Source organism: Haemaphysalis longicornis, unplaced genomic scaffold, assembly GCF_048455015.1.
Source record: "Haemaphysalis longicornis isolate Haplotype H1 unplaced genomic scaffold, Haemaphysalis longicornis Haplotype H1 scaffold_9, whole genome shotgun sequence".
NCBI classification, from domain to species: Eukaryota; Metazoa; Arthropoda; class Arachnida; order Ixodida; family Ixodidae; genus Haemaphysalis; species Haemaphysalis longicornis.
In genome coordinates, this window is record NW_027526460.1 from 5,255,631 (window position 1) to 5,540,326 (window position 284,696).

The window sequence follows — 284,696 nt, forward strand, 5'->3', positions numbered from 1 at the left end:
ATAGCACCATGGCATCTCCGCCCTGTATCATGCGACACATCTTTCACACACGTAGATAAAAACCGAGCTCCCACATGTGCAAATCTGCAGCACTTCTTTTATTTGCAGCAGAAGCATCAGTGTTCTGAATTTTATACGGATAACATGACAATTCCAACAGGGACAAGACCACTTTGTTTTGGGGAGCTTTACCCAAAAAGACCATGGCACTTGGCAACGAAAAGAGCCCCAGCAGAAAACAGAGCAAGGCCTCACGGCTTGTAGAGGATGCCCTCATGGTAGAATGAATGATCCAGCAGTAACTGCCTGACATCATGTGATTTCGATTGCCGAGGCGCCTTCGCCGCTGTGTTGGTATTGAAGGAAGGCGACAGGAAAGTGTCCACAAAGTCATGCGCCAAGGCTACTATTCCTGTCGACAATGTCCAGACAAAAGCCAAAATTACTACTAAACTAGTTTTCTGCACAACAAAGAGGTCACTTTCTTGCTTTGCCAGAGTTAATAACTTGCCCTTAAATAATCCATGCACAACGTATCTTCATCACAGATGGGTTTGGGTGCATCAAATTATTTGTTATACAGAACCTTTTTTACTGCACTAAGCAGTGCGAACTCGCAGGAAGCAGTTTTATTTCGTGTAAAGTATTTCCAAGAGCAACGCAATCACTTTGTTCTCTGTCTACCTTACTCATACTATCAATTCTTAAATTTATACCAGCAAATAGATAACAAATAGAAGGAAGAACACAATTCTGCACACGAGATATCCCCAGCTGTTCATTGCTTTGATACTCGCAGAGAGACTTGTAACGGTCAAGCTGGCATAGATCCGTCGATCGTTTGATTTTGTTTTCACTGGCATTCCCAGTACACACGCTGCTGTCTTCATGGCTATCTACTGCCACGTTAGTGTAAACCCTCGCTTTAAATGTACGCACAGAGTGAGAACGCGATGATGGATCTAAAGTATACCATCAATTACAAGCCAGGCAAGTGCGGGAACCCGTTAGGTTGTGACAAGTAGCCTGCGAACATCAGTTCCCACTGGAATGGCAGGAGGAGTGCTGCAGGCAGGCTAGGGGCACCGTGACTGCAGTCAAGAGATGCTGCAAGAGAAAGAAACGGAACATGAGGAATGAAACACCATTGAGGCAGCAGTAAATAAACAATCTAGGATGAGTAAAAAAAGGTCAAACGACAGAGAAGACCACACAGCAGTGCTCTTGCCCGCCCTGCGTTATCCGGGTCGTTCCCGCTGAATTTCCATCGGTTATTGAACGCCGCGACTAGCCTCACTATTAAAGATGAAAACATATAACGAAGTCAGCATCCCTTGGCAGGCACTCCTGGCAAGCAAAAGTGCTGGATGGAGTAACGAGTGCAACAGGCTAAAGCAGAGTGTTGCAACGCCCTCACGAACCACACGCACACACGAAAACCTTGCCAACAGCGTCCTGTCACGCTCCTAACTTCACCAATAGATCGTACTGCAAGTTCATTTTCGTTACAACACGGTTAGCACAAGGCACGTTGTCTAGAAAAAGCGTCGAGGATAACAAGTGATTTTAATGAGGCCACATTAAAGAAGAGACAAAGAAACGCCATGGGCGAGACGGGTTTGCATGCGATGAGTTCCCGCGCCGTGTAACAAACCGTCAACAGCTCGCGATCGCCGACAGAGGCGAACAGAGCAGCATAAACAGTGACAATGACGCAAGACGGTGAGAACGCGCCGTTAAGAATTTCGTAAACGTCGCTAATATAACTGCAGCGAGCAGAAAGCAATTGAGCTTTTCAGTAGGTGATATGCGAACTGATTGCAAACCCGCCAAAAAGGAGCGCTCACCTGAGTCGGCCGATGGTGGACAGTTGAACGCCCACGGCTGATTGCACAGCCGTAGAGCCAGAAGACGCCGGAGCTGTTGAACGACGATTGACAGGGCGACAACCATTCACACTTGCGTTGACAGCAAAAGTCCAACGCGGCTACTTGAGCATCTACGGCGCGCACGCCGTGTAGGCAGCACTCGGAAAAATAAACATACCGCGCGAGAGCGCTGGGAACAAACGTGACGTCACATCCGCCTAGCGCTCATCCTCACCCGCCGAAACGGTCGGTTAATTCCTCCCCTGAAGGGCAGGTCACGGAGTGGGGGGGCTAGCGCCGCCCGGATTCTGAAGCGGAGTTTCGCAACTGTCTATATTGAGTAACTCTGGCAGCATGCTGCAGTACGGTCTCCCTGTTCTGTGGTACGGTGGCTTTATAGCATAGCTGTAGCGTGATTATATAAACATTGGTTGATAGTCCCTACCGAGCACACCTGTGGTGACAAGCGTTTTTGCTATACTCGCGAACCACGGACGAACATGAACTGCTCCAGCTCATTAGTGCGGGCTTTGGCGGTGAGGCAGCTTCCGTCGCTCCTGCGTTGTCCTCCCGCCGGCGCCTCGCTGAGCTGCCATCGCGGGAATCGCACCAAGGCTCGCCATGCAGTGGGCAGTGACGACCAGATGCCGGTGTTCCAGTACACGGACGACAGAAGCAAACGACGCAAGCGAGTGTACCTGTGGGGGAGCTGCCTGACGGGCGCCCTGGGCCACGACAAGTTAGTGCGACCCAAGCTGGGCCATGCGCCCAGAGCCGCTCACAACAAGCCGTACAGGTTGCCTTTCTCCGAGTTCTACAAGGTACGCCTTTCTGCTTGCTCAAGCCTCGTTGAAATGCAGTTTTCGCCAATTATTTCTCCGACATTAAATTCAAGTGTCAGAAAACTTGCAAACTAGAACACGATCTCCAAGTGCAAATTGTGACGGAAACAATGGCAAGACAAGTTTATATACAATCGTTCGGTTCTCTCCAGTGAAGGAGCACTATTAGTTGTATGAAATGAAATATAAGCGAGTTGAAGGTGACAAGAGTCAGTCTGACGTAAGCTCCACGACCACATACGTGAACAACACGCTGCGTTCTTCGTTCGGCACATGCAGGGCCACTTCCAGCCGACATGGTTGCACCAGGGCTTGCAGGTGTCGAACACCTGTGCAGCCAAACATACACAGTTGAATGATTGATTGTAGTGTTCATTGGCGGATCCAGAGGGGGGGTCCGGATGTCCTGACCCCTCCCTTAATTTTTTAATTTAAACCTCCAAGAAGATGACTACTCAGGTCGCAGAAAAAGGTGAATTGATGACTTGTTGTATTCCTTGTGTTTTTGCTTTCCCCAAATTTCAGTGAATAAATAAGGCTCCTCCTCCTCCTCCTGCTCATCATCATCATCACCATCATCACTGATAGGAGCTGACCCCCCTCTCAGAAAAATCCTGGATCCGCCCCTGGTAGTGTTTAACGCGCCGACGCAACGCAGGCGATGAGGTGCACCGTTGTGGAGGGCTCCGGATCAATTTTGACCACCTGGGGGATCTTTAACGTGTGCCAAAATCTCATACACACGGGTATTTTGCTTTTCGCCTCCATCAGAAAAGAGGCCGCCGCAGCCGGGAATCGAACCCGCGTCCTCGTGCTCAGCGGCACAACGCCTTAGCCACTGAGCCACCAGTACACATAGGGTTGTCATCTCTTCCAGGAACCTTCATGTGTGAGTGCTTTTAACGCGATAGCGTTAAGGAACTCGTGCCGCCGAAGAGCGGGCGTCGGTGGCTTATTTTTCGGTTGAAGGAGTGGGAAATTGCCGTCTGTCACGGAGTCCGCTGAGTGGCCCTGCCATCCGGACGTCCCTGTTCGGCTCTGGAGAATGTGTCCCCATTGCGGGGCTGCTGCTGGACCACCAGTGGAGAACACGTGTGCATAAATGCTGTGCCACCCGTAACTGAAGAGAGCTCTTCTGAGTTGTCTTCTGCGAATGCAAATGACACAACCATGTCTGCTCGGCTAATCAGGCCCCACTCCAAGAGTCGCATTCTCCCGAGAGTTTTTTGTGTAAGTGTGTAGACTGGAGCCCACGCAGTTGAGGTGCACACCACGCAGCATTCGGCATGTCGGGCATTGTGAACCAGAGTAACCTACGTGTAAGCAAAGAGTAACCTACCTGGTTCTGCAAACGTGTTGACCCCAGTTCAATTTTTGATTGGCTGCGGACCAAAACTGTGTCACTACCAGCAGGGTTCATACAGGAAGACACGTAAAACCCTTGAAATTGAAAATTGAGTTTTCAAGGGCCTTGGAAGCCTGGAATTTTTTCTTTTCCCTCAAAACCCTTGATTTGTTTGGGTAACAAAGAGGAGACCTGATTATGTGACCCAGGTTTTTGTGGCTTATATCAATGTGGCCCTGCACACTCCCCATCCAAACATGCTTTTTACCATTTAAAGCCAGCTTGGGGGTGCAGTCATTCTACTCTGTACAGCTTTTACAGGCGTGCTGCTTTATGCAATGGCTCATACGGAACAAAATCCGTGCATTGGATGAGGCAGAAATTAGCATAGGTCCCCTGCCAATTTCCCATGCTGCTTTCCCAATTGCTTCATTCTGTTATTCATTTTACATATCTTCCAGTTCCTGTAAGCCATAAGCTACCCTGCCATAAGCTATGCCACACTATGTTTCGAAAGCGAACGGTGCTGACACTCCTGGATGAAATAAAAATGAGCACAGATAAACAGAACTCTGAATGTGAGAACACGGTGCATGTAGCTCCTAAACTTTACAGGACTATTTTATTTTGACGGGTGTGATCGTGGGAAGAGCCAGTAGAGTTGTCCATTCCCCCCCCCCCCCTTAATGAACACAGAAATTTGGGGGATGAGAATGGCAGGGGGTATTAAGTTATGTTCCTTGCTATCTGAGACTGTGTATTAAGAGCATCTGCAGAGCTCCAAAAAGTCCAACATGGTATGGCTTTTGTAAAACTCCTTCACTACTGTGGATGGGGGTAAACTTGTCTGCTTCCAAATGGTGGTGGTGTTCCAAAGAGATTTTTCTTGAGGTCATTTTTTTAATGTATGCAAGCAAACTTTGAGCGTGTGAAAACAGAAGTGAAACGTTCGTGCACAAGCTCCCCTGCACCGTTGAAAATGCCTTGGCAGGGCCTTGAGAGTCTTTGAATATCTGAATTCTTGTCCCTGAATCCTGTACGAACCCTGACAGTAACTGTCCCACTCAAGTGGTTTAATTAGATTCACGAAACCTGCATGCATTATCCATAAACATCTGCTGTTCCCTGATTTATTCCTTAAACCTTGCTTCCAGGTGAACGATGTGGCATGCGGCTATGGATTCACATTATTTTCTGCAGTAGAAGACAAAGTGAAAAACCCACACATAGTCTACGGCACTGGCATCAACACGGATTTTCAGCTTGGCTACCAGTGCGCACGAAGAGGCAAGGCTCTTCTTGCAGTCAGTCACATAGTTTTTGTCTTGTATAGTCATTTGTGCAGGTGCTACTCAGTTTTTGCTTACAGCGGACTCTGGTTAGGCAAACTTCGCAAAAGGGATACTAAAGTGCAAAAGCAAGTTGGCCTACATTGGTAGATTAGAGTGCCTTGAACACAAATATACCACTTGCAGCCAAAGCAGTCACCCAGAAAATGCCAGAAGCATAAAAACAAAGTGTTGATGCCCCACACACTTGTGCGCACTGCAATTTGTTGCATCACTCATAGTGAATGTGTGGTGAAATGGTACTGGTGGAGCTTGCCTAAACTCTTTTCTGAAACAAATACTGAGGCGGGGGGCACATGTAGGCATAAAATAAATGTGTGCAGGAACTTTCGGTAATCATGAACTTTTTATTAAAAAGACACAACTCTCGGTTGGCAAAACATAAAATATGAGACCTCAGCCCATGTGATAAGCTCTATTTAGGTTTTGATTTCTTAGAAATGTTTCTCCTTGCGTACAAGTGCCGTCAAAAGGTGCCTTTCAAGTAGGTGAACGCGAGAGTCTACCATGCCTACTGACCCCTGATGCATGAATGTGAAACAGGCAGTGGCAAAAGCAGACAGGTACTATTAGCGCAATCGATTTGAAAAGAAGTGGCCGTCAACTTATTTGATCAACTGCACGTGTAATTTCATCACCTGCTCCACGGTGGCAGTATATCCTCAGCATTCTGGGAAAGCTTCGTGCTGCCAAGCCCTGCCCATAAAGCGCCGGGCTTCGTAACTGGCTTTGCTGGTACGCCACCACGCCAAGATGGTGTTAAAAAAACCCTTGCTGATCGGCTGCAACGATAGTGAAAGCCCATGAGAACAGGCTTTCAGGAAGATGGCGACGATCAAGTAAAATCGAACTTGGCTCACTCTGGGTGCTTCATGATGTTCCCTGAAACATCTCCAAACTAAATGGCAGAGAAAAATTCCAATTGAATTATTTATTTCTCAGCAAACAAGGCTTCATTGGCCGTCAGACGAAAACCAAAAGAGCTACAAAACGTTATTTAAGTTAAAACAAAGAGTTACTCAGTTGTGTCTTTTTACCTGACGATGCAAATAAATCGCACCATGGTGCTTTAGTTGTTTGTTGTGTATGCACTGCTAAGATATTTTAAATGATGAGAGTGACTTTCTCTTTTGTTTGGTTAAACAGCGCCCAAGTATTGATGAAAATCATCCTGGCAGTCTTGCACCCCATGGCCACTATTGTGCTGCTTTTCTCAGCTTTTGTGAGTAGTTATGGGAGGTGGGAAGAGAAGGAGCAGAAGTGATTGCAGAAGTGGGCCACAGAGTCATGGCAAACTTTAAAAACCATAGATTATGACAAAACATTTGCAGGATTCAAAGCAAACAACTGTCCTTTTTGGAGCTGTTAGTCAAAAGTTCAGCCTCTGCTCTGTTAATCCAGGGCTATATGGCTTGCCTAATGCTGCCCCCATCCTTAGCTATGGGTTAAATGCAGAGCCTTCCTATCCTTTCAAGCCGTTAGTGATCAAATCTAGTGAACCCGAAACCTCTCAGTTTTGCTTTCAATAAAGGCACATCTAACCACCATCCTTCCAGCCCCTCTTACGTTAATGTGGGGCCCCCTTCCCCCTGAGCTGTTTCCAGCACCAACTTGCACAGCAGAACCTGCAAAATGCAGTGGACCGTTTAACTAATCTTTCCCAACTTTGTTGTTTACATAGGGGACTGGTAAAAAGTGCAAAGGCTCATGGGTACGTTGTCTGCTCCCACCACTTACGGTTCGAGAACTCTCCTGCCCTCTCGTACACTGGTGGCCTTCACGCGCCTGTGTGTGTTTATTTGTTTTGGAGTGCTTACCTTTCAGAGAAGCTCCTAGTAGGAATAATCATTTATTCATTGAATGTGTGATGCATGAGTGTTTTTTTTTAACAGATAAACAACACGCACACACGTGCGTGAAAGCCACCGGCATACGGGAGGCCTGGAGAGCTCTCGAACCGGAAGTGGCGAGACTCTGCGGGAGCAGACAATTTACCCATGAGCCTTTGCGCTTTTTACCAGTCACCTTTTGCTGCAGCTGGGATGCATTGATATAACACAATATCTCATAACTTTTAAGCACTTCACTGCAGAGATACTTTGGATAATTGATATTTTGACCCTCTCTGAGCTCTATCAAAATGAAAATGCAGTCCCCCTTAAAAAAAAAAGCACTCCCTATTTTGGTTGTTTTCGTTTCCAAAATTTGACCAGATGGGCGTTGTGCCTGATGTAAGTTAGCGCGTGTTGCGCTTAATCATTCAGCAAATTTTGAGTCCCAGAGTTCTGTCCCGTGTTCAAGACATTCATGCAACATTGAGTAGTTGAGCCTTTTTGGAGAGCCTTTTTTCTTATATCAAAGTGTAGGGTTATCACGTCCTCCGATCCTGTAAAGGCTTCCGCAAGCTTGTCCATGCTTACAAAAGCCACCTGCTGTTGTCTGTTCTTCCTTACAGGGCACCCCCTGAAAGTGTTGACGGAGCCTGTTGGCATCCCACTGCCGCTAGCGAGTGACTCGACACGTGTACTGCGCATTGCGTGTGGCCGCTCACACAGTGTGGTGCTTACTGACAAGGAAGGGGGTAAGCAGCCGTGACTGGCTACGGGTGTTTAGTGTAGCGTATTTGCAGTTCACAGATAAACCACATGCGTGTGATTTGTATGACTCTTGAGGTGTGCTCTAAAAAGCCTCTTAAGTAAAATGACAGCTACACAAAAGAAGTGCTACGTATTGTGGGATTCTTTCATCTCTTTTGGCAATGTATAGTTACGCATTATTTGGTGCCCCTCCATTCTTCAGTTTTACTGAAAAAGTGAAGTTCTTTTTCTTGTACGTGTTACTCTTTTTTTCTTTACTGTGGGTGGGTGAGAAGGTGAGTGTGATAACACATCGAAGAAAACTTGCTTGTTCTGTGTGTTTGTGTTCTTGTACTTTCCTTGTATACTTTGCGTTTTTTCAGAATAAGATTTAGTCGTCAGCTAGCACCTATCCTTGTCTGTTTGCTTCCCTCTGCCCCTTGCGCATTTTTCAAAACTGCAGTGTCTGCCTTCAACAGTGTTAATAGCTGTATGCTGTCAGCTGATAGTTATATAACTGACTTGTAAGCTCTTGTTTTCTGAGAAGCAAGTCGCCGTTTACTGCACTGCAGCTGGCCTAGAAAAGTTTGACCCTGGCTATTGAGTAGTTGGCCAAGGCCAGTCACCGTTCGTTGGTGACTTGCCTCCTTGACATGGCACAGTGTTCTCCTTTGGAAACAACTCGTTCGGGCAGTGTGGCCGGCCAGTCGTGCCAGACGAGAGCCCCGAGAGCACCGCCACACCTCGACGGGTTCAGGGCATCCCCGGCCAAATTGTCGACGTAAGCTTGGTTCTGTCTTTTCATACGACCCTGTTCCCCACCCCCTGTGTAACATGGAAGAGAAAGAGGGGGTGTGAAAGAGGAAGAGAGGAGAGGGAGTTGTCTTTCCCTCCGCTCCAGTTCTCTGCCCTTACCAAATTTCAAAAATTTGGGTGTTCAATCTTCCATAGCTACACAGGGCTATGAGGTGTGGTGTAGTGGATGGCTCGCGATTAATTGTGACCACCTGGGTGTCCTTAACGTGCTGTGAGATCCTGATGCACGGACATTTTTGCTTTTCACCTTCATCTGAAAAGCGGCCAGGAATCAAACCCACCTTGTCCTTGAGCTCAGCAGCATAATGCCTTAGCCACTGAGCCACTGTGGCGGGTTCTGCTCTCGTTGCATACAATTTCTCCGCCACACAGTCTCCTCAGGGGCGAGCCGGGAGAGCTCCAGAGGTGGGGGCGAAGTGCCTCGCAGTCGAGCATCTCCAATGACTGGGAGAGGCGTTCGGCCCCTGCATATGCCTCGGCTAGTGAACGTTACGATTCTAAGCGGTGCTGGCAGGCTTATCTGAGCCACTCTGCAGCGGACAACATGAAGCGTGGCATGCCGATTCCTGAGATATCGAGAATGCCCAACCAACAATAACTTAGGATGCCAAGCAGTTGTTGCACAAAACTGAAACCGATACCTGTTTGAACGACTACAATCTTGGACATTGTCCTATCACATCGCAAGATCAGTAGGTGTAGTTGTTGCAGTTGCTGCAGACAGTGTATGGTAGTTTTCTTCTTTCAGGCTTCATAAATTAATTACCGCTTTATTGACCAAACAAACGATGAGAAGTGTGCCTATTTGAGTCATTCTATGCACTGCAAACAAAAACAGAAGTTTGACAAATTCACTTCAGTGTCCCTTTGAGACGGCTCAAATTGTGTCATTTCTATTTTTAGTGGGGGTCTTGTGAGATCACACCAACAACATATTGGTGAGTGGGTTGGGCCAGCAGGGGGAGGGTGGGGACTTTTGGGGTGTCGCTTTGTTACAACACTTTTGTGTCTGTAATGTTTTACGTAGCCTCTACTGTAATGTTTCTGGTGTTAAAAGTGTTGCATTGCGCCCTCACAGGATTAAATAATGAAATTTGTTATTGTCAGTGCAAGTGAATGTGTTAACAGACTATCTCTGTTGAGCAGAAGGCAGCATACAAAAGGTCTTGTGCCTGTCCACTTTGTCTTTGTTTCTTCCATGTGGTACCTATTTGCTGTCAGCATGAGGAGTGTTAAAGCAAAGTTGTCAAAAACCATGAAGTAGTGGCTATGAAATTATTTTTGTTTATTTCAAGCAACATGACTTAAGTACAGAATATATGCAGGAGGAGGTCCTAAGGTTAAAAAACTGCAAGCGGTACCTCTCACACAAATAAACACTCAGTAATGTAATTACAGGATGAAAAAGAAATACAAAAAATTATTATGCAAGCATTTCAAATTCGGTTGGGCAATGCAAAAACATTATTGCACATAAACACTTCACATCAATGTAATGAAGGCAATAAATAATGTTTCAGTTTTTTTTTAAACATGACAAAATGAGATGCATTAACATCCTGGTTGAAGTTGTTCCAGCAGTGCAAGATAGTGAACTGAATATTTTGCTTACCGTAGTTAGTTCTTACTTTTTATCAATGAAATCATTGTTGTGGATGGTGGCAACTTATAATTGCCTAGTGGCATGATCTTGCGGCAGAGCCACATAAAATAGCATGCACCTAATTTTTGAACACCTGTGGTGTGTGCTTCCCAGATCAGGTGCAGCTCTGAACTGATGTGCTTGGGTGTGGCAGGGTGAAGTGGGAGATTTTTCAGAGCATGGCTTGGGGTGAGAGTGGGGTGGGAGGCATTGTAGGCTCAGCAGTGATGCTTTTCTGTCGCCTTCCCCCCATCCCTTCTTTGGTGTTTCCGCTGCACTAACTGCAGCCGCACTCGCCGCCTGTGCACAGGTGGTCTGTGGCCAGGACCACACGCTGTTCCTGACGGCGGAAGGGGCGGTGTACAGCTGCGGCTGGGGTGCCGACGGCCAGACGGGGCTGGGCACCAATCGCAGCCAGGGCATCCCACAGCGGGTCAACGGGGACCTCAAAGGTGTCCACGTGGTCCGCGTTGCTGGCACCGTGGACTGCATCCTCGCGGTGTCTGGTGAGGGGTGTTCACTGCTAGCGTCACGCTGATGAAAGGCCCGCAGCGGGGTCAAAGTATTTCCGGCTGCTCGGGGGAGCTGGGGTGAACCCGAGCAGCGCACGAGCCGAGCCAAGGTTGCTGCGCAGTCAACGAGCTGAACAGGCCATTAAAGGATTGAGATCCTGTGTGTCTGTGGCCCTAGTGCTATGGCCTAGATGCTTTTGGGAGCTGGGGAAACTTATTTGATGACTCTGTTAAATTTGCCTGCCCCTATGCAACAGATTCTGGCGACCTGTTCGGCTGGGGAAACTCGGAGTACGGTCAATTTGGAAGGCAGACGGACGACAAGCAGGTACGTGTTGCAGTGCACCCCGCACGCTGTTTCTGCTTTCGGTTTCCTCAAAAGACAATGGGACCCTTATCATTGTACTATGGGGGTGTTCAATCTCGCAGCCCGCTGCCTTCTCCGACCGCAAAGACGACGAGGTGGTAGTGAGAAAGGAGAGCGGGCGCATTGAGTCAGGCAGGGAGCTGACCAGGGGTATGCGGGGAAACAGGGGAATGCAGTAGGAACGGGCTGCATAATATCGCTTGGGAGGCATTCTTCTGAAACGACGACTGGCATGCTGTCGGGCATCCTATGGGGTGCAGCAAACTGAACTGCGCATGTTTGGCCACTGCTCTTTATACAGGGACAGCCATGTGCCAAACTTTTATTTACCTGGCACCATCCCGCACCAAACTGCCCCCATTGCTTTAAACTAAAAGAGAGTGCAGTAAGACGTGTGCGCAGAAAGAATAACAAGCAGATGGGACGAGCCTGCTCCAAATGGCCTGTCTCGCTGCTCCAAGCCTGTTGTGAAAGGCACTTTAGCCTGCTCCCCGTACTGCTTCCAAATCCATGTACCATGTTTCACACCAACCCATACTGCACGCAAAGGTTGGCACATGCATTACCTTGAAAATTGTGGAAACCGCTGGTGTGACAACAGCAGCAGCATTATGAAGGGTCCACCCACTCTGTGTTGCATTTGAGGGGCCACTTCCACTTTCTTTTTGTTTTTGCTGGAGTAGCATGAAAGCCCGGGGAATGGGGGTTGACCACAGCCCTTGCTGCACGAGAGGCTTACCCTGGCGTACCACGGAAGCTAATGTTCCTTGTTTATTTGTATTTGTGGAACTAAGCTACAGTAAAGTAGAGTGATATGGGTAGGAATCACTCCTTCGGTAATATTTCCCGATGAAACAACATTTGGTCAACAAAGTGGGAAACAAAGGAGCAGTTTCTTCCCCACTTTGTTTTTCGGTGGAATCAAATTTTAGCGTAAACGCCTTTATCTGTCATAGCTGAGTGTCGTTGACTAGCGGGGCAGAAAAAAGTGCAGCTGTGAAAAATTCCTTTTCCAGATGAGCTTTGCCCGTCACCTGAACTTCCCACATGGCAAAGTCAAGACCATAGCCAGTGGAGGCACAATGTGTGGGGTGGTCACAGGTAGGTGTAAACCTTGTGGTCTGTAGCAAAAGAATACCTACCCCCGGGGGGGTAAAAAATAGGGCAGCAAAGTCAGGCTTATTGAAGCCACACCAGCAGGGGAGAAGTTCGGGATCCCCTGTGAGCGTTTGTTACGGTTGAGGAATAAAAAAGCTCCACATTGGCATCTTGGAAATGTAGCACAAAACGATAACAGGAAAAGGAAAGACTATAAATGAGTGCTTCACGTCCAAAATTAACATATCCCAGTGTGCTGAACTCTTTGAAATTCCGTGGTGCTGCATATTGGCAGGTTCCTTTTTGTCGCAGCCATTGCTTGCCACACTTGGGCTGAAGCCTGTGGCAGTGATCTTTCTAAAAATGCAAAACGTTAAAGGAACACTGCAGTGTGAAAGCAAGTTGGCTTGCATCAGCAGGTGTACACCCTGAGCAAGGAAAAGCCGTTCATGTGGTCACACCAGCTGTCTCCTTGCAGAGGCCGGCGACGTCTATGTCTGGGGCTACGGGCTGCTGGGCCTGGGTCCGGAAGTGGCGGTGCGCACCGTCCCCACCCTGCTGCCGCGGCCGTTGTTCGGGGCCGGCCGCTTCACGCCAGACGTCCGTGTCGTTGACCTGCACTGTGGCCTGAACCACTTTGTTGCCTTGAACAGTAAGCGTGTTGTCACAGCACCTCGAGGCCGCTGCTTTTCTGGTAGAGGGGAAAAGCGAAAACGCCCTTGTTTCGAGACTGTTAATGATCCGCAGGTGGTATAAATTAATCCAAACCCCTCCACTACGTCATGCTTCATAGCTTTGGTACATTAGCTTTGGCACGTTAAACTCCACAATGAATCAGTCAACCATGCTGTCATCATCATGATCACCGTCATCTTTATTTGTACCAACAGCACATGGCCTTAAGCGGTAGTGCACAGGATGAAACATACAGAATATAGAGCAAGCACAAACATTTTCAATATGTAGCCTGAAACTACAGAAATTAAACAGAAAGAGAGAGAAAAAAAAAGTAATCGTGCAATGTACCTAGGCCAAAGCAAGCTTAAATAAATGCAAATTGTTGTTAACAATGTCAAGGTGACTTGTACTGGCAGGTTACGACCTACGTAGTACAACTTACACAATGTTTGCATAGGAAAGAAAGTCATGGAACGATTTACAGGAAACCCTCATTTCAATCGATGACGTAAGGTCTTCACAATCAATAATGCTGTGTAAGGACTTAAACAAAAAAAGCAAACACGCATCCAACCTCATTTTAGCCAACTGCAATTTTTCTAACACATGTTCATACTGATAGTAAACTCTGCGATTGAAATGCCCATCGTATGTAATTCCAATAAAATGTCTGTACATCTTCAAGCTTAGCGCTATTCGTTATCCAATCTGTTCCGTACAACAGACACAAAATGAAGTTTTGGGATGACCGTAGTTAAGAGCAATTGAATAAAGCACTGTGGATTAGAAGATGGTCTCGTAATTTGTGACATCATTCCTTAGGCCTTTTTCACAACTTAGACAACATGCAAAAGAAAATGCAATGCTGAACGTACAACAATGCCAAGATCACAGCTTGCTTTAACCCATTTGAGCAATATTTCGTTTAGTAACGCAGCATGTAATCATGTAACGCATTAGTAATCATGTAACGCAGCAGCAGTTTTTATAGTGAAAGTCATTACATATGTTCTGTTGACATTAATCAATAGCTTATTTTCAACACACCAATTTACTACCTTTCAAATGCCAGGTTGTAGTAGGATACCGTCATCATGCATATAATTTTTGAAATTGTTATATGTCATCTGCATACAAAAGGGTGCAGGAATTCTTGACACAACACGTATCATTAAAAAATACACAAAACAGGAGAGGGCCCAAAATAGATTCATGTGGAACACGAGTCATAGAAATAAAGGGCTTAGACAGTACCCTGTTTATGCGGATGTAATTGAACCTACCAGACAAATAATCCATAAAGAAAGTACAAATGCGATTGCACATGCCATATGCTCATAACTTTTGAACAAGTTTCTTATGCTCTACTAAGTCAAACGATTTGAACAGATCAAAGTACACGGCATTAACCTGACCAGGATTTTCAATATGATGGCTTGTGTACTCTAAAAACGTGATTAAATTAGATTAGTACACCTCCTGTCATCACACTCTATCCTTCCAATTTCCAAATTGGGAGCCAACCTTTGGTGTGGAACGTGTGTATAGCAGTGGTTCTCCTTGCAGACTGGCCACATTGGGGGTGGGAGAAAGGGCACGAGGAAAGGGAAAGGTGGGAGAGAACTCCTATGTATGGATGGCATTCAGCCCGTGTCCATGATGTTGCGTGCGCCTTGCCAACCTTATTATGATTGGTCGATTGATTGATCCAAGCTAGTTTTCCTTATTGGGGGCTACATTGAGGGCTAGGGATGTTTTCTGGGTGGTTGGCTTTCTTTCTCAGCCTTAGCGTAATGCAAAAGTGTATGCTGCACAGGTAAAACAGAACGCATTCGGGGTTAGTTCCCATTTTGAAAATTGGAAGGATAGAGTCTGATGACAGAAGGTGTACTAATCGTAAAATCGCAGCAAACACACTTTCTTCCTCTGTGCACCAGATGTTGATGAGAAGTGGGTGACAGGGTCTTCTTGTCCATTCATTTTCACTTCCACTAGATAACAGGTTGCTGGCTCTATTTAAAAATCGGGACCACAATGTGGCTCTTAAAAGAGACAACCGAATCCAAAAGAAATCTTCAATTTGTACCTGTGTGCAGAGCAGGTAGTTTTAAAATTCTAAGCTAAACTAGGAGGAGGAGGCAAAACGTTTTATTGAGCAAAAAAAAAAAAAAAAAGAAAGAAAGAAAGAAGGTGGGTGGCGTCCTCAGTTCAGGAAGCGGCGCGCTTCCACAGCCCGGGTGGCCCGGTTGATCAGGCGTTGCTGGTCCTCCGGGTGGAGGCTGGTCAGTGCGCGTTCCCACCGCTCAGGGGATGGGGAACTAATAATAAAAAATACAAATGCACTTGCAGTTTTTTACAAGGTGAAGTTTGCATTTGTTGTATCCGGTTCCCACCCCTTGTGCAATACTGCCTGTAGGGGGTCTTTGTTAATTGAAGTGAAATGTTCGGTTCCCGGCCGCCGCAGCCACTTTTCTGATGGAGGTGAAAAGCAAAAACGCCCGTGTGTGCGAGATTTTGGTGCACGTTAAAGATCCCCAGGTGGTCAAAATTAATCTGGAGCCCTCCACTACAGCGCGCCTCATAACCTGCATAGTTTCGGCGCGTTAAATCCCATAATCAATCAATGGGAGAGAAGTGAGTGTTACAAGTTCTACAAAAACATCAACAGATGGCGGCCTGTCCTTGAGGATGCTGCACCTTTGCTGCATGAAGCAAGTGCTAGAATGTGCTGCCATTATTGCATGTTTAATACTGCAGTGACTGTGCCAAGACACCATTGCCTGTGTGCGTGCATGGCGGTGGCTACTAAATGCCTCATGCATAGTTGACCTAGAATGGCACTATTGCTGACACTTTCAGTGCCTTCTGCAACTTAGGCGAAAAAAAGTGAGGGGAAAATGCGATCCAGTGTAGATTTTAAAACTCTCTGGTTGCCGACACGACATGTGTGATGTGTTCTGATGCTGTGCCACTGACATGTGCAACCGCAAGAGCTGGCATTTAGCAGATATAATCCGGGGCTAGTGAAAAGGGCCATGGCTGCCACATGCCAAGAAGACTTCCCTGCGTAATGACATGGCCATGAGCTGGAACCAACAAGTCAGGCAGAATGAACAGAGCACCTGCCATGCATTTTTCTCTGCACGTTCCCCACAGTGTTAACAGATTGGCAGGGAGGTGCGACCGAAACAGCTTTTCATCTGCCCCACGCACGCTTGAAGAACTGTGTCATATGATGGAAGAATGAGTGCATGAAGCTTGCTTCGAGGAAGCCCGACACTGCAGTGCACAAGTGGCATGATCTGTGCGATGCCACTGTGGCCAGCAGGCTGCTTCAGTGGCCGGCCGCAGACAAGGCTACGGGCACTGTGCAGCATTGTATGGGAGACACGCATGTCGGAGTATCGCACAAGCTGTGTGCTACAAATTGAACGTATGGAGTTTGTGAGCATGAAACTGAAATGGAATGTTACTGAACCCTAAACGCAAAGAAAGTTCCCATTATGACCGCCATTCGAAAGTCATCTAAAATGTCATTTTCAGGTTAGTAGGTGCTGTAGTTTTGCTACAAAAACACGAAGGAGCTTGCACCTGAGCCTTAGTTGGCTGTTTTTGTGTGTCTTAAGAAAACTTCTGCTTAGGACGAAAAAAACGTTGTCTGGTGAGTTAGAATGCCATCTTTGGTGCAGGCAAAGGAGAATTATTCACCTGGGGGAAGAACAGGAATGGATGCCTGGGTCTTGGCCACGGGGAAGATCAGCATTTTCCCTTCAGGGTAAGCCATGTCAGTGTGCCACTACACAAACACTTGGTGCTATTAACCTATTTTTATTAGCTATTATTAATGACATTTTAGAAGAAGAATATGCCAGTGTTTACATAGAGTTCAAATCTGGACTCTTCAGCAAACTGGGTTGATGGAAGAAAGTGCAAAAGAAAAATGTAGTGGACACCAGAACAGATACTTAAAGGGACCCCGCAGAACTTATTATGTTAAAAATGCATTTTAGAGTGAAGTCTATAGTCCCAGCAGTCCATCCCCGCAAGAATTATAAACATCTATCCAGTATCACCTAAGCTACGCGGGATGAAAAATCGTTCACAATCGCTCTCTTTATACTCGACTTCAGACTACGCGGTAAAGGATGCACGTGTTCTCCCGAAGAAGGGGGTGGCTCGTGACGTTCGCTTTGGCGGACTTCGACATATCACACGCCAGGGAGTTTTATCCTTTTATCTGCAACGTGGAGTAGTCTATTTCCAATGTGACATGGGGACAAAGCAGGCATTGGTGCCTGCTCACAACCTTGCCCTTAGGCTGGCAGGGAATTTTTGAAGCAATGAACGCTTGTTGTCGAGTGGGTTAAAGGTGAACTATTGAGTTTGTCACTCCAACCCCGTGCGCACTTGACACACAAAAAGCACCAAAACTTGTATGCACAGGTTCATGTATAGAAGAGGTTGGTGCACAGTGCTGACAATGGTGTATTGTCACCGAAAATGCGGGAAATGAACAGCTACATTGACCAGCAACAGCGAACGATACAGCCACTGCTGTAACGGTGTAATTAAAGCAGTGCATAATTGGGAAAATTGAAGAGAGTGTGGTCCGTTTTCCCGCATCTTTCAGAGAGATTTGCAAGCATACCGCTTCACGTGCACGCCTAATATTTGGCTCAGGTGCTCCTGGCAGTGTACTCTAAACTTTTTGCAGGTTTATTTGCACTGATCAAAGCACGCTGCAGGGTCCCTTGAAGACCCACGTGTTTTTAGCGCTGCCGTATACAACCCTTTCTGTTGTAAAGTACGGAGGCTACCCATCCTGAAGGCAGTTCTGCTGTCAAACGGGAGTGTCGCCTCTAGGTTAGCTAAGGCAGGACAAAAGATAGAGAGAACAGACAAAATGTGAATGTCGAGTCCATTTGCATCACAACATGTTTGCATCTGGAATGAATCATTTCTTGCCATGCATCTTGCAAATGAACTGTAGTGTCCCGCAACAGCACCAGGTGGTGCCGCAATATTATCTGTAGGCGCCAAGATGTGGCGCCACCTCTGTAATACAGTCGAGTCCACTTATAACAATACTGGTTTTAACAATATATCGGATGTAACAATGGACAGCCGCGGCACCGTCAGCTTTTCATTGTATTCTATGGCAAAATAAACCGCTTATAACAATGCTGTCATGATGCAATATCGGTTATAACAATTAAATGTGGGCTCTGGAACCAACCCTGAACGAAACAAAAATGCAAAAACGCTGCGACAATGCCACCCCAACCCCGCCTATTACACAAAAGGGCATGAGAGCATACGCGCGGCGGCCAGGCGATTGCGCACTTGGCCTCGCACGCGGCGAGTGCGCGCCGAAGAGGCTCGCATGCCACCGCTGCTTTCGCCTGCCGCGGCGACACGGAGGAGGGGGAGGAGGACCGGATGGGCGCCTCTACGGGCAGTGGGGCAGTCCATTCTGAGGGTGCGCCGCCTGTAGAAAAAGCACCGGGGCGCCTAAGCCGCCGCAGCAGCAGCGCTGTGTGCACTGTGCCGACCTCCCCTATTCTTCGTTCATTAAATGCTCTTGTTTGTCACGTTTTCTTTGTTATTTTCGGCATAACCCGCTTATAACAATAATCGGTTATAACAATGATATTTTCATGGCACCTCAATATTGTTATAAGTGGACTCGACTGTATGTGTATAGGTATATATAGTACAGACGATCCTTGAATAAAGAGTTCCGTGCTGTCTGGGCTACAATGTGTAGTGTAGTGTAGTGCATCCATCCAGCCGACATAACATGAACCTTTAGATCTGCAGTAAGAGATTTAGCGCAAGTGCTGTTATGCATTGTCGCCTTCCTGTGGCTCACTTTTGCTTGCATGGTGTGCAACCGTAGTTTGAACTAAAATGTGGGCAGCAACTGCTTGCGTCAGTCAGGGAGAAGACATTGGACCACTGTACTAGAGCACTGCACGGGCCTGATTTTAAGGCCTGAGCCCAGCCCGAGCCCGCTTTGTGGAGCCCGAGCCCGACCTGGGCCCGTAACATCAAGCCCGGGCCCGGGAATTCATAAGTGAGCCTAGCCCAGGCCCGGCCCGGGCCCATCGTCTCAAGCCCAGGCCCGTCCCGGGCCCGGTCATTTATTTTTGAGCCTAGGGAGGGCCCGCGTGTGTGTGACCAGACCCGGTCTTAGACGCTGAAGAAAATTTGTTTATTTTATTTGGTCCAGTGTCCTCGTAGCGGGACGGAGCATCTAGTCTGTACAAGCACGTCCTGAATTGAAACGCAAAAAAAGGGTTCAGAAGTGCACGTAGCTTAGCTTACACCATCTGCAGTTCACGCCATATCGGCGTAATAATAGCTCGTATTCTTACACGAGAGACAGCATCAGCTTTGATGGCCAGACTCTTGGCAGCTTCACTTGGTTGTCGCAGTCACAAGTTGGTATTGCTGAAATTTGTTGCTCCCCATTTGAATCCACGAGTATGCCCGTGCGTTGAAATATTTTCCCTGCAGTGGTTGTTAAGCGGTGGCGCTTTCTAGCACGCGAGTTTGATTTCCAGCCACGGCAGCCGCATATAGATTGGTTCAACATCTAAAACACGCGTACATAGACATTGGTGCACAGCTCCAGGGTGTCTTGATCAATTCCTTCCCCGCTAGGACATTCCTTGTCACCGTATTTTTGATATGTTATACACCAAAATATAAAATCTTGATGCAGTGCATGAAATGTCTTAAAGCTAGAGTATAGTGATTATCAAACCTAGCAAAACACGTTTTTATAACAATGTGTACAACTAACATCAAGAAGCACGTAAAAGTAAACTCAGAACATTCATTTTTGTGCTGTTTTCTACACTTCACGTCGGAACTATTAACGGCCGGGCCTATGAATTCAAGCCCGAGCCCGGCCCAGGCCGCGGCACTGAGCCCGGGCCCGCCGACAATCGACTTCGGGCGGCCCGCCGGGCCGGCCCGGGCTCGGGCTTTCGGGCCGGCCTGGGCCCGTGCAGTGCTCTACACTGTACAAGCATTTTTGACGTTTTATTCTTATTCCACCTAAAGCCAGAACTCCTTGTTAACCTTACGTCCGTTCTGCTCTTCAGTCATTAACTCCATGCTTTTTTCATTTTGTACCAAGGCTGAACTTTGGTTGATTTCAACGAAAAAGGGTTGCCAAATTGTCGATGGTGTCGATCTTCACCCCGTACAGTCAAACCCGTTTATAGCGAACTGCAATATGCACCGCGATTTGTTCGATATATCCAATAGTTCGAAATAGCCGAACCCGCCTATAATGAGCTCATTGTTACGAGTTCGCATTGCGCGGTAGCCCCCCCTCCTCAACTCAACCATCCCCGCATGCAGAAACGAACACAGTAAAGTAGCCATTAACCATACCCAAAATAACCCATTTATTGCAATTAATAAAGCTTCTTTCCGCCTTAACTGCCTACTTTGCAAAAAAAAGCGGTGATTTTTGCTTTCACTTTCGTTTTGGCGGCTACAACTAGCATAGCATTCTCTACACGAAACATTGTTTGGAGCAGTACGGGTCTGCGTTCTCCAAAATCAAGGAAGCATTGGCGGAGCACATCGACTGCCGAAAGCGCTTCACTATAAGCATCGGACGGCTTTCACTCGCGACATCATCGGCAACGTTGGCGAGCTCTTCCCACAGTTCACCGATGCTGCTGTCTTGGGACTCGCTGGCTGGGCGGGTTCCGTCGTAAGTCCCACGCGTCGGAAATAGTTACGGAAAGTGTCGGCCGTCACGTTGCTCCGTGCAAGGCGCAATGTCCCAGTCGCGGCTCTTGCTCCGTGGTCGCGGCCAATCCACGTCTCAATCGCCGCTCCGAGACCATGCATTTCGGCGGCCATTCTAGGCGCGTGGAGTTCGATATATCGGATGTGAACTTCGTTATAAGGAATATGTTTCCCATGTATTTCCGTAACTGAATTTTGTTCGTTCGATATATAGCACAATTCGCTCTATCCGGGTTCGTTATAGCCGGGTTCGACTGTAGTACGCTCCCAGGGTGGCCGCGTGCAGAGCAAAACAGAAGGCGATGACCATCTCTTTTCTTCAACTGATGCTGAAATACATAGTTTTAGACAGTGACAGGGCCAACAAATTTTGCCACTCTATATGATGAAGTCAAATTAACATGGTTAAGCTTGCGAGCTGACTGCAGTGCCACTGCACTTGCACATACGTGTGAAACTGCAGTGCTTTTTCAACTGAAAGTGAAGTTTCTGCATGTCCAGTAGTCCAGTCTGTTGGAAAGAGTTCAGCAATTGCTTGTTTGTGAAATAACAGTTTTGGTGATGTGTTTTTTTCTCTCTCCCTTTGTGTCCACTCTCATCTTTTGCAGGTTAGCATCACATCGGAGGTTTTGAAAGTCAGCTGTGGCGTGGACCACACCGCGGTGCTGTGTAGATCATTCTGCTGACAGAGTAAACATGGCAGCAGCATGTGTGAAATATACACTAGAGACAGTGGTGACGATGGTACTGTTCCTTTTTTATTTATTTTCATGTACACATGGGGGAAAGGAATAAAGCTTCTGTTGTATGCTGCCACATAAGTGGAGAAATATAGCAGTGCTTATGCTGTTTGCTCACAATACATTGTCCTTTCAGCAGCTTATTAACTTTCAACTTGCACACACAGTTTATCTACCCTGCCCGCTTGCACACACAGCTTATTTTGTAAATGCTAACTTACACATTACCGAGGGCGACAAACTTATTTTTTGAGTTATTTTATTTTCCTGTGCAGAACCTACAGAACAGGTCTTATTTAATGGGCTGTCCGAAATTTCTCTTGCAGTGAAAATTCCATGGCCAAAAAATGGCTACCTTTTATATACATGTCCACCACTCCACACAGCAGCTTCGTTATTTTAGCGTCCTTAATCCATCTTAATCTGCCTTAGTAATCATTACTGTCCATCACTAATCTGTGGTGACCTGTAATCACGGGTCATTAATATTTATACATTGACACGCATCACGACAACTCTTGCTCCCCCTCTGGCCCTGTGCCAAGTGGTGACGCACTCTGCTCCTGCACTGGAGACCCACGTTCAAATCTCGTACCAACCTATAACTGACCTCAATACACAGGTTTGTGGACTGCAGAGATACAAACGGACAAGTTTTCCAAAACAATAGACCTAACCCCACAGTGGACGCACATTTGCTTCTTATAAAGTCACAATAGCTAACTCAGATGCCTAATCTCAGAACTACCAGCACAGGTTGCCAAGTATGCTTGCAGACTAAGAACTAGACTGACTTTTGCAATAGAGTATGGGAACATGCAAAATGTGGCTCCTGCAGAGGTCCCTGACGAGTTCTAAACCAACCAAACTGGCTGCTCATCAGGCCATACAAAGACTTGTACATAACTGTTATGGAACAACCCCTATGCTGCTTGGTGAACTTCAACAGAAGATAGTCAGCAATGCCATAGTATCCAACTACCCACTGTACCAGGACAACCCAGCAAGGAAATGGACGAATCATGTACTCCAAAGTACGCTGCCTTGGTGAACTGTGCTTGGCCATGACACAACCACCAGCGAACTGCTGCGAAATCTGAATGAAATGAAGCCAGATTGGCTACAAAGCTATTTCAACACTCTCTGGACATCCAGCATGGTCCCCCTGCAGCAAAAGCATGCGGACATCATTTAGCTCATGCCGAAGCTGCACAAACCCATCAGAGTAGCCAAAGTCCGTCCAATATTGCATTTGGAAATAATATGATCACACGGTCGATACATGCCCTGTTACTTACTTGAAGGCTAACAACTGCCTTATGTGTGGCCTCAGGGGGAATCTCTTTGCTCAGGATGTTCTCGTTCCAATTGAGCAGCACGTAATCTATCGCCTTAGCAATGCCCACCTAAGGTCCATTCTGGGACTCTTGGTCAAAAAAGCTCTTCATAATGTCGCCTGCACCTTTACACAACACGGCATCCCTAAATGATTATTGCCTGCAGAAGACCGAGGTTGGACGTCGGTCTTTAAGGTGATTTCTTAAAAATTTTCCTTCGTCGAGCTGAGCGGAAGCAAGAAAAAAAAAAAAAAAAAAAAGAAACTGGCAAGTAGACCTTCACTGGCTTACCCTTGTAAAGACCACCGCAGAGGGGCCCTCCGAGAGCGGGGCACCCATAATGACACCAAGGGTGCATCAACAAAAAAGTTGATTCAAGAAAAAGAGGCGTACACGATTGCTGGCATTAGGCTTTAGTGTGCGCCCTTTTAGGTTTCCCTTCATCTAGGGTTTTAGCACGTTCAATTTTGACCACCTGCATACCTTCAAATGTTTCTACAAGATGGACTCTCTCATTTGGTTTGTACTGCAAGTTTAGTACAGTAACAGACTGACGTTACTTTTTCATAGTAAATGTAACTGTAACCGTAACATTACTTTTTACTGGTAATGTGCCCATGACTGCAATTAACCACTGAATCGGATAGAATTCCCAACCTGTATCATGCCTTTTGTGTTGACAATCTCACCCTATGGGTAAACAAAGGATCGTCTGGGCAACAGAACACTGCAAAAAGCCATAGACAACACCATGGCAACGAGTGCCCCAGAAAAATCTGCCCTTCTCAATTCCAGAGGCAAACACCCCGTCTGACGCCTTGGAACCCACTATCAACGGAGAAGGCATCCCTCATCCCTTCGGTCAAACCACTACAATTGCTGGGGCTACTATTGCAATCCAATGGTACAGGTACTGTGGCTATACAGCAGTTCCAAACAACATTGCTGTAACTTCCTCATCTAATTTGTCGCATAGCAAATCAACGCAGAGGGCCCAGAAAGAGGATACTACTGAAATGGGGTGCGCCATACTCAACTGTGTAATGCACATCGTCCTTGTGGCACCATCACAAAAGGACAAGCTCCTACAAAATGGCGCTCATTGTCCCTGCCTATGCCTCTCTTGGAAAACTGTTCAAGAACTACTAGAGGGCCAACAGGCCAGCTAGCGAGAACTGCTGCTGCCTGGTTATCCCATTCTTCCTCCTCACCAGGCACCAAGCCGCATCCCAACCACGATCAAACGGAACACCTGCACCCAGAAGCCAGCAAGCTCCGGCAACGGTGTTTCCCGTTACAGTTACTGTGTGAAAAAGTAACAATTACTGAAAAAAGTAACTAGGTACTGCCCCTTGATAAAATGCAGCAACATATCAGCCATCATCCGCCTCCTCACCCCCGATACTAGAGCAATGGGAAAGCCTGCTGAACAGCTCGAGCCTCGAAGACCAAAGGGCTGGTCGCCAGGGTGCGTCTGGCAGCTAGAGCGCTTGCATTCCTGGACTAAGGAGTCCTCCCAGCGGCAAGCGGCCATGACACCTTCTGCTCTGCTGTATAAAAGTTGCCAATTCACACATGTGCACATTAATCATTTTTATCCTCTTTGCAGCGACGGTCATTTGTCACTTTTCGTGTTTGATGAGGCATAAATAAGGCCTTCGCCCTGAAGTATGAAGAGCTGCTCTGGGGCAGTTCTGTGCAGTCCAAAATGACAGGTCGCACTGCCGGTCCCGGCATTCTGCTGCCAAAGCCCAAGGTGATTTGGCAACGACTACTGCACCCCTCAGAAGTCCCAGCTGATTACTTTTGTCCCCACCATTCGTGTGAACCCCATCTAGAGCTTTCCAAAGCAGCTTCTCTGCCGTTTTGTTCCTTGCCCTGTGCGAAAAAGCAAGACTAAGAGCACAATCAATTACGTTTCTGGCTAGCAGAGGTTTCAAAATGTTCATGAAGGAGGGTGTTAAAGTTGCAATAGCAAGGACACTTTGTGATGCGGATTTTTTTTAAAGGAGTAGCAACGTGGGAATCTGAGAAAAAAATCTTTACGCATAAGCATTCATTACTCATATGTGCTCCTTTTACCAGATTACAAGCACAAAAGTAAATATGCAATGGTGTGACCAAGGGAAATGGACCGAAGCCCTGAGGCCGAAAGCTGATTGGTCAAAAGCTCCTGACAAAAACTCGCTCGTTTCTTGTCTGGCTCGGACATTTCCCGGACATTCTAAAAACTGTCTAATAATGCGTAAGCATTCTAACACCGCTTTTCCATTTCACATTTTAAACCATCTACTTCTATAGGCTATCACAATTATAAATGTTCTGGCTGCACGAATTACGCATTTTTCATGCAGATACAAGGCATTACAAGTGCATTACAGAGAGATATTGCTTGGGTACTCGACAAAGAAAGCCGACGTATTAAAAATGTACATGGGCATTTCCCTACGCTGCGAAAATTGCTTCAAATTGAAGCGCAGTATGTTCGGAGAGCAATAACACAACACCTTTAGAGCGTGCTAATTTCGGCACACACTCCTACTGCTCCAGGAGTCCTGGCATTAGTTAGAGAGGTAAATGCATATGGGTTCAAATCGGCGATGAAATAACGGAGGGAATGTACCTAGCGGAAGATCTTATTGCAAAGTTTAAAAAATGCTTAACAGCTAGGAGATTCGACTGTCTTTCAGCAGCGTGCTTAAAGGCAGTGTCACGCCTGCGAAAATGAAACAACCCAAATCTCTATGCGATGCAAGACATGGGCCAATAAGAGTTTCAAAAGACACATGGCAAAATGCCTGTTTTTTCAAATCCCTTTTCAACGAATCTATCCCGTGTCCCCATTTTATTAGGTGCGCCTTCTGCCCACCAAACATGTTTTTTGCTATAGAAGTGTCCCCGTACTCAAGGTAAGCTTTAATCCGCTGCCGGCAAATATTCTTCGCTCTCCTGTTTGTCGAAAACACGTTTCTTGAGAAAAATTTCGAAATTTCAGAGGAATAAAAAAGTCCCAACAAATGCCTGCCGCTTCAAATGTAACTAATCAACTGTCTTCTTTGCGAGTCTCTGCAATAATGCTGTAATCATACCTGTATACGCCAGAAAAAAAAAGTAAAAAAGACGCCCCACGGCTGTTCCGTTCGCACCCCGACACGCCGGACCAACACGGCCAAAAAACACGCCACACACGTCTATAGCTCTTTCGTTACCACGCCTATTCAAATCGATCACCGGTGATCGATGATTTATATTGCCTATTTCGACATGTTGTAGTCGTTTCTCGTACACGTAATGCAGCCAGTGATTAGTCTAGGCATTGCCCTTTTAGAATCAGTTTAAATTTTCCCGCTCCGGCGACATTGAGATTTTTGGCGGCGTTTTTTGCGAGCTGAGGTGCGCGTGTTTTTGACGAAGGGGGCGTGGCTGCTGCACTTGAGAAAAAAGGATGCAGGTCGTGGTTAGGCTGCATTACCATAATATTTTTTTTGTCAAAAGGCTCCTGGCAAGTCAAATACCAAATAACGGGGTCAGCTTTGTAATCCGACAGCGTTGACAGGTGATAATTACTTGAAAATGGCCCCAGCTATTCACTAATGATCTTTGGTTCGGACAAAGGGCAGCTTTATTCTCCCAAAGCTTATTTCTGGTGGTCCCCCGCATAGCAAGTGCGCCTAACATTTTCAACCAGTTTCCAGCAGTTTCGGTTTCGTTTTCGCATTGCGAAATTTATGTTTGGCGCTACTACGCAGTTACCCATCAGTTACCCAACTACAAGCTCATTTGCCATGGCGCCTCCGTTGCCTGCTACTGCTCCTCAAAACAAGCATGCCGCTCGCGCTTCCACTTTATATACGCCTTGCTTCTGCGATAAGAGCTTCCGCTGAAAGTCAAACGATAACACCAAGTCGTCGGGTATCACTTCAGACGAGGAGAACGCTTCCAATTGGCCTTGGACACCGCCAGCTGTTCACCGGGCAGTTTCGGTTTCATACGAGGGTATTTCCGGAAGTCTAGTGTCGCTTCTTAGTAGTACCGTTTATTCTGACAAAGTCTCCAACAGCCTTGTATCAAAATTGTTAAGTGGCGCTGCAATGTAGTAGGCTCGTAGTGCTGAACTCGCTTCACAGCCCGACGGCGGCTTGGTGAAAGCTTGCTGGGCATGATTCTAGCGCATCGTACCTTATTCCTGCAAGCAGGGCTAGCATAGTGAGTCAGAACATGATAATAAAACGCAAATGAAAGTTCTGACTGATGAGCGATCATCAGAACGTCAACAAGCATCCACCAAAGAGTTTGGTTCTCAACTCCAAGCGGATTTTTTCACATCGCTTGCTTGCCTTCAATATTGTGCCGGTCATAATCATTGACAAGGTGTTTTTACATCACGTGGAGGCTAATTTAGGCCTTTAATAATGTCAAACCACCAGATTTCTTCTAGAGAACTATCCAAAATAGCAAAACTTGAAATAGAGGTTGGGCTTCACCACATGGCACGGGCACCACGTGGGCTAAGATTTTCTTTTATATCTGACAAATTGTACGGCGCAACTCAATTTTTTTTTTCTAGGACGGGTTTTTGAAATGTCTACCTACAAAATGTACTATATTCTAAATTTTTTCTACAACACGTGGTTTATTATACACAACTTACTTTTTTCTTCGACGCGCGGACAAAAATTTCGAATTCGATAATTCGAATAAAACTGGTGTCGTTGGAAAGCGCGTGGAATAATCTGCATTGTATGTCACTGCAATGTGTGCCTAACAAATATGTATAGCACAAAAAAATGTTTTGTTAGACCCTTAAAAATTGGTCAATTTCCCGCGGTAACGAAAGAGTTAGACAATCCGCGTCGGGCCAGACAGACAGCACGTAGGCCTACGCTCAACATCGGGCGCGGCAAGGCACAATCACGCTTGCAACTGGTCACCGCTAGTGTCACTAAATAAGGTTTATTTAGTGACTCTAGTCACCGCTACTGCGATGCAATGAGTTTTTTAGAGGGGGGGAGACCGCCACTGCCGTAGAAGAAAAGAAATCGCATTATTTCCTCAAAGAGTCACAGAGGTTGCGTTACACCGACACAATTTCCACAATCACACCAGCAACAGATGCAGCTTCGACGTTCTCAGGTCGAGTTCGGTGACGACGTTCCACATAAAAACAGCCCACCACGATGCGGCAAGACACACACTGTACAGACGACGATAATCTTGATGCACGACAGCACAAATCTCATACAGAGCTTTTGGTTCTCGGCCACCTCGTTGTCGCTGGACGACGCAGCAGCGGTCGGCAAGTGAGCGCGGCGAAGCTAGCCGGAGTGCGAGGGGACCTAGCATCATAATTTGAATTTAGCGTGTGCTGCACACTTGAACGAGAAACAAAGTCAGTGGGAAAAGACAAAACACGTTCGCGTTGGATACACGAGGCAGGAGTTGGTTTGCGCACCAACGACTGGTTTGTCTTTTTCCACTGTCTCCGTTCCTCATGCAAGTTCAACATCACACCAATCATACGTTCAACGAGCGTCCGTGCCTGTAGGCGCTGTAGGCATGTAGGTATAGTGAACTAGAATGATCTAGTGGCGCGAACGGCGAGGAAGGGGCGTGCTCTTCTGTGTAGAAAACACCAGGTGGCGCTGCTGCGCCATCTTCGAAAGGCGCCGCCGCGGCAGGCTGTCGCTGTTCCGATGTTGGGTAGTAATTAACCTTTACAAAAAAAAAAAAAAAAAAAAAAAAAAAAAAAAAGGCTACTTGCGTCTGGCATCCCCGTACCTTGCTAGGAACGTTTTGTTGCAAATCTGCCCGTTTGAGCTGTAGGGAAACGGCTATAAATCGAGTTGTTTGGTGTCATCTGCTACCTGCGCAGACGATCGATGCGAGCGTACGCGTTCGATGTGCTGCCGGCGGACAACTGCTATGTTTAATTCTTTACGAATGGATTTACTTTTTTATATTTACTGTAATAAAGTCCCGGCATGAACCTACTTGTGAATTTCACTCTACAAAAGCAAATTATACCCAGTATTCACGCGTGCAGTAGCACCCGGCTGATTTTCTCAGCAGCAAAGTTTGCAATGAACAAATTACCTTCAGAGGAAACTTTCCCCAGGCACTTAGTGCTGAAGGCTGCGTCTCCAAATGTGTCGTTTGAGATCGTAGCTTCGGTGTTAGCACGTGTAATACATCACTAAACCTCCTAGCCGTCATGGCCCCTTTGCAGGCCGAACTGCTGTCAGCTTCTTGCAGCACACTGTTCGCAACAGCTAGGGAATATATTTCACCGCTCCCGCATAACACACCACGAAAAGAATGTTTGCGACGACACTTTGTCGTCATGTGGATAGAAGAGCACAGATTTCTCGTGAAAAATGTCTAGCTTTTTTTTTTTCTTCGTATCGATGTCGTAGCGAAAAGAACGTTTCGATCGTCGGCACAATTTATCCGGCACCAGAGCTTTGAAGGAAGCTTGACTTCTTGAAGATGTCTCATTGTGAAAGCATCCCATTCCACAGAACTTGCGACTTCATTTGATGAGCACTGCGGAGAGAGAGAAGCCTCGTGGTGTGGATGGTGCACCTCATCTTTTTCGGCTCTTCAGCTTTGTCGTGGCTTGCTGGCTGCCGAAACTGAAACTCTTGTCGTTGTCCGCCTTTTCCTTTGCGGCTTCCGCGTGCATGCTCCGTACAGAATTCGACGCACAGTCAGGCAGGATGGTAGGTACAGCACCTGGAGCCAGTGACAGCTTCCCGCGTGCAAGTCGCACTTCACAGCCGTTTATTACGTGGATGTAACCCCGCAATAAGCACTCGGGCTCAAAGTGGCGTTCACCAACGGCTGAAGATATGGTCAAGAGTTTGTCCAGTCTTCCCAAATTTTGTTCCCACTTTTTGCACAGTTCATCGTCCAGGGGAGCGGCGAAAAAAGACGCCTTGGGAGCACCTGCAGGGTAACCACTGTGACAACCCGGAGCAAAGCAATAGGTGTCCGTCCTTCGTTTTGACATCGCGTACCCGGCCTGGCCAACCTCTATTCGACAGCACTCGCAATAACTATATTCCTGACGATTGCATACCTCTTGCTTCTGTAGGGGAACATCACGGAAACGTAAAACACGCAGAAAATGAAAGGCCGGCCTCGGCCATAAACAGACGGAGAGTCTGTCCGACCGCGCGCCGCCAACGTATCGCACATCCGCTCGTATCGTCTGCGCCGCTAGCAGACGATTTGTTTGTAGCCGTTGCCCGATGGCTCAAACGGGTCTGATAAGCAACAAAACGTTCCTAGAAAAGTACAGGGACAACACAAGTGAGCATCTTTCTTCCATAAAGGTTAATTACTGTACCACAGTAAAAAACGGCAGCGGCAATAGCTGGCGAGCGCCCCAAGGAACGGCCCGTGCAGCGGCGGTACCGTTTTCGGAGAAGGCGCAGTGGCGCCCCTGGCGGCGGTAGACGCGCTTTGCTTCAGCCGAACGCTGCAAAGCGCTCCCGTTCGCGCCACTGGATCAAGACATTCTAGTTCACTGTACATGTAGGAATGTAGGTACAGTGAACTAGAATGTCTTGATCCAGTGGCGCGAACGGGAGCGCTTTGCAGCGTTCGGGCTGAAGCAAAGCGCGTCTACCGCCGCCAGGGGCGCCACTGCGCCTTCTTCGAAAACGGTACCGCGGTTGCACGGGCCGTTCCTTGGGGCGCTCGCCAGCTATTGCCGCTGCCGTTTTTTACTGTGGTACAGTAATTAACCTTTATGGAAGAAAGATGCTCACTTTTGTTGTCCCTGTACTTTTCTAAGAACGTTTTGTTGCTTATCAGACCCGTTTGAGCCATCGGGCAACGGCTACAAACAAATCGTCTGCTAGCGGCGCAGACGATACGAGCGGATGTGCGATACGTTGGCGGCGCGCGGTCGGACAAACTCTCCGTCTGTTTATGGCTGAGGCCGGCCTTTCATTTTCTGCGTGTTTTACGTTTCCGTGATGTTCCACAGAAGCAAGAGGTATACAATCGTCAGGAATATAGTTATTGCGAGTGCTGTCGAATAGAGGTTGGCCAGGCCGGGTACGCGATGTCAAAACGAAGGACGGACACCTATTGCTTTGCTCCGGGTTGTCACAGTGGTTACCCTGCAGGTGCTCCCAAGGCGTCTTTGTTCGCCGCTCCTTTGGACGATGAACTGTGCAAAAAGTGGGGACAAAATTTGGGAAGACTGGACAAACTCTTGACCATATCTTCAGCCGTTGGTGAGCGCCACTTTGAGCCCGAGTGCTTATTGCGTGATTACATCCACGTAATAAACGGCTGTAAAGTGCGACTTGTACGCGGGAAGCTGTCACTGGCTCCAGGTGCTGTACCTACCATCCTGCCTGACTGTGCTTCGAATTCTGCGTGGAGCATGCACGCGGAAGCCGCAAAGGAAAAGGCGGACAAGAGTTTCAGTTTCGGCAGCCAGCAAGCAAGCTGAAGAGCCGAAAAAGATGAGGTGCACCAGCCACAACACGAGGCTCTCTCTCCGCAGTGCTCATCAAATGAAGTCGCAAGTTCTGTGGAATGATGCTTTCACAATGAGCCATCTTCAAGAAGTCAAGCTTCCTTCAAAGCTCTGGTGCCGGCTAAATTGTGCCGACAATCGAAACGTTCGTTTCGCTATACGACATCGATACGAAAAAAAAAAAAAAGCTAGACATTTTCACGAGAAATCTGTGCTCTTCTATCCACATGACGACAAAGTGTCGTCGCAAACATTCTTTTCGTGGTGTGTTATGCGGAAGCGGTGACATATATTCCCTAGCTGTTGCGAACAGTGTGCTGCAAGAAGCTGACAGCAGTTCGGCCTGCAAAGGGGCCATGACGACTAGGAGGTTTAGTGATGTATTACACGTGCTAACACAGAAGCTGCGATCTCAAACGACACATTTGGAGGCGCTGCCTTCAGCACTAAGTGCCTGGGGAAAGTTTCCTCTGAAGGTAATTTGTTTATTGCAAACTTTGCTGCTGAGAAAATCAGCCGGGTGCTACTGGACGCGTGAATACTGGGTATAATTTGCTTTTGTAGAGTGAAATTCACAAGTAGGTTCATGCCGGGACTTTATTACAGTAAATATAAAAAGTAAATCCATTCGTAAAGAATTAAACATAGCAGTTGTCCGCCGGCAGCACATCGAACGCGTACGCTCGCATCGATCGTCTGCGCAGGTAGCAGACGACACCAAACAACTCGATTTATAGCCGTTTCCCTACAGCTCAAACGGGCAGATTTGTAACAAAACGTTCCTAGCAAGGTACGGAAATGCCAGACGCGAGTAGCATTTTTTTTTTAAGGGTTAATTACTACCCAACATCGGAACAGCGACAGCCTGCCGCGGCGGCGCCTTTCGAAGATGGCGCAGCAGCGCCACCTGGTGTTTTCTACACAGAAGAGCACGCCCCTTCCTCGCCGTTCGCGCCACTAGATCATTCTAGTTCACTATAAATGTAGGCAAGACAAATCTCGTGATTTCTCACGCAACTACGCAACTTTGCGTGAAACGACCAGTGCGCTCGCAGCGGCAGCAGCAGCGGGACGAGCAGAACCAGCGCCGCCAGCGTCGCAAGTGGTCAAAAAATAGTAACGAGAAGGCCGCTGCTCCTAATAGAAAGTACCGCGCAGGCTTCGTCAATTCCTTTTTCCGTTGCCGTCGGTGACGTAAAGGTAAGCGTCGCGCTGTTAAGCCTTTAGTTGCCTTTGTGGCCTCTAAACAGGACATTCTTGCGACGATTGTTGAGCGAAACAATGAATGAAATACCTGTTCCTCATGTGATCCTCTTTTTCGATGTTGCTGTGCTATTCACCGAACCGTTCGGATGCGTGGCGTTCCAAGTCTGGAGCGCGTCTCTCGTGTTCTTTCAGCCATGCTGCGTCAACGGGAGCGTTTATCAGTCGCTCGTTTTGCGTCGCAGGTTTTGGGAGAATGGCACGCGGGCAACAGAAAATCCAGTCTCAGCAGAAGGCGGCGAAGAAGGCGGAAATGCTGAAGAAACAGCAGAACCACGACCAGAAGAGCGCTGCTGCCAAGGCCCTGGTCTTCACATGCACCGTGTGCAAGGTAAGCGCTCTGAGGCCGACGGCCGTGTTTCTAGGCCATGCGGGTCAGCAGGTCAGGATGAGTAGTCTCTTGAAGGCGAGCTCCGAACTCGGCGTTGCCACGCTAACTACGTTGGTGCCTACCGTAGCGGCACCTGTCGCCTGAAGGTACTGTGAGAGCAGGAAGTCTTCAAATGGGATGTGCTGTTCCTAAGCCATCGCGAGCGTATTAGGCATGCGCGTCGTGACTAACAGGCACGTTGGCGACGGTTCTAGCAAGGCTTCGAGTTGCCTTTGCTGATGATTTAGCGCAGTGTTTCCTGCGGTTAAAACTTTGTCAATTTCGCCCGTAGTTTTTGCGCCTGTTCAAAATGGTAAGCGTAAAAAGAACGGCCGGAATGTACCATTCGCTGCAGTAAGAGCGCTGTCATTGACATGTCACGGACTTGTGACGCACATTGTTACTTTGTGCAGTAGCGAACTTTTGATCGGGTCGTTAATTTATCCGATGAAGTGGTGAGGACATTTTCAGTTTTAATGCAAGCTACGCATGTTAGATATCTTACAAGATGCTTCCCTCTAAAAAAAAAGAACAACAAATTTGTTTCCGATTTTATGAGCGGAGCAGTGGTATGGTGGAAGTGAAAAGAAATGCAATGGAGCGCATAGCTCCCAATGCATATGGTGCAACCTGGCTGTCCATTCCATAATGTCTGTGCATGCACTGCCATTACAAAAAAAAAAAAAAGTGCTCACTACTGCAATAACAGGTGCTTGGTCAGTGGATCAACCCAGTTCATTTAGTTGCACCTGTTAAGACAGCTGTGCAGCTGAGACATCAGCTAGCAAGACGCATGGTTGTTTGAAAGGATCAACAGACCATGCCTTTGAGTGTAATTGCAAACGTTACTTTTGAATGCACCTGCAGCACCATGTCTGCAGGCGGGAGCTGCTTTTTCCTTTAAAGGCAAACTATTGCTACGAGGAGATTGGAGCTCATGTGATACACTAGCTAAATCGAGCAACTCGTGTTCTTTGGAGGTGCACAGTGGTTTTAAAGGGGTGCCACGTGACTAACCGGGTTACTCCAATCAGCAGGAATTAGCTGCTGGTGCTCTCAAATGCTGCTCACCTGGTAGTGAGAATATGCAAGCATGTGTCAGAGGCAGTGGGCTCTGTTGATGCAGAAGCATCATTTTGCAAATATGTTGCCGCTTGTTGCCACAGCCGTTTAAAGGGGGCCATGGAGACAAAATAAAAGCTTGTTTTGTTCGAACGACTTGGTGTGTGATAGGGCCTTCAGCGCTTGTCCGGCAGCAAACAATGCTTTATTCAGCAAAGTGGAAGTCTGGGCCTGTTTGTTCACGATGTTCAGGAAAAAAACCAGTGAAAACATGCTACACGAGAGGAAAGACACGGTACAAGGACAGTCACTGCTTTATTCACTGAGACGCCGAGCAATTTAAGCCAAAATTCCTCCGCATCATGATGTTGGCAATGATGTATGCTGGGCAGGTTCATGAAACAAAAGTTAGTATGTTGGCTGAGGCCCATGGCAAAACCATGGTTTTTGTTAGCCTGGTTACTGTCTGCCTTCATCGATGGCGTAACAACATTGCCGAAGGACCACTGTATACACACATTTTTTTTTACCAGACTTTTATCTGGCTTACTGCAATGGTTGATGGTAATCGTGCTATGAAATATTGTGTATGGCTCGGCAGGACGGGTCATGTAAGTGGCAGTATCACACATGCCAGGTGGCTGTGCAGCGCCAGCCGACATAGTGCACGCCGTACACACTAGTGTTTCTATGTTAGGTGTTCTCTCGTAGATTCCATGGCTTAGCACAACATTCTTACTGCTATAAAAAGAATGCGGACTAAATTCAAGTGCCAATAGCTCCTTCCTGAAGCCTATAATCTGCATTTAACCTGCTTAAATTGCGTCTGATTTTGCCAACCTCAGCCAATCGCAGCAAACTGGCCATAATACATCTGAGGTTCAGTGTGGAAAAGTCGCTCGTGAGTTGCATAGCTGTTTTTCTGTTTTTCTCATTATGCAGCGTATTTGTGCGAAGTTCGTGTTAAAAGTGTCACTGCTATTTGAACGAGGCACTCCTTTGAATGAACCAAAGTTGCTTCGCGAAAAAATGTCTGGGTTGCAGTACCCCTCTTTGCATTGTTTGTGCTAATTTTTTGGATTATTGAGAAGCGCTTGCCTTTGAGTTTGTGCTACTGGTAAAGTAGGCTCATTCAAGTAGACCTGTCATGTAAATTGACCATATGATTCTCATTTTCTCATAATTACAACATGCTGTGAAGATGTGTCATTGCGAGTGCCAAGGTCCAGATATTTAATTTGACATGAAAGCCCTGTACTTCCAGCACCAGTTCTCGTGTTGTGGATGATTCATTGCATGTGGTGTGGGTGACAACTAGCCTGAATGAGCGCACATCTGGCTTAAGGTGGTGACACCTGTCATGCACACTGAAGTTTGCACCTGCACTCTGTTGTAAAAAGTTCCCTGTGTTTTATGAGTAGGGTTCTGCGTTTTCGGATAAAATCCGAAAAACACTCGCCGGTAAAAATTTTGCGAATTCGGATTTATCCGAAAAACTCCGAATTCAGGGACCGCCGCCTGTGAAAACCAGACTACCCTTTATCTTTCCCTGGCATCCTCGAACAACTTTTCCTATTCTATTTTCAAGTTTCCACTTTTGTTCATTCCATTTACGTTCCCGAGCTTCACAAAGGGAGTCACTTTGGACCCTTATCATGAAAAATAAGATCTCTCCCCACAAGGTCAAACATTTCTCCCCTTCCCGGCCACTCCACTTCGGGCCTTTTTCCAGAATTTGATTCGCCCTTCTCTAACCTCATTTCGCTAAAGATTGAACGTTTGAGTAAGCGCAAAGAAACAAAGATGAACGAAGTGGGCGGGACACGGCGCTACTATCAACTTGTTTATTTTCACTGTGACGCCCGATTTTATACGGGACGGTACACGGCGAACGAAAGAAAAGAGGGAAAGGGGATGAGCACTAGCAAATACAATAAAAACTAAAAAGTGGAGGATGACAGTTGAAACACCCGCGTTAAAAAAGGCACATTAGGAAGGCAAAAATTAGTGATTGGATAAGAATCTCAATTCTTTCTTTGTCAGTGTTATGGAAGTTGTGCTAACGCATTTGCCTTTCAATGAAACAATCTGGTATGTCTCGATGATTTCGCTTGTTAGCTGATCCTCGTGTCGGCCTACAATGCTGGTATTATCAAAATCACAATCTTATTCGATTGTGTTCGATATTCGTTTCCTATATTTGATTCCTTTATCATGTGGCAGACAGTACGTTGGTCAGTCAGGTCGTTGCTTAACTCTTTCGGGACCGCCGGAAAAAGTGATGAAAAAGGGAGGTCTCGGTACACATTTTTTGTTACATAAAGCAAAGGCACCATCCTGCCTTAGCATATACCAAAATGCAGCTAATTATATGTTCTTTTACATACAATACCAAGTTTTACTTCAACACTGACGATAGAACCATGAAAAAATCTGAAACTAAGAACTTCGTAAAAAAACTACAGAAAAAGATAGAAAAAAGCGTAAATATAAAAATGTTAAAAAAGAATAAAATGATTTCAGGATATAAAAAATCTAACACAATGCTTTGTTTCTTCATTGAAAAAGTTTGATGCGGCTAGGTGTAACTGGTTTTTTGTTTTGTGTGTGATCTCTTTGGCACTAGGGCCATGGCTACGTCGTCGCCCAGGTACACGCCGGGCTCTTGTCTCAGCGAAAACTTGATCCGTTTCTGCGCTGGTGGCAGGGGATCACCACCATAGGTAGTTATCACCCTAGCGAATAAATATAAACCAGCCAGAACATAGTTCGAGCGCACATACCTACTCCAGAGCCAATTGAAACCGAAACCAACACCCACCTTTGAGCGCGATTTGATGTTCCAGGCTGATCGACACCCGAATCCTCACTCGAGCTGAAATCCGATCTCTAAAGCCGCATTTCGAATCTTCACTGCCACTCTCATCGTTAAAATCCACAGTAGAAGGCGAAGATATGCGAGCCGAGACGAGGCGGATTTCTTATCGCGCTCGCACGAGTATGACACCATGTTTGTTTACATTCGAAACCACTGCCCGTCAGAATAAAATATCTGACGCGTTGCCGCCTGGCGATAAAAAAAGAAACTACACAAAAGAGAAAACTCCAGTTTTCAAACTATCTCCTAGATGTCGCTAGGTGTTCCATCGAGCGAAAATTTGTATTCTGCAGGCTCGCGAAACCATCGATCATATGTGATCGATGGCCTATGGAGCGGTCCTGAAAGAGTTAAATGATCGACCTAGAGAGCATAGGAACAATGTAGAAAAGACGAGTAACAGACATCTGGGCATACATTGCAGAGATTGTGAATGTAGGCCACATTTTGATAAGACTAAATAAAAATTTCTCTGCTGTTCGATTTCTTTTATTGTTGTGCATAGCATTTCTTAAAGATCCATACTCTAGGACCCTAATTTTCCGAAAAACTCCGAATTCTCTGTACTCTGAAAGGGCGCTCCGGAAAATTCCGAATTTGTTCAAAAATAAACTCCGAAAACGCAGAACCCTATTTATAAGGCACACCATCAGCCCTGTGTATTTTTAGCCTTAAAGGGACCCTGCAACACTTACCATCGACTGCTAGGAATGTATTTTGGGGTAAAGTCTATTGTCCCAGCTATCTCCTCCCACCACAACTATGAAAATCCGTTCACTATCACCGAAACTAAGCGCGTATGAAATCGCGCATAATCGTTCCCTCTCAACTCGACCGCGGACGATGCGACGAAAGCTGCGCGCTCTCTCCCAGAGAGGGGGGTGGCTCGCGGCCTTCGATGTTGCAGGGTCCCTTTAATCTTGTACCCTGTGACAACACCATGGGAGTAGCTGTTCACATTGTTAGTTAATCAAATTTCATTGGTTTGTGTGAAGGCAGACTGGAAAACAAATTGCTGAAATTCACACCAGTAATTGAAGCTGCTTGCTCACTGTAAGCCTTTTTTCATTAGCTCAAGCAGTCTTAGAAAATCTCTTGGCTGCACCGCTAAATTGTTAAGATTCAATCAAGCCTCCTTCAACACGAAGCTTAACGGCTGTTTATCACTCTGAAATAATCTAAAATCATCCTTTTTTTTTTGTCACTGCATCCGTTAGAATGCCGATGCTGCTTTTTAGCTTGGGCAGGTGGTTGAAGCTGGTGAAGCAGCATGAAAAATCTGGCAGCAGGTAACAGGGTCTTCGAAGGAGCCACTAAACACGAAATACAACCTTGTTCAGTGTGAAAGGATGGGCTTTTGATAACTCACCGAGCTCTGTGCTGCAGTTCGACAGCAGTGACAAAATAGAGAAGGAAACACTGGAGGCATGGTTATCATCCCGCTAACTTTTACGCATTTAAGTGATGAAATCACACGGGACTAGAGGCCCCCACCGCAATGGCGCGGTCATGTTTCTTCTTGGCGGTGGCTGTGGTATGTGGTGGCCAATCGCACAAAGTTCTGACTGTAGTGGTGTGCTTCCCACAAAAATACTTGCTGACATGCAGTACACTATGACCACTCGCTTAGGTGAACTACTTCTACAAGCGAAGCAGCAGGCAGCCCTGCGCCACCCTCAAAGAAAGAGGGGGGGGGGGAGTCTCTCCCCTCACCTGCCCTTGCAGCAGTGATGGCAAGTGTGCGTTGGTGTGGAATTGTTGTGGAGCACCTTTCGGTTGTGGGTGATTTCATAGGCGTGCGCACAGGGGGGGCAGGGGGGGCGGCCGCCCCCCCTAATCATCTGAAGGGGGGCGCCAAATTTGACCCATACCTTGCCGATGTAACACATGAAAGTATAAATTTCTGCTCAGAAATATTTTGTACGTGTTGCAGTTCCATCGCATTGAAATAAAAATTTTATAACCATCCCTCTGCACTGCGTTCGGACCGCTAGGCCTTCAGGTGGGAAGAGGTCGGGAATTGGGGGGGGGGGGGGGGGGGGCGCAGCGGTAAGACTTTGCTCCCCCTAATCTAGAACTCTGCGCACGCCCATGGGTGATTTGGGTGTGTCTCTTAGTGTGGGAAGCCTGCACTGTGGCAGTGGGCAGGTGTGCCCTGAATGAGGAAGCGGTCACATGGTGAAGCCTTTCCTCTCGTCTCTGGCAGGCCCAGATGCCGGACCCCAAGACCTACAAGCAGCACTTTGAAAACAAGCACCCCAAGAACCCCCTGCCCAGCGACCTGCAGGACGTATAAGCGTCGCGCTCCGCTATGCGTGCCGAAGTGGACTTGTGTGGGAGACCAGCCTTGTGGACTTGCGGCTATTCGTTTTTACACATCAACACTTGCCCCCCTGCCTTGTACAGCTTTATCCCGCCCCCCTCCGAGGAAAAGGGCCAGTCTTCAAAATAAAGAAATCTTCTGCCCCGAGAGAGCCGCCTGCTGAAGAGGGATTATCGGGAACGATAAAAAAATTTTCGTACACAAAAAATGTGTCCGTGTGCATCATTGCTATCAGTCAGCGGTGCTTTGAGCAGCATGTCATGGAACTCAAGTGGAGTAACGCTGTATCCAGGAGATTTTGAAATAGCATGAAATAAGGCGTCACTATCACTCCTTTATAATCAATCCTGCTGATCTGAAAATTGTGTTGCAGCTTAAGGCTACGGGAATTCAACATCTATCAACTTGCTCATGGGATAGTTGGGTAGAGGTGCAATATGTGGCAAGGTACCAAACAAAACTAGTCATTTTGCCTACTCAGCATCAGTTCATGGTGTCCTAAGAAAACTTGCTTTTCTTGGTGCAGCTCATGCGAGTAATGCATTGCACTTAACACTGCGCAAAGTCATTGGGGGTATCACTGATCTGATGAGGCTATGCAAGGTGCAGATGTATGTTGAGCGTGATAGAGGGAATAGTTTATGCTAAAACACAGCCCAGACTTAAGGCCAGATTAACTTGGAGGTACTGTTGTACATGTCGGGGCAACATCTCGTAAGGCATTAATAACGAGCTGAGGCCCTGCTTTTTCCTGCAGGTAGAATGAAACTGCTGAAATACGGAGGCAAACAAGTCTCTCAAAAGGCCTAGACAGTAATAACCATTAATGTTGATGCCCTCTTGTCCTTTTCACTCTCCCAAATGGTGCGTGCAATGATGACTAGTGACTAATGTCATTGCCAAGAGAGAGATGGACCGTTTTCGCTGTTTGAAAACATGTTTTGGTGCATCCCAGGCACCTGGCATATTTGGAGTGTCTTTTCACCGACAGTGGGTTTTTTACGAGTTCATTGCATATCCACTCCGAGAGTACTTCATGGTGCCCAACCCTTGGGCATCTACTGCAGGACAAAACCCCTCCAATACCCTCGTGTATGGGATTTTGATCCTTTTGTTCCATTTTGGAGAGGTCTTGTAGCACCCTTTGGCAACACTACGGACGACATAGGGTCCCACCTAGTGTACTGCGAGTAATTTACTCTCGCAAGAGTTCTGTTGACGTGATCGGTATTAATGAAGTCATCACATACCTGAAGACTGTGCATTCCTTGTTTTCTCTACCCCACCGTTCATGATGTGGCTGATTGATTGCGCTTGGTGGGGGATGAGCCTGACTGAGTGCACATGTGGTTTGAAGCAGTGACATGTGTCATGCGCAATGAAGCTCTCCTCTTGCCCTCCTGTAATTATTTGGACTGGGTGACTGCAGCCTGGTCACCACACTTGAGCAGAGCCTTCACAATTAGGCAGAACGGTTTAATGTGAACATAAAGCAGCTACACTGTGCTGAGCTTTTGAGTTGCGTTGTGGCTTTTCTGCATTTGCACCAGTGGATACTTCTAAAAGAAAAGGTGAACGTATGTGAACAGTAGCACACAGGTGTGTCAGAGGGGCGGTCAGCAGAGATCCTGCAGAAGGGAAACATTCGACCCAACTCTGAGGCGACAGTTGGCCCAAGGCCTGCTTATAATTTTAATTTTCCCAAACAGCAGCAGCAACGAACTGTAATTGACAAATGGTGGCATCAGCGGCACCTGCAACCTTGACATTCAGCTCTAATTGTGCGTGGCTGGGTGCTGCGAAGGTTCGGCACGTGATGGCCTTTGCGCTTTTCGGCGAGACGTGCTTCCTTCTGCTGTTGCAGCCTTCGGACAGCCTTCTCTGATCTATTGTGCTGGCCGGAGCGTGATTGATGAGCTCCGCAGCAACGAGGGCCAGGGCATCCAGTACAGGGCTTGTAGCTGTAGCTGACCAGGACCCTGAAATTTCCACAGTAACCTCATTTTTTCTGACGCAAGGGACAGAATGAGGGGAATGACTAGAAAAAAGAGACAAGCCGATGATTTAATATTTGTGCCATTTGGTGGAATTTTGTGGTGTATTCTTTGTTTAAAAAAAATCCTGCAAGCGTAACATTTAACTTTACGAAAACAGGTTAACAGTTAAACAAGTGAGTTTACAAGTGCTGTTACAGTTGAAGCGAATGGTGTGAAAAAATTTTGAAGTTGTGGGGAATCGGAATGTGAGGGTTAGTTCAATAAAAAGAAAAGGTGCCTTGAACTGTGGCTTTCTTTTGTGGAATAAATGCGATCTGCTCACAGCTGCTGTAGCATGTTCTATTCTCCGAAGAGAACAACAGTTTGACATGCGCAGATGTTCTGCTTGGAGGGAAACAATTGCAGATTTAGCCAGCTGCGCGTTTCAGCTGTGCGCTAAAAGCATCGTGCTGAGTTCCCACTTACGCAGATGCTATGATGCACGACCCCATTGAGTGCTCAAGCTTTTATGCGACGTAGGCAGTGGTCATTGTGCAGTGCACGTGCATGGAAATAACATTGCCGGGGCGAGTCTTAATAGCTGCCCTCAAGCTTTTATGCGACGTAGGCAGTGGTCATTGTGCAGTGCACGTGCATGGAAATAACATTGCCGGGGCGAGTCTTAATAGCTGCCCCCGTACTGTCTGGGTGCAGTTTCGTACGGACAAAACTGCGCTGCGATTGGATGCATTGTTGCCTCTCTCTTTGGAACAACTGTGCACAGGAAACCAAAGTGACGCTTTGTTGGTACGGGTGTTATTCTTTAAAGAAGCAGCTAATGCCCACAGTGCCGGCATATCCATTTCACAATTTAACACTGCCGCATTCACTGCTTTGTAAGGAGTGCTTGGGTGAGCTAGGATTCCTCTAGTTTAAATTAATACAAAGTTCATTTGAACAAGAGGCCTGTGTTCCTATTTTTTCGAGGAAGGATGTGATCTTTGTGTGGTGGGTATTGATCACAGCACTGAGCAGGATGAGGTTTTCCACAGTGTCCACGAACAAAGGGGCCTTTTCTGCTACTGGTTTTTCCGACGCCAGGAGTTTTTCCAAGTAGCTTCTCAGCCTACTGGTCAAATATTTCTTCGTTATATACGATAGTGTGCGCAGCTCTAACAGTTGCACTTTCGTTATATAAAAGAATAAGTGCCATTGAAATGAAGAGTGACCAACCACAGCCCATATTTAGTTCGCTATAGCCGATAATTCGCTATATCAGTGTTTGTTATAATGAGGTTCAACTGTTTTTGTTGCTAATATGAACGACATTTTACTTTTTGTGTGGCTTTCTTGTTTAGTATACTGAATGCGATGAAGTGTTAGGTTTTAAAGTCCCATTAGTAACTAAAGCAGTGCTAGAAAAGGCATGAAAAGCTTCAGGTGATGACGGAGTAAACATGGATCACTCAAAGGAGAGAGGAGGTATTGCTGAAACCATGGCTTGCTTACGTTTTCTTACTAGCGCTTTGCCACCTCCTGCTATCTAATCCTCATTGAGCTGAGCATGCATTTGCTTTTTTTTTTTTTTTTTTTTTTTTTTATTGCGGAAGTTTGCTAATCAGCATAACGGGAAACTAAATGTATAGATACACGCCGGATTCCCGAAGGAATCGGAGCAGGGGGCCATGATGTGGTCCTTGTATCCACGCCATGAAGTCTGGCGGACGTCCGGGGCGCGGGCCGCAGGTGGCGATGTGCACATCGCGTAGGCTTCGCAGAGCAGGGCAACTCCACACCAGGTGCTCTGCTGTAGCCTGGTCAACTGGAGCGGGGCAAAAGGGGCAGGTGGAGTTGAACGGGGCATGGTATTGAGGAGGCCAGGACCTCGTCACAGCTGGCGTGAGGGCGACTCCCAGGCGAAGACGTCTGAGCAGGACCTCATCTTGGCGAGACAACCCGCTAGGGAGATCTGTACCGCACGGGGGTATGAGAGCGCGCGCGGTGCGCCGTAGACGTTCTTTTGCACTGGCAAGGCGAACACCGTTTGACGAAGGTGCAAGAGGAGCTGGATATTGCACACGCACGGGGTGTGTTCCGGCATCTGCAGCCTGCATTGCGGGGTGGCTATTCCGTTGGCGCCATGACACGCGCACACGACACGGATAAGTGTCCATTATGTCCTGGATTTCTAGAAGAAGTTCGTTGGACGTGAGAGTTTTACGAAGCTCTCGAACAGCTGCCGACGAATCAGTGTAAATTGTACACTGTGGTGAAGCGTGGTTGATTAGCAACGATGTGTGTAGCAGAGCATCCCGCACTGCAAGGAGTTCTGCCTGCGTTGACGGCCACTTCTCCGTTGTTATGTAAGTGCAGGTCACTGGATCGGGAGCCACAGTCGGGCAGAGTAGAGCCGTATGAAGTAAGGTATCGGAAGCACTGGCGTCGACAAACATCAGCGTAGACGAGGGGCTACCAATCTCCATAGAAGGCGGAATCGGAGCACCAACTGTCCGGGGATGAATACGGGCAACAGGTCGTGTATCCGTTAATTGGTGGAATTTCCATGGGGGCCGTATATTGGTGTTTGATAGTGGTGGGGCTGGTGAACCGGTCATGTACGCTGCAAGAGCGGCGGAATCAGGGTCAAGTATAGTGCTGCACCGAGCATTCACCAGCCTAGACTGTTCTTTCTTGATTGACATTGTTCTCGGTCTGATTTGATGGTTCCTGAAGAAGAGTGCTGGGAGATAAATGCTTGCAGGACAAATGCCGTGGCTGGTTGATTTATTGAGGCTTGTCTTACTTTTTGCTTCTGGTTGATTGCGGAGCGCAAGTTCACTCTGATAGGCCTTGTTTACCAAAAGAACCCTGCATTGTTCCTGCAGCTACGTGGCAGAGGTGCTGGGTGCTGCATCCTAAGGCCTCGGAAAGCTGCCAAGCAAGCCCAAGTCGTGCCAGCCGCCGATGGCGAGATCTTGAGCGCGAGTTCAGACCACTTCCACACAAACTGGAAGAAGGAGACGCCACGATTGGCACCACGAACAGCGCAGCCACCACTTCCGGAACTCCCACGGTTCTTCAGCAACACCAAGGGCTGCCAACACTCCATGAGTCAACCTCGGATGACCCTGAAGAATGGCTGGGGCAACTAGAGTTTATTAGGACATTCAACCACCAGGATGACAAGGAAGCTTTCTCTACTTGAAGAACCCGCTTGCATTTGGTTATAGAACCATTAATGCCGGGACTCTATTCACCAGAAGAGTTCTTGAAGATATTTACTACAGTTGTGAGGAAGAAATGCGTTGAGCTCTTTTTATAGACTCGCGCAACATCCCAATGAAAGTGTCATCGTACACTGAAGTGATATGTAAACATTGCGGGATTACTTGCGCAAATTGTAGTCCGGAGTCCCCAGGCCAAGTTTCGACCACTCTGGGTGCGTTTACGCGATTATATTTAGTAGAAAAATTAATTCGAAAATGCTGTCCTCCTCTCTTTACGCTCGCCCATTTTCTGCGGCGTTTTCGTGTGATGTCGCGAGGAGCCGAGCTCGCAATTGGCTGCGCTACTGCACAGCTCCCCGGCCTTCAGACAGACTCAGTCGGTCCAGCGTTTCGTCCGCTGGCTGCCGACGGGTCGTCGCAATTCGTTCGCTCAGTTGAAACGAAGCCATGACACGTTTGTGAATGGAAGAATGTGCCTTTCTTTACTTGGTTAGTTTGTACACTGTATCTAGCTCCAAGTCAAGGTCGCTTCACACAAGCGCTGCACAAGCGCACATGCGACGCTTCGCTGACTGGTACGCCAGTAGGAAAATATAAGGCCTCTTGAAGGCGGGAGTAGAGTCAGCGAAGTCAATATAGGTAAGGAAATAAAATCAACTGATATTTTTACCGTACAGCGTAAAACTAGGGTGCGGGAAGCACTTTTTTGCGCTGGGCGAACAAGCACAGCGGCAAGCAGCACGACTACGCATCTGCGAACGCTTTTCCGTCTACGAAATGCAATTGCTAGACGTGAGCTATTGCGGAAACTTGGGGGACGCTTACTGCACGAGCGCAATACAACAAATAGTCACCTAAGCTGCTTGAAATGCCAAAACTAAATAAAAGTGTAAACTGGTTGTACAATATATACCTTATATTACCAAGGCCGGCGGAGCTTGCTCCGTGGCCGAGTCGTGTGAGGCGCTAGGTATGTTATGTAACTGTTTTGCAAGTCACGAGTTTGAATCCCTACGGGTACGTGTTTTTTTTTTTTTTTTTTCGTAAGTTAATTTTTTCGTTTTCCGCCGATGTTTTCTATACCTATATGTTCACCTTTTTTTGAGCTGCAACGTTCATGGCTCCACGAACTAGTTTACAAAACGCGCGCAGGCTGGCACTGGCACGCTAGCAAGTTCTCGTTGGCGTGAGCCTGTTGCCATAAGCACCGACTGCTTGCAGGCAGTGGGCACAGGCCAGAATGAACAGACCCTTGGCCTGGTGCGAACACGCTTTTTACGATACAGGCATGAGGGAGGCAAGCTCCAAATATGGGGGAAAAGCGCATGACATTTGGGCGTCTGCGGGTACGCGGAGGGCGTTCATGCACTGCGTAGGCCTCGGCTAGTGAATGCTACGATTCCAAGCCGTCCTGGGAGGCTTATCTTCATGCATTTTTACAGCTGACAACATGGCAGAAGCGCGGTACGATGATTACTGAGTTATTGAGAATGCCCATCCAACAACGCCACCGGTTCTGTTTTACAGAACTGAAACCGAAACCGAAACTTGCTTGGTTGCTCACCTTGGGCATCGTCCAATCACGGTGCCCGCTCCTCCCAACGTCACAGCTTTAGTTGGTGCGGCCGCCGCAAACCGCGCATGGTAGTTTTTCTTCTTTCGCGCTTTGTAAAATAATTACCGATTTGTCAACCGGATAAACGATGAAAAGTGTGCTAATTTGAGCCAGTCTACGCAGTGCAAGCAAAAACGGGAGCTTGACAAATTCACTTCAGTGTCCCTTTAAGGAGATGAAAAGATTGTTTTTCTGAGGTGACCTGGAGATGACGGAAGAAAATAAACGGCGGCTGCAAAGCACGCAACATTGCATATTTTGACGAAGGACAGACAGAAACACACACAAGCGCTGACTGTCAACTGATCACTTTATTACAAGTAGCAGAAAATGAATAGCACCTAGTGGAAAGAACAACAAGCGCATACAGAAGAGAGTAGAAGATTGCCTAACCTGTCAAACCATTATGACATCACTGAAGTTATTGCCACATCCGCCTTTCCATGGCCTCCAAGAATGCGATTTCCTTTTGTGCGATACCTTTCGAAGGCATGCTGATACAGTTATCACCAGCTCTTGCAATCCTTGCAGCTTCAACAAGTTCCCTCGTGGTTTGGTTTGTGCTCTTAAAGATTGCTGTTGTTTTTCCAAACTCAGCAATATGACCAGCACAGAGCATGCAGTCATGTAAGTGCGGTCCCATGTGGCCTTATGATAGCTGAGGGAAGTCGCATTTTTAGAGGCCAGGGAAAAGCGGACGTGGCAGTAACTTCAGTGATGCCATAATGGTTTGACAGGTTAGGCAATCTTCTCCTCTCTCCTCGCTTGTTGTTCTTTCCATTAGGTGCTATTCATTTTCTGCAACTTGTAATAAAGTGATCAGTTGACAGTCAGTGTTTGTGGCGTGCGTTTTTGCCTGTCCTTCGCCAAAATGTGCGCTGTTCCGTTTTGCATCTCTGCACCAACTAGCCCAACATTGTACCCTTTTGAAACTGCGGTTCTCAATGTGGGGGGTAAAGCAAGCGCTCTTCGCTTGCCTCATGTGTAATCCCCCCAAGACAGAAGCCGAGAAGTAGCTTGAAATTCGCACGAGGCAGTACAAATGCCCAGTAAATGTGCTCGTGATGGCGGAGATAATTGACGGGGCTATTTGCTCTGACGCACTACGCGAGATCATCCCTGCTGCAGTAAGGGGAATGCTGCAAAAACTTTTCCCAACGCCACCGCAACCTCAAGTTTTTTTCCCTGATCCAAGAAGAAATGCAACAAACATTGGAGGACTTCTGTGGCCTGTGCCGCTGCTTTTCATTGCCCCCGGCCCCTGTGGTCGTCAGGAGGCCCTGTCGTACTGCCGTCCACTGTCGCTGGGCCGACCACCTGCCGAGCAGTAGCCAATACCAAGGCAGACCACTGTGCTACCACTGCGGAGAAGCTGGCCGTCGCTGCCCCAACAAACAGCTCGGCCTGCAAGGTTCCCCCGTTGATGCACCAAGCCCCTTGCCTGGCCAATGAGCACCTGTGTCACACCAGCCGTGCCCCAGCACACTTCAGTGCTTCAGTCATTCCCGTTCTCTGCCGCCTTGTCCGTACGGATCGTCCAACCGCTGCAGTGCCACTGACCTCATGCATGGAAGATCTCCAGCCCACACAGGGGAAACTGGAAACAGCCTCTTCTGGAGGTGAAATTGTTTTCAGGCAAAAAAAAAAAAAAAAGCAAACCCTTCAACGGCGCAGCAAAAACCAAGCCCATGATGATGATGATGCTTAGTGACTTCCCCTTTGTAAAGGGATGGTGTTGCACAGCGTCCTTGGTTGTAATGCCACTGTAAAATCACCTGACCATTAAGAAAAAAAAAAAAAAAAACACTCTTTCTGAAATTTTTGTACTATAGCTAGTCTGACTTCTTTGTTTGTATGTCTTCCCAGCTTCTTTTTCTCTTTTCCCACCAACATCCTAACCTTCTTTTACTAACCCAGTGATGGAAGTGCTGCTCCAATTGCTCCAAACTGCTCCAAGATGAAACTTCTGCTCCATGCTGCTCCAAATGGTCGTTTTATTAAGGAATTTTTGCTCCAAACGTGCGCCGAAGGGGCATTTCGAAAGCGTGTGATAGCACTTCTCTCTGATGCAAAACCGAAACTGAAAGTAAACTTGTGTCTAGTGCCACCTTTATTCAAACATCCAAGTCAAACCCGCTTGTAAACTGAGTTTGCTGTGATGTGTCTGCGCATCTGTAGACATGGCCTTTATCTGTGATCGTCCATGGCTTTTTTTATGGCTTTACGGCCGCCCTGGGGCATTAGCATGTTTGTCACAAAGAACACATGAACGGTTCTTTGTGGCGTGTACTAGTGTTGTTAACATTGTAGAGTTAGTATTATTCGGCTTTATATTTTTCAAGAAGTTTTTCTGCAATCATATTCTATTACATGCTACATCGGTCCAACTCCAACATTGTTGTGGTGTACCTGAACTACAGGTACAGACAAACCCGGAAGTTAAAATGTTCAATTTTTTTAAAACGGGACGTAAGGATGACTGTGGTTTTGTGCCTTTTGCTCTAATTGTGTTTAGCCTGTTTTAGTTTTTGGCTGCAAGTGGAAAGGTATGTTTTAAAACTAGGACAGTTGAGTGATGAACCTAGAGTATTTTTATATGAAATTTGAAGGCAACAAAGATCTTGTTCTGGTTTTTGAAATGATGTGCCTACTGCATTTGTTTGTTGGTTTTTACGTGCAGTATGCTGCGTAATAAATATTCGAAACTTTAACGGTTTTCTTGTGAATTATATCCACCCTTATAACTGCATTGAAGAGCGTATTTTGGCATCTGCTCCAAACTGGAACTTTGCCTGCTCCAACAGCTGCTCCAAGAAGTAAAATGCCGCTTCCATCAATGCTAACCGTTGCTGCTGTCCAATTAACCTTAAAGCCCAGTGCTTCCGAAAGGTGGATGTCTCCCTCACTGAGGACTGGACGGACTGGACCTTTGCACTCTGTTAGAACATTTCACATGGTTTCTGGCTACCTGCCGCAACCGGTGCACAGTTGGGCCTGTACCAGCTCACGGACAAGCATTTTTGCCCGCAAGCAGCCTGCCCGGAGTTCAAAAACAATGCACTCCCTTTGGTAAGAACTTTTCCCTCGTGATCTCCCGCTTTCTGATTCTGTAGCACCACAGTGAGACTCCCCCATGTAGCCCTTGCGTGGCACCTGAAAACAAGAGCCCCACGCCGTGACGCATACCTGACATGACCACGCCTCCTGCAAACAAGTAGGTTCTCAGCTAGTAAATTTCCGACAAGAAATCGGGTTGAACCCAATTTTTAAAAGGTGCTGTTTGGGAGGAATTGTTAGCTGATTCCTGGTTGTATACAAAAACGGAAGGCTGTATACTAGCTATCTGTAATGCTGCAGGCTTGTTTGGTACTGAAGCAAGCGTGACAGGATTTAAACTAAGAACAGTATACGCAGCTTGCAGATTTCAGTGCACGTTAAGGATCCCCAGGAGGTCAAAGTTAATCCGGAGCCCTGCACTATGGCGCGCCTCATTGCCTGCGTTGCATCGGCACGTTAAACCCTACATTCATTCAAGCATGAAGACTAACTACATGTGCACTCCCCCTCCTTCCACCCCCAATCTGTGCACGCTTAAACCGGCCACCAGTGATTACCGTGAACTTAGGCACGAAGTACACGAGCGAACATGTCATTCGGAGAGCCCTTAAATCTGAAGAACATTCATGTGCTCAGTCTGGCGTTCCAAGCGGGCAAGTTGCTCTGCATTCGGGCGGAATTCACAACTGCTGCACGACGTGGAATTTCTGGCAGCAACGGTGGCGGCTAAATGTTCAAAGGCAGCGCTATGTCCTTTGACGCCCATTCGCGCTTGTGTTGATTATCTGCAATCATGTGGTAACAGCGTTGCCGCCGTTATCAGCCGTATGCGCCACTTATGAAAGAGGCATCGGTGGTGGTGAGGGTATAACAGTTGTAAAAAGGGGTCGGTGGTAGCAAAGAGGAGCATAGAAGCGCCACTGAGCAAATCGGCTTCACCGGAATGAAAACTGGAGGGTGAGAAATATACTGCTTCACAGTAAAAAGAACAGAACTCCCGCTGGTGCAGTTTCAGGCAGGGGGCGCGCGAGAACTGCGAAGGCGGGAAATTTGATTTGCATTGGGTGGTAGCAGTCGCAGAGTTTCTTAGTAAGTATACTAGAGAGGAAACTGTGCCTGACAATCCATGTCGTCACAGGGGTTTATGGGAAGACCCCCACTTTTGGCTTGGGTTTTGCGTGACAATTGGATTCATAAGCTGTTTTGGGGCTTTGCTTTCTTCACTATGCGTTCACATGTCTACTAGCTACGAGGAAGCCGAAATCCTCCCTGTTCTGTGGTAGCCGTGTTTGGTGAAACAGCAGGCAGTGCATGATTGTACCTGACGTTGGTCATGCCGCAGTCAAAGGACGTGTGACTGAGCGGGTAATATGACGCCGCAAAATTCGCAGCTGACGAAAAGAAAAAACAAAACAAACCAGGCAAGATACGACAAATACAGGCGCGTGTATCCGCCATAGGCCATCGGACACGGAGTTCTGATGATTTCAGACGTCCCGCGAAAGCTAAAAATGGCGCCTGGCGGACAAGTAACGCCATCTGCCGTATTTATTGACAACTCATTTTTCGATTTAATTATATTTTGTTGATATTTCGCGTGCAGAGACTGCGCCAAGGGTGAAATTTGAACCTGCGATAGTGGCGAGTTGTGTGAAAACTGCGTCCGCTGTATTTGGGCTGTATTTATAAACAAAACGGGCTTCCTATCTGACGACTGCGGCTTTACACATTGATGTGTAGGGTCTGGACAACATACGGTGGGGATATTTTGCCAAATGCGCCGCGTCGTATCGCGTTATCACCTTCATGATAACCTGGCACTCGAGTCAGATTACCGCTACGGAGCGATGCGCGACACTTCTCAAGAGTGCTGGATTTTTTTTTTCTGGTTTTTTACCACTAAAGTGAAAAGGATTTTGTGTCAGAACACAAAACAGTGTGCTTGGATGCATGACCGACTTACACTCGAGTGGCTTTGAGGAGGGGCACAGCCGTCAGTTCTGCTAGGTTGACGGGCCCACAAAAATATAAAACTTGGTGTACAGCGTTGATATATATATTAAATCATAGCCAAGAAATGTACAAACAATTTGTATATCTTATAATTCCTAAAAAATTTTTAGGCTCATTACAATCGCCTATATACGTTGCGTGCATACTTTTTGTGCATTTTTTTCTGATTATTTGACTAATAAACTGTAAGTAATTGTACCTTTCACAAAACTGCTGTTATGTGTTTGTAAGAGCAATCTATATAAGCTACAATTCCATGCATAGCAATGCTAAATGTGTCCACTAGCTCAAGAGAAAGAAATAGTTTTGTGGAAGCACTCAAAATCAGCCGTTTTTCCGCCGTAACGAAAGAGTTAACGACAGATTTTCTTTTTTCTTTGTTAAACTGTAGCTGTTGGTCGGCGCACCGGTTCACCACGAAAGCGACGTTTTCATAGGCACGCTCACAAAACTTTCCCAACGCTTCAAACAACTGATTATTTGAAATAATGGTAAAATTAATAAAATAAGAGTCTCGAATGAGTTTCCCCCCAAATATTAACATTGTTTGTAACTACCACCTTGGCCTGCAGAACAGCAGGCACAACCGTTCTACAAAAATACACTTTACTTCCTTTTTCATTAGTTTTAAAACAGCCTATCTTATTTTCCACGTACATAATTGCACGCTATTCTTCGCGTTTTCGTGGCACTTTGTTTAAATTGGCAGTCACTACAAGATTTCAATCCAAGCCAATGATGAAACTTAAGCGAGCACATGATGTAATGGCGGCTTATGACGACACAGACGGCCTTGATGCGAGTCGCATAGACGCTAGCACCAGATTCCTCTCTAGTGTATATTGTAAGAAACTCTATGGCAGCAGTGAGTGGATAACAGTGCTACAGCCCATTATGCCGAATCACAGCTCTGCACTTACTACAGCTTTCACATTGAGTGAAACGGCTTTAATTTTTTCTTGTGTGTTGAAGTTAGAGGAGAGCAAGCGGTGTGCGCTGCGTCAGATGGCCGATTTCATTCTTTCGTTTTCTTTTGCTACCCTAAAACGATGCCCCAGCTGGTCCGGTTGATCAGCAGACCTGCCAAAAAACCACACTATAAATGGTACTGCGCTTCGGCCAACCAAATTTTAAGCGGTATGCTTATGCATTGAGTTCTGTGGTAGGCAAACCGGTAGTCACAAAAACCCGCATTATAACCGGTTCCCCACTATAAGCGGTTACGTTATAAATGGTTTACACTGTAGTTGGTCACACAGGACATACTCTTTAGGGGTACTTGTGACATGTGGCGTACTCGTGCGTTCTGAAGCAAGGAGGCGAGCACCGTTACCTGAAGGTAGTCTCCATTGAGGCTGCTACTGCCGCACTGGTTGTACCACCAGGCTCCTCGGTGGTCCCTGGCACAGCTGCCGTCAGCCCACTGGTCGTTGTCAACGTCCCACGTGGAGAACGGCATGGCGGCATGTGGGCTCAGGCCGTCCCCTTCAAGCCACATGATTCGTGTGTAAACTGCTATGGAAGGAACACTTGCACAAAAAATCTATAATATGTCTGAAAGCCCTTAGGGCTTGTTGAAGCTATACCTAACTTTTAAAATGTGAATGCACTAAACAGACTCGTGCAAAAGTCAATGCTGCTGTAAACAGAACTCGTGTAATATAATATTTTAGGTGCTCTTCAAGATCTCAAGCTTTCCTCATGAAGCCATTCAGGAAACCCTCAGAGACGATTCAATTATGAGGTTTAATGCACCGACGTAGGCGATGAGGCAAGCCGTAGTGGAGGGCTCCAAATTAATTTTGGCCACCTGGGGACCTTTAATGTGCACCGAAATCTCATACACACGGGCATTTTTGCTTTTCGCCTCCATCAGAAAAGCGGCCGCCGCAGCCAGGAATTGAACCCGCATCCTCGAGAATCCTCAGAGACGGCCACTTGGAAGGACAAAACTGTCTAGCGCCTTGGGGATGCAGGAGGGGGTTGCTGTAACATTTCATTCTAGGATCAGCTGTGTAGCAATATGATTTTGTAACTTGGGGCATCACATGGCAGCTTTTTTATCAAGAATACTAAATGTGCCAATAGGATTTAGAGGCACGTGAAAATTTACGCCTTCGCCAACACAGTAAGGAAATGCTTGCTGCTTTGGAAACAATGTGTAGGATGAATCGAAAGCTGTTTAACTTAATGAAAGTGGTGGCCGACTTTTAAGATGTTAACCGAGTACTCTGCTACTGCTGCCTATGGCTTTCAGGGTGTTCCCTAGTTAGCTTAATTTGCTGTGAAACGAAAGATTGAGTGCACGGTACTGCAGTGCAATTGTGTCCTTACCCGCCCCTCCACCTTCATATCTGCCGAGCAGCTTGAGGGCGTACTTTTCTTGCTCACTGCCGATTGCGAAGTGAGAGTACACTGCATGTGCCTTCTGCCCGTCAAAGTCCTCTAGGTCCACCCTCAGCTGACAGAGCCTCTGCGCTGTCAGCCGCTGAATATGGCTGTTTCCTGCAACACAAAGGACAAACATGAGTGGTGTCTTTTGTTAGCCATCCGGTGGGCTCACCAAGCCAGAATTCTCCAGCAATGTTGCCAAAGCCTTGCTTGTAGTCTGCCCAGCCTTTCTGGAAGTCTGCGCTCCCATCAGTCCTGCGTTGGACGACCTGTGGGGAATGTTGTTGCCATGGTCTCCACTACTGCTTTACTCTTTGGTTTGTTGTTAAAAATTATGTACGTGGTTTTAAAAGTACCAAATCTTCAATTTTTGGTCGTTGTTGATGATGGCCATCTAGTAATGTTGCAGGAAAAGTAGCAGTAGCAGGTAAGTGAGACGGTTGAAAGCATTCCCACACTCAGCTACTCTGGGAAAGGTATTTGTCTGTGAAACGGGAAAAGCGCTGGCTTGCTTCTGAGTACATCGGCAATATACATGTTCTTTTATTCTGCATCTAGTGTGTTAACCTTCCTATTGGAATAAAAAGAATGTGAAGATTTTTTGGAGCAGTTCTTTGTAGCCAGGTCCTGTCCCCGCTTGCTGCAGGCAAACTTGCTGTGTTGAAGTGCGGCAGCTATGCACCTATTAATGTGCACATATTGAAGTTAACGTATTGGCACAGACACGTCCTGTCGTGTGTTTCTTGTTTTGACAAATGTTTGACAAATGTACTTGCCATCAACCAGTGCACGCTAACCGCATGCCCAGCTTGGGAGTACGTATATAGCTAGGGCACTGTCCACCAGTGTACTCACGGTCCAGCCTCCACCATCACTGTCCATGTCACAGTACACCAGGATGGGCTCTGGAGAGCCGAGTGGCTGGATGCGGTGGACTCCCGAGACGTTGTGGCCACCTTCCAGGATGTCCCAGCAGTCGAGGGGCAGGGCCACTGTCGTTTGGGCCGCGTTTGTGCACGACACCTGGAGGGGGCTGGGCGGCTGCTGCTGTGAGCTGCTCACTGCTTCCAGAACTTGCTGGTGCGTTGCTGCCGCTTCGGTGTGGTTTCGGACAAGCCTGGTGGTTTGGGTGAGGGAAAGAACAGCTCAGTTGTGCTGTGGTGTCCTCCGGAAGCAGACACATGGCGGAAAAATAAGAAGGGTAGGTTGTCTGTGACATTAGATGAGCTGTCGCATTTTGGAAGCTTCAAGATATGAGTGCAATTAAGCTCATTGCCTCTTGCACTGAGGGTTATCTGCGTATAATGTATGCAGGATATTTTTAACTCTGTTGTCACCAGTTATGCTTTGCACGTGGTGCGCACGGATGCCTTGTTGTTGTTTACTTCACAACATTGTGAAGTGAATGCTAAAAATTATTGCGTTTTATAGGGCCTGTGCCTGAGCCTGAACTGTTGTGATTAATGGCTAACGTGGCTCGTAATGTTCATGCAAAAAACAAACAAACAAACAAAAGCATCCTCACTTGGTGCTTGTCTGAAGCTTAATAAAATGCCGAATGAAATTATTTGAATCACTTGGTTAGAATAAATCAACTAGCGATATCACTTGGCGCTGAAATTCACAACGACCCAGTGCAGTGGTCCTTCAATTTTTCTTTCCTGGCCTTCAACACGAGAAGCTGCCAGGGTTGAATTTGGCGACAGTGTGCTGACTAGCACTGGCTGCACTGTGGACTAAAGCTGACTGCGGAAGAAGATAAGGGCTTGAGGCACAGATTGGGCAAACTGAAGGCGTGTCGAGGAACTTGCCTGAGCAGTGCCAGCAGTGTGGTAATGTTGTGTTGCAATAGTGTGAGGGTCGCTTGCAGGCCAACGAGGCTGCGATGCCTGCCTTGTTCGCTGGGGCATCTCTGTTGGCTCCGGTGGTGGTGGGAGGCCATCTGTGCCCGTTGTAGCTGCTCCACATCTTCACGGAGTAGTTCGTGCAGACCCAGGCCCTGGTTTCAAAGTGGTGACAAAGTTGTGTGCGTTTCAGCTGTATCTTGCCACGGCAAAGCCGACAACTACATAGCAGTCAAGCACTGCAGTTTGTAAAGAATCAGCCTGAAAGAGCTGTATCACCTGCGTGGGCACACCCCTTTGCCATAGGCAGGCTTCATTAATTGTGTAGAACGCAAATGCAAGGCCCACTGTTCTTGGAAAAGCATGATCTGGGGCGAGTCGGTGCAGAAATGGGGGAAATGAGCACAACACAATTCCTTTATCCTTTTTCAGTCGTCTTGTTATCAAGGGAGAAACAATGTCATTGTTGTGGCAGCCTTTAACCATACTGCCTACCTGACAGCATAAAAAAAATTGACTGTGCTGTGTGATCCTCAGGTGGATCTGCCTTATTGGCAATTGAGGTTCAACAGTAAGAGTTCAAATTTCCCACTTCCACTCTTAGGTGTTTGCCACATAGCAGCCACATAGCATTCATTTGATGCACTTGTACTGGTGCTCCTGCCGTATGCCAAGAGTGAAGTAATTTTGTGACACTGAAAAAGTTGGGGCTTCACAGCTGCTTCATTTCTTCCTTTTCTCAAAAGTACAACAGCCATTCAGCAATACAGCAGCTGGAAAGCTCTTGCACAATATGAAGAAATAGCGTCGCTTGCCTTGGCCACGTCCCCTTTGAGGCTTTCCAACTGCAAGGCCACTCGCGCCTCCAAGGCATCGAGCCGCTGTTGCAGACGCTGGTCTAGAGCTCGCCACTGCTCTTGGTACCGCCATGCCTGGTCTCGCACGAGTTGGGGCAGCTGCAGCAGGCCTCGTTCCAGAAACGTCTCCAACAAGGGCCAGCCTCTGTCTGCAAAAGGACAGCTCGGTAGCTTAGCTCTGGCTTTGCCCAGCCAGGCACTTGTCTCATTTGTCTAAAGCGTACTGTTACAGGTTTAAACTGTTGCCTGCTGGTGCCTTTGAAACATCAGGTGCTTGAAGTTTGGTCTTGCTCTGAGTAAGCGTTAAGATATGGGCCCAAAGCAAGTCCTCCACTGTGCACCTATTGCATGTTTGTTTCAATCCACACTGCAAGAAATCTTTCACAGGGAACATGGTAATGCTTGCATTTGTTCACACTGGTGGACTAGCATTAGTTTCTCGAGCCACTGACACCAGTCGGAAGGAATAACTCGTTCCTTGAAAAAACTGGCCTTCGAACTTTGGCAAACAAAGCAGCCTTACCTGAACTGTGGGAACTTGCATTGTAGGACCCAGACGTCAGTTCTGTTAACATCGAAACGTTTGAAGGAGCAACTGTTGCAACTCGCCAAAGGCACGTTAGAAAGCAGCAGAGTGAGCGGACGCCTCCTTGGAATGCCATCGTTTTCTGATGCCAGCTCAAGAGAGCAGTGGCTTGTGTCGTCTCCGTTCTGTCCCGCCTGTTTTTACTTCCAAACCCACCATCGCCGCCATCGAGACATCTGGCTTTCGTCTGATTTTGTCGCCTCGGTTTGTTTTTTTAACCCCACATTTCCAGACTTGTTTTGGGTGGTCCATTCCAGAGTGCGTGTGTAGTTCAGAGTGCGCATGTAGTTATATCACTGCATCTGCACCGAGGGACAGTGATGTGTAAAATGTTTACTTATGCCTGCGTTGTGTAGTTAAACTTGTGCAAGTGTTCATTTCAGCATATTGCGGCAGCCTAGAGCCACAGTTCATTTGTAAACTCTGTAAAAGGAGAGAACACAACCGCAACAATGTAATACACGTTTACAGTATGGTTTGGTGCTATTCCAGGCTTCAAAATTCCAATCTTCACCCAGTTAATGGTTGATACTGACGGCTTAATTGTCCATGTGCAGTTAGTGTGGGGGAAACGCAGTGGCAGTCTGCTGAATTGTGCCTTGTTGTGGACACGCTAGTCTGTTGTAGGTCACCAATTTGGTCGAGGGGAACGGCAGTTATGAATGCACTTTTATAGCGAGGAAAATCATGTAAAGCAGTCAGAAAGACTGACTGTCCTATGCACACTTAAGTAGACAATGTAATGAGTGTTTATAACTACCATCAGCATCCCTTTATTTAGACATTCTGTATGGAATTTAACAAACAATACTTTAACAAACAATACAGCTTTCAAAAAGGTGCTTTATTCATAAGGAATGCATATGTTGGAGATGTGTTTATAGTGCTTTCTGGCATACAGGAACCCTTGACAATGTAAAGCATGAAAATTCGCTAACACCCCTATTTGCAGTGATAACAAGCGTGGTCAGCTAGGGTGGCGTGCAGGATCGGGTAGCCGTTGTCGATTGCGTGCAGTTCGTGCTTTTGCCCAACAGGCACATGAGACGGCACGGTGTGTACAGGGGAAACGCTCACTTTTACATTAAGGGTATGAGCTAGTTCTGGAAATTGTCAATAACTGGCATGACAGCAGATACCTTTGTTGAAAAATTGGCAAAGTGGAATGAAGGCCATGCAGTACACCGTAGAGATTGCGGCTGGAGGTCTAGTAAGCGACTCCTTTGGCAGTTGCCTCAGATCCTGGATTCGAATAGAGGTACTTTTTTTTATTCCTCAGCTGAACTGAGTGATGCCCAGCACTACAAACTTTAGCTTGCAACCTGTCTGCTTCAACTCATAGAGCTCCTAAACTCTAGCTACTTTTCCAAGAAGCACGTATCCTCCTCTTCACTGCAACGTTAGCACCTTGTCATTTGTGCAGGTGTGTGCTGTGTGAAGGCCGATTAAAGACTGTCCACTTCCTATCACAGCTTCCATCTTGGTTTTTTAACCGCATGAACTCTGGTAGGCACTCCTCAGCAGAGTTCCTCCCTAGAAGAGCAGCATATTATTTGAGCCCTTATTGCACCACGCTGTCTCGCGAGCCTGCCATTTCTAAATGGTCCTGTAAAATTTTGAGCCATTAAAAGGTTCTCTCGCATCGTGCACACCAGTGTGACACACACACACACACCCAGCCGCTCTGTGAGAGTCGCTCCACTTGAAGAAGGCAACAACACCGGGTGTAGATCACCGGTCATTTTCTTAAAGGCTTGTGACGACGACCACTGCACCAACCCATTAAGTGCTCGGTCAATTTCGCAGGGCGTGCCAGACCGGGTTACCCGCCTAAAAAAACCACAGTTCATATCCCAGGCGTGGGCACGCTGGTCGCAGTCCATTTTGGAACGCTCGAGCCTGTCCCCTGGCCCATCACAGGAAGAAAACGCGCCGGATGAGGAGGCCTACAAAGGCACTGCCGACGATCCAGATGGCGGCACTGTACGCTAAGCGCATGTTGCAGCCGGAGCTCGCACTCGCGGCCCGGCCTCCCGCGTTGGCTGCACTTTCTTCGCTGGCAGCGGCCAGCGGCGGCTGCTGCTGTGCCAGCCGCTCTGCACGCTGGGCCAGGATCCTTGCCGCCGCCAGACGCCGCTTGACCACGTCCGAAGTGTCGTCCGGCGGGTGGGCCGCCACCTCGGCCGATGGTGTGCTCCGCGATGCAGGCTCACTCGCAGGGGCCTCAGTCGGTGTCCTGCTGTCAGTGCTGCTTGGTGGCGGCACTGGCGTGCTCTGCTCCGCAGGCTTGGTTTCACCAGAGCCAGGGGTGGTGGGCCGCTCACTGGCGTCCTGGATAAAGAAATACAGGTCACACACCGCACGAACGTTGAGCTACTCAACTCAGAGCTGCCACACTCAAGGCTCACAAAGTGCAGGTTAAAGAAGCAGAAAACACGCAGTTTTTTTGTCAGGGAAAAGCTCAACTGAAGCAGTGTAGAAGCAGAAGTTGTTTGCAGCAACTGAAACAATTCAAACTTCACTACACTTGAAAAAAAGAAGAAGAAAAGCAGGCAAAAGCTAGCTGGTGGTTGGATAAGTTCCTCAAAAACCAATGTTGCTGACCTCCTAATGTCAAGCCCTATGAGCCACAATAGTTGACTGTAGCATTGAAAACACACAAAACTGGTACACCAGGTGATGTTTGGTGCAGTAAGGGGACAGACGCTAAAGGCTGAAAAGCATTTTCACTGGAATGTCACACCCTTTCAACTCTGTTTCAGCTTTCGCCCAACAAGAAACCGCGGTTGATCTGATTGCAAACGAAAAATTACACCTGGCACTTCTCCCACCTTTCCCTTTCACTCTTCCGCGACACGTAAGAGCACTCCACACGTGTGACGAGGGACTGCCTGCCCTCAAAGACATTTGAGTACGGGAGGTGCCGCCGTCCACGAGAACAAGCTGGAATTACCCGTGTGATTCTACAGCATGGCGGCCGGACAGGTCGCGAGTAACCTCGTACTTCCGCTGCTGGCTGTCATGTACAGACACCGACAGTAACAGAGGGAAATGGCTGGCCCTAGCAGTCACCCACAAAAACCTTTGACCTGTTTCTGTAGGGCTTTGCCAAACATTTCACTGAAAAAGTGAGAGAAGCTGTGTCTTTCAGAAAAAATGCTCAGCAGGACCTCGCACATAGATGTACTTCTCAGTTGCATGCATAGACAGGCTCCACAATTCCTGTTTCGCCATTCACGATTTGCAACATCACAAGCTGTAGTGTAGGAACCAAAAAGTCCAACTACTGTAGTTTCTACACTTCAGTGTCCCTTCAAATAGCTGTTCTCTAGCCAAAGCGATCATGCAGCACAGTACAAAATTTTACGACGCCACTTTTGTTTCTGTTGCTTGCTCTATGAGCCGCCATGTTACATTCTTTGGCCAAAGTTTCAGGCCACTGTGGTTATCACCTTGCTAACAATTGACACAGAGCCCCGGTTGATATTTGCTGTTTTGCCAGCTTTCTTGCAAAAAATATTCCAGTTCTTCGACCAGATTTAGGGGAAATCCCCAAGGTTGAGTAAGTTTCTGCGAAGGAAAATTTGGCATCCACCTCAATGCAGTTTCCTCCACTAATATTCCAGTTGCATTCACAATGCTTCTGCTTTGAATTCTTTTGGGTGCAGTGGCAGGCATAGTGGGGCCTCGAAGGTTTCGTCAAAGATTGCCCCTTCAGAGCTGTTGCAGTTCAGAAAGTGAAACAAAGTTGCTCAAGGTTTTAGATTTCTGTTGGCCATTCATACAAACAAAAAATAGGCTGCGCATCTGCTTACTTGTTTGCACATGTCGTTTCAAGATAGTGCGTCGGCCACGTAAATCCATTCAATTGTACCGTGTTCCACAGCTCCCTGTTAAGGCTGTTTTCTACATGCCATCTACTGGAATCGTCCGATTCTGTTGAACTTCTTCGAATGCAGTGAGGAGGGCGAATGTCGCAGGCGATGATGGGAGATGGCGTATTTCATTTGTATCGCAAATAAAGCATCTGCATATTTTTAATAAAGGAACACTGCAAATATCACTTATGTATTGATTTTGTGCCTCAAATCTGCGTAATGGTTTGTTTTTGTTCAAGAATGTTGACAAGCATGATTACTGCCACCACATCTAGCTGCTTAGGAATGGTTGTGGGTATATCATACCTACCAACTCTTCAAAGTTTTCCATAAAATGCATGAATTTTGACCCCTCTTACGATTTTACAAATCGCGCCAGAAAGTTTACGCATTTTCGAGAAAAAAAAAAGGTGGGGGGGGGGACCATCTATTAAACTTTGGTACCTTGCGCCGCCACAAGAGAGCAATATGTACTTTTGTTACCACCATCTGCAGAAGCTGCGATTTCCGTCGTCTTCGCAGGGTAGGCTACCCATCCATGTTCACGACTTTCAGCTACCTCCACAAGCCTGTTTATAGCACGTTGTTCGGGGGCCGGTTAGGACTTCTGCATTCGCCTCACAATTTGTGTGACTGCCGTGTCCGATGCAGTACAACCGCTGTAGCTGCTTCGCAGTGCAGTGGTGGGCTTGAATCTGCGACAGTACTGCCAAGTGTCATCGAAATCGTACATGTCAGAATATGCTTCTCCTGCCCAATGGAGTTGTTGCTCATTACTCTTCAAGACTGACAGTTTTAACATATTGTTGGGAAAACGTGAGAACAGTTGTCACAAAACGCTAATCCCTTTAAAATTAAAGTATGCTTCCTTCCTTCCGGTCCACAAGTTCTACGAATTTCTACCATGCTGGCAGGTATGGTATATGTTAATCGTGTCTTTCAACCTGTGAAGTAACTTTGGCCGGACGGCTGAATCGAGGGACAGACATACAGAGAGACCAAAATTTTTGGGTTCAAGTTGCCCAAGAAAGGCTACCATTTTTAATAATGCTCAAAGAGTAACAAAATATTCAATGAGCATTAATCACCAGGCTTAAAACTTGCTGTAAATGTAGCAGATCTTAGTTGAGGATCTGTCCGGTAGATACAAAAGACCTTTTTTGTATCGATGTACTTTGGTTATGTAGGGTTTCCTTTAGGGGTGTGTGAATACTCGAATATTCGAATACAAACTGAATAGCACCTATGCGAATAATTCAATTCGCGAATAGGATATCTACTACTCGATTTTTTTAATAGTTGAGTGGAATTTCCGAATGTTCCCTGGCTTTGCGAAAGCGAGACACGTCGCCGCGTGTTAATGCACTGCTGCTACACTGTCTGCTCGGCAAGTTTCATGATCCAAATCGGGCTTTCGACGAGTGCGCCTTGCAGAGGCTGTAAATTTCATCACGCTGCACGGAGTAATCTGCGATTGCGTCGATAAGATCTTTTTTTTTTGAGCCGATGCCATCGACTCTGGCCGCCATTTTGTATCCTGCAACTGGAGATTTACATGTTAGGGCAGCTTCCGGTAAAGACAGCCGCCGTTTTGACAGTGCTTCCGTTAATTTAAAATCAAAAGCGGTTGCAGATCTGGCTATTTTTAATGCAGTTGGTGCATGGTTACTGGCGGCGTTTCTGGCGGCGATTTCTGGCGGCGTGGCTGCTGCACTTGAGAAAAAAGGATGCAGGTCGTGGTTAGACTGCATTACCATAATAGTTTTTTTTGTCAAAAGGCTCCTGGCAAGTCAGATACCAAATAATGCGGTCAGCTTTGTAATCCGACAGCGTTGAGAGGTTATAATTACTTGAAAATGGCCCCAGCTATTCACTAACAATCTTTGGTTCGGACAAAGGGCAGCTTTATTCTCCCAAAGCTTATTTCTGATGGTCCCTCGTATGTCTAGCAAGTGTGCCTGACATTTTCAACCAGTTTCCAGCAGTTTCGTTTTCGTTTTCACATTGCGAAATTCATATTTGGCGCTACTACGCAGTTACCCAACTACAAGCTCATTTGCCATGGCGCCTCCGTTGCCCGCTACTGATCCTCAAAACAAGCATGCCGCTCGCGCTTCCACTTTATCTACACCTTTCTTCTGCGATAAGAGCTTCCGCTGAAAGTCAAACGATAACACCAAGTTGTCGGGTATCAGTTCAGACGAGGAGAACGCTTCCAATTGGCCTTGAACACCGCCAGCTGTTCACCGGCCAGTTTCGGTTTCATACGAGGGTATTTCCGGAAGTCTAGTGTCGCTTCTTAGTAGTACTGTTTATTCTGACAAAGTCTCCAACAGCCTTGCATTTGTTTCTTTTCGAAATTGTTAGGTGGCGCTGCAATGTAGTAGGCTCGTAGTGCTGAACTCGCTTCACAGCCCGACGGCGGCTTGGTGAAAGCTTGCTGGGCATGATTCTAGCGCATCGTACTTTATTCCTGCAAACAGGGCTACCATAGTGAGTCAGAACATGACAATAAACCGCAAATGAAAGTTCTGATTGATAAGTGATCATCAGAACCTCAACAAGCATCAACCAAAGAGTTTGGTTCTCAACTCCAAGCGGATTTTTTCTCATCGCTTGCTTGCCTTAATATTGTGCCGGTCATAATCATTGACAAGGTGTTTTTACATCACGTGGAGGCTAATTTGGGCCTTTAATAATGTCAAACCACCAAATTTCTTCTAGAGAACTACCCAAAATAGCAAAACTTGAAATAGAGGTTGGGCTTCACCACATGGCACGGGCACCGCGTGGGCTAACATTTATTTATATCTGACAAATTGTACCGCGCAACTCAATTTTTTTTCTAGGATGGGTTTTTGAAATGTCTACCTACAAAATGCATATTTTAAAATTTTTCTACTACTGGTGGTTTATTATACACAACTTACTTTTTCCTTATTTTCTTCGACGCGTGGACAAAAATTTCGAATTATAATTTTTTTCGGAATCCTTATTTAGGAAAACATTATTAAAACTGGCGTCGTTGGAAAGCGCGTGGAATAATCTGCATTTTATGTCACTGCAATGTGTGCCTAACCAATATGTATAGCACAAAAAAATGTTTTGTTAGACCCTTTAAAATTGGTCAATTTCCCGCGGTAACGAAAGAGTTAAGGTTGTGCCGTCTTTTTGCGTCCTGTTGTTCACGCCTGCAAAATGTTTGCTCCTGAGTTACGAGGTGCTGTGTAGTCGTTGCCTATGACTGCAGTACAGCAACTACAGTGCAAGTCGGGATTTTTTTTTAATGCGTACGTTGCCTGCTCCGGATTCCTGGAGTACCGCCGGTGCGAGTTGAAAAGTGCGTTCTCCAGATTGAAAAAGAACGTCACCACTCCCACACATGCAAAGCAGCTTGTGCTTTTGCTCAAAAACTAATGAAAAATCGAGGCCTGTAAAAAAAAAAAAAAATGGTACTCGATATTCACTTTGACATTGAACTTTTTTCCCAAGTTCGATTCGATATACGATTCGAAAGTTACTATTTGGCATTTGCAGACCCCTAGTTTCCTTCCAATGCTGTTTGATTTTAACCGGTGCTGCAGTGACTGCGAGCACTCTTGCCCTCCCAAAGGGTGCTTTAATTAAGCATTGGTAGGTAGCACATCCAATTCGATAACTGCCATGAAATCTAGCAACAGCCTTGAGAAGATCCTCCCTTTTTTTTTTCTTGGATCGCTGGGACACTCGGAGTGGCGACGAAGTCTTTACCGCGTCAAAACACCAAAGAGTTTCTTTCCGATTGCAGTGCAAGTTGCGCAATCAGCGATAAAATGCACCGCATCACCAATTTCAAATGGGATCTGCGCAAAAATGACAGTTTTTTTTTTCTCTCCCCGCCAAGGATGAACATGTGGGATGTTTTTTGCTCGCCTTGAACATGATCTGTGCAGCCTGTTCTCTCGCCTCCTTGTCGGCAGTCATGTCCTGAGGCTCTTGTGAGTGCTCCCTGAGGAGCTTGGCGATGGGGCCGCACTTGGGGCAGCTCCACGTCTGCGACCTGGAAGTGAGGACAGAAAACAAAACAGCTCTTTTAAGCCCCGCACTATCATCCTTCTGCAGCTGAAAAAAAAACTTGATCACTGCAACAAAGTGAAAAGTACAGACTGTGTTGAGGTCAAGCTGAATGAACATGTATGCACACTTAGTCTCACGGTCAGAAGTTTCAGAAAGTCTGACGACCGTTGCTAGCCTCTCTGCCAAGCCCTTGCTTGCTAGGGCATGTGCCGTGCTATTATAGCCAGAGGGCACCACAGCCACCAGTAAACGTTTTTGCAGCAGCATTTCAGTGTCTGCGACACCACCGCGGTAGTGTGCTTGTTTTGAGACAGAGAATGTGCAGGTCTTGTTTATATCGTGAAGAGCTGTGCTTGTCAACCTAAAGTGTCAAAACTTTCATGGGGCTTTGTGACAACTTCTGATATGACAACATTCTGCAACAACTCCCCAAATGAAATTCAGCCGACAAAATACACGTTAAAATGCATCAGCCCTTGCCACTAAGGCAGAGGTGAAAATTTATGTGTCCTCAAGACACAATCAGCTGTACAAGGCGTGCACAAACAAGCTGTATAAAATGACCACAAACATAGTTTACAGAGCAAGCGCCATTTGTTTCATCACTTTCTAGATTAATCATAAGAAAGCGAAACCGTCCTTAGTGCTCCTATGTGAACCAAAGCAAGTTCTTCGTTCACTTGTGTTACATCATGCCTCCCGGGCCCCCTTATCACGGCCTTTCCTTTTCTGTTTCCCTGTTTTTGAGTCGAGCTCTCTCTAGCTTCTCAGTGCATGTGCAGTGCAGAAATAGTGTGCGTTACCTTGGCCAACCGTGTGCATCACCCAGTGGGTGCTAGGTCTCTGGAGGGTGCCACCAACTGGAAACTCAGGAGGCCTACACGCTTCCTTACTTCCAGATGTCACACTAGCAGGCTCGCCCCGCTCTTCCCACTGGCAGGCTTCCCACCCAATAGTGCTAGCACACACCTCTGTGTTTTTGCCCAGAAGTGAGATACCATTAGCTCAGTACTTGCCCAGAGTATAGTGGTGAGCAGAAGGTGCAGTTTTTCCATCTTGGCTTCTGTCTGAATAAAAGACTTTGGCATGTGAGACAAAACTAGGAAATGAAATTATGCAGTAAAAGCGTTGCTAGTGTACCCTAGCGAAACCTGTCAGGACAGCAGGTTCTAGGTTGTGGACCCACATATACTGCAGATTTTTGTACCGTACTGTATTTGTACCGTGTTGCACGCTGGATGCGCCTCATACATTTGCTGTTCATTGGCTGCTTTCATTGCCTCCCTCATGACTTCTATGCACTCGTCCCTTTTCTCCTTCCTCTGTTCCCGTAAGCTTTGCCCAGTGTCTCAGGCTTCCTTCCAATACTTTTGCCCTCTAGGGAAGAGCCTTTACATGCATCGACGCCCAGGCCCAGCCTCTCCACGTGGAGAACAAAGAGCAGGTTAACTATACTCGGTTACAACTCAAGAACAGCACCACCTCATGTAGTGTATCACTCCGCCAAAGCGCCAAACCCGTGACGTCAGAGCACGCGCGTTTTGAAAGGGGTTTGCTATGAATGCGTGAAATCGTCTGCCTTGTCTCACGCAGTTTGTTTGTCGTCACTAGAGTCGTTTATAAGCATATTAAGTCCAAAAAATCACGGGAACGGCTCACGCCATGTTCAAAATATTCCCAGTAACGTCCTACTTGCACCGCGCGGAGAAACATCCGGCTACGGTGATAAGGCACAGCGGCAACTTCTGGTGCCGTTCTTAAGTTGTCACCGAGTATAGAACAACGAAAGTGGTTCCAAGGATGTCCTTGCAAGAAACCTGGGCAGCAAACGATGGATTCCAGCTATGGGAGAGGCCCTTGTCTCGCAGTGGGCGCAAATTGGATGGCCGTCTTACTTTTTCGCAAGCTGCTTGCGTTCCTGAGCGCTGTAGTCCAGGGATCCGATTGCACCACTTCCGTGTGTTGGCATGAAACCGATGATGGCCAGCAGAGCAGTGCGCACTGCAACGAATTGGAGAGGACCATGACCACCGTCGGCAAGTTTCATCCAAACCATCCAAAAGTGCATGCACTCACACGACCAAGATGGCTGCCACGATTCCGGATGGTGGCCCGAGATGCTCAGGCAGATCTTCTTGTTGGTCTCGAAGCGCCCATTTGGCTGAAACAGACAAAAAAAACAAGAGCAGTCTTCAGACCAAGTCTGCAGTTAAAAAAGCTAGCGCTTATGCTCCAGATAAAGCCTGGCAGACGAGATGCGGGATGACATGATACTTGCACCAGAAGCGCTTGCTCCTCTTGCTTCGCAAGTCAGATGGGCTGGCAGGAGAAAACACAGGACGGTGCACCAGCCAGATGAGCACCACGGTTCAAACTGATGCACACACCCTCGCATCACTTCGACCATCGTTATGCTCACCTGGCTGGTGCGTCGCCCTGCGCTTTCTTTGGCCAGCCCATGCTCATTTGACTTCTGAAGCAAGGAAGACATGCATTTCTTATGCAGGTATCATGTCATTTCAGAATGATGGCTGTTGTTTCACAGAATCTGGCTTCAGGCGAAAGTCTAGGGATCAGGCCATTTTGGGCTACAAATGACAAATATAGCTGGCTTTTGCACAACTTTCCGATGGTGCTTCGCTTTTTTAGTTTTGCCCGGGATTACCACGAATAAATTTTGCATACAGCTGTGCAGTGCTTCAGATGTGTTCCCAATAACACAAGCCCCATGGCCGAATGCCGCTCACAGTTTTCTCTATGAAGTTTTAGCTAAGACCACTGAGATTTGTGTTGTGCTGCCTGCACTCATTAATGGCAGCAGCAAAAATAGCTTGCATTTTGCACCATTAAACCAATTGCCACTGAACCTCTCGCTACTTGTCTGCCACTGAAACTTGTTCAATCTTGATCTGACACTGCACACGAGACATGGATTCCATGTACCGTATGACAACTGCACAGATACTTATCACTGAACAATCAGTGTTTTCACCTACTATGGTAACAGAGCATTACAGCACCATTAGCAGGTCATTAAAGGCTGGATAACACTGTTGCTTGAGTTGGAAGGTCAGACTTTTCAAAGCATTTCTGGCTTTTGTTTAACAACAAACCATGCCTGGCTTTTCTAAAACAAGTAATCAAAGCTGTCGAATTTTGGGGGCCTAATGCATTGAAGCTACACCTGGGCTATGGGGCATGCCATAGTGGATTAATCTTGGCCACCTGGAGGTTTTTAATGCGTGCCGAAATCTCGACACACAGGCGTTAGAGCTTTTCGCCTCCATCTGAAAAGCACCACAACTCCTTAGCCCCTGAGCCACAGCAGCGCATCATAATAAAAGCTGTCTTTTGTATCCTCATTATCCTCTCTTTTGTGTGTGTGTGTGTGAAGCAAGAAAAGCAGCATTAGTATGGAGCCAAGATGATTTGGTGGTGGTGGGGCCATTTATGGTGCTGAAACCAATGCCAATCTGGTCACCTATCATCGTTGGGGAATTGCACTGGAATTTGTTACAGAGACAGACAACACAAAGACATATACTTTGACGAGAAGACGGTGCAAATACAGAGTGTGTGTGTGTGTCTCGGTGTTGTCTGTCTCTGTAACAAGTTCCGGCTCAATCCCCCATTGGTGGAGGGCCCTGATAGGGGGCTCTGACCCCCCCTCCTCCTCCCTGAAATATTTTTTAGCTTCAACATTTTACACCTTTCTATTATATGTCACTGATGCGCATGATTGATATGCGAAAATAGGCCAATATATATTTTCAACATGGCCACCACTGTGCCCGCACATGGAGGAAAGAATACCCGCAACTCCCCCCTTCTCCTCCTTGCCCTGCGAGAATAATTTCTGAATACCGCCCTCGGTGCTATACCAACTAGCCCAACACGAAGCTTTAAAGAAGTTGGTCACCCAGCTTCTGCTGTGATAAATGCAACTTAGGTTGTAGTAAATAACAAATACAGATCCCCTACAGTAAGGGGGTGACCATAGCTTGCATTTTGATTATAAATCTTTCACAGTGCACTTTCCTATTAAGGAAAAAAACAACAACCAAAAGCGAAGCTAAAGCAAGGGTGGCCACGTGTGGTGTTTGAGAGCGAGAAGGAGTCTGCTTGGTATACTTTACACTTCTCAGTTTATAGGAAGAGGTGTTCAACAAAAGTCCCCAGAGACGTTTATTCCTTATTTCTGGATGCTTATTTAGCCTTTATTTAGTGGGAATACACCAATAAACACCACCAACTTCACTAACATTTCCTGCAAACAACTGCAGCCAACCTATCGACACAAACTTGCTTTCGTACGTTAGTGTCCATTTAAATGTGTCGGCCAACAGTGATAGCGAAATTGCCATGTGGTACGCTAACTGCATTCCTAAAGACCTCCACAGATTTCATGTAAAAGGCAGTTGGGAGAAACAAAGTTAATGACACTGCTGACTGCCACTTAAAAGATTGACTGTTTCGCCCCTGTGAAGTGACAGCAATGGCAAGTTACATTTCGCACAAGGCATTCCAGTAGCTAGCTCACCGTCAACAGGATGATGCTGGGTGGTTTCATGGGGTAGTCGGGCGGCAAAATTACACGGCCATGGTAGACACCACCTTCAAACTCGGACTCTGGAGGTCCGCGAACGGTAAAGTGCCACTCAAACAGGTTGTCCTGCAATCAACGCGGATTTTCAGCACTGGGTGTGCCACGAAACGCAACCCAGCAATCGCTTCCCTTCTTACTTCAAGAGGTTGCGCATAATACTCTTCAGTCGCTTCGTGGAGCTCCTGGGCTTCTCGCATAAGCCGCTTCACGGCTGAAAAAAATTTATCATTAAATATCTAGTTCTACAAGGCCGCTACTTCGCATGCACCTCGCGATCACAGGTCTAGCTCACCTGGGCTGCGGAGGTTGTATTGCCCCTCCATAACAAGCAGCTGAACGTCGCTCTAACTCTAAGACGCCGAAGGTGGTCTACGAAAAAAGGCAACAGAGTTTAGTTTCGCATGTCGAGCAGCCGCTGGGCAGGGCGACAAAGGGCACGTAGTTGCCATCCAAACATGCAAACCTGACGTGGCTCGACAGTCGACACGCAGATGCTACACACAATAGGAGCACCGCCTACTTAAGAAATGATTGGCTCTCGGCGTGTTCGCACGCATACGTACGTAGCTTGTCCTCCGTGGAGCGAAATAACTTGCTGAGGGTAGAAATGAATTTGCGGCGCAAGTGCTACAGTCAGGGCCGCGACGGCAGCGACGGCAGCACCACACCGAACGGAACCAACCGACCGAACCACCGTCAACCAACCGTCAACAAACGCCGATGTGCCTCGTGCTGTCACCGCTAGAGGCGCCGCATGACAAGCCGCTTCAGAGGAAACTGAACTTTTGTGGGCATTTTGTTGTTGTTATTGTTGGCGTGCTTCTCACGTATGGCATCAAGGCAATCAAGGCGGATTCTGGTCGTTCAATCTAGGCCAAGCATGCATATGAGCGCTGCTGCTGCTGTGGCTGCTGCTTTGCGCGATTGGTAACTAATTAGTTTTTCGTGGTACTGAAGATGTGGGCGTGCAGAAATTGCGCCCCGTCGAGCACAGCTGCTCCGGCCGAGCTTTGTTTAGCAACGTCGGTATAGTCTACTATTCGCAGCAGCCGCTGCTTCCGCTCTGGCTGGATGCCGCCGCAGCTGCCGTGCGGCTTTGGGGCCACATTGGCTACGTCATGAGATGAGCAGCGATTGAGTAGGAGTTCCTCATCATCGGCTGCGAGGCGGGCGGCCACCGCGGGCGACTCTCGGCGGGCCCCGGCGATCGTGTCGCGAGATCATGGCATCCGCCGGTGTTCTCCCGACGTACTTGAAGTACATCAGCGTGGCGCCCGGTGGGTCAGCTCGTAAGACGCTACGAGTGCGTGAGAAATACATCGTGGTGTTGATTCTGGCCACATTCTTGATGGTCTGCATCGGCGCCGTGTTTTACCTGCCTGAGCTGCGCGCTTCCAACGCTTATCGGCACATGAAAAATGCCGGCCCGGACCTGCTGCTGCCTCCCCCACACGCGGTGGACTACGTGAACGTGCCCCGCCACAACGGCGTCGCCGACGAGGAGGACCCGCACAGGGCCGAGGACCGAAACAAGCTGCAGGAGAAGATCATCCACGACCTCGGCTTGCACATGCAGGTGGACAAGCCCGAGGAGGCCAGGCCAGCGTCCTCCAAGCGGACCTCGACGGTCGCCCGGCCACTCGTAGAGCAAACCCCCGCCGTTGGGCAGCCGCAGGTTTCGGTTGTGCCCGACCCGCAGAGAGAGGCCGAGAACCGCGAGCGAAGAGAAAAGGTTCGAGAGGTGAGTGGGATCTGTGCGCAACGCGGTCGTGTGTTGCAGTGCGCCCCGACTCGGTCAACGTGTCCTAAATGCCGGGTTGTTGGCTGCGGGCCGCGACTTCGCCACGGAGCACTTCCCGTGTCGCACCGCCTGTGAGCGTGGCCTCCCTAGCCAACTGTTCATTGCTCGTCCGAACGTAATCCGTGGTTACCACGTATTTATGCACTCCTGCGTATGAAACTCACGTTTATACTTTTTTTTTTTACGATAAAGGCGCCAGCTGTGTTTGCTGTATTCCAATCGGGTAGGCGGTATCGTTCGTGCACTGCTCCGTGCGCACTCATACAGATACTTCATTATCCAGCGCTCGCGTTCAATGAATGCTCACTAGCCATGAACGCCGGCTAACAAACGTTTGTACGCATTCATGGCTGAGGCAGCGAAGCTGGTAGTTTAATACTCTTTGCCCCAGTTTCGTATATAGCAGTAAAGACTGTGTTTTGTTACACTCGTACACGTCGACATTCGGGCAGAGGCCCAAAAGGGGCCTTGCCCGCGTACCTCCCGCATTGTTTTTGAAGGGCGGGTCAGCAGTGAACCTTCAGGGCCTACGTGTGAACATTCACAACACTGAATGTTCAGAGTCATTTTTAAATTCAGATCAGCACTGAATGTTCAGAGCCAATGTACTAATGAAGCAACCTGCTGCTTTGTGCAGTATATTTGCAGTCTTCGTCCGAACTGTATTTACATGTGAACCAGGCAAAGCTATGACACTTAAAAGGCATAATATATGTATTGGGATGTGAGTAATTTGGATCAGAAAGTGCATTCGGAAGTAAAGAATGCCTTGCATTTTCTGAATCGAATTTTTGTTCAGTTCCTTAATTGCGAGGGATTTGAAGGCAAGGACAGGAATTTTTAATTTGGGAATAAAAATTGTGCTATGCTTTGAGGTCTGGTTGGAAGGAAAGCTGGCTGTGTGCTGAGTAAATGGAATTCTAAGTATTAAATAACATTAAGCAGCACAGAAGTGGAGCTGTCAGTGCATTTGTACGGATTTATTTAACTCACCCTTTGCGGTGTAGTCGCCTTTGTGTTAATTTTTAGGCTCACATTTTATTCTTCCCTACATAACCACTCTTGGAAAAGATCTTGCACGTTGCATACTTGCTCAGGTAATGAATTTTTTCACCCCATCTTTCAAACTCATCACACTACATATCATTTTGTCTGTCTGTCTCTCTCTCTCTCTCTCTCTCTCTCTCTCTCTCTCTCTCTCTCTATATATATATATATATATATATATATATATATATATATATATATATATATATATATATATATATATATATATATATATATAGGGAGTAGTAGAACTTTGAAGATGGTAGAGAACACAAGAGAAGAAAAACTTCGAACAAGGTAAAAGCACGATTGTGGCCTACGTTTCAGCAAAGAGAACTTGCTTTCCTCGAGAGATTGCCCTGAGGAAAGCAAGTTCTCTTTGCTGAAACGTAGGCCACAATCGTGCTTTTACCTTGTTCGAAGTTTTTCTTCTTATATATATATATATATAAAGAAAATGAGATGCATCGAAAGAGGACTGGTTTGGGTACTGGCCTTTGTCAGGTTATTCTGACGAAGGCTGGTCCCCGGTCAAAACGTGAAAACCATTCCTCTTTTGGCATGTGCATCATTTTTTCTACTGTAGAACACACGAAGAAAAAAACCTTTGAACAAGGTAGCGACCTCAATTATTGCCAATGTTTCAGCAAAAAGACTTGCCTTCGTCAGCGCAAATCTCACACACACATATGAACTTTTTTTTGTACGGGCTTCTTGCTAGGGAATGATAGGTATTTTTTGTTGTCTTTTGTATTGCAATAATGGCAGTGGTGTTCACTGTAAGAGGCCAATAAAATTACATATTAGCCAGATTAGGCAAACTTGTTACTCTTAGTTTACCTCATGTGGAATGAAGTGAAGTGAAGTTAGAGAAATGAAGGGAAAAAAACAGTAGCTGGAGCTAAGTGAGTAGGTGGTACGAGTATTACTAATATTCAAAGACAGCAGAAGAAAGACAAGAATTCTCAAGCACAGAAGCAATGCTCGTGACTCAACCACGTGCAAACACTTGAAAGGATGCTCCCCCCATGTGGCTTCAAACCAACTGGGAACAGCCCGCCTGATAAGGGCAGTGATAAGGAGGCAGTGGCAATCGCAGATGTTGCAATGGCATGCTGCTATGGCACGTTTCTGTGGAAAGAGAAAAGATGATTGGCAGGCATTTTGAGGAAGAAACCGTGTCACTGCTGACGTCTGTTTCGAGAGAACAAGAGAGCGACTGCTTTGCCGTGCGCCATACAGAGGATAAATATAAGTTCTTTTTGTCGTGCGCTTGTGCGTGCCTGTAACAATGGGAGCCACATCTGCTCCAGAGCGGCCTTATACTTTCCTGAGCTAGTAATCATTCAGTAAACCAGTTCTTCATATTTTGACTCTCTTCCCAGTTGACTTCTCGTAGCAAGCAGCAAAGCAGCAGCAACCATGAAGCCCTCTTCTCATTTACTGCAACTAATGAACTGCTCCTATTCAATCGTCTTTCCAGAGAAAAAGTACTGCGACTTTAAGTTTTATGTTACTGAAGCTGATCCACCATTGTGGCCGATGGCAACATTGGCAGTTTGCTTCTTCCTTCTATTTTTTTTCTTCAAGTTTTGTTAAAGGGATTTGTTAAAAAGAATGAGTTGACCTGTTGTTAGTACAGGGCAAGAAATACGGGTATTCAATCTTTGCAGCTGGAGTTGCCCAATAACACAGAAAACACCTCATCATAAAAACAAGCATTGTAGTCATAAAACATTATTCTGCAGACTGTGAAAGGGGTTGCTAGATGTTATCTAAAATGTTTTCCCTAAGGGTATAGAGTAAGATAAAAACCTGTAAATGTAAAATAAATGTATCGGAAAACTTTTCTCAGGCACATATTAGTGAACTTTTTCTTGACCATATGGATGGTAGTGCAGAAGAAAGTCAGCATTTTGTAGGCAGATTACGTGACCTAAAATTAGTTTTGCAAGCTCGAATTCTTGTAAGGTGTCACAGACATATAAACGCGAATACTTATGCAGGTTGTCCACAACAGCGAGAAATGAAAAGTTATTGCTCTGGACAATTATCCAACCACACCAGCAGTTGGGGTTACCACTCACCATGTTAACCGATATTTTCTACTTCCCCTATTACATGACAGTGAGGCTCTTGCTTGACAGAGTGATGTTTTCCTTGCGTAAAGTTGAGTGTAAAACAGATGAGGGAAATGTCAGCTTCAAGTACTTTATTTTTGAACAAGGAAAGCATCACTTGTCATCAAATGAAAGCTGAACAAGCCATTGAGGGGTCTCACCTTTCCATTCAAATGAGATACGTAATTCTTTAGCCCTTTGTGCTCTTTAAATGTCCATTCATTCATATCCAGCTTCATTGGCAGACGTTACGTGTACGTAGCTTGCTTGACTGACAAACACAGGTGAATGCACTTCGAGGTCAAGAAAAAAAACAATGATCAGTTTTGTGATGTCCTTCCACGTCAATGGTATGACATTAACATTTCAGCTTCAACGCAAGTAAGAAAGCTCATCACTTCTGGGATGGCATTTGTCATTTTAGGAATACACAATTGAGGGAGCATCGGGAAAATGAGCAGTCCAGCCACTTGAATCGTCGGCTTGTGTGTTTTGAGTGCATAAATCCGGAATCACAACTGCTAAAGGCGTTGTTAATAAGTCTGCAAAATGCTTTAGCTGTGTGGCTGTGGCTGAACTTGGGAAAACAGCTGCTGTCTTCTCTCTCTCCCCAACGTTCGGGATAGCCGCACAGATCTGGCACGTGCCGAGCTGAAGGGAACGGAGTATACCGGATCTAGGCACCGAGATCTGCGAGTGTTAAGGTCATTTCTGGTTTGTTGTTTCTGCGCTGTTTTCTGCAGTGGCTTAGTAGTGGAGGCGTTGAACTAGCTAGCACAGTTTTAAGGGTATGATTCTCACTGGTGATGGTTGTTTTTATGATACATGCAACACGTAATTGAATAACTATGTATACGAGATTATCACTCACTTTAGTGGTTTAAATTGATCTGTGGACCTTACTAGGCACTTCTTATAGCCAAGGCACAACTGTGAAACTTGAAACATCAATTTAAACTTTTTTACTCCCTTGTTGTTTGAAAAACAGCAATAAGTTGCCAAACACTGTGTGGTAACTGTAATCTATGAAAATGCAATTAAGACTATTGACTTGTTTTTGCTCGTCGTGTAATTATCTTAGTGGCTTTTATATGGGATAGGTCCCATCCCACTCATCCCCATCCACCTGCATTTTAACCCAAGAAGCATAACTGGTAGGTGCTGAGCCAAGGAAGTGCACAGAAAGTAAAAGGCTACGCTAACCTTTGCCCTCTTTTTTTTCTTAGTTCTCCGTAACTTCAGTTGCCGTTATTATGATAGTATCTTGACATTAAATGTGAACATATTGCGCATACTGTTTAATGTTCCTTGTCCTTCTGTTATACGCTTTGTGTCAGAGAGAGTTTCAACAAAGGGCATGTATGCAGTTTCATCAAAGGTCATGTCATATATTCATCAGCGGGCGTCTGCAGCACCTTCCGCTGACGTCTTTTCTAATGTCGATGCCTTTGGTATTCTGTCCCTAGGGTTGGTGTCGTCAGGGTCAGCCTCGCCGAGGCAATCTTCAGCACAGGCTACAATCCTCGTAATTGGCTCTGATGATTTCAATGGGGCTTAATTGGCTTATTTCACCCGGAGTGCGATGACGAAGGCTATCTTAGCAATGTCAGGGGCTGCGGAACCTTCAGAATTAATTAACAAATGACGAGTCAAGGCTAGAGGAAAAAAATGCAGAGCGAGGACTTTGGCCATTTCATAATTTGAGCCACGTGCAGCGACCCCTTCCCTGTTGTGGTGGCTCTGTGGAAAGGGGGTTGTGCTGCTGAATGCAAGGATGTGGGTTTTCAATCTCCACCTGTGGCACCTGCTCTCCTGACGATGATGGAAAGCATAGATGCCCGTATGTACGAGATATTGGCGCACACTAATGAACCCGAGGTGGTCTAAACGAATCTCTATTCATTCCTCCATGTCCTGGTCTCATGGCCGAGATGTTGCTTCAGTGCGTAAAACCGTGATTTGAAGCTGAAGTGGGAAAATCGGTGTGTGGCTGTCTGAATGGTGGTCTGCTTTGGGAGGGGTTATATTTTTTTTTAACCTGGTATAGTCCGGTAAGCAGCGATGCCACCCAGATCAACTGAGGTGTTGGAAGGCTGTTGTTTTTGGTATGTGGCTGAATGCACATGTAGTGCTGAATTTGACACATGTCGAATGATTTAACAGCAGTACCTTTACCGTACCGTTAGTTATGCCTGTGACAATCGTCCCATGAATTTCTTGTCTTTGCACATTGTTTAGCCTATGTGGCTGGCAGTTTTTAGCTTAGATTTCTATGTTCTTGATAGTCTCTTGTTGTTGCTTTTTATTTGTTGTAACTATTTTTAGGGATCTCGCAGTATACACACAGTATTTCAAAGGTACTGTTCGAGCTTCTAAATGCATTTTTGTTATAACCCTGGCTCATCCAAGTCAAACATTGCAGTACAGAGATTTGGCCTTCTGCTTTTTTTTTTTTTTTTCATTTTTTTTTCAATTACCATGTGCAATGACAATTGTGATTCATGATGCGTTGATTGAAGGCCTTTTTCATGGTTGCAATTCCAAGGACGATAGTGTTACACACAAGCATGGCCAGCATTTCTGAATGCGTTATATAATAAAGAAAAAAACAACAGTGGAGGAGGAGATTGTGCTCAAACAGATGGTTTAATAACCAATGTTCATAGACATCTGCAAAAACAAAACCGGAGGTTCTCACTTTGAAGGAATTGCCAAGAACACTAGAAGTGCTGTCCTCATGTGAGTAACGGAGTGGGCCGGTCTACGTGTACCCTTAATTGGAGAATATGTATAGAGTGGGGTAAATTGGTGACAGAGCAACTTCACGACACATGTGCACACTGACGGGCAAATTTTTGGCCGAGAGGGTGCGTGTTCAAAGTGGGTTCTGCCGCGTCGAAGGGGCACTGGGGCCGTGGGATTGCCGTGGCCACTAAGCGCGTGGCGGCTGGTGTCGTTGTGCAGATGATGAAGCACGCGTGGGACAACTACGAGCGGTACGCGTGGGGGGAGAATGAGCTGCGGCCGGTGTCCAAGAAGGGCCACTCGGCGGGCATCTTCGGCAAGACCGCCATGGGGGCCACCATCGTGGATGGCATGGACACCCTCTACCTCATGGGCATGGCCGAGGAGTTCCAGCGTGCACGCAACTGGGTCGCCGACAACCTCAGCCTCAACGATGTGGTGGGTATTCTTCCTCTTGGCTTGGTATCGAGGCCGGTTTAATACGATAACACTCCTCTAATAAGCTTGTCTTAAGACCAGTGCAGTCAGTGAAAGAGTATGTATTTCTTGACTATTCATCTGTCCGGCATCCTTCAAAAAAGTAATTGAAGTTTTAGTGGTATTTAATATGTGTTACCGTTGCATGCTTGCTGCATTGAATGCTCACTTTTCTAAAGGTCAGCATGCAGTTGGTGAAAGGATATCTTCGGTATTTATCTGACCGGCATATTTCAAAGAAGTGATCAAAGTTTACGGTGGTACTGAATATATGTTACTGTTGCCTGCTTGCTGCATTTAATGCTCGCTTGAACGAGCATCCACTTCAAACTAAATTGTGTGTCCCACATAATTTTACCTTATCAGAATATTTGACATTTTCCCCTGTCCCAAGGGGTGATGGGAAAATGTTATGGGCCAAGTTTAATCAAATTAGTAGCATTTATGTAGGTAGCTACCCTAATATCAAAGCCCAAAATCATTGTACGGGTATCTTTTATACTTTTTGACCCCCACAAAGTTGTCCCAAGATTAATTATCCCAAAAATAATTCATTAAGGGGGACACTGGTCTTGAGGACCGAAAATTTGCCAAAAAAATCAATTTTCTGTATTAATTTTATTTGCAGTCTACAAGTCCCAAAGAATGTACCTGCAAAATATCATAGCTGTATCATAATTATTCACAAAGCTGTCGCCCTTGAAGTCGCCTAAATGACCATTTTCGCCTGTTTGCAATCTTCGTGCCCTGTTTTCTCCGAACCAATTTTTTTCCCATATCGTCAGCTGTCGGGTACAACATCTTGGGATTTACTGGTTCGATTTACATCATTTTCGCTGCATTTGAAAGCTTATGAACTGAACAGTGCAATAAAGCCACAAAAGCATAGAATTTCTTTTTGCTAGCACAAGATTTTATGCAGTTAGTTTTACAAAAACATTGTAAATTGATGACGTGACATTTACGAATTTTACAGCGTTTGCAGAAACCATGCTAAAATTACTGCAGTGGTATAGTTGCACTCCTTGGTCCTTCTAGAGCACAAAGGGATAAAAGCTGTTTGAGTATTTCATAGGTGCATAATGAAAAAATTGCCCGAAACGGAGTGACATAACATGTTGCACAACTCTAAACTTACACCCCATAGACGAAAACTGACTGCATATTTGTGCTCCGGATGTTGAAATACAGTCAATGTGTAAATCTCAAGTTAAAAAATAACAAAAATGTCCTCAAGACCAGTGTCCCCCCTTAATTTGGCAAATACTCTGTAGCATTTTTATGTGTGATGAGAAAGGTTTATGCTGTGTGTTGTTCTTTCCGCACCCAGAACTCGGACATCTCCGTGTTTGAGACCAACATCCGTTTTGTAGGCGGCCTGCTGTCGTGCTTTGCCTTGACCGGGGACACGGTAAGGGCGCCGCCCGCTTTCCGCAGCGGTCCTGCCACTTGGGATACAAGTATGGAAACCAAGGGGGGTTGTGTGAAACAACTGGGCGGCATTCCTCCTCGGATCAGGTCCTCAAGAATGGAAAAAGAAAACCTGTGGGAAATGCTAATGCGCATATCTTTTTTGCTTAAATTATGCTTGAAATAAAGTGAATCTCCGGTAGCGTTTTCTTGTTAAACTTATCACTATTTTTTGTTTGTTTATGTGCTTACACGTGTAGTGTCTGGGTACAGTGGGAACGTTGGTGCACGTTTTTATTTGTTTGTCGGAAAATGACATTTTATAGTTTGACATTATAAACTGAAGCAGACCTTGAGCAGTCTGATGTTTAGTGGCCACACCATGTTTGCTGAAGAGGGGAAAAATTCACTTTGGTTTACTAAGGCTTGACGTTGGGCTAGTTGGGTGCACATTATTCACACTAAATACAGCGCAGGGACGAGGACGGAAGAAGTGACAAACTAGGGGCAGCGCCCTAGTTTGTCACTTCTTCCGTCCTAGTCCCTGCGCTGTTTTTGGTGTGAATAATGTGTCACTTTGGTTTACATTTTAAGCCATCTGTTTCTCTAAAGTTGTGTATGTAATTCCAAGACACATAAGTTGTGTATGTAATTCCAAAGCACTTCCAAGGCACATGGAGCCTCAAATTTGCAGACATAAAAATTACCTAGAGCCCTAGCCATATAAAATTCGTTTGATAAGTTTTTCACAATAAGCTAGCAAGTTTTTCTCAAATAAGTTTCCTGTTTTCTGCATGTTTTAAAATGTGCAAAAAAGGGTCCTTCATTGTGCATCATTATTCTTATGTTCTGGCTACTGAGTGCCAACTGAAATGTGCCAAGGGGCAGGTTTTTCGCATTGCTGATTTCAATATTCTTGTGCGCATGTCCTTTTGTTGCAGCATCTGCCCCTGTGTATGCATAACAGGGGCAGATGTTGATTGCCTGGGGACTTGAATTTACCCGCAACACTTGCGAGGAATATTGGGAAGCAAGGGCGGCGCGGCTTCCTCTTGTGACTGGTGCAGATGTTCAAAGACAAAGCGGAGGAGATTGCCCGACTCCTACTACCAGCCTTCAACACACCCAAAGGAATTCCTCATGCCCTCATCAACGTCAAAACGTATGTCTTGTCTTTCTTGGTGAAAAATTGTAATTGACGCATTGGGTGTTTCGTGTCTTGATTATAATGGAAAAGCATTCTGTTGAAACGTGCTGCACTTCCAAGTTCCTTGATTAAGACATGGGATTTTTGTTGGCCGTTTCATTTGGCACCGAGTGAAATTTGTCAGAGTTGCTGGTAGCTTTTAAAGTGCCGCGATGATTACTGGTGTTCCATTTTTTTTCGCTTTTTTCGCTGCTGAAATTGAGTTTGCTAAATGTTTTCCTTTACTTTCTTCCTGAGTAAAACCTTATGGGGTTCGTTACCCCTTGCTTTAGGTGAGTTGAGGCAGTCCAGGGCAGTGCCACTCAGTGTTAAAGTGCTGTTTTGATGCCAAAGGTTAGGTGGGCACTGTTGTATAAGCGTGGATCTGTACTGCAGCCACAAACATCTGTGTAGCACAGTTAATGCCGCACAAAGCAGGAGAAGTTTTGTCGGAGACGGCCTAGCGGTTTAAGTGTTGGCTGCAAAAGTGTTAAAGAGGAACTAGTTAGTATGAAACAGTACCCTGTATAATGCTGTTGTACTCCATGGAACTTGGTATGATGGTATTGTAGCCTTAGCACTATGTTGAAATGTGAGCACAAGCCAGACACGTCAGAGGGCAGCTTAGGTGGGCTACTAATTTGTGCAAAAAAAGGACCCAGTGTTCTTTCACTGCCACGCTCGAAGCCGTTTGGGGATGCACTACAAAATGTTCGGAACCAGGTCAATTGTGGGGTAAAGGAGTTCAGTATGGCCCTTTCTCAGGTTTGCATGCGAGTTTCAAAAGGCTCAGGCGCAGGCAGGCCGGTAGTAGTCGTCCTTCTCTGCTCTGTGGAGGAAGAGCGGGCGTCGCACTGCTGCTGGTGTGCATCGCAGGGGCGCGAGCAAGAACTACGCATGGGCTTCGAGCGGGGGCTCGATCCTGGCGGAGCTGGGCACCATGCACCTGGAGTTCTCGTACCTGAGCGACATCACGGGCGACCCCGTGTTCCGGGAGAAGGTGGACCGCGTGCGCCAGCTGCTGGCCGACCTGGACAAGCCCCGGGGACTCTACCCAAACTACATCAACCCCAAGACGGGCCGCTGGGGACAGCGTGAGTGGATGACCGCGCGCCCGGGTCCAGGCAGAAACAGCCTGTTCGCTCGCGCCGTAGTTCCTTGCTAAATAGATATACCAGAGGCAGGCACGTACCCAGGATTTTTTTCGGGGTGGGGGGGGTAACTTTTCTATGAAAATTAGGGGAGAGGGCGAGGGTACCGGCCATTACTAGTACAAACACGATGAACGCCCAGCGTTTACCAGAAAGGCGCATAAACCTCCATAGAGAAATGAAATTAGGTGCATCCGCCTTTGTGATGGAGACGAAAAGCAAAAAGCAAAGATCCCTACACGAAGTTTCCAAATTTAAAAAAGAACAGCAGTAATAAATTATTTATAGGAATAAATACGTGTACTGCACTGTAACTATACATTCCCTCTGCTAATGTTAAGGCACATTTCCGGAGCATCCTACGCGTTATACGCAATCGAAGTCGGCCGAAATGGAAGTGCATGTAGGCACCCGAGAGTTCAGATCTCCGTAGCAAACCTCTTGCACTTCCATATTTTTCTCCAAACAAAACCTGTGGCTACTACCGTATTTACTCGCATAATCCTCGCACTTTTTTTTCGGAAAAGTCAATGTAAAGTTAGGGGTGCGAGAATTATGCGGGAAAAAAAAAAATCCGGTGCACAGTGTTGCCAATTTGCCTTATGCCAGTCCCGCTAAATGTAGCGGTCGTTTTTTGTATAGGTAAGCTAAGTGTTGCCAACAGCAGCTATTTCTTTTTATTTTATTATTTCCAACGTAAACAGGCTCCCGTCGATCAGCGATCATAAATTGCCGCCATTGCTTTCTGGCGCGCGCCTTATCTCGTCGTCGTATGTGCGTGCCCTACTCCAGTAACGCACGTTGAAGTCGGTGACGCCGAAGTGCCTGCCTGCGGCACGGTTGCCGTGTTCGATCGCGTACTCTTTCGCTTTCAATTTGAAAGCGGCAGTGTAGCTGGCGTTCCTCCCCATGGGGAAGCGGCACCAAGCACAAAACAATTAGATCAAAAAGTTCTCAAAACGGCAGCGAGCTATCCACCACTGACGCGAGTGACTCACTGACTGCTGCCGCTCAACGGCGGGATCACGACGGCGACACGACGACACAGCGGGCTGCGCGAACACCGTCTAGTTGCGCGCACGCGAAACATGCGCGAAACTGGCTCAAGTACAGTGCGAGTAGCGTGTTAGGGCGCCTGTTAGGGAGTAGCCATGCAGGTTGTTAGGGCGCCTGGATGGCCTTGGATACACAGCGCTCTCCGCCGAACGGAGAGGCGGCGGGGGAGGGCGCGAGTTGGAGAGCGCGTGCACCATGCGGGTTTCGCGAGCAGGCAACTTTCGCCGCTGCAAAGTTGGGGGTGCGAGGATTATGCGAGGAACCAAAAAATTCAAGTTTTGGTGGGTCACATTAGGGGTGCGAGGATTACGCGAGTGCGAGGATTACGCGAGTAAATACGGTAGTTATGAAAGAAGGAAACAAAATGCTAGGTAAATCAGAGATTTCATACGCCTAATACCGTGTGTTATTACCGTATTTACTCACGTAATCCTCGCACTCGCGTAATCCTCGCACTCGCGTAATCCTCGCACCCCTAATGTGAGCCAGCAAAACTTGGATTTTTTGGTTCCTCGCATAATCCTCGCACCCCCAACTTTGCAGCGGCGAAAGTTGGCTGCTCGCGAAACCCGCATGGTGCACGCGCTCTCCGACACGCGCCCTCCCCCGCTGCCTCTCCGTTCGGCGGAGAGCGCTGTGTATTCAAGGCCATCCAGGCGCCCTAACAACCTGCATGGCTACTCCCTAACAGGCGCCCTAACACGCTATTCACACTGTCCTTGAGCCGGTTTCGCGTGCGCGCAACTAGACGGCGTTCGCGCAGCCCGCTGTCGTGTCGTCGTTTAGCAGCAGCAGTCAGTGAGTCACTCGCGTCAGTGGTGGATAGCTCGCTGCCATTATGAGAACTTTTTGATCGCTTTGTTTTATGCTTGGTGCCGATCTGTTTGTTTTGTGCTTGGTGCCGTTTCGCCATGGGGAAGAACGCCAGCTACACTGCCGCTTTCAAATTGAAAGCGATAGAGTACGCGATCGAACACGGCAACCGCGCCGCAGGCAGGCACTTCGGCGTGCCTGGCGGCAATTTCATGATCGCTGATCAACGGGAGACTGTTTACGATAAGATAAAAAGAAATAGCTGCTGTTGGCAACACTGAGCTTACATATACAAAAAACGACTGCTACATTTAGCGGGATTGGCAGAAGGCAAATTGGCAACACTGTGCACCAGATTTTTTTTTCCCCCGCATAATTCTCGCACCCCTAACTTCACATTGACTTTTCCGAAAAAAAAGTGCGAGGATTATGCGAGTAAATACGGTATACTAAACACCCTCATAGTTGGAGGTTTAACGGTTTGCCAATCAAAACGCCAACAATTCAGGCCTCGGAAATTGCAGTATCGAGACGCACTGGACTGCAGTAAATGTAGATACAAAAACGGTGGCAAGCACCAGCGCGTCAGCGCTTACCTTGGGCGTTTTGTAAAGAACCTTGTTATTTCCAGGGATGCGCCTTGTCGCTTCCTCGGCGTCGCAGTGTTGCTTGTCCTGCTGTCCTTGCCCATAGCAATGGCTCAGGATGCAAGGCGGGAATGAGCTTCTCCTCTGTCCTCTCGTTCGGTCCGTTGGTGAAGTAAACTCGTTGCTATCTGCCGACACCTTAACGATACTCCGACATCGCGAGACTAAGCTGTTTAATGCGCCTCATATTTTCATCGTATGTACCTGGGGTTTTATAACCTCTTTAATACAAAAAACAGTTCGGAGTCCAATTTTGAAGCAGAAATTTCTCTCGGCCAAAAGTCTAGTTGGTGTCCATCGACATGTCTGGCCCGGGTTCATTTTCACCGATCACCCGCTGCACACCTGTCTCTCTTACGTTGACCATTGTCCACCTTAACTCCGTGCCCTTCCCCGCTCAAGCCCAGTGTTCTCGAGGTCTGTTCATAGGAATGCAGTTCGGGGTCCGTAAACCCGCCAGTAAAGTTTGGTTCATTTTTGAGGTGGGTGGTGTCATCGTGGAGGACGGTGAAGGACCCGATGACGAGACGAGGCAAGTAGATGATGAAGAAAAAGTCTATTTACACTTATTTGCAGGACACGACAAAGCTAGAACATAAGATAACACTACACAATAAAAACTGGATTACAATTAAAAGGCGCCGCAGCGCACAAGGGGGGTATCGCGGCACGATCCCTGATGGGGGCCCGGGGACCAAAAAGGGTGTCGAACCACTGCGCGGTTGGCGAGCTGCCTCCACACAGCAACACGTACCAATTAGGGTTTTCACCCCCGCTCCCCCCTGTCCGCCGCCCCCGAAGGTTGGGAGGAAACGAGTCTTCCCAAAAGCCGCGTAGAAGGTCGCCGGCAAGGCCGTCCCAAAGGGCTGCCACTCCCCCCCGGACGGCTTGGGGGACACGGCAAAGCTGCGAGAAGGGAGGAGGGTCATCGCCCCCGACGGGGTCCACCGGCGCTGGCATCACTACACCGCCGTCGTGCATAGCATCCATTAACCACAGTGGCTGTCAATCAACAGTAATGCTGTCACTGGCTTTAGTTGTCCAAAGGAATGCCGCCGGTGTCTCTTGCCGCCATACAACTGCGATGTGCGCATTCACTTTGTCACCCTGCCGTTGTTGGGCTGGGTAACGTTCTTGCGCTTCCTTTTTGAGCGATCCTTCTTGTCCAGATGGACGCGCTGACTGTGGAACAGGGCTTTTGTACTCCCACGGTAGCTTTCCCTAAGCGGGCGTAACAGTCGTTAGAGGCGCCGGGTGATGGGGTCACGCATCCCCTCGCGCCACTCCGCTCGTCGCCATCCGGTTTAAAGCCTTTGAGTCGCCTTGGTTTGTTCGGCGGACGCTGCACACATGCATGAGCTGGATGTTGGAAGGCATTCCGTAGAGAAACCCTACAGCGAGTTTCTCTGCGGCAAGCAAACTTCTTACCCTTCTTACCGACAAATGCAAAAGCAGCATTTCCACGAAAACTAGTGAAAAACGCGCTGCGAGTTTGGCTCAGGGAAGGAAATGGTTGAGCCACAAACACCGGGCATGGGGGACAGTATCCGCCGACACCACGGCGCGCTGAGATGGAGGGATTTGTTGAATATTTAAAGACACAAATTTTCTTCCCCACCAAAGCATATGGGACCCGAGCAGCTGAAACCACCACCCTGGCGAAACAAGCGATAACTTACTGCTGTCCGAGGGAACCGAAGCACCAGTTGCAGACGAACAGGGTAAAGGGGGTGCAGCGAATGGCAAGTGGCAGGCCGGCAGCAGAGCATGAAGCCAGTGTACAGCAGTACTGGCTTCCATGTAAACGGAGCAAACGAACCTCACCTGTTTTTTTTTAAATCCCACGTTGACTACCAAATGAAGCGTCTTTTTTTTTTTCGAAATGAACCTAATCCACGAACCAAAACTAAATCAGATAAAACTGCACTGCCGAGAAAATCCCGGCAACTTCCCCTAAAAAAACGTGGCAAATAAATATACAATTCGCTGCAAACGTGTACGCAGACCTTACTTCGTATGGAAAATGAGCTAGACCCTGCTGTGGCACGGATCAAAATGAGACAAATTTATTTGCCCTATGGGATTTCACATTTGGTGTGACTGTTCGGGAGGTTTTGTACGCTTTTGCATCAATTTGTTTTTGCTTTTGAGAGCTGGCTTATCATGAGTTCAGAGAGCAATGAGGAGATCGGCAAATGATCTGCTGCCACACGTCTACGATAACGTGAACGGAAGTGAACGAAATGAAACTGAGAGATGTGATACTATCATTTTATCTCGTCTCCCTCGTTCTTACAGAGTAAATCTGGTTATTATTATTGTCATTACTCCCATATTTCTCGTTTACGTACCTAAAAAATTAGCTGCCTCTTACAAGCCATGGCAAGCCATGGAAGATATGAGCAGGCTTCCTTTGAAGCGTTTTGGAAATTTATGGCAAGGCAATGAAGACCTTCATGAGTGTCTTCAGGCGTGCCCAAAGAAGTACCCTACGGAAACATTCGAAAAGAGCTGCTAATGCTGCCAAGAGGACTCACCGGCTCTTCATGTATAGTTTTACTGTTCTTGAAGCTCTGTAGCATGTTTATGGCCTTTTTTCCTTAATTAAGACTCTTTCGTACCATTCTTAAAAGTCAATTGCAATAAAGTTTTCATAAGACTGCCGCACCAACTCTTCTGTTTCAACGTAAAGTAAAAAACTGCGCAATTTTGGACGGCCACAAAAAGGAAGGAAACACAGGACAGGCGCAGACTTGCAACTAACATTTATTACACCAAAGTCACATATAAGTACAGCTGGATGATGACCGGCGCTAGGGTGTTTGGTTTGTTGGTTTTTATTATTGTTATGCCAAGTGCCATCGGTTCTGTTTTGCGCATGCCCAGTGGCGGGGTTTCCGGCTGTACTTATAGTATGCGACTTTGGTGTAATAAATGTTAGTTGCAAGTCTGCGCCTGTCCTGTGTTTCCTTCCTTTTTGTGGCCGTCCAAAATTGCGCAGTTTTTTACTTTACATTGAATATGCCCCAACTGGCCCACCAGCAAAGTTCTTCTAAACTCTTCTGTTTCAACTGAGTACGAGCCAAATCTGAACTTATCCTAATATTGCTCAAATTCTCCGCATAACTCTTAATTACTTGTTGCTATAGATTTCCCCTAGCTGGCATGTGAAGCATGTCATTTTATTTGTCAGGGATTATGTACGAGCTTTGTGCAAGACCAACAAGAAAAAAAAAAGTTACTATATTTTTGTTGATTTCGACTTTGAGAGTGAAAAGAAGCCATGTGGCTATCCAGGCCAAGTAGGAGAGGAATGTTGCTAGCTGTTATGGTGGTGCTCACAGTGGCACGCAATTGCAGTAACAGATTTCCCTCTGGTATAATGCATTAGTATGAAACTCTATGGTTCATACGTATCGTCATCATTGCCTTGGCCCTGTGGCAGTGCCTCGTTTTCCCAGGGGGATAGTTAACCTGTTGCAAATGAGTATAGCTACAAATCCAACCCAATCCAGTCCTCGCTTTTAATAAAAGGCAGAGAGGGGGGTGGGTGGGTGGACAGTGTGACCATCTTGAGGAGCAGGCTTTATGGTGAGGAGGGGTGTGTGTGCGTTGGCATGTACACACACCCATAACCTGTAATCAAGCTCTGAATTGTTGCCGATTCTTTGGAAAAAGGAATTCACCCAGTGCATTTTCTTTGAATGGTGGAGAGGTGAGAAAGTACTTGCTAGTGTCTGCCTTCGTTGTTGTCTTCCTGCGTGTTTACTTCCTGGATGCAGGAAGTAAATGAGCGAACGCGGCTAGAGGCATGGATGGAAATGATTGCAGTCAGTATGCAGACGTGTGTTATTTTGTGTCATTTTATAGCTATGGTAAGAGAAGTGCAGCTACAACAGTTTGGCGTTAATAGACATCTTGGGTTTGAGAGGTTTGGTGTAAAAAGAGCCTCTGTAAGTCAACCCCTTTTGAAGCAAAATGAACACTTGAAGGGACCAAGACTGAAAGAATGACATATTTTCCTTGTTCATATTTAACCATATCGTTCTGGAGGAGCTGCAACCATGCAGCTGGAACAAATTAACTTTTCTAGGTGATGCTATCACACTAATTTTTGATAAAATGCATTGTCCTAGTCCCTAAGTTGCTGTAATCACTGGTACCCAGATTATATGCATCCTTTCTACTGCTTGTTTTTTAAATCATTGCCAGCCAGAGCCAGCCAAAGGTTAAAATCATTAACATGCTTTTAACCTCTAACTCCTGGACTAAGGAGACTCCCCGCTGGTCTGCCTCCACACACGGAGTCGGATTGGGCTTCAATAAACGTTTATTCCTCCTCCTCCTCCTGGTGCACTCTTTAAGCTTTCATTAGCCAGAAGGCGCATGCTTACATGTGCTGTGTAAAGGCAGCAAAGGCTTCTGGTCAGCGCATGAGCCATTCTAGAGAGTTTGCGTGCTTGTGTGGATAGTATTGTGTAACCGCTTGGGAAATAATTCTTGCACAGACCACATGTCAATGGGAGCACTGGGCGACAGCTTCTACGAGTATTTACTCAAGGCCTGGATCCAGTCCGATGGAGAAGACGTGCAGGCCAAGAAACTCCTCTTGGATGCTGTGAAGGTTGGGAAGCTTGTTATTTGTCCTCCGTTGTGTGTGAAAAGTGCCGTCTGCATTGAAAGCAAGCATTTTAACAGCTTTCTGCGAGGAAACAAACGTTGTTCCAATTTATTCGGCGGCTGCTTCTCAGTTTGCTTTCCATGATTTGGATGTGATGGGTGCTATTCAAGTTATGGCCAGAGTCTAGGAACTTGAATTTTCATGTCTTTCTTGCAGTCATCAAGATTACTGTTGTCCTGTTATTGCACTTCAACTTTACTGTGGGACACACCGGCTTTTTTGGAGATAGATCACCCCAAAGTATATCTTTGAGAAACCGCCTTGCCATTTCCTTCCAGAGCTTTTGTAGGAAGAATTTCAGCATTTCTGGCTGACTGCATTGCCAGAGGTCTGCTCACATATGTTTCCCAATGAATAGGTCAAAATTCTTTCCAAGTTATCTAAAAACGTGCTTGACGTAAAGCGTGAAATTGGGCTGCTAGGAAGGAGAAATTTGGGCACTTTTGGCAAGTTATCATAATGCAGGAGCCCTTTAGCACGGGGCTGGAGATTCGCTGAATAGATCTGCACCTACTTAACATGCTTTTAACCTTATGTCGAGAAGCCCTATTTCAAAAGCAAAAGACTGGAATTTCTTTTGGTTTGGTGGTGGCTATTTTGTACATGCTACTAAGTAGGTGGACTACTTTTAGCCAGAAAATTTGTAGTTGGGCTCAGAATAGTTCCAGGCTATCTGTCACAAATGATGGGTCATAACCTTTGACCGTTAACGAGACAAGACAAAGGAATTATGTTTGTGCCACGACCGCTAAAATGTCGGAGAATGCCATAGGTGCTGCCCGAGGTAATGTGCGTGATCTTTTTTTCTGAACTAAGGCAGGTGTTGATTTTGATGGAGCCGTAAAATTGCTTTTTTTTTTTATACTTTTAAATTATCCACACAGTTTGCGTAAGGGCAGCTGATTGGTGCTGCTGCACATTTTTCACTTCATTTATTTTATCCTTAAGGGCCCGGGGCCTTTATGTAAGGGAGGACAGGGACGGGGTACAACAGTTCAGTGTTCAATACAGCAACAACAAAAAGCAAAAGAATACATACAAAAAACCAGGATCGAATGTAAATAAGCAGACACAAGAAAAACAGAAGACATGAATGTTGCAAGTAAACTATAGCAAGTATAAAAATTGCTAACTAAGGGACGGTGGCAGAAAGGTTATTGCAGAAGTTTATCTCCCACCCTTTTCTGTTTTCTTCCGCCTTTTTTTTTTTTTTTTTGTTCTCCTGGCTTTCTTTTACGCTACAGCAGAGTTGGCACAGCAGCTGGTATTAGCCGCCTGCTTACTGGAAAGGGGTTTTCTCTTGCACTTGAGCCTGTGCAGATGCTCTTGTGTGACAGCCAGTTGTTAGTTTATGATGGTGGTGGTTGATGTTTAATGGCACAAAGCCAACTAGGGCAAAGTGCGCCAAAGAAACAGCTATTTAATGAGTGATGCAACCGTAAATAGTACCAAAACCTGTGAGTAAAAGTAAAAGTGAAACGAATTAAAGTACATGAAGATGGCTATTGCCGGGATGATTATGCGTGATATGACAAGAGTTATAGAAATTTTATCTCTGTTAACACTTCAAAACATGTAATGGAAAAGATTGGTTTGTCGGCAAAAAAGTGTGAGGGGTGCAGTGGAATGTGTCATCTGTATAGTTCAGGGAAATGTTTCTGTCTTGTTGTGTCAAGGGCCCTGCATGTGATTGGGATGTGAACTGTGGGATAGGCCCTCCCCAGACCTGCTGCACAGGGGTCTGGGAGATACGGTGAGCAGGTGGGAGTGTGCTGCTGCGTGGGTGTGTGGCCTATCCGTGGGGCAGAAAAGACAGGTGTCATCGCAGTCTAATTTTCCCCCATAAACCACTGGTGGCCCTGATTGGCCCGTCCCCACTAATTGTACCCCAGGCCATCGAAGCGAGGCTGCTGCTGCAGTCCAAGAGTGGGCTGCTGTTCCTGGCGGAGATCAAGTACGACAGAGTCGACCAGAAGATGGACCATCTGGCCTGCTTCGCTGGTGAGCGTTCCTGCTTCCCTCACTGCAGATGGGGCCTAGAGAAGGCTTGAAGAGAAGTGTTAGAACAAGTTCACCTACACCGGTTGATTACAGCAGCGGGTGTTTATGAAGGCAGGAAACATGGGAAGACTGCAAATGCGTATCACCGTTTTTCTGAAAAGAACAGTACAGTCAAACCCTGCAGTAACGAAACCGCCGGGGAAGGCCAAAAAATTCGCTTTTGCAGGAATTTTGTTGCCGTGAGAATGAAACAAACGACAGCAAAATCGCCTGCATACCGAAAATTTATTTACGAAAGTCGGTTATATCATTATACCTTGCAGTAATTTCATAGATCAGCGCTCACACAAGAAGTGCTTCATTGGTAGTTTTGTGTGCCTAAAAATGACTGAACGGTGTCATACACATCCAAAACATCCTGCGAGTTAACCTCCTCTGCACATTTTTCTCCTTGGTTATCAGCACCGGGTGTGTTCGAGGAGCATGCAAGCGAAGTCCAGCTTCTTCTGTTGACGAACTTTGCCAGACAGTGGCACCTCGTTGTTCCAATACTGTTAAAAAAACTAAGTAAGCACTGCTTTGTTAACGTTCAGAAAGTCCACAGCCATCACTGTTTTGTTTTATGCACGTGTGGCATTGAAGAGCGGCATTCTTGCTTTTCAAAATGGTAGAGCGAGCTAGGCAGTTCAAAACTTGCAGGCGCTACCCTTCCTTCTTCCACTTGGGCATCTGACTGGGGCAATGAGGGATGCCTTATCTTGTGGCGATAAAAACTTCCGGTTTTGATTGAGAGTAAACGTGCCAATTGCCATACACGCAACGAACGAACAAGCGGTAGCCGGCTAGCGTAGCCCAAGCCAAAGCTGTGCCATGTGTCGCCTCCTGGTGGTGCCGCTGCAAGGCTGCCTCAAAATTGCATAGCCTTCAATGTAAACAAATACGGCGGCGGCCTTGCAGGCGCGCTGTGGCTGAAGTTTACGAACTTTGAGTCCAAAGAAGAATGCATTTGAACACATTTTAGAAACTGTTGGCCTCAAATAGGTCGATAAAATGCTGACCAGACTTGCAGCGAATTTCGTTAACACACGGAATCGCTTTCCAAAAACATTTCGCTACTGCGAGATATGAAATAGGTACTTGGGCTTCTATGGACGTTCGCCGGGGATCCGAAAATATTTCGTTGCTGCGGGAATTTCACACTCGTGGGATTTCATTGTCGCTGTGTTTGAATGTAGGAAACTGGGGACCTGTAGACGTTAAATGTACGAGGTAACTTTTGCTGAATCTGTTCTTGAAAGGACTTGGACTGCAGCTGTTGAACATTTACCAGACAGGCTGCCTCAGTGGTACCACAGGCTGTCAGTGGTAAGCCTGGTTGCAGTTTTGATTTAGGTAAATTATATTGCCGTGGTGTACGGTCACGAGCCAAAATTTACGGACCACAAGTGCTGCTATTTTGGACAATTTCTCTTTTACATGGCCGCGCGAGAGTTCCTGTGTCTGTTTTTTGGATTCTAAATTAGCAGTTAAATGAAACATTAACCACTAACATGCATCAAACAGTCTATGTACTGCAAGGCTAGAGAGGAATTTGCAGAAAGTGTCAATACCACATTCTGTAAACTTTTGCTCATGGCTGCTCAAGCAGAGTCAAAGTAAATATTTAGAGTGAATCTGGAAGCTGTTGACCGCTACTGCCAGTATATGTATACGGGACAGCTAGCAGCAAAGAGGTGAGATTTTCAGCAGCTAGGGTACCAAGCCTTTCACCAGCTTAGTTACTAGATTCTTCCTTTTCAGTGTCTCTCTTCCTTAGCGAGCTTTAGGTAATAAGATCTTAGTTGATCATTGTTCTTTTGCATGTATTGACAGTTTGAAATGCCTACCCGCCGCGGTGGCCTAGTGGCTGATGGGCATGAGGTTGCGGGTTTGATTCCCGGCCGCTTTTCTGATGGAGGCGAAAGCAAAAATGCCCGTGTGTACGAGATTTTGGCGCACGTTAAAGATCCCCAGGTGGTCAAAATAAATACGGAGCCCTCCACTACGGCGCGCCTCATCGCCTGCGTTGCATCGGCGCATTAAACCCTACAATCAATCAATCATTCAGTTTGAAATGCCAGTACACCCACATGTTGGAAGCCCCTAATTTTCTTTCCAATCTTCCAACCAGGTGGCTTCTACGGCTTGATGTCCCGAGTGCTAGCAGATGACCCAGCTGTTGCCAAGGATCACTTCATGGATGTGGCAAAGAACATCACCAACACTTGCCACGAGTCGTATGACCGGACACGTAAGTTACGTCATTGGTGGCAGCCTCTGCAGGCAAGCTGAAATGGCTGTTCAGCTAGCGCACTTTTAACACGATCAGCTGATTCCATTTGTCTTTGCAGGTCTAGTCTTCACAGGTCTAGTCTTCACAGTCTCACAGGTCTAGTTTCCTAGTTTTGTGAGTGTGTGCTCATGGCATTGGGTTCAGAAAAACGCATCGAACCCTTGCTTCAAATAAGATAAGGGAGTGAGGCCAATTTTTATGTTAACGCTTTTGAAGCTGTTCCATTCCCCGATTGTCTGTAGGGGGCTTTTGTAGCCTGTGTAAGGCAGTACATCTTAATTTGGGGTGCGAATACAGTGTGACAACCGAACGAAGGCTTGTATTGTAAGCAAAACCTGTTTATCTTACTTAAACTACAAAATGTGTCAGGATTCTTTCTCCCGAGAATGTGTACCACCTCGTCTTCTTAGTGGCCTTTGGCAGGGTGTGAATTTTAAGCTGGCAATCGTAAGAGCGCAACTGCCCCGGTGTGGCCATAGCCTGCACATGCATGACAGAGCAACCCCGCACGAGTTTCGTGCGGGGTTGCTCCGAGGCACACCAGAAGCCATTCACTGCAGAGTGATTGGGCTCGCATGCCAAGGAGTGTTGAGTACGGCTCTGTACAAAGTGTGAAGGTTTTTGCCCTTTGAGAAAATGTACGACTGCTCTGACAAGGGACTTGAGCACAGAGGTGGGCCTATGACAGACGAGGAGTGGAAATAAGTAAAATGACATTTTTGGTGAGCTTTTTTTCACCTGAAGTCCAGTTTATACAGTAGGTGTGATGCCTGTTTGTTTGTTTGTTGCTGCGTGTGTGCGAGTCAATTTTTGTATCACTGGCGAGTCTGACTGAAACAAGGATGGAGGAGATTTCTGGACCCTTTGAGAGGCCCTGGCCAACCCTATAGTGTCTTTTTACTGTGGTGTAAGAAACTGGCCCAGATAAAAGTGACCAGCTTCAGTGGCTTAATTCAGTTTTGTGAATAGTATTTATCGATATATCCTTCTGCAGCATGTAGCAGTCTGTGAATACTCATGAGAAGTAACAGTTATTGTATTGCAAGTCAGTTATGCTTTGAAACAAAACATTGGAAGGTTGGGTGTAATTTTTGGGCTAGAAAGCTGGCCAAGGGGGCGAGAGTAAGACACCTGGATGAAGAGCGATGTATGCAATGCGCGGCCGGGTTTTATCCGCTTGTGTGCCTTATATAAAGCCCGTAACAGGGGCACTCCTTTACTTCGGTGTGTCTGACGCCCCGTTTTGAAACAGTGGTGCGTGAGCAGTCCATAGGCATGAGCACAGTACAGTTATGATGCCAGATGAAAGCCAGCTTGTGAGCTTGGCGCGCAGGGCCACCACCAAGTGCGGTGGTGTGAGCGCCGTCCTCCTCTGGGTTGCACTTCTGCGCAGCCACCAAGCTGGGGCCCGAGTCGTTCCGGTTCACGGAGCAGCTGGAGGCCCGGGCGACCAAGCAGAATGAGAAGTACTACATCCTGCGTCCCGAGGTGATCGAGTCCTACTTCTACCTCTGGAGGCTCACCAAGGACCAGAAGTACCGCGACTGGGGCTGGGAGGCTGTGCAGGTGAGCTGGCAAATCATAGTTCCCCTTGAAAACCTCATTTTAATCAAGTTTTTTGTCCAGAAGTTAAAATTACGAGCCAATTTTCATACTGCGACAAGGATTCGAACGAAACAAAGAGTTCAACGCTCCTGCCGCACGTTCGCTATGGTTTACCCACTGAGCAGTCACGGAATACTTTGCAGCAAAATCAGTTTGATTGATAGTGGGTTATAACGCGACGACGCAACGCAGGCGATGAGGCGCGCCGTAGTGGAGGGCTCCGGATTAATTTTGACCACCTGGGGATCTTTAACATGTGCCAAAATCTCGTACACACGGCCGTTTTTTGCTTTTCACCTCCATCAGAAAAGCGGCCGTTAAAAGACGGGTTGTTTGTATGCAATAAAGTTGAGTGCAGACCACTTATAACGATGTTGCGAGAGCTGCAAAAATCTGCACTATAAGCGGTACTGCACTATAAACAAAACATTCGTGAATGCAACCACATTTCAATCTACCTTTCAATCATTCTCTGTTTATCATCACTCAAATGAAGGCCTTTTTTTTATTTCTCTTGGGACCACGCCATAGGCCATTGTTCACGGGTGAACAATGATTTTCAGACCTCTCGCAAAAACTATAAAAACGGCACTATTCGGACAACTGCCGCCATCTGGAGTGTTCATTGGAAACCCCCTTTTCGGTTTCGTTGCCGTTTGTTTACATGTCACGTGGGTAGAAGGCGTCGCAAGTGAAATTTGAACCAAGATAGCAGCGAGTTGGGCGAAAATGGCATCCTGTTTCACTGCGCGCTCTTTGAAGATGGACAGCGGTTTCAGAGACTTCGGCCACTGCTGCTGATAAATTTTTACTTCAGCAGCAGTGATGACTCCAGCAACAATGTGGATTCTTCAGATTTTAGTTCTGATGAAAACTCTCCCATTCAACAGCCTCAGACTTCGACAGGTGCTGCCAGGAAAGGTTCGTTTTTGCTTTGCACTGTATTTGTAAACAAAACGTGCCTAATATCTGACGACTGCGGTACTGCTTTCATGTGTAGCGTCGGGGCAACGTGCGGCGGGGATATTTTGTCAAATGCACCGTGCCGTATTGCGTTATCACCTTCAAGATAGCCTGACGCTGGTGTAAAATAAGCGCTGCGAGCTACGCGCGCTGCTTCTCAAGAATGCTAAATAATCTTTCTTGGTCTTTACCTCTGCAGTGTCAAAGATATTGTGTTAGAACACACACAAGCAGTCTTAGCTGCATCTTTTAGAGAGACCAACGGACTCTCGAGTGGCTTCGCAGAGTCGAGCAGCTGTCAGAGCTGCTACGTTGGCGGAACAGCAAAAATCCAAAACTTGGCATTGATGTATTATTGGATCGTAGCTTATGAATGTAGGAATATTTTGTATGCCTTAGAATTCCTAAAATAATTTTTAGGCTGAATAAAATTGCCTATTAGCGTTTTGTGTATACTCTTTTTGTGCACTTTTTTTTATTTCGTTGACCAATAAACTGTCAATAACTGCACCTTTCACAAAACTGCTGTTATGTGTTTGAAAGAGAAATCTATCAGCTACAATTTTATGCATAGCAATGCTAAATGTGTCCACTAGCTCAAAAGAAAAAAAAGTTTTCTGGAACACTCAAAATCAGCCATTTTTCTGTTGTCACGAAAGAGTTAAAAACATTTCGTCTTTTTCCAGTCCCGCACTATGAGTGGTTACGTTATAAATAGTCTACACTGTATATGCACTTCGGAAGTGTGGAATGCAGTGATTTCATTGGGGATAGCCGCCCCCCCTACGTTGCTCATCGTTTGCTTGGGGTCTGTACAGTTGTCCTAGTGAATAATATTTGTGGTAAATGGTCGCTGTATGGTGGCTATAACAGAACAGTGTTTATAACAAATCGTGGCATTCGTTACATTTCATTCTAGCAAGGTTTAACTGAAATAGTAGTGTTAGGCTGGTCTTTGGAAGTGGGTAGAAGAGAAGACGGGGTTCAGTTTTGTTGGGAACATGATTTTGAGTCATAAATGTTGTTGGAACGATTATTTTTGCTTGCCTTCCAAAAGGTTGCACACACAGATAATAATGGTCAGGTAGTTTAACGTTCTCATGTTCAACACAACGAAAGTTGCACTTTGTTCAAAAAAGAAAAAAACAGTAACATTGATCCAGCATACCTTTATCACTCCTGGGCTGTCACAAGATAAGAAAGAACAAGCAACAAAATAACTGCTCTCTTGTACTGTCGAAGTATGTATAGTATTGGTAAAGTGAGTTCTCTTGTTAGGAATGAAGCACCCATTAAAGCAGATGGACTTCAAAATAAGTACTTACGCTGATCACAGGTGAAAGGAAGAGTATCACTGCTTTTGTAATGAGATGATTTTTATTTTTATTTTCTTTGCTGCCTTCAGCAGACTTCTGCAGCTTGTTTTTGTTTTTAGTGTATGTTTGTTACTTTACCCCCTGAATTTGTTGTGCATCTTCACAGTTGTTCTGAAATCTAACTTTTCTCTTTTTATTTATCTTTCTCTCTTTTGCCATCTCTGTGCCAAACTTTACTTGGGCACAGGTTAACTAAGAACAGCAATTCGCCGCGAGCTCGACATGTAGGTGGCGACAGCGTCGCGCTGCTAGTGTGGATGCTCCGCTGAGCGGCCCGTAAGAATGCACACTGTGGGCGCGCTTCGTGCCTTTTTCTCGCCGTATGTGCGCACGACAGGTGCAAACAAAAGTGGTATGCTGTAGTTCGGTTACTCCACGTTCAATGTATAGCATGGAAGCGGCAGTCAGTTTTCATTATTACGCCAAAAAACGCGACGACTCATCGGGAATCTCAGAATGGCCGTAATTGTGACAATGAACTTGTACGCTGTGGCTCTGTGCAAGCTCCATCTTTCCAGACTATGGCTTTGAGCCTTCAATAAAAGCATAAATAGAAACAAATTAGGAAGCCTCGATCTCTGAAATTCAGTTTACAACGGCAATCTCAGTCGCTTTCACTGGTAGCATGACGCATTCTTGCATTTGTGGGATGCTCTGAAATGGTAACACTACTTACTGCCCCGAAATTCCTTCTAAGAGCTTACGATATTTTTTGTGTGTTCAAAAGGCAACATCAAATTACTGAATTTTGATCAGCGCAGAGATATAAATGTAACCGCTCTAACGGGTCTTTTAAATGAAATTTTAGCGACTCTGAAGGAAGGTTTCATGAATAACGGTTTCGGATCACTTATTTACGGCTTTCGCCGCAAGTGCACTTGCGAATTGAATTGTCAACGCACGCATTACAATCAACATCTCATGTTTAGCTAGGTTTTCGCAAAGTGATAAGCAGGCTTACAGTGTGCAAACCAAGCTTACTGGGACCTCACAGTGAGCACAAATTTTCTGTGACGGCTGCTCTGTTGACGATTTGCATTCCTTTTAAAATCTAACAGGTGCCTGCAACAGCGAGATGTATTTGCATTCTTGCGTATAAGGTCGCTTATGAACCCTAAAGATGGCAATAAATGAAGTTGCGCTGTTGCAAATGTAGTAAAATATTTCCTTTTTATTTCTCGTTGCAAATCAGCGTAACGGGTTCCCGGTAACTACTTTGTTTTGTAAACTGAATATCGCCTTTGTCTTGGCATTTAATTCTTGAGGATTGGTTAAAAAATGAAATTCTGTGCATTTAGTTTTTTTTTCGGGAAGAGGGGGGGGGGGGGGGGGGGGTGGTCTTGCCAACGTTGCAAGAGCAGCGAGAAGAGAACGCATGTAACGCGCGCGAAAAGCCAAACTACGGTTATCAGTATTATTTACAATCGAAACTACACTAGGCGTCGTGTTCTGTAGCGGTGAAAAAGCAGTACACGTATTTTCCAAAATGATTAACCCCCCTTTGGTCCGAGATTGTCCAGGAATTGTGGGACGCCTTTTTCAAAATTGTATTGAAAGCAAGCATTGTGGGAAAAAAAAAAAGAAAACAGCGAGTCATGGCACACACCCCACACACATGTGGGCAACAGCGTGCATTATATATAACGCGTTTTCTTCTCTTTCTTTAAGCTTAGGTCCACCTTAAGAGGTTAAGACGTGACCAAATTAGGCATTTGGTTATGCTGAGTGAGACACGTTTCTGGGCAAGGTGATTCATGTCGGATTTGAAAATGATATATATGAAAATGACACACAAAATGCCACATGACTGACGCAAACTCACAACTGCTTAATTTTACCGAAACATTCCCCCTAAATACTCTTGCGCATCCATAGAAACGTATTTTAAATAATACGTAAAATTAGCAACTCGATACAGTTGAATAAATGTTTATTCCTCCTCCTGAGTATAACCAACGACTGTCCAAAAATGGTATTTATTTTAGAAAAAGGTACGGGAAGGACACGATCACACAGACTCTTGCGGATGTAAAATACGTGTCAGGTAATGTATGGGCGATAGCGCACGGGTCGTGTACAGTGTAAATGTTTTTGTTTGTTTCTTCTTTCTATAAGGACACAGCGCAATTTTACAAGGGTGTGGAATTTGCACGCGTATGCACAGGTCTTGTCGCTTCTTACCCGTTTCGCGTACTAAACTTTTATCCTTTAAATAATCGCCACGCCACCTTCGAAAAGCACCCTTCGACGTTCCCGAAACGGCAGACGACTGCACTCAACAATACGAAAAGTGCAATGTGTGGAAGCAATGTTTATAACACGTTTCACACTCAAGCGGTGACCACAGCGAAGATGTTTCGTGGAACTATAAACCAGCTCATTAACCCGCAACGGCCGCTGATTCTTGCGTTTCTAGAGGAAACGAGCACGCAGAGGTTACTATGTCATTGCTTACTGCCAAACGAGCACACATATTGGTTGTTTTGTCGTGTGCAGCACGCGTCTTGCGCCGCACGCAACGTGAAAAAGCAGACGACGCGAGAGCGCCATCCACACTAGGAGCGGTTCGTCCCGCCGCCGCCAGGGGCCGACTGTGTTCGCGCTCGGGGCGAATAGCTCATGTAGTGTATCACTCCAGAGAAATGGTGGACCTGCATGCCAATGTGTGCATGTGTTTTGAAAGGAGATTGCGCTTAATGCGCGACATCGTCTGCGTTTTCTCATGTAGTAGTTGGTCTGTCATTGCTGCAGTAGTTTATAAGCTATAAAGTCTGACAAATAACAGCAACGACTCATGTCACATTCAAAATATTCGCAGTAGTGCTCTGTTTGTGCTGTGCGGAGGAACAACTGGCTGCAGTGATGAGGCACAGGGCCAACTCTCATTGCAGTTTTTGATCAAGTGGTACCTGAATATAATGTTTGGCAGCGGGACTTCTTGCTTTATTTTTTGTGAACGGTTTTTCCGTAAATTTTATTGCACTTGCAAACGGTGTAGCCCCTCTGTCACTCTCTCTACCGCCAGGCTCTGGAAAAGCACTGCCGTGTGGAAGGCGGTTACACGGGCCTCAAGAACGTTTACCAGGCGGACGGGCCGAAGGACGATGTGCAGCAGAGCTTCTTCCTGGCAGAGACGCTCAAGTACCTCTACCTGCTCTTCTCGGATGACTCGGTGCTTCCGCTCGACCAGTGGGTGCTGAACACCGAGGCGCACCCGCTGCCCATCAAGAACCGCAACCCGTCATACAGACCCAACATCAGGTGATCGGGCAGGCCAACTCGCCGGCACTCCTCGCCGCCAGCCTCAAGTGGAACGTGGAGCCAGAGCGGGCTCTCGAGGCTCTCGTGGCCTCGAGGGGCAGACACCTGGTGACTAAACTGTGGACATCGGGAGGGTTTGGGTGGGTGAAACCGCTGCTCTACTCTCACGACAGCTGATGGGAAGCGGCCGGGCGGTTGCCAAGGACGGTGCCTCAATGCAGGGACATCGCAGTGCTGCCAGCCTGCGGACTCCTGGCGGCGCTTGGCTGGAGCGCTGGACAGTGGCCTGCTACTTTGGGAGAGTTGCAATGGACGCTGCTTGTTTCTCGGTGACTTCGTTGGACGGCAGCATGCGCGACCGTGTGCACAGATGGCTTGTCTGTGGTTCTCTGCTGCTACCGTGTTGCTAGCTCACTGCCTGGTGCTGCAACATTCCCAGTGATCTCCCTGGAGGTTGCCGAAATTGTTTCACTTGTTTTCTTGTTTTTAAGTAGCGCTGGCTGTAGAGCTGTCTTCAATTAATATAATACACAGAATTGTAGATTGTGCATATTGTGTGTACAGTGTGGCAGCACGCGAACTCAGAAGTATTTTTATTTTGTGCTTTGTTTTTGTTTTGTTTTGGTAGTGGGGGTGGGCGTCTGGTGAAGTTTTTCTTTTGTCTGTGCGATCGCGATACGCTGTTCTGAAGGCAGCGCCAGTCTTGAGGCAGCAGCCGTCTTGAGAAGTGTGCATACTTAATGAAAACCTGCTGGCACAGGATGGTGTAGACATGAACACTGGGCTGACAAAATAAAGCCACATCCACTCAGGAGCACACCGACTGTGACAGATCTCGTGCTTTCGTGGCTGTACCAACATCATCTTCTCTGTTCGAGCGGACCGGCCACGTTTTTGGTCTGGGCGCAGAGGGGAGGGGGGGTCATGATTGCCTCTTATTTTTTCACTTTAGGGATGTAACCTAAGCTCTGTCCTTGCAGCGTAGAGGGTGAGGCCTTATGAAGACTTTTGTTAGCAGGGCTGAGTTAATTTCAAAGAACTGAATGAGCGAGAGATAACTATGCACGGGAGCCCACGCCTGTCGGGCCTGCTGCACTTCTGTGCTGCAAGCGTGCAGAGGACCGAGTGGGGATGAAAGCGGGCTCTGTGTGTGCAGTAGCAGCGCTTGCAACAGATTATCAACGAAATGTGTGTGCCATCTGTGCTTGCACTCGTGCAAAATCTCACTAGTGATTTGTGTGGCCTGAGAAAGTCCAATGACAGTGGAGTCGTGCAAATGCAGTGCAATGTTGCAGGAACACGTAGCAACAGTTTGCATGCATTTTCCTTTGTTGCCTTGCTGTGTGTGGTGTACCGTAAATTTTCAAATCACTCTGTACACAGTTTAACTAAAGTCGTTTTAGTTGGAGCAGAGATGTGATAGACTTGTCTTTTCTTCTGTGCCCGAAGAAGCCGTACTTCGTTATCGAACTTCAGTAGCAGCCTGAATCTCGAAGGCTAGACATTCATCTGTTATCAAGAGAAGCAGCGCTTCGGCTTCTCTGTAAAAATGCCTTGCACCACTCTTTTTCACCTGTGAACTAGTGACTGCTTCAACTGTGAATTTATGCTACTAAAGCAGTGTGTTGTGTATCTTTAGTGAAGTCGATTGGAGATGTTGGAGCGAGTCAACAGGTGCACGAAGTTCACTTTTTCAGCAGTGAATGCTGCATAAATAACATTGTGATTTTGCGCTTGTGGTATACGTCGGAGGCTCACAATGTCACCTAGATGGTTCTGAAAACGGTAACCTTGATGTTAATTTGTCAAAGGGGAAACCGTAACCTGCATCTCGCATGTTCGCTGTCTTATAAAAGGTAGGCGACTTTGAAAATACCTTGTACATTGCTCACTTTGTGCATTGAATATTAGATACACGTAGCCAAAGAATGCACATGTAGCTTGTAGTGAACAGCAATAGCCGTCTATGGTGAAGCAAAATATGTAAAAGCTCACGAATGCTTTGATGGGCATGAATAGTGTGGATGTGACCTGTACCAGACAGTAGTATGGAAACCTTTATTGAAACTGTTCTGTAAAAAAAAAAAAATGCTTTTTTTTTTTTTTTTTCAAATGCACAATTCATGCAGCAGCACAGTCACTGTAAAGGAATAAGGTTGAAAAATGCGCTCAATATAAGATAGAAAACAGGCAATTTATGATCGCTTGTACATAGATCTGAGGGGCATAGTAAATGTTTTATAATTGCTATCCTGTGTTTCCAAAGTGTGAGAGTTTCTATATCCTGATGAGCTTGGTTTTTGCTTTATTAAAACATTTTGCTCTGGGACTTTCTTGTGAACTACGTAGGCACGTAGCACTGCATTGATTTGTAACCCTTTGTGGGTTGACTTAATGCATTCACTCTTGGCTGTAAATGCCAAAACTATTCAATTTGAGGGTAGTAATAGCTATCGCTGTACTCTGAAGCATTACAAAGGTTCACCATATTGTTGGGCGTCTCTGTACTTAAGCGCCAGAACTAAATGCGATGGCATCGGGCGTTACCATCATCAAAAGCGCTAGCAAAATGGCGGTCGTGGCACTTTTGATCGCATCATCTTTCTTTAATAGTCAAACACTCTGAATGTACACTTGCAGGGGGGAGGAAGGGCGATAGCAGCAGGGTTTGCAGCGGTCATTTCGAGTGGCTGCGGGGGCGAGCGCAGGGTGGCAGTGGGCACAGCCGCCGCCGCAGAGGCCCCTGCTGGAGGTGCTTTGCACAAACGTCACCACTTTTGTGCGGAAAGAGTCACTGGGTTTTCTTTGTGCGGCCCTTGCACTGACGTTGCAGCGGTGGCAGAATGCAGGCCAGCGGGTTGATCGAAGGGCGTTTTGTGTCCACTGCGGGGAGGCTTGGCCTTGCAGCAATTTTTTCACCCTCAAGGCTTCCGCAGTGGACGAGTGCTTGTGCATGGCTGGTGCGGAAAAAGGGGACGTGGTGCCGGCTTTAATGGCTTGCCTGTCGGTTTTCACCACAATTCACCCGTGCAGTGTTGTCTCCTCTTGGATTAGCGCGCTGCGATACATTCCGCTTTGCCGTGCCGACAGGGGCAGGCTGCCGTCCTGGCAGCCGTGTCGTGACGTCGGTGCAAGGCAACCACGGCGGCAGTCGGGGAGGACGAAGCAAGCGGTGGGTGGCGAGAGAGAGAGGGGGGGCAGCGGGTTTACACGACTTCGACCTTGAAGGGGCTGCCGGGGATGTGGTCGTCGCCCCACTTGACGATCACCACGTGGTCTCCGCGGTCCTTGACCACGTAGTTGACCTGGTACAGGTTGCGGCCAAGGTGCTTGACAAACACCTCGTCACACGGTCCCTTGGGCCCGTACACACTGGCATAGATGAGGTTGTTGCCTGCAAAGAGGAAATGACGCACGCATGGTAGCCGTTTGTTAGGGCTCTTTCCCAATAGGCTGGTTTAAGGATCGGGTACTTGGGTGCTAATGCAGAATGACGATTATGGTGGTGAACGGAGGGCTTTGTTTCCTGTAATGACTGAAGAAAAATTGTGCTGCTGCTACAATTTTTTTTTTTTTTTTGCAGTCTAGACACGGCGGTCTAAAAGTAGGAAAAATTCTCGCCTTTTTTTTTTGTATGTTGTTAGTACTACCGTTTTGTCAATTTATGCAGGGAAGCAAATACCCAAAATCTCATTGAAATACCCCACAATACCCCAAAATACCCCACATTTCATTGAGCATGAGCAATGGCTTTATCTAGCATTCAGCAGTTTTGTTGTCAGTGTTGTTGGCTGCATGAGAATACAGCTCTCTAGGGAAATTCACTTAGTGCAGCTTAAACTTGTAATCATGTCCAGGCAATGTGCCCTCTCCCCAGTAAATATGAACACATTTCCATACTTGGAAAAAAAAAAAAGGAAATAGAGCTGCTATACTCGCTTTCATTTTTTCACTGCCCAGTTGCCTTTATGCAGTGCATTTGTATCCTGAAGTGTAGTGCAGCACACCGCGCAGTGCCAGTGAGCAGTCACGTTATAATGTATCCGTTTCACCTTGCGCCAAGCGCTTGTGGGCGTTACAGGGGTCTGTGCAAACTTGATGCTGTGGAATTCAGGCATCTACATGCAACACGTCGTCGTGTTGTCTTGCAGCAATTCACTAGTGCACCAATGGCTTGGGTGTAGTCCCTAGAAAACTTGCTGGTCTGCTGTCTGGGCCAGCTATCTGGTTCAAAGGTCTGAGGGCACAGTAGAAACCTCAAGGCAGAAAGCATCAATCGGTTTCAGCACCCTACCTCTATCCACATTTGCCATTGGAACATCGTGACGAACTAAACCGTTGTTTTCATGACTCTCGAATACTTGACTATAACTTTTAGTTAATAATACCAGTGTCGTCTGCTTGCTAGAGCTGTTCCAAACACGCTGAAATAGACCATATTGTTGTGCGGCCATAATATTGAACTTGAAGGAGCCATGAAGACAAAATACAAGTTTGTGTTATTCGAAAGATTTCGTGTTTTATAGTGCCCCTAGCGCTTGTCCGAATGCAAACGATGCTTTATTCACTGAGAAATTAATCAATTTAAGTAAAAATTTTGATTTCCCCGCTAAATCGTGTGTTTTCGTGGTCTGCAATGACATCACAGGAACCGACCGCTCTGCAGCCTAGGGTCCCTTGATTCATGCATCCGCCGTACAGGGTGAAGACACATATGCGCTGGCGCCGCCATTTTGGTTCACTCGCTCGCTGCCGAAGCAAGTCATTGCATCAAAACTGCGCTAAAATTATTGCCGCAACGGGGTTAATTGGCGAAGTTTGAATCATCTTATCTGTTTCGCGTTGTTGGGTCTCGTGGGAAACGAAAAGAACAACGCGTTGAGCACGTTGACCCAATTGCAGCGGCACAAGATCGTTCAAAGGGTGTCTCCACCCTGTACGGCGGCGCTGGCATTTGTGCTTTCGTAACTTACACTGTTTGTCCTACCATTCTTACGGCTTTAAAAAGAATGTGCCCTAAATTTAAGTGCAAATAGCTCGTTCGGCAAGCTTGTAAACTCTGCCTAATTTGCGTTTGCTTTCGCCGGCCGCCGCCAATCGCAGAGCTGGCTCGAATGACATCATAAGTTCTGTTGCGGGAAATGAGCTAGTAGGTCGCATGGCCATTCCCTTTTTTTCCTAATTATGTACCTTATTTCAGCGAAGTTTTCGTTAAAAGTGGTGTCAGTATGGTTCTAACGAGGCAATCTTTTGAATGAACCAAACTTGTGTTTTCTATTCATGGCTCCTTCAGAGGTGCTTAACTGAACAACATGGCCTACTTCAACTCAGTGGCAAACTTTCATTTGGTAGGCTGCTGATGAAGTTCTCAATAGCCGTCCACTTCTTTGCTTTGATGCTAGCCACCATGAATTAAGTAAGTTGAGCAGTTGTGCTTGCAGCGTCTTTAATTCCGAGGCTTTTGGGGCGAAGGGAATAAGCCAGACTTTGCCCATTAAGAGACCTGATGACGTTGATGGACATCTTGGCACCTGAATGTCCGGGGAGAGCCCGTCTTGCAGCATACTGGTCGAATGCAGGACCACGAAATTTTCACTTGCCTAAAAAGGATTACACTGAGGGCTTCAAACAGCAGACTGGCCACATTTCTAGGCACCACAGTTTTGGTGAGACATGCTACTGTGCAGCTCGCTTTTTAAATGAAAGGGTCACAGGGATTTATACCTAATGTGCACTGAACACTCTGGCTTATCAGCCATTGTCGTTGCAAAAGTAACTCTTGAACAATGACTGCAACGATCTTGAACCACTAGGTATTTCACCAAGTGAAGGTTAGCTCTTGGTGTTGTGCATCTTGCACATATTTGTTTCACAAAAAAGTTCTCTTGAGATCACTAGCTCATTGACACTTGTACCTCGCGCAGGGGTGTGCATTTTGTGTCCAGATTTGCTCAACACTATGCTTATCTGTTTAGTCCATTGCGAACAAAGATACTAGTTTGAAGCTGCCTCTGGCATGATACAGTAAGCAGCAGTTGATTGTGAATGACGCATTGAGTGGCATCCAGTAGCCAGATCAAGCAAATTGTACTGACCAGGATGCATGATTGTAGAATCGAACACCTCTGGGAGGTTGGAGCTATAAATTTAAACAGAACATTTCTGGCATTCAACAAATAAACAAATGTGTGCACGGTACAATGACTCAGAATCATAAAGCGTTAGGAAATGGTACAATGGCTTAATTGTAGCAATGAAAAGCTTAGCTTTTGTCATGTGCCTGTTGCTTGCAGGATGTGATAGGCTACCTCTCCTCTTTTTCGTATGACTGACATTCAGTGGATCATGTGATACAATAATGGGCAGCCATGACTTTCTTTGGTTGTTTCACTTATAAGCCTAGATAGCAACAATGCCAGAGCACAGCCACAAAATGCATGGAGACCAACGATTGACTACCTGATGCTGTAGTATGTGCTCTTGCATAGGTACACTGTATGCACCAGCACTTGTACATTGCTTGTGTGTGGAGGGCATAGTGAGTCCCTTGTACAAGGCGTTTGTACATTGAGGTGAGAGCGATCACTTCACAGCACACCGCTTGCTGTTCTATCTCAACTGACCTGTGTGCAGTATATGCAGCGAGCACATGAACGTCTATATTTTCTATCGTCTGCGTAACCGTCTCTGTTCTCGCAGCTAGTCACAGCCGATTAATCCATGTAACTGCGATACCAAGGTGTATAAATATTCACGCATGCATGGCAGTATGCTGCATCCTTTTGTTAACAACTGTCGGCTGCTTGTTAGCAATTGGGCGCTGTGGGCAGGTTCAGATACTGGACAGGGGTTTTTGGTGGTGCTATGTGTACAATGTGTGCATGAATGCTGGTGGTTTAGGTTGAACAGACAATAAACTTTCTGCACATTTGTAATGGCACCCTTGTAGGGTTAGTTTTCTTGGAAAAGATTTTTTTTTTTTTTTTTTTTTTGGCGGTCACTTGTACTCCTAGGCATGCTTTCGTGTTTGGCTTATTACTTTTTCATTCTCCGTGCGCTACATATCATAGTTTTTCAGCTATCACTGTAATGCTATAAGAAAAATTTCCGAAGAGTAGCATGTCTGGTATAATTGACACCTTAGCATTTACATGAATACAGTAGAATCCCGATCAACGGAACCTGAATGCTGTGAGAATATCGGTTCCTTTTCTAAGAGAGCACATTTGAAGTCTTAAATGCTGTTTCAGCATGGTTTCAGTAAATAAAGATCACCTGGAACCAATATTTATTGCCACTTACCACCATGACCACTTCCCCTTTTTATCCAAAACGTGGCAGATGGTGAAGGGAGGTCTAAAAGCAGGGCTTGAGTGAGGGCATATATAAAAGGCATTTCATAGCATATTTTCTGGAAACATAATCTCAATGACATTACTGAATCCACTGAGAAAGATATGCAGACGATAAATCTTTGATTCTTACAGCATTAAAGAATGAAAGCCTGCAAGCAACAGTGAGTGTAGATATGAAAATGTGGACCACACCCCTCGCCGCAAATGAGGCTTGCTCTGCTTTCACCACTCATTCGTACCGGCGTCTAGGCAGTTGACGGTGAACTGGTTCTGCTTGTTCAGCACCGCCCTCTTGAGGCCCATGCCCTTGGAGGTGACCTTGGAGACGTTTGAGCGGAACTTGGGCAGGTGGTCAGCCTTCTGCACGGCCTGCTTCACAACAGTGTCCACCGTCATGGACGACGTCTCTGGCGAAGTGGGCGGCGCAATGGACAGACCTGCGTGCAGGCACGACATAAATCCTCGCAGGCACGTGCACTTGCAGCAGCGAAAAGTAATCTGTGCGTAAAAAACCAGGCTCTAACTGAATGGCCTACTAAACACCCATCTGTTTGTGAAGCCACAAGGCTTTGGGAGTAGATCTGCACTAGTATCGCGAAAACGCTCGTTATGAAGGGGTTCTTCAAAGTGTAACAGATGGCAAAAGATGCACGCTTAAAAGATTCAAATACCCCGCTGCCGCTCCTTGCATTCAATCTTGCCACTTTAATTAAAGCAATTAAAGCTTGATTAGAACAAGGTACCGAATTAGAGTTTAGGCAGCCTTATAGGAAATTTTTTAAGCGGACACAGATTTGGCACACTGTGGATATAAAATGTAGTGTTTTACACAAATTCTCCATAAATGTAGAGCTCGCAAGTGAGGGTGGTGGTTGTCAAATCTCTGCCAATACACCATCTGCCTGTGCACAGGCAGTTCACAAAAGCTACAGGTTTATAAGATTCTGGCAAGCAGTCAGCTATAGAATTAGGGAGATAAATGCATAGCTCTGACTTCTTTTTCCTTCACTTTGCGCGACACATCCCATAAGCTGCTGCTTCAGGCATTGAAATGAAAGATTACTGCAATCAGCAGAAGTCAAATAAGCACTTACGGCCTCCAGTGCTGCGGGTAACTGCGCCTGTAAAAATGTCGAAAGGAACAGCGGTCAGTTGCACGTGAACGTCTTGTCCCACTTACCTATACTGGCGCACCCGTTCAGTGCCAGCTCACCTGTGCAGTTTACACGGAAGGGGCTGCCTGCGATGTGGTACCCGTTGAACTTGACCGTGATGAAGTACTCTCCAGGGGCGAGGGGGGTGTAGCGCACCTTGTAGCCTTCTTCCTCCTCCGTGCAGTCCATGTTTACCTTGGTCGGGCCATCGATGGTGACCGCCAGCGAGCCAGCACCCGCATTGCACGTGTCCACAATGAAGTCCGTCTTGGCACCTGCACACGCAACAGGTCTCAGTGCAAAATGTCGAACAGATTCCTACAGTCCCAAACATACACTGAAAGTGCTTTTTGCGTAGTGGAACAAAACAAGTGAGCCAGGGATGAGTATTCAATTACAGAGGTTTGAAGATGACAGCATAATTGAGTTGTCGCCTTCCTACAAATCAGGCCTAGTGGACATGTAGCATGCAGAATTCAACAAGGTAAATCTTGCATAACAAGTCTTAGAAATCCACATTTGTTGAATAGGAGGGGGTCACTCACCGCTCTTGACATCCCTAAGGCCCGGTCCGTAGGCCTGGACGGCAGCCGGGTCAGCATCGTCTTTGCCTACGCGGATCCGGAATGGACTTGCCGGGATGTGGACGCCATTATGGCGAATGTGGATCTGGTGGATGCCGTTCTCACGGGGCACAAAGCGCAGTGCCCATTGGTCTGCGTTGGACAAGCAGGCACCATGTCAGGGTGGCCGGAAAGAGGCAATAATTATGCTCCCCTTGGTTCTTAACAAATAACTTACGAGATGAAAAAAAAAAAAGCAGTAACACATAAGGACCGTAGAAGTTTGCTCAGCTATGCTGAAAGCCTATGTTTCATGCTTCTCAAAGTACAAGCTTGAGTAAGAATTAATGCTGTTGGGTCGCATCACTCTTGCACACAGCAACATCTGCAAGGGAGGGAAGTGAGGGGGGGGGGAAAGGGTAGGATGGTGAGAAGTTTGGGGAAAGGAGAAGGATATAGAGGAGGGGAATGCGAACAGAGAGGGGGAAGAACGGAGTGCAACTACTTCAGAAAGACGTGTTGTTGGGCAGTTGGTTCATTATTACAGGGACAAGATTTAGCGCATCAAAGACAAGGACAGCACTTGTACTGCCCATTCGCTGTTGTTGTCCTTGATGCGCTAGATCTTGTCCTCGTAGTAGCGCGATGAGAATTAGTACTGGTAGGGAGTGGAAAAGCGGAGGGGAGGGAGACATAGCCGGGCTGAATGGGGGAGGAGGAGGAGGAATAAACTTTATTTATGCGAGCCTTAGGTGCTGCTGCCTGGGCACCCGCCCGGTGGGGGGTTTCCTCTAGTCCACGATACCCTGGCCTGCGCTGGCCACCCGTGCCGATAAAAAAAAAAAGTGGCAGTAATAGGAGGGAGGCATTACGTAGCCGGAGCGGCAGATGCACTGTCTTTTGACATCTTTTGCAGTTAAGCGCGGGGATTTCTTTTCTCTCTAGTTGACCCTGAAAAGCAGGTACTGTTGCAAACATCCAGTCTTTATCCTAATAACGAAGTGGCGCTGTGCTTGGCTTTACGGTGGCAGCACATGTGTTCAATGCTTTATGCTTTGGATTGTGCATTGGAGCAGTGGTTGAAAGTTCATGTGAGGGTCCCTTATCATGCACTAGAAATTGAGTTGGTGATTCCTAAAGTTCATAGTTTGATAAACAAAGATGAGTGGAAGGACAAGACACACAAGCATCCTTCCGCACGTCATTATTATTTTTCTTTCGAGTGGCTTTTTCTTTCAAGAAGACCTTCACACTCTTTCGAGCACTACAATTCCAGAATACTAGAAAAATTACATAAGTTACATAAATGGTTTAGTAGAGAAGAAAGACATCCTTTGGATAGAGGGGTAGTAGTTGAGGGCAAACAATTTTGTGAAAGGCCACTTCTTATTCGCAGGCTACACATTGCAAAAATTCAGCAAAAGCTGCAGTTTTAAAACATTCAGCAATTCCTAAAGTTCACAGTGAAAAAAAAACAAAGATGAAAGGAAGGACAAGACACACATGCATCCTTCCACACGTCATTGCCTTTGGCGCTGTGAACTTCCAGAGTACGCATACCCAAGCATCGACATTGTTGAGCTGGTGGCGACGATGGCACCAGCACGGCCACTCACCGTCATCCAGCGGTGCAACAAAGCAGTCGTCGTCGTGTCCGCTAGGCGAGACCACTTTGCCGTCTAGGTTGCCCTTGGCGCCGTTCATGGAGATGGTGAAGGCGACGGGCTTGTTCACCTGGATGTGCTCGGGTACGCTACCCAGTTCGATTTTCCTGGTGTCGCCCGCCTGTGGCATCACGTACACCTTGAACGGGCTGTCCGGGATGTGCTGGTCGTTGAACTTGATGCCCACTCGGTACTCGCCTGCACACATATCACCCACGTGGGTTTGCGGGTGGTGTGGGCCCAGGTCATGGCAACCCAGCTGCTCAAACACCACGTACATCAGTTCGGCATTTCAATTAACACCGTGAACATATCAGCATACCTGTATGTATAAAAATAGACGTCCAGAAAGCTTCAGGACTGTATCTAACAGTGGCGTAGCCAGAAATATTTTTCGGGTGTGTTTTACGCCGCCGGTCAAAACAAATAAAAAGTGCCGGCACCGAGACAATGTCTTATTCATTTTTCTGCTTTAGTGAAGCCAATAAGTTAAATTCCTCGTTCAGTGTAATATCTACATAAAAAATAAGAGTGCACACAGGACTCCCACGAGCCGTTCTTCTCACCAAATTGACCTGTTCTTATCTAAGCTTTTGTGTTTTAATATATCAATGCGTTGTGTAAGAATGGGCAGAAAAAGGTTTAAAGGAGGTAAAAGGGCGAATGCAGCACCGAGAAAATTTCAGGGGTGTTCTGACACCGAAACACACCCTCCTCGTAACCCCCCCTCCGCTACGCCCCCGGTACGCAATATCCACATGTGGTCGCAAGCAGTGCAACAAGATGAAGCAAGCCATGTGCACTGTACGAAACCTAGTCGGAAATAAGGTTTTTAACAATTGATATGCCTTGAAAGCGCCTGATGGCAATAAGTTTGCTCTCTAAGTGTGGCGTAAATATGGGGATAAACCTCGATTGTAGTCGAGTTGCCAAATAAACTTTTTTACATCCCCAATCCCTGAAAAGGAGTAGAATTGGTTATAATCATCTTTCAACACCTTATTCACTCTTTTTTTTCAACCCCCTCAAACGCCCTTTCTGGATAGTGAAAGGAGAGTAATTCGCGCCTTTTTTTGTAGGGCGTTATAAGGGCGTAAAACGAGCGTTTAGAGTTCATTTAAGGTCATGACTCCTTCCACACAAAATGACACCAACCTGCAACTCGCGCATGTCACATATATAGTCAGAGATTTATATACCCCCCTCCCCCCCCCCCCCCCCCCCCCCAGAATCGAAATTGGTGAAGGCGACGGGCGACAACCACTAGCGCCTTGCCCAGGGATTTATACACACTCTACTCCCCAAACTCCCCAACACCCCCCTAGGAGGACTTCGACACCCCTACCCCCCAAAATCGAAATTCTGGATAAACCCCTGTATATGGTGACTTGCATCTGCTGACAGTAATATGTCTAATATTAAAACTAACCCTAAAGTTTGATTCTGCAGTGAGCCCACCGAATCAAACAAATGGTTTTCTTCTGCTGGCTATAAAATCATTTATCGCCTCTTGTGTTTTGTGCCTGATCAAGCACACAAATTTGGTGTTAGTAAGAAACGCACATTAATTCCTTCCGTCCACACTTTGCACCGATGCATGCATGCAGTTTTAAGCAGCATGTTGATAAACTCCCTCGACGGCAACAGCAGGGCTTACCGGCGTCCTTAACGACGTAGGAGATGTAGCAGGAGCCGTCCTTGCGGTCCTTGAAGTCGATCTTGGCCTTAGATGGGCCTTCGACCGAAATGGACAGGCTGCCAGCGCCGGCTTCACGGGTCCACACGTTGAACTCGCCTGCACGCCGGCACAAAGATTTTTAATCTGCGGTCAATCGGTTCAACGCTCGGGGCAGTACAGTCAACTTAAAAATTTCAATATCTCCCAACATTGTAAGTGATTGTAACCGTTCGCAAAAAGAAACCGCTTTCAAGCAAGAATTGAATTAATCAGATGGTACAAGAGGGAACGAAAGCATTCAAGGATTTAGATGGCTAAGGGCCCTCTTGAGCATCGCTACGCAAACGACAAAAGCTGTAGAAGCATTTAAAATGTTAGCGCGAATCGCAAACGGCGTGTTCGAGGCATGTCGGTCGGTTACATTGACCAACAGGACGAACCAGTTAAGTTGCTCACGAATGCGCGCGCGTTACAAATGTCACAGTGTAGGGGCTCTCTCTCACATGACTCGCCGGCGATGCCCCGCTCGAGGCCTGGACCCCCGGCGTGCACCCTGTGCGCGCCGTGGTCGCGGAAGGGTCCCACGGTGAACTGGAAGGGCGATCCGGGGATGTGGATGTCCTTGTTGCGCACGCTGACCGTGTGCACGCCGGCCTCCTTGGGCACGAAGTGCACCGCGTACGAGCAGTCGTCCAGGTCCGCAATCTCGGCGTCCTCCGAGCTGCCCGAGGGCGACGTCACGCGAGCCGTCATGTCGAACGCGCTCGTGCCTGCGCCGCAGGATGCCGCACGGTGTCATCAGTCAACCCCCCGAAGCGCGGTGCCCACCATTTCACTGCGGGCATCGCAAATCGATCGCTGCACCGATTCAGCTTCCGACTGTTATGGTGGCTACGGTGACATCGAGTTGGCGAGTATTCTAACTTGGCCCTGGGCCAGAACTTCGCCTTCGTTTTCTGCCACTTGCGAGGTGACCTTCCAGTGTCACAGTTAGGCATAAGTTAAACTGTGATTTCTGTGATTTCGCAGAGGTTTATCTTTCTACAACTGTTAAATTTATCTTTTTACAACTGTTAAATTCTATCACATAACATAAGGGTCATTAAATTGATTTCACAAGATCAGTTAAACTCTATGCAGCTAACACGAGACGGCGCAAGAAGCGTACGCGTCTTTTGTGCTCAAACTTTGCCCCAATATTGACAGTAACCAAGAACCAAGAGCGAATTAATTGTCGAAATTATTCAAGGACTGAAAGCTCAGGAAACGCGTGTGCCCGAAGCCACGACAGTTCACATTTTGCTATAAATGTGCCGATGATATGCACCCGAACTATGAGGCATGTTGTAGCGGGGGGCTTGGGACACAGTCAAACGGGTGCAAAAGGGTGTTGATGGCGCCCGTGCTCAAAGCATTTTGGACGGAGGAATTCTCCCTGAAGCTTGAAGCCGAGCACATCTGTTATTCAACGAAAAACGCTTATCCTCTCTCTCTCTCTCTGCAGATTTCCTTGCCGCTCGGAAAAATTCCGGTGAGTACCATGAGGTATGGAGGCTAACACATACGCTTCAAAGAAGAACCGATGTGTAGTACATGTTTTCTGGCCGTTATGAAAAGTACAAGGATGGAAAATTGAAAAGCATGTAGGATGCCATGTAGGATGCCATGTAGGACGCTACCATGTAGGATGCTTTACGCCAGTATGGCGATCTGGTCTCTTTCAAACTGCGCAGTCCTTCCATTGCCGCCATGTGACCATGCTGCAACTGGCATGTCTGTTCCCCTAGAAACCAACATGAAGGCAGCGCCTTCCTTGCAGCTGCGCTTCAAAATGGTTTCGTGCTGCGTGCTACACCCACTGTTTCTTTAAGGTTTGTTACTACAGCAACATCGGTGTTGCGATAGCAAATATATTTTCGTTGATTTAGCAACTCGACAACAATTCGGTAGCTATGGCAACGCGAATTTTATGAACTGCAAACCGAAATCCCTAAGGCGACTTTCCAGACGGAGATTCACCTGAGAAAGGAATATGCATTGGCGGGGCATAAACTGTCTCGGGCGGAAGGCGGAGCTGCTCACCGGGCATCTTGTAGGTGAAGGTGCACTTGGAGCCCACTTCGGCGGTTGGCGCGGCCTCCCGCTGCTTCTTGATGTTCTCCCGCTGGATGTTGGAGCCCTTGCCGGTCACCTTGACGGTGAAGGGCGATCCCTTGACGTGGTGGTCGGCGAACTTGAGGTTGATGATGTAGTAGCCAGGCTCGGTGGGCAGGTAGCTCACTTTGAGCGTGCCGTCCTCGTTGTCCTTGCACTGGATGTCCGCCTTGCTGGGACCTTCCACCGACAAGCTGAGGCCGCCGTAACCTGTGCATGCAGCGAATGCAGTGGCGGTCACGTGGGGTTGGGTCCAAACAAAGAGTTTAGTTGCTTCGTTACGTCTTGGTTTCTCCTGTGCTCCACTAGCACGCGTTGCAAATGCGCTTCTTCATCTGCAAGTGGGGAACCGAGGTCCAAAAGTGGCTCGCGACCGGCCGTGAAGTGTGCACAGTGCCATATCAAATGATATAGGTTAGGGATGCACGTCTCGTCACAATATGGGCATAGCTAAAGAAAGTTATTGAATACTCACTGACCAGTGGTCTCTACAAGTTGGTGTGATAACGTGGACCGACTCGATCCTGTCATAAACGTAGCACATATCTCTTCACGAAATCTACGAACTATATCATCACGGAAATATAGTCTTTAAAATGCTATCCACCATTCCAAGTGACTGAATCTTGAATAGTGATTTTTTTCGATCACTCCCACCGTGTCCTTCTCCTTCCCCAACAGGGCATTCATGTCCCCTCTGACAATAAAGGTATTCCCCCTCCTCCTATGCTCCTCTATGTCCAAGGGCCACTCGTAACAAGACAAGATAAAAATAACGCCCATCTTCCCGCGAGGGAACCCTGGTGTGATGCGACGCATCGGGGGGTTCAATTGGTCGTAACGTTGCCTTGAGCGTTTGCGCTGACGCTGGTATTGCATTGTGTCAGCCCACTCGCTGAAGGGACCGTCGCTTCCATCACGTCTTCATCGGAAGAATCAAGTCAAGCACGGAGTCGTCAAGCTAAGGCACGCGGCGTCGAACGAGAGCGAGCGCTGACTGAACCGCCGCAGCGCGCTACTCGCTTTATATTCACAGCGCCTGAAGGAGAGGAGACAGCGGAGGAGAGTCGCGCATGCGCGCACTTGCGCGCCAGAGCAGACGCGCGCGCAGCTGTTGTTTATGATAATAAGACGGAGTGAGAGTGTTGTGCCAGCTGTCGGTGAGAAGAACGGAGGAGAGTTACACATGCGCAGGTGGCGTGCGGACAACGCTGACGCCAACGACGCAGGAGGGACATGCCCCAGAGCAAGAGATGCGTCGCATCTAACAAAATGGATAGTTGGGCGAGTTGGAGGGTGTTCATGTTGAAGTGGTACAGCGTAAACGGACGAAAGACAAAGGAAGAAGACACAGGACAAGCGTTGCGCCTCCCTCTCGTCCCGCACTTTCTTCCCCTGTCAATTGTCTGTCTGCGCTGTGCCACCTCAGCATGAAGACAAGGTAAGTTCTTTCCTCGGCCTGTCAACTTGCAGTGGACCTGCGGACATTCTGTAGTTACCGTTAGCAAAGGTGCTTCCCACGCAGCCCTTAGGAGCTACAACGCCTTTCCAAAATAAAGTTCTCCCAATGCATCCAGTTCACTCACTCACACCAGAAAAAAAAAAGTCTCGTGTTGTACGGTTTATCCTGATATGACAGCACGGCCACAAATACAACTACTGCGTATAAATTGACATTTCAAGTTTGGGGCCTTATACGTGGCGCGGCATATCGTGGCACATGTAGTATTCCATACGAGTATTATTGTAATGCAACCAGTGTCGGGGGAATGACGCTTTTAAGGACACCGCAAGTGTTGTTATGTTGTAGTACTAAAAAAATGCTCGCAAATTTCTGCGTCTGTATGCTTTCAATCGTTAATCGTGTGTGAAATCGATGAACATTGCAGCGTGTACCCCGGAGAGTATGTCACAATTTAGTTGTAAAGATGTAAAACACTCTTACACAGCCTATGGTTTTATGACCCTAAATGTACGAAGCTTTTATTATATGATTTTAACTATAAGCAGGGGGATGCGTGAACGGGCATTTCCAACAAAGTGCAACCTGTGGGATTGCTGTCTTTTCCCCCCCGTTTTTCTGTTCTACATGCCAGATTCTTAGGAAATGTTTTTGCAGAAATTGCTATCGAACTACCCAAATGACGCCGGAGGGGCTGCGATCGACGCACTCCCCAAATGAATAGATTAAAAGAAGCAAGGCTGACCGGCCTCCCGGGTGTCGATGGAGAACTCGTTGCGGGTCTGCGTTGCGCCCTCGGTGAGCGCCTTGCCCTGGACCTTGACCTTGGAGGCGTCGCCGATCTCGCGCTCGAGCACGTTGATCTTGAAGGGGCTTCCTGTGATGGGCGTGCCGGTGCGCTTGACGTTGATCAGGTGCTCCCCGACCTCGCGGGGCGTGAACGAGATGCCCAGGTGTCCGTTGGGGAGCTTCTTGAGGAAGCACGGCTCCTCCAGGCCCGAGGGGGCCACGATGCTGGCGCTCAGGTTCTTCACGTCCTTCTCCTGCACCTTGAGCGACACCTCGCTCGAGTGGCCCACCGAGATCTGGTTGCGCTTGCGGCCCTCGCCTGCACGGCAGAGATCACCAGCTTGAATGGGTGTATACACAACCTAACAGGGTTCGGGGGTCAAAAGGACGGGGCTCGAGGTGACACTAAGCGACGAACAGCAAGTATATTTGAGCCATGAATTCCTCAAGACAGAGTCCCTCGTCCTTGTACACATTTAAAGCTGCCCATTACGCTTCTCGGTGCACTGAAAATATAGTTTTAAAAGCTACCTCAACTGCGCTGATAAAAGATTTACGTCAGCCCGTCGACTTGAGCGGTACCGCTAAGCGCTTCTGGCTAAAAAATGTGCACAAAGCTACGTAAAGTTTCCCTTTGGTGGTGTCCGTGTAGACAATACTTGCGAGGACTGGTTGACGTAGAAATCATAGCTTTCTTCGCTGAAGCCCTGAAATTTTAAGGGTCTCGGGTAACTCTCATGCATGGAAGGGACAACAATTAAAAACTGACACCGACCATGAAACTTTACAAAAACAACAAAGACGTTTCGGCTCCCTTCCTGTAGTTTTGTTCCCAATGAAAGATCGTCTTTGTTGTTTTTATGAACTTTCACGGTCGGTGTCAGTTTTAAGTTGTTGTCGAAGTGTTTTCCGGGCCAGACGGGCTCCCGTCCAACTCTTGATTTCAGTACATAGGTGAGCGTGGGAAATGGGCTAGCTGGCGCGTCACGATCCCACACTTGCCTGTATGCGGAAGCTGTATATGACAGAAAACGCTCCAATTGATTTACGGCCTGAGAAACATTTTAACACCCGGAGAAGACGTTTAGAACTTTCATTGCAGCGCATGCTGCGGGAAGATTCCGTGGAGCATGCACGTTCTGGAGTTATGATGGGAGCCATATTGCCGCAGTTTTTATTCTCGTTTCGGTCCCTACAGGTTTTAGTGCATTAGCGCTCGCTTCAAGTATGCGAGCAGCGCGCACTAGCACGATATCGATACATCCCTGTAAAAGGTGGAGTCCGAGGACAAAGTTTTGTTGCTTTCGGCTGACATTACTGATTTCGGACGTGGCGCATGGAGCCGCTTTGATAGCCACGATTTGGAACGTCCGCAACTGGGCAAAAATCACAGTTAGGCGGCTTGTATCGAACAATTTGTGACGTCGGCAGTGCCGTGCACCGTGCACCATTTGTTTTTACGTTCCTTTCACGCGTCGCTGTTATCACGGATGCCAAACCTGCCGACTGCTGCCGCGGTCGCCACAGCAAATTTATTTCGCAACGCCGGGTAAGGGTGTGATAAATAAAACAAATAGAACGTAGTTGATGGTTGACCTGCAGCAGGTGTAGGGCGATAGCAGCCACCAACCTTAGTTCGCGATTGTTGCCCACTGGCGACAAGAGGCGTACGGGTAATACAGCAAGAGACGTACGGCAAATTCTGCGTCGTCCGGCGCAAACCACTTTATATATGTCTTGAGCACCAGTGAAACCAGGGACCTCCTAACAGCCAGGCAATACGCGCAGCACAGAAACAGCATCGCACTCTAAGCGCACGGTTCACTAACATGCCGGTAAATGACGGCACACGACCGCATCTTCGTACCTGTGATCTTGGCAGTGAAGGGGCTCCCCTTGATGGGCTTGTCGGCGAACTTGATGGAGATCTTGTACTCTCCGGGCGCCGCCGGCAGGTAAGACACGGCCACCGTGCCATCCTTGTTGTCGTGCACGTTGATCTCCGCCTTGGACGGGCCTTCCACAGCCACGTTCAGACCGCCTGCGGTTGCCAAAAAGAAAGTTCTCAGTTTTGACTCTTGTATGACTCCTTAACAAAGAGGTGTGTTTTACACTTGTGGCGGAACAAGTATAGGGTGCCAAACGACACTTGTTTTCAGTGCGAAAGTTATTGGTTGACGCAACTGAGGAATCTATCATGCAGAACTCCTAAGCTCACATTGCTATAGCACAAAACTACGAGGAACTTCTAGAATAATTTTTTTGTTTGCATAATTACGTAGTGTTCCAACACATGTTTAACATTTGATTTATCATTTTCATTTTGCATGCTCGTGTAAACAGGATTTCAGCTGATTTACATCAACATTCCTTGGGTAAGATTGTACAATACTGTTACGCTGTTGTAATTGTCCAATTGCTGAGGTAACTATATGGTCAAACGCTATACCTCATATTAGTGAGGAGTATCGTTTATGCTGTTGCCGCAAACAGAATTTTCATTTACTCCGTGTGGATGCCGCTCGTTGGCAGCAAATATTATTATGACGTAACCTTAGACGCACTTCGTGTAATGGAAAATAGGACCATCAAAATTACTCATGTTATTTATCTCCTTACAGTTAGCACCAGAGTGAAGAATGCACTTACGGTAGTTTAAGAAACTATCATCGTGCAAAATTCTCATAGTAGATACTCGTCCCGAACACCCTGCACCTTGTTATGGCAGTTTTATGACATCTATCAACATTCTTGATTTCCAATAAGAGTTAGAAAAATGATGCCACGCGATCGCTTGAAAGATCACAATAATGATTGCCTATAATGTCAGCATAATATTATACAATGTAATCAGCGTCGTAGCACGCTATATCACCGTCACGATAGTATATCTAAGGTTATTCGCATGGATAAAATTTTTCACCTGCAGTATAGCGAAAATTCTCGCCCTACACGATAATCTCGACTACGATGAGGTTCGAGTAAGAATTACCAAACCGGTTACCTTGGATAATTCTGCCTGCGAATACGATTGCTTCTGCTGATGTTCACGCAGAGGAATGACCGATATATGTTAAAAGATAATGATTCCTAACATCGGCAATACAAATGTCACCGCAGTCATTCCCGACAAGTGATCATTTTTTTCAAAGCTTCAGTGGAAGGCTGTTCAATCTGGCGGTGCGAGTCATCTTCTCTCCACTTCAAGTCTCGGCACGCTAAAGCTTCTGTAGGAATAAATACACAAGACCGAGCGACGATTTTGTACTCTTGTTTGTTTCTATATACTCATTCAGCGGCACTGCACGTGTCACGTACCATGTATTCACCTGCAATACGGCGTCGTTCGCCGCCGTATCTGGAAGAAGGCGAACAAGTGTCTCGAACGCTGTCACCAAAAGCAGTCATTAAGAACGTCGACAACGTTTACGAGCTCGAGCCTGCTGAATTAATGTTGGGGCGCCGCGGCAGCTGTCTCGCCTCGACGAGCTCCTTGCGAGAGGTGTCTTGGCAGCCGTTGCTATCTTCCCCAGTACTTTCGACACATGCGCTGCCTCCGAACCGCGTGCCGGAGCAGTGTTAGCGAAGAGGCCACGGAGTGCCCGCCGCTTCCAGATGGCGCGGCCACGAAAGCCAGGAGTGGGTTGTTGATATCTGCCAGAGCCGCGTCCGGTCCAGCGGCGGCGATGCCAAAAGCGAGGCCACGCGCATCCCGGCGTCGGCTCCAAGAAGACGCCCTGACGCAGATACGCACCCCTTCCCAGCGGGGACAGAAATATTTGTGCGCCGAGTTCCTTCGCACTTGATCCGCGCCCTGCTTGTTTATGTTTCCGACTGAGGGAACAGAGCGGCGTTGTTTTTGTTTTTCTGACTTCTCTTCTGCGCCGACAATGAGCGGAGCCCTCCCGTTCTTTCTTTGACGCGCCGTGTTGCTTTGCACCGGTCGGCCGCGCTGATGTTTGTGCTAAGGGTCACGGAGGAGCGCGCGTGCGCCGGTTCAGAAGACAGACTAGGGAAACATACAGAGTGAAGCGTGACTACATAAATACGCACACGTGCGCACGGCCAGCTTGAAAACTTGTCTACAGGTTTCCAGCGCTCAGTTAATGAGCTGTAGCAGTTTCCAAGGGCCGAACTTTCGGGGGTACTATTTAGACACTTAAATCAGGTGGTGCACGACCTGAGGAGAAAAAGGACGGGCTCGGGAAGCCAATTACTGTTCACACTTTTCATGTTGCATGTTCTGGATTAGCTGTATACACGGAGCGAGAATATACATGGGAGGCGAAACGGCTTGTTGCGGCGGGCGCGGCCGAGCGCCCAGGTGAAAGCATTTTTTTTCGAAATGACTCAAATACACCTACGCCAAATTTGAGAAGTCAGTGTAAATTTGTTGCCCGACCTAAATGCAATGCTGTCAAAGCTATTATATGATTTGTTTTACATGTCAGCTAAAGAAAGTTTCGGCCACAAGTAACTAGATTACGCGGCGCATTTGATCACTATTAGGATGATAGCTTTAAATTTGGGCGAAAAAGCCCATGCGTTCGAGATTTCGGCGCACGTGAAAGATCCCCATGTGGTCAAAATTAATCCGGAGCCCGTGCACTACGGCACGCCTTCTCGAATGTGTAGCGTCGGCACGTTAAACCCCACAACCAATCAACCAACCAACTTTAAATTTGGCTCGTATTGAATTGAAACACTGAATTTGATGCGGTATTCGTATGAAAGCTTTTTTGAAATTGACTTTCAAGAATGGTGTGATGAAGTTTTCGTGGAGCTGCCATTAAACATAGTCAAAGGGGATTCAAAAACACTAGAATATATGTGAATAGCACGTGAGTCTTGTTGGCAGCATAAACAGGTCTGTTGGAACTCTTCCGCAGGATCATTTTCTTGGGCACGCCTGAAGACCTTCACGGTGTAAGCAAGCTCTTCATTGTCTTGCCATGCGTTTCCATCACAAGAAGGTCGCTCAAATGAAGCGGCTCGTACGGGGGATTTGCTAGTGCTTTTTAAGCGGCGGCTATTTAGTTAAGTAATGAAACGGTAAATATAGGAGTAAAACAAGGAGAATAGCCAGATTCATTATATAGAGGCGGGGGAGACGGGATGAAATGGTTGTTTCATATCTCCCAGTTTCATTCATTCTCTTCTTCTGCTCACTTTGTCGTCGACGTCTAGGGACAAATCTTTCGCCTATCTCTTCATTGCCCTCCGAGTCCGTGATATGCAAGCTCCGAAAAGCAAAAAAAAAAAGCTGTGGTTAATTGATTCCCCTGTCATAGGAATCGGTAAAAAAAATTCCCTCGCACTTCCCCGAGGGGGAGAGTGTGTAAGTGCGAATGCACGGTTGTTGATTGCGCGATTACGGTGGATATCGTGATCTTGGAGTGGAGAGGAGGCGCCCAACACCCGCAGTCACTGAGCGGAGAGAGGAGGAGGAGAGTAGCGCCCGCCGTTACGGCGAGGGCTACACGAGCGCCCTCACGAGTCGGAATGCGGAGCGCCCGCTACGCGAGCGAGAGCTCTCCCGCCCGAAGTGGAGAGGAGGCGCCCAACACCCGCAGTCACTGAGCGGAGAGAGGAGGAGGAGAGTAGCGCGCGCCCATCTCCCCCCGTTGCTAGGGAAGACGAGGAGGAAGACGAGGAGCGCGCGCACCCGCAGCTGTTGCTATGCGGACAACGGCGGCGGACGATTCAGGCTCGCTTAAGAAGTGCATTCGCACTTAACACGAAAGTTAAATGTACAGCGAAATCTGGCATGATTTGTGGGTCGGTGCCTGTCTTGTGGGTGTGCTTGGCGAGCGACGTCCTGCTGGCGGGTCGCTTTGGGCAAGGTGTACTGGCGTCATTTCCGTGACGGATATGACGTTAGTGAAATCTTGGTGTATACCGACATAAAACACTTTCGTGTTAAAATATAAAACCCGAAAACGAACAACCCTAAGTATAAGGTACTGATGATGATGATGGTTGGTATTGGTTTCCCCTTTGTAGCGGGTCGATGACACGTCATCTTACCCACAATGATTAATATACCTATGTTTTACACTCTTGGTTTAACACTAGCGCTGCTTAGGGCAGGCACAAAAAGCTTATTAGGCACAAAATACTTTTTTCCCGTTACAGATGGTAACTGTCCTAGGCAATATTCCCCTCTCTGCTTTTCGTCCACCAGCATTCTAATCTTCTTTTCGTCCCCTCGACAGCCTTGAAGTTAACTTCCTCTATGCTACCCTTAAATCCTAGGGCTTCTGGAAGCCGAATATTTCCATCATGTAGATTTGGATGGATACCCTCACATTCTAACACAATGTGCCGCATAGTTTCTGTTTCTTTTCCGCAGACCACGCATACCCCATCATTTTGTGAATACTTCCCCACAGAGCTCTTAGTTTGCAAGCAACCTGCTCTAGCCTCAAAAAGCAAAGCACTGCCCTGGGAATTATCGTAGAAATTGTCCTTTCTGATGTGCAATTTCTCAGCCCTGTACATCTCTAACGACTCTTTAGTACTAAAGGTTGCTTTCCCGCAACAACCACCTGTGTGCAGTGGTGCACCCTTTACAGGCCGCTTGCTTCGTCGTAGACGGGACGTAAGTGAAATCTTCGTGAATCCCGGAATAAAACACTTTCGTGTTAAAAAACAGCTTGCGAAGACGTACACCCACAAAGCAGTCCGAGCTGTCAGGCGGTAACTCACAAGGAGGCTGCCATGTTGGTTATATGACGTCATGACAAAAGCACGCTCCCATCGGGCAAATGAATTTGGCTCATTTCGAAAAAAAAGAAAAACTCAACAGCTATCGTCACTGCGGCTGCACAGTTTCTTCACCCGCGACAACTGCTTCATTTGATTGATTGATTGATTTATTGATTGATTGATTGATTGATTGATTGATTGATTGATTGATTGATTGACTGTGAGGTTTAACGCGTCGACGCTGCGCAGGCGATGAGACGCGCTGCAGTGGAGGGCTCCGGCTTAATTATGACTAGTGTCACTAGTCATAATTGATCCGGACTATAGGGCGCTAGGGCACTGCTTTATGATGGGGGCGGGAGCCCCGTCACGTGGTATTTTTCATATTTCGCGGGGTTTCTTTTTCAGCCAGAATAAATGATTCGCGGCATTCTATTATTGGGATACGCAGTGGAAGCGATACGTCAGTGTCACGACCAGTGTAAGCACCGAAGGGTACACTTCCCAATCTCTTGTACTCACGCCACATCGCCATTACCATCTGTAAATAATAATAATCATCATCATCGTTGGACTCGCGCTGCCTGGAACGTTCAGTCTGAGCAAGATAATAAACGTCGTCTCCGAGACCTCGTCCCTCGCTCTCTCAGTACGCAATTTACGTCGCTGGAAGTACAGCAGTTAGATGCCTCTCGTGGGTAACTACAAGTGCTTCGTTGACACTTTAATGATTGGGACAGTACTTATCGAGTTAGATACTTAATTGCAATTATTTGATTAAATCATTAATTACTATCCGCTACTTCACTGTACTGAATACATTATGCACTATGTTTTTTTCGAGTAACGCCATTGCTCTTTTTTTAGTTTTGTTGCATGATAGCTGGGACACTGCATGTTTAGTTTAATCTAAATTTGTGAGGGTAGGCTCCACGCCGGTGCACAATCTCGAACGGAGCAAGCCGCGAAGGGATCAATCAAACCCGAGGTTTACGGGGGCTGTGGGACGTACTGCATTCATATGTGTATAGTTGAAGAGACTCTGGTTTCCTTTAGGCCTTCTCTGGTTATTACGTGCACGACTCGCTTTATACAAGGGCGTTTTTCTTTCCTAACCACAGCTGACCTAAAGTGGTACAGCCATCATGGTTTGGCATTGTAGGGGTTCTAACCCGGCTGGCTTGATCAGGGTGAAATAGGAAAAGGTTCATGTTCGCGAGATTTCGGGGCACGCGAAAGAACCCCATGTCGACAAGTAATATTCTTCGTTTTTCTGATTGTCTATGCCCGTTGCTATTCAGCAGCACTCAGTGGCGTGTAAGGTCTCAGATTAGAAACTGCCTCAAGGTCAACACGTGGCCAATAATCACGTTGGGAGAGGATACCGCGCCTTCCTTTTCAGGAGAAAGCCTCAGAGCTCTGTGTTCGCGCTGTGAGGTACAGGAAGCGTGCGAAAATTGTTGTGAGGTACAATTCGAACAGAAAATCGGAGTGCGCGCCGGGAAGGAAAAACAGATGCTCCGGAAGAGGCTAATGAGGAAGGGCGACGCACCGTGGAACGTTCAGGGCGCGCTTGTATACACGTCATTGCATGGACTCAGAGCTCCATTCCCCATCGATATGGGGGACGGCGCACCAGGCCCAAGTCGCGGGCGGGGAAGACCTAAAAAGTATGCCACTGCGGGAGAGGCTAGAGCAGCTCGAAATGCCGCTCGACGTAACCGCCGTCGATAGGTATATCGGCTAGGCAGCGGCGACCCGACGAGAGCAACGTGAACGTTCAGGACGAATTTCAACAGCAGATGAACACGACGTACAATTAGGCTTTCGTCTTCTCATTCTTGGAAAGCTCTAAGAATTCCCCGTAATTTTTATGTTCGGTCCTGGCGTGAAGATGACATTTGTTTGAACAGTTTTGGGCACTGTTATAGTTTCATTTTTGCGGAGCCAGAAATTATGCAATGTCCCTCTCGCCTGCGAGCTAAAATTGCGACGGACAAATGCGACGACGGCAGAAGTTTCATTTTCCTGAGCTCATTGTACACATCGTGCGCAGGCCTACAGCTCCGTGTTCGTGTGTCGTCTCCTTTCACTAGTGAACTCCCAGTTCCAGATTCGCACTTTGGGCGCATACAGATTCACGGCCACGCTGACGATCTGCATACGGTGCTTTCAATTTTCATGGTAGGACAAGAGCTGAAATATAGCTCAGAACGCGAACCATGAGCTCGAAGAGCGGCGGGAACCATGGACTTGTAGGTAACACATGCACCAGCGCGAGCGGTATACTTGGTTACACTAACGAATACGACGGGACTGCTTGCAGACTTGCGCGACTTCATGGTTACGCTTTGCGTGTTGCAAGTTCTGGTGCAAGACAACAACAAAAAAACAACTGGGAATATAGTTGAGGTGTGTAACCGCTACGCCCTGTTTGTGACATAGAGCAATTTTTCAGCGAATTTCAGAAGAACGCAGTGGTCGTTTAGTCGGTTCGTAGTAGGCATGAAACGCAAGAACATGGTCTGACCTTTTCCAGCATCCTTGGTGCTGATGGAGAAACTGCTGGGCTCTCCGGCCACGCCGTGAGTCAGGCCCGGTCCGTAGGCGGTCACGTAGCCACTCTGGATGGTGTCCACGTGGAACTTGAAGGGACTGCCTGCGAATCGGCCGCGCCGCAGAACCGACGTGGCGTTAATCCGACAGGCCGGCGGAGCAGGCACCGCGCGCACACACGCCCACGACGCACGCGCAAGCGGCACGTACCCTGCACGTGCTCGTGGTTGAACTTGATGTGCAGCTCATGCTGGCCCTCTTCGCGCGGCTCGTACTGGATGCTGACGGTGCCGTTCTGGTTGTCGATGATCACAGGCTTGTCCACCCGTCCCGACGGCATCTTCACCTCGGCTGCGCACGGTGCAAGGCGCCACTTAGCAAGGCCTCCCGACAGAGCCTGTCACGGACCCAGTGCGTCCAGGAGAGGTACCCGCCGGCCACTCGAGCGTGGCTTCGCAAGGCCTATCCCAAAGCCTACCCGAAGTCCTACCCATCTATCAGGAATGCGGTAAGCATTCCTGAAAGAGGTTCCTAAGGGGCTGATAAGGGCGTGGGTACTCGTCGCCCCAGTCTATATTAAGGGCCTGCCGTAGAATGTCCCCATGAAGGCCATGGCCACCAGTAAGCCTGAGGGCAGGCATACTGCAACCAGGCCTTGCCGGGGCGGCACCGTTCTCGCCCCCTCCCCCCCCCTGGGCACCCCGGGTCCATAATCCATGCAGCAAGTGGGCCACGCACCGGAGAGCTGTCCTCCAGCGCTCTGCTGCAAGGGGATGTCGAAGAGCTGGACCGGCCGGAACTTTCCCTGCGGCGGCGGGGCGCTGCGGAAGCGGCGGTCGACCACGGTCTTCTGGTGGATCTGCTCGGTGACAGCCTGCGCGCGGCGGAGGCAAAGGAAGAGGCTCACTCGCGCTGCTCCACACCGCCCTTGGCGCGCCCTTGCGGAGGAAGACACCGGAGCCCGGACCTGGGGCCTCCCTTCCCCCTCTCTATTTCTGGACGCCCCCGCGGCCTCCGCTTTTGGCGCCCACGGCTCGCCCTCGCACCGCCGTGGACAGTCTGCTCCCTCCCCCTTTTCCACCACCAGATCTCACCACTGCCGAGGCGGGATGCACTGTAAGCGTGTGAACCTGGACTATGGCCAGCCAGCGGTGCGCTTGTTTGCACCCGGACCTCACAACGGCGGGACAAGGGAGCCGCACGCACGTTCATGCAGTTCGGTCGCCTCCTTCTCCACGCTTCCTTCCTGTCTGTCAAGTTATGACACGCCTGCGGGTTCAGCCACCCCGAAGGCTGCGTGTTTGCTGCTGCGCCCGGGGCGCACGAGAAATATGCAAGATGACGCACTATTTTGGCGCATTCCAACAAGGACGTTGTCTGGCCCACGGGACCTGGCTTTCCACGCGGTGAACAAGAGATACCCAGTATGCCTGACCTGGGTTTCGGCCGTGCTCTGCTTTTTGTTTCCAGACATAAACCGCCTTCGTGCACATGTTGGAAACTCCAAATTGAACAGCGGATACCGTAAAGGCTCGTATATTTGCGGTAACTCTAGTACCACAGTTCCAGACGCGTCACTTGATGTTCCCGTGTTCGATTTTACAAAGCCGCGCCTGCAAGCGAAGTTTTTCACTTACTGAGTGTCTACCTTTTCATGCCTTATAGCCCGAGTCTTGGCGTAGACGAATGTCATCTAGTCCACGAAACCATTGCAGCGCTGTTACAGCGCGGCGCAATACACGTCCTTTGAAAGCGGAACTTCCTGTGATCACGCGTATAGCCGCACTGGGCGTCTTGAGCTACGGTCACGATGGATGTTCGTGAAACATTGTTTGTATCTTCTCAAAACCTCATTAGCTTCCGCTTGGTGTTCTAGTCTGCTGTGACAAATATTGTCACAAACACGTCATCCGTGAACTGTATCATCCTGAATGTTCTATTTGCCTAACGAACTTCGGCATCAACTGAGGCAATAAATAGCGTGTACGAACGGCCCCGGAGGACCTGACGTGTGCCCGAGGACAGAACGTTAAGTCTTTCTCTATCCCACCGGAACAAATTATGTGTGTCCAGGTGACGAAAAGGTGAGGGGAGACGCCGCAACAGAAACTCGCGAGCTTCGTGTCGAGGCCCTCCCTCGCTCCTTCCTCCACCAAGCCAATCGCGAAGCGCGACGACTCACTCCAAGGGTCTGTCAATACGGGATGATTGCGCGGCGCAAGCTGCCGTAACGATCGCGGCCAAGGGAGAGGCCGCGGCGCCAGACGACGGACCGCGTGGCACCCTTGTATGGTTTCCCGAAACGCGAGCGTGCTCCGGACTGCCCCTCCTTCTTGTTTTGGGGCTCTTAGCACCAAAATAAACCCCACCGGGCGCTCGCCGCACAGCGCCCCGAAGGACCTGTGACGCACGTCGGCGCCTGTCGCGACGACGCTGGGATTCCCGCGCCGTGCCGTACGTGCGCAAACGCCCGCGATGCTCGTCGTCTCTCCTGACGACCCACGAGTGGCGAGTGAAATAGCTTCGACTGCTCCGCCCGGCCGAAACCAACTCCCAGTGACAAACTGGCGGGGGTGCGGAACGGCTCGTGCGCCCGTCTTTCTCTCCCTTTTGCGAGCTGTAAATTGTTTTCGGAGCACGGCTGCGCCTGTCGAGTCGCAACGTTGACTGCTTTTGTCAAGGTGTAATTCACCCCGTCGCCAGTGTGGGTGGTCTCAGAGACGCAAGCATGCTCAAGGAGTCGCAAGACTCTTCTCGGAACCATTCATGTCTTTCGGCGAGCAGTCAGCTGTAGGTGAACAGTAAGTGCTTCCGCAGAGTTACTTCGACAGACACCCACACAAAGGTGCATTAGTCTCTGGGACGACGTGACTACTTGGCCTACAGTGCTTTCGCCGTGTCCTGGCAACCTTTTAAACATTGTGCTCATATGTAGGGCAAAAATAAAACTCCGAGGACACGTACATAAGCACTTGCGTTGTGGATTCGAAAGCATCTCTGTCCAATTTAACGCCCCTGAGGGCTCCTTTGAATCGATGTATTGACGTCGCAGGCGACGGGAATCGGTCTAGGGCCTCTGGCGGCAGCTGCCATCGTCACTGGGAATAATCCCATTGAGTGGGTATGTGAGAATTTCGGTCAGTTATTATAGACGTCCGTTTAGGAGTCGTTTCGCTGTTACAGGCCCCGGACGCCGGCTTTTTCTCTAAATAGTATATTTAATGTTTTCGCATTAACAAATGCGGCGGCATTGAAGTGTGCCTTAATGCTTTGGCCTCTGTTTTCGGGTATCAACATAAGCGATCCGCAAAGTTGGCGCGAAACCATTTCCATTTCCATTTCATTTTCCATGCCGGGCCTTGGTGACGATGCAGCAAGTTGGCTTCTCGATATAGCTCCTGGCTTCTTCGCACAGCGGTCTTAAGTTGGCTCTTTCACGTAACACTAAAGCTTTGCAAAATGCCAGTCACGACTTTATTGCATTCGATTCCTTTGAACTCGGACGCATTTCTCACTCACCCCAGATATTCAGGCTGATACATCTGATATCTGTTCACTTCGGCATAGCAGACACTTCCTCTGCGTCAAATTCGGGAAATCTAAAACCCACGAATACTTTCTAGTTGAAGTCTGCGCCATGCCCCTGCGGTTCCATTAATCTTTTGTAGTGGCGAAAAAATTGCGTTCAAGCAAAAATACAGCCAAATGTTAATATAAATCACAATAAAAGAACGGTATGAAAAAAAAAATACCGAAAGAGTCGAGCCTGAACAGAGCGAAACAAAGTCGATAATAATGTATCGGAAGACGGTAGGTTGCAGATGGCTTCTAATCATGCACCTAGCGTTGTATACACGTGCGCCCGAATGCCCGAACATTCGGCTCATAGGAATAAAGTAAGCCCGCCCGATCATTCTTATTTTGGCTGACCCGACTGACCGCGAAATCAGTTTAGGGTGTCCTCGGGAGTTTGTCCAATGCATTAGCTTTTCGAAGCTGCTGAGGTTTTCTGCACGAATAAAACCCCCAAAATGCTGCATAAGCGTGTCGCTGAAACGAATCTCGCGGCTGCGAGACGCTGGCAGTGATAGACGACTCTGAAAAAGTCAGGGCTCTGCTGGAAGTCTACCAACGCACTCGCGCAAAACGCAGCCTCCCCCTTGCCTGCTTAGTCTACTACTCACACACAAGCGCACGCACGCATTTTCCCCACCTCTGTTTACCTCCGAGGCCAGAATTCGCCCGCAGCCACGACCCGGTGGTGACGTCACTTCTTAATGTTGCTCAACTTCCGCGTGTCTTTTGGATCTAAACACAGCAGTATACACCGTGCTGGCGTCTCTCAAGCTCTCAGTGCATGCGAGCGTTGTGCTTTGAGCACCACGGGAAGAAGCGCCCATACAAATAATAACAGGTGAAGAAAAAACTCCGCCAGGGGGGGATGCAGTGATAGAGGACTGTCGAGGCTGTCGAGGGGACGAAAAGAAGATTAGAATGCTGGTGGACGAAAAGCAGAGAGGGGAATATTGCCTAGGACAGTTACCACCTGCAACAGGAAAAAAAAAAGTATTACGGGCCTAATAAGCTTTAGTGCCTGCCCTAAGCAGCGGTAGTATTAAACCAAGAGTGTAAAACATGATTATATTAGTCCTTTTTGGTAAGATGACATGTCATCACCCCGCTTCAAAGGGGAGGCCAATAGCAATCATCATCATCATCATCAATCATCATTACTATGCATGATCAGCCTGTTAGTTGAGCTGCAAAATGGTGGCTGTTGTTGGTACAGTGTGCAATATAAATACCGCCGCTACTATCGAGAACCCCAACATACAGCCTTGTGGCCAGTAACGTAGTGCATAGTCGTCCGCCATGGCGGGTTAGTGGCATGGCAGTTTCGCCTCTCCCTCGATTACGGTGTACAAGGGCAGTGAAAGAGCATTTGATCTGCTCTTATACGAAGACCAATCTAGGCAAGTTTGCATTTCTTGAGCTTAGTTTAGAGAGACACGTTTATTAATTTATAGAACTTTTGAACGATATTGTTATCGTCACTCGCAACGTCGGGGCTACTCATAAGTTGCTTCTTCCAATCCGACGTTTCTCAACGTGTTTCGGCGAGAAAGAGAGAGAGAGAGCTAAGGAGGCAAAAAGAAAAAAAAAGCTCAATGCATAGACAAACGAGACGGTAGAATTAACGTCTCGAAACTGTTTGGTTCACAAACACCCTCTACTCTTTAAAATAAATGAATAAAAAATAAAGACGACAACAACCACAACAACAACAACAAAAAAAAAAAACGAAGTTCAAAACTCCGCAGCTGCAGTTGGGCTATAAGGCGTGCAGTGGCGGATAGCTAAGGTTTAATTTAAACCACTTGAAATTCTCAATGTGGTGCCCGAGAAACCGTACACAAGGGAGTCCTCAGTTTTTAAAATTTTGCCTCCATCCCAAACATATAGCCTTCGCAGCCAGCTGTCGAACCGGTGAGCCCGGGCGGATCATGTACATATAGAACGCGTGTTCGCTATATAAGCTGTACCACCGCGGTGCGTAGCGGGCGGTGCATCCGCATATCAACTGAACAGCTTCTAATTGGGCCTCAATCCATGTATACGAGCTTTGAGCAAGGGTGGGTGCGTAAGGGGGCCGCGATACGTCTTGCATAGCCAGAGCCGTAACCGAAATACTTTGAGAAGACGACGAGCACTGTTTCCTTCATCCATGACACCCAAACGAATATTCTTTTTCGGTCTGGACGTTCCGCTTGAAACATGCCGCGCATGCGCAGAACACGCTTGGCACAGCTCATGACAGCGAGATGTGCGGATGATGAATGACGCGTGGAAACGTAAAAAAAAAAAGAACAGTTCAAGGCGGGACAGAGTTTCCAACAGTTCAAAGGGAAACGCCGAACAGCCAAGACGGCATGCAAGTGTAGGTGATCGGCTCGGGTAAAATGGCTCCAAGCCCGGCTTCCCGCAGTAACCAGAAATAGGACAAGCCCAGGCATTGTTCGAAGATCTATTCATAGAGGCTGTTCCAGAGAAACCAGCGGTGGAACAGGGGAAACTTGAGATGCAGGTGAGTGGGAGCTTTGGTCACCAACGTTGTGTCACCCTTGTTCTTAGTCGTATTTGCACCTCAAATTCCAGGCTGAAAGCGCCAGCATACCGTAATAACACGATAAGGAAACAAATGTTTTCGGTCTACCCCAAGGCAATTTGCAGCCAAAGTTTGTTGGGCGTTCTCTGGAGTTGGAGCTTTCGAAGCAACTCTAGAATCAGGGCGGCTCTTCAGTTGTTAACTGCCGCTGACCCCCTCGCCTCCGTAGATAGGGGGGGGGGGGAGGGGGAGGTAGCCGCCACTATCGTCATGACGTTTAAAAACGGGACTGTAATTTTCCTCAATGCCAAACATAACACTCAAAGGCAAACTAATCATGGAAATGATGGGCTCCCAAAGTTTTCTGTTTAGGTAACACAACGCAACCGGTGCGAAACAGATGATTCTACCCAAAAAATCCCGGGCCATCTCCCCTAACGTGAAACCTGAAGAGGGGCGAAGCATGCAGAGTATAAGTGTATTCTTGGCGCCGTGGAGTTTTTGCCGACGGAGATGAAACCGTTCGGGGGTAGAGGTATACAGCTTTGCTGTAAGAGTCTCGTGTCTTTGAAGCACGAAGCGCTCCAGCGCGAGGCGTAAACGAGTGTCCCGGTATTTTTTTAGTACGCGTGACGTTCTAGCGCGAGGCGTAAACGAGTTTCCCGGGGTTTTAGTACCGTGACTACATGAAACGACGATTGCGACGACAATTACGACGACGAACGACGACAGGAGACGCCAACAGCCCCAGCCCCTAAGGGGCTTCGCCCCTAAAAGGGGAGCATAACCAGAGGTGAAGCGTTGGCGAAGGTTACTCGAGCCTCTGAAGGCAACAAAACAAATAAAATGAACCAGTTTCAGCTCGATTTATAGCGTGCACTAAATGTTTGTTTGATTGTGTGATTCCACCTAAATTGCTCGGGAAATAGGTCGGTGCAACGGGGAAAGACTCCGTTGTCTCACTTTTTGTATTCCCTGGCTGATGCAGTGAGCGATACTGCCCCTTTAGGGTGATATTCACGGTTTTGTCCATTTAATGTCCGTTTCAGTCTTGAGGAGTAGCTCAAGGCGACCAGTCCCGTACCCCCCACCCCTACCACTTCTTACCACTTCCGTGACCTAAAGCCATCCTATCCACTAAAAGTTGCAACAACAACAACTGTTTCAAAGTGTCCTTGCCATGCGAGCCCTGACTGGATGAAAACGGGTGACCCGGATGTCACGGAACGCAAGCAAGGCGGGAAATCAATTTCTGCGCATGCGCCACTACGTCACGCAGCATAAGCAAGGCAGACATTGGCTTTGGTAGATTTCACTGGTCAGAAACGGCGCATGTGCAACTGCGTCACATAACACAATCAAAACAAAGCGTCAATTTCGGTGCATATCATTGGTCTAAAGCCGCGCATGCGCAACTAGGTGACGCAGCATAAGCAAGGCTGGACATTGATTCAGGTGGATGTCATTTGTCAGAAACCGCGCGTGTGTAACTACGTCACGTATCACAGGCAATACGGGGCGTTAATTTTACCGCATGTCAGTGGTTTGAAGCCGCGAATGCACGGCAACGTCAAGCAACATAACCAAGAGGCGGCGTTGGTTTTGGTGGATTATTTGATCAGAAACCACACATGCGAAATGACGTTGCGTAAAAAAAAAAAAAGAAAGAAATCACCGTGGCTGTGCGTTGGTTTCTGCGCATGTCATTTATAAGGAACTGCGCATGTGCAACTAGTTCTGGATTGAAACGTATGCCAAATGAACATTTCTGAAACGGACCCAACCCAGAATTTTGCCACGGTCTACACCATCCGTGCGCTTTTCCGCGTGGCAGTCGTTTATAGCGTCGATGCTGGCGCAACGACGGCGCGAGACCCTACAGTCGCGAAGAGCGGCTTACTCTCGCCGTGCCTCGGGAGGAAGGGATCAGTTTAGGGGTGGTCGTATTCTCGAAACTGACGCGTGTATCGAGGTGCAGGCCTGGCGTTGATGTTGGCACGCTTTCAGCTCCAGGACAATGCAGCCAGTGCTACGTCAAAAGCACGGCCGCCGCCTCGTCGGCGAAGGAAACAGAGCCGTACAGCAGCGTTGGCAGGTCTTCAAAGACTGAGCGCCGCAGGGTGGGGAGGAAACAGGGCGCTGCTTCGATACGGCTGACGCGACGAAGTCATCACGCCCGATTGAGCAGCGCCCGTCAGAATAGACGCCCGGAGGTGGGGAGGCCGGTATCGGCTCGAGCAGTTTATAGACGGGCTGCTTAGGCAGTCGCGGTAATCGGGGCAACGATCGGTTTGGAAGGCAAGCTTGAGTGATAAACCGCCGGTTCCGAGTCGGCAGACGTGTTTAGAAGGACTGGGCATAGCCCCCTCCGAGCTGGGGGGTCTTACACGCTGGGAGTCTGTTTGAAAGGACCGCACGCCTTTTGTTTAGACTGCGACGATCTTTGCCTTGCACTTACGCGAAACGGAAGAGAGTCGTTCTGTCTGCGTTTGTAAAAACTCTGACACGTCGAAGATGAGCAGCTTGGAACGTGCTTCCAAGAGTTACACGGCTCCTTGCCTTCAGAGAAAAGCGGATGCACTTGATCTGACTAAGGAGCAACTCGTTGCCAGTTGTGTTCAGCGACGAAAGGTGCTGGCACGTCTCCCCCTCCTCAACCCCGGGGTTGTTCAGAGAGAAACAAACAAACTTCATTGCACTTGGAGCAGCTTAGAGTGCCCCGGCGCTTTGTGCGTTCCAAATTACTAGAGCGGCATACTGCCGAGGAATCTGGCGCTGACGAGTGCGTCTGCGCCCCCTTCAGCGGCCTTGTATTTCTGCTTTTAGAGCTCCAGTGACCTTGGAGTTGGATGCCAGCTTTGGGAGAGTTCGCCCCGCGGGGTGAAGGAGTTACGCGGAATGTGGGGAGGAACCACGACGGATGGATCCCCGAAACAGAAACGCGCTGCTGTGCAAAAAATATACCCCGTAGAGAAAACGTAAGGCCTTGGAAAAGGTGGCAATAAAGTTACTTAGCTTAACGAAACCACGTAACGATGACTGTGACGGTAGATGTTCCGGCATGACTGCGCGTGCTCAGCACGTGCATCAGTGCAGCACCGAAAACCGCGGTCGCTGTGACAGTCCCGCACTAATTGGTCGCGCAAATGCCGGGTTCGCATTTTCACTAGTGTGCAGTCCTGGGCTATAACGCACTTCGTAACTCTTAAGATCCTTAATTATCTATACATACAAAAACAGACCACGAGAATCAGACAGGAAGCCAATGACGAGCCCATTGATGTTTTGAACGGGCAAAAGGGGGCGTCGGTTCCGGCTTTGACTCGGAGTTTACCTTTCCTTCGCATTGCTTTCATCAACGGAGTCGTTTAAGCTTGAGCTTGCTTGATCCGGTGGCATTAGAAAAAAACAAAACAAAAAACCTTGCTCCGCCTGTAAAGGGTGCACCACCGCAGATAGAGTATTATAACAGTGAAGCCGGTTTTCGCGCCTGTATGAGTGAGAAAAGAAGGGGCGCACGTTACTATATCATTTTTAATTTAAATTAATTTAATTTAATTTAATGTAAACACAAAATTAGGCTGTCCCATTACACTTCCTCAACTACGGCAGAACTTTACGCTGTTCTGTTGGCCTTGCGGTTCATCAGCAGTGTGGCAGTTCCACAAAATTGGTTGATTCTTTCTGACTCTCAAGCAGCATTAGCATCTACGAAACACACTATCAATGCTTTCAACGATTCATTGGTGTATGAAACTTTGAAAGCATTAACTAGAGCCTCTGAGGTGCACCATATTGTGTTTCAATGGATTTCTGGCCACTGCAATATTCCCGGCAATGCAGCGGCAGATGTGGCAGCTCGCCAAGCGCACCAATTTCCAACCTCCGACAAATTGCCCCTCTACATTTCGGACTTGCGACATATTTTAACGAGAGCTAGTGACAGCCTTTGCCATGCTACATGGTTTGGCGAACGGTCCCAAAGTAGCCTGCTCTTTAAGGTTGATCCCTTACTGCGATTCCAAATTCCAACACCTACATCCAGATGCTTAGAGACGCTTATACACCGCTTGCGTATTGGCACTGCTTACACAAAGCACTTTCTCCACAAAATCGGCAAAGTTCAAAGTGCAAGATGTTTATGCGGTCATCCTGATGAAACGATTCATCATGTAATCTTAGAATGTCCACGACATGAAGATGCCAGGAGGAACTTTAAAAGTGTGCTCGTGTCCTTAGACAATAGGCCGTTTAACCTCGCCAAAGTTCTCGGACCATGGACAACACCCAGTCAGCGACGGCGTTCTTTTTCTGCTCTTAAACTCTTTCTAGAGACTGCTTTATTAGGACTTTATTAGTAGGAAATGTTCCTCTACCTTTGGTATTATTGCGCTTAGAGTCGCCAACCATGACTACGTTTTATTGCGTTTCTCGTTGTGCCGTTTTTCCTTCCTCCATTCTGTACTGCACATTGTGACTTCTTTAGTGTGTGATTTGTTTGTAATCTTCTGTGTGCTTTGTGATCTCCTGTTTTGTGTGACGTTCCCCTAACCACCATCAAGTGTCTACCATAGTTGCTGACTCCTATTAAGGGACACCAGGGACAAATTTGTGTTTGCAGTATATTGTGTGCATTGACTCCATGAACATTGCAAGAACTCTCCCGCAAGAGCCTGCCTTCGCCGAACTGGCCAGTGAGTTTGAGACTCTTGCAATGTCTATTACGAACAGTAACTTACGCGAGAAGGAGTAGCCGGCGCTTCTATAAAGCGTCAACCTCTCCTATTTTTTCACCAGGTATTAAAGAAGAAAGAAGAAGATCATTTTTAATGTGATAAAAGCCTTTCTTGGGCTGCTAAAAGGTAAAAAAAAATCACGCCATATCCACGGAATGAATGATGATAAGTAGGGCGAAGCTCGAGAGGGGGAGATCATCGGTAACCGTAACTCTCCCGTGAAAGTTCGCCCATTACATCATTAAGAAAGACGCAAGACTGTGTGCGTACATTGTACAAATCAACTTTTATTTTCGGAGTCAATGCTCCCAGGCCCAGACCTGGTGAAAGACCCCGCACCATCGAGGACTACCCCGCACCTCCACCACAATTTGTCACGCAGGATGAGACACAACGGTAAAGAAAGAACTTCTATTTAGGGCGAACTTGTGCCCGAACAAGACGAGAGGAAACGAGCAAAGGTCCTTGCGTCTCGTTCTATCTCCGAGAACGACTGGCTGCGTTCGTGGCGTGATCTCTTGCGTGATCTCCCCCTCGCAGTGCACGTGCGCTCGCGCCTCCGTTGGCGAACACAGACAAGCTCGCGCTCCCGGTGCCGAGTTTGCGCTGCCGGTTGCAGCCGGTTCTTGCGCGTGCAACGCGGCCCACTTTGCTACATCTCCGAAAGCATGCGGCGGTCACGTACCACGAGACACAAGGGACGGATGGCTCTAGGAGCTTCGCCCCTAAAAGAAATTGTGGCAGCCTGCACTAGTCGTGCAAGAATGGGGAGCAACAGCGGAGCTGGGGATAGACCTAGCATCGTCCCCGCCGGTATCCACTGCCAGCTGGGGGACCGACCAGAACGGCCTTGTAGTATCCGCGTTAATTTGGCCTGAACGCTCAACTCTCAGCTTAGCCTAGCAAAACCTAGCAAAACTAAGCAAAATCGGAAGACGCTAGGTCGACCACCAGCTCTGTTGTTTTTCCAGCGTTGCACCACTAGTGCAAGCTGAATTGATGATATTTCTTATCAGTCATTTATTCTTTGAAGAGTGAAAACTTCTTGTTTCGGCTAAGGCCCGGCAGAAGCGTCGGATCAGTGAGGATCCAGCAGGATGTAAGAATTCCTCTAATCTCGCGAAACCTTTCACGATAGACAGTTTCTTCGCACACGCCGTACCGTAGGTATTTCCAATGCATGCACTATAAAAGAACCTCGATGCGGGTGTGCGCTTCTGTAGGCTCGCTTCTCAGTTCGCCACGCTAGTGTGGAGGAGGATAAACACCGCTCCCTGATGGTATTAGGAGCGAAGAAGAACATGAGGCTCCACTTCGGTAAAGAACACCCTTCCTTCCACAGCTAGCACGTTTAATGCGTGCATTGCGTATTCTTAACGCTCAGATGGATGCAAAAGGCTCTCCTTTCCTTTTGTTTTTGTTATTTTAAGTAAGCAAGCTCTGACTATCGTTTCAGCATGGCTTGTGTCTAGGTCAGACCGAAGCTCGTCGGTCGCGATGTGGCAAAAATCGCGGCTTGAACATGGTTTCCGGCCCGCATTCGCGGAATCTTCGCCCCCCGAAGCATGTATTACAAAAATGAAGGAAGCTCACACCAACGCGTACGACTTGAAAGGTAACAAAGCTGCGCACAACCTTCACGACCATCACGAAGGTGGAAGTCCACGACTGCATCCAGTTTGCCGCTCCGCTGCCGCAACGACCATCATTGTTGCTATAAGTGCGAGCTTGTTTCATTTTTTTTGAAAGTGAGAATCATTGGGCATCCGCTTGGAGGGGCGTACGCTATGACGTGTCTTTCTCGCTCCGGGCAAGTGTTGCCACGATTACTACGAACGTTGGAGTTTTTTTTTTTTTTTTGGCCAATCTTGCCAATCTTCCCAAGTGGGTATGCTTGGCTTGTCGCCGCAATCTTTTTTCTCCACATGTGGGTATGTTTGCTTGACAAACGTGCGCAGAGGACGCTGGGCGGTCGCCGCGAGGCACGCACTCACGTGCGCGCTCGGCAATTTCTTGGTATTTCTAACCGCGGACACGAAAAATTACGATTTGCTGACCAGCTTCGCTGTTAAAACGGTTTCTGTGCATTAACAGAATTTGCTGCGCACCAGAGAATATAAATCTGCATTGGGTCGCAATGTGAGACTGCTTTCGTCCGTTTTTACCCGCATTTTCGCTTCGGTGCAGCTGACTGTCCGAGTGCGTATACACTCACTTATGAACAACGTGGCCGTGCATGCATACACGTACTGCCGCAAAGCACCGCGCGGTGCCTTGGTATAGAGCCTGACTGACGTATTTTGCTGTGTGGTTATGGCACTGTGTTGCTGAGGCCAAGGACGCGGACTCGATCACGGCCGCGGTTGCTGCTTCTCAGAGAGGCAAAATCGAAAAGCCCGTATGTCGAGGTTTCGGCGCACGTTAAATATCCCCAGGGGGTCAAAACTAATCCGGAGCCATCCACTACGGTGCGCCTGAAAGCGCAGCTGTATCTTCGGCGGGTTAAACCCCAGAATCAAACAATTTCGGTGTGATGAACAATGGCGCTTCAACGGGAATTTTGAATACTTTTGAAGTTAGAGGCACGGTAAGAAACGGGATCATGGTGTTTCTCCACATGTTAGGGTGATTTTATAGCCTACACCGGCTACGCCGAGAGTGTGTAGATGCTAGGTATGGTGAGGCCAGTGCATATGAACGCTGCACTGGATGCACTAGTGCAGTCTAGTGTAAGTAGAAATAAGGGCTTGCAGGTGAGGATCAGACGTGAGAAAAGATAAGAAGGAGACAACAATGCATTTAATAAGTAGCCCAGTGGTGCCTCCGCCGTTGAAAGTAGATCCACGCTTGCGTTTCCAGTAATGATCTCGCTGTCCAATTACAGCTAACATATACTCGAATAAAACAGGACACTGACACCTGTGAGAAAAGGCTTTACACGTGCACAGGCCGTCTATTTGGTTCACGGACTTTTGACGTATTCTGTAAGTCGAAGCATCGAAGCCCATACGCGCAATGTTGAGTGTAATGCCTTTACACGTAAACCCTTACGATTGGTAATGCCTTGCTGATGCGCAGCTGAATCTTCTTCGTACAGCTTTACAGTAATATGCGGCTCACTTGAGCGCCCTGTGCTTTACGGTGTAGCGATTATAAAGGACCGGCTCGGGACTCTGTCTCTGCTCGCGGAAAAGGTGGTGCCAGTTTCCGCGCACCTATGCGCTTAAAGCGAAACCTGCTGAGAGCCGGGTCGCACATTTCACAATATTTGACTTCAGGCTTACATCACTCGCCATGAAACGCGAAAACCACGGATCCGCGGTTCTCTTAATTTTTTGGTGGCTGACGGAAGTAAGTCTAAATTGTTCTGATTTTAACGGCCGTGCAAGGCGGAAACGCTGGGTTAGCGTGCTTGTTGGTCCTGTTGGCCTTGCTAGTCTCCTAGCTCGGAAAACGATATGACCCCTACATGGTTCATACGGGATGGACGGGCGTTCTGAAATGGAGACCATATTACCAAACAATAACAGCGTTTTTTTGGGAATCCCCATTCACAAAAGACTCGCAATCTCACTAGCTGATTTCCACCACGGCCCTACCCACACGGCCGGAGCGAATCACCCTCGAAAAATAGTTCGAGTTCCTGAGGATTGTACTGCGCATGTAATGACAGTGATGTTCCATGCCAGGCTTTTAGTTTTCCTCTTATCGTCATGAACATTTTCCGCTTATTTACGCCAATACCTTAAACATACCTGTACCACTCGCAGCGTTTATTTAGGAGATTTTTAAAATGATTTCTGGTCATACGCGATTTGAAACGAAGTCGATTACGCTACCTTAAAAGGATCGTGAGACGAGACATATGCCTGGAATTCGAGCTGCAAGTGTAGTTCATAAGCGGTGCTATTTGGATAGAGTATTATTTAGATAGAAAATTTTAACCATTGTTGGGGCCAGGAGACAAATCAGTTCAACTCCTTAAATCTATGAGGTGAACAACAAAAAAGAGGAAACACTCGCCCCTCTTTTACGAAAGTACCACAGCCGCTTGACATAAAGATTCCATGCCAACTAACCAGGATTCCACTTTGGTTTTAATCGGAGGTGACAATTCCTCAAAAAGGAGGAAATTATTGCATGCACGCAACATCACTGCCCAACGGAAACCAAAAACTAACAGGTGAAGGTACGAACTGGAGGTTTTTAGAAATATTCACACTGTCTCTTTAAACAGGTGGTTTCCTCTTACCTATGATTTAATGACGCCTCTCGGCCACCAAGCGAAAACACACCAAGGAGGCGAAACGCCCATTGCGACGGGACAATGAATGCTAGCTCGGAATGAAGTTTCGCAGTTGCGGCGGCGAACGAGATGATAGCGGCCACGCCGTGGCCACGCCATGTTTTGGCGGCATCCACGCAGTTTCTTCCTTTGCCACCAGATGCCGCCAGCTTAACGTACGCTTGTTGCCTGGGACATTATCTAGCCGTCCCAGGAAGCGAAGCGTCCCCTCCTGTTCCCGCCGGCTGCGAGGAGAGCGAAAATAAGAGGCGCATGCGTGGCGTTGTTGCACTCACGGTGATCTTGTAGCTTCCTCCGGGCACGGGCTGTCCTCCGAACTTGATGTTGACCTGGTGCTCGCCCTGCTCCTTGACGCGGTAGAAGATGGTGTAGGTGCCGTCGCCGTTGTCCTCCACCTGCACGTCCACGTCGGGCTCCTGGCCTGCCGCGTTGGTCAGCGTGCACGTGACCGCGCCCTGGCCGGCCTGCTTGGCGTTCACCGTCAGGCAGTACTCCTCGTTGATGGTCACCTTGTCCTGCTTCGTCTCCTCTGCGCACCCACCCCGCATACATGGTGACGTCACCGCCACTCTGCACCCGCGGCTCCTCTATGACTACCGCTACAACAAACGTCGCGGGACATATGTGCGAGTTTCTTGGTGGTCCCTTTCATGCCGAGAGGATGGTAAATACCAAGAAATCATCGTAATCAACAACAGCCTATTTAGGTCCACTGCAGGACGAAGGCCTCCCCCATTGACCTCCACCCGCTTCTGTCCCGCGCTGCCCGAGTCCATTCCTTGCCTCCGAATTTTCCTATTTCGTTTCTCCATCGAGTTAATGGCCTTCCCCTCATTATACCCCAGTTCTGTTTCTCCTGTGGTCCACCTGTTGTCAGTTCGTCGTACCACATGGCCAGCCCAAGTGCATTTCTTTTCCTTAACCTGGACTACGATATCCTCTATCCGAGTTTGCTACCTAACCGAGGTTGCTCGTTCTCTGTCTATAAGCGTTGCTCCTATCATTATTCGCTCCATGGCACGTTGGGCGGACCTAAGTTTGCTTTCTAGTTGTTCGGTAAGGCGCCGAGTTTCCGCTCCGTATGTCATCACCGGCAAGATGCATTAGTGAGTACCTTTATTTGAATGGATATAGGCAGCTTAATTTTAAGCAGCTGCGAGTGCCTTCCCGATGCACTCCAACCCATTCCTATTCTGCGCCGGATTTCTTTCTCGTGGTTGGGGTCAGCACTTACCATCTGGCCAAGATAGTTATCTTCTACTTGTTGCAGTGTTTCGTTACCTCTGCTGAAAAAAGACGCTTTCAGCGTGTTCAGATTCAGATTGAGATTTACTTCAGATTTATTCATATTTATCTTCAGCCCCATGGCGAAACTCTGTGATTGCAGTTATTCAATCATTTTTTGGAGTTGTTCCGGAGATTCACTGAGCAAGACTGTCCCTGATATTCGGAGTCCTTGCTCCACTCGAGCCTCCAGTGGAGGAGACCCTTGAAGGAGATTCGCCCATGCATAAGCATTGCGGAATCCTCCCCTCAGCCGAGTGGAGGGAGCAAATGGAGTGGAGGAGGGACTCACAACACGGCCCTGTGTCATCTGCAAACCTCGAATGGCTCAAGTATCCACCGTTTATACGCAAACCTTTTTCCCAGTCAAGCCTCCTGAATACACTCTCCAGACATGCTGTGAATAATTTTCGCGATATGGTGTCTCCTTGTCACACCCCCTTTCGGATCGGAGATTTTTCGCTTTGCTTATTCCTCATGTATGTCGTCGAGGAGTCGTAGGTAGGTCTCCTCTATTCCTTAGTCCTTTAAGGCGTCCATCACTGCGGTGGTGTGAGCTGAATCAAACGCTTTTTCATAGTCTATAAATGTCATGTAAAGCGGTTTATTATACGCCGCGCATTTTTCTATTACTTGGTTGATGACATGGATGTGATCCATTGTAGAGTATCCTTTTCTACACCCCGCCATTTCCCTGCGTTGTTGAAAGTCTAGGCCTAGAGGTTACGCGGTTAACTATTATCTTGGTAAAAACCTTGTATACTACCGACAGTAGGCTGATTGGTCTGTAGTTCTTATTTTCCTTCTTGTGAATTAAAACTACGTTGGCGTTTCCCAAGCAGTGGGCACCTTTAAAGTCCTTAAACATTCCGTAAATAGTTTAGCAGCTTTTCTGGTATTATATATAGCCACCTTCCTTCAAAAGTTCCATGGTTATGCCGTCGTCGCCCGCAGCTTTTCCTCTTTCCATGCCCTTAAACGCCTTTTCTACTTCTTTAGTTGTTGGCGGAACATTGCGAGCTAAGCTTGCAGACTCGGTGGTTTCCCCTGGTCCCACGTCGCTGGCGTATAGCCTGGTGCAGTAGCGTTCCGCGAGTTTTATCATCTAGTCCATATTGTGCGTGATGGTACTCTGTTCATCTCTAGGTAATAGCCAGCTTCCTCCTTGTTGCCTCTAAGCTTCCTCCTTTTTCCAACGTTTCCTCGATGACCGCCACATTGTACGCACGAATGTCATTTGTTTTACTTCGGTTTATCAATTTTGACAGCTCCGCTAATCCAATTTAATCCACCTTACTCAACAATTTCATGTTTCGCAATAAGCTCCTCGGTTTGCTGAGTTATTTTTCCAGTTTTTTTTCCCTACATGCTGCTTCTCCAATGGCCGCTGCTGAATCTGTGATTGCTGTTTGGTTGGCACTTAGGGTGCCAACACTGTCCTAGTTCTTACCGTCTAAAAGCGCGAATTTGTTCTGATGGGTTATTTTAAACTCCTGCGTCCTTTCTGACTGCCTTGATGCTGGATTTCTTACCTTTTGTGAGTTTCCTTCTTTCCTTTTTGCGATTTTGCCTTACTTTGCGCCAAACCATCTTATCATCACTGCACCGAATCTTGCTTAGTACCTTCACGTCCTGCACAATACCTGGGTTGTCCATAAAAATGAAGTCAATTTAGTTTTTTTTGTCATTTCGTCAGGACCTTTCCATGTCCATTTCCTACTCGTGCGTTTGCGGAAGAATGCGTTCTTTAGCTTCAGGTTATTCTTCTCTGCAAATCCAACCAGTGCATCTCCTGCACTGTTGCAGGTGCCTATTCCAAGATTTCCCACTACTTCTTCTCCTATTCTGTTTGCACCTACTTTCGCGTTAAAATCTCCCATTACAATTGTGAACTGTGCTGTTCTCTTATTCATTGCTGATTCGACGACTTCGTGGAAACTGTCTGCGGCCTCATCCTCGTAGCTAGCTGTTGGTGCATAGGCTTGTACTATTTTTAGCCTGTATCGCTTGTTTACCTCGACCACAACGACTCCAACCCTTTCGCCAACACTGAAGAATTCTTACGCGTTCCCTTCCATCTCTCCGTGCATCAAAAATTCCACCCCATGCTCTTTCTTCTTGTGAGGTCCCCGATAGCACAGAATACGCCCGCTAGTGAGTTCTATGAAGCCTCCTGTTTTTGTAACCTCACTTAGCCGAATAATATCTAATTTGATGTCCGAGAGCTCCTCTAATAGTAGAGCTAAGCTTCACTTGCTAGAGTTCGTGCGTTGAACGTTGCCCGGTTCAAGCTAATCCAGAGGTGGCCTGTCCGGCCCCATAGATTCTTAGCACCCTCTGCTGTATCGCTGGCCTGACCACCGCCGTGGTCAGGTGCTCTACAGCTGCTGGGGACTGAGGGTCGAGATTAGGGTTGGTCAGTTTAGGAGGGGGGAAGGTGGTTGGGCGAAGTACTGCACCAGGGTGGCCAGATCCTTCTCTGGTTCGTGTCCCAAAGAGCCTTCCTACCATGGTTGCAGCTATCTAGTTTAGCCTTTAAGGTATCTCGGATGGTGTTTACTTCCGGACCAGGCAGCACTCCGTACCTGGGATATTTTCACAGCAAAAAAAGAGAGAGAAAGCGTTAATATAATTGTCGAGGAGAAAAAAAAATTTGACCGATTGATAAACGTTTTGTTGAACTCTGCACAAGACAATACGGATCAATCTCGAACGGTTGTTAAGTTCTGAATTCAGCAAGGAATGGATTATTTTGGCAAGTTTAAAAGCATTATGTCTTCACAAAGTGGCTCAATGACCAAGAGCGGTAGTGCTTGTGTAATGTTCAGCACGTACGTCGGAGAGATCTGACTGCAGTTCGATGCGCTTAAAACATAACAGGAGTACACGGGGATGAGCAGCACGCAGGGAACGACAACTGCGAACAGTTGGCTCGTAACTTTACCCTATCCAACAACTGCCAGCGTTGGTTAACATTATTCGCTTCCACACTCATCTTTAGGCAACGGACTCACTATAGTCACAGCCACAGCCATGATTCGATTGGCGCGAAGCCGAGACACGGCAAATTTTGCTCCCTATCACTACTGTTATCGTCGCCACCTCGTTTAACAACAATAGCAACACACCATTACACCGTTGGGAGTATATATGCCGCACCACTGATCTCCCAGTGACTTACAACCAATCTTATGCCACTTCAGCCAACGCTTTCGAAAGTTCTTATGTTATCGTACGTTTTGATGATTACAGGATGCCTATTTAAGCTGGCCTAAGACTTCTTGCAGTGTGCTCCGTAACAAGAGCATGCTTCCTGCAACCGCATCCAGCCTCAGAGAGATGCGATCCTGCCAAAACCCATCACATCAAAGGACCGAGAACACAACCCTTAGCTTACCCTAAACACCCCCCCCCCTTCGCCCACACACACACACGCCATACGAATGAAGGACAGGTCCTATAGAGACAGGCGCAGACGGATACCATCCTAACCCCAGCACGGATGGCCCTTTACCGAAGACCACCACCACAGTGCTTGGAATGCCAAGGGGTGATGGACCAGCGGCACCCATGAGAGGAAATCGGAAACGAGCTTTCATCGCAAGAGGGCCAAGCCAGCCATCGCATTCATCAAACAGCATCTGACACCCGATCGCGAAGTAGACCCTCAGGACCACGACTCGGACCCGACCCAGGGCACACAGGACAACGCTGCCGAATAGGGGCCACGACAGGCAACCTATCGGGGACCCCCAAAGGTCTAAAATTAAAAAAACTGTCATTCATTCATTCATTCGCACATTCACTCTGGCGCGTGCACGCACCGCTGATCTTGCACTTGTCGGCGTGCCCGGTTGGCACGCTGTCCACGTTGACCGGGGACCCAGGGACTTCCTTGCCGCCGTACTTGACGGAGACTTGGTGCTTGCCCACGTCCGAGAGCACGTACTGGCCGCGGAACGTGCCATCGTCGTTGTCCACGACGCGTGCTTTGCGCGGAACGTTGTCCGGGCCCTGCATCCATGTGGAGAACCAGGGACATGGGGACCGTTCACCATGGCTCTCCGTATGCAACAGACAGCGACAACTTTCCCGGCATCCTTACAAGGACACGTACAAGCGTACTTGTCTTCACGCCAGCAACTCCAGAATTCGGGAGAGAGTGTTTGGCCGTATACGCATGTTATCACGCTAGTAAGATTTAAGAATTTTTGCTTCGTGGACGCCACTAGAGCCGAAGGGTCCTTGGCTGAGGCCTAGGATCACGCTTCTCCCAATAAGTTGGTTCTCCCCCCCCTCCCCCTCCCCCTCCCCCCCCCCCCCCTCTCTCTCTCTCTCTCTCTCTCTCTCTCTCTCTCTCTCTCTCTCTCTCTCTCTCTCTCTCTCTCTCTCTCTCTCTCTCTCTCTCTCTCTCGTGGAAAATATGACACTGGCTTGGAAGCTATTAAGTACGGTGCATCTAAGGTTGTAAGGTTGTGTATAGTTACTACCACCAAGAAGCACCCGGCACTCCAGCAGCTGACTTCATCATCATCATCACCAGCCTATCTACGCCCACTGCAGGGCAAAGGCCTCTCCCATTATTCTCCAATTGCCTCGGTCCTGTGCCAACTGTGACCAATTTATCCCCGCAAACTTCTTTATCTCATCTGCCCATCTTACTTTCTGCCGCCCCCTGCAACGCTTGCCTTCTCTAGGGATCCACTCTGTTACCCTTAATGACCAGCGGTTATCTTGCCTTCGCATTACATGTCCTGCCCACGTCCATTTCTTCTTCTTAATTTCTACTAATATGTCTTTAACACCAGTTTGCTCCCTGACCCACTCCGCTCTCTTCCTGTCCCTTAATGTTACACCTATCATTTTCCGCTCCATTGCCCGCTGAGTTGTTCTCAATTTAAGTTGAACCCTCTTAGTGAGCCTCCAAGTTTCTGCCCCGTAGGTGAGTACCGGTAAGATGCAGCTGTCATACACTTTCTTCTTCAGCGACAATGGTAGGCTGCTATTCATTATCTGAGAATGTCTGCCATATGCACCCCACCCCATTCTGATCCTTCTAATTATCTCTGCCTCATGGTTTGGATCTGGGGTCACAACTTGGCCTAAGTAGATATATTCGCTTACCACTTCCACTGCCTCGCCACCTATGTCAAACCGCTGTGCTGTCCCGAGGTTATTGATCATTACTTTAGTTTTCTGCATATTAATTTTCAGTCCCACGGTTCTACTCTGTTCGCCCAGTGCGGAAAGCATGCTTTGCAATTCGTCCCCCGAGTTACTTAGCAAGGCAACGTCATCAGCAAATCTGAGGTTACTGAGCTGACTTATTTTCCGACTAATATCAACATTGCAGAGGCATGTCAGCGTGTGGCATGGCTATCTTGCTGGCAGGTTGGGGATATTCCACCTTCGTTCATGCATTCCGAACAAGCCCGTGCTTTGTTTTCAAGTGCGTGCGATCGGTGCCAGCGGGGCAGCACCACTTACTTTGCCAGGTACGCCGTCTCAGTGCTCCGCGTGTTCAGCTCTACTATTCATTTAACCCGATGACCGGCGTAAGTTCTTTCCGTCTGGGATAAAGACTGCTCAGTTCTGATCTCGTCCACTTGTTATGGCATTTGTAAAACAAGGGCGTAGGTTCGTTAAACCTAGGCAGCGGTTTGGGAGCAGATTGGGAGTGGTGCCCGTACCTTGATGGTGACTTCCGGCTGGGCCACGCCGGCCTCTCGGGCGTCGATGGTGAACTCCTGGGGCACGCTGGCCGGCACGGGTTTGCCGCCGAGGCCTTCGATCTTGACGTTCTGTGGCTCGCAGGTGGGGCGCACCTTCATCTTGTACGGGCTGTTGGGGATGTCCTTGCCGTCGTACGTGACGCGCACGTTGCAGTCGCTCTTCTCCGGCGGAGGCACGTAGTTCACGTCGTACGTGCCGTCCTTGTTGTCCTTCACCGTGGGCTTCTGGGGCACCGGACCTGTAAGCGGGGACCACGGTGGAACTTGACTGTCTGTTGACGCGGCCAGCCGGAAAAAACACCCTATATCTGTATTGAGACGACTCGAAGCCAAGAAAAACTTTAAGCCCCGAGAGGCCCACCCAAACTTTCATTCACACTTCCCTGCCGACATCAACTCCGTCCGATTGGCCCTCGTTTATATATACCCAACCCTCCGGTTGTATAGCGGGGCTTACACGTCGCCAGGGAAAAGAATAAGGTGGTCGAGGCGGTCGGCCGCAGCGTTCAAGCTTGTGCAGGCGACATACAAACCACGGCGTACGTGCAAGGTCGCCTCGCAGTCTTGCGGCGTGCTGCTCGCGTGAACGCGTGCGGTGATTTCACGAACATAGCTCTGAAATTATTCGTGGTAAATTACAGCACAATCTGCATATCTGCATACCGCACATCGCAACCCACACAGTGACGGCTTTGAAATTGTTCCCGGTAGCTTACAGCGAAATCTGCACAATCAGCACAAGAAACACAATGATTCCCGCTGGTTTTCAAACTTTAACGAGAAACAAATAAATCACAGCAGCAGCATATCTTTATGCGAGATGCCCTGCACGATTAATTGGCCTGATGTACAATCACCATTGCAGGAGACTTAATGTGTCACTGCAGAGGAAGAGCAATAGCCGGCTAGCAGAAGTTGCGGTAAAGTGATCGGAATGAAAGGCATCTGGGTTGTAGCTTTGTGCATTTTTTAGTACTATATTTTTGTTGGCCGCTCGGGGCAACGCTGAGGCAGCACAGCGCTGGTCGGGGATATTAGTCGAAACTGCAGTGAGTGACCACAGCTACTTCACTGTGACAGCTCTCATTATTGTACGTCGTGCTCGTGCTCTACACTCGCCCATGTAAGTCTACAGGAAAGCGACACCATTCTACGTCCCTTAAATTGCATTACTTAGGCACCAGCGCAAAATTTCGCCCCTGACCGTAACCGTGCCGCCTGCCAGTCGATCGTTAGCCGCGCGTATCGACGTACCCTTCTCCGACGAAACTTCGACGGCCATGGGCGCCTTGCCGACCTTTCGTGCGTCCACGGTGAACTTCTGGGGGACGTTGGCGCGGCAGTTGCGGGGCTCCAGGCCGGGACCGTAGGCGACCACCTTGGACGGGTCCACGGGGGCGTCCACCGGCACCTTGAACGGGCTCCCTGCGAGCAGAAGGCAAGGCGTTGCATTGAACGGGCGATAGAGAACGTCGCGGTAGAATCTTCAGTTTCACGAGGCATTGCACCAGTGGAATGCACAAAGATCCCGCAGTAGTGAGATGGCCTAAGTTTACCACAGAGGGAGATCTGCGCTAAGAGGCGTAGCTGCGTGCAATCTAAGAGAGTGATATAGTACTGGCTTGTTGGTAGGACATTGCAGCAAAAATGTGCAGCCGCGTTTGTTCCACCACTATCCTACCTATGTATAATGTCCAAACGTCCTGGGAACATTTCTCTCCGTTGCAGACAGTTGTTACAGCTGCCGAAATTGCTTGGGAGTTGAATGAGACGTATATTATTCGATATACTACAGAACAAACGTTACTACCAGTTACGTGATGACATTGAAGAAGTTGGGTATAAAAACACACTCTACATGTCCTCAAAACTTTTTTCAAGCAGTCATTGGTGCATACTGGCTTTTATCAGAATCCACGGCATTTATGGATCCCTTTAGAGGTTCCTCAGTCAACACAAGCTTATGCTTAGAGCTTGTTCCCACGCTCTTCTTCCGCTTGGAAAAGAATGCAAAAATTGGTAAACTGGTACGGATTCGTCTTACTAGAATCAGCACCAAACCTATGAAATACAGAGAAGAAGAACGCACAGGAGAAAGATTCGACTTACAACTGATTAACAGTTGTAATTCAGCGCCTTGTCTTGTGCCTTTTTCTCTGTGTTTCGTTGGTTTCGCGCCATTTCTAGTAAGATGAATCCTCACGCTTGTTTCATTCCATACAACAACAAAAAAAAGCTGAACAGATGAGGACGAAACCCATTTTACGCCTTCGGTTTCTAATTGCGAGGCACGGCGTCACTAACCGGGAATATCCTTTCCGGCGAAGCGCACGGCGATGTCGTAGTCGCCCTGCTCCAGAGGTACGTACTCGACGGTGCAGGTGCCGTCGCGGTTGTCCTTGCACGTCATCTTGGCCTCTGTAGGGCCCTCGATGGCCAGGCCGAGACCTCCAGGTCCCGCACCGCGAGTCTCCACCGTAAACCGATTCGGCTGGGAGGAAAGGAAAAAGCAGCGTGGTGCGGCTGTTGGAAGTTTCTTTAAAGGAGCCATGAAGACAAAATACGTTTGTTTTATTCGGAAGATTTCGTGTTTTATAGTGTTCCCAGCACTTGTACGGATGCAAACGATGTTTTATTCGCTGCGAAATTAATCAATTTACGTTAAAATTTTGATTTTCCCTCTAAATCGCGTGTTTTCGTGGTATGCAATGACATAACAGGAACCAACCGCTCTGCAGTAGATTGGAAAGCCTTGTTTACCGTTAGTGAACGTAGATGGCGCCACCATACCATGGCAAGCCGTTTTCTGCCTCTGGTTTGTTTTTGACAATATTTGAACGTGGCTTGTTCTTGTTCAAGGAAAAAATAATCGTTCCGTGAAACATAGTGCTCGCTCGACAAATATGGTCACGTAAGACATCGTTGCTTGCGTCAATCGGCCAGTGTCGTCTAAAACTACACCAAAGCCCCGCAGTCCTGTGCAGCTACACCAAGCATAGTTGACGCAGTATCAACAGCAGTACGCATCGGTACTTCTATGTTTACGTGTGCTTTCGTGACTTCCACTGGCGGTCCCACCATTCTTACTGCTTTAAAAAGAATGTGGCCTAAATTTAAGCGGAAATAGCCCGTTCGGCAAGTTTATCAGCTCTGCCTAATTTGCATTTGCTTTTGCCGGCCTCCGCCAATCGTAGAGCTGGCTGGTATGACATCATAGGTTCTGTTTCGAGAAATGAGCGAGTGGGTCGCATGGCCTTTCCCTTTTTTCCTAATTATACAGCTTATTTGAGCGAAGTTTACGTTAAAAGTGGTGTCAGTGTTATTCTAATGCAGCAATCTTTTGAATGAAGCAAACTTGTGTTTTGTCTCCATGGCTCCTTTAAAGAGTGCCCATTTAATCTGAGTCAGTGGTACTGTTTCAGTTACATTCGTTGAGGTGCTTCGACAAGCTACTTGAAGAGGATTGGTCTAGCGGAGAGCATCCGCCTTCGGCAACATGTTCGTCATACAAGAGGAAGAACGAAAATACTACTACGTTTTCACTACGTTTTACCTATTAATATGGTATGGCTTCAGACACACACACGCAAAAAATATCGAGACGGATGGTCTAATAGTTGTTTCAACCAGCACATTTTCTTGCAGGGGTGGGATGGCAGCCTTTCCTATCACGTGACTTAATGTTCGCTACTCTCCTCGATTGCAGAGACTCCGCATCATCAACAGCCCTGCATGGCGCGCCTGCCATCATGGCCTCACCTCGTCGAGGATGCCCTTCTCGAGGCCCGGCCCGTAGGCCTTGACCCGGGATGGGTCGCAGCCCTTGACGGCCATCGTCTTGAAGGGGGCACCGGGCACGGGGACGCCGTCGTACGTGATGTCCACCTCGTGGGGACCTGTCACGCGCCACCCAGGGTGGGGGGGATAGAATTAGCACAGCTGCTTGCTTAACTCGTCTCCAACTCCTTCCGAATTTTTTTTTGTCGCAGTATTTCCCTGCTGGTACCGAATCGTGGCACGCGTGCTACCGTCTAACCTATGGTATCTTTTATTTGCTTGTTCATAGCAAGTCTGAGCAGTTTCTGGGCGTCAAGCACTGCTCTCACAATAAGATTTGTTCTAAGAAAAAAAAAAGAGAGAAGAATATAAAGCTGCTCTGGAACTCTCCTGAGCAGTCTAAAATGACAAATAAAAGAGACGGCTTTCTCCCCACGCCTTCGGCGAGGAGAACGAGACAAAATAGCTGTTCGGAGCGATTTCGTCGAGCATGACAAACTTAACGGTTCTAAGCTATGAATTACCAAAATTAATATTTTCAAATACCAGTATCGTGTTGATCGCACACATCACTGAATACCTCAGTTAGCCTAACTGAAACATAGGAATTCTCCCAAGTAGGTCCTACTGGCCGGGCTCTGGCACCTGGGACAGCATAACGTCCCCTTGAATCGCTTTAGGCGAAGAAATTGTATAAGCAGCCCTGAACTGTTTTTACATCGAAGCTCTTTGTGGCTAGGATGCGGGTTTTACGGCCTCCGCGCGGAAAAACACAACGTGCGAAATCCAGTATGCAAAGACCAAGCTTACACCGATAAGGTGCTCGGGCCCTGTTAGTTTGATGTGACAGCTTATGCTACTTCTAGAATAATGTCTTCCCAGCAGTGCATTCGTATTTAAAAGTGAAACCGACTTTAAAGAAATCGGTGTAAGCTCGCTTTCTGCAAGCTGGCTTTCCCACACTATATGTTGCACAGTGAAGCCTACCCTTAAAGAAAACTTTGCGCCGCTAGCGGGGCCGGATTACAGCGACGCGAGTGCGTGCCCATCGTGAGCCCGAGAATGCCTCAAAACGCCTTCTGCGTCAACGTCTCAACTTGGGAGCGTTCAAGGGCGTATACGCCAGGCCACAAAGACTTTCTCCGTCGTCATTTCCACTCGAGCTGAAATGTGCGTGACAGACTGTGGTTCGATAGCGACCTAACCGCAGGCACGCAATTCCGACACCCTCGCCGGAGAGGCACCTCGCCCGCACTCCCCCACCAGCGAACGCAGACTCGCTGGACAACCACATTCCCAAAGTTAAATGGCCAGTGATTTTTTTTTTGCCTCTAAAGAACCTAGCAGCTACCGACGTCCTCTGAAAATCGCTGAGTGATTTATTCACACGCAACTAAAAAGAAAATTGAAACCAGTGTTCATGGATATGAAGCATTTTTTTTCTTTAGTATAACGTGCTGGTACCTATAGCGAGGACGGAGGTTTTCCTTCAGTTCATAAGGACTGACCCGCCACTACGGCTCAGTGGCTAAGGCGTAGCGCCGTTGAACCCAAGGACGCGGATTCGATCCCGGCAGCGGTGGATGCTTTTTAAATGGAGGCGGTAAGTGAACACGCCCGTAATCGAGATTTCGGCCATGTTAAATACCAACAGGTGGTCCAAATTCATTTGTAGTCTTCCACTACGGTGCGCTTTATAGTCCAGGTGCATTAAACCTCCTAATCATTCTCAAAGACTGCTCTAACAGTAACACCACATACCCGAAGTCAAGGCTTTAAAGGACGGAAAAATTCGCTCAGATTCACAGGCCCGTGTTCTAACTGCCAGAGTCGTTACCTGAACATTGAACGTGCTTACCTTCCTCGTGCGGTATGTAGACGGTACGGTAGGTCCCGTCGCCTTTGGGTTGGACGGCGATGGGGATCTTCTTGCCCGACGGTGTAGACAGCGTGCAGGTGACCCGCGCATCGCTGTTGGGGCTGATAGCCCGCGCGTCAATCATCACCTGTGCCGGAGCTTCTAGGAACACGGCTGAGGCAAGAAAAAAAAAGGGGGGAGGAGGGGGGCAAAGGATAGCAGCATAAGCATCTTTACTGACGTTGTTTCAGTACCAGCCTGCTTTATGGTACCGAAGTGTTTGTGAAATTGTTAAATTCTATAAATTTACTTTACTTTGAATATGTCGACTCAGTGTATGTAGATGCCACGTGCATTCAAGGTGGACGCCAAATAAAGAATCAAGATAGTGGTAACCAGCTAGATGCAATCAAATCTGTTCGTTATGGTTCTTGTTACAACATATTGCCTGTTACGAACACGAGGAGTGACGTTTACAGCGCGTAGAGCACCTTCATCACGAACTCTGATTATGAAGAGCAATCGCCTCATGACCGCGATGTTTGTTCTAATTCGCCTTAAATAAGGTTGTTGCTTGTTTTTTTTTGTATGTAAAAGGATGTTCGAAGTAGATGGGGTGTGGACGGCCACTAGCCCTTCCCATGATTCGATACTGCACTCAGCATTACGCAGTGGCTAATATGGAGCCAAATCCTTACGCTCCGACAGGTGAAACGGGATGTCTGTCCAGAAGCTGCGCATGCAATTCGGTACGACAGGCCTGGAACGCGTTAAAGAAACACAAGCTCTTTTGGGACAGTACAGGGAGGTTTGGTTCCACGTACTGGGTTCGAGGCCATCCACCTTTATCTTGGCGGCATCCACGTGCGGTGCGACCGGAACCTTGAACGGACTTCCGAGCACTTCTTTGTTGTTCACGGCAACACTCACCTGTAAGGAAACCATTACCAAAATTTGAATCTGAATTAACCGAGGTGGAAACCGTACCAGAGAATGGTGTTTGTTGCAGTCAAAGAGAGAGAGAGAGAGAGAACTCTTTAATGTGGGCTGGAGAGGTCAGCTCTGCTAGCGGCAGTGCTTGCTACGCCAGATGGGGGTGATTACAATGCAGTGAAGTGAATGTGAGAGATCGGGAAAGCAACAATAGAGAGAAAACAAAAGTTAAATAAAAAAGGGCAGGCAATGAAATTCAAGAAAAAAAAACTCGGAATAAAGTTAAGTAAAAGAACAGAATTATGATTAAAGCCGCTATCACAGCCATGATCGCAGTCATGATGGCTGCTTAAGTGCATGTTACCACCATTTACTTATTTATTCAGATTACTACATTCCCCCAGAGGGAATTGTAACAGGAGATACATAGAAGAATGTGTACAGTCAAAAAATGGAATCATCAATCTCGCACTAAACTGCCAATAATTATTGTTGATGCCCGTTAATTATGGCAGCCTCGAGTCTTTTGGTTTCAACTGGCGACGCATGCGACCGCATTTGTGATTTAACAAAGCCGCTGAATATCATCCAAGTTGCGTTCGCGCCACGTTCTCCTCCGGCTTGATTCCCATTGGGACCTCACTTGGCTGACTGGTGTACGGAGTACGGCTGACGTACGGCTGGCTGCAGCGCTTCGAGTGCGAGTGTAAAATTATCTTGACGCATCTTTTTTTTTTTTTTTAGGCGAATGGCATCAGTGCACGTTTTAAAATGTGCGTACAGGAGTTGTGGGTGCAGGTATGGTACACTGCACCATCTGTCATGAGTGACATATTGACTTGTAGCTTGCATTTTACTCGAATAGTTGCACTGGTAAAAAATTTTCACACACACAAAAAAAAAACGCACAAAATTTCGGCGGAACTGCATCGCACCCTTCACATATTTCCTTTCCATTCTTAACGTTCCGGTGAACCGATGTGCTGCTGCTGCTGATTACGATGATGATTGGTATTGGTTTCCCCTTTGTAGCTGGGTGATGACGTGTCATCTTACCAAAAAAGGACTAATATACCTATGTTTTATGCTCTTGGTTTAATACTAGCGCTGCTTAGGGCAGGAACAAAAAAAATTCCCCGCATTTCCCCGAGGGGAAGAATGTGAAAGTGCGAATGCACGAGTTGAATTTGCGCGGTTCGGTAATCTTCGCGAAAGAGAGATCACACACACACACAACTACAAAGAAAGAAAGATGCATTTATTCACAGACACCTATTTGTGTTGTCGTTGTACTTGATTGCTAGAGCGGATCTCAGCTTTGAAATTTTGTGTCAGTACTCCTTTAAGCGGGTGCATTAGCCCTTCTCACGCCCGATTCCTGGCCAATCCCCCACGTGGGTATGTGCCATGTCAGCGGCCAGGCAGCGCGCGCCCATCTCCCCCCGTTGCCAAGGAAGACGAGGAGATTCCTGGCCAATCCCCCACGTGGGTATGCTATGCGGACATCGCCGGTGGACGCAGGTTCAGGGTCGCTTAAGAAGTGCATTCGCACTTAAAAGCTTATTAGGCACAAAAGACTGCTTGAGGAGAGGTCCCCCCCCCCCCCCCTCCTCCTACCATTATTGCGCTCTTAGGCGACTTAAGTTCCTGTATATTTCTTTACCCAAAAATGGTGACTTATTTATTTCACTTGACTGTCTACGACTGCTTCCGGGACACAACTGTCAGCGTATTCCCCCTTCTGTTTTGCTTGTCGAGGAAAGAATGTACCATATGAAACAATGGTACACCGAGGTAGTAAGATGCTTAAAAGCGTTTATTTCCGAGCGCCCATCCTAATCTCGAGCATCTTAATGGCCGCTTGTTTATCGCCTCCCGCGCCTCAAGAGCCTGGCTTCGGCCGCTGCTTCTGCGCCGGCCAGATAAATGGGGACCCGGACGCATGTCGCTCGCTCCTCGGGATTCCTGAAGGATGCGCGGTCCCCGGCCTTGGCAGCTATCGGTCCGCCGAGTGCGGCAGTGGCGCTCTCTCCCTCCGCCGTGTGGCCCCGTGCCAGGGCGAGGACTTCCTTCGGGCCACACCGGCGACGACGACGGAAGCGCGAGACGACTCCCTCTCTGCTCTCTGCGAGCCTCTGCACTTTGCGATCCGCGCGCTGATGAGCCTGACAGAGAAGACGTCGCGCAGGTCCCCTTCCAAGGTGCTTGTTTGTGCTGCGGCCGCCGTGGTGCTTGGAGAATGCTCAAGCCGAGCCTTATATTTGGAGCAAAGACCCCGCGAATAGATACAAGGAAACCAGTGCTACACGGAATGCTGCAGGGTCGCTTAGAAAGCGTTGCTGGCACAGCTCGGCCCACGGTTGATGAGCTGTAAGCGTTCGTTTCCCCCTGACGTAACGAAAGGCGTCGGAAGAGTTAGGCCTAACTTAAACTAACGAGCGGCGGATCCGGACAAGGGTGGCGGGGTAACCTTCCCCCTTCACTACCCAGACGCTTTTCGAAACAGTAATGGGCCTGGATGCCCCCAGTCTTTGCCCCATAATGTCACATCCTGAACTTTGCTCCAATTTGAATAGCTCCCTTCGAATTTCTAAACGCTTACACATTCTTGGCCGTTGCTGACTTTTGCTTAGATTATGTACCAACACGCCCAGACCTCCACGTTAATAACTGAACGGGCCCTGCTTGACGGCGTTAAACCGTGACGTTACGCCCAAAGTCGGGCCGTTGCAGAATCTCTCCCCCATTTTTATTTGCCGTGCCAGCGCTTCTGCTTGTTGTATTTCACCTTTTCCGCCATCGCCCTTCTTCCTTCAGCCACGTCCGGACAGCGCGTACCCGCGTTCGGAGCCAGTGACAATTTTCACTGCAGGTTCCTGGGGCTTCCCTTTTTGTCCCGCGGGTCTCGCCGAAAGAGCAAAGTAATGCTTGAGTCACGTTCGCCCGTTAAAAGCCAGCAATCTCATTGCACTGTAAAAAGCTCAATCACGTGGTTACTCGATGACGGACTCTACGATCCGCTCCTTGGTATTTCGGATAGGTTGCGAGAATGGCGCTGTTGCTCGACGTGTTGCATTTGTATCTTCCCAGTAGAAAAGTCCTCCAACATCGCCGCTGGTGCACCTGAGGCTACCGCTGTTGGCTTAGAGACCTTGCCTCTGGCGCTCGAGGAAGTATTAGCAGCATTCCTGTTCTGTTTGCCAAGTACCACAAGAAGCGCTCTGCTCAACCTATCGTCTATTAGTGAAGCCACCTGTGTCTTGGTACCCAAAATGAAAATCAAATAACGCTCTACAAAATATTGATTAAATAAAAAAAAACAGGTTATGCCGACTGCAACGATGCGACAAAAATAATTATCCCTCTGTACTGCTTCAACAAGTCTAAGAGCCACTGAAATTTAAGCAGATAAGACTATATTTCCCCAAATATTTTCTAAACGGGTTCAATAGCAACTACGACACATCGCAGCGCTGATCACCACACATCATCGGGGGACTCGTACGGTACATCTGTGAGTGTTCTTCGCAGTCGGGGGTGTACTCACGTAGTGAGGCCCTGGGGTAGGCGCGGTGTAGTTGCAGGTGAAGGTGTCGTCCTTGTTGTCCGTGACCTTGGCCTGCACGGGCCGCTCCTTCTCGTCCGTTATCTTCACTTTGGGCTTGGCTGAGGAACAGACACAGATACAGAAGAGCTAAAGTAATCACCACGATGCCCTGCAAGTTAACGCATTCGCGACAGAAATTCGAGTGGCGTGAGTTTACTTCGCCGCACTACACTCTTGGCTTCGTGAGAGGCCAACTTTTGTCAGTGGAAGGAGAGGTTTTCGCGGTAAAAAGATAGTCCTAGCTTAGTAAACGGGTCGCTCGGGGATACAGCATTCAAGTTTTTATTTTCTGTTGATTTGTGAGGAGTGCAGATTGATTGATTGATTGATTGATTTATGGATTGATTGATTTATGCATTGAACGCTGCTGAAATTGTGAGAGAAAGCTTTGCGTTTTTAGCAAATAGAGAATGCAGCATTCCTTTTCCGTCACCTTTTCCCGCGGCTTTGCAGTCGATGAAAAACTTGGTCGGTGTCTGCGACGTCACGCCCTTTTCTACACCGGGACCATAGACACGCACCTTGGCTGGGTCCGTGTTGTCGGCCACATTGACCTGAGCGAAGAGCCGGGAACGATTGGCGAGTTAGCCACGATGGTGCACGAGCCCTTGTGTAAGTGTAAGCACACGCGTGCAAACGTCAAACATTAGATTTTCGAGCAGGCACTTCACACAAGGTACAACTCATGTCGCGTCGGAGAGGATTGCGGTGCAGCAGTCAGAAAAGAGAAGTCGGGTAAGCGCGACTTAGCGGGCATCAATGAGAAATTTCGAGCGTAAGCAAGTGCACTACACTTACTGCCAGCAGCAAGCTGTGTGTACCGCATTGGCGTCCCCGGCTTGCACGTGCTGTTTGAGTTTGTAGCGGCCGGCGGCAGAAAGGACCCGGTTAGTGGAGAAACGAAAAGGGGAAAAATTAGGGTGTGAGAAAGGGCGCACGGAGGAGAACCACGATGCGGAGGAGAGAGAGAGGCAGAGTGGAAGCGGTACCCGGAAGGGGCTTCCGGGCACGGCGACGCAGGAGTAGTTGACCTGCACCGTGTGCTTGTCGTTGGAGTCGGGCTTGTACGTGCACGTATAGGTGTCGTCGCCGTTGTCCTTGACCTGCACGGACACGGGCTTGCTCTGGGCGTCGGCGACGATCACCTCGAGCGGGGCCTTGCCGCCGGCTTGGCGCGCGTCCACCGTGAACTGCGTCGGCTGGCCCTGCAGCACGCCCGTCGGCTGCAGGCCCGGGCCGCTGGCCACCACCTGGAACGGCCAGGTGAGGTAGGTAGGGGTTGCGGTACTGCTGCGGGGAAATCTGAACTGGAAAGCTGCGAGGGCACTCAAGCTTTCTCTTGTGATGTGAGAGTAAGTCAGCATCACTTCTGTCGGTTCTTTCGAGGACGTTTGTGTCGCTTCCGGAACCTTTTTCCTTCTCCCGTTTTCCTGAGCGTCTTTTTATTGTTATTTATTCATTCGGAATACCCTTAAGGCCCTCTCGCAGGAGGGTAAAACATGGGCTGGCGGGTGATGGATAGTTAGGACTATTTTAGGCTTAACGTTAGCTGACCTTAACGTTAAGCCTAATGACGTGCCCAGTAACGTCAACCCCATACTTTGTCAAGCTGCGGGCACTGGTTGAAGAAGTTGGCGCTCAAACTACGACGTAAAGCCTTTAGGCCTCGCGTTTCGTAGGCCCCTGCTTTCTCGCTCAATGAGTCACTCGACGCTCTTCACGGAAGCTTCTCCTCAACGCCCAGTCCACAGCGGAAAACCTCCCAACTTCCTGTCGCATTAAACGTAGCACTCGTATACTCGACTTTCGTTCGTCCCGTTGGCCCAGTAAGCTGTAATCGCACGCACACGTTGTGATCTTTCGAGATTGTAAAAGCGCTGGTAACGGGACCAATTCTCGCCCGGGCAACGATTTATTTGTGACGGTGGCACGAGCGCACCCGGGAGAATTAAGCGGCACCTTCTCTTTGACGCGGGACGCATACAAGACGAACCGGTTATTAGTGCGAACGCATTACAATTCGCTCATTGATCGAATAAGCTACCGTCCAAGAAACGAGGCTCAGAAATTGGCATTGGCTGCGCGTGCTTCTGAAACCAAACACGAAGGAAAGGAGCGCTCGCGACTACCGCCGCCAGGGCTTGTGCAGCGCCCACAGGAGCCGCAGTCACACGCGAGACAGTGTGCTACGAGTGGCGGAGAGCTCTCTGCGGTGCTCAAGTGGACATCCAGCGTAATGCAATTAGATATCAATGCTTTCGCACTCCAAAAATATAAGTGCTCAAGTGTCCAAAAATATTGCCTCTTCCTGAGATTGTGCAAGTTGCTTTCCCGCATCATTGCAAATGCAACAACAAAGCACGCTTTACAGGCAGATATCCTGTTTTGTGCTTGTTGGGCCGTTGCCGAACCATTGCGAACCGCTCCATTGATATGATATTAATGCGTAGCATTCTTTGCTGAGTACCCGCACAGCCAGGACCATGTAACGTCCTGCATTTCCAAAATAATGCAAATTTCGCGAAAGTACCAAATGTAATCGTTATAAATTGAGATGATTGGTCGGCGAAATTTTGAAGAACTGAAAAATCGAAAAAAATAAAAATTACGGGAAAGGATAAAACGTATATCGCATGGAATTTGAACAATAATGAAGGTTTCGGGAAATTTCCACCTGTAAACGTTATAATAGCGTAAATGGAGATAATTGGTCGAACGAAATTTTGAGAAACAAAAAAAAATATATATCTAAAATATTTACGAGAAAGGGCGAACCGTGTAACGCCCTGCATTTCCACAACAATGCAGATTTTGCGAAAGTTCTAAATGCAATCATTATAATGACGTAAATTGAGATAACTGGTCGGACAAAATTTTGGAAATCTATAAAATAAGATAAGTATTAAAAAATGCGGGAAATGACAAAACGTATAACGCATGGCATTTCCACAATAATGAAGATTTCGCGGGAGTTTCGCCTGTAATCGTTAAATACTGCAAACGGAGATAATTGATCGAACGAAATTTTGAAAAAAAAAATATTTAGGGGAATTGGCGAACCGTGTAATGCCCTGCATTTCCACAATAATGCAGATTTCGCGAAACTTCCAAATGTAATCGGTATAACCATGTAAATTGAGGATTGCTCGGACGAAATTTTGAAAGGCTAAAAGGTAAGATAAATATACAAAAATGCGGATAATGGCGAACTGTGTAACGCCCTCCATTTCCACACTAATGCCAATTTCCCGAACGTTCCAAGTGAATCGTTAATACAGTGTAAATGGAGATACTTGGTCGAACGAAATCTTGAAAAACTAAAAATTAAGAAAAATATTAAGCAGTTACGGAAAATGGCAAACCGTATAACGTTCCCACGTCCACCCCTAGGTGTGACAGTCACAATTTACGCCTGCTGGTGGTCTTGCCTTTCCTTTTCCTTGACAATAAATTCATTCATTCTGCATTTCCACAATAATGCAGATTTCTCGAAAGTTGCAAAAGCTATCGTTATAATAACGTAAATTGAGACAGTCGGACGAAATTTTGAAAAACTACAATATAAGAAAAATATTTTAAAAATATGGAAAATGATAAAACGTAATACACATGGAATTTTCTTGATAATGCAGAGTTCGCAGAAGTTGCACCTGTAATCATTATAAAAGCGTAGACGGAGATAATTGGTTGAACTAAATATTGTAAGAATACAAAAATAACGAAAACTACAATTAAGAAAATGACGAACCGTGTAACGCCCTGCATTTCCACAATAATGGAGATTTCGGTAAAGTTCCAAATGTAATTGTTATAATAACGTAATTTGAGATAATCGGTTGGACGCAATTTTGAAAATCTAAAGAATAAGATAAATATTAACAATTACGAAAAATGGCAAAACGTATAACGCATGGCATTTCCACAATATTGAAGATTTCGCGAGAGTTTCACCTGTAATCGTTATAATACTCTAAACGGAGATGATTGATCAAACGAAATTTTGAAAAAAAAAATAGAAAATAAGAAAAATACAAAATAATTACGGGAAATGGCAACGTGTAATGCCCTGCATTCCCACAATAATGTAGATTTCGCGAAACTTCCACACGTAATCGCTATAATCGCGTAAATTGAGAATTGCTCGGACGAAATTTTGAAAAACTAAATGATAATATAAACATACAAAAATACAGAAAATGGCGAACCGTGTAACGCCCTGCATTTCCACACTAACGCCGATTTCCTGAAAGTTCCAAATTTAATCTTTAATACAGAGTAAATGAAGATGATTGGTCGAACGAAATTTTGAAAAACTAAAAATTAAGAAAAATATTAAGCGATTACGGAAAATGGCAAACCGTATAACGTTCTGCATTTCCACAATAATGCAGATTTCGCGAATGTTACACTTTGAATCGTTATAATAGCGTAAATGGAGATAATTGGTCGGACAAGATTTTGAAAAACCAAAGATTTCACTAAGAACTCAAACTAAAGACAAGCGGCATAAGAATGCTACGAATTAGTAGATAATTCGCTGAGTTTCTGCAGAATTTTTAGAATTTATAAAGGAGAGGGGCTTCATTTATCCAGTATTGACAGCACCACGTTGGCGATATGTGGGCAGCGTATGTCGCTGCGTGATATTTTGATCAGTGCTCTCTTTCCCAATGCTTCGATGCCAGGCTGGTCCGTGTACCTTGCTTCATTCAGTCTGACACCCAAGCGCTTGATTGATTGTAGGGTTTAACGCGCCGACGCAACGCAGGCGATGAGGCGCGCCGTAGTGGAGGACTCCGGATTAATTTTGACCACCTGCAGGGGATCTCTAACCTGCGCCGAAATCTGGAACACACGGGCGTTTTCGCTCTTCGCCTCCATCAGAAAGCTGCCGCCGCGGCCGGGAATCGAACCCGCGACCTCGTGCTCGGCATCACAACGCCGTTCCTAGTATTGCGGGGAGACGCAGTTACTTGCGTAGAAACCAGGAACAACAAAATGAGAAGAAATTTTCTTAATATCAAGGCTAGATAAGTTGTGCAATGTAATAGTTGAAGGATTCTGATTGATTTCAGGGTTCAACGCGCCGACGCAACGCAGGCAATGGGGCACGCCATAGTGGAGGGCTCCGGATTAATTTTGACCACCTGCAGGGGATCTTTAACGTGCGCCGAAATCTGGAACACACGGGCGTTTTCGGTCTTCGCCTCCGAAAACACCACCGCGGCGGGTAGTTGAAGGCTTCTCACCACATACAATCTTAGAACGAATTATAATTTGCTAACTATTTTTTTAGAATCGAGAGATGAGCATGTCGGATCGCGAGCAAAATTTATATGCCGGGCAAGACATAACGGCGTGAAGTGAAGTAATCGATGAAATTTTCTCAAGAAACTTAACCTTTTCAGCCCTGAATTTTCTTTCTATTGAAAAGATTTTTTCAGATTGTTCTCTTCAATATTTGGACACCATAAGCACACAAACGAAAAACTGAGCTGGTGATACAAGTAATTAGCGATTTACAAAGCATGACATCAAATTAGGTCATTAGGAAATAAAAACTTTAAATTCCAGGAAGAAACGCTTGTTTTCATAAATTCTAGAAAGCACCGAGTCCAAATACAAAAATAGGGCTGGTGGGGCAGGTATTTTTACATTTACAGTCATGTCATCAAACTAGGTCTTCGGTCCTTATGTGTCACCCGGACGTCAATTTGGTCTTCACTGTAATGCCTTCCTCTTTCTAGCGTTTAACTGTAGCAAAAAACAAACAATGGTGATATCTACCGAAAGAGGCATCCTTGAAGAATTATTTACCAGAAAACTAGCTGTTTTGGTATTGTCCTTAAATTGCTAGAACGATCTTACGTAATGTTTTAAATATAGGACACCAGGGCCGAAGGCGTTAAGCCAAAAAGTTTGCTACCTGAAGTTTGCATCTTTGGGTAGGATTTTTGGCTATCTGCAGGTCGCAAACGCGAGAGGTGGGCAGCAGTAGGTGTTGCTCACCTTGTCCGGTTGGCACGTGCTCTGGGGGAGTATGTTGGCGATCCACGGCGACTTGGGGATGTCCTCTCCGTTGCAGAGTACGTGCACGGCGTAGTCTCCGGGCGCCGTGGGGAAGTACTTGACGTCGGCCGAGCCGTCGCCGTTGTCGTAGCACTCGATCTTGGCCTGCGACGGGCCCTCGATGGCGAAGCCCAGCTGGCCCGTCTCGCCATTGGTGTCCACCGTGAAGGTGGCCGGGTAGCCGACCAGGCCGCCAGACAGACCGGGCCCGTAGGCCACGATCTTGGACTCCTTGTACGGACCGACGTTCACCTCGTACGGGCTCCGGGGAATCTCCTGACCGCCGTACGAGATCATGACGACGTAGCGACCTTCCTTGGACGGCGCGTAGTTGCACTCGAACGTCTTGTCCGGCTTCGGGGTGATGTTGACCTTCTCCACGGAACCACCTGTTCGGGAGAGGACAGGAAGTGCTGTCTCTGTTGTATTCGGTGGTTTGATGAGCATTGTCATTCAGACAACGCACCCCGTGTTTGTGTGCTCTTGTTACGGTGGCGGCGTCACTGGCAGTCGTGCTTTGGCGATAGAAAAGCAAAGTTAGGCACTGCTACTTCCCTGATAAGTGCTGCAGAATAAAAGATGGAGAGAAAGTAAATACTATAGAGAGGAAGAGGAATTATATGCTGGTCATAGGTCTCTTACGGCAGCAGCTTGGTTTTGTACAAAACCTGCTTTTCGGCGTTGTGAGGCTCATTTAAACTCTCCACAGCCATGGATTAAGCATAAACGTTCTCAGACTGCAGACGATCAAACAAATACGGATACAAACAAAGCATGCGCTTATGTTGATATTACGAAACCATCGGTACTATTACAGGAACCTGCGTGTGGAATCAGCAGTGTGGAATGAAAAAAGCGACACGACGTACCCGGACCGAGCACCTTGATTTGGAGCTCGCCTTCGCCGGCGTTCTCGGTGAACACTTTGAAATCGGCCACGTCGCCAACGCGGACGCCGTTCTTCTGTAGACCGCGTCCGGAGGCGCGCACGCGACGCGGGTTGCAGGCTGCAAGAGAACAGGAAATTGCTCTTCCCGGTGCCCCATTGCAAACACATGCACAACGCGTAATCACCAGGCGCGGGCTGCTGCACTGCGCGGAAAAAACAAAGAAAGCATTCAAAATTTTGTCGGGAAGGCGCTCAGACAAGGACAGCACATTTTCCAAGGGTGGGAATTCAGCGTCTGAGTAAACCAACATCTGTCTAGTGCCCAGTATCGGCTGCAATTATGTACAATCCGGAACAAAATGTACGAGGCGTGTTCTGAGCTATTAAATTAATTATCTCGTTCCTTGATGGTCCAGGAATGCACGTGACCCCAGGAAGTCAGCTCCATACGCGATAGCCTAAGGTCGTTCGGCTGGCCGGCGAAAAACCATTTACGGTGGTGAAACACCCGTCCAAAGCCAGGACACTTGCTTGTCTCCTGGCTTTGCTTGTCTCTAATATAGAATAAGAGCAGACACATGCTGTGAACGCTTGCTCGACTTGTTACGCCGCGACCGTGCAAAACTTTATAAAGATTATTTTACAGGTCCCTCTTTTCTTGTGGTACTATCCACGGTGGTATAGCAGGAGGTCAATCTTTCAGGCTTTTAGTTTTGTGAGTGAGTCTGGATTAGACGAGAAAGATGCATCCGGATTTTACCGTGAGGGCCGACATGCCGTCTTAAAATCGGGTCTGGTAACGATCGAGTCTAGCACTTTCCAGAGCACGTGGGGCTTTTAAGGGTTCTCTAGGAATCGCAACAGTCAACATAGGCTCGAATAATTCGCGCTGAAACACTGTATGGTGGCCCAAAGGCCCTCTAGCGCTTTCCACGGGTAATTAAGGCGATAATCAGGGCAGAGGTTGAACCACCCCAGGCAGCAAAATAGCCCACGCAACGGTTATTTTTAAACTGCGCAGAAGGTTCGAATAGATTACTGAAGGGAGCACTCCAGCTACGGCTGTACTTCAATTAGCGCAACAGGCTGCTGCGATTCTTTACAAATTTTTATGCGGCAGCAGTTACCTGACTTATCTTAAGAAAACGTGACTGCAGTAATTGACAATAAGGAAAATTAGTTCAGGCGTAACTAAATAGCAACTTTAAAATCCCAGCTTTAGCGCGAAAACATGTTGTATCGTCGCTTAACACCATACCTGTCTCTTAAACATCTCTTGGAGTACAAATGTTTGGCACGTTTCTCGTTCTTGGTTGCACGATAACTGAGAACGGTAACGAACTCGACTCATTAGTCTCCACGTTGTATGCGAAACACTGCGTGAGCTTCTGATCGAACGCGATCTTCTCGCAAGGCGCCTGACTCCTAGCTCCGTCGCAGTATGTTTTGGGGGCTTTTTTTTTTCTTTCCGTATAGAATCTTGCACGCAATTTGGGAACAAACCATCGCGTTGCCGGTGCGTCGCGCATGCATAAGCTCGTGGGCGTCTCCGGTTATTGCCGGACACACGGGTACGTATTACGTAGTCATGTAAGTCATGACTACGTAGTCGCATGTAAGTACGTTCTCACGAGTACACATCCACTAAGTGGTGAGCTCGTAATTAAGAGTACTTGTGCATGCATCTACTCAAAAGTGTTGCCGTACTTATGAGTGATCACATACTCATCAGCCCGTACTCACTGCTCGGTAGACTCGAGCTTTATCCGGGGCATGCTCGCCAGGGGTGTATCCAGAATTTCGATTTTGGGGGGGGGGTGTCGAAACTCTCCTGGGGGGGGGGGGTGTATAAATCCCTGGGCAGGGTGCTTGTGGAAGCTTTAATGGGGGGGGAGGGGTCGAAATCCTTCTGGGGGTGTGTTAGGGGGGTGTTGGGGGGGTGTGTATAAATCCCTGATGCTCGCATTCAGACGTGAGTACGAGTACGAACTTGTGCGTCAGTACGGCGACGACCTATATGTGTCAAGAGTGACGTCAGCGGCGCGGCCGGCGGCGTGGCGTGTGCAAACGTACGTGGTCCGACGTTGACCTTGAAGGGGCTTCCGGGCACGGGCCGCCCGGCGAAGAGGAGCTGCACCTGGTGCGGCCCTTCCATTGCCGGCACGTACTCGCAGTGGTGCTCGTCCTCGTTGGTCTTCTTCACGCGGCACGGGATGGCGTTGCGGGCGCCCTTCGGGTCCACAATCTCCACCTCCACCTGGCCCTTGCCGGCCGCTGGGCGAATAACGATAACGGCGAAGGAATTAGGGACGATTGCTACTTGGCCACTCTATCAGCCGGCAATTACGACGCATTCGTAGAATCACCCTAAATTTCCCCTCTTTGAGGCTACTGCCACAAATATAAACAATTGTGCAAACGAACCTTAGGAAGGTGTGAAATACTGCCGTTTTATTATTTTAGGAGACCCCTGTGGTCATTAAAGAAATGAGAGGACTTTGGATATTTTGCCGCGACCTCCAGCGGGCAGTTGTAGCGCACAACACGACACGCAGCTTCCTTATTTTTAAGTCTTGCCAAAGGAGAAAGATCTGCGCTGCACTCGGGGCAAAATATGATTTCATTGTTTAATTGACGGGAGAGTCAAGTTACCTAACGCATCACAAACTACCACCAAACGTGAATTACCCTTCCATTTCATCAAATCACAAAGTAAATTCGCAGTTCTCAGCATCGAAGCAACCTCTAAGTTTCAAGGTACGTCGAGGGGCCTATATGTTTAGGTAGAACTCATCTGTATTTTTGTAGTGCTCATACCGTCGCCAACAACGGTGCTTCTTTTTTATCGCATTATTCTCACATGAGAAGAACACACCCTCGACCCCATCACACACCATCCAGCTGTCAAACTTACACCCGTGCCAGACTCCAAGCGGAAACCTTCTACAACCACGCAATCCTATCTCATATATCGCCATCAACATTACCCCATAACTGTCCGCACTGAGACACTCCCGTCACTATGCCCCCTCACCTCAATCTCACCACCTGCCCTTCCCCCGAGCAGTGGTAGTCTGCACTGGCCAGCTCGGCCCCGGAGCGACAACAACCCCGGTGCAACCAGCCCTGCATTCGACGCAGGCCGACGGCCTCTTGTTATTGTGACCGCCCGTGCGGAGCTCCTCCCCCCCTGCGGCTGGCTGTGGACGTACCTTTGCTGAAGACGTCGAAGTAGGTGGGCACCCCCGCGCTGACGCCCGTGGGCTGCAGTCCGGGGCCGACGGCCTTGACCTTGGACGGGTCGCCGGCGAATCCCTCGACCTTGACCGGGAAGGGGCTCTTGGGCACGTCCTTGCCGGCGAACTGGACGCGCACCTTGTGCGGACCCTCCTTGAGCGCCGTGTACGTGGCCGTGTACGTCTTGGCCTTGTCGTCATTGTAGCGCAGGTCGACCTGCAGCACAGCAAATACGAGGGCCCAAAAAGGGCGAGCGTGAACGCTAGGGCGTAGTGCACCGGGCAACCTATTGTACGTCGCCAGCTCGGGAATATTCGTCGAATGAGCGAACCGTCTCCAAGGCTACCATTCAGACAAAAAGGATAGGACGAAGAGATAGAAAAAAGGCGTTCTTAGAGTAAAGTGTCCAGACGCCGTCTGTGCCTCGCAATTTTTAATCCCTTATTTTATCGTCATCCATCTAAATAACCTTTACTTTAGCATGCACATAAACGCTTGTTCCGATACACAAACTTTTACACGTGATTGCTAAAGTTTCCTACCCTGTTTCATAACTTATTGCTTTGCTACGTTGTGAACTTGTTTTGTGACTAGCGGGCCCTTTTTTCTGGTGCCGTATGGAATGTGGCAGTCCGCACTTGTTCAAAATCGTTGGTACTCCTTCCTTGCTTCCGTACTGACAGGATCCGACAGTGCCCTCATGCTGCACTTCCAACCTGGGCAGTTTTGCCGCTCGACTTAGGCTGCATCGGCAGGATAAAGGAGCAGGTGGGTTGGTATGCGCTAATGTGTAAAAAACATCGCCAACTACAAGGACACGAGGATAGAAGACAGGACACCAGGAGCGCTCGTAGTGTGGTCTGTCATTTTCTCGTGCCCTTGTAGCTCTTTCTTTGTAACTTTTTCATGAAGTTGAATGAATAAACGAATTTCACTTGATTATAATAGATAAAGATGGCAAAGCATGCTACTAGCATCTAAGTAATTACTATTCACAATCGATAAAATATAAAAGAACTCCACAACTGGTTCATAATACCCACGATTCACTGCTCAAAAATGTTTCATTAAATAGACGGGAGGCTTTTCGTTATTATGGTTCTCGCGAACCACTGGAGAGGACAAAAACCCATGACAAGCGTTGCCTCGCAATTTTGCGGCAGTTGTGACGCGTTGTATGTACCTCGTTCATCTCACCTGCCGATTCTTGTCTCTATATGCACTTATTTTTCTTTGCAACGAATAGATATCAATTTTTGGTATTACGTAACACACAAAAAAAAATCCTTGGTCATACAAATAAATGTGGTGCAGTCACAAGGCATGTTTGTTCAGAGTTAAATCAGTGATGTGGGGCTAAAATGAGCTTAACTGAAGGAAACAGGCCATAAATAATGTTTCAGAATGATTCTTGCAAGCCCACCTGCCGTATAAGGCTATTCGTAGTAGTTAGCACACCCGGTTTGTAACAATAAAAATTAAAGATGTGAGGGGAGAATTTATTTTCATCTGCACCTGACCTGTTGGTCGCTATGCCGATGTCATATGACTTAATCGAATGGCCTGTTTGAATAGGGCGCCGGCGTAGCTTGAACTTCATAGACATCATAGCCGGTAGCGCAAGTGCCAGCTTTATGCTCTTAGTTAGTTGGTGCTCTTTTTCCGTCAGATTTTTAATGGCGGGCCAAAACCTTTTGGTACATATCATTTCTATGGTACATACGTATATTTCAACCACTAATTACCGTGTTGTCGCATGAAAGCAATACCGTGCCAATTTGCATAATTCTATGCGACTTGTTTGAGGGCACTCGGTCGAATCGGCCGTTTCAGTCGTATCTCGCCGCAACTACACAGGCAGAAACACAGAGCGTAAAAAGGTACTGCAAGGCCCAGGAAAAGAAAACACAGCCAGGATTACGGGCCAGTGCTCTCACAGGTATCTGCTGCCCTCCGGGAGCCTCAACGACAGACTTGACGTCTCCTTGGCCGGCGCTGAAGGTCTCGACGGTGAAAGTGGTGGGCGCACCCACCACCACTCCCGTGGGCTCGATACCAGGGCCGTAGCAACGCACGCGCGCCGGGTTCGTCTGGAGCCTCAGCGGCGCCTTGTCCTTCAGCTTGGCGTTGGGGAACTGCAGGGAACGCGCAGAAAATAGGGCTCCCTGAAGCACTCATTTCTACGAGATGTCCGCACTCGCCATAGAGGGAGGGAGGATGGGAGCTCTTCCTAGGGATCTGAAGGTGTCAGCTCTGCTAGCGGCAGGGATCGTTATGCCAGGTGGGAATGATCATTGGGGCGTGGTATGCTTGCGTGGGAAATTGCGGAGACAGCAGCGAGATGAAAACTAAGAGATATTGTAAATACAATGTAAGAAATACTGGGAACTAAATGCGAAGATAAATACTAGAGGGAAAAGAGTAGAATTGAGAAATCGAACGACACACAAATGACGCAGTGCACAAAACAGAGAGGAAAAGACCAAACCAACAAAAAAAAAATAGACTCGCCAAAGCGACTAAAGTAATTGTCACCATTTACGAACCAAAGACGTTGTTCAGGGTATTTTAGAAAACAGCAATATTTTTTTTGTTCCAAAGGATGAGTCGCCACAGTTGGCCCAGGATCCAAGGAAGTGTCGCCGTTCAAGCCTGCGCCCTAGTACACGAGATAGGGAGCTAGCTGCTGGTGCTCGCGCAGTGACGAATCGTGGACACACTCACAGCAACTGTTCCGCCTCTTCAAGCATGTGAACGTCGGGCATACCGGTGAATCTTCAATGTGTAGCTAGTATACGCCACGTACAGGCGTTGGCGGCATCCACATGAGCTATCTGCGGTGATAGTCCAGCCACTCGCCGATGGAATGACAGCAACGCGTCGTGAATACAGCTCGAACACACTCCAGAGAGCCGCTGCAGGCAACTACAGATCCTACTTACGTGGAAGGGGCCTTTGCTTAGTTCGGATATTGACTCAGACTTTTGAAACATGCTCAAGCTATCGAAAGCGCCGTTTAGAAGGGGGACAGCGACTTAGAATATGTGTCATCGATGAGAAGTGTGACTACCTTTCCACTGGATTTCAGTTAGCGGCATTAAACAATCCAGCGCAACGACCTCAGCTACACTCCATTCCTTACACCGACATCCTGCACCACTACAGAGCCCCCCGACGCACCTATCATCCTCGCATCTGGTGAGGGCCTGAGACTCGCACCTACCACAACCACTTGGCTCTCCACTTCGTCTTCCCCAGCTCCCGGCGCGACACTTTTAACCCTACCCCACACTATGTCTGGATGTGCCCACCCAAACCCCCATTTCCCCAACCCCTGCTTTAGGACGATGGGGGAGCCAGTAGTGTAGTTGCCAGCTCTTGGACCTGGGAACCTTGATCTCTCGGGCGAAAGCAGGGGCGATGTCCTTGGGCCTACAAGAATAAGATGGCCACCCACCGCTCTTAACTTCTTCCCAACCCTTCCTTCTTTTTTTCTGAATAAACGATTTACTAGCACAACAACAAAAACAGCAGTAGCAGCAGAAAATAAAACACGCTGCCACCACCTACAACCTCTGACACGCGCACGAGGAGGGAGAGGTGTACGCATGGGATAGATACGGACCTGTGAGAGGTAGGTCATCATGGACAGCTCGTCCACCTTGGGATTGACCATCTCCTCGGGCGTCACGAGCTGGGGCACGCCCAGCCAGTCGGAAGCCAGGTCCATGGCTTCCTTGGCGTTGCGCAGGGCGTTCTTCGGGTCCCAAGAGGCCCAGTCTGGGCACAGGCCAGGTGCCAGCGCGTCCACGAGGGCACCCACGGCCTGCAATAGACAGACAGACATTGGACGCTCTCTCCACGAACTATATTTCGAAGGCTTTGACAATGCTGCATACGTATTCGCTGCCTTACGCGCAACGCCGGAAAACATTGAACAACATTAAAGGCACTCTGCAACGCTTCCGATAAGCGCTTTCACTCTTTCCTTCGCACCTTGAAGCAATATCGCCAGCACCGAGTGGCACTGCGTGATTTGCTCGTCGCAGCAGATACGCCTTCTGTTTCTGCTTTGTTTTTGTGTCTTCCCTTTTCAAGTGGCCATTGAATGCGTTCATTGCTGCAACTGAAGGAACGCCGGCCAATAGCCGCAACACCGTTGTGATGACGTAATTTCAGTGGTCGAAGAATGCCAAGACCGGGAAACAGAGAAAATTTTTTTTAGCAATTTTCTGTGTTATACGATCGGCATGGAGCAGTAATTTTTGGCTGAGGTACTTTCCGAACCCCTTATATAAGTACTGGGTGCGTTGATTGACTACGTTCTGGAAGCATTTAAGATTTCGAAAAAAGTTGAAAGAAAGTGTTGCAGGGCCCCTTTAACCTCTGCGCGTATGCCAGAGAATTTATTTATTTTCTGGAAATGACCGTTTTTTTCCAGTCAAACCATAGTGGTCCTCCTTAACTGTGTGGTATCAAAGAAGCCACGGAGTGGGGCAGCTGCACCAGCTGCATGCGACCTGTGAAGTTCTGCGTGCGTGCTCGTGATATCGGCCGAGCTATCCCTCTGTATCCATTTGGTTATTCGTTCTCAGATTTTGTCCGAGGATTCTTTATCACAAATAGATCACACTTCAGCGAAGCCCTTCTCTAAACTTGGTGATGATGAAAAAAGATTTTCCGTGAAGCAAGTCTTTTCTGCACGACACTCACTCTTACGTTGGCTTTGCTGCGCGACGTCTCAGAAGTGCCAAGAAGCCACAGCCGTGGAGCCCGCGTATGGCGGGAGAAGCGAGCGTCGTGCAAGTTTTATGCAAAGCATAACCATGAGACGAGACCACAGACGGCCCCATAACAAGCTTGCAAGTGGGTCTCTAACTTGTTTTAGCGCTCCTCTTCCTATTTAGGCATGATCTCAATGTTTACAAACTCATACAAGGACTCCTGTCACTGCTGTTCGAAAATAAATAACGAGGAACGTGAAGTCCTCGCATTTTCGCGCGCGATGTACCTCTTCGCCTTGTATGTGCTGAAAGGGCTGAAAATCTTTTATGTAGGCTTCAGCAGAGCTGAGAAACGGGAACTCTGAGGTGTTGAAGAAGGGGGAAACGACAGTGACCCAAGGTTACTCGGGTGGTCGCTTGGCTTGCTGATTTAATTCTGTCATTTTAAGACGGGTAGCGTGCATTTTATCTGGAAGCTGTTGTCGGTCGGAACGAAGCTAGAAATACGACCAGTCGGGAACAGTAACCGACGGTCATAATGCCTAATGGCAATAATGAACGTTGACGGTAATGACAGATGGCGATAACACCCGTCAGGTATAATACCCGAGGGGAATGATGTGTGAGGGCAGTAATTCCTGTCTGGAATGTTACCTGACGGGAATAGTGGCTTCCGGTAATCGCGGTCCGTCCCAGCATATGGAACACGTTCCAGAATATTGACCAGCGGGAACAGTGTGTGGCGGGAATAGTGTAATGGTTTTAATATATCGACAATTGTGTGAGAATATGTTTACAGCGCATATGCTGCATATTTTTTGTCGGCACGGCTGTGTATGAAGAGAGAGGAGAGAGAGAGGGAGAGAGAGAGAGAACCTGTCCGTCGTTCCAGTCGGAGGTGAAGTTGTTGATGGGTTTGTCGGGCAGCTTGCTCTGGATCCAGCGGAGAAGGCGCTGCTTGGGCGTCGGGCCGGACTTTTCGAAGGCCGAGTCGTCGTCGCCCTCCCACATGGGCAGCGAGATGGAGTAGTGCAGGATCAACGTCCATATCAGCCCCAGGATCAGCTTCAGCTTGCAATCCACAATGTCCGAGCTGTCTGCAATGCGCGTCACGACAGAGGCAGTTGGGTCAATAGTTTAATTTGTCAAGGAAAATGCGCTAAAATAAACTACAGAAGACACTACAAATCGTCAGGTACTTTACCGCTCTAAAAATGAAATACAGCAAACCGTCATTGCAGCGTAGTCCTCTGGAAGCGGACTTCGTTATGAGCAGTGCTCTGTTAAAAGCGAGGACGATTTGCTCTCCCTGCACTTCGGTTCCGACCGTTAAAAACTTCGAATGAAGCGCGAATTCGAATACAAACGATTGCGTTATAACGAACGTTTGCTGAATTCAATTGTTAAGAAGTTGAGCACCTGCTTAAAAATCTCCGCCACGCCTAATTCATGACGCCGTCGGTAAGTGTGCGGCATGCGGGCGTGTGCACCGTCGAGTCGAACCAAAGAGAGCAAGGCCACGCCAATCACAAATTTATCTCCCGTGTGGTCAGTGCTCTCAAAATATGGCATGCAAGACACGTCGATTGGCTTATTTCGAGGACCAAGGGCTTCATGGGAGGGGTGCCCGTGTAATTCGACTGTTTCTGATCGTATTCTTAACAAGAAACTACACACAAAGGGCACTGTCTGATTTGAATGGCCACGTGAACTATCTTTCTCCGCGTAAAACGTCCACTGCAGGCTGCCTGACCTGATGGTGGCCCGGATGCACCGGCGGCCGAGTCACCAAATGCTCGAAAAATTCTCCTTGCTAAGTTTTCACGCTGAGACAGCCACACTTCGCTCGCTGTCATGGTTTCACTGAGGGTCGATGAGTAGCACACGTTCAAATGCATTGGCTCTTCCGTGGATTTTGCTTATAGCCTCGAAAAATTCCCACGCGCCGACAACAACACGCTCCAAGTTTAGCTATAAAATCGAGAATATTTTGCATCTAGTTTGCTTCAAGGAAGTACTCGGCCCTGCACAAGCGCTATATCTAGAGCAAGAAGAATGGGTTAGCAGTACTACCAAAGACGCCAGTTCAGGGAATTCTACTACATACTTGTTTAGGTACAGCGCGAACATGTCTTCAGACCCTCTTAAAAGCCCACTGGTGTAAAAAGAAGAAAAACTATTGAGTAAAATGACAGTAGCTCTTGTTGTTCATTTCGTCCGCGGCACTTTATTATTCACTTTCTGTGTATGCGCGCGTGCGTTTCAGCGTAAAAGGGATGGAAAAGGCAAGACGACAAGTGATATCAAGATGTGAAACGAATTATTCGCTGTCATTGCATTGGGTGGACCTCGTGCTGTGCGTTCAACCATCCCTGCTGGATGAGGAAGTCATCTGCAGAGCGCCGCTGCACTGATAGACACGCGGGGGTCAAGGCGTTCTCCACAACCGGGCCAATTGGAGGCGCGCCAATGAGAAACTTTGCGGGGGTCGCTGCTACGGCGTCTTTTTCCTCGTGCTGCGGTACGCTTCTCTTATTGCCCGGAGACGTCTTACGCACACATATTTGTGTAAAACCGCCATTACAAAAAAAAATAATAATAACGCCTTGCACAAGCACGTCCAGCTGCCGTCCAGCTTCCGATGTAACTTTGTTTCAAGGCCAGGGAAGCGCAACTGAATACGACCGAACAAAGCTTTTTACGCCCCCTTTACGGTTTCTTTTACGGCTTTATCTTTCGCGCCCGGGTCATCCTGTGCGCGCGAACTCCTGTCTGCTATAATAGGGCCGTGTCTGGCTGTTGCCGATGCTAAATATGGAGGCAAGCAGAGGGGGGTTGGCCCGTCAACGCCCGTCAAGGGTTGACAGTCAAGCAAACCTCGGAAAGCAAGGGGGGAATGTGGTAGGTCATAGAAACAGATGAATTTTCTAAGTCAGAGAGAAAGTGGTGAAAAAATGCCCGCCGGGTGGGATCCGAACCCACAACCTCCAGAATACCGGTCTGGTGCGATGCCCACTACACTACCGGTGGGGCTGTTTCCCCACCGCTTTCTCGGGTATTTATGTTAAGGTATTTTTTTGTTTCTTGCACTTGGGGTGGTAGCCAGCGCCACTCGGACTACTCGGGGTGAAGGGGACCTTTTTTTTAACCTCCGGGCCGCGACTCGAGTGTTTACGACATGTCGAGAGTGGTCGACCGGCGTTGAACCCTCTTAAGCTTCCTATGGCACCTATGGCACCTATTATGGCACCTATGGAACCTATTAAGCTTCCTATTACTTCTCCACTTTCTTTCTTTCCAAAATTCTTTATCTATTTCAGTGACCTACCCCATCCTCCCCTTTGCTTTCCGAGGTTTTCTTGACTGCAACACTTTATATATATATATATATATATATATATATATATATATATATATACATATATCCGGGGGAGTGAGGTATTTGAGAGCGCTATTTCTGTTCGCTATAGGCACCAGCTGTGGAAGAAAGGAGTCCAAAGCCGCCGTAAAATAAACAATAGCTCTATTTACATTACATCTCTCTGAATGTCCATCGTGTCCGATCATACTTCTTCTTCCTTCTCTTTATTTCTGTCGACCCCTGCATCGCCCTCTTCTTTATTCTCATTATTGCCCTAATGTTCCGCGCAAAAATATAACATCCTCCCGCCCCGACACAAAAAATTGGAGTTATCAAATCTCCCCTAAAAACCATGACCGCCCAGGTCTTCGGAGCGTTCATCCGTCACAGTAAAGACAACACAGGCTCCTATCCTAATGTCCATAACTGTTTTCTTGTCAAATCCGTTGATTCAGTCAAATGTCCAGGCTGCCACAAGGACCCGTCTTTTCGGGGCACGCCGAGTGTATCGGTGCCGTCGACGTACCCAGATTGAAATTCGCAGCACATCTTCCACGGTCTTGAATTCTGATGCAAATTCTTCGGACTTATTCCCAGCGGCCGTACAAGAGCTGTTTAGTGCCTTCGCTGCTTTCTCGAGTTTTTGGTGAATGGCCTGTCCATGCGTGATGCATTCTTACTCTTCCGACCACGACCACTGTGTCCTGTTTTATTCCACCCTCGACGTCCTTTATGGGCAATGACAGTCTCTGGACCTTTGGACATTCTTTGGCCTTTTACTCCAAGTATCGTATCTCGCCGTCCTAATTCCGCAGGATAATCACTCGTATTGACATGATCGGGACCTTTTCTATATGAGGCTCGGGAAGATGCTACGGAGCTTGATGAGCAGACTCTGTTGCTTCCGGCCATCTCAGAGGACTCTTCAAGAGAACTTGAAAACACGGCATCTTTCTTTTGGATGTGAAGGGAAGCAAGCGAACTTGAAGTAGACTCCCCCTTTACTTGCGGTAGAAAATCTGATGGGAGTGATGTTTCTGGCAAGTGAGCGTCTTCAGCATCCTCTTCAACTTCGGGTAGTTGGAAGCACATGTTAGTTAGTGCAAAGAACTCTTTGAAATTTGCCGATCTATTCAATGTATTAATGATCTTGCATTGTTCAGTGGTGCCGACCTTGTCATCTTTTAATCGATAATACAATCGGCTCATAACGTCAGTCATCTCGTCTTCAAATTCAATGTTGGTAGTGCATTCCTGCTTGAAGTGGTGAACGTCTATAAACGGTTCAAGTTTCTCATTGAACCACCGCAATGCAACTTCAGTTTTCCGTAACTGGCGCATAAAATTCCTCAACATAAAGCATATATCACTGGTCTTTAGATTCAAGGCTAAGGTCTCTTTTGCGTTGCTGCACAGTTCTCGAGCTATTATCCTTTCTTTGTCCCTTTTTGCCTTTAGTTCTTCAAGCAGCATCCTAGACCGAGTGCAACTGCGTTCGTGTTGAAGTAGTCCCTCTTTCGTTGTGCCATAAGCTGCGACACTCACCTCCCCGTTCGCGGAATCCCTGTCTGTACCCACGGAGGGCAATCGTGAGAGGTAAGGACGCATAGCCGTCGCACTCTGGTCTGTCCGTTCCGTAGGTCGTCTTTGGGCAGCCCCCGACCGCGGCGGCCGGTTTTCTGATGGAGGCGAAAAGCGAAAACGCCCGTGTGTACGAGATTTCGGCGCACGTTAAAGATCCCCAGGTGGTCAAAATTAATCCGGAGCCCTCCACTACGGCATGCCTCATCGCCTGCGTTGCATCGGCGCGTTAAACCCTACAATCAATCAATCAATCAATCAATCAATCAATCAATCAATCAATCAATCAATCAATCAATCAATCAATCAATCAATCAGTCTTTGGGCAACCCCACCGTGGTTCTGCCGATTGCAGCTGTCCGCTGCCCACATCGTTGCTGTCCCTCAAGAGGCCGATCGTCCGATCACAGGAATCTTTGCTGAGATCTCATCCACCTTATCACCGACGCTGCCGCTTTCACTTTGTTTGATACCTGTTCCGGCAGCTTGGTGGCCCCGACGTCTTCCTTCCCGGGTTTCCAGGCACCATAAGATATGGAAGAAAGGAGTCCAAAGCCGCCGTAAAATAAACAATAACTCTATTTACATTACATCTCTATGAATGTCCATCGTGTCCGATCATACTTCTTCTTCCTTTCTTTCTTTCTGTCGACCCCTGCATCGCCCTCTTCTTTATTCTCATTACTGCCCTAATGTTCAGCGCAAAAATATAACACCAGCAGCCTAATCATATATATCTAGGCGTACGGCTTCTTGTTATTCGACCCCTTATCATTCATACTGCGCACTTTGTTCAAAGATGGAAGTGTACAAGTTGAAGCAGGAAATAAAACATCATGTAGCCCTCGTCGCCTTGGCCGCGCACCACGGCGGCTTGGAAACTGCCACGGTTCTGAAACTAGCGAAGTTTAGAAGGTGCGTACAGAGCTGATGTGTTGTGGTGGCAACGGGGAATCTGTGGCGAAAAGGAAAAAAAAACACGGTCAGCAGTCAGACATCGTCAAAACCCCTTAATTTCTCCGGTGGTGGTGTTATCCGTTGTTCGGAATGAGGGTGGCGTCACGCCGCCACACATTTTTTAAGTGCGAATGCACTTCTTAAGCGAGCCTGAAGCGTCCGCCGCCGTCCGCATAGCAACAGCTGCGGGTGCGCGCGCTCCTCGTCTTCCTTGGCAACGGGGGGAGATGGGCGCGCGCTGCCTGGCCGCTGACATGGCACATACCCACGTGGGGGATTGGCCAGGAATCTCCTCGTCTTCCTTGGCAACGGGGGGAGATGGGCGCGCGCTGCCTGGCCGCTGACATGGCACATACCCACGTGGGGGATTGGCCAGGAATCGGGCGTGAGAAGGGCTAATGCACCCGCTTAAAGGAGTACTGACACGAAATTTCAAAGCTGAGATCTGCTCTAGCAATCAAGTACAACGACAACACAAATAGGTGTCTGTGAATAAATGCATCTTTCTTTCTTTGTAGTTGTGTGTGTGTGTGTGTGTGTGTGTGTGTGTGATCTCTCTTTCGCGAACATTACCGAACCGCGCAAATTCAACTCGTGCATTCGCACTTTCACATTCTTCCCCTCGGGGAAATGGGGGGAATTTTTTTTTGCAGAACTCCGCGTTAATGCTGCCCGTTACGTGGATGTGCTCGCCACTGTTGTAAAGCCATGAATAGAGAGAGTTTACAAAGGAAGACCATATGTCTTTCAGCAATTCGGTACCTGTTCACAACGCCTACGTCACCCAACAGTGAAATGGCTGTGACCCCGACACTCCCAACTGGTGGCCTCTTACTTCTCCAGATTTAAAGCCGCTCGACTACTATGTGTGGGGCGTCGTTGAAAGAGGGCCGCATAATACAAAAGACTCGCTCAAGGCCACCATTTCTCACTCAATGGCCAACATCTCTAAAGAGCACCTGATCCCTGCATGCAGCCATTTGTGAAGCCGTATCGAATCGCTTATTGGTTGCGGCCGATGGCGGATTAATTGAGTAGTATATATGGAAATTAACCATAAGAGTAGTACTTCAGAAAGTTTGGCAAAAATATGTCTGGATTTGCTAGAGATATCATGCTGTGCCTGACGCCCAGAGTTACTGGATATAGACAGTTGCGAAACTCCCCATAGGCCCCATGTATCGAAAGCCGGTCTTCGGTTGCCCCCCTGCGCCGGGGCAAGCACGGGGCAAGTTGACTAGCCTGTCGTCTGTCGGCAGGACGTTGAAGCAGTACTCAAGTGCTTGCGGCTGCTGCAGTAAGTCATAAAAAGAAAAGCCGCACAAACACAAGTAAATTTTACGTAATTATTGTGTTTTAATTTAAAAATCAATCTTTATTTTACAGAAGAATTTTGAATAATAATAGTTTAGCGAAGTTCCGTTTTTATCTCCTAGGTGCCGCGCGCGTCGACTTGCCCCTCAGCTTCCGCGGAGTGGGGGGGCTAGCGCCGCCCGGATTCTGAAGCGGAGTTTCGCAACTGTCTATATTGAGTAACTTTGCCTGACGCCATCAAATACCTCGCGCACCCGATATATATATATATATATATATATATATATATATATATATATATACACACACACAGAGATAGAGAGAGAGAATGGTGGAATGGTGGATGGAGAGGTCAGCTCTGCTAGCAGTAGGGCTCAATTGCTACACCTATAAGGGATGACTGCAATGAGGTGTGGTGAATGTCGGAGATCGCCGAGAGAGCAGTGATATGGAAAGATCCACGAGCGCATAGCTTTCGCTGGGGCCACAGCGCCAGACCAGCGAGACACCGCAGCGCATCGGACGTGGTTCCGGTGTCGACAAGGGAAGGCACCTCCATGTAAGGAAGCCCGGCGCGACGGGCCACCGAAGCCGAGCAGCAGGCAGAACTCAGATCTGGCGATGCACAGCCGCGCCAGTGGCGTCAGCCACCGTCGTGGACGTACCGGATGCTGGCGGGGGGAAACATTTGCGGTGTTATGACGACACTGCGGTGACAGTGCATCCGCGTGTAATGCTTTGGCGCGCGCCGTTCAAGGGGCATGTCGAAACCAGAGTCGGCTGCATAAGCATTCCCGGCTTGGTCGCCACGTCATTCACACGCGTCTGCGGTAACAAGTGCAGCTCACTTTCCTACACTACTTTCGCTCTTAAAAACGCGTGCTTTACTGACGTCAGAGCCGAAGGGCGAATTCGCGATGAACGTTGCACACATCGTAATGTATGCTGTCTGTCTAGTCACTGCTTTGCGACTTCGGCCTCGGATGACTAGGCGAGTAGGGTAAATAGATAAAAAATATGTTAACTGGAAAACTTCTAAGCTTTCAATCACAAAAATTTGCAACATTCTACCAGTTAGAGGACAGAGTACTAACGTAGAAAATACTATCGCTTTAGAGATATTTGTTCAAAGAGCTGGGCTGGCCAAACTTACGTCATGGTCCCGCTCAATTCTGCTGAAAAACAAAGTTTGTAAAGAAAAGTAAAAAACGCAGGGTGTAAATAGAACGACAAAGCCGGATCCTGGTATTTATTAACTAGTTAGCGTTATATTCCGTCTGAGTTTGACAGAGCTGATTGATTATGAGGTTTAACGCCCTGACGCTACACAGGCGCGGACTTAGCCGCGCTGAAAAATTACCGCAGAAGTTTTTTAAACAACGCTAGGTCATTCAGGTTCTCTTTATAACACCATTCTGAATCGAAGAGAGTGATTGTTCTAGCTCAAAGCGTTACACGACGAGTGCCACTGTACGTGTACACCACTACGTGAGTGTGGGACACAGTTTGATATGATCACATCATTAGCAAGGCGGCGTCGCCATCCAACACATTCAAAACTTGAGGCGCTTAGCGCACTTGTTTGCACACAATCTCCGAAAAAAGCAGACCCTCACAGTAGAAAACATGGGATACTTCATGACCTACACATATATAGAATGTACACAGAATGTCGCTAGCACACATCGAGAGAAGAAAACGAAAAGCAGCGAACACTTCCTTTTAGCGGCTTGCTTACGCGTGGAAGCGACCTCCTCTTGTTCAGAATCCGCTAGAATTTGGGCTCCATCGCGCCTTGTACGGTCGATCAGCCTTGCATGTTTCATACAGTCTCGTCATCCCGCTGAGTGTGCACGTATTGAAGAGGGCGTGTCCCCGTATGTTCACGTTTCCTGTACGCTCATCGCACGTGCCCAAGCGGATCTCTGGGTCGCAACTCGACTGAAGCGCTGCAAGGTGTGTCAGACGGTGGAGGTCTGTTTGCCTCCTCGGAGGTTCAACAAAGGGAGAAAGATCTATAAAAAGAAGTGGTGTAAAATATCGTTCCGCCGCCGCCGCCCCATCCTTTTTTCCCCCGCGTTCTCCTCCTCGTCTTGGCGAAAGCCGCGCCGATTAGCATGTTAATAGCTTCCTGCCTGTCTGTAAGTCCCCGGTGAAAGAAAGTTCCGTGCACGCACCGTGCATGCGTTATAAGGGCGACGCGGCGGGTTTTACGAAGGCACAACGGTAGACGCCGAATCGGGGAAGCCTGCCAGCTGTCAGTTGCTGGCTGCCAGGCTAAAACGCCGCACGATTCGGCCATCGTATACCTTTTTCTTGTCTTTTGTATTCTCCTGTTTTAGCCTGGCTTTAGGACGGGGTGCCGTAGCGAGAGAGGCGGAAAGAGGGGGAGGGGGGGGGGGAGAGTATACATACGAATGGCGTCCCTTTATTTTTATTTCTTGCGGAGGCAACAAGTTGAGACTGTCCAGGCCACGACGCTCATTCACTTCAGGACGCGACTAGAATAGCAGCTTTTTTTGCGCTTGTGTGCGAGCACCTGTGTACCAGCACCTGTGTACCTGTGTACCAGCACCTACAGCCTGGTAGCCTGAAACTTGGAATCTTTGAAATAGCAATGCCATCAGGCTCTAATCCAATAATTAGCGTTAACTTTGCTTCAAGCGTCTCCTTTAGCCCATTGTGAATTTAACTACGCTAAAATAGCGGATCACTTGAATGAGCATAGGTTAACCTAACACGCATATACTTGGGAAAACACCTACAGGTACGTATACGCCGTTTCAGAGAATGTCAAATATTCTTAAGTGATCTTAATGGGTTGTTTAACACCTTGGTTTAACACTATGTTGCACCCCGTAGCTCAAAAATGGCTGCGGCCAGAGAGTAAAGCTGTGGAACGTAAAACCTTGCAACAATTACAAGTTCACAGCATCACAATAATAGTTTATTTTCTTGTAGAAAATGCAGGTAATGTGGTGGCAATATTTCTAATTTCTTTCCTTCGATTTTTACATAACTTTTTATTATAAAAACTTCTGTTCCCCAGGCACCACCCATGGAGTCTCTCGCTATATGACCCCACCCTGCTCGATTTGGTGACGTCACTCGTGCGACACACGCAAAAGTAGGCAGTTCACAACTGAATGGAATGAAAGAAAGTTTGACTCGAACAAACGCTGCAAGCACATCCAAGAAGTCGATATTAACAAATAAAGAGCTGAAGGAAATAGAGAGCGTCAGAACAACCTAAGAACCAGTGCATCATTAGGCGTTATACGGCCGCCAGGGGCCGTCTCATGTATTTTTTTTTTAATTTTCTTAGTTCTCTAAACTACCGCTACATCGTGAAATCAACGACAACATGACATGAAAGACCCAGTGCAGCTGAAAAATGTTTTACATATGCATCTCTGTGTTTTCACAAGGCCGCACGCGGCTGGCTTGTGTGACATAGATAGGCGGAGTGCACCTATAACGTAAACGAGCGTAGCCATCTCGGGCGCGGACGGAATCGTCCGCGTCGTATACGCGAGACCTCAACTTTTCCTTTTTACAGCGAAGGTTGATTTATGTTCTCCCCGGAGGCCTTCGAGAGGACAGGTTTTCCACCCCGTCTCAATTCGCCTTAAAAAGAAAATCAACCCTCACTCTCGCCGCCGATTGGAGTTTCGGGGAAGCGCGCAGGGGGTCATTTATATAAAAGCAAAAACACACGCTGTTGCTGTCTTAACGCGTGCACGCTCGAATTGGGTCAACGCTGGCCGCTCGCGGCCGAGAGTTCAGGGTCACCGTCTGAGCGAGGAGACTGCTCAGACGGCTGCCGCCAGACGGCGATGTGCAGACGATCGTCTGCTATTGCTTTATCCTCCTCAGACCTTTTGTCCCCCCACAGGGACATTGGTTCACAGGCGACGAAAACTACAACGGCTGTTGCAGCGGAGAGAACCAATGTCCCTCTAGGAGGACAAGGTCTGTGGCGCCATCTACCTTGAGCTCGGCGAAATTTCTCTTTCCCGCTCGGAGAAAACATGGCGGCAATCAGCGCCAGCACGTTTTATGCGAGACGGCGAGGTAAGTCGCTTTATCGTTGGTCATAACGCTTTTAATTTAAACAAATTGCAACGGAGTGTAAAGATTTAATGCCTGGAGAACACATTGACACAGTTTCGAGAAAAACATTGACTTTATTGGGACCTTCGCAGCTAATTAAATTTAGTGTCCTCGCACAGGGACATTGGGTTCATGTGCGTGTTTATTTTGAAGTCAGATGGCCGACTAGCACATTCTTTTTTTATGAAAGTTTACCAGTGGGGATTTAATTCTAACTTCCCTTTGCTTTGTAATTTTAGGCTTGTCCACCAAGAAGGCAGACGAAGTATTGCAAACAATTTGCGACCGGGAAACTTCCGATATTTCGGACTCCGAGAATGAAGACGACGTCGACGACGTGAATGCCGCGTATGATTCCGACACTGAGGAGTATGCTGGTTCATCTGCTGAGAGTGACGACGACGGCTCCAGCGGCGCAAGCATTTCGCAAAGGCGTCCTCTGTGGAAGGCAGCAAATTCTTCACCAGCAAACAATGTGCCTGCTCTCGAGACGGGGTGTGTTTTTTCGGAAACTAGATTGGAGTTCTCGCCTGCCGACTACTACAAGCAGTACGTAGATGACAACATGCTCGAAAAAATGGCCGAGAAAACAAACCAGAGAATTCTGAGAGAGCGTGGAATCATATCTAAAATCACTGGTCAGGAAGTTAAACAGTTTCTGGGTTGTTCCATGCTGATGGGAGTGATTGGCTATCCAAGAATACGATTTTTTTGGAAGAAGGGCCTGGCTGTTAGCTCAGTAGCGGACACCATGCCACGGGATCGTTTTTTCTTACTGCGATCTAACCTGTGCTGCCAACTTGACGATGACGTAAGTGATGACGAAAAGAAGAGCGAGAGACTTTGGAAGGTTGCGCCTTTCGTTGAGATGGTGCGAAAGGGCTGCTTGGGCATGGAAAGGCCTAACTGCTTCTGTGTGGATGAACAAGTCATCCCATTTTCAGGACGCTGTCCTATGAAGCAGTATATCCCTAACAAACCAAATCCTGTGGGCCTGAAAAACTTTGTTCTCGCAGGAAAGGACGGGTTGATTTATGATTTTGCAATTTACAAAGGCAGAGAGACGTTTCCAGACTTTGGCCTTGGCATATCGGGTAACTCAGTCTTGAAGCTGGTTGAGACAGTGCCTGCGTGCTCCACGCTTTACTGTGACCGTTGGTTTTCTTCGGTCGGTTTGATGGATGAGCTCATGAAGAAGGGCATTTTTGGCACCGGCACTCTGATGAAGAACAGAATGCCAAAAGAGGCCCATTTCACAAATGACAAAGATTTGTTGAAGAAACCTCGGGGCACTTCGGAGCAGCGACTGCGACAAGACAGCACGCTTGCATGCACAAAATGGGTCGACAAAAAGCCCATTGTGATGCTGTCGGCTGCCTTTGGAGTGGAGCCTGAAGATAAGTGCAAAAGATGGTGCAAGAAAGACAAGAAGTTTCTGGATGTCCCGCGCCCATCCGTCATCAGAAACTACAATGCAAATATGGGTGGTGTTGATTTAGCTGACAGAATGCTCTCCCTGTATGCTCAAAGGAGCCGCACAAACAGGTGGACACTGCGTACAATTCTTCACATGTCTGATCTTGCTTGCGTAAACAGCTGGCTTCAGTACAGAGCAGACAAGAAGGCAGAGGGCGTCCAAAGAAAAAGCATTCTGGACTACCTTGATTTCAAGCTTTCCGTGGCAGAAGCATTGATATGGCAGAAGGTGATCGCAACTCGTCAAGACGACGAAGATGACGTACAGATCCCGCCAAGAAAGAGGCCAAAAGCTCTGCCATCAGAAAATTTCCGCAAAACAGACGCACTTCATTTGCCAATGAAGGACGACCTGCCAAATGGAGCAAGGTGCCGGTACGCTGGATGCAGCATGAAGACACGCCACAGATGTGCTCGGTGCGACGTGTACCTTTGCATAGAAGTTGGCAGAAACTGCTTCTATGAATTCCATTCGTGAGTTCTGTCGCAAAGGAATTGCGCTGATAGCTTGACTCACTAGTGTGTGGGGTTAAGAACACCCCAAAAGTGCTATTGTTGTGCTCTAAATGTGTCACCAGAACTAATAAAATCAATTTAATCTCTCTTTCTCTAAAGCTCATCGTCGAAACAGTTATTTGCGGCCCTCTCCAAATACGCAAAAATGTATACGTATTTCTAGCCATGCCTAAGGATAGACCCAGTGTCCCTGCAGGGGGACAAGCAATTTCTTGTTGTTAGGCTTTGCGCACATTCAAAATAATTTTTTTGTGGGTTCTATGCAACACAAAAGTAAGTATAAGAACTTGGTCAAAGTTATTTCTTCGTGCCATTATTCTCGGGTCTGAGGAGGTTATAGGCGGCATTGCAGAAGATCGTCTGCTATTGCTGTATATGTGGCATTGCCTTCGTTTTTTTTTTTTTTTTTGCGTCCAGTTTTTCTCTCAGCAACAAAAAAATGCCTTCGCTTTGCTTTGCGCACAGGCACGCAAAGCCGCTGCAAATTCAGTTTTGAGTAAGACGCTCTCAGGGGAAGCTCCTTATCAGGCAGTGGGTTATCACGCCCATCGACTGTTCTTGTTTGTATCTGTTTTCGCCTGTGGACCCGTCCTCGATCCCGGTGTGTTCCTGCTATGACGAAATTTTCCACACAAAATTCCGCCGCTCATTTCGGGTATCTCAATTCTCCCCGCGGCAATTTCTCGCCTCATTTCGTTTCCGGTATCGAATAGATATCCACACTGTGCTGGCTTAACTGTTCACTTCCAGTCCATGCGCGTCAGTAGGAGACGTGCTTAGATTGATCATGCGTATACGCCCAGTAAACCCTCATTATGACGGAACCGCTTAATTCGAATGGTCACTTTATTCGAAATTTCCACAGTCCCCCGTCCAGTACAGGGAGAGCAAACCATCGAGATTTTAAGGAAGGACCGCATATAGCAAAGTCATCTTACTGCCCCGTTATAATGGAGGTGTACTGTATATACACACGGAGAGGAATTCGCAAAGCTGAGTGACACTGGCCGTGATGGACAAACCTAACTGCTTCTATCACTGCACAGCGAAAGTTGCTTACGGCGGTGCACGGTCCTGCACTGCAGTTTGAATTTTCGCGCCGCGAGTGTCGCAGAAACTTCCGCCCCACCACTCTGTTTACCGCTGGTGGTTGTTCGCAGCACGTAAACGGCTGGACATACAAGCGCGAGGCAACACGGCGGCGCCTTGAATGACGCCGTAACGAGCCGCTTGAGGACTCAGCTGTAGTTGGAGCGGCGCGGGGCTTTCTCCGACTAACGAGCCGTCGGCCTGCTTCCGGAGTCCGTCCAGCTGCTGACCGGTGGACGACGCGCGGGCAGGCCAATAAGCGACCCGCTGAAAGCGAGAACTGCGGCGCCTCGAAGCAGTCGGCAGCCCGTGTCAAAGTAGCAAGAAATATATTTGGGACAAAAAGTTACGCACGCCCACATCTATTTTTTAATTAAAAGAACAGGGCTAGTACCAGCTATGTATTTATGTTTTGCTTTAAATATGCGCAGTGTTTATTTTTTTTTTTTTTTGCTGAACAGTGTTGACAAGCAAGAAGTATGCTACAAAATTTAGCAGCTGTTCGAAAATGTTCTGCCCATTAAAACGCTTCGTTCAAGGATTTTCTTAATCTTGGCCGGGCGGCTGAATCGAGGGACAGACAGGGAGACAGACCAAAAATTCCGGGTATAAGTAGCCCTAAAAAATACACTCGTTTTAATTACAAACACATAGCTGAGAGTACCAGCATTATTTTAATTGATGCACGTTGAATTGATATTTACGATAGGAAATAAAAAAGACGTTAAAACGGCGTCGAGTACAGGCGAGATGAAAGCAAACAAGAAAACAACATATGTCGTCTGTTCAAAACACAATAGAAACAAAAGGCCCCAAGAGACAGCGCGCGGACAGAGCGAATATGTGTAAATCGCATTCAATTGTGCAAAGCTCCATTCATTATGGGAGGAGCCAGGGGAGGAAGGGGAAAGCGTGAGGTGTGGAAAGGGAGACAGGAGATGGTGTCACGTGTCAGGGGCGGCAGAAGAGCACAGTCTCCAGGCGATATTTTTTGGGCAATACAGGGCCCGTTTTCTTTTTTTTTCATATTTAATTGCTGCATAACGTCAGAACTTTTTGTAGCTTGATGAATAATTTGGCTAAATCAGACTTTTGGCGGTGGCAGGCTGTTCCATGTGTATACCCACTGACGCTTAAGGGGCTCTTCCCAGCCAGTTCACGCAAAAAGTGGACAGGAAAGGAGGAAAACCAAAATGAGGAAGGGCAAGGAATGGGGTATGAGAAATGCGGGGGCGTTAATTGCTCAAGGAGGGGGCTGCCCGTGTGTCACGCGAACTGGTATGCCAGCAGGAAAAAGCTGGGTGTGCCTTTTTTTTTTTTTTGGGGGGGGGGGGGGGGGGGGGGGGGGACTTATGCCTCCTTATTTCAGAACACGGTTAGCCGGGAAAGTTTTGCGTGGGACCGATCCCCGCAAATTAGCCTCGCAAGGCAGGAAAAAAATGACCGTTTGACGCTCCATGGCGGAAAGCCTGCATGCTGTGCGCAATAGCAGCAAGAAATGACAGACACTGCTGTGCAACAAGCTTCTATAACATGGCAAAAAAACAACTGGAACTAGACGATTCAGGGTTTGACAAGTTCACGTCAGTGTCTCATGAAGTAAAAAGAAAACTATAACTGGAACGCCTGTCTGCTTACCCCAGTGGAAAGAATGCAAGGCTATGGAACTACAGCAGGCCCCAACCTGCATCAGGTTCACGTGCGCTGGTATTGCCTCTGACATCGCACATTTTACATCGTATAGTAGTAGATGTTATCAGATGCAGTGGCATGATCGGGATATAATTTACGGTGGTGCACAGCTTGAACTCCCAAAAATAAGTAAGGACGATCAACGCGGTCCTATTTCTGTTGTTCGTGTCTGTTGACTCTGTACCACTGGAATTTCACGAATGGCTGCCACGATGCACTCGTGGGCGTAGTAACTGAATGGCAGTGTCTAGTCTCTCCAAAATCAGGTGATAAGGAAAAGGAACGAGCGGTATGATCATACAAGTGACGAGAACAACGCGAGTGATAGGATATCATGATGCGCACGACCATACCGTGCATGACCTGTAACGGTAAATTCTTATCCCGATATATTACATCTACAGAGTAACACTTCGACGATAAGTGAAAGAAAAGCTTCATTAACATTTTTGCCTCATTTAGAATAAAAATTACAATAAATTTCGATATGTGTACTTGCTTCTTGGCACAAACACAAAATGAGAACTTTTATCGGGCTTTACAATAGCAAAAAAGTGTTGAAGGCAGGCAGGAAATTATCGTCTAGCTAGCTTGCAACTGATATCTGTCGTGTGCTCTGTCGTCACGCCAACACAATTTAAAACAGAAGAACATCTGCGAGAACTAAATAAAAAAAAGGTTACGTAAAAGTAACCTGATTACGAAATGCCGAACTTGTTGAGTAGTAGCACGAATGGTAACGTACACCGAGCTGAAACATTGGTTCATAAGAGAAAGGTTTTCTCGCTAAAGCACCCGAAATTTATGCGCGCTGTTTCCTTTTGTTATGTAGAAGCAGCCGTCTGCTATTTTGATCTTTCATTTCATGAATTAATAACGGGCCAATTAAAAGCACCGGCTTGGACAAATCTACAACTATATTCTTGCGGTGGACACTTCCGGAAACCACGCACATGTCTAGGTAGGATAAACAAGTCATATGACATTAGGGTACCTTGTTGTCACGACGTGTTTGAAACAAAATTCAGTATCATTCGCATGGGCACCTCAAAAAAGCTTATGGTTAAAACGTCCACCGAAATGCTTTAGCAAAACGTACCTCTTGCTCACGTAGACCCGCAGTCTCCTCTATGCACGTGTAACTCATACATATGAAGAGAGAAACACCAGAAAAAGAAGAATGTCTAACAACGCTGACGAAAGACGAGAGGCGTGTCTAGTGATGGCGAAAGGCGCAATTCTTCAAAGGCATGCAAACCGGACCTCTGTGAGGAGAGCGTCAAAATAAAAGAAAGAAAAACGGAGGAAGTATTAAAAATGGGCAGGGATAAAAAAAGAGAGTGGACGTGTTTACTCAACCCATTCAGCCGGGAAACAAGCCAGACACCCCAGCAAACAGAATCAAGATCAAGCTCGCTGCACTCAGCGGCAATCGCTTTTTTTTTCGCGCTCTTTGTGCTACCATTTTTTTTTTTTGCGTTTCACCTTCGGCGCTTTGCTTTCTCTGCAAAGCCAGACGAGCTGGTCGTCATAACAACAGCTGTACCGATGTTCGCACGTTTGTTTTGCCGCTGCGTTTTAGAGCGAAAGATCAGCTACGCCATGTCTCGCAAGGTCATTAATCGCGTCGCAATGACGTTGAGCCGCCGGAAAGCACGTGTGGCAGGTGTGACCTAACTTTCATGAAACACTGTGCGCATAGTCTTTGAAAAACCAAGCCAAACAAGGCATTTCGCTTGTGATAACAATGTTTAACCTCACACAGTTCTTTTAATGCTCGAGCATGTCTGTATGGACTCAGCGAGTAAACCCGCCTGCCCGACAGTAACGCTTCATGTATGGCACTCTAGACGCTAACACAAATGCTGCCCGTAAAATGCGCTAGAGCCTTCATACTTTGATGTCATATACACTGTTGATGCGATGGCAAAGAAACGTAATCTGAGCAATGCATGCGTGTGCAGTAGAGAAGCCGGCTTTAAAGGGGCCAGGTGTGTAGCAGAGCAGTTTAAGCATTTCCCTCACAATTCACTCTTGTAAGTTTGTGGAAATATTTTTTTTTCCCAGGGTACTCACACTCAAACGAACAAGCAATCGTCAACTAACAGTACCTTCGGTTGGTGCTAAGGATAGCGACATCAGCATGGCTCAGTTAGGACAAAGGATAACATGATTCCATCTGATAACGTGATCCGAGTTGAACAACCTAGTTTTCATGCCGTTACCTGCTTAGTGTGCATCACATCCCAATTTCCGAAATAATAAAAAAAAAATTCCTTCCTCGCTGCTAACATCTGAGATAGCGCCCGATTTTTCCCGTCCTAATTCGGAAAATTATGAGAACTTACAACTCCATATGCAGTATTGTAAAGCATCCTCCTTTAAAAACGCTCCTTCGCGTAAGATTCGCAGAGTAGAAATATTTTGTAAAGTCGCCCAGAAAGCTGCCCGAAGTGCTCCAAGCGCAGCGACGGCACCTTGCGGGAGCGAGCTGCAGCCGCCGACCCAGCCCCATGAGTCATGCGCCGAAGGGAGCTGTCTGGAGAAGAAGACTGCCGCATTCCTTGCCGGTGGCATCAGGTTACCGTTCGCGCCGCTTCGACTACGTCTATAATCAGCGGCGAACTAGGCTGAATGCGACGCGACGGCTACCGTCGATCGCGTTCGTGTTCATTTGGGACCACGAGGACAAGACACGCCAATTTCAGGTTGGAAGAAATAGCCTTTGGTAGCGCACTCAGCTCCACTGGAGCCACGAAAGACGTTTTCTAACAACATAAAAAAAAAACTCAGTAGGTAATGAGTCGCGTTCAAATTTTGCACTACATAGACGCATTATGGGCCAGCCCTAAAACATAGTTATCAGTTTGTTGTCTGTACGTTGGCACTCAAGCGATACAATCAAGCGGAACTGCAAGCCCCACTACAATCTCCCAGCCGTGTTCCTTGGCATTGGTTTATATTGGCGGCTGCCAGTCGCCCAAACAAGATTCTGCGACGTCATAAAGAGATCGCCCGAGAATGGCTGGGGAGTAGCCACCGCTTAATATCTCGATCGTTAGTTTGAAGTTTGTGATAAAATAGGTATCATGCTTATCGGGACAAAACAATCTCTCTGGACAACCAAACTTGGCCCCTTCGTGGCCCCTTTTGAGAAGATTTGTGGAAGTTCAGTATTACGAGAACACCAGAAATTTGGAAAACATGGCTGATGAAGCTGCGGCTCAAAGCACGCGCCGTAGGAGAAAATTACCCCACGGTAATAAAACTTGTACTGGCGGGCCTTGACGACTCTGATGCACAGTGAGCCATTGTTTTAAACACGCTTACGAATTGAAGGCGTTGTGTTCACAACGCCTTAGTTTATTGTTTTTGTCTTCATTATTCTGCTGCTATTTTATACTCCTTATTGAAAATAACAAACTGCGTTATTTGCAAGAAGAGCATCTCGCGTGCACAAGAATTTCTCATCGAGAACAATGCGCCGCATCGAGAAAAGATTGACCGCCACCATGACCTCATAAGCATTAGATCAAAGAAAAACACACGCGTAAATAAATGTTTTGAACAAGTTTCAAGATGAATGCGCAATGGTCACAGGGCATTCCCCACTTTTTATGACATCACAAAGTTATTATAATAAGTTGGGCCACCTTCATTATTCCTTTGTGCGCGAAGCATAATTACTGGGTTAGGCGGTGTGTGAAACGAAACCAACTGGCGGTGCACGCAGATGACATATGTTCTCTGCCCGAAATTTAAGGAAAGAGCAACAGCCCAGGAATTATTCTGATTTGGAACAAAAATGGCGGTTAAGATGGTGAACAGTGCCGAAAATTTCCATTTATCTTGTTCCTTGTTCCTGCGTTCCTGCGTTACTCTAACAGCGCCGAACTAGAACAACGTTCAATGAGTGACAGATAACGGCACGTACGAATTACTGATTACCTGCGCGTAAGAAGAAACGTTAACATTCAATTTCAGCAACTATATTTGTCCGCTTGGCAGGAGTCTTTTTAAACATGGGGGGCAAAAAGAAAAAAAGAACTCGACTGACCTTAGGAGCTCGTTTACAACATCATCTATTGCCATTCAAGGTTTGGCGAAACGGGGTAAGGTTCCTGAGACTACACAGGTCGACCTCAACGGACATTTTTAACGACGCCCAGTAACCGTCCCTCGTGTCGCTCCTACAAACGCGGCACTCCCTTATTTTTATCTACCGGCGCGAAGGCACGTACGAGATTCTGTTACGCAGGCACTCAGGTGGAGTGGCCGCGAGTTGATAACGAGTGTCTTGTCTGCATTGCGGACCATCTTCTCAGGGGTGCAAGGTGTTGGAAGCCAGAAGGCACCGATAAGGAGGACACGAATAACAACTGGAATGGCTCTAGTAGGCATTTTTGCAGCCCTCCTTGTTATCTGAGGACAGACGTCCTCTGCCGATATGCACATGCAAATGGCAGCACTGGGTGTGGTCCTGCCTGCGGAACCCTTTCAAAGTTTACGTTACGTTTTGACAACTTAAGCCAGAAATTTGAGGACACGCAAGTTATTTTTCATTTTTAAAGTTGTGGACAGTGACGATTTTCCGGTTTAAATGATAATCAGGTTTCTAAAGAGAAATTAAGCTCCTCTGTTGTGGCCCCCGACCTAACTGTCAGACCTGTTACTCGCGGTAAATTCTTATAAAGGGCCTTGGACTAAGGAACCACACCCGTTTCTCTGCAAGATAAAGTTCTCTACACCTACTGTTGCTGCTACTACCACTACTTTGAAGGGTAAACTTCTGGGTGCTTGCTTTAGGAATATTTACGTGTAGATGTGTTGCTTTTTGTTCTAAGAGACAGCATAGCAATTTGGAATTTAAAGAAGAGCGAATTTAGTGTTTGGTAAGCCGGGGTTACTTATAAGGCACGCCGCATAACAGCGCTAAATTACTGCAGAAAAGTTTATTTCTTTGTACCGACGCAAAATGAACGGAGAGCGCCGGTATTTTTATTTTTATTTTTGTTAGTTATGAAGAGAAAGCTCTAGTGTTGCGGGGATGTTAGCTATTCCGACGTGCTGTCGTATAATCGAAATTTATGAAGAACGAATCTCCGTTGGCTTTAATTTAACATTTTTTTTGCCCTTAGTTCCCAAGCTAGGAATTCCGTCCTCTGACAGAGTAAACGATCCCGCGAGTTCTGCAAGTCTCGTTGGGATGCTTCACATGCGTCTATGGAAGCACTCGAATGTTCCTGATAATTATTTGGAAAATATTGTAATATGAGTTACAGAAGACAGGTCCCTGAAATAGCATTCATCCCTCACTATCAATGCAACGCACGAAAGCCTAAGTCGGATATTGCATAGACTATAGTGGCACCACAATATACAGAGTGAGACTACCTTAATGTTCAGACTCGAGGCTGGTTTGAAGTTCTTGAGCCAAAGGTGATTGAACTCAATGTTGCGTTTAGTGTAGTGGCATTAATGACTTCTTACTCTAAATACACGCTTTGCACAAAGTGTGTCCCCTCTTCTCCTAACTCTATCTCTCTAGCGGCGTAAAACCCATGGGCGAGTTTTACTGATTCTATTTCCCTTTATAATTAAATACACAATTGTAGTCAACCTAGAAACTAGTATTTTGCTTTTAACCAGGTTCAATACTGGTTCTCGACCAATAAAGCTCTTTTAACAGAACAGTTCTTTTACATATTTATTTAGTTTATTCATTAATTACGTGTTGTTGATAATTTGATTCGTGCTTTAAGCAAGCATGGACTCACCTGCCCACATTCGTTTCCAGCAAATTCGGTTCGGTGCCTCCGTTACCCACTTGGTACAATACTCTATCTGAAGGTTAGTTTTTGTGCTCATCTCTTGAGTTACGAGAGAGAAGGAAGCAGGAGCATAAGCAGGCCGCTTATGGGGCGGGGGCGAAGTACTGCTACTGGCATCTGAACGTGGCAGCGTAACCTACAGTGCAGCTGAGCCGCCAGCGTGTAATTAATGTGTAGCTCCTGTTTATGGAATAAGCGCAAAGGGTTCAGAATCGCGTACCGGCCAAGCTTAGCGGGAATGGAGAGGGCTTTCAGCGCGCTGAAATCGTGTGAAACATTCCGCGCCGGCTGCTCCTGATAGCGCAGACAGCGAGTGGCGCAGACAGCGACATAATATCGTGTGGGGCCCAACGTGACAGTTAACGTTGAGTCATAGCGGTGATGCTGGCTCAAGCGCTGTTTCGTAGCGCGAAGGCTGTATTTTTGTCCTTATTGCTTTTCAGCGTAGTTAAGCTGCTTTATGTTGTTTCACAGGGATTGGGTGGGGAGGGGGGTAAAATGCGACGAGGTGGGACCGGGAGTCACAACCATGTTCTTTCTTCTGAGAAACAAATCACGCTGGTGAAATAAATTGCGCAACAAAAAAATAAATCCCTTACACCTGAAAAGTTACAACCTGTAATTACTGGTAGTTTAGAGAAGTCTGAATTCTTACAACTGTCAAGCGAATGAAAATAAAGCGTAACCAAACGGTAGCGATTTTTTATTTGGTTCCGCATGCTTGCAACTAAAACAGAGCCGAAGTAGCACTGAAAGCAACGAAATGCTGACTTCCGTGAGGCGCCGAAAGCTTGAACTGCCTCCATTCCTCTTCGCACCGTTAACGTGTGACGTAGTAAAAAGAAAAAAAAAAAGAGTGTGGCTGAAACGAGCGTTGTCGTTTGAGACGGCTGAAGCACGCCCTGCGTTATTTACGTCGACAAACAAAGAAAAAGGAAATTGGCGGCCGCTACGTGCCGGCGCACCATGGCGACAGACACGCCTTGCGCTGACAGCGAGAGGTGTAGCTGTGAAGCGGGCTATTCAAACGTGACAAATCGCCGCTGCTTCATACGTTTAACTGCGAGATGGATTCTTAGGGCCGCTTTTCTTGCCGCACTAGCGCAGACTTCTTTTAGCGAATCTTCAATTTCGACACGGTGCGTTCCCATGACAGCACACGAGTTTAACGAGGAATGCAGGTTTTTCAGCTTGAAAAATGCTTTGTAAGTGCTATTTTGACAGTTCAAAACGATTAGTTATAAGCGTGGATGACAAAAAAGTGAGAGCTCGGGCATGTGTAGTTTTAAACAATGCAGCCAGAAAGTAAAGTGCTCGTGGTGCGATCGCCGAGTTTAACTGCTAATTGGGTGGAAACTTTCAATCAACGCAGCCTGACACACCTAATAAGCTATGTCAGTCTGTCACAGCCCAGTCATGAAGGGTCGACAGCCCACAGCACATTCCTGCAGCATGTGCCGCGGGACAGCTCGACCAGTGTGAACACAGCTGCGCGGCATTAAAATAGTCAGGCAGCGCACGTCGTTGCAACTGACCGAGGCATGTGGCGCGTGCGCGAAACACTTTACAAAAAAAAGATTCCGTTGCACCCCTAGCCTGCTATCGCACGCACGACATAATTGCAAATTTAACCTTGTGCCAGGATACACACACATCACCCGCAGGGAGTCGAACCCTACAGTCGAAGGCAAACAGAATCGCGCCAGGTTTGCCGCTCGCATTCGGGAGTACCCCAGGGTGCGGTTTTGGGCTCACCGATATTGACGAGCTTGATTCCCTCGGCGTTGGTGAGGAACTTGAGCGCAACGCAGACGTTCTCGAGCTTCTGCGATCGGAAGGTGGGTCTCTTGTTGTGCTTGGGCAGCTGCTTGCCCGAGAGCACCTCGATGAGCGCGATGAGGCGCAGCCCGTCGGCCAGGTCCGTTTCGAGCGAGGCGATGGTCTTGTTCACCGTCTTCAGGTGCTCGTTGGCCCAGCGGGTGAAGGTGTTCTGCTGGATGCGCTTCCACACGGCGTCTTCGGCCAGCTCGCGCTCCATCGCGTCCTCGTCGTCGTCGCCCGCCCTGGACGAGGCCACCACCCGACTGCCGCGCCGTTTCTCCGCCGCTGCCATCGTGCCGCCGCCGACGTTCCTCTCGCAGCAGCCGTCACTTCCGCCACTCGCTTACGCGCCGGTCTCCTCCTCCCCGCTCTGTAAAGAATTACGAAAGAGCGAAGGCGTTACCGAAGTCCGTCGAGAGCTCGCGGAATTCCGCCGGCATCGTCCGGCCGGATTCCGTTACGCGCGTTGCTGCGGTATGGAACACAGGGCGAGGGCCCACTGCTTTCTATTTTACGCAGCTCCCAGTGTAAACAGAGGGGCCAGCGTGCTCGCCTTTTCACTCTTCGCTTCTATACAACCGTGGGGATGAACGACAATGGTATTTGCTTTCCGCGTGACGTGAGCTCAGTCGGCCGTCGTCTGCAAATTTACGCAGAGTTCTAGGAATAAATTTGTTTAAATTGGAATAACAAACGCCTTCCTGTTCATTTCGTACTCAAATGCGCGTAGCCACACGAAAAGACGGGACAGCTCTGTTCACTGCGCCCTTGATTTTTCTTTATTTTTAACGGAACGCGAAGATGATGTGTGTACGGGTCCTCGGAAACATTCAGGCTTGTTATGAGCCCTGATTTTTTTTTAAAGCGGAGCTGTCGTAGGTCGAGCCTTTTTGTCCGTCTGCTGAAGGTCGTGCGTCACGCAGGGGTAGGAGCACGTTCCCAGACCAGCCTGCGGCCTCGCAGAAACCAGTTCGCGGAGCCACCAATAGAGGGCGCAGTGGTCTAGTATTAAACGAAAAGTGTAAAACAGAGGTATATTAATTTCTTCTTAGTTTTTTTTTTTTTGTAAGATGACGCGTCATCACCCCGCTACAAAGTGGATACCACTACCAATCATCATTATCATCATCATCGTCATCATCGGATTCTTCGGAGTTCCTGTGAAATTTAATTACTAATGGCACGGGCACCTTTCTGGCACCTTCTTACTGGCACCTTTCGTTTTGCTTCACCATCAGCCTCAATGTTTTCCTTAGTTGTACTGGGTAGATATAAATGGGCCTTAAGTTGCAAAGGAAAAATGGAAAGCCACGCAAGAAACAACGCAATAAATTAGAAGAGCAGTCGTTGACCGAGCTGGCCCATTACGCTGCAGAAAGAGGGCCACAATGGACAGCCAAGTCGTAAACCTTTGCGGCACTGCCTTGTCGGCCCGGTGTCTGACATCGTGCCAAAAACGCAATGTTAAATAGCACTTCCCATGACACGCCCCCTGCCAACGTACGCTCTACGACCCCTCTCTTGCCTCGGAAGGAAAAATGAGCCCGTTGATTACGCCGATTGCGCTGCTTGTCACAAATCAGCACCAAAGCAAATCCGGACTGTTTAAGGTATCGGCTCAACCTCTCTATAATGGTGCCCCTAACTACCGTGTCGCGCTTAGTCCAAGTGGTCATGCTTCTTGTAAGAGTGTTTTGAACACATGCAACGTTTATAGAACGTGTGAAATAAACTCGTGCAGGCATTAGTTAATGTGGCTTATAAATATTTAAGCCAAGTGTCCCACAGCGCTATGCAGGTAAGAGAATTTAAGTAGTCGTTTAAAAGGCCCTTTTGCTCCTTCTTCCGTTCTTTCAATTGGGAACGCTCTTCCTTGGCCTTATTACTGCTATATCTTGAGTACCTGGAAACAGTTGGAATAAAATAGTTTGGTAAGCGCCTTTAGAACAGCGCTAAAGATCAAACCAGAGACTTTAAAGAAAAATGAACAAAAGTGTACTGCGCCGAACCAATTACGAGTACAGTTCTGCACTGAGTATGTACATAGATTTTTTTCACAGTGCGTGAAGGAACAAAGAAAAACTTTTAGTAGATCCATTTCGGTATTTTATGGTGGTTAGTCACCGCAAAGTGAAGCCCCCAAAGAAACAAAACCTGACTGTCTGTTGTTAGGTTTATACCTCCATCCACGACGGAAGTACCGTACGCAGAGAGGCTCCATTACCTACTATACAATGCCTGACACCCAGCCTCTCCCGTCTACTCTTGCAAAGCTACCATTGGAAGAACCATCCGCACAATGCTGGACTGCATTGAAGGCACGCTAGACGCCGCAACCAGCCGGTTCCGAGGTCGATAATTGAAAATGAAGGGCTCGTTGAATGGGCGCAATAAGGAAAGCCAACAGCCAAGAACGCCAATGAGGGCACAGGAAAAGTAGTTAACCTATTTTACAGTAAAGCTGTCTATGGCTATGATCCAGCTGATCGATGTTGTTGATGATTGATGATGATTGATATTGGTTTCCTTTTTGTAAGTGGGTGATGAAGTGTAATCTTACCAAAAAGGGCAAATATGCCTATGTTTTATACTCTTGATTTAATACTAGCGCTGCTTAAGGCAGGCACAAAAAACTTACTAGGCACAAAATACTTTTTTTTCATGTTACAGGTGGTAGCTGCTGTTACGAATCCGCCTGCCGCCGTACTTTTCCGCATCACTCCTAGGCTGTGCGGCGAAGCCACTGCGTACGCCTTTCAGGCAGCACCTCCCCCCCCCCCCCCTCCCCTTGTCAGTGATTCATGTTTTCATGACTCCACAAGCCCGGGCCAGACGCTTCGCTTTCGGCGCGTTTCAAACTTCGGCAGTTGGCGGCGAGGCGCGCCGAGACTTGTTCCAGGACACAGAGTCCCCGCGATCGCAGCGGAGTCCTCCTCTCTCCCCTCTCTCGGGCTCAACGTGCGCCGATGCTATCGACTGCTCACGAACTCTGGAAAGAGCGTTGTGTGTGTCTGTGACGTTCGTGGCCTGTTGTCGCTTGTTGGCGTTTTGACCATTGCGCTTTTGGGTATAAATAGAGGCCCCGCAAGCGCTATAACCCATTCCTGTTTGAGCAGTGAATCCATGCTGTCACTCTGCTCGAGTCTTGTACTGTTACCTCGCCCGTCGGGGCATTGTTCTTTGGCTTCGGCTCACCTCTCGCTATGAAGTAAACAGTTACGCATTAGCCTACGGCTTCTGGACTTCTTCACGGCTGCAACAGCGGTTGGCCGCTCGCTTCACCACGCTACCACACGTATGCCGGAGTCGACAGAGCTTGGCTCGGCTTGGCCCTCCCGGTCGCACCCTAGGCAATATTCCCCTCTCTGCTTTTCGTCCACCAGCATTCTAACCTTCTTTTCGTCGTCTCGACAGCCTTCACGTTAACTTCCTTTGTTACCCTTAAATAAGACGGCTTATATTCAATGCACTAGTGTTCGGAGGTGAATCCAATTTCAAGAAGACCTGTGTAAGCTTGGTTTTTGTAAGCTGCCTTTCCAACGTTGTGTGTTGCACAGTGAAGCACGGTCATCTACGGAGGAAGTGTGCTTACAGTCCAACTTGAATCTCCTCTCCCCCGGCGCGGCCTCTTTCCAGAGTCGTGGACGCTCCTCGCCACGCACGGCGACCACCTGTGCGGCGCACTAGAGACGTCATTGGCTCTGCCCACCAATCGCGCGTGTGCTCAGTTTGTGACGTACAGATCGGGCCGCAAACCCCCCCCCCCCCCCATACAGCTACACCCCGACATAGCAGATCCCAGCTCCGCCGGGCTTCCCTCTTCACAGGGTGCAAGGGCTCTGATCTTTTTTGTTAGTTTTGAGTGAAATCTCTTGAAAGGGCTCGATTGTCGTCTTTCCTATGCGGCTGTGGTAATCCAGCGGTTCCGTGCGCTTGTACCACTTCGGAAGACTGCGGTTCGAATCTCATCTAGCGCGAAATGGGCCCACTTTTACATTTGCTTTGCTTATAGGACGTTCCATGAGAATTGTGTCAAAACATAGTTAACATATATTTATCTACACCAGCGGGCGTTCCGGTGTCCGCCCCCTGCGCGAGACAATTTACGCCTGTTGGTGCCTCTTCTTTTTACAATGAACAATAAATACATGCATAGTTAACTAACGCTTTCGCATCAAAACGGAAGGACATTAAGTTCCTCCTGCAGCTCAATTGGTAGAACATTGGTCGTGTATTCGCATTCCACCCGGCGAGAATTTTTTTCTAATTTTCGTTCTTTACTACGATTCCTAATTCCGTTTTTTTTTTTTCACGGAAGAATTGGCGTTCTTGACTGTTGCTTTCCATACTGTATTCATTTAATGAAGGAGACGCTCATCACCCATTATCGTAAGCTGCATACATATACAGCTCGACATCAGCATTACGTCTGCATCACGTTTTGTGCAGCCGCGGGAACGCCGCCGGAACTTTTCCCTGCAATGGGGCGAGAAAGAACGTGTAGAGGACGGCAGCACGCACGCATAATAAGCAGGGATAGAGAGATAACGGACGTGCATTTGAATAAAGACAATTAAAAATCCCTGGGGCGAAAGAACGGACGCGAGACAGGGATCCGAGCTGCGACGACGATGCGGAAACTGGCTGAAACAGGATGGAGACAAAGAAGAACGGGGGACAGGTCGGTCCGTACGTAAGCCAACCTGCCTCGCAGTATGCGTGCCGGAGGTACACGTTTATCGGCACTCAGCTGGAAACGAAATAAGGCTGAACTGAACGCTGCGGTTTTAGCCGGGCCACAACGACATGCCGCATTTGAGGTTGATGTATCGGTCGTCGAACTTTTTAAATGAATCCGAGCTACGCCATTATTTCCCATTAATTACAACGTGTTTAAAATTCATTTTCCTAATGTTGACATTATTAGTTTTAAGTTTCGTTCACACATGCCTTTGCGTGGACAGACGCATCGTCGATTTCTTCAATCTCAATATTACACAATACCGGGCACCCAATAACCATTTTGCTGTCCGTACATCACTACAGAACGTCAGCGTCATTACCACCAAGTCCCGCCTTTCTCTATACGACAAATGGGGTAGGGCTTGTAATCGTAATAACGCTGCCGCGTAAAATAAAAGCACAGGTATAGATATTTTTAGAGCCTCACTCAGAGCCCTTGGAGCGTAGTAGATCAGGTGGCTACCGTCAATTACTGCCCTTAAATGGCTTAAAGCTAAAATGAACCAAGGATAAAAGTTTAGTTATTAAAAAGAACGGTTTTTCAATTATTACCGAATATATTCGTTTTTTTTTTTCACCATGCACGCACCTGCTAAGAATTTGGGTGTATATGGGGAGGTGTATATAAATCCCTGGGCAGAGTGCTCGTGGTTGTGGAACCTTGCTGGGGGGTGTCGAAATCCTTCTTGTTGGGGTGGGGGTGTATAAATCCCTGGGCACAAACTTGAGACACCACATTAAGATCCGAAGTCAATCGGCTCCTTGAAACGTTTTCTTCGCAGCAGATAGCAATGTTTCCGAGAACAGAGTTACTCAGCCTCTAATATCAGTCGAGAGAGAGAGAAATGAAGAACTTGAGCAACGCTGGAGAATCCTTAAGGAAAATCTTTCTTAAACTGAAACGGGACTTGTGGCTAAAGTAATATGCTCCTTCAGACGTGGTTTACGTAACCATTTAAGCAACGCAACCAGCTCGTCACATGATCATTACCCCGCTCTACAACCTGTTCTACGGTCTTACCCTCCTGACAATTCAAAAGTTAAACGGGTTATTTAGCATTCACATCTCGTTTTTTCGCGATGCTTATATGCTTCAACCAACTAAAACGCTGCAACAGTACTAGCTCCAGAAGTAATTTCAGGCTACTTCTCTAGAAGCTGTGTAGTGTAAGCGCCACTGAGTCAGCACAGTGCCGTAACGCCAAGCGCTGTGCGTGACTGCCCAGTTTCGAAACGTATCATCTTTCATACGAGTATGCAAGCCAACTATCCGACAATACGCACTTTCGTTACATTTCCTTTGATTGATTGATTGATTGATTGATTGATTGATTGATTGATTGATTGATTGATTGATTGATTGATTGATTGATTGATTGATTGATTGATTGATTGATTGATTGATTGATTGATTGATTGATTGATTGTAGGGTTTAACGCGCCGACGCAACGCAGGCGATGAGGCGCGCCGTAGTGGAGGGCTCCGGATTAATTTTGACCACCTGGGGATCTTTAACGTGCGCCGAAATCTCGTACACACGGGCGTTTTTTGCTTTTCGCCTCCATCAGAAAAGCGGCCGCCGTGGCCGGGAATCGAACCAGCGACTTCGTACTCAGCAGCGCAACGCCTTAGCCACTGAGCCACTGCGGGGGGTCGTTACATTTCCTTTTAATGCGTAGCATTCTTTACCGAGTATCCTTACCGCCAGAACAGTGTAACACCTGCATTCGCACAGAAATGCAGAATTGGTTGAAGTAACAGCGTAAATGGAGAAAATTTGTCAAGCAGAATTCTGAAGAACCAAAAAATAAAAATAGCAAAGTATAAATTTTACGAAAATGACCTAACAAAATAAGAAATATGCATCTTATGCATCTCCCCCAGAAACAGCAGATTAAACGAAAAAATCCCGCGAAAGAACGTTCTAAATAAGAATAAAAAAGCAAAAATGAGCAAACATTTCCCTGCGTTTCCTCGAAAGCGCATAACTGGCGAGATAAAGGCAATTAATGGCAGTAATGGTATAAATTTACATCCCTGGCGAAAAGAAGGAAAAGAAAATTTAAAAACAACAAAATACCCCACGTCTTTGGCTACTCGTACCCATATTTAGCTGTAAAGAACTCGCACTCTAGACTACCGGCATAAGAATACTACGCATTAGAAGGCAATTCTCTGAATTTCTGCCGATTTCTTTCTCTGTGCGTGCATGTCTCTCCCTGTCTGCCTCTGTCTTCCCCCTTAGTGGTGGCTCAGTGGATTAAGCGTTGTGCTCATGAACCCAAGCTCGCGAAGGTACGAATCCAAGTCGCGGTGGACGTCCTCAGGGTAGGGCCGAAAAAAAAATCTGCACGAATTCAGAGAATTGTCCACTAATGCGTAGCATTCTTATGCCGCCTGTCTAGAGTGAGAGTTCTTTACAGCCAAATATGGGTACGAGTAGCCAAAGACGTGGGGGTATTTTGCTGTTTTTAAATTTTCTTTTCCTTCTTTTCATCAGGGATGTAACTTTATACCATTACAGCGATTGAGTGCCTTTACTTCGCTAATTATCTTTTTTTTTCGAAGATGCAAGTAGTACTGCAGGGTTGATCTGTTTATGCTATTTTTTTATTCGTGCTTCCAATGTTCTTTTGCAGAACGTCTATGTTTATACTTCGGTTTTGGGGGAGATGTGTAAGATGAATATTTTTATTTTGTCGCGTTGGTTTTGTTAAATTTTTTTTCTATTTTTCTTATTCCCTGGTTTATCAAAATTCTGTCCAACCATTTATCTCCGTTTACGCTATTAAAGCGATAGCAGGTGCTACTTTCACCAGATCTGCATTGCTGTGGAAATGCAGGCCGTTATAACGCCCTGAAAATGCGAACCGTACGGTTCGCATTTTCGCTATTTTTTCTAGTTTTTCTATTTTTTGGTTTTTCAAAATTCTCTTTGACCAATTATATCTAGTTACAGTATTATAACGATTACAGGTGCTATTTTCGCTAAATCTGCATTTTTGCAGAAAGGCAAGGCGTTGCAGGGTTCGCCTTTATTGCTATTTTGTTCTATTTTTCTTATTTATTGAGTTTTCAAAATTCTGCCCGACCAATCATCTCCGTTTACGCTATTATAACGATAGCAGGTGTTACTTTCGCCAAATGTGCCTTTTTGTGGTAATGCAGGGCGTTACACGGTTCGCCCTTTTCGATATTTTTTTTTCTTAGTGAATTTTCGATTTTTCACAATTCTGCAATCACCCTCATTTACGCTGCTATAACGATTACGGGGGTTATTTTCGCCAAATCTGCCTTTTTGTGGAAATGGATGGCATTACATGGTTCGCAATTTTCGCTATATTTTTTCTATTTTTCTTTTTTCTTAGGCTTTCAAAAAAATTGTGAGACCAATCATCTTAATTTACGCTATTATAACGGTTATCGATGTTACTTTCGCCAAATTTGCATTGTTGTAGAAATGCAGGGCGTTACACGGTCTTGGGTGCGGGTGTACTCGGCAAAGAATTCTACTTCCGAAGATCGCAGTTTCAAGCAAGAAATCGCTAGATTACGTATTCATGACAACATATAACAAACATTACATCTCTGCGTAAAGCAGAGGCTGCACAAACGTGCAAAAAAGGTATCCCTTTCTTTCCTTGTTTACTGTCAATCCTTGTCGGCATTTTCACCCATTCTGACGTAAATTTACGACGCTGACGCAGCTCTATGACGCTGCTAGCTCTGAAGACTACGGCGCCGCTATTGGCCGGTTCCCAGCCAATCAACGTTCCCGGCTGTGGGGGAAACTGGGGTGCACGTTTCGGCCGTTCCGGCGGACGGCACTCCAGCACGGCGTATCTTTGGAACGAATGTCGATCGTCGCCGTATACGTCACACGAGCTTAGCTGAGTTTGTGTATATAGCGTGTGGTTTACAAGGTATGGAAATTATGCTCCCCTCCGTCTAACGACGACGATGGTTTAACGCGAAGCTTTCTCGCGACGGATTCTTTGTTTGTCGTCTGAGTTAGGACTGAGTTTCGACCATGTCGCAATGGAGCAATCGGATAGACGCCGGCTTCGTAACGCGAGGAACCCACGTTCGATACCGGCCACTGAAGTGTTTTAGATGCGAAGCATCTCATGCTCGGGGCTGTGTCCCACCCTCCCTCGTCGTTGTCATTGTCCGCCGTCCGCACTCTACTGCGCATGCGCGTCTCTTCAGCCCCGTCAGGGTTTGGGCTGGCGTCAGCGCAGTCCACTATAAAAAGAAATAGGCGGCGGCCGGTTTCGATCCCACGACTCTCAGGCCGCAACGGGAGGTACGGGGCGCTCTTCCCACTGCGCTACAAACCGAGACGGGAGCATGTGCTACGAACGCGTCTTATGTCCTTCACTCATTCAAACTACGCCAAGAAGCTACTGATACAACGAAAGCACGCGAAGCTGAACGTCAACGGAAACGGCAAACTGAAAACTAATGGGAACTTCAGTCGACCCCATGGCTGCTTCGCATACTACTCAGGGATCTCCTACGGGACGTTGGTGTAATTTTTTTTCTTTCACTTCACGCACGATCCTTCATAATCATCGTCAGAAAAAGTTGGCTTTCCTGCAGGACATTTTCACATTACAGACGCCATCAGTGAGAACACTATAGCTTCGCCTTTAACACTGAAAAACACGGAACGTCTCTGCAGGCGGAAACGCCGCTAGACGAGCGACCGCGGCAAGCATCTGCCTGCACGGTCGACGAGGAGCCCACTGTGCGGTGTACGCACGATAGGGCATACAACGCAGCAGCTAACACTTGTCACCGCCCGCTAGAGCGCAGCAGCTAAAACTTGTCACCGCCCGCCAGAGCGCCGGGCGGGGCTACTTCTGAAAATCAGTGTATGAACGCGTGAAAGGGGGGCTATAGTGCGGTAAAAGATGGTGTTGGTGATCGTTGTCGGCATGGCTTCGTGAAGCGGTGACTCAATAACTGCGGCGATGATAAGCCTTTCCTGCGCGATCCGGCCTCGGAGGGACCTGCTCTCCTAGGCAGCGCCGCTTGCAAGAAACGCTAGTGAGCCGCTAGTCTTCGGTGGAAATCTTCAATCACTATTGTGAGCCAGCATATCGAGCATGTTGTGTTTGGGGCCCCCTATCTGGCCTTGAAAAGCTCATTTGCCCTTTTCTAAAACTGACGTTCCTACAGAAGCACGGTCGAACTCGAAAAGCCCGGTAGCGCGGCAGTGCGAGCGCCGACCGGCGCGACCGGCCCCGCTCGGCTCGGTGAGGTAGGCGGAGCATGCACGTCGGCTGCTAAAAAAAAAAAAAAAAAAAGTCGCGACGTACCGCCGAGCGAGCCAATGGCTGCGCGTGTCTCCAAGCCGTAAAGGCTTTGTCCTGTTTCTCTAGGTGGTCTTGCGCCGGGTCGATGACGTCATAGCATCCACAGTGCTTTGGAGGTGCGCGGCGAGGGTGAAACATCCAGACCTTATTGCCGACCATCTTTAATGAACGATGACTCGGCTAATACTTAACGCTTTTAAACCATATTTTGCGGGATGACGTCCCTTAGATAGTACTCCAGCGATTGCAACTTTGGAACCCTGTTTAGGGCTCCTTTCAACAGAAGCCATCTTTGAAACAAAAGTGCGAAAACAAAGGCAGGAACGTTGCAGTTAAGGCACACACAAGGTCAGACGGGCAAGTGCAATTGCGGGAATGCCAAGATGCAACTCTGCCTCGACGAACGTGCACCCGAGTAACTAGTTGTCTTCGATTCCGTAGTTCGTGCGCCGTTTTTCTTTCAAGCTATATGAACCGGTTAGATCCGTTATTTTGCTAGGGGACCAAGTTATGGCGAGGACAGGAGTGGCGGGGGCTCTTGATTGCACTGTATTTCATTTGCATGGTTCACCGCTGGGCAGATGTCATCATCTCATGTTTTGGCGGGAGCTCAAGATTACCGTGCCGCCGCTTAGCGCTGCATGATTTCCCGCCAAAGTGTCCTTTGCTCTGTGCCGCTTGTATCATCGCAGCGAACCTGGCAGCCGACCTCCCCCTCCCCACCATCGAGGCGCTGAACTGGACAACCCGAGATAAGCCGCCTCGTCGGCGCGCTATTTTTGAACAGCGCGTCGCTGGTTTTGAGGGCTCCGGAGTCCTTTCATCGCGTCTTTTTACCGCCGTTCATCGCACGTTCTTTAAAATATTAACCAAACAAATTCGCGCAGGAGGAATTTACAATTTTTTACTGAATATTTATAGCGTGTACTGAGGTTTCTCTTGAAACAACGTACCTTGCTTTTCATCTCAACTTTGCTGTATTATACGTCAAAATTATTGAATATGTTGCGCTTAAAATTCTCAGAAGTAGCGAAGAAGGCAGAAAATACGCTGCATCGTCCAGAAAACATAATCTAGACTGCAATGACGTCGTTAAGGCTCTCTTCCATATTATGCACCCGTTTCATTGGAAGTCAATGTTCTCCTATCTCTTTTTTTACTAATTTCCAGAAAAGCCTCTATAAATTTGCACTGCACGCAACTAACACAGCGCTAAGTATGCTTTTTCATTGTAAAGATTGCCCCTACAACAAGATTGGAACTATCACTCCATCATGCAGGCGCAACTCTAAAGAAAGTAGCACACATCCTCTGAAGCAAAAATGAAAAAAAAAAAAAAAGGCAGAATCTTCACTCCGTGGATGATGGCGAGGGTGCGGAGTACGGGGATTCGAAATGACATCCAAGTTGCGCCCCGAGTGACATCAGATTTGCTTGATTATCCCCTAAATTAAACTGCAACTCACGGCTTAAATCGAATTTCACTTGATTTTCGCTTGATGGTGGTGTGCGCACGGATGGACGCGGACGGACATTGGGAGGTACTAAGGTACTCCGCACCGTTACAGCCTAGCGAGTACGCCGTTTGACTCGCGGGTACTAACTCACGATCGTAGCTCAATGGGTAAGACGACTGATACTAACTCTGTCCGGTCTGCCAGACACAGGCTCGGATCCTGCCGATGCCTGCGTGATTTTTTGCGATTATAAATGCTGTGCGCACGGACGCGGACGGACATTGTGCGGTCCTAAGGTACTCCGCACCTAATAAACACCGCCCCCCCCCCCCCCCCCACATATATATATATGGAAAGCAAGTTGTCTTTGCTGACGTAGGCCACAATCGTGCGTTTACCTTGTTCGAAGTTTTTCTTCTCTTATATATATATATATATATATATATATATATATATATATATATATATATATATATATATATATATATATATATATATATATATATATATATATATATATATATATATGGTTTTTGCAGTAACAGAGTAGCTGCTATAATTTTGTTTCTCTTTTGCAGAGCCCAGAGGCGAACTCAATGTACCCTCGCATTCTTCGACGATGCGACTTAGCGGGCCTAAGCTGACAGTTTTAAAAAACGCAACATGCGCATGGACACATCACATGGGAACACTGTGTCGCGTTTCAAATGACCGGCATACTTGAAAGAAAAAAAAAAAGATCGCAGACAAAATAGAGGCCTCCGTCCTGCTTTGGCACCTGTCTGAACATTGTTGCTTCCTAAAAAAACAAACAAAAAAAATCGTCAAGTGCTCCGTACAAGTGAATTCCTGCATCTATATATCACTCATGAATGACAGCAGTGGGCATAGCAGACTTGGAAAAATTCCGCACGTTTTTTAATAGCAGTTAATTTTGTTTCGCGTTCTGCGAGACCCCGTTGTAATTACTCCTGGGGAAGATTTTCGGCTTATTCATTAGATAGAATCTGTAACCTCCACGACTCGCCTAACAATTCGTTTTTATTTCATTTATTTTATAGCAAAAGGGACACCAACGTATTCAGACCATTTCTCAGTATGCTCAACGGGGCATCTTAAGACCACGCTTGTTTTAACATCGGCCTGTCCAGCTTCCACGCAAAGAATGTTTCGCTGCCATTTACCGTTCCTGGTTGCAAAAAATCGCCCAAAAACAACACCGGCTTTAAACATGCATAAGTTACTATTTTATTTAGTATTCACAAATACGAGGAGTTAAGACAGCAGCATCCACCTTGATATAATGTACGGGTCGGATTTATGCCTGTTTCAGCGCGAGTCCGTTGTAGAAAGAAATAAGGCATGAAAAGAGCACAAGCCTATATAGTCATCGCGTGTGAACGCTTCAAAAATGCCTTTGTCTGTTCCTTTATAATGTGGAGAAATAAATATCTGCAGACAAGCTTATTCTTGGCAGCGTGCCACCAAGCTGCACCAGAAAAAGTCAACATCAGCGATAGAGATGAGCCTGTGCGCTCAGTTATTATTTTATGCCATGGGCCTCCTTTAAAGTAATCCCCTCAGTAAAGGCTGTGTGCGCGTTGAAACTAACTGTCTAATAAGCGAGTATTGGGAGGCCAGTATCCAACGTTTTAGATATTTTGACACAACATATGAAAGCCACCCAGGACGACGAGGCCGGTCAGAGCTTCTCATCTTAAAATGCAAATGTCACAGTTGTCTCCAGCACAAGAAATCCAACTGTAAATTTAGTCCGTGATTATCCTATTAAAAATAGACGTGACTGCGAATGTGTATGCATTCCGTAGGATGCACAAATATAAATTCGCCGTTGATCCGCGCCAATCTGTTCTTTCTGAATGATTTACGTGCGGAACTCCATCTTTCTCTTCCTCTAGCCTTGCTATACCGCCATCTTCCTGAAACTGCAGTGCTGCGGAGGCTGCGGTGACGAACCCAGCTGTCACTGAAGGCGAGTATACCGTCATCTACGGTTTACCATGCAACCTAGAGACGCGGCTCAAATCGATACAAGACGGAGCCGCAAAACGTCCTTCTCACCTCGTGCTTCCAACCGTGGGCTCTCTCAGTCGTGCTTCACGCCACACTTGATCGCTGTCGAACGAAACGGAGTGCACCGATTGAAGGATGGTTATAGTCCGTGCGCGTGGTTACGGCTTGTCCCAAGGCGTGGTACCGCACCGGCTTTACGCTCGCTGCAGTGGGGGCCGTGCAAGAACCAGGCGGCGCTGCACTGACGGCGACAACAGCGTCTCCTCCTCTGCGCGCCTGGCTAAGAATAGCCGTTGCGTCCGAGTACTGCGCGGGCTTGCGCTTTCCTCCCCCGCCGGTGGAGCCTAATTTGGCCCGACCGAACTTGAGAACCAGACGTCGTCAGCGCGTCCAGGGGACACGCGTCGTCCGGACGCGCGTACGCATGCCCGACACTCCAAAACGCTACGCCCCTCCCGCGTGGTGTACCGCTGGGAAGCGGCTTACGCTGCACGCTTTTCTCTTGTCTCGCGGCGTTACCGTCGATGAGCAAAGACGCGTGCCGACGGCATTGTGACAGCGGAGAGAACGTCTTGGAGTGCGACGCCCTCTCTTCCCTCCCCCGTCCCAATCTGGCCTTTCTCCTTCTGTCTCTCAATATTTCTGTCTTGCCGGAGCTCGAGACGAAGAGGAGAGCGAGCGATTCGGCACCACGCCTGGTCGACGAGACGGGTTCATTGGGCGAATCTGACAGAAAACTATCGCAGCAATCACGATTCTGTGTTTGCGGAGGGAGATGAATGAGAGTGGACACTCTGTAGGTTTCTTCCATGATTCATAGTTTGACTCAATGCAGGAGCCTGTAAAAGTTTCCGTACTATAGTCCCAAAATTCGGACTATAGTACGGAGTCTCGTCAAAGCCAGAAGTTCGGACTTTTGACCACACCTTGATAAACCAGGGCGGTCTAGCGGCGGAAAAGGCTGGCATCGTATCAGGGGGCTTGACCATATACAAGGCGAGAGCTGCTTCATACTTCAAAAGGAGACCAGCACAGCACTGATAAATGATCACATCTAAAAACGTATTTAGCCGAGCTTCTGCTTGTACTGGGGTTATTGGCGTAATGCAAGGGAGGCCGTTGAACACTCTGTTAATAAATATCTTAATATGCTAGTGTGTACAATACACTAAAGGAAGCAACAACTCGACAATAACATGTAATGATGCATGAAACTTCCCATCGATTGATAATTGATATAACGGCTAATTCCTCACGTAACCATATTATTTGAGAGGTTAGACAGGTAAAGAGAGCCGAGATTATTTATTACCGGAGACATACTCTGTCGGCGCGCTGTTTCATTTTCCCGGCGCGCGCTCCGACTTTCTGTTCCATTGTATGTACCTAAAAACAATTTTCTGTACCTCGCGCGTTGCATGAAACATAGCGATCAAAGGCTTTCGCCTTAAACATGCATACTTAAAAAAAAACATTTCACAACCAGAGCCTTCATCGGACGCTGTTCTTTCGTTTTTCTTTCTCTTTACCGTACCCTTACAAACAAAAAGGCACTTAGCTTTAGTACAGAAAAAATATTCTTCTTGACTAAATCTTGCTTCGTTGTATCCACACTCCCTCACCCTCAATGAAAAACAAAACGCAATTCTATGATGTAGAATACGCGCTAGCCTTAACATGTGCCACTAAAAGATATTTTGGCCCGTCTACGCAGTTTAACAACGGTGGACGAAGTATAGGGAGGTTAGCCGTAGCAAGCACTATCACTGCCGATTTCCGGGCCTTTCGGTTTTCAAGCAGTCAGCCCGCAAGAGAGAGATAGAGGGCTGTGGCCGTCGGTTTGAGGCCGTCCGGGTGACCAGCTGCCCAGCGCTCCATCTCACTGCTCTTCGTAAACTATAGAAAGAAAACGATCTTGATAGGTCCCCACAGTGTGGACAATGCGGCGAGGGTAGTTATGAGGAGTGAATTCGGTGCATTGGGGCTCAGCAGGTCAATGAGTTCGTCTACAGGAGCCCCCATAAGCGCTCCTGATTTTTGGTTAGTTCAGGGTGGGTAGGAAGGTATTGACAGCGTGCAAGGCGGTAATGTGTAGTGTTATCACGGTCAACAGAGGAAAAGGCTGCGCCGGCACGGATAGTAAGTCCTCGTGCTGCATTATGTGTTGTGCTGGGAAGTTGGTGCGGATGGTTGGGGAGGCAACAGGGGGTCATCCGGCGGTGCTCGGGCGCGTTCACGTGCAGATTGTCGGGTTTGATGGGGAGTTTCTTTCGTGAGCGCCCGCTGCCTGCATGGAGGACATACGACGCGCTTTTCTTCCCTGAAAGTAAGAACGATAACGAACGGAACCCGTAAGAAAGGCTGTTGTTTTGTATTAACAGAAAATTATCTCTACACATTGTAATCACGTAACGACCTCATGATGGATGTCTTGTACAACGCTTTGAGATTAGGTGAGATATATTTACGTCTAGCTGCTCGTGTCACCAGGCAACTCGAGGCGACGCTTTCGACTGAACTTCTGATTCATAATAGGATGGTTCTTAGAAATCTTTTTCAAACGAGCTAGAGAGCCTAATAACGCCGAAACTTTCTTGATATTTGCGCGTGAACAAAAAGTTACCCGCAGGTGTGTGACTCGAGCCAGCATGTTGACATGTAATTCTCAGCACCAATTTCTTTGCCTTATAATCATTCCCTCGTCTTGTCTTCAACAACCGCATAGAAAATATCCCAATTGATTAGTTATCCGCAGGAACGAAGACCAAATCAAAGACAAAACCGGTGCGGAGCCGCGCGCCATCTATCCGTGTTAGGCTTGCCATGGTCTATGTAGGAATTTCAACCCAGCGGCAATTAACGGTCCATTGATCGCGCCCCCTACACACGGCGCGTATTTACGACATGCCATTGCGTTCGTATCAAGAAATTGCACCAATCTATCATTTTGCAGTGTAGACGGCTTCACATTGCATGGTCAGAAGGCCCGGCACACCGTTTTTTTTTTTGTTTGTTTAAGGGACACTGAAATAAGCTTGACCAATTACGAATTATTTTAGATTACTTTGTGTGGTTCAATTGGTGGAATATTCTATGCAACTGTACAGCAAGTTGATGTTGCTTTGGTTAACCTATAGAGCTCGGATGCCGGAGAAATGCCAGCGGTGTTTGTGGATGCTGCACAAATTTGCACTTTGACTTCATGCTGTTTGTAAAGCAATTCGGTGCTATCGCAGTCGTATCATTTTCAATGTAACTGTACGATTACAACAGCGACTCTGTTCTTGTGCACGCATATTTTATGTGATATATACTTCCTCAAAGTTTTCCGACTCGCCGTTCTGAGGAATGAAGGACTAGTGTGTCGTCATATATCCTATGTCACCAAAAATGCGAAAGTGATACGAAGGAAGAAGTTTCCCTGCGGAGGCAAAAGTGAGCACATCCGCGTGCAACAAATTGTAGAACTCGAGTTACACACTGGAAACTTTAACCGGGTAAAGTGAGACAATGTTTACAACATTCATCCGTTTCTCAACCATATAACAAGACACTCGTGGGACTGTGTTTTCATTTGTGTCTCCATTCTTTTGCCGCGATCCCATTCTCGTTTTCTCCCCCTCCATGAGTCATAGAAAAACGGCCGACCTGTGGAGTGGTTTCAGCTGCCAGGCTCCCCTCTTTTTCCGGCTGGCTCTTATTTTGTCGCCCTGCTCGCGTCCTGCACCGCGTGTTAGATGTGGCGCGATTTCGGAGACGCGCGTTCAATCTCCTCAGCAAAAACAGTGCGCGACGCGCGTCGCCAGATCCAGCCTCGCTGGAAAGTGACGACTCTTGGAAGAAGCGCCCTGGCAGTGTCGGGGATACGAAAGGTGCCGCTTATATTTTGGTTTTGGCAAGTGCTCACGTGTTCTTTGCGCCTGGGAGCGTTGCTGTTATGTGTGTCACCCTCCCGCCGCCCTGCGTAAAGCTGTGCCGCCGCAAGAATTTCCATTGCTAGTCCCAGGCGTGTTTTGCCAAAAGAGATGCTTTCGAATGCGCTTCTTTGTGAGTTGGGCAGGTTGGTCAAATTCTTCGATTTGTCCAACCTACCGTGCTAAAGTCAGACATGTGTCAGTTTCAAGCGAGAAAATTACGTTATTATCCGTCATAAGCGACACAATAGCCTGCAACTGCCGGCATGTCTTCGACATTTTCGTACAGTACATGCTTTCAAGTTAGTAGGGTATGTTTTGCTAGTTTTCGTTACAATTAGTTGCATTTATTGGACACAAGATGGTGCGATCCGAGCAGGGGGCTGAACGATTTGATCTGAATGTTTATGCTTTCTTCTAAGCTGATGACGTTGCTGATAATGTTCACTAATGAGTACTATAGCACAGTCACAAGTTTCGCAGCAGTATTGGCGTAACCACTAGTTTCATAGTCTTCACTCCGCATGTAAGCCCTCTCTGAATTTCAATTTTGGTCGGTCACACCCACCCACACAGAAAAACATGTGAAACAAAAACTTTTCAGAGCCGTAACGAAGTACTTCCGAAAAAAAAAAACGTTGTTTTATCCTACTTTTATACTGCTTTATCCTGAAAAAAAGAAGGGGGAAGCTAGCTCTAGAAGGGCAACACGCTTACGAAATAACGGTCAGAGGAGTATCGATAAATGCCTGTTAAACATTACCAATTGTCTAGCTACCCGAGTCGAGGTAATTTTCTCTTTTGAATGATTTCCGTGAGCTGGCTTCTGCGAAGGAGTCAGAAAAATGCTACAATAATTATATGATGGCTTAACTTTACTCTTCGTATTGGCTGACGCCAAAAAACGTCAACAGTAGTAGTTTGCACCAGCCAACTATTGCTAGGTGTGGACAGGGAAAGTGGAAAGTGCGCAGGACCTTTCCGATATAAGTGGTGTTCGGCGTATCCTTCTTCTCCCCCATTGTCTGACCTACCGCCGCGAGCTCAGACGGGTTAAATCTAACGGAAGGAATCTTCTTGTCCTTGCGCGATCCCATACGAACCGAGCGCTGATTACATAAGCAGTGCCCCAGACAAACGGCTCAGCCCCTCAGCCTCCAGGGCACGCGACTCGAGACGGCTGAGTTTAGGGTATACCTTCTCGTTCACCAAGCGGCGTGGCAGATCGCCAGCACAGCGCTTCTGTTTTGTGCATCCCTAGCATACTTCTCTACGTCGCCGATGCCAGCCTTGCTCGTCTTTCTTTCCCAGCGAACACTGATGTATCGTACCGTCTTCGACGCAATTAGCATGTCGTGATTGCAACTTAGAGAGAGTTACTTTAATTTTTTCAAGGTCTCTAGACTCTGTCCGGGAATAGAGCGAGGAGAGACAGATGGAAGAGAAAGAATTGTCGTTGTCGTCAAAACAGCAACGGGCGCTGACGGCACGAAATCCCCCGTGGTGTGGTTTTCTTGGCACGACTCGAAAGCGCTGGCGGAAGCTAGCTTTCGCGAGCATGTCTTCAACGAGGTTGTTAAATTTGACTCCACGCGCGGGGGTTCGCATGCTTGGTAAGCCCATAGGTTTGACTTTTTGCTTCGCCTGTCAGTGGGAAAGAAACGGAAACTATTGCGTGTTCTTAGGGACGATATTTTTCTCGGTTTGGCAGAATTATTGCTTTGTCGCGCTCATCCCAACTCGACTTGTGACAAAACAAACCCGTAAATTTGCAGTTAAAGTAGACAGCTCAGCGATAAGCCTAAAGCGCGTACCATATATGCCGAAGAAAGTTTTCCGCACTGCAGGTATCGGCTATTTGATTGTTTCTTTGCAAGCGCCCGCAGTACGCCTCTTTGAAAATGTGGGGGGATACACGGGAATATGAGCTTCGAGTTGTGCAATATACTCGTATTTTCACCCAGTTGTATTGAAAGGTAAATCTTGCTGCATACAAAATACGGCTTTCAAGAAATCACGCCCTTCTATTTCTCGTAAAGGCACCCTGCGCTTCTAATTACTGCGCCTGACCTAAGGAGCTGCCTTTTGGGCACAACCGTGTAAACGACTCGCAGTAGTCGTGACAGCATGTTAACGAAGCTGACGCCTGAGCACTCGCTTGCAAGACCCCCCTCTTGAGCCTCGGTAAACAGGCAGGTGGTGCGGGGATGCAAATTTCGCCGTCACGTTGCACCGTCACGTGATAACCTTTCGCCGCCGCGGCCTCGGGCGCTCGGATGAAGGCAGGCGCGGAACCGCGATGGCCAAGGACTCCACGCCGATTTCCCGCCAATACATTCGGCGTAACAAAGCACCGTGGCGTGGCGAACCATTGAATTTCCCGCCCACGCGACTCACGTATACCGCCCAACTGGCTCCTCCTTCGTGATTTCTCTCTTTTATAACAGCGGAGCTCTTCTTGCAGGAAAAAATATCAGGAAAGGGTAGAGGAGCGCCCACGAGCACGTGCAGCGCGGCGACCGCCGAGCGTCCCTGCCATGCGCAGTGGCTTTAGCAAAATAATAATAATAATAATAATAAAACTCCTGCTAAAGATGAAAATACGCCCTGCCTGGGAGAGGTCGCCGACCTCTTGGATGCATGTGACGACCATTACGAGTGCCGAAACTATGCAAATAAACAATGATGCCGAAACTTGACCGTGTGTCCGGCTCCGCCGTTTAAGTCTTGCACGGGAGTGCAAGCTTGCCTGATTTGTTATTATTTTTTTACCGCCACCCCGAACCAGACGCGACAGTGTAATTGGACGCTGGTAGTGCGAGGTGCGCCATGAGCTTGCGGAAGAGATAAAATTGTTTGTCTCGAATGCTCACTGACAGGAAAGTTTGCGCTAACTTGCATTAGAAGAAGTGTACCTGTCATTAGATCATTTTTATGCTTGCAAAGAAAGCACCTCGTATACTTCCAGTGATGGTGATCGGACGAGAGGCTGCCGTCTCAAAATGCTGTTTTTTATAGATGAAGTGGAGCGAAGTGCGTCCTCTGCCTTTGTAAAGTTCGCAGATAAAAGGCGGCATATCTTGGCGTCTATTTTTCACCCAGCCTAACCTGGAAACGTTAGGTTGAACACGCGCCCTTCTCAGCCTCCCGAATGCTTCATTTTCTGAAACACAACTTCAGTGATGCCCCTCCAAAAGTTAAGGAACTTTTATATTAGGGGCGAAGCACCCTAAGGACCTCGCTTTGTCCGGGGCTTGGCGTCCGTTTACAGAGTGTTGCGCATGCGCGAGGAGCATTGAATTGGATTTGATTGTATTTGAATTGATTAAATTGAAATAGAATGGATTGGATTGGATTGGAATAAATTGAATAGTATCGGATTCGATTGGATTGGAATTGTATATACTGTACACACGCGTTATCACTCATTTACATGCGCGAGTGGACAATGCCACGGGTGATTTACGGTAAGAACGATTCCCAGTGCTTCGCCCACTCGTCATGATTCACTTCGTGGAGATGCTTCAATTTTTTCAACAACGCAAGGTCCATTGTAGAGTACGCCTGAGCCGTTTGGGACCCAAAATTTGATCATTTAGGGGTACTGTTAAAACGCGTCGAGAAACGCGCCGCCCGATTTGTATACTAACATTGCGTCACTTAGAGCAGAGTTGGGATGGAAACCACTAAGCAAACCTCGGTTGCATCAAAAACTTGAATTACTTTACCGTATCTATTTTAAGAAGACTGGCATTGACCCAAACATCTTCTTACTACCCCCAGTCTTTGTATCTAAGCAACGCTACCATGAATGAAAAATTCGTGACATTTGGCTGCCGTACTGTTGTTTACAAGGGTTCTTTTTTCCCCATTCCATTGGTGAATGGAATAAGATACCAAGTAATATTGTTGATTGTGCATCTAACGCTCTGTTCCACACGTTTTTGTAACACTTGTATTCCAACAGTGACATTGATTGAACATCTGACGCGCTAGTGGGCTGATTTGTCTCACACACCCTCTTTTCTATTTTTCCCCATGTGACGAGTTATATCTATGCTGTAATGCCTTATCGGTGCTGCAGGTAATGTGAAGAAATAAGTAAATAAATCATGCCTGCACAACATGAAATAGACGAAAGCGCTTCTTAAGGTGGTGATATCAATTCTAGAAAATGAAGTTGCTGCGGGAGCTATTGATATGCACTGCAACAAAGCCATTGTCAAATCCATGCAGTCACAGACATAAAATTCCAGTCGTTTATCGCAAGCCATATTTTTTAATTCATTTTTTCATTTATTGATACTGTCAACATACAGCCAAGACAGGAGTCTACATTGGGAAATAAACAAGAATGACATCAAGCAATCAAAGCAAAAGAAAGGCGCTTGAAAAATTGGGCATAGGCATGCAATAAACTACATCCGCAGAACTAACACTTGCGCATCCACTTGCTCCTAGTTTGATTGATATTGGGGTTTAACGCGCCGACGCTACTCAGGAGATGAGGCGTGCCGTAGTGGATGGCTCCGGATTAATTTTGACCAACTGCGGATCTTTAACGTGCAACGAAATCTCGAACACACGGGCATTTTTTGCTTTTCGCCTCCAGCAGAAAAGCTGCCGCCACGGCCGGGAATCAAACCCGCGTCCACGTGCTCAGCAGTACAACGCCTTAGCCACAGAGCCACTGCGGCGGGTACTTCTTAGTTAATAACAAACAAAATGAAGGCGATATTAGGTGCCCTGGGGCAGCATATTGCATAACACAGCTTCGAAGCGTTTGACTTCACTGAGAATAACAACTTCATTTGGCAGCGAGTTCCATTCGTCAATCACTTGACGAAAAAGGAATATTTTAGACGATCTGTTCTATAATTCAGTGGTTTGGTGTGTGCGCGCAGGTAAGGTTTTCCACGTGACGTACTTTGCAATACCGAAGGTTTAGTGTAATAATAGTGACCATGCAATATCTGGAAAAGGAATTTGAGTCTGTTAGTGTAATAATAGTGACCATGCAATATCTGGAAAAGGAATTTCAGTCTGTTTCTCTTCATTCTGTGGTTGGCAGTCATGATTCAAGCCCTTTGCCGGGATTGTGTTATCGACTGCGTTCGACGATAAGAGGTATACATATAAATCTCAGAGCTTTATTCTCAATGCTTTCGCATTTTCTCATATGATCTTCTCTGTGCGGGTGCCAAACTTTGGTGGCCAAACTTTGGCAACATTTTGGTGGAGTATGAGAGTCGATCGCCCCCATCCTGGCCACAGCATCGCGCCGTCAAGGTCTGGACGCGCTCGTCCATGGTACGTGGACCACGCCGGGCAGCAGCCCCAGCCCGACCTGCAGGTCCACGTGGTTCACGACGAGTGTTTTTTTTTCCTCTGGAGTCTTCGAAGGTGTCGGACTATTGCAGCTAATTCGAGGCTTCGTTAGTTCATCCCTGCAATGCAGTCGGTCGTCCACTGAAAGCTTATCGCGGAACAGGCGAACGCGTGAACATTTGTGCTTACCTTCTTGCGCGCTTTCCCAGAGACGATAGGGATGGAACGACACACAGGCGCTGAATAACAACTGAAGTTTTTTTCTCCTGAGTCTCTCAAACAGATAATTACAGTGCTGTCTTTTCCTCGCTTCTTGCCCAGCCTGTGCATCCGTTCTATGCTATCAGGGCTTACTTCGAGCAACGAGAATTTTTTTGTGTTGACGCTGTGCAATTAATCTTCTGATTTTTCACTTTCTTGTTCACTGGTAGCCCAGATATGAGCAAATTATTCTGCCACTGTCCATTTTCCAAGTTGGCGAGCTTGTGCGTTATTTATGCTACTTGATTGTTCACAGCAGTGATTGCGTTCTGAGTGTCCAGCACGTTCGGGAGAGGAGATTCCAGTTTAGTTAGTCTCTCATCAAAGTCATTGATGAAGTTACCGCTTTATTTTACTTCCTTCTGAAGCGAACGTTTATCACGCTTAATGTCGTTCAGAGTCTATGACTGCTCTTTCACATTTTGCAGGACTTTCTCAACCTTTTCTTCAAGGGTGGGGCCGTGGCTATTCTCAACGTCCCCACTAATAAACAATTTTAACAAAGCAGAACAGCAATCACGTACAAGAGGTAACAGTTGGTCCGCGACAATGAGTAGCCGTCGTCGGTGTCAACACAAATCGAATCAAAATGGACGCCGCTGTAACGAGAAGAAAGCACTTTCGGGTTCGTGTGGGATCTGTACCCATGGTTTCCAGAATAGAAGCCGAGTGCGTTGCACTGCGCCAACTCGGTACACTGGCAGAAGGAGAGCAAGAGTTGGGCCAATTCCCGTGCGTCCCGCGTGACAAATTAGCTACGTGACGGCGCGTGAGTAGAGCGGGTGCACACCAGCCGCGGAGAACTCCGATTCAGGGGGGCTATCCAAGTATTTCCGCCCAAAAGACGAAGAAACGAAAAAGAAGAGCGGGACGCAAACACGGCGTAACAGTAAAGAAGTCTTTGATAATTGACTTCGCCTTCGCTCTCGCTTACGTGCTTTCGCCTTTCAAGCACGCATGCAGCCTTAAGTTTGTCTGCCAGATGCTATTGAAATCAAAACACTCTAACTGTACAGTAATAGACGTTTCATGATGGCGAACGCCCTGCGTGCAATGAAGCTTCGTTTAACGAGTGCTCATGAAAAGACGGAACAGCGCAAACGAAGCAGGACCGAGGAACAGAAACACGTGGAACACAAACGGGCGCTGACTACTAAAAAATTCCCCCGCATTTCCCCGAGGGGGAGAATGTGAAAGTGCGAATGCACGGTTGTCGGCCCGCTTGCGGCGCTTGCGCTCGGCCCCCGCAGCCCACCGCCTCGCCGCCTTCTCTTCCATCTCTTCCATCGGGTTTGTAGTATCACGTGTACACCACGCAGTTATCAAGCCGCTATAACGCCGCTGAGTCGCCAACGCACGCCGCTGACGACGTAGTTTGAATGCGTTAAAGATATAAGGCGCGTCACTAACACTGATATCAGCGTCGCGTCCGTGGCTTGGTCGGTAGAGCGTCGCGCTGCGGCCGCAAAGTCCTCGGATCGAAACCTGGCGCCGGATGCTGTTTCTTTTTTAAATATAGAGGAGCACTGCGGACGCCGCCGCCGCCGGCGGTGGATGGTTTGGGGTCGCTTATAAAGTGCATTCGCACTTAAAACAGCACCACAAAGTTTCTAAGAAGAAACGGGTGGCAAAAAAATACTAGCAGTCAACAAGTTTATTGGATCTCTTTATCAAGGACTTACAAGGTTGGCGTGATTATGCATTTGTCATTCGCTTTTTTTTAACGTAATAGGCTACTATTATCTCTCGCTCGGTTATATCTGAAGCTCGCATAAGGAACTTTGTTTCTTCCACGAGTACAGATTCCTGAACGAGTTGGTGCTGCATTGTAGAAAAATTCATAGCGCATGCGGACGATGACAAGAAAAAGAACAGAGACGCCACGGAGCGCTTGTTTGTTTCTTCCAGTAGTGGCTTACATCCGCATCCTTTACAATGCTCACTCATGCGACCGCCTAAATTGCTGCGTAGTGCAAGTCTGTGCTCTCTTGCCCGCTCATCGAAGCACATTGCCGCAGTTCAGTGGTACCTCGTAAACCACGTTACTTATGCAATCGATAGTTGCATGTTTTTTTTTTTTTTTTTTGTCATCAACCTTGACTTCTTCCTTTCCCAGCGAAGGTTTTTTTTTTTTTTTTTTTTTTTAGCTAACTAGCACGGGGCAGAAAACGGAACGTTCACCTTGTACCTTGCCGCAGCACTCTTAACATTGTGGGAGATGCAGTGTAAGTGTAAAATGAAATGCGTTTTGTTGCGTTCCTACTGGGTTTTCGCTGTTTTCTCCTTTCCCTTAGCCCTTTGCAGAAAACTTCCACAAACGTTTGTGACAAAAGCCGCAAAAATAAACCCAGCATTATCTATGCGCGTGCTTTAATTTTGAATACTTTCGTCAAGTTTATGCTGACTCGACTTGACACGAGCAGCTTAAAGACAATTTGTAGCTATGCCCCTTTTGACCAACTTTGAATGGGCGCTATTAAAAGGCAGAAGGCTCTTTTTCGTTCTCGGTTTGTAGATGTAACGCACATGCTCGAGCGTAAAATCAAGTTTCAAGTCCAAAAACTGGATTGACGTTCCTCGCGGCTTCTTGAGAGGGAATGTTATACCCTTTGAGAGAGCAGGGAACTTACTCATGACGGTTGCGATATCCTCGTTTAGGCCGTTAGTACCAGAAGCATTAACAAACACCAACAAGAATGTTGCAGCAAGGTACGAGGTGAACGTTCTGTTTTCTGCCCCGTGCAAGTTAGCAAAAAAAAAAAAAAAAAGCCCCTCGCTGGGAAAGAAAGAAGCGAGGGAGATTGCAAAAAAAAAAAGAACATGCAACCCGTTCCATCGACTGTATACGTAACGTGGTTTACGAGGTGCCACTGAACTGCGGCCGCGTGCTTCGATGAGCGGGCGATAGAGCACAGACTTTCAGTACGCAGCAATTTAGGTGGTCGCATGAGCGAGCATTGTTAATGATGCAGATGTAAGCTACTACTGCAAGAAACAAACTTCCTTAGACGAGCTTCAGATAACGCCGAGGGAGAGATAATGGAAGCGAATTACAAATGCATAAGCACGCCAGCCTTGTTACTCCTTTATAAAGAGATCAAACTCTTAGACGGGTTCCTGTGATCAAAAACTTGTTGATTGTTAGTCTTTTTTTGCCGTCCGTTTCTTTTTAGAAACTCTGTTGTTCTGTTTTTGATGTAGATTTGCTTGTACGCTCGAAAAATAAACAATTGCTAGTCAGCGCCCGTTCGTGTTCTACGTGTTTCTATTCCTCGGCCCTGTTTCGTCTGCACTGTATGCCGTCTTTTCATGAACATGAACCAGCTAATCCGCACCAGGAGTCCTGCCTTTCACTGCGGCTGTGACTTTGGAGGTTTAGCGCGACTTTAATGGGGGGATTTAGTGCTTTATGCAAATGCAAATACCGCCTGCGTAACCAAAGCTGCGAAATGATTCAGGTGAAAAAAGCACGCACACCCTTCCTTGAAGAAGCGTCAAGTTCCGCAGTAGGAGCACTCAGCCATCCAAGATAATTCAAAAGTTCGCACGTATTATAGGGCCAGCGCTACAAAGCAGGGTGCCTTATCCCTTGGGCTGCCGCCATCAAAACCTTCTAGACAGCGCACAAACCAGAACGATTGTGAAAGCAAAGCCATTTTTATCGGCTCTTTGTGTGTGCTTCTCTTGCTGGGCCACTTGATGTGCATCGCCTCTCAAGACCGATGTTGCTCGCAGGCTGAGTTCTACTACGTTCGCATGTCTGATGCTGCGGCGGAGTGTGTAGGCCTCATCCTTTTGGTGCTGTCATCTGTACGTTGCTCCTTCCGAACGGTTTTTTGCGCTTTCTAACTTTTCGTCTATACAGCTAAAGATAAGCACCAATGATGAAAGAAATATACGTCAGACTACATTTATGTGACGGGCCTAAGCTTTAAAAAAAATGCGGTTAGCTTTAACTTACGAAACGCGTTAGCAGTGTTGTAAAACTGGATAACATGCGAAAGTGTGAACGAGGAGGAGGACATGAAACAAGCACCACGCTGTGCTTCTCCGGTACGACTGGAGCAAGACACGACGCTTGTTCGAGAGCATCCAGAAAAAGAACTCGCGATTGCGAGTACCGCTGAGGCGCGCGTTTCAAGACGTAAGTTTCAAGAGGAAAACGCGAGAAGGCTTAATCACGCAGCGGCTGGACTTCGCTACGAGATGTAATCGCTTCACATTGGGTACCAACTGGCTGATGATCACGCAAACAATAAACAACGCTCCCAGCATTGTAAATTACTGTAAAGTACCGAGCTTTTTTTTTTTTTTTGGTGCTTGCTGCGTAATTTTAAAACAAATCACCCAGTATGTAAGTGTTTTGTATAGAGCAATGAAATCTTACTGTTTTCTTTCTTCTTCTCCTTCTTCTTCTTCTTTTTTTTTTTTTTTTTTGCTGGCTAGCAAGCTGTAGATTTAAAACGGTCCCTGCTGGAAAGTTTTACTGAATTCTCCTATGCGGGATCACGTAGGTTCGTTCGCTGTGTCTCTGCCTGCTGGCAGCGTTCGCACAGCGTGCATATACAATCGCTGCCCTGGCTGTCACAACGGCGACCTGGTCCGTTGCGGCACTTCCATTGCCGGACATGGTTTGCTCATTCAAAAGCAACGGCGGATCTCAAGGTTCGCAAATAATCGGGCGAGTAATAAAGTAATCACGATCCGTCCGGTTGCTGTCGTGACGAAGAGCTGCGCATAAATGTTGCATGCGTGATGGCACCGATTATGCGCGCGCCTTCTCGATCACGCCTTCGAAACCTCACGCTTGTGGACCGGCAGGCATGTTACGCTTACCCACTTCGTCATTCATTCACACGGATCACGGTTCGGCCGCTACGACCTCTGTCAACCTTAGGCTTTGGTGAAAATCAAAGGTGATAAAGGTGATAATCAGAGGTATCTGGAACGTTGCCGCGCAAACCTCAACCTGCGCTTTAAGGAGTAATAAGTGCGGCTTTCGCCCGTTTTGCAACGAGTCGTGCACACTGCCCAGCACTCCTCGCGGACTGGGTGACCGTCCGTTCCCTGCACAGCCTTTTCTGGCGTCTGGGCTTCGGCCCTCAGTTTTCTGGAAGGCAGCGAAAGCGCTTTGTGGCTTTCTCGGGCCGCTGAGTGCTCGCTGGTGGTGTTTTTGTTTTATTTTAGTGCGCAGTGCCTCGCTAAATCTTTTTATTGTTCTTATCTTTTATTTTACCTTCAGATATTTTTGTCATTATTATTTTACCTCTCTCGCTTGTTTGCCACGAGCCACGTATCCTCTGTTTCAAAGATTTGTCCCCGAGCTCGCAGCCGAAATTGCTCACCAAAATTGGACATTTTCGTGCGACGACGAACTGGGTAAAGTTTTAACAAACGAATTAAGCTGCGATTAATGAGTAGTAACATAAGCTGAGACACCACTCCAGAAAGTGCCATGGGCGAAATCACGACAGCTACACTGTCATTAACTGTTCACAGAACAGGAGAGAAGCGAGCATTGCCGTAATATCGACACGATAAAAAGACAGCGTGCCGTGACACAGCGGTGACTACACACAATGCGTACACGGCCAAGAAGAGCCCGACTACATGCGTCATGCGTGCTTCGGATGGAAGGTCGATTCGATGCAGCGCAATCACTAGCAACCATGCAAACAATTACACTTCGAAAATTCGGCGAGCCGCGTTAATACTGTACTCGTGCAAAAGCCAATAGGGCGTGACGATGTGACTCCGTGAGGGCGGTGGTAAACACACGTGTCCTTTCTCATGCAGGTGGAACACTCAGTGCGGCTTCAGTGCAGTGCAGGCAAGCATCGGGTGAAGCAGGGCCCGCTTCGATCATTTTGGCGGACCGCTACTTTGAGTGGCACATTTTGCTCTCCTTCCTGGGTTCGATCACCCACGCAGGCTCAGCGGCTTCCATCAGCGGCTCTCTGGAACGGAATTTTTCTTGCTTCTCCATAGGCTGAAGAAAAAGAACTCGATACGCAAAACCCATGTGCTAACACGTTCGGAGAAAAATCAGATGTTTCGCACGAAGCCGCAAGGAAGGAAGCGAGCTGGAGCTGTGCGGCGTCCACGTGACACAAGGACTCTTATAAAAGTAACACAATTCCGCCTCGCCCGTACTTTACTATATGCGGAACCGACGGGAGAGAGGTCGGTATTGTCTAGTCTTGAGCCATACGAGGAAAGGAATGACCCGCCACACATGATACAGATTTTAAAAGTCGTTTACAGGGAGGCAAGCATAGACGCCTCACTTAATTAGCACTTTCATGCATGGATTGGCAACGGAGCAGAGTGCCCACGCCAATGCGGGGAGCCTATGCGGTTACACAATCGCCATTGAGTCGTCACGAGCACATGCAGTGGCATCTTGATACAAGTGGATGCTTATGTGGGAGGGAAGCAGAGTGGAAAATAGCACTGTGCCGGGGCCAAAATGGTGCCGAACAGTGGTTTTCTTCACAGAATTGTGCCCGCCTGTTTGTCACTGTAACGCAAAGCTAACCCCCCCCCCTCCCCCTTATTTTATTTTAGTTGCGCCTCGCCCCCTGGATACAGGTTGCTTCTCACCAGACCCTTCTTTAAGTGACTGGGATAGCGGACGTGCATGAAAAATACAAAGGGCAGTTCTACTGAAGGGGAAGGAGCTTTTGACAAACCTGTTAAGAAAACGTAAGAGCCTTGAGTGCTCAGAGATATAAAGCACAAGCAATTATTGGAAAATGTCCAGGGTCAGCAGAGGCGGGCCGTTAAGGAAAGGAACAGAATAGCAGAAACCGCCACAATTAGTTTGGCTGAGCTACGCTGAGCGGGCGTTCACGACATTCTTTTTTTTCCCAAAGCGACAGCGTTGGGTGCACGTGCATGGATATGTGGCGTTCTCTTACAGGGCTTGCGACAACCCGGACAGGATGCGGATCTGCGTGGTACGAGAGACAGGAAGCAATTCATCCGCGGAGCCCACTTCCGCGCGATAAGTGCGACCTTGTTGCAGCTTGCTTCAGTTCTTTTCATTTTTTTTAGGGGGGGGGGAGGGGTCCTTTTTATTGCTTCATTATGTAAATCATTGCAGCCTTCGTCCTATTTTTTAATCTTGCGATGAATCGCGTGGCTCGTACTCTGGAGCAAGACACTGCCGCCCGGTTTGCTTTCTACGCGGACGATGTCGTGGTATGGACCGAGGCCAGCGATTTCCCTTCCAAAGAGCCCATGCAGATTGAACTGCAAGCTGGGATCTTCAGCCTGGAGAACAGCTCGTCCCGCTTCCAGCTCCAGTTATCCCCTGCCAAAACGCAACTGCTCAGCGTCGACGGTAAACGTGCAACGAATAAGGACCAGACCATCTCTCTTCAACTAGGAGACACTGTAATAGAGTCTCACAATGGCACTATTCGTCTGCTGGGTCTTCTCGTTAGCAGTTGCAACAGCCCGAAACAATGGGTATACAGCCCAACTTAGGAAGACCTGGCGCCCTACTTTACACCTGGTCACCCGGTTGTCCAGTAAATACGGCGGGGCACACCAACACGCTTGTACCATGCTCACTCGCGCAGTGGCACATGGACGATTATGCTACGGCTTCCCCGTGTATGATCTACGTCCGTCCCATGTTAATGACCTTCACAAGCTAAATCGCCATCTTCTCTGTGCGGTTAGTGGCCTTCCTAACTTCACAAGAGTCGATATTCGGCATCAAGTTGTTCCCCTTCCGCCCCTTCATACCCTTATAGAGGAAACAAAGCTGCGATTCCAGCATCATGTGGAGAATTCTCCTCAGGAACGAGTGCTTACTGAATGGGATCAACTAAAAAGTGATTTTAACCAAATGAACTTTCCACCGCCCATTTCTCCGTGGGGGCGACCTTCGATCGACATCCCGCGTCGCAGACCAATTAGGAGAACTCATCAAACTGCCCGAGAGCAGTATGTTCGAACCCTCGTCAACGACAAGGCCGAAGATGAGGCAGACATTTACACGGACGCTGCGGTTGACGGAAGAACGGCGGCCATAGCCTCGACCTCTACAGATATCCCCCAAATAAGTGGTTCCCGTCACGTCTCCAATACATACGGGCTTGTGGAAGAAGTGGAACTCCTGGGAATTTCGGGAGCAATCCGGCACATTGGCCAACATTCCTCCACCCTCTCCATTAAGAAAGTTCAGAATAATCACGGACTCCCACGTCGCACTTCGGGAGCTGAACCGTGCGTTCGCGCCTAATAGCACGGCGACCCGAATTATGACTTCGGTACGCGACCTACAAGCAGAAGACTTCACGATTCGCATCGCCTGGACACCGGGACACACCATGAGTGCACATGGCAACCTTTTGGCACACGCTGCTGCCAGGGAGCGGCTTCAAGCACCTCCCGCGGTTCCCAGCGCACCAACTCCCTCCCTCCAGTCGGATTAGCAACTTCGGCTTCGGTATCTAAAGAAACTAAGCAGACAACGCTTGCAAGATGCGACACCGGACGGAGTCCTCGACCTTCTAAAGCCTCTTTCACGCTCGGGGGAAATATTCGCAAACAAAGTCTACGCCAATGCGGCCTATTTACAAATGGACAGCCCCTGCAGGGTCCGAGCTCCACCACTGCCCACACTGTGGTTGTGATGTCACACCAAATTTATTTCATCTAGTCTGGCTCTGTCCCGCCTTCGACAAAGGCCGTGCGCAGCTTTTAGCCATTGGCCCGGTACCTACATCCGAATCCGAACACATACGCCGGGTGCGGGAAGATCCACCAACCCTTGAAATGATTACTGAATGCGCTCTTGTGAATGGTCTCTTTAAAATGGTGTAGCAGCTTGTCCGATTCCCCTAGATACACCAAGCACGCTCCATCTGCCCGGTTTATGTGCGAAAAGACAGAAGAAAAAAAGCGAGTCAACTGTGAACCGCATATGAACAGCGAGCCTTTGCATTAATATGCAGAGAAAGAGAACTGTGTGAACAGGGAGCCCCGCTGAACAGCTCTTTCCCCCACCTTTTTACCTCTCTCCCCCCAGGGCATCTGGCCTCCTTACCTCAATAAAGCAATCCTCCTCCTCCTCTTCGTCCTATTTGGTGTTTTTTTTTTTTTTTGGAGGCGGAGTAAAGAAAATGCTCGTGACATAAGAAAGCAGAGCAGCCGACTGGGAAAGGGCGTAGTGGGCAATCATTGCACTATAGCAGGGCTTCTCAGCGATCAGTGTTCCCAATCTGTACACGCGCCATCTTAATAGAGCCCATTCGGCGCCATTGCCCAAACGGGTCGACTTGGGCTGCTTTTGGGGGGGGTTGAGGGGAGGGGGAATTTCTTGCACTGGAAATGTACAATGGCCGCTGTGCCATGAAGCAAATATATTATAGCTGCCCTCCAATGAGGCTGCAAAACCTAGAACAATAACAAAAAAAAAAAAAGAGCGGAAGATATAAAGATAGAGGGGCGCAGAGAATAATTAGGACGAAGCCAGCCCTGTAAAGAAATGCTACAAGGAATCAGTAAGAAAATGTAGAAGACATTGTTTGATGCGTAAACCGCATGCGCTGAAGACCGAGTGATTTTGTTTGTTTAAATTTTCGCAGACGTAAGTGCGAGAAAACCACCTCGAGAATGAAGGTTGCCAACCAGTGTCAGGTACTTTTTTCTCTCGTGAGCTTTTCACGCGGCTATAGTGCCCGAGAAATTATATCTAGCGTTTGTTCGACTTACTGCATGAAAGTTACCTCTACATTTTTGTGTTGCACATAAAACCGTCATCATACATTACTTTTCTTTCCGTTTCCTTCGCACAACCCGCATCGCGCATCGAGCCAGACGGTGTATCGCATTTCGTTTTTGTGCCTAGTCGTGCCTGTTTTCGTAAAGCTTACTTTGAAATACTGCGAGCGCTCCGTCTTTGCAGCCCATTGACGTGTGGCAACCCGGAGCTTTATTCCACGCGAGGCTGAGCTCTACCAGGCGCTATAGTCGAACGACCCGACTGTGACGGGCTTGAGCACAGCAGGGTATACGATGGCCATATTTCAGAGATGGCTTAAGCTAGGGGCCCCGCACAGTCCGAAGCCTGTCACCAGCGTAAACCATAAAAGCGCGAACACGACGGGCAGCTCGGAGTTTTGCTTGGGGGACAGCAAGCACCGCAGAATGACGACAACCTTGGTCGCCCTCGGCGCGATCGCCTTGATCGCTTGCTCCGCCGTCGGTAAGGACCGCACACACGCGACTTGTTTCCTTGCAAGGCTCGAGCGAAGCTTGTCCGTGGAATGATTTTCCGAGCGCCAGTAAAGACGATCATGCTGTTCGCGGTTGGTGCGCTTTTGCGCGCCTGAATCGGAAACAATGAGCAGGAATACGCGCGCGTGTGTAAAAATGGCTCGAGCTGTTCTCATTCTGGTGGTCCTGTCCGTCCTGATAAATGTGTAAGCGCGACTAGGGCGACGGTTTAGAGAAGTTACCATCTGTACTCTTTCGTTTAACCCTTGTTGATAAGGGCGCGAAGGGTACGGGACGATTGGCCCCGCAGTGGGAGGGATGGGAAGGGGGAGGGGGAATCAACCTGCATCTTTATACCCTCAGGGGGCGCTGTTTCTTCATAGTGACTGTCTCTCTATGATTCCAGTGGCTGTGCGTCCCGTGTAACGAGTGTCCCGTGTAACGAGCCCATCCTTCCTAAATCTAGAATCTAATGTGAACATTCACGTCCGTCGCATCAAAAAAATAAAAAATAAAAAACCGCATTGGAGCGGTTTACAAAGTATTTAACGTACTGTAGTATATTCTCTGTCATCAAGCACAGCACCTCGGCTGTCGCTTTCGTATGTTATCAAGCATCCCGGCGTGGCATTATTCTGCTTAGGAATACGGCATGATAACGTATGACTCGTTTGGCGTTCGTGCATACTTTTTGAACACGAAAATTGTACAAATGAGTGCTTTCAACCACAACAGCAACAAGTATCATTCACAAGGAAACACGGCGAAAAGAGCATGGCCGAGGCGGCCGATCCGGCCGGAAGTCCAGGCATGACGTTTTTCAGCCGGTTTTCGCCCGCGCTCTTCGGTCTTCCGGCATCGCGCGGCGTGATGGGGGCGGGGCATCGGGCCACTTTTGTTTGCTCATTGCGCCGCTTCTATTGCATGTATTGCGAAAATATTTCGTGCACATGAACTATTCAATGTGTACTTGCTGCTAGTCAACTTTTCTTTTAATTCTAAAACCGCTTCACCTTCCCTTTAAGGCGTTTTAGACGTTTCTTGTGACAAGTCCGTTTCTGTCTTCAAAACTGCAGAGGGCCGTCATACCGAACCAGCGAAATCCCCTAATTTCGTTAGGAGTTTGAATTAATAAGCGAGTTATTTTATTCTTTGCGTGTTTTTTTTTTAAACTGCAGCCACGAAGAGATAGTTGTTAATTTATTACTTAGCCATGTCCCGGAATTCGATTCAAGCAATTTCAATTTATCTGATTTAACTGATCGAATAGCGATATAGATGTGCCCCTATCCTAAAAGAAGAACCTATTCCAGCAAACACTAGCTAAACCACCTTATTCTTTCACTCTGGCCTGAGCCGTTACGGACCCACTTTTAAATACATGTTTTTGTTTTGTTTTGTTTCTTTGAAGATGCTGCGCCAAGACTGTTCAAGGTATGTATCTCCCCCAAAAGTGAAATACTGCGACCAACATAACGCGTTCCTCCGCCGCATACGCCCTGATGACCCCATACGCGCTTTTACAGGAAATTTGTATTCCGAAGCGAAAAACCGTGGCGAATTGTGCTCGCAACTAAGCTGGAACGGCGTCGCTCACGTTATCATCGGCGCGCGTATCCTTCCACCTCCGATCACGCCTTAGCACTATACTAAATTTGGAACTCAATTATAGGAGCGCAGTCGATGCAGTCGACGCAGTCGAAGCGCAGTGCGATTCATCAAGAGTAGATCTCTTGATGAATCGCACTGTGACGTACTGCGAGATATGAGTTTGGTATTGAATGCTCCGAAACTACACTTACGGCAGGCCATATTGGAAGAGTATGGTTAATTAACAAAGTTTTCTTGGTTTTTGTTCCTAACGCGCTCTGAAAGGCCATGTAAACGAAGACTTCTGTATTTTTCAATCCGTTGCAACGATAGCGCGCCTGCCTAGAACCGGAACAGTGACCTCCTGCGTATAGTTCGACTCTGGTTTAGCCGCTATGTGGGTGTTTACCGATGGGACTTACGTTGTTCGCCATCCTCGTAACAAGCCGTAACTGAGGGACCTAAATATGCTTCTGGTTGGATATTTGTCACCGTATTTGTTCGATTCCGTACTCACTGCAACAGTGCTATAAGCACTAAGAGACCAGGGAATAGAGGAGATCTACAAGGCTTCTAGAAGACATATACCCTAGAAGACCCTCCACAAGCAAACCGATAAATTCCCGATCCGAAAGGGAGTAAGACAGGGAGATACTTTCTCGCCATAATTATTCACAGCATGTCTGGAGGGGGTATTTAGAAAGCTTGAGTGGTAAAACATAAGACTAAGGACAAGCATGGAATAATTGAGCCGTTTGAGGTTTGCGGAAGACAGTCTTGCTGAGTAAGAATGCAGAACACATGCAAACAATGCTCGAGGAACTACAATCAGAAAGTGCGGCCGTGGGGCTAAAAATAAACATGAATAAATCTAAAGTAACGAGGAATAAGCATGCTCAAAACGTCTTCTTCAGTGGAAACGTAACGCCAAGGGAAGTAACAGAATACAGCCATCTCGGACGGATGGTTAGTGCTGACCCCAACCGCGATAGAGAAATCCGGCACAGAATAGGCATGGGCTGGGGAACACTCGGCAAACACTCTCAAATAATGAAAAGTAAGCTACCTCTGTCACTCAAAAGAAATATCTAAAACCATTGCAAACTGCCGGTGATGAGATGCGGAGCTGAAACTTTGCGCCTTACTAAACAACTAGAGAGCAAACATAGGTCGGCTCAACGGGCCACGGAACGAATAATGTTGGAGCGGCACTCAGGCACAGAAAACGAGCTACCCGGATCAGATAACAAACTAGAGTCATAGTTCAAGTAAAGAAAAACCAACGTGCTTGGGCTGTCCGTGTAGGGAGACGAACCGACAACCGGTGGACAGTTAGGGCAACAGAGTGGACACCAAAAGGTGGGCCTAGCAGGAGGGGAAGGCCGTTAACCCGAGTGGAGGGATGAAATAAAGTGCGGGCTCGAGCAGCGCTGGACTGGTGCGGTTGGAGGTCGGTGGGAGAGGCCTTCGTCCTGCAGGGGACCTGAGTGGGGTGATGATGATGATGGTGGTGATCATGATGATTTCCACAGATCCCGTTCCCGGGTCGTGACGATGGCAGTGGCTCGGGTGGCGGAGGCGGAATCCCGGGCTGGGATCAGGTGGCTGGGTGGATCAACGGAGCGGCCACACTGCCCCCCGGCGTCAGTCTGCCGGGCTTCATCTCGGAGATAGCGGCCGGCGCGACGATCCCAGGAATTCCAGGAGGTTTCCCCACCGGTTTGCCCCCCGGTTTCCCCACCGGTATTCCTGGCCTCCCGGCGCCAACGTTGCCGTCTGGAATCCCGACCGGACTCGACGACCTGATCGCCGCCATCCCTGGCCTCCGACCATGACGGGCCGCTTGCGAGACTGCTGGCAGAGTATCGCAATACAGTTCGATTAAAAAGCTGTTCGTCTCCCACTGGCAGGGAATATAACGACTCAAACTCCAAAGCAAGTCTTGCACATCTTGCATTTTATATACGGAATGAAATGGAGCATCGTTTGCTCAATGCAATTAACATGCCAGCAATCAAACTGACTTGGCTAAAGAAAAGGGAATGGCCGCTTCTGATATACATTGGCTGCGAAAAAAGTGATCGACCTTTGGTATATAGAATAAACATGCGCACATGCGTTGTGTGGTGATCTGCGTGCGCTTCTTGGGCAGAAAGAAATATCAGTCCTCCCTTCTAGGAGGAGTAAGTGGGTAACCCAGCGTGTACGCTGGCAATCTTTAATTCTAGAAGCAATGCTAAACTACTCGTCAAAGTATTGCGTTCTTATAAAGCGGAAAGATAGGAGCCGCCGCAAGAAGTCATGTACGTATGTTTTTTTTTTTTTTTCATTAGAAAGACAGGAAGGTCCACCAGTAGGAGTAAATTGTCTCGCTAGGGGCGGACACCGGAACGCCTGCCGGTGTGGGGAAGGAGGAATGGGAAGTCAAGAAGAGGGAGATAGGAGAGAAGGTTAAAATGGTAAATATATAAAACACATACGGTAAGCAAAAAAGGGGGGACTAAGCAGGGATACGTATAGATAAACACTAAAAATATACACGAAACGTGAGGGTACAGAACACAATGGTGCAACAGACATGTAACAGGATAGAAAAAAAAAGCTCATACACACACCCAAGCCGCATCATCAGCAGCCCTCCTCTACATTCTGGGCAGTTATCTGGTGTAGCGGAGTGCGCTGTGCAGCACCGAGGCGCCCAGGTATGCCCCCTCGAGCACTTGGTCCCGCTCCCTGGCACTGCCCGGGCACAAAAGCAGTCCATCAAGTGGCCACATTCCTCGAAGCACGGCCAGCTGCTCCGCTCACCCTGCCGCAAACTTGGTGCATCGTACAGTACGTGCGGCAGGGACTGGACGGGCGCTCGGCGGTGAGTGCAGGCGAACCTCCCCAGTCGGTGTCTCCACTCTGCCGTCCACTCGGGCGTCGTCTGCAGCCGCCTGAGCCAACGCGTGTCCGAGGGAGGCAGCGCGTGAGACCCGCCGACCACCTCGCCTTCCCGCTCGTCGCCATCCAGCCCGATGTGGGCGGGGACCCACTGCAGGCTCAGCCGAGTACCCGCCAGCTGCGCCGCCTTCTCCCGGCTGCCCCGCACCAGTAGATCAAATCGAATAATTTATTTTCCAGTATCGAAATGACACTGAAGGTAACACAGACAAAAAGGAAGTAAGTCTTGACACGGACTGCGCCCCTTTAACAATAGCATACAGTCGATATATACGGACGTATAGCAGCATGTGCTAAAAAATCTATTGTGCAGGTAAAAATAATTTACAGACAGAAAGATTTATCTGTGCACCGAAATCCAACAAGCAAAAGGAAGAAACATATACAGGAAGTCACAATTTCCCCAAAGAAAAAACGCGATCACGCTGTAGCACGGAAAAAAAACGGGAGTGCGAGTCTCCGTCCCGGAGCCGCACCAGGGCCACCGCGAGTCGCAAAGCTGGGCGCAGCGCCCGGGCAAAAACTCTGTCTCCAGCAGCAGGTCCAGGCCCAGGTTGATTGATGCCCACCAGCTCAGCCATGGCAGAAGATGTAGAATAGGGTGGCCGCGCCTGCCGGGTGGCCTCCCCCAGCACCGCGACCGCTGCGGCCGACCCCTGCTGCTGCCGCGCCGAGCCGTTAGTGTGCACGAGTGTGTGACCGTCTATAGGTCACCCCAGACGACTTCCCGAGCCAGCTGCACTTGTCTGCAGCTGGGCGTCCGCCGCTTGCTGCGCAGCCCCGGGATGGCTAGCCGCACATTGGCCGCCCGTGCAGGAGCCGCGCCGCCAGGCCCCCTCGTCCCCGGGGCCACCGCCTGCTAAGAGAGCGGCAGCATATGCGCCCCATGCGCGAGTGGCGGTAGCCCCGCAGCCGCGGCTGCGGGGCTACCATCTGCTACCGGGAGCTGCAGGGCTACCACCTACCCCAGCTCGCCGCAGCCGGTCAATCTCGCGCAGCGCCCGCTAGTCAGCCGTCATCTCGAGGGCACACGCGGCGTCAGCTTCAAACTGAATCCCTCCCCTGTTTAGCCGTAGTTCATCACATTCACCCCTCACTGTACTCCACAACACTCTGCCAGCACTGCGGAGAACGGGCCACATTACATCATCATATGTGGGCCTACAAGTGTGACCCCTACCCTCTCATCACCTCCCTCGACCAGTGGGAAGCAGCGCTGGGATGCTCAAGCCTGGATCTCCAGAAGTCACTCACGGGTCGGGCAGCCACAGTCGCCGAAGCTCTACGGTCTTCGGCCACCAAGCTGCGCTAACCCTTGGTTAAATAAAGTGTTATATCTATCTCTCTCTCTCTCTCTCTCTCTCTCTCTCTCTCTCTCTCTCTCTCACCGCGTCGGGCAGCGTCTCCTCGCACAGCGAGCACTGAGGCAAGCCGGGGCAGACGCGGACCCACTTGCGGTGTCTCCTTCCAGCTGCCACCCGTTGGTTCCCGCAGGCTCGCCAGCGGCAGTGCGTACATGAAGAGACCCGCCATCGAGAGGCGCTGTATACAGCCGGAGGACCGTCCGCTGTGACCATCTTGTGCACTGCCGTGGTTGCCAGCTGCGCTCTGACTCGGAGCTCCTTGGCTACATGGCGGAAGTTCAGCCGGTGGTCCAGGGTCAGCCCAAGGTAGCGCACCCTGGTCCTCTACTGGAGCTCATCACCATCGATGGTGAGACGCCGGGTCCATCCGCGGGTGGGCAAGCATGGCGTCGGTTTTGCTCGCTGACGGCTGCAGGCCTGTGCTCGCAAGCTTTGTCCGGACTGGATCCATGGCCACCTACAGCTTCTGCACGATGGTTCTGCCCTGTCCCTTGGGCCCCAGCACTCACGCGGCGATGTCGTCGGCGCACACCGAAATGTACAGCCGGTGGCTCCCTCCCCTGGGCAGGCAGCCTAGTTGGGCTGCCATCACCAGGTCGAAGTGGAAGGTGCCCATGTGCCCATGCCCACGCTGCAGGGTGCCCACGTCCACCGGCCGAGGAGCCGACAGGACGTTCCCCACCTGCACCTGCGCCGTGCGGTACGTTAGGAACGCCTCGACGAAGCCTCGCAGCTTTCCCGCAATACCATCCCCCTCATTGGCTGCGGAGATGGCGTGGGGCTGTAGGTTGTCCGAGGCGCCCTTCACGTCCAGCCGCACGGGGGCCGTCACCTGCTTGCAGACCCTGGCGATGAAACTTGAACCTTAGAATGCCCTGGCGTGCTCGAGGGCCGCCACGACGTCCGCGGTGGAGTCGGTGGCTGCTCATTGCCTCCGGAAGTCCGCCAGCTGCTCGGGGATGGTATCCACCCGTTGGAGAGCCACCCGTCCGAGCAGTTTGCAGCCGCAGGACGTGAGGATCAGGGGCCGGTACGCCGTGACTGCCACGAGGCCTCAGGATGGCTATAGCAGCCGCTAGGGCGACAGCCGGCCCCTATCCCATGAGCGGTTGTAGGCGGCCAGGAGCCGGCCGAACCCCACTTCGTCCAGATTGCGCATCATCTGGTTGGTGAGGCCTTTTTCTTCCTCCATGGGTGAGGCTCTAGTGAGGCCGTCTGCCCCTGGCGCCGACTTGCGCCTGCAGCTGCAGAGGGCGCTGCGGAGCTCAGCCTCCATGATGGCGGCGTCGTCGAGGGCAGTTCCCCCTCCCCCCCTCCCCTCTTGGACTGTTCCCTTCCGGCACAGCAGCAGCAGCAGCAGCAGCAGCGGGCCTTGTTTCCACCTGGTGCAGCGGCAGAAAGTGTGTCGCGAAGAGCTCGGTCAGCCGCGCAAAGCTGGCCTGCTTGCGGATGGCCATGGCAACCAGGGTGTTGCAGTTCCTCCGGGGCTTGAGGATGAAGTTGAAGATGCTCCAGAGGCAGCGGCAGCGCGAGCTGACGCGCAGCTCGGCCCAGCGCTGCCGGCTCACGCGGTTGCTGTGTCGGCGGCAGGATGCGTCCACGCGCCGGTTCGCCGTAGTCCGACCGTTCCCCCGAGCGCTGCATCCTTCCTCTCCACCCGGTTGTGCACCGCCCGCAGCTGCAGCAGCTTTAGGTCCTGCATGATGGCCCCCTAGGCTGCGGAGGTGCTCCGCGTGGCTCTCGTGGCGCAACAAACCACGTTCCGGAGCAGCTCGGCTCCTTCCCTTAGGTCCTGCTCGGCAAGGAAGCACCGGAACCGGTCCCAGTTGGCGACGCGGTGCAGTGCGGCTCGCTTGGTCGTCCCGTCGGGTGGTGCGATGTGCAGCGGGTAGTGGTCGGAGCCCCACGTGCTAGGCTCCCACTTCCAGGTGGTCCCAACCCCGGCGGACACCAGACAGAGATCAATGGCGGTTGCAGCGCGATTGCCACGCCGGAAGGTGCTCTCGCCGGTGTTGAGCGCGGACAGGTTGAGGCGCAGCATAGCGTCTCACAGGTGCTTTCCGCGAGCGTCCGTCCGGCCATTTCCACACGCAGTGTGGTGTGCGTTGAAGTCGCGAGATGCCGGGCCGCGCACAGAGACACCAACCGGTCCAGGACGCACGCGTCCCAGGGCTGTCCGGGGCGCATGTATACACGCTGCACACTGTAATGCCTGCACCACCAGCTCTAAGCCGCAACGTCACTGCCGCGCACTCCTGCACCACTGTCGTCACCACACTCTTAGCCATAATGGGAGAAAATAAGACTAACTGCAGCAATTACGCCTCGCGAGGAACATTTAGTCCCCAAAAGACCAAACGCGCCAAGATTAGGGCCGTGTGCAAAATGAAGGGACCAAACGTTGGTCCCTCGACGCGAATGGGACCAACGGAAAGACTAACAGCGCCCTTTGCTCCCGCAACGTTGCTGTTGCTCCCCCTGGAGGGGGCCCTCCGACTTAATTCTACATGTTCGGCGGCCAGCGGGGACGGACGTGCGAGAGGTGAGCTGCGGCGGCGACCGCTTTTCCCCATTCGCCCTTTTTTTTGAAGTTCGTGAGCTTGCATCGTAGCGTCAGAGTGCCAGCTATTTTTTAAAACCAACGCCAGTCGATTCGCTGTGCGTTGCTGCCGACGGCGACCTAATTTTTATTTGTTTCGGTCAATATTTACGCAATTTTTTGCTTAACCCTAAAATAGTAAAAATGCAATTTCTCTTTAAACAAGTGGCCCAACCGCATAAATAACCGTCCCAGCAGGAGCAGCGTACAAAAAGGAAGCTAACCGCTAACTTCTTTTCTGTTGAAATTGCAGTTTTAATACATTTATAGCCAGAAATGTCAAAGCGTGGTTAACACGTGGCCGAGAATCTTGAAGGGCTCTAACTTTTTAGGCAAACATATGAACACTAAAATAACAACATGGTGCTGTTAGGACACAAGAATTACTCGCAGACATATTAAATTTTAAATGAAAACGTGATATTTTAAGCAGGAAAATTACAAGAAGTCTGGCAGAACGCCGGAACTGCAACGGACGCATACACTCTGAGGCTGAGTAGGGCAAAAATAGTTGCACCCTCGTAACCGCAACTACGTCCAGAATAAAACTAGACAAAAACGGTTGAAATCTGATGTAAATTGGCTGAGTAAGGCATTTTTTTCCATAATTTGCGGAACCCGAACTTGTAATCTGCCGGACCACAGCAGAACGGCAAAATGAAGTCTTCCTCGAAGGCGCGGTCTGACCGCCGCAATAAAAATCCTCTAACAAAATCGTAGAATCTTTATGTATCTCAGGGCAAGGTTTTTTTTTTTTTTTTAGAATACAGTGTCATCTAATGGCCCCTTTTCCAGTACCGGCCCTCCTTGTGGCCGCCACGGCGAACCTAACTGGCAGTAACGCGCCCCCCCCCCCCCCAAAATTGTTTGGCTTTCGGGGAACTCGTTCACGAAACATTCTCGTCCTGCAGTCCTTCCCGCACCCACCCGTCACCCGTGCCTATGAATTTCACAGCAGCAGGCGCACGCTCGCGTGACTCATCTAACGTGGCCGAAAGCTTCCTTCACTTTTTTTCATTTTCGTTGCTCCCTCACTGGTGCAGCCAAGCGCTCGCAGCGTGGTCAGCCTCAAACATTTTTGCCCCTTTTCTTTGAAAGACTTTTTTTGTGTGCACGTACGAACTCACTGTGAACTGTCCGCAAAGAGGAAATAAAAACATGCAGCCATAGCCACTCCCCATGCAGAAAGCTGAGAGGACGCCGTTTTGTTTGTTTCGCCCGAGGCTATTTCTTAAACATTGTTAAATTTATTAAGCATTGAGAAAATTTGGCTCTTAATACATTTTCGAAATAAAAACGCATTCTTCGACACCGACATCACAGCCAGAAATCAATAATGACCTTGTTCAATACAAACCCGCACCATCAGCGCAGGAAAGCAGGTTTTCTTCCAATAAATAAATATTCCTTCTTGTTTTCTTTTTATTTTTGATTGCAGTCAAACCATTTTGATTTAGAGCTGGTGCTGACAGGAAGCGTCTCTTTCCCTACATGTCTTGTGAAAGAGAGGGAAGAGGCCCTTGTTTCGTTCTACGTAAGCCTCTGAGAATGATAGCGAACCTGCATGCGAGAAATGAGCAATCTTTCTATTTTCTGTTGCCCTTATACAGTGGTTCAATGTGTTGAGTGAGGGAGCATGAGTCCCCAGGTTCTATTGCTGGTTTGAGTGGTGTCTTTTCTGCTGGAGTCAGAAAAACAACAATGTCTGAGTTTCGCTTGTTAACTACCGTGGCCATGGTCTTAATTAATCCGTAGTTTTATACTCAGTGCAATTCACAGGCCACATTTGGCTGCACTACATAAAGCGTTGATTTTGCTTCTTTTTGCTTTTTGAGGTACTTTTTACGGATGCTTGTTAGGGCTGCTGAATAACACTTGTTTTGTTGCCCTATTTATTTCCTGCAGGAGCGTGACGACATACGCCCATTGCCGACAGCGTCACGGAGGATGGCTGTCTCCTCTCAACGGACAAGTACCTCAAGACAAGTGGAGCACGCTTGCGCCAAGGACAGCAGCCATGTATACCCGGAATAGCCCAATACTGGGCGCATCGCCTCAATAAGGTGTGCCGTACAGGCCTTCGAAATAGAGACTCCGGCGTCAAGATTAGAGTACGGTTTACTTTTGTTGTGTATGTTGCTCACACAGTGTTGCAATAAAAAGCTTGAAAGTAACATTTTCTTTGTCGTGAGTACTTTGTCGTGAACAAGTGGCCAAGAAATACTGCTTCTGGTCTCTTGTGTTTACTCCTGTCTTCTGAATTGTCGGTCTAATGGAACGACAGTCACTCATGGAGTACTTGCACGAGCCAGCACATCGTCTTTTAGTATGCACGGTTAATCCGGAGGGGAGCATTTGCAGGGATGAACATTTAGTCTTGAAAGCATCAATTGGTCTAGGAAGAGTAATGGGAAAGATTAACGATTGATACTCAGAGGACCAACGGTTGGTCTCCAGTCGACTAACAGGGGTGACTAACAGTTGATCTGCAAGGGACCAACAGTTAGTCTTTATGGCGGACCAACAGTTGAACCATCAAGGGACTAAGTGTAGAGGGACTAACAGTTGGTACCCTTGCCGTTAGTCCCAAAAAGGACTAATTCTAGTGGCAACGCAGTTAGTCCCCAAAAGGACTAACGCCGATGCCCCGTTAGTCCTTTTTGGCTAAGAGTGCACACTGGTATCCAGCTCTGCGTGCCGCGCGTCGTTCCGCACAAATAGTGAAGCAGGCAAAGTTCCTGGGGCATGGGTTTTTCCGCTTTACAATATGCGACGTCCCAAATATTATAGGCGGAACATGCAAATATTGATGTTGAAGGCTTTTGATAACGAATGTTCACGCACTAACTTCCAGAAGTACGAAAAAGGCACCTGACTGCTTCTGGTATGTTTCTTCCATGGTTGATGAAGCCAACTTGGGTGGGCAGAGGGACTAAAGAAACATTGTTATGATGAAGATCCCCCCCCCCCCACACACACACACACACACAAACACACCTCCGCAAGCACTGGGAGAGAACACTGTACAACTCGGGCCTTGATGATCAGCTTTGGCTCGGGAAGAAAACCGAAGCCGCAGTGTCTCAAAGGACTCTTTCCCAAGGCTAACAGCTCAATAGAGACGTTTATTCGTCCTTTTCGTCCTAATTTTTAAGCAAAGAAAGTATAACTATCTATCCTGCGAAACGTGCGCGTACGCCGATGAAGCTCTGAAGCATCCTGCTTTGCGCTTAAAAAAACGATTTCGCTTGCTCGTTGCTCCTCTTTCCAGTTTCGCGTTTCTTACTAGAAACATATATTGTTGACCCCCGCCCCCCCTCCCCCGTAGGGCCTTTCCTGACGCGTGTTTTGTAAGACCACATGGCACATGGTATAGGATGTTAAATGCGCCAAAAATCGTTTGCCCCTCTGTAAAGCCTCCGTTCGGGAAGGGCAGAACGAACGATTGTACAGCTAAAAAAAAAAAAAGAGGGGGGGGGGGGGACGTGTGATGTCATCATGCGCTTTTCTATGTTTCACATCCATGATATAATTAGTAGTAAGTGAACAGTGAAGCTGTGAAAGAGAGGCAGTTAGCCTTTCCTCGAAAAAAAAAAAAAAAAAGTCTAGTGCATGCAATGTTAAAATGCAGCTCAGGTGTTAATCGACCCGATTTAGGGGAAACCCCCAAGGTGGGGTAAGTTTCTGCGAAGGGAAATTTGACATCCACCTCAATGCAGCCTTACGGCTACAAAGGAAAGCTGTACAGGAAAGCTGTACAGCTTTCCTCTGTAGGTGGATGTCAAATTTTCCTTCGGAATCATTTCGAAACGAAGAGAGGAGGCGGGTGGAGGAGCCGTTATTCCAAGCCCATGGCGCGCAGATACTACAAGCATCGCTAGTCCTTCTGCGGGCAGGTGCCTACGGTTACATGAGCCTGGGGGTGGGCTGTGGGAAAGGAAAAGCAAAGGAAGCGCACTGGGATATTTTTGGGCTCTACAGGGAGCTCACCTGCATACGACCCAGTGCGTTAGAAGAGAAGTAGAGGGGGAGCGAAAGGATAAAGTAGAGAAAGATACACAGAAAGATATAAAGAGAGAATAAAGAACAAGAGATAAGGCCGTCCGTCAGCCCGGGTACATCAGTCAGTCACTTTAGTCCTGGCTACATGAGCCTGGGGCAGTTATCTTTCTTTGACACCACGTGGCCCTCCCTTTGCGATTCTTTAGGCAAAGGAGGCGGGGCTGCGGTACGTACCAGGTCAATTACTCAATTTCAAAATAACGACTACCGATAAAATCTTTTCCGTGGAGTATACTACGCACCAAACTTACACGGATTCAATGTCCACTCTCATCACGACGATGAGCAATTTCGCTATGTCCCCGAAGCAGAATGATGATGATAATAATTACGAAAACACGTAGAGTACGCACCCCGATTTGGAAACGATTCCTTGTTCAGACTTTTTGTTTGTTCATTGTTCATTTTACTTTTTCCCCCTTTCCCGGACTGACCCTTCTTTATTTTGTGGTGTAGGACACTGCTCCGGGTCATTTTGAAATCTGTCGAAAGCCTCTCAAGGAGGTCGAAGCCATTACCGTGCCTGTTACTAACGTATCCTCCGGTACCTAATGCCACAGCTATAATTGGCCGTTGCTCATTCCAACATGCTCTGAATTTTAGGTGATCAGCCCATATCTGTTTCACACTCCTTAATCTTTTGTCGCAGGGGACTCTTTAATTTTTTTTTCCAGGGGGCATCATCGAAAATGTTGCCCATAAGCTTTTCTGCTCGAGAGTACGGGTCTTCTGCACTCGGCTAGGAAGCGTGAAGCTATTCAGGAAACGTGCCGGCAGTCAAGCGTGAATTCCGGGCGGAAGCCGGCTGTCAAGGTGCCAATCTAATTTGTTTGACGAGCTGAACGATTGTACTGCGAGAAAAAAGCGTATTCTAGCAGCAGAGAATATTGCCACCTACAAGTAGAGCTCACTGCTTTCTAGAGAAAAGTATTAACCATAATGTTACTTGGGAGCTCCATTGCCATTAGCGTCCAGCACCAAAGTTGACATTTGAAGTGCATCAGATCTTTTTTTTTTTATTCTTGGTTACCCATGTACACGGGAATATAGCAATAGAGTGATAAATAAAGTCAGTTAAAACGGATGAATAGTTTTTCATGCGCTGCATTTCGTACTGGCCGCGCTCTTTTTGTTTCTGTGCATTTTTCATTCTACTGAGCCTTGTTGCCAACTGTATTTGTTGTTTTCACTAAACCAATGCTATTTATGCTTGTTGCAAGCCGTAGACACAATTGTATGAATTAATTAATCACTAAAGGCTTCAAATTTGTGGCAACTGTCTTTATTTTTAGGAATCAAAACCATCTTCAGCATGAAACATAAAAGCTTGCAAGAGCCCGTAAGAAGCACAGCGGCCTTACAAATGTACCAAAATACCGTTTTCATTTTTTTAGGCTGTAGTGAGACTGAAGTTCTGAAGGCATACCTAAACATTCACATCACAATTGTGAGTAATTACGAGTCCACCGTCGTTGACAAACCATAAAAAAACAATAAAAAACCCGATAGAACGCGTACGTCAGTGTGGCCGATGAACTATCGGCTTTCTCAACTTCGTACTTATGCCCATTCGACAAAAGTTGGGTGTGTTGGGTGTGTTGTGCGCGTGTATGTGGTGATTTACAACAAATGCGGATGCGGACTAAATTTTTTGAAGTGGCCACGTGTTACGTAAGTTAACCCCTCACTCTTTTCGTGCGCCGCACGCATACCGCACGGCCATTGCCTGTGTGCTACACGAAAAGTGGAAAACAACGTACTCGACTTCCTGTTTAAAAAGTGACAAGTAGGGCTGTGCCGCCGTGTCATAATCGCTTGCAAAATGCCGTCCTTAGCTGTGCGCGAGATTTTCGACTGCTGAAGCAGGTGCTACGAAGATTCTTGTTCCTTTGCTACCGAAGGCTGGCCTGTGGACTCCGAAACCGTCCTAACTGAGTCTGCGACTTCGGGTGCTGTGGTGCTGTCATCGCCGCCCAGTTCACAGTGTGACCATGAGTTTCCTATTCAAGTTGAAGCGAAAGGATAAGAGAGTCGACTCTGGAGTTATCGAAGAAATTGGCCAGCCCTTTCAAGTGTCTCACGTCGTCCATGTCGGATACAACCCGGCCACGGGCAACGTTGAAGGGCTACCAGAACCATGGCTTAAACTCTTGCAACATTCCAACATTAGGTGAGTCAACTCAGCATTGTATCCTTACGTTTGCAGGGGGCGTTGCTTAAAAAAATATATCCTCCGCCTCCCTTTCCCCTCTGGTAAGCCCGATGTTTACATCGCTTTTGTGAAACGCAACAATGTAGTTTGATAAAAGTACTGCGCTCCGAAGTTGCCAATGACCTCGAATGTGTCGTATGTAGGACAAGGGAACGTTAAAACGTGACTTCTCGCGTTCGCGACATAACCGAGAGAATTCACCGTTGTATTGTGAGGTAATTCGTTTGGACTGTGGCGGTTACATTTCGGTCACTTAAAATATTAAATCAGCATTAAGATTGAGTTCATCACTGTCTGATTGACGTTTAGTGTGCACTTCAGTTTGACCTGAAATCAAACTTTGCCGTTGTTTCAAAAAACAGCGCGAAGGAGCAAAGCAAGCACCCAACCGCGGTACTACAAGCACTCAAGTATTACCAACATTCCATCAAAAACAAGAATGGCGTCGCCAAGTTTCTGGCCACGAAAGAAACCGTCGAACAAGAATCAAAAGAAATTGCGGACACCGTTCCGGGTAAGGACAATCAGGTTTTCAGTGTGTCAGCATTTAGATCAAATGGACGTTTGTGGTTCTGTGCACGTTGTTGTCTTACAACTGAGCACTTTCCGTGTCATCAGTGAAGGGCACCCACCTGAAATGCAGCTGTACGGCTACATAGGAAAGCTGTACAGCTTTCTCAGAAACTTTGCAGTTGAAGAAAAATTTGCCCTGGTCCAGGATCTGAAACCGGGGTATCTGCCTTTGTAGCCGTCTAGCTAGGGTTGCCACCTTTCCCCGAAAAAAAAAAAAAGCCTTCGGGGGGGGAGAGTGGTATATAGAATGTTTAATTTGTGTTGAAAGAAAGACGCCATGTTTTTGACATGCAGTGCCATTTATTGTAGCGTTTTATTAGAGAGAAATCAACAAAACATTGTACCGAAAGTGATTGAAAGCTTGGCTATTGCTCTGTATGTGCTTCACTGAAAAGTTAACACAATTGCTGACCGCGGCGGCAGCATTTTGTTGTTTTGTTCCTCCGTTCGGTCCCCCTCCATCTCAGGCAGCGCGCTCGCCTGCGTATTTTCTCTGCTCGCGTGTCTTCGCGCAGCTTGTCGACACATATTTATCATCTTAGTTGTTTAATTGACGCTTATAAAATGCCAAAACGGACATAATCACGGCACAAGGGCCAAAAAACTGGCCAATGACGGCCGGTTTTAAGTATGGACCGGCAACCGGCCCGCTGTTTAAAAAATCGGTCGGGCCATTCCAAAACCGGGTAGGTGGCAACCCTACGTATGGCTGCATCTCAGGTGCATGTCAGATGTTTGTCTGCACAAACTTACTCTGCCTTGGGGATTTCTCCTAAAGCTGGTCCGACGACACTTGTGGTCAGTGTTATGTGGCCAGCATTTGTTAGTATTTTGAGCATGGCAAGCATGTCTTGCTAAGCAATAACGGCAACACATTGTCTGTTGACTCCTACCTGACTGTCTGCATCAACGTTTAAGCTTTCCAGTGGAAAGAAATGGACACCTACACTCCAGCAACAGATTTTGCTTGCATGTTTAATTCTCATCTCTCTGCTGTTGCAGAAATGAGCGATGATGAAGGCCTAGATGAGCCTCCTGAAGACAAACTTGCGGCCGAAGGTCCGCCCACAGATGGGGATGCAAAACCTACGGTTGTGCCGGTTGCATCTCCCGTTATGCGAAGCAAACGGGAAGAAGCACCGCGGGTCTCGGAGGAAGAGGTCATGGCCCAACTGCGTAAGTCTTGTCCGTCTCTGTTCACCCTACTTGGCTTTGAAAGACGCACATCTTTCTCTCTTATCAGGCTAGAATGGTCGGTTGGCAGACCCTTGCGTATATTTGTTTTTTCTTTCTTAAATCCTTGGCAGTGCAAAGCTTCCTTTTGCACTGTAATTAATTGTTGCTCAGCTTTGCGAACCCTTTAAGAATTGAAGGATGGCAGCTACAGGATTGTGTTCTTGCTTAAACAGGCTGTGTTTTCTTGTGTGCTTGTTTATTTGGCTTTGAAGTGGCTCTTGTCTGATGAAAGTAACTTTTCTGGCATGAGAATGTAGTAATTCCTTGCTGTAAATAAACGAAAATGCTATCATGCTTGTCAAGTGTGGGATCAGTCTCCTCAACTAAGATGGCTGCTTTTTCTTGTTATTTTTTTCTGTCAGGAAATATCGTTAATCCAGAGGATCCACGGCAACGGTATAACCTCATGAGTAAAGTAGGTTCAGGGTAAGTCACAACAGTGCCCTTTTTTTCACCTGGTATTGCCCCTGTCAAGCTTAACAGGAATGTTTAGAGTCCATTTCCTAAAAGAGTCCATTTCCACTAGGGAATTCCACAAAGTGGTTTATAGAAAGGCTTTGTGCATAAGCAATCTGAGCTAAATGAGCTCACTAAATTCAGCCAAGTCAGTTACAGACAACTCTTACTGTTCAATTATTTTGATTGGTTGTAATCTTGCCATAAGCAAGCTGGAGCCAGTTTTGTTTCCTATTTATTTAGTTTTATTGTTGTATGGGAAAACATAATTTAATGGCTTAATGATAAAGTATGCTTAAGACTGGCCCAAATGATTACTATTTACAAAAGTATTTCAAGCCATACACCAATAGTATGACCGAGTAGCAGAGGTATGTCGGAAGCGGTATGTTGCTGTACTGCGGCGCAAGGCTCTAGTCTAGTTATGCAAGATCAGGGGCCATGTTTCATACCTTGTTGCTCAAATTGAATATGCCCTGAAATACGTTTTCAATATAGTTGATAAACTGGCACAATTTTTAGGTTATGTGATGGCAAAGCTGAATGTTGCCTTCTCAAAAAGAGTAGAAAGCTTGCCAGCCCTTCCCTGCACTATTTTTAATCTATACCATCTTTCTCGTGATGCTTACGTGTCACCACTGAATTCACTAATGATGAAGCAAGCATTTTCACTGTTTTTTCTGGCTTTCTTCTTGTATCAACACCGACTTCTCATGTTAATTATAAGCGTTGCCAACACTGCACTTATGCACTCAATGAGCGGTGTATGAACTGAATTGCTCGGCCGAACCGAGTGTCCATCACTTTCTTAACTGTGCTTTCCCAAGAGATGAAAAGTGCTGAATTCAGCAGACATACAAAAACCCTGCCAGCTGTTTTCCTTCTGCATGCGAGCAGCATATTTTTGAAACTTAAAGGGGTCATGAAGGCACAATACAAGTTTGTGTCAGAAAGACATTTTCCTCAGTCCCTTTCGGACAACAAATGATGCTTTATTCACTGAAAAATTAAGCATTTTAAGACAGGATTTTCATTCTCCCACTAAGTCGTGTGTTTTGTGACATTGCCGATGATGTCTTCAGGGAACGCACCTAACATGAAAGTTTGTTGGTTGACTACGGCTGCTGTGAATGGTGAAACAGTCTTTTGTGTTACCTTGTAAGTTGTTTACGTTTCGCGTTCTTAGATGGCAGAACGATGCCGTCGAGGACCATTGTCTGCACTTGCTCTGTTTTTTTTACCTGATTTGTACCCAGCTTACTTTTGTTATTGTTGATTGTAATCATTTGTGAAAGATTGGGCATGCTTGTCAGTCAGGGTCAAGTTGGTGGCAATGTCGTTTATGCCAGGTGGCCAGTGTCATGGCAGACAAGTGCAACTGTGGCCAGCGTAGTGTGTGCCGTACACACTGGTGCTTTTATGCTTATGTGTTCGTTCACAACTTCCATTGTTTACTCCACCATTGTTACTGCTTTAAAAAAGGATGTACACTAAATTTGACCGCAAAGGTCTCGTTCTGCAAGCTTATAATAGCTGTTTAATTTTGTGTTGGATTTTGTCGGCCTAGGCCAGTTGCAATGAGCTGCCCATAATGCGTCATCAGTTGAGTGTGGAAAAGTAGCTACAGTGCCACATGCCTGTTCTCGTAGTGTAGCTTCTTTTAGTGAAGTTTGCGCTAAAATTGGTGTCAGTGTTAGTCTGATGAGGCAATCTTTTGAATGAACCACAATTAAAACCTAACTTAAATTTGTCTGCATGGCCCCTTTGAAGCATTCACTAAGCTGATGCTACAGTCAGCTGCTACAGTCGCATCAGACACACCGTGCAATGTGCAGGAATCCTGAAATTCAGCACAAGTGCTCAACACAGCATATGTTGGTTCTGGTTCTTGGTAAATATTTGTACCCAAATCATGAAACATTGCTCGAATGCAATGCTGCGACGAGGTTGGGGTCACCCGACCACTGTAATTGTAGCTTCGTTGTGCATGCAACAGATGGCTCCACCATACCCGTTCCTTAACACTTGAACAGAATGCCCCAGCCGAGTTTCTTCAGGAAGCATTTTTGCCTGCACAGGGCTTCGGGCACGGTGTACACGGCGACGGACCGTGCGACGCAGCGCAAGGTGGCCGTGAAGACGATGGAGCTGTCGCAGCAGCCCAAGAAGGAGCTGATTCTGACGGAGATTGAGGTGATGCGTCAGAACCGGCACCCGAACCTGGTGAACTTCCTGGACGCGTACCTGGTGGAGGCGGACCTGTGGGTGGTCATGGAGTACCTGGAGGGGGGCGCCCTGACGGACGTAGTCTCCGAGACGGTCATGCGCGAAGAGCAGATGGCCGCTGTGTGCCTGGAGGCCACCCGGGCCATCGCCTTCCTCCACTCGCAGGGCATCATCCACCGGTGGGTGGGCCACACTGCCCTCCTCTGCAAGTAGTCTGGCTTGTCTTCCACTGACGGCTGTCCCTCGCAGAAGGGTCAGAGGGGCAGAGGTTTTGAAAGGGGTCTGTGGCTTCACTGAGCCTGCAACAGGGGGCCAGCATTGATTGTGCAGTTGTCGTGACTGTGGTTGGGATTGGTGTCCCAAGCTAGACTGCCTTGCAGGGACATCAAGTCGGACAACGTGCTGCTGGGCATGGATGGGGCAGTGAAGGTGACCGACTTTGGTTTCTGTGCCCAAATCCGGCCTGACGAGAAGCGGCACACCATGGTGGGCACACCCTACTGGATGGCACCCGAGGTGGTCACCCGCAAGCAGTACGGCCCCAAGGTGAGCCCCAGCCTCCGCCTCCTCCTGTTGGGGGGGGGAACACCACACTGCGCTGCTGACTTGAATGGAATCTCTTGGTCGAGAGGGGAAGGAGAAGTTGAAGCTGAGTAATCTTCTCAAGCACAATGGCTATCAAGTTATTTTGACCGCCACACATCAGAGCATTGAAAGTGGAGAAAATGTATAGTAGCTTCAGCTTTTCTTCTTTTTTTTTTTTTTTTGTTTTTTTTTTTTTGTTATTGGGCGTACATAGGCTTTCTGAAGGCCGAAATGACAAAACGTCTGTGCAGTTTGGCATACACTTTGCTGGGACACTAAAAAGGGTCTCATGATATACTTTTTGTAGACATTCACCTGGATCTCTTTCGCACCATTTAAATTAGTCCCTGGCTTTCAGATTACTTGTAAAATGCAAAAGAAACATACTTACAATGCTTGTCACCACGCAATCAGCGTAATGGTCACATAGCCTGTGCACAAATTTGGCTGTCAATTGGCCTTGTTGCACTGCCACAAGAAAGAAGAGACATGGTCTACGTGCACTTCAATTATGGTTTTTGCTGTGTGCCAAAGGAAAGGCTGCATCTACCTAACTAAAGGTAGAAACTTTTAGCGTTCCATTGTGTTAATGTTAGTGGCTACTGCTGTATGTTCACAACGCATTGTGGCCAATGTGGCAGAAGGGACACATTTTAATATATTGCTGAAGTTTCCTTTTCTGGCTGGCTTTCTGCAAGTGGTGATGTCTCACAAGATGGTTTTGGAGAAAGCAAGAGGCCATTGCTTGTGTAACATTGCCACCTAAATTTTTGTTTGTTCATTGCTATCCCAGCTAGAAAGTTTTAAGATGTTGTTTTATCTTCCCAGAAAGCATGCAGACTTGAACCGAAAAGTTTGCTTATAGTTTGGTCTTAGTGTCTTTTAAAGCTCATTTCAACTGCAGTCCCATTCTGCCCCCATTACACGTGGCTCCAGTGACTTTCAAATATTGCCCACCAAGCCTAGATGACTCCAATCTTGCTCCTATGATGTCATCTGTGTTATTATCTAGTAGACCGCAGCAGTTGTTGGAACAAAAGCAACCAATTCGATAATGCATTTGTTACAATACGAAGGCCTAAAGGCTGCAAGAAGTGTTATAGCAGATTGGTAGCTTTTCAGCCTAAATTCAAGCCACAAATTACCAAATGGTCATTTTAGTACCCACTTAAGGGTGCCCTGCTTTTGAACTGTTGCTGGCCATTTATTTAACTGGATAGCGATGCTTTGCCAAGTGAAATCAAGAAAGGCCTACAAGATAGGCTCTTGGAAATGGAATATGATCAGATAGGCTCTTGGAAATGGAATATGATCAAGGGAAAAACCCTTATCATACGGGCAGGCATGTGGAAAGTTGCCTTAAAGAATTGCTATGTTTAGTTTACCCTCCTTTATAGCGTCTCTGGTGGGGATAATATGCTTGTCGCCTGTCTGATGCATCTTGAACATTGCTACACTTGGTGTTACATTTGGCCTGTGACACTGGCTGTTTTTATGTTGGTTATTTTCAGTCATTCTAGAGGACAGATACCCTTATTATGGAGTGTGCTCGGCAAACTCATTTCATTTGTTTTGTCAAAGTAAGTATATGCTGTCAACACCAGAGCTAAAATTGCAATAAGCAGACTGCAATCATGTCCACTGCAGCTATTTCTGCACTTCCTGAAGCATAGTTGCATGGATAATTATTTTTTGAGCAAAGAAAAGGTAGTGCTCTGGGAAAGTGCAGATTGGTTATCTTGTTATCAGCGTACAACCCCGAGATTTGTGCGTTTAATTTAGCCCGTAAAATTTTGTTAATGGGAAGCTGCTTGCAGTGTCAGTTTCGTGGGAGATGACTGCATATGCAGGCACTTCATACCATGAAGCAGAGAAGCAAACAAACAAAGGCCCAGCAACTGGACGGCACCAAAATGGGGAAGGCTGCACACTGCACATTGTGTCTTTTGTTTGTGCTGATAAGCGCAACTGACCTGGACGGCAGCTTAGGGTTTTGTTCATGATATCCACCACTGCTTAACCCGTTCCGGGTGAAATGGGAAGGCATTGGAGTTCTTCACCGCCGCTTGCAGGTGGATGTGTGGTCCCTGGGCATCATGCTGATCGAGATGATGGATGGCGAGCCCCCGTACCTGAATGAGACGCCCCTGCGGGCCCTCTACCTCATCGCCACCCATGGAAAGCCACACCTGCGCGACCGGGAGAGGCGCTCCCCGGAACTGCTGGACTTCCTCGACCGCTGCCTCGAGGTGGGTCGTCTGCAGGCTTCTCCTTGTGGCACCTGCCTGCTGCTGCGATGGCAGAGTGGTGCTGCAGCATGCCCTTCCAAGGACGGCATGGAGCTGCGTTTAAATCTGTACGAGGCACTGAGATACCGTATTTACACGATTGTAAGTCGACTCGAATGTAGGCCGACCCCCCCCCCCCAAAAATGCATCTCTCTCAAAAAAAAGAAAAAGAAAGAAAGAAAAAAAAAGTGAGCGCCGCCAAAAAATTGTATCACAAAGAGAAGCTCTTCCGTCAACTACCAATACCCCCTGTGGAAGAACGTCCAGGGAGGCAAGGGAGGAGGCCGTCGTCAATAAAAAGCACATATATTTACATTATGTACAGGGAACCGTCTAAAAAGCGTCCATCTTGTAGCCGCGCCTGGTCGTCTTCGTCTTTTTCGTCTGTGTGCTTGCTGAGCTGGGTGCGAGCTTCTTCGTCTTTCATGAAAGTTCCAACATCTTCCCGCCCCACAACAGTTTGTTTGAGTGGTGATGTTGTTGGTCAATTTGCCGTTCGTGTCCAGCCGGTGTCCGATTTCGTTCTTTTTCCGTATCTTCGGTCTTCGCTTTCTTCTGCACTTTGCCTTTCTTCTAACCTTTGATCTGTGTTTTTCCATAATGGCTACGTCAAGGGATGAGTTACAGGCATAACGTTTCCAGTAGTCAAGAATGCGCACAGGCTTCACGTGTAGTTTCAGTGACGTGTTGCATGTGCACTTAACACAATGTCCTCCAAGTTTCTTCCACAACGTACCAAAACGTCTTCCAGGTTTCTTTAATTTCCGAATTCGTTTAGTGGCCTGGGTTATCGTCGACTTCATCATGATCGCGACAGCGTCCTTCTTTGATCTCTTTCCTCGAGATGTGCGGCATTTTACAGTAGCCCTTTGGCCGATGCGAAGGTGCTTGATCGCCGTTAAGTGGTCCGAGTTATCACGAAGAGAGCGTTTAGGCAGTTCGTATTTTGTGGCACTTCCATCGTGTGGTTGTAGCTGCTGCACTTTTGTCTCGGTTGTAGGGCTCCCAGAGTGGACACTCTTTTCCCAGCCACACACTTCCGAATCCTGGTCACGCCTGTCTCTTAGTGATGACTGTGCATAATTGTCCGCTGTAGTTGTCTCTACCTTAGTAACTAGTCCGCCAGCATCCAGATTCTCATGTTCTCTTTTGTGAATGTCTTCCTGCACACAGTCTGCACCATACCTTGTGTCCACAGGGAGGGTAGCAAGAACCTCTGGCGCGTTGGACTCGCCGTTAATGCCTTCCGAATCCACACCGTCCTCGTCATTCACGACATCCTCTTTTGGTTCTGATGAAGCCGATTTCGGTAGCTGGATGACTTTATGACTTTCTCTTCGTTGCGGATATAGTGAATGCAGTACCATGGCATATCCAGGTCTGGGCGAAGGGGGCAAAGTTGTCTGGCGTATTTCTTGCGAGTCCTCAAACAAGTCGTTCAGAGTGGCGCATGAGGTCGCTGATGCAAGTGAAGCAATCATCTTTGGAGATCCTTGGGGTCTAACAACTGGTATTGGAATTCCCATCGATGACGAAGCAATTTGTGGGTCAAGAATTCCGTTATTCTTTCCGTGTCCCTTGCTTTCACTTGCACTCTTCGATTCGTCTATTGGTAGGCGTTGCTTTCTGTCTTGATTTTCTAGAAATGACTCCTGAGGGGGGCCTCCATTTCGTCCATTAAGTCTTCGTTGAAGTGAGTCAATTATTCTGTGAGCTTGTTCGACAGACTCCAGAGCCTCGTTGTGTTGGCCGTCAATTGTGGTTCCGTAAGCCAGAGCTTCCAGCTTCTCACTGATTCCAGCAAGTCGGTCGGCGCTATGCTGGAGCCTGGCAGACGACACGGCGGCCTCGACGTCCTTGGTTTGCTCCAGACTTGCCGTTATTTCGCTGATGAGCTGCCGGTTGAAGTTGAGAAGGCTTTTCTGAACAATCCGGAGCCGGTTCCGCTGTCTCGACGCCTCCTCCTCGCTTCGGGGTGAGCATGGCGGTCGAAGAATTGAATTCCGCTGCATGGCTCACCTCGTCGGGTCGTTGGACGTCCCGGGTTTCGGCACCATGTGGAAGAACGTCCAGGGAGGCAAGGGAGGAGGCCGTCGTCAATAAAAAGCACATATATTTACATTATGTACAGGGAACCGTCTAAAAAGCGTCCATCTTGTAGCCGCGCCTGGTCGTCTTCGTCTTTTTCGTCTGTGTGCTTGCTGAGCTGGGTGCGAGCTTCTTCGTCTTTCATGAAAGTTCCAACACCCCCCATTCGGAGGCTCTTCCATCAATGATCGATGCTTCCACAAGAGCCGTGCGATTGTGGTGCGTGCGGTAGATGTTAAAAAAGAAAAGCTTTTGTATAAGCACGCAGAGTAAACGTGCGTTGTGGGTTGAGCGAAAAACTTTATTCGCAATTATAACACATTCGCTGCGAGATGACAACCATCAAAGCGACCGGCAGTGGCCACCACTGCCGTGCGATACCAAAACAAACATGGCAGCTGAAAGAAGCGGCTGCTCACAATTTCCTTTTATTCGTGAGTATGTTACTCGCATTCAAGAAGCGTTTTGTTCGTCTCTAATAAACAATAGGTTTTAGCGAATCCCTTGATTCAATGCATGGCGCTAACATAGACACAATCACATCACATTGTTCAGTACACTTCCGAACTCAATGGTGGGAGGTTAGTCGCTCTGAGTACGGTGGACAAAGGGCACAGATCGGGAACGCCAACTTTCAAAGTCGGCATCACCAGTAATGATGCCAGAATGTATGCAATGGTAAATTAATACGCTACGCTTCGACCTTAACCATGGAAACAAGGGTGCAAAGCTGTCCCCACCTCGGAGCACCCCTGATTTCTCGTTTTGCTTGCGTTACTAGCGGTACACAGTTCGATTTCGATTCTAAGTCGACCCCGCAACATTTGATTGTCAAGTTTGAAAAAAAGGGTCGACCTACAATCGTGTAAATACGGTACCTGAAACAAAGTGCGAGTGGCTGTGGGAAAACAAGGGCGTGCATGCTGTGGATTGGGTCATACATATGGGCCCAAAATCCAGTGCAAATTTCTCTGCGCACAAAGAAAGGGAGCAGGTGGTGGCGTTGAATCAGAGGCGGAACACCTGGTATCTTTTGAGGGTGTGTGGAGAAGCAGCTGCAGCAGCAGCTGTCACTGATCCTAGCTTTATCCAGCTGTACTTTTCTGTGCACGGATGCCTTGCTGCAGGTTGGAGCATCGTGTGCTGGTCTTTGCTGCTGCGCGATTTTGCACAATTGCAATTGCAGCCCGATGCTTAAACTCCTCGGTCTGTATTTATAGCTTAAACATATCTATTGCAATTTAGCGACGCAAGAGCTAGGCTTGTATTTCGGTAATAATGCAGCATTAATGCCGAATAGGCTTGTAATTTGGCATTAATATAAAAATTAATGCTGCAGCCAAGACACAGCTTTTTTTTCTACATTCCGTAGAGGTGCAGTAAGTTATATTAAATTAGTGGGAGGCAAAGGTGTTAAAAAATATGAGGCAAACAAGAATTAAATTTTGTTAGACAAATTGTTCAGCCTCTCTACCAATCTTGTCTGGGAGGCTAAGGTTTTTTCAGCTCCGGCCTCAGCTTTAAAATGGGATAAGAAAGGGGAACGGTGTTGGCTACCTCCCCTCCCTCTTTGCTACCCTTTTTGCAAACAACTGTGATCATTATGTATGCAGTACATTGTGCATGTATGCAGTAATGTATGCCGTACATTCTGACAACTGCTGGCAATGACACAAAAGTGTTGATAGGTAGCTGTGATATGTGTGCTATGAAGAACTTGTGGAGCGGAAACTTTGCTTGCGAATGGTACATGCACCTTTGAAACACCTTTTGAAACTGTTGAAACTGTGAGGGGTCTTAAAAAATTTGACAGCAATTGGTAAAGATGAACTGCAAAATGGCAGATGGGGATGGAATGGGGTATGAGAGAAGTGCTTGTTCTAAAGCCCCTCCTGCACTGCCGTGGCCGAATTTTTAAGTAGCGCCATCCTTTGAAGAGTGCCAGTGCCTAGTTCCACTTCTGCCAGATTCGTAAGACCGCTTCCCTTCCATCTGCGGAGTTTGGCCTTGGGTGAGAACAACCACGGGCGGCAAATGTGTGCACGCTTGTATAAGCGCGCTTTTCGGATGCTCTTTGGCTGCCCTTGTCGGCTTTCTGCTCTGCAAAATAAATATGCACGTATCGGCACGCCGTGATGACACGGTCGCGTTAGCAAGTGGCTAAGCACTCGCCGACAAAAGTATCGTGGCGACACTTCTGCTTCAGTAGCTCGAAGAAAACGAGGAAAAGGATGAAGCTCCTCGATCATGCTCGCTATTCGGCACACGAAAGCACTATGGGAGGGGCTTAGTGATAGTTTGGGAAGCAAAGCAGCCACGCAGCTCCATCGAATGTGTGTACCAGTGGGCCGCGATAGCGGAGTCGGTGGCGGAAACACTGGCAACAAAACGTGGCAGCATATCCGCTTCCATAGCTTCGGGAAATGGATATGGGGAGGGCCGGTTGGCACTGCTTATTAACCTAGGTGATGGACGAGAGCGGTATGACGGGGGGGGCTTCAGCTTGTTCCTTCCTTCGTATGCTGCCCACACGATGCTTGCAAAGCTATAAGTGCTCATATTTATTTAATCTCTGGTGTTGCAGTACTGTGAGGCACGAAGGTGCAAATCTGTGACCAGCACCCAGGCGCCTGGCCGAGCGAAACTCTGGGGAACTTCTTCTTTGCTCGCAGGTTGATGTCGAGGCACGGGCAACAGCGCAAGAGTTGCTGGAACACCCCTTCCTGCAGAAGGCGGCGTCACTGTCCACCATCGTGCCCCTGATACGAGCTGCCAAGAAAGTGCTCAACAAGGCCTGACCTGCAAACGCCCCGAAACAGCACCTTGGGCTGGTAACAATAGGCTGGGGAGAATTGCTTGAGGCCTGTGCTGCCTTAAAATAGCGTGTTGCAAGGACGGGCTGTTGTCCTTGCGATTGTGGGGCAGGTGAATCCACGATGAGGCTTGAGATGTTTGAGCTAGGGGCTCACCGCTCCCGTTCTCGACAGAGCCCGTATTTTCTTTTAAGGTAAAAGATTGTGCTTGTAGCTTGAGTGTGGCCCCTTAGCTACCAATAGCTCAGTTGGCTCAAGAGAAATTTTTGCAATCTGTGCATGTCTGTACATTAACCTACTTATTTTAGAGATCTTTAGTTTCATTTCGAGAGATTATTGAACGCCACTATTTAGTGCCACGTGTAAAGAATTCAATGGATTCTCTTGAACTCACACTTGCTTAACATGATATTTTCGCTGCAATGCACAGCACTGCGTTTATTTCCCGTTGTTTATGCAGCACTGCATTGTTCAGAGAGCTTGCAGGGGTCAGCATGGGGTTCGAGGAGTGAGCCAATGGCAGAGGCCACTTTTACTTTCTGTTGGAATAGGTAACACTCTTATTTATGTTTATTTTTTGTTTTTTCAGCAAGTGGGTAATTATTGAGAACAAAACTTACAAGAGAATGCAGAAAGCAGAAATGGTGCTGTACCAAGTTCGCTGCTGTAATAGTGATGTGTGGGCAGCCCGCGTCCTGTATTGAAGCAGGGTGTGCTACAGTGTGTGTTCAGATGGCTTGTGCACCTGAAAACCTTTGATATGCTGCCAGGGATTTTTCGCTTGCTGGCACAGCGTAATTGCTCAAATTCGGCCTTGCTACGCTGCCTGTGCACTGCTGCTCTGCAAATTGTTTCTTGGTCTCTGTGGCAGTGGCACAGCAAAGCCCTGGGTGGCTGCATATTCCTAATATATTTAGCCCATTGTTTCTCAGTTTGCATGGTGTTTTGATGTAACCTGAACTCTGTCTGGCACGCTCAAACCTAGCGAGCACTCGAGTGTGCTCACGCTCCGAGTTACAGGGTGCCTTCTTGCGAGCGATGCCAGACTCTCCAGTGACCACATTCCAGCACTGTGCAAGTGTGAAGTGAGTGCCTGAGTTTTGTGTGTGCAGCCCATTTCCAGGCACTCCTTTTTGCTGTGTTCATAGAATCATCGCCTTCGATCTGCACCTGCTGCCACGCAATGTGTGATTCCTTCATCTGTCTGTTTCTAAGCCTTTTGGAGCGTCCTCTTTACCGGTTTTATCAGGTCTTGCCATGATGGAGCATTGTTCAAGTGAGTGTGCGTCACCAGTTTCAATGTGCCTTTGTTTATGGTGGAAATTGGGTGCTGTGTGGAGCTTACGATTTCTTGCATGTATAATATTGAATAATGACAGGAGTCTTTTGATATGCTGAACTCATTTGCCTTGATTGTGACGTCGCACACGGAAGAGGCCCGGATTGTGTGGAATTTAGCAGGTTGGCCCGGGCTGTTGTATATCCACAAAGCCACCCTCGAGAAAAGGTCACACTCTAGTCAAACTCACTGGCAGGCAGCGAGTCCTTGCATAATTTTCACTTTTTCTATGCAACCTTATGAGTATTTTTGATAAGAGATGCATTCTTCTGTAACTTTCTATTTGTACTTTTATACCTCGAAAGAATAAATCTTTTTTTTATCATAGTCTCGTGTTCGCATGCTTGAATTTCTCATTAACTCAATGTTCTTGGTGTGAAAGGTTTGGCATCAAGGAATAATTCTTGAAATAGAAGTTGAACAAAAGGCTGCTCCTGTATATCTGCTAGTTCATTGCCACATGTCAAGTTATGGCACACTGATATGACGGTCTGGCAAGCTTTGAAATTGGGCGAGTTAACGTGGCATTATTAGAAACAGTGCTAAAAGAAACGCGGGAAATGGGGCACAATAAAGGAGAGGCCGCATACCGCAGTTATTTTAATTTAAGAGAAGTTTTCTTTTTTTTTTTTCTTTATCTTTATCTTTTTTTTTTTTTTTCAGAATCCCGAGTCGCAGAGTCACTTATATCTGCCTTATATTTAAAGCTCAGTTTAGCAGTAAGGCGATTTTCTGGGCTGGCAGTTTTTGTTTCCCCCCTTTCAACCATTTCCAAGCTTCCAAAAGAGCCCGACAATAGTGTTGCAAATGTAACAAGAAGATTTAAGAATGAAACGTATAAAATTTCACACAAACACAGGTTGCAGACGGTGATTACCGAAATTCAGGACTTGCAAGTGTATTGAATGGCTTGCGAGACTGCAGACACCTTCGACCATGTCAACGAGCTGAACCAGCAGTAGCCGCTTCAAGCCAGTAGTAGCCACAAAACTTGTAAATAAGTCAGGACACCATTTTGCATTTTGCAGTGTGAGGTACACTGGCCGAGGTTGAGCAGTTTCGCATGGCTCCTGGAGAGCCGTGCTGTGCACGCGCGAGGAGCAGTGACGTCACACGGCACACATAATGTTGCTGGCTGCCCGGCTTCTCTCACACACCCCATGCCACGGAGGAAGAATTATTGAGAAGGCGCAACAGGGCTTGCTCCGGTGGCACAATAAAATCACGGTGCCGGGCATGGCACCGACATGCCCTCTGTCGCGAGGCGCCAAAGGGAAAACGCGCGGTGTGCTTTCCAAAAGGGCTTGCCGGTTTAAAGAAGCCATAAGGACAAAACAAAAGTTCGTTTTATTCGAAAGATTAGGTGTTTCACAGTACCCCAAGCGCTTTCCCGGAAGCAAACGATGCTTTATTCACTGAACAATAAGCCTTTTTTTTTTTTGCGTTCTTTGCCCCAGTTGGCCTTGCGCCATTAAAATGCAACCATCATCATCATCAATTTAAGCCAACTTTTTAAATCTCCCGCTAAATTGTACATTTCATGACGTGAACAATGGTGTCATATGAGCCGGTACATAAACAGATACAAATACTTAGTATGTCGACTCCATATAGCACCCACACGCGGGAATAAAACAGGAACCGGAACTTGTGCTGAAACGAGACGGCGGCCATTTTAAAAATACTAGTAAAACCTAGTACACCTGCAGCGCTAGTCATAGAATCGCCTAATCCGGAGAACTAAGCTTCGCCGAGGAGCTCGGGCTTGCATTTAACAACCTCACACCACTTGAACGCTTAATGCTTCTAAGTGCACGAGCGGCAGGAGTTGTGGATACATGGATGGACCGGAAAGCAACCATTCCGCGATACCCACAACAGACAAACGCCCAGCCGTCAGCACCGCTGCCTCGTCAGCCCCGTTGAGACGTACGAATACAGACTGGTACGTATGTGTCATATTTTTATTACGGTTAAGAATATTTCAATTTCAGTAGCAGTATCGCTTATGCCAGTTGGCTGGTGTCGTGTATGGAAAGCCGTTTGCGCGAGCTCTCTTCTCCGACCAGAAAGATACGAGTGTCAATGTGCGGCGGTGTGTACGTTTTTTTTTTTTTTTTTTCGAAGTTGGAGTGCTTTGACGGCGATTTGACGAAGTCGGCAACGAGTGCCAGCATGTCCCAGGAGTAAGCTAACGTAAAAGTCCCTGCCGTAATCACTTCATCGGAAATGAAGCGAACATACTTGTACTTCATTTAGCTCGCTTCCTCCTCCGTTTGCAAAGTACACAAAACGTAGCCACTTGCTTCACCGAGGTTCGTCATCGGGCAGCGCATGAAAGGAGATCTCTTCTCCGGCGGGCATGTCGCACTTCCTCGATGATTTGCCTGTACTACATGGGCATTTCAGGACGCAGCAACGAAATTTCATTGTAAAGTACTCGAACACACCGAAGTTTTCAGTGGTTGTAAACTGAAAAACGAACTCGTAACGACAGCAACAAGCCAACACGACCACGATTCTGAAACTTCTGCAACCAGTGGCACTATCTCGTCGCTGCTTCGTGTTCCTTACTCCCCTCGTTTCTATTTTTACCTTTGCTGGTTGGCGATATGACGCCACCTTCCTGTCAAGGGATTAAGATACCAGACAACACCAAACATCCTTAGGACATCCCAAAAAAGGCCCGAAATCCCATGTCCCAAACAGCACAGCCTATGGGCATCCCTGGGACTTCCGCACTGGGAGAGTCCTAAAAATGTCCACGAATGACTGCGATTGGGATGTATGCGGAAGCGCATGCGTGCTTTTATGTTGATTCGGTCAGCCCAACCTTTTGTTTTTGTGTATAGATGAATAAAACGCATAGGCGCGCATAATGCGCGTGAAGGAGGTACAGCCGTAACGGAAATGCCTCGCGCGTCGACCTTCAGAGAAAGGCTAGTACACTGATTAAACCAACTGAAAACGCCGCTTTTGAGCACGGCAACTTTCGGAGGAAAGAACTGTCCCGCTCAGATGGCCTGCTCGTTGGTTCTGGGCATGGGGGAAAGAATAAAGTTCTGGGTCTGCCTTGCTGCCATTTTATTTCGTATTTATCTAAAATATTTAAAACTATAAGTAAAAACTAAAAATTTTATTTTAATTATATCTCACAACATTTTTAAAGCTTCGTTGTATTTCTGCACCATTAGAGACGTCTGTGAACTTTTTACGAAACTGACTCAGCCGATTCAGCCATCGCAGTTTTATAAACATGGCCGCCCGCAGATGAAAATTTTGCGCTAGGTTGCGCCGTGCTGCTGGAACGTCATTTCACAAGGTAACTATTGCAAGTCGTTTATATGTACCACTCGGTGTTTAAACCCTTCCAATGCCCTTCTTGTGTTTTATGCATGATTTCTTGCTCTGTGGTCGAAAATGGGTGCTCAGTGCGGAAACGGTCGAAACGGTTCTGGGAGAAGTTGCAACGTTTGCTGCACTGTTTCGCCTCGCTCAACGTGTTTTGTACCTGTAGCTGTTGATTATTTTACATGACTTTATTATACAACTAGGGTAGAAGGGGCATCACTGCGACAGATAAAAAAAAAACGCCGCAGATGCCGGAAAGCCGAGCAAGGGCAACTCTAGACAAAGAGACATTATTGGGCCTCAATAGTTTGACTATTGGCGGTGAGTGCGACTACCGGCGGCGCTGCGAAGCGCGCCTGTGTGACGTCAGCTTAGGGATTCGCGCATTTGTCGTCTGGTTCACTGGGGCTCTCTCTCCCTGCTGTGTCTTTGCGCTCGGTTGACGTCTGATGCTTGTACGCACCAGATTTTGGATGTACGTAACTTTTAATCATATTAATACACTTAAAATCGCATAGATTATCTCAAGGCGTGAATCAAAATATAGTTTTTATTGCAAACATAGTTTTGGATACCGCTACGGAAGAAACATCACCGCCGTCGCCCCATTCCTTGCGAAACCGGTCCTGTACGGAGCGCGAAGAGTCGGAGCTACGCGTCAGCTTCTCTTTTAAGCAATCTTTCGAACAAAGGGAACAGCCAGCTGCTAGTACCCGACAACAGTGAAAACACCAAAACAAACTGCAGACCTTTGGGGCTGTCGACTTCGGCAGAAGGCATTGCGTTTCCCGGTAAGCTTATGTGAAGTAAAACAGTTTTGCAACCTTGCCGAACGCTCGAAAGTATTGTATCACATCACTTTACGTTGTCATGACATGAAAGTATGCCGACATGCACTATGAGCTGCAAAAACTGTAGGTTGAGTTCCAAATAACCCCCTGTGTGTATAGGCGCGTGCTAGTTTTATACCACGTTTCTAACCAGTATGGAGGTTTATTCAGCGAAACGAGGCACGTCTGTGGTAAAGATACAGTAACACTATATTTGTTCAGACCTGGAGGGATATTTCGGTACATTTCCCACAGCCATACCTTCCCGATATTCAGATATGCGTTGGAGTAGAACTCCACTCAGGAGGAGGAGTAAAGGGAGGAGGAGAAAACAATATTCAGCATTAAAATCGAGCTGGTTTGTGGGCCAGGTCCTCAGTCCAGGACAAGAGACTGAGTAATTTTCTTGAATTCTTAGAACGCCATTCCGAGTAGACCAGTATTTGTTCTTCAGGCCTGGAAGGACTGGAAAACAAAGAGCTGCTTGGAAATATTCGTAGGTTTCGAGTCTTGTAATATATGTGCGTATGCTGTTTATTGCGTTCCTTAGCGAGTATATCAAGCCTTCAACACCGTAATCATGTCATAATTGTTCGGGTTGAGAGTCAGTTCATTATGATAAGGACGGCTACGATAGACATTCGCAGCACAAAAGCCACCTTCCAGTACTCTGTGCAACGTTGTCTGGGGCGCGATCGCGGTGGCGTAGCACAAACCTTCTCATTGTATTTGCATGTGAATAAACAACGCACGCTGTTGATATGACCTTCTTGCACGCAGCCATAACGAAAGAAAATTTGTGAAGAAGGGAACGTATGCCATACAGTCTGAAGAAAATACCACACGATCTTTGTGAGCCTCTCAAACATCCCCAAACCTATCAATAAGATGTTTGTGACGGTTCAGAAATATTAATGCGTAAGGCACAAAAAAAAGAAACATTCATCTGATACAAGACAAAAACAACGAAAGAAATACAAGACAGACGTTTTATTTCCTGCTGTGCGATGCGCATGTAGGGGCCGCTGCTTTGTACGTAGCATGGAGTGTGGAGTCTTCATAAGGGCATCTCAAAAATACTGCAGGGAAGCCTACACATTTTGAATACTTATGGAGGAGCTCTGAGCACTGATCTTCGCAAATAAGCTAGAAAGGACGAGTTACACACGATCATCTGACCGATGCTCAGAAGAAAGTTGTTCTCTTTCTCCTCGTGTGTTGCAAACTTGCGGGGTATACAGCTTGAAATTATTCAGATGTGTCAAGCTGGCAAAAATAACTGAATGACCAGAAGTACACGTTTTAATACACGAAAGCATCAAAGCGGGCAATTTCTAGCACAGGCCCTGCTGCCCCTCACAAGCTGAGTGTAGCAGACGACAGCCGCGCGAGTCCCTAAGCCGACGTCAGAGCCAGAGGGCGCCACTCAAACATCTCACCACCAATAGTCAGTGGGCCTCTTCGATTTACAGTCTCGGGCTCACCGCGGACTCCCCGAGAAGCAGTCCAACATTCGATTTTCCCGTGTATCCCTATGGCTTCGGGGAATCCTCGGACTACCCGCGGACTATCCGCGGTGAGTCCGAGAGTGTAAATCGAAGAGCCCCAGTGACAGCTTAACTCTGCAGCGGCATCTCTCACATCAAAGGGAAGTTGTGCCCATCCGCAACCAATGGCGTCTCGCCGTTAGCGTGACGTCACTGACGAACGTTTGGAAGAACTACTTCTAATATGGCCGCGCTTGCTTGCCGACCGCCGTTCCGCTATGGTCCCTAGAAATATGTTCTAGGGACCATAGTTACGCCGTCGCGTCGTCAAGCGTCAACGACCTTGCCGGGACCAAAGCGCTGTACGCGGGTTGCGATTGTGCTGCAGTGAATCAAGAACGCGTTTGTTTCGTGATCGTTGCTTGTTTCGTGTACGTCGAGTACCGTGGCTGGGTGTAGCGTCAAAGGCACCGCGGCGGACGAGGCAGAAGCCTTCGCTTCAACCGGGGGGCTAGCTTGCCGAATGTCGGCTTCCAGTCACCGAATGAGTTCTTCTTTGAAACCGGCAGTGTCCAGCCGTCGCCGTGCCAATTCTTTCCGTATGAGGTCGATGAATAGGCGCGACATTGTCACTGAGACGAGGCGCTCCCACACAATTCCCGGCATGATATTCCGCCGAGCCGGATACACGCAGGCGGTCACACACAAAACACAATCTTGCTGGAGCGTCCGCCAGCAAGATTGGCGGACGCTCTATTCTTGCTGGTGGTCTAGACCACCGGCCCTCTCAAGAGCATCAGCACACCTCCCCCCCCAAATGTGTGTGCATCATATCACCCACACGCGCGCTGATGTAATTCTGCCTGGAGCCACAACGGTTACATTCTACATGTTACATTCTAAAATGTCACATGAAGGAAATTTTGAGCAATCGTCAGCGTTACCTCAGTAACCAAAATGACAGAGAAATTATCAACTCTGCAAGTTTAAGCCACTCTATCATGTTGTAGCCTCTTCTGTGTCTATCATTTTGTATCCTGTAGCCATGCTTCAGTTTGAACATCAGGGCCTCTGTTATCCAATGGAATACTTTAACTGTGTCATTACTGTCCATTTCATGCTGAAGCGTGGTAGTCTGTAGCATTTATGTATGCGTGACCATGCCATTACGCATGTTTTCTTGGTGCACTCTGGGAAACAAAATGCTGACTTGTTTCGAGCATCGCATCATGCCTAAAGGTCATGCTGGGTCTGTACGACTGTCCAATGCTCTGTTTTTTGGTGGACTAAGGAGCTTCCCAACTTAATTTCCATTTCCCGTGTCACTAACGAAAACTACAAAATTCTTATGCGCCCTATACATTCCAAAACCGTCCATGCTCTTACACTGTAAAGACTAAACCGGCAGTCTGTATTCGGCTGAACAGTGGCAGTGCACGAGTGCGCTAAAAAGTTTGTTATTTCATTAATGTTTGAAACCAAACTGGTAGAACCTTATTAGGATTCCTTCCTCAGATCTTACGACAGAATTCCAAATGTGGCAAGATTTTGCTCGACTTGCACAGGACATGCCTAACCGCAAGAGCATGGTCACACGCCGCCGTCTTTGTGTTATTATTTTTTCTTGCTAAATTTAATGTTTGATATGGCATTGAATAATGAACTTAGCAGTGGCTTGCTATGCCTTATCCAAGAGTGGTTCTTACACTTAAAGGTATGGCCGCCCCAGAAAAGTTACTGTATAGTACGAGCCTTCAGGTAGGCTATAGGGCATTTATGCACGAAGCATTGAATACTTGACAGAGAATAATGCAACTATTTCAGAACCCCAAAAGGGAGCTCACTACAGCAGACTCGACATTTGGGCTGTACTAAAATGTCGGCCAGCTTCTTATGTTCGCTCAGAGCTCTGATAGAAGCTACGAGATGGGCTGCGTTAGAGACTCAAAACAGAAACGGAAATCACAACTGGCATGGCTTGACAAATACCGATGACTGAATTATTCCGCTTTGCGTGAGGGGTAATCCTGCCATGTTCATGTAATTTTCGCCATTAACAGCGCTGTTCTTGTGCTTATATCTGTGTGTTTAGGGTTGGTATTTGCTGAAATTATTGCTAGCGATATAACGCTTCTTGTATGCATGATTCATAGCCTGTCGTTTTTTTTAACAAAGCACCTGCACTACACATATATTTGTAGTGCAGGTCTTATCTTAAAAAGAAAACGAGAGGCTAAAGTAAAGTAAATTATGTTATAACGTAACTGCATAAATTCGATGCAGACTGCACAGAATGAGCTCCATTGGCCTTACACTGGAAGCTGCTGTACGGGCGTAGAATGCTTATATGCCAAAAATTTTCTTTTGCATTTGGGACAAGAACAACTAAATGAAAAAATCTCATTCTTGTGCAGAACTGTGACCTTCCCAAGAGAAAATAGTAGTTGGTACCACTGTTTTATGGTTAAATTCCCAGCTGGAACTAGCTGGTACCAGTTGGGACCAGCTGGGCCCAAATGGGAATTTAACCATACACCACCTGGGACCAGTTACATTTTCTCTTGGGTTACCTTCGGAGTCGAGGTATGGCGATGGTTCCGGGGACGTGGGCTGGTCACAATCGGGTACACCGTGGTTCACCTGAAGTCGCTCTATATATACATGTCGCAGGGCCGCCTGGAGGGCTTGGAGCTGGGCGTGCCTGCTGCCTGTTTCGGGCAAAGGTTCTGCGCCTGGGGAGCCCCGTGTGCGGACGTGTCGGATCGCGAGCACCGCAGGTGCTTGCGCTAGGCGAGGGCTTTTCACTGCTCGGCCCAGAAGGTGGTGCTGGTAGCCCGTACATGCCTGGTAACGGAGAGGGCTCATTGGTGTGAGTACCCCCTGCCCTTGCCAGCAGCTGGTTCACTCCCTTTGTGATGCACGCCATGTGGACCAGATGGGCTGGTTCATAGCCATTTGCGGCACTGTTGCGGCAATGGCAAAGCTTACGTAAAACACCTCTCTGTGGTTACCATGCACACACAGGCTCTCCATCGTGGGCGTCAGACTTGGACTGCGATATGCGAAGGCCCTGCACGCGAGGCTGGGCGCTTGGTCGCCGCATCAACAGCCTCCTGGGATGCTGCAGAGGCGCCTGCCAGCTGGCCCCCTCTCTGCCTTCTCGACGTTGTCCAGGAGGCGCATAGGTACGATGCTCCTTTGGTGCGCTCCAGTTCCAACGTAGTGAGGCTAACCAACCCCGTATTCGGAAAGCCAACTTACCGAATGACAAGAAATTATTTCGTAAGGGCCGTAAAACGTAGCATCAGAGAAAGCCAGCGTGCATTTCAAAAGTCATCCATATGCGAATTCAGTGGCCTTGTCGAAGTGGAGCAGTCAGGTTCAGTTAATGCAGGAGGAACGAACCTTAGGGGGTTGTGGATAGACAAGCAAGTTGGCTAAGGCGGTGGCCTTCGAGGGGCTGGGGGATCGTGTTAACGGTGCCAGTTGAGAGTAAGCGTATTGTAGAAGGGTTGGCTGGAAGGCGAAGTGTTGTACCCTGCGCTGTAAAGCTTGATTGATTGTATCGCTTAACGCGCCGACGCAACGCAGGCGACGAGGCGCGTTTTTTAGGTGCGGAGCACCTTAGGACCTCACAATGTCCGTCCGCGTCCGTGCGCATAACATTTAAAATCGCAGAAAATCACACAGGCACCGGCAGGATTTGAGTCTGTGTTTGGTAGACAAGACAGAGGTAGTGTCAGTCGTCTTACCCATTGGGCTACGACCGTGAGTTAGTACCCGAGAGCCAAACGGCTTACTCCCTCGCCTGTAAGGGTGCGGAGTAGCTTAGGACCTCCCTATGTCCGTCCGCGTCAATCCGTGCGCACACCACCATTAAGCGAAAATCTCTGCGGAAACTATCTAAAAGGGCACAAGAGCACTCCAACACACTCGAAAACAGGCACTAACATAATCTAGCAACGAGAAAACGCGCAAAAGCACCGGTGTAGTCAGGTTGTGATCAAGTTGTAATACACAGTGACTGCATCGAACTACGCTAAATGGCGCTACGCGGAAACACGAGATGGCGCCGCGGTGCACCGCGTATGTAAGCGGGTTCTGAAAATCCCATACCCTCTTCCCGCCATGGACGGAAACGAACGTAAGACGCGTCACGCTGCTCCCAGAGTCCGTCAATGCTTTTGAAAAGCATTGACGGACTCTGCTGCTGCTAACGTCTACGAAGACAACGAGCTTCCCCGAATACGAAACCGCGGCAAGCGGAGGCAAAGTGACTAAAATCGAATGACGGTCGGGGCGCAAATCGTATTTCACTCGGGGTGCAATTTGGATGTCACGGTCCCCGTACTCCGCACCCTCGCCATTATCCACGGAGTTGAGATGCTGCCATTTTTTTTAACGTGCGCCGAAATCTTGTACACACGGGTGTTTTTGCTTTTCGCCTCCATCAGAAAAGCGGCCGCCGCGGCCGGGAATCGAAGCCGCAACCTCGTAGAAGCATAACTGAAAGTCTATAAAACTAATTTCATGTAATCTGTGGTGCCTAAGGATGCTTATCGGCCTGCTCCCTTCCCTGCTATGGAGCTGTAATAAACCGGGTCGCTAGCCCGCAGCTGCTTCCGTTCCTGACTGCTGCATATGTGTAACTGTGGCTTTTTCTTCTTGTTCTTCTTTGTTGTTCAGATGTTGCATTCACCTAGCTTCAGCGCGCTGGCCTTGTTCGACAAGTCAGAACACCTCTTTGAAGTCCCAAACCCGAAGCGCGTCCAAGCCTGCCCGTGTTCTGTACAAGCTTGCAATCCTTCACGCCGCCAAAACATGACGTCGTAGCATCTCGCCATGTCGCTCATATATATACTCCTTGCTTCAATTGCGAAAATAAAAGAGTTCTAAATATTTGCTGCCTCTATCAAGGCTCCTGAGCTCGCTGGCTACGCCAGCTTGAGCACAGTGGCGTGCATGTACAAGAAAAAATTAAAAACATGAATATAAAAGGGAATTTGGATGGGAAACTACGTTTTAGAACAAACCCTCACTCACTAAGATCTCTGAACACGAATAAATAAGATCACATGAAAACTCACGTCGAAGAGAAAACTTACACACGTAATGTGAACGTTTCCCTCAAAAGGTCTAACATTACGCTGCACGCAAGGGAGCAAATTCTGACTTTCCTAGGCCAACCTCTCCAATAAACATATTTCTCTCTCTCTTCCTCTCTCAGGTGCAAGGACTGACACCCTTCTGCAGGGCTTATACTTCCACAGTTCCAGTGAAAAGTTTAACTAAAGAACGCTTGAAAAGACCACCTTTATCGGCAAAAGATTTGCCCGATAACATGAAAGTTCTCACCCTTCGAGCCGAAGTATTCTGCACTATGGTCAAAACACGGCAAGTTTGCTGAAAGGTCCGCGGATTTCTAAATTACTGTCTCCGTTAATTAATTACGCGAAACTCGGTAATGCGTGGCTAATTACAGCTTCGCAGGCTTGTGGATGTGAAGGGGCGTATATTTTGAGCGTCCCGAAAATTTTTGGCCTGAACGGGCGTTGTCTAACCATTCTGAAGGCACCAAAAGGCGCAAGAAAGGCGCTAAGAGGCACGATTTGCGTCGCCATTATCAAGAAAATCTTTTGCTGATAAGGGGGGTCTTTCAAGCGTTCTTTAGCGAAACTTTTTCCCTCAAAGGGTGTAGGTATAGCCCTGCAAAAGAGAGTCAGCACGTACACCCTCAAGGGAGTCAAAGTTTACACCTTTTCGCGCAGCCTAGTTACACCATGGTTACACCTTCGAGTGAAAAGTTTTGCTAAAGAATGCTTGAAAATACCCCCCTTATCAGCAAAAGATTTTCCTGATAACGGCGACGCAAATCGTGCCTCTTGGCGCCTTCCTTGTCCTTTTCGGCGCGGATTGGGGCCCGTAAAGGCCGCGGATAGTCCGCTCTGGTTGCAAACCCCTGCTCGCTCGCTCCGCGGCTCGGGCTCTGGCCTGGGTTTTCCCGCAATCTCATCCAATTTTCCCGCAATTTCCCGCGGCCTTTACGGTCTCTTCTCGCGGCCTTTACGGGCCCCATACGTTTGTAGTACCTCCCCTAGGGACGAAGCGAAAAAAAAAAGAACGAACCCTGGCCAGAGCCAGAGTCGTGGTGGGAGCGAGCAGCCACGGCGCGAGCGAGCAAGGGTTTGCAACCAGAGCGGACTGACAGATCTGCACCCGGGCCCGAGCCAGAGATCGCGGCGCGAGCGTCCAGGTGTTTGTAACCACAGCGGACTTACGGATCTGCGAACATAAACTGGCGACCACCTGCAGCCGCTCTTTTAGCGGGGAGGGCATTCCTGGTCTGGCAACCATGGTAGCCCCGCAAAAAAATGGCGGGAAAATTTGCGGGTACGCCAGCCGAAATGCTACCAAAAGTTTTGCTAAAGAATGCTTGAAAATACCCCCCTCATCTGCAAAAGATTTTCCTGATAGCGGCGACGCAAATCATGCCTCTTGGCGCCTTCCTTGCCCTTTTCGGCGCCGTCTGAATGCTTAGAAAGCGCCCGTCGAGGCAAAGTGTAACTTTGCGCCTGCATGCGGGCTGAGTTGAGAAGTACATATTTCGTCCCCATTAGTACACCCGTGGCTAGTAGCGCTAGTTCTGAAGCTTTCAGCCTTAGCTTGACCAGGCAAATTACTCATGTGTTTAGTTCCACACGCAGTAGGGAACATTATTAGAGCCATTTAATGGCGGAGTCAGTCCGTGAGAGGGCGTTTCTCTGCGCCAATGACATGTGGAGGTTAGATGGCGGTATACAGTGGCCGGCAGATTCCGTCGTCTTGTCAGAGATTGGGCCCCGCGCATAAGCCGTAAGCCTGATTCAGTACCTTTTCAGCAATTTTTTTCACTTTTGTTCCTTTCTCTTTCATTTCTTTTACTTGGTCTGTTATCGCATTACTGTTTCTTTACTTAATTCAGTACATGTATTTCTATCGTCGAATAGGACTCCAATAGGATAGGCCTCTGGTTTGAAGCGAAAATATGGCCGTATGTGAACATTATTTGTTTGCCGCTGTGCTTTCGGTGCCTCTGATTAGTGCTGAACGCTTTGGTGAGTGGAGCAAGGGAGGACAACAATCGTAAATCATTTTATGCATTTTTATTGACCACGAAGGAAATATATTCTCTGCCAGGGCACACTTGCTTTCGAGATGAAGGAGCCCGCTGGCTAAGCAAAAAAGTAGGCGGGAGACATAACCAAACGTCTTTTGACTCTTCACTTTGACTCTTCACCATCACTACGAACACCGGAACGCGCGCACACTGTTTATTTCCGGTGAGTTTGAAGCAAACGTCCCTCTGGGGGTGAAAACTCAGTCGGGGTTCCCCACAGGCTCTCATCCTTCGCACAGGTAATGCACCACCCTTGCAGGGCTGCTAGGCTCCTCTGTGACGATCTGCTTGGGGCTTAGCGTCACTGAGGCGCTTTGCGACAGTTTTTCGCATTGCCACCATGCATAATCGAGCCCTTCACTGCACATTTACGTACAACACGTGTCGATACTGAATCGCTAATCTTTGAGCAGCTACATCTGATAACACTCTGGTATGGCACACCATGGTTTATCTGGACACAAATTGGTGCAGTTAGAGCCACTGAGAAAACTAAACAGTACGCCGAGTATTACAGTCAACTCTACGAGTGACGACAAGAACGTTCAGACTTCTGTCCGCATGCTGCTTTGCTGGCGGCTACGCCGAACTCCCCTGTACAAGTTACACACAACAGTTCGTTTACCTTTTCCGCCGTCCGGGGCCAAATCCTGGGAGGACACGTTGCCTAGAATGAACACTTTCACATCAGCCAGAGCCCAGAGGACAAAGTACCCGAGTAAGAACTTCGCTTCATGAACGGTGCGACGTTCACACGGGGTCCCTAACCGCACTCCTAGCGAATCATTTTTGGAATTAGGCTCACACTAGGAGTGCGAACTTGTTCGCTCTTTTTTTCTCTCTCCGAACTTTAATGAGCGCCATTATGACAACTAGGATGTGCTAAAATACTGTTCGAAACGAGATACAAGAGACCGACACAGTACTTGATGTCGCTCGAGCCGACAGAGCCAGCGAGCCGCATCGACTGTGTACAAACGACAAAGGCAGTACTCCGGTTTCGAACAGGGTTTAATTCCAAGACAGGCGCAGCGACGGACAGCTCGACTCTAACGGCATCCGTGAAGGCTCGATGACGGCACCGTCCTCCAAGGTGGTAACCAGGACGCATAGATAGGAGGCGGTCTGCACCAAGAGGCAAATCACGTTAAAAATGTTACGTTTAGGGAGATCACCATTCCTTACCGATTGCAAACAGGGTTTAATGATTTCAAGACAGGCGCAGCCATGTACAGCTCGACTCGAACGGCATTCTGGACGTCTCGATGACGGCCCCGTCCTGCTCGGCGGTGGCCGGTACGCATAGGCAGGAGGCGGTCTGGAACAAAAGGCAAAGCACGTTAGAAATGTTGCAATTTCGAAGGTAATCACGGCTTACCGAATGCGGGGACCATGATTACGCCTGGCAGGAACGGGAAGGGACGCTGAAAGGCAAAGTAACAGACGAACAGCGACAGAACCACTTTTATTACCAGAAAACACCTCAGTACAAAACACGCGTCGTCGAGCTCAGTAGATAGGACAGATGGAGACGTGTACCTGCCTAGCCAGAAGAGTAGTGCATGTTTGCGGAAAGGAGCAAGTGCAATAAGACACGACGCAAGAGTCAGGGAAAGGGGAGGGCGGAGGCGGTGCCGGACGCGAACCTGAAAAGGAACCAAGGACACCAATTCCATCACTCGCCTTTGCCACGACCCCAATTTGGAGCCGCGGACCGCAGAGCTGCGTTCCGTGCTTCAGTGATGCTCGTTGAAGGTGGCGACTGTATACCGAACGCCGCGCGAACCGAGGACGTGCGAACGGAAGGCATTATCGAAGTGCATATACCTCGGCTACCGCGCCGTTCGGAAAGGAAGACCGACTATCACCACAACCTAACGGGGCTTCCGAGCTGAGTCCGACGCTAGAGGCAGTGGCGAAGGGCTCCAACACCGCCACTGCGCCGCTGTCCCGAAAGCTACAGCCTAACGCGCACCGCAAAGCTTTGGCGACAGTCGGAATCCCTGCGTCGCGACGGCCCAGGAAACGTCCGGCTCCGAGGCTAATGTGCGCTCGGTTAGGAAAATTCAAATACGCAAACGTTCAGCGTCGCGAAAAAAATGATACCAAAGCCGGTTTCGTGGGCACGCCGCACGTCGCACCGGGCCTTCAGCCACGGAACTCACCACTTGGAAGAGTCGTCGGTGAAGACTGAAGCAGCATACCGTGAAGGAAGTCCGTGAGGCCCTCGTGAGTATTCGCTTGTCCGAGCGAGCCGGTTGGGAGCGGGGATGGCACAGGCACAACGAAAAACGACTGAAGGAAACGAAAACGACAACACTTATGGCATTAAAATATCTCTTAGCGCGCGCGAGAGAGAGAGAGAGAGAGAATAAACTTTATTTGGGCCTGCAGACGGTGGGGCGCCCTTAACAGGGGCCCAGGTGCCGTGACGCGGCCGCGACGTCGTTACGATAGCACCTCTTGAGCCGCACCCGGGCGCGCTCTACGAGGTCGGGGGGATCGTACCCCCTTCCGCGCGTCGCACTCCGGCCGCTGCCGTTCGAGGGCCGCCGCAACCTGCTGGACGGCCTGTAGCTGGGTGTTGTAGTCCTTGCTCTTCTTCGCCGCATTGTACTGCGGTGGGAGCGTAGTGGTCTCGCTGGCCTCACGCGGTCGTAGTTGACAGTTCCAGAGGAGATGAGCCGTAGTGGCTCGCTCCCGCTCGCACAGTCTACAAATGTCACTTTCATATACCTCCGGGCACACATGTCTGGCTAGCACTGGAGTCAGTATTGAATCAGTTTGCAGCTGTCTATATAGCACCGCCTCCGCTCGAGTAAGTCCCGGATGCGGGGGCGGCATAGTCCTCCTGTTGAATCGGTACCACTGTAGCACTTCGTTGTAGGTGGTCAGGGGGTCCTGGTTACCTTCTGGGGGTTGCCACTCCGAGATTTCGACACCACTAGCCACCGCGCGGTCGGCCAGTCCTCGCGCGGCGGCATGGGCCGTCTCGTTGTGGTTGTCATTGCCCCGGCGGGATACACTGGGGCCCATATGTGCCGGGAACCACTTCACACACACCGCACTGTCACGCACTCCTGCTGTACGGAGGACACGCGCCGCGACACTGCACACCCTGTTCTGAGCGTAGTTTAGCACTGCTGTTCTTGAATCGCTGAGCACCGTAGTCCACTGGAGATTCACTATAGCCAGGGCAATGGCCACCTCTTCGGCGTGTGAGGCCTTGCTAGCCCGGAAGCATGCGGAAGACCTGATTTCGCCCGTTGTAGCCGTCACCACTGCGGCCGCAAAGGTGGCGTGCTGACTCTGATGCTCGGCCGCGTCGACGAAGACTGCGCCGGTGTCTTGTGCATGTAAGTCCACCAGAGCTCGCGCTCTAGCAACTCTGCGGTCGTGGTTGTGCTCGGGGTTCATGTTCCTGGGAATAGGACATACGATGAGACGGTTGCGTACGTCTGCCGGTATCTGCTCCTTGGACCCCTGCAGGCCGCCTCGGGGGAGGAGGCCCACTTGGTGGAGGATGTAGCGGCCCGTCCGTGTTCTAGATAGGCGTTCTATTTGGGCGGTGCGCTGGGCTTCGGAAATCTCATCCAGGGTATTATGGACACCTAGAGCGAGCAACTTTGCAGTGCTGGTACTCTGGAGAAGTCCCAAAGCTGTCTTGTAGGTCTTGCGGATAGTGGCGTCCACCTTTTCCCGCTCGCACTGCCGCCAGTTGTGGAAGGCGGCCACATATGCGATGTGGCTGACGGCAAACGATTGTACCAGTCGAGTGAGGCTGGATTCTTTCATGCCCGCATGTCGCGTGGAGATGCGCCGGATGAGATGGACCGCCGCTGCCGCCTTCGTTGCTATCTTGCTGACCGTGGACCCGTTGGTTCGGTTCCGCTCGATCAGGAGGCCCAAAACCCGTATCTGTGCGACTTCGGGAATCGCCTGGCCCCCTGTCGTACACACCGTAATGGGAATTGGTGATTGCGGCTTGCGCCTGCCCCTCGGGGGGAGGATGAGCAGCTCTGATTTAGAGGGGGAGCATATGAGGCTCGTGCCATCAAGCTGGTCTTCGATAGCGTCGACTGCTGCTTGGAGAGTATCTTCGATGTGGCCGTCGCTCCCTCCCGTGACCCACAGTGTAATGTCGTCGGCATAGATGGTGTGCCGAACGTCCGGCACCTGCCCGAGGCGGTTGGCGACGCCAATCATAACCAGGTTGAAAAGCAGCGGCGATACCACGGATCCCTGGGGGGTACCTCTGCTGCCAAGTTGCTTCTCGGGTAATTGGAGCTCACCGGCGCACATTTGCGTGTAGCGGCCTGTGAGGAAGTCCCGTATGTATGCGTACGTCCGCCGCCCCATGTTCAAGTGAGAGACTTGCGCCAGAATCGCAGAGTGCCGCACCCTATCGAAGGCACTTTGGAGGTCGAGGCCCAACACCGCCTTGTTGTCCCGGGCGTTGACCATGTCGTCGATGACCTCGTGCTTAAGGAGGAGCATGGCATCTTGAGTGCTCAGGTGACTCCGAAACCCTATGAGTGAGTCGGGGTAGAGTTCGTTGTCTTCGAGATAGCGCTGCCATCGGTTGAGGAGGACATGTTCTAAGACTTTGCCCACACACGAAGTGAGCGAAATCGGCCGGAGATGGTCGATACTTGGCGGTTTGCCCGGCTTCGGAATTAGGACTGTTCTGGCCGTCTTCCACTGTCTCGGGAGACGACCTGCATGCCAGCACTTGTTATAATAGCGCGTTAGCGCAACGATAGCCTGATCATTGAGGTTCTTAAGGGCCTTGTTCGTCACTCGGTCGGGGCCCGCCGCCGATTTGCAGTTGAGAGTTTGCAGGGCTGCCCGCACTTCCCAGACTTCGATGTCCCGGTCTAGGACGTCGTTGGCAGCGCCGCCATATTCGGGGTGCTGGTCAATAGGGGAATCGGGGAGATATTTGTCCTCTAGGTGTTTGCTCACCTCGGACTCGCCCCGCTCTGCGATGGCTTTGTGAAGGATGCGAGCGAGGGTGTTCTGTTGGTAGCCTTTTGTCTTAGTCTCATCGAGCAAGTGCCGGAGCAGTCGCCATGTCCTACCCTTATGTATCTGGCCATCGGCTTCGCTGCATACCTCGTGCCACTGTTGAGCGCTGAGCGATTTGCAATGCGCCTGGATCTCTTGGTTCAGAATGGCGACTTTCTTGCGGAGGCGCCTGTTGGTGCGTTGCTTCCTCCAGCGCGCTTGTATGGAACGCTTGGCCTCGAGCAAGTGGGCGAGTCGGCTGTCCATTTGGCTAACGCTTTCGTCAGTCTCGATCGTTCGGGTCGCCTCGGCCGTGGCCTGCATGACTGCTGCCGTCCATGCCTCGATGTCTTCGATTTCCGCACTTTCCTCAGGTAGACATCGCCTGAACTTATTCCAGTCCGTGAGCTCATGTGTGCGGGTGCTCTGCGCACTCTTGGGGTTCAGGAGTGGAACGCGCACTTCGAGAACGTAGTGGTCGCTCCCGAGTTCCTCGCCCGTGTTCTGCCACCGCGCCCCCGGGGTGGGCGCTGCCGTCTTAATGAAGGTGAGATCCGTGGTAGTATCACGGGTGACTGATGTACCGATACGCGTGGGGTACGCCGGGTCCGTGAGCAGCTGCAGCCCGGCCTCAGTTGCGTCCTCCAGCAAGTTACGGCCTTTGACGGTCGTTTTCGGGTAACCCCAGTCTTGGTGTGGCGCGTTGAAGTCTCCCCCGATCAGAAGTGTACTACCCGCGGCTAGTCGGTTCGCTCGATGGAGGAGCCCGAAACCGCTGCTTGCGATGGGTCGGATTGCTGTACACCGTGACGAGAAGGATGCGTTCTTTGCGTTTCTTGCCAACAATCACTTCCAGCGCGCAGTGTTCGATCGCACTGCTTTCGATGAGACTGTGTTCTATGAACATGAGGTCTTTGCGCACGAGAATGCACACCCCTCGGCCGGCCCCCGAGGACGTCGCACGCGCACTGGGTGGACGCGCGTGCGCCCGATACCCAGAGAGCTGCGGCGGGGACTCGCTGAGCGTTTCCTGTAGCATAATAACATCGGGCTTACGGTTGAGATGTCGGAGGTATTGCTGTAGTATGGCTTTCTTGCCAACGTATCCATTGCAGTTCCAGTGCCATACCAAGAAGTCTCGTGCGGGTGAGCTTATTGCGAAAGGTGCCCGTGCGTTTGTTGCTGATTAACCGGCTGGAACTGCTGAGGGTCCCCACCTAAGCCTAGGTGCGACATTAGCATTTGGAGTTGGGTTTGCATTTGCATGATCATGGTTTGCATGTTACAGCACGTTTGTTCTAACTGCGCGCTGCGCTCGTTTGACATTTTAATGAAGGCGTCGGTGCGTTCCTCCAAGTTCTCAAGCCGTACTAGTAGCTTCCGTTCCTTGGCGGCCTCGAGTGCCCTGCGCTTAGGTGTCGGCTCCGCTTCCCGCTGTTGACTTCGTGGGTCCTGTTCTGGTCGTGCCTCCAAGGTGGCTGCCTCTGCGGGCGGCGGGTTGCCTGATGGTGATGAGTGCCGTTCGGATGGCGCTTGCTGCTGTAGGGCGAGGAGTCGGTCCAGCTTCGTGTTGATGTCCGCGTTCATGCGTTCAAGTTCAGTGATCTTCTGGCGTAGTTGGGCGTTTTCGTTCTGGAGAGCCTTCATTGCGGTGTCCTCCGTTTGGGATGGTCGTACAGGCGTCTTGGGTGTTTTGAGGGTATCGGCCCAGGCGACTCGTTCACGGGTTACGGACGGCTGTCGGGCGCGACTTGTGCTGCGCTTGCTGGTAGAGCGGTGTCCACTGTTGCCGCGCGTTTGCGACCGCGATCTTCTTCGTGTGTTTTCGGGCGATGCAGGGTGCAATGGCGGGAAATCGGCAGCTGTGTTGTATTCCGGGAAGCGTTGGCTGCCTAGAGCATCCATCTTGCGGTTCCACTGCCGGCGCTTGACAACATAGGGCACCTTGAACTTGTTTGTGCACTCGCGAGCTCCGGTCACGTGACGGCCGCCGCACAGCTTGCATTTAGGCGTGCAATGGCGGTCGTGGTCCGCGTTAGGGGTAGCCTCGCCACATGCAATGCATACTCGGGTGTCAGGGAAGGGGCATACGTCGCTTCGATGGCCGACTTTTCCGCATTGTCTGCATACATCGAAGTGCTTCCTATATAGGCCGCACCGCAGGAGAATCGGGCCGTATTTCACATAGTTGGGGACCTTGGGCCCCTCAAACAGGACGATTACCGCTGTCGTGTTGCCGATTCTGTGTGCTTGTAATGCCAGAGGGTTCGCCTCATTTACGATATTGGCATTGATCTCGGCGGGGGAGTCCTCGATCGCGATTCCTCTGATCACACCCTTCACGGTGTCTTCGTGTGCCGCTTGATACGCGCTGACCTTGTAATTCCTGCCTCCTATGAAGAGGCCTTGCATGCTGACATATAGCCCCGCTCGGCGGGGATCGGGGGTGCTCACCACGATGATATTTTGGGCCACGTTAGTGCAGATTGTGTCCGCGTTTGCTTCTTGTTTCGGGATTCCTGCCGCTGAGACTACGGCGGACATGATAATCGTCGCCTCGGTCCTCGCTATGTTCAGGCCTCCACGTGGCCGCACTATTATCTTGATATCGTCCTTTGGCAGTATCGGTGGCATGCGTGCTGCTTTCGTGGCCGCTGCCGTGGCTCTCCTGGCGTAACTAGCTCGCTCTCGCGCTCTCGACGTATGTTCAATCGATGGGGACTCACCGGCTTTCGAAGCGTCGTCGGCGGCAGCGGCGGGCTTTGTGCGCTTGCCCACTGTCGTCCATCCCGCCGTATCTCTTGGAGTTATGTCGCTGCCTTGAACTCCGATGCTCGTGCGGCCGTCGTGGCTGCCGAGCTGCAGATCCGAGCTCCTATCTTCCTTCGGTGCCGTGCTAATATCCATCGCCGTGTCCGCGTGGGCCATACCGAGCAGCGGTTAGGCCTAACGGCCGGTGTCGGCGCTCCCGGGGGCCGTACTCGCGCTAGGCCTCGGCTAGGCTTAGCGGGGCGTCCACGCTGTGCACAAGAAAATCGTTCGTAACTCGAGTAATTCACGTACCACTTGTGGGCTTACCGGGTCTGGCTACGGGATAACAAACGACCCCGGCTAGCCTCGTTAGAGACGTTGAGCGACGATGTCAGCTCGACGCCCGGAAATGACCCATCCAAAATGCCCCAGAGAGGTCCGCGGCGTCCACAAGGGAGACGCCGCGACGGGTTCGACTCACCGACACAGGCGACGACAGGCTCCAAAGGGCCAGGACGAACCATGGGGTTTATTGGCCGAGTCGTACAGTGCATAATAACGCCAAGACCGGGTTAAGAACTACACTGTAACGACGCGCGTCCTACGGCGTCGCCCAAACAGGCGACCATGGCCGAGGTTGCACGCGGGCCGCTCGCAAGGTGACCAGAGGCCTACCCTGCGCGTCCGATCAGGGCCAAACAGCGCCCGACCGGCCGGCGCGGCGGGGAGGAGACGAGCCAGCCGGGGACAAGGAGCGCCCCGGTATCCGACTCCCATCTCCTCCATTCCCCCATCTCCCCTATCCATGGGGCTAGAGCCGGAGCAAGAGCCCAGAGCAAAAGCAAGAGCGAGAGAGCGCGCGAAGCGCGCGCGTCGAGCCTATAAGGGGCGGGGGAGAGGAGGCCGGAGGCTGGGCGAGGAGGAACGGCAACGGCGCGGTAGGCGCCTGTCGGCGCGTCGGCCCGCGGGGTGACGTCACGAGCGCGGGGAAGCGCGCTCGTTCAAAGGCCCCCCACACGCGGGCCATGGACCAGGGGATCTAGCGGACCCCCACATCCCCCCCTCCTCAAAACCGAGCCCGATCTAAGCGGACCGGGCAACGCCGCCTCCAAAAAGGCAGGGACAAGCAGGGAACGGAAAAAGGGGGGTTGGACTCTACTTTTATTGGGGCTCCGTGGCTTGGGGCACCATTATCACGTCCTCCAGCTCGGCCGCCGCGGAGGCGGGCGTCGCGAAGACCCGAGACGCGATGGCCGCGGCGAAGGCCCCGTTGGTGGCGAGGGCCTGGACCACGGCTTCCAGCTGGGCCGGCGGGAACTCCGGAGTCTGGATTCCGGCTGGATGGTGCTGGGAGCCAGGCTGGTCGAGGTCCACCAAGGGGGCCTGGGCCGCGGCCCCGCCGGCGGCTGCAGGAACGGCCTCCACGCCGCGCCGCCCCAGGTCGAGCGGCAAGGTCCGGCCCCGGAATAGCTGGTGCAAGCGGGCCTCCGGGATGGCCCGCTCGCCCCTCCTCTGCCGCTCCCACCGCTTTGACGAGAAGAAGCTCGTCGGCGGGTTGGTTGGCCCCTCTTCGTACGTCCAAGTGGCCACATGGCGGACCTTCTTCGGCGGCGGCGGCGGCAGCGGCTCGGACGGTGGCCCAGAAGATGAAGGGGGCTGCAGCGGGGCGCCCGGGTGCTGCCGTGAGGCGCACGTGAGGGACGCGCCAGGGTGATGCTGAGAGGTGCACACGAAGGGCGCGCCCGGGCGCTGCTGCGAGGCGCACGTGAAGGGCGCGCCGTAGCAGCAGCGGTGCCCTCCGTTCCCATGCGCTGGCCACACGGGCGAAGCGGGAAGCCTTTGCCTCTTGCGGCGTCCCGGCTTGCTGGGAGCGGGCTCACCCTGCGATGCCATGGTCGTGGTGATGGCCTGGGCGTCGGGGTGAACAGCAGCGGCAGGAGCGGGGACCGGAGAAGTCGGCAGGTTAGCGCAGGTACTGCGGCGGGACAGCGGACAACCACGTGGGTCCAATGCCAGGGAACGAGGTGGAGCCGGTGGACTGGTGCGCGCGCTGCCTGACGACCGAATGACGAGGGTCGGTAAACCAACCCCCCAACTATCACGTGAGAGCACCTGCGCCTGCCGCTAGGGGTCACGGGGTGTCCGTCCTGCTGCGGCCAATGGAAGGAAGGGCCGCAGTCCCACGTCACGTACCGCTCTCCCCTCCCCCCCCTCACAAGGTGGACGGGCACCTGTTGCGAGGGAGAGGAACCTTGTAGGTCACGCGGTTATAGGGCAGTAGGTAAGCCCGTTCTCCCGCGCGACCTCCCTCTCCCGCGGGGTCCCTACGACCGCCTTCAGGAGAGAGGGTGTGCCTGTCTGATCACGTGGGCTTATTGGGCCAAACAGCGGACCCGTCGCCTCGCGTGACGTGTCTCCGCTCGCCGTTGAGCAGCCCGACAAGTTCGCTGCCGGGGTGGGCATCGCGGAGACAGCGTCGCTAAGCCTAACTTCCCGTGGCTGGGACAATGCCGCTTGCCAGCGTTAGGTGTAGCGATTCGGCGTTCGGTCGAGTCGGCCGTGGGGCGTAAAGGTCGCCCCTCGCCAACGGACCGCTCGGACGTGAGGATGCGAGATCAGGCCCGCGGAGAAAGCCAAACGGGTGAATATCGCGGTCCTTTGTCCTCATCGCCATGCCTAGTGCTTCCGCAGGGCGAAAAATGTCGCCCATCAGCGAAGCAAACAGCGGCAGCCCGAAAGGAACCGACGACTACGGCCCCCGGGATCGAGTCCCCCAAAGTGTACGCCGTATTTTGCCGTGGTTTGCGCCTCTCGATTGGCTGCATGAAGTCGGATAGATTGAGGGATCCGGACTTCGCGCTGTGGCACGCGCTGCACGAGCGAGAAGCAAAAAGGCTCCTCGATGTGCGCTCGGCCCGAATTCAAGCAGAGTGACACAACTTAATAAAAGTCTTACGGTCGCTCGCTTATCCGGCCCTTCGCGAGTCGGGGAAGCTCAACGCGGCTTCCCTAGACTGCGGTAAATCGCCACCCTTGCTGAGCCTCGTGGGGCCTTATCGGGTGAGATTTTATCGGCAGAACTCCCATCCGCTCCTCGCAGGCACGGGTCCGTGGCAAAAATAAAAACGCGCTTGCAGCAGCCTGGCTGCATAGCGCATGAGACCTACCGCAGTACCAGCGGTTATATGCCTCCAACGAAAGCGTCGCCCGCTCCATCTCGGAGCGCGACTCACACAGAGCCAAAACGACCTACTATTTACATATTTACAAATCGGACCTTCGTGCTGCGTTCGGAGGAGGTTTGTTCTGCCAAAGGCGATGCCGGCGGACAACATATGGTCCCCGGGTGCGCCTCTCGTCTAGGGATTGCCAAATTCGTGGCAGTGCTCCTTTCGACGATCGCACCGACGAACACGTGCGAGCACGTGGGGATAGGTTCCGTCAGGTGCGGCGCGCGTCAGGAACTCCGGGTTAGCGACTGGGGCTGATATTTGCCGCCACGTTCGCGTTTCCCTTCCTTCAGCGCAACGGCAAGAGCGAGGATAGTGGAGATCAGCTCGCTACATGCCTGGCCAGGTAGCGGAGCGGCACAACTTCGGGAAGTCTTGCGGCCACTCGCCCAGCCGCCCGCGAGTCACGGAAGTATCGTATACCTTCCTCAAACTGCGGGTGCTCACCACCGTGAAACTCTCAGGGGGAATTTCCTTCGGTGAGATAAACTTCAGCGAGAGACATTGAGCGTGTAGCAGATACGAATCCGAGAAATAAAAAAAAACGCGCCTGCAGCAGTACGAGCTGCAAAGCGCTCGAGGCTGACCACAATACAAGCGGTTAGAAGCCTCCGGCGACCGCGTCGCCCGCTCACACAGAGCACGACTCACACAGAGCCAGTTAAAATCATATTTACAACACGGATCGTTCTGATCACCGGGCACCTGCTCGTCTCTGCTGGATGCAATACCGGCTGACAATGGGTCTGCTCGGTATGCGATATCGCCCGGGAATTGCAACGTTTGCACGCTTAACGCATTCCCGTCGGGGCTCGCACCAACTGGCCGACGTTCAGCGCTCGGCTACGGGGCCAGTCGGGTTCTAGGCGCGTTAGGAGCATTCAAGCGGTCACGGGGGCTCGCGACAGGCGTCCGCCACCCGTGGTGCTACCACTCCCATTGCGCACGGTGACGTTTTCACGGGCGCAGCTTATTTGGCCAGCACGCGTGGTTCGCGTATCCACTTAAGCCAGCTGAATGCCACGTGGTCCGTCTCCACTACGAACGAACGTTGGTCGACGGAACGGTCGAACTCGTTCAGCACGTGTGGCCCGACCTCTAAGTCGTCCGTAGCACTACGCGGCGAGCGGGCCGCCGTGCTTTGGAAACACGAGATCGTAATGCGAGCTATGCCTGGGAAACAGAGTGCTCCCCAGTGGGCCTAGCTGCGGACTCAGCGCACTGCATCTCACGCGCGCCGGGCAAGATCGACAACAAAGGGTCGTACAATGCCCGCGCCGGGATGTGCTACGCTGTCCCGGCCGTGTCGTGGGAGCGAAAGGTGCTCTTTTGCGACAGGGCCCTGGCGTCCACGCGTGCTATGCGCGATAGGCGCTCGCACGTGGTAGGACGAATGCGCATTATCGTCATCAGAGCGGGAGGCTCCTTCTCGACGAGGCGCAGGGGGCTCCTTAGCGAGACGCAAACTGGGCCACCAGGGCCGTTTGGCGTCTGCACGTGGAGATACGTTGGACGCAGGCTGACGCCGTCCGAGCAAAAGATGTTCTCGTTTCCGACGTAGCGAGCGTATGGCTCTGCTCCAGGTTCAAATCGTACGTCAATTTCGCCGGCTCGGGATCGCCGCTACGTTGAGTAGTACAGAACACAGGAGATGCTGGCGCGGCTCGGGCGATAAGTGCCTCGGTTCGCGGGCAGCGGCGGATGGCCCGAGCACGTTGCTAAAAACAGCGTGGTGCTCAAAAGCCTAACCGCTCACCTCACAGTAAATCGCACAGGGACTAAGGCCAGGGGCCTGTTCCGTCGCGCAGTGTCGATCCCGTGTTGGGCGCCAATGTGGGCTTACCGGGTCTGGCTACGGGATAACAAACGACCCCGGCTAGCCTCGTTAGAGACGTTGAGCGACGATGTCAGCTCGACGCCCGGAAATGACCCATCCAAAATGCCCCAGAGAGGTCCGCGGCGTCCACAAGGGAGACGCCGCGACGGGTTCGACTCACCGACACAGGCGACGA

The 284,696-nt window shown here is 48.3% G+C and overlaps 9 protein-coding genes and 2 long non-coding RNA genes across 28 annotated transcripts in view; 7 read left to right on the plus strand and 4 right to left on the minus strand.

Annotated features, from left to right (window-relative positions):
- Positions 1-2,201: 2,201 nt before the first annotated feature.
- LOC144152846 (RCC1-like G exchanging factor-like protein) lies at positions 2,202-21,696 on the plus strand. Its single transcript, XM_077684336.1, has 10 exons — positions 2,202-2,689; positions 5,210-5,342; positions 7,860-7,985; positions 8,643-8,761; positions 10,749-10,944; positions 11,208-11,278; positions 12,334-12,418; positions 12,894-13,067; positions 16,783-16,868; positions 21,475-21,696. Exons 1-10 carry the CDS (start codon positions 2,369-2,371, stop codon positions 21,550-21,552), a joined length of 1,389 nt encoding a protein of 462 aa, XP_077540462.1. The 5' UTR covers positions 2,202-2,368; the 3' UTR covers positions 21,553-21,696.
- Positions 21,697-32,479: 10,783 nt separating this feature from the next.
- LOC144152991 (zinc finger protein 706-like) lies at positions 32,480-39,482 on the plus strand. 2 transcript variants are annotated; one of them, XM_077684608.1, is made up of 3 exons: positions 32,480-32,637; positions 32,886-33,031; positions 39,217-39,482. In XM_077684608.1, the coding sequence occupies exons 2-3, from the start codon at positions 32,897-32,899 to the stop codon at positions 39,304-39,306; spliced, it is 225 nt and encodes a 74-aa protein (XP_077540734.1). In that variant the 5' UTR covers positions 32,480-32,637; positions 32,886-32,896; the 3' UTR covers positions 39,307-39,482. The 2 variants fall into 2 exon arrangements, with proteins under 2 accessions (XP_077540734.1, XP_077540735.1); XM_077684609.1 differs by having other exon boundaries at positions 32,614-32,742.
- Positions 39,483-41,189: 1,707 nt separating this feature from the next.
- Positions 41,190-57,625, minus strand: LOC144152989 (ficolin-2-like). Its single transcript, XM_077684604.1, has 7 exons — positions 56,272-57,625; positions 55,424-55,611; positions 54,468-54,729; positions 53,785-53,881; positions 53,556-53,726; positions 52,555-52,706; positions 41,190-41,312 (listed from the first exon to the last, which is right to left on the minus strand). The coding sequence occupies exons 2-7, from the start codon at positions 55,552-55,554 to the stop codon at positions 41,220-41,222; spliced, it is 906 nt and encodes a 301-aa protein (XP_077540730.1). The 5' UTR covers positions 55,555-55,611; positions 56,272-57,625; the 3' UTR covers positions 41,190-41,219.
- On the plus strand, positions 42,086-45,538 carry LOC144152992 (uncharacterized). Its single transcript, XR_013319264.1, has 2 exons — positions 42,086-42,220; positions 44,195-45,538. It is a non-coding gene; the product is annotated as an uncharacterized LOC144152992 (long non-coding RNA).
- A 97-nt stretch (positions 57,626-57,722) lies between the features above and the next one.
- LOC144152987 (ubiquitin-conjugating enzyme E2 J1-like) lies at positions 57,723-70,150 on the minus strand. Of its 2 annotated transcripts, none has more exons than XM_077684601.1 (8): positions 70,003-70,150; positions 69,732-69,808; positions 69,577-69,650; positions 69,374-69,505; positions 66,910-66,994; positions 66,729-66,834; positions 64,690-64,816; positions 57,723-59,230 (listed from the first exon to the last, which is right to left on the minus strand). In XM_077684601.1, exons 2-8 carry the CDS (start codon positions 69,760-69,762, stop codon positions 58,814-58,816), a joined length of 972 nt encoding a protein of 323 aa, XP_077540727.1. In that variant the 5' UTR covers positions 69,763-69,808; positions 70,003-70,150; the 3' UTR covers positions 57,723-58,813. The 2 variants fall into 2 exon arrangements, with proteins under 2 accessions (XP_077540727.1, XP_077540728.1); XM_077684602.1 differs by having other exon boundaries at positions 69,903-70,137.
- A 95-nt stretch (positions 70,151-70,245) lies between these two features.
- On the plus strand, positions 70,246-102,440 carry Alpha-man-ia (alpha-Mannosidase class I a). Its single transcript, XM_077684600.1, has 10 exons — positions 70,246-71,180; positions 77,372-77,590; positions 78,960-79,040; positions 80,107-80,201; positions 81,102-81,319; positions 88,401-88,516; positions 90,466-90,574; positions 92,745-92,864; positions 94,300-94,472; positions 99,876-102,440. Exons 1-10 carry the CDS (start codon positions 70,662-70,664, stop codon positions 100,113-100,115), a joined length of 1,890 nt encoding a protein of 629 aa, XP_077540726.1. The 5' UTR covers positions 70,246-70,661; the 3' UTR covers positions 100,116-102,440.
- Cher (filamin A protein cher) lies at positions 102,190-211,006 on the minus strand. Of its 3 annotated transcripts, none has more exons than XM_077684599.1 (34): positions 210,808-211,006; positions 197,138-197,573; positions 174,329-174,549; positions 172,354-172,554; positions 170,666-170,863; positions 168,704-168,944; positions 167,565-167,765; positions 165,472-165,609; positions 164,543-164,991; positions 159,571-159,783; positions 158,967-159,087; positions 158,474-158,592; positions 154,818-154,923; positions 153,994-154,167; positions 152,118-152,254; positions 150,663-150,849; positions 149,613-149,783; positions 148,317-148,597; positions 146,451-146,640; positions 141,618-141,871; positions 126,933-127,068; positions 126,405-126,545; positions 126,169-126,297; positions 118,798-118,971; positions 116,887-117,249; positions 114,608-114,889; positions 113,029-113,295; positions 112,505-112,642; positions 110,800-111,045; positions 109,166-109,336; positions 108,680-108,895; positions 108,561-108,587; positions 107,706-107,903; positions 102,190-103,505 (listed from the first exon to the last, which is right to left on the minus strand). In XM_077684599.1, the coding sequence occupies exons 2-34, from the start codon at positions 197,493-197,495 to the stop codon at positions 103,318-103,320; spliced, it is 6,636 nt and encodes a 2,211-aa protein (XP_077540725.1). In that variant the 5' UTR covers positions 197,496-197,573; positions 210,808-211,006; the 3' UTR covers positions 102,190-103,317. The 3 variants fall into 3 exon arrangements, with proteins under 3 accessions (XP_077540725.1, XP_077540724.1, XP_077540723.1); XM_077684598.1 differs by having other exon boundaries at positions 159,565-159,783; XM_077684597.1 differs by having other exon boundaries at positions 159,523-159,783.
- LOC144152990 (uncharacterized) lies at positions 131,593-234,190 on the plus strand. 4 transcript variants are annotated; one of them, XM_077684606.1, is made up of 3 exons: positions 227,190-227,272; positions 229,865-229,916; positions 233,618-234,190. In XM_077684606.1, exons 2-3 carry the CDS (start codon positions 229,893-229,895, stop codon positions 233,918-233,920), a joined length of 327 nt encoding a protein of 108 aa, XP_077540732.1. In that variant the 5' UTR covers positions 227,190-227,272; positions 229,865-229,892; the 3' UTR covers positions 233,921-234,190. The 4 variants fall into 4 exon arrangements, 3 of the variants coding, with proteins under 3 accessions (XP_077540733.1, XP_077540732.1, XP_077540731.1); XR_013319263.1 differs by lacking the exons at positions 227,190-227,272; positions 229,865-229,916; positions 233,618-234,190 and adding exons at positions 131,593-132,279; positions 152,065-152,199; XM_077684607.1 differs by lacking the exons at positions 227,190-227,272; positions 229,865-229,916 and adding an exon at positions 131,593-132,279.
- Positions 234,191-244,591: 10,401 nt separating this feature from the next.
- Pak3 (p21 (RAC1) activated kinase 3) lies at positions 244,592-259,199 on the plus strand. The gene is made up of 8 exons (XM_077684132.1): positions 244,592-245,226; positions 245,631-245,782; positions 246,844-247,017; positions 247,440-247,503; positions 249,612-249,938; positions 250,140-250,305; positions 252,417-252,593; positions 257,393-259,199. The coding sequence occupies exons 1-8, from the start codon at positions 245,048-245,050 to the stop codon at positions 257,516-257,518; spliced, it is 1,365 nt and encodes a 454-aa protein (XP_077540258.1). The 5' UTR covers positions 244,592-245,047; the 3' UTR covers positions 257,519-259,199.
- Positions 259,200-262,096: 2,897 nt separating this feature from the next.
- On the plus strand, positions 262,097-269,417 carry LOC144151961 (uncharacterized). 7 transcript variants are annotated; one of them, XR_013319015.1, is made up of 4 exons: positions 262,097-262,194; positions 267,211-267,409; positions 267,565-267,741; positions 269,227-269,417. It is a non-coding gene; the product is annotated as an uncharacterized LOC144151961 (long non-coding RNA). The 7 variants fall into 7 exon arrangements; XR_013319017.1 differs by having other exon boundaries at positions 267,211-267,330; positions 267,565-267,725; XR_013319018.1 differs by having other exon boundaries at positions 267,211-267,317; positions 267,565-267,725.
- A 3,252-nt stretch (positions 269,418-272,669) lies between these two features.
- LOC144152095 (uncharacterized) overlaps positions 272,670-284,696 on the minus strand; it is a 12,953-nt gene continuing 926 nt past the window's right edge. Inside the window, exons 2-6 of one of the 5 annotated variants that reach the window (XM_077683306.1) lie at positions 273,901-273,991; positions 273,240-273,342; positions 273,075-273,120; positions 272,882-273,014; positions 272,670-272,821 (exon numbers count right to left, since the gene is read on the minus strand). In XM_077683306.1, the coding sequence (XP_077539432.1) occupies positions 272,708-272,821; positions 272,882-273,014; positions 273,075-273,120; positions 273,240-273,342; positions 273,901-273,991 (487 nt within the window). In that variant the 3' untranslated portion in view covers positions 272,670-272,707. Of the gene's footprint in view, positions 272,822-272,881; positions 273,015-273,074; positions 273,121-273,239; positions 273,343-273,379; positions 273,459-273,861; positions 273,992-284,696 lie in introns of all 5 variants that reach the window. The other 4 variants (XM_077683304.1, XM_077683305.1, XM_077683307.1 and 1 more) reach the window with 4 other exon arrangements.

Bases quoted from the DNA above. Each gene is read 5' to 3' on its own strand.
- LOC144152846 (XM_077684336.1), top strand. From the start codon at position 2,369: ATGAACTGCTCCAGCTCATTAGTGCGGGCTTTGGCGGTGAGGCAGCTT. The intron at 8,762-10,748 runs GTAAGCTTGGTT...GCCTGTGCACAG, and splicing joins TCCCCGGCCAAATTGTCGAC to GTGGTCTGTGGCCAGGACCA. The intron at 10,945-11,207 runs GTGAGGGGTGTT...CCTATGCAACAG, and splicing joins CTGCATCCTCGCGGTGTCTG to ATTCTGGCGACCTGTTCGGC.
- LOC144152991 (XM_077684608.1), top strand. From the start codon at position 32,897: ATGGCACGCGGGCAACAGAAAATCCAGTCTCAGCAGAAGGCGGCGAAG. The intron at 33,032-39,216 runs GTAAGCGCTCTG...CGTCTCTGGCAG, and splicing joins TCACATGCACCGTGTGCAAG to GCCCAGATGCCGGACCCCAA.
- LOC144152989 (XM_077684604.1), bottom strand. From the start codon at position 55,554: ATGGCCTCCCACCACCACCGGAGCCAACAGAGATGCCCCAGCGAACAA. The intron at 54,730-55,423 runs GCAAGTTCCTCG...CCAAACCACCAG, and splicing joins ACACTGCTGGCACTGCTCAG to GCTTGTCCGAAACCACACCG. The intron at 52,707-53,555 runs GTAAGGACACAA...TGTGGCTTGAAG, and splicing joins ATATGAAGGTGGAGGGGCGG to GGGACGGCCTGAGCCCACAT.
- LOC144152987 (XM_077684601.1), bottom strand. From the start codon at position 69,762: ATGGAGGGGCAATACAACCTCCGCAGCCCAG. The intron at 69,651-69,731 runs GTGAGCTAGACC...AATTTTTTTCAG, and splicing joins ATACAACCTCCGCAGCCCAG to CCGTGAAGCGGCTTATGCGA. The intron at 59,231-64,689 runs GCGAGCAAAAAA...TTCTTTATCCAG, and splicing joins CTGCACAGATCATGTTCAAG to GACGCCAGTGAGCGGCCCAC.
- Alpha-man-ia (XM_077684600.1), top strand. From the start codon at position 70,662: ATGGCATCCGCCGGTGTTCTCCCGACGTACTTGAAGTACATCAGCGTG. The intron at 81,320-88,400 runs GTGAGTGGATGA...ATTCTTGCACAG, and splicing joins GACGGGCCGCTGGGGACAGC to ACCACATGTCAATGGGAGCA. The intron at 90,575-92,744 runs GTGAGCGTTCCT...TCTTCCAACCAG, and splicing joins CCATCTGGCCTGCTTCGCTG to GTGGCTTCTACGGCTTGATG.
- Cher (XM_077684597.1), bottom strand. From the start codon at position 197,495: ATGGCAGCGGCGGAGAAACGGCGCGGCAGTCGGGTGGTGGCCTCGTCC. The intron at 141,872-146,450 runs GTGCGTGCACGC...GTGGGTGCGCAG, and splicing joins CGACAAGTGCAAGATCAGCG to AGGAGACGAAGCAGGACAAG. The intron at 117,250-118,797 runs GTACGAAGATGC...TCTGCCGTGCAG, and splicing joins CTTCACTGCCAAGATCACAG to GCGAGGGCCGCAAGCGCAAC.
- LOC144152990 (XM_077684606.1), top strand. From the start codon at position 229,893: ATGAAGGTTGCCAACCAGTGTCAG. The intron at 229,917-233,617 runs GTACTTTTTTCT...TGATTTCCACAG, and splicing joins AGGTTGCCAACCAGTGTCAG to ATCCCGTTCCCGGGTCGTGA.
- Pak3 (XM_077684132.1), top strand. From the start codon at position 245,048: ATGAGTTTCCTATTCAAGTTGAAGCGAAAGGATAAGAGAGTCGACTCT. The intron at 245,227-245,630 runs GTGAGTCAACTC...TTCAAAAAACAG, and splicing joins TTGCAACATTCCAACATTAG to CGCGAAGGAGCAAAGCAAGC. The intron at 247,504-249,611 runs GTAAGTCACAAC...TTGCCTGCACAG, and splicing joins ATGAGTAAAGTAGGTTCAGG to GGCTTCGGGCACGGTGTACA.